Source organism: Gorilla gorilla, chromosome 13 (genome assembly GCF_029281585.2).
Source record: "Gorilla gorilla gorilla isolate KB3781 chromosome 13, NHGRI_mGorGor1-v2.1_pri, whole genome shotgun sequence".
Lineage (NCBI taxonomy): Eukaryota > Metazoa > Chordata > Mammalia > Primates > Hominidae > Gorilla > Gorilla gorilla.
Window position 1 is genome coordinate 70663367 of NC_073237.2, and position 269491 is coordinate 70932857.

Sequence of the window (269491 nt, forward strand, 5' to 3'; positions counted from 1 at the left end):
AAGGATGATAGTGATTACATTGATACAGTCACTCAGAAAAATTGTTTGGCAATATATGTAAAGGTTAAACTTAACATACCATGACTAGCAATAACACTCCTAAATATATGCCAATGTTAAATAAAACAAGCAGGAGGCCATCAGCCTGACGCTGTCTCTTTAATTTGAGTTCCTACACTAAAAAGCACAACGTAACTTAGCAGCATTTTTTTGTAAGAAATAGCCAGGTTTCAGCCAATCACAAACAGCTGAGCCTCAGCCAATCACAGGCAGCCAACTAATCAGACTGTGCCTAAATAAGACAAATGCCTCATCACAGCGTGCCTAAGAAGCAAATGCTCAGCTAGTCCATCAGGTGATTTCTCTACTTTGCTTCCCTGCTCAGCCTGTAAAAGCTTACTGCTCATGCTGCTGGGCAGAACTCTGATCCTCTTCTGGTTCTGAGTGCTGCCCAATCATGAATCATTCTTTGCCCAAATAAACGCTATTAAATTTAATGTCTCTAAAGTTTTTCTTTTAACAGTTTGGCATTACAGCATGAAGTGATTGAGCAAAGCTACCCACTGAAACCACTGGGTGCATTGCTTTCTTGCCTAAATTGGAAATCAAGGATGAGTTTCCTCTCAGATCAAAGGTCTGCAAATCTGCATTTTGAGCTCCGGACTTTATCTGAACAATTATTTTACAGAACAGAATTTGCAGTTGGATTCAATCTGATAAATAACTAGGTTCCTCCTCCTTGAAAGTAGGTTTCTCCAAATCTGAAGAGTCTGGTGCTTCGGAAGTCTGGGACTCTTCTTTCTGGGACACTAATAACTTTTATGTACAATAAAGATGATTTCAGAAACCATGTATTTTGGGGGAAATGGTTAGCCTTACTATGGAAAACTTAGAATTACGGTGGCCACAATGAGGAAGCTTTAACTTGAGAGGCGCTTTAAAAAAGAAAGGATGCAGCAGGGCCCGGTGGCTCACGCCTGTAATCCCAGCACTTCGGGAGGCCGAGGCGGGTGGATCATGAGGTCAGGAGATCGAGACCACCCTGGCTAACACAGTGAAACCCCGTCTCTACTAAAAATACAAAAAATTAGCCCAGCGTGGTGGTGGGCACCTGCAGTCCCAGCTACTTGGGAGGCTGAGGCAGGAGAATGGCGTGAACCCGGGAGGCGGAGCTTGCAGTGAGCCAAGATCGTGCCACTGCACTCCAGCCTGGGCAACAGAGCGAGACTCCATCTCAAAAAATAATAGTAAATAAAAAATAAAAAAAATAAAATAAATAAATAAATAAAGGATGCAGGACACCTCTAATAGAATGGAATGTATTTTTGACTGTCATGCAGGAACTTCTAACAGGCTAAACGAATCAAAACACTGCCTCTTTATAAGAATCCTCATAAAATTCAAATGAAAAATCTTAAAACTCTTTTTCAAATATATTAGTAAAAACTTTAGCTATCTAGACGGATAACCCTGTTCCATCAACCAGAAAAACAAAAAAGGATTCAGAGATTTTTTTTTAATGAATTAGTGAGTTTTGTGTTATTTTACCTAACACATGGCTAAAATTTTTGAATGAAAGCCTGTACATATGTATATACGTACATATACATATGTACATATGTATGTATGTACATATACATATGTACATATGTATGTATGTACATATACATATGTACATATGTATGTATGTACATATGCATGTGTGCGTGGTATTTTTCTATTTCTGCACAGTATTGACAAAATTAATTATTTTTTTTTTTAAAGCTCTGGCCAGGCGCGTTGGCTCACACCTGTAATCCCAGCACTTTGGAAGGCTGAGGCAGGTGGATCACCTAAGGTCAGGAGTTCAAGAGCAGCCTGGCCAACATGGTGAAATCCCGTCTTTACTAAAAATACGAAAATTAGCCGGGCGTGGTGGCACACGCCTCTAATCCCAACTACTCAGGAAGCTGAGGCAGAAGAATCTCTTGATCCCGAGAGGCGGAGGTTGCAGTGAGCCGAGATCCCGCCACTGCACTCCAGCCTGGGCGACCAAGCGAGAGAGACTCCGTCTCAAAAAAAAAAAAAAAAAAAAAAAAAAAAAAGCTCTGTTAACTGGCTTAACGGAAAATAAGCCCTTATATAAATTAAGTATTCCTTAAACTCTTAGAAAGATAGAAACCAAACCAAAATGTTTTTCCAGTTCACATGACCTTAGATAAGTCTTTTAATTATTACCCTAGTAAATAATATTCAGTTCATCAGTTTGAATAAAACAGATACGTCTTCAGAGTTCAATATTAAGTATAATGCAGACAACTTTTTCTACTGAGGGTTACTGGTAAAATGCATGTATGTTATTTCTATATTACAAAATTTGTCAGCAAGAAAAATAACTTAAAATGATGGCTACCTGTTTAATGCCTCATTTTTATGAGCAATCCAAGCACAATTGTTAAAAACAAATGAGCTGAATACATATAAAATTCTCATGTGACAAATGTTCTTTCTATACCAGAAGATTTTAACATTCTTATCCAGAATGCAACATTGAGGCTGAGAGAAATCGGTCCAAACAATTTAATTATTAGACCTGGCAAAAAAAAATAAGACAATAGAGATAAACTATTGCCTTCCTTACAGCTTCTTATTACAGAGAGACTAAAGATAGGTGGGTCTATTAGTAAGCATGTCCTGTGGCACATTGAAAAGTGTACTATGATAAAGAAGATGCTTCTAGAATTATGAAATGGTGGTGTTAAATTACACAATGTTGGTATACACCAGGCTGTTTACAATTGCTTGCTTCTTAGCTTTCACTGGAAATTAAGGTTATTAAGGGTTAATAATTGACATAAATAACTAAAATTCATAGAAATAATATGGGAAACAACATTTTAAGCAAGTTCACAAGGAAGGCAAAATTGTTTTTGGTAAGGAAAACTATAAGTCATGAGGATGTGCTTTGTTTTGTTAAGAGAAAAAGTAATTTTTGTTAAAATAGAATGATTGGCTGTTGCACAATAAGAAAAGAGAAAAATATAGGACAAAAGTTGAATGTATATAAGAAAATTATAGAAAGTTTATATGACAAATCTTGGGAAAGGAACTTTATGTGTGATCAAGCTGGCTAAGATTTGAAGGAAATTGTTTACATGTTTTTGAAATTGAGCATTACTATCAAAAGCAAACTGACATAAAACTAAAATTTGGTTCTCTCTGTTAAAACAATAAGGTTTTCCTGGACTTCTGGTCTGTTTTCAATAAGAAATTGCATAAGGTTTTCCTTTACCTTTTAAGTAATTGGCTTAGGGAACAAAAATTCTGCTTATGTTTTGTTTTTTAAGATTATATATTTATGAAGATAATTTCCTGTGCTTCATGTTGTCCTTATTAAGTCTTTGATTACTTAATAAAATCTAAGGTTTTTCCTACAACTATGTAGCTTTCTGTATTTGCTTTTGAAGTCTTTTAATTATCACTCTAATTAAATGAATAAGTATTGATTCACAGTGACCTGTGATCCTATTTTAATCAAATGTTTTAAACTTTTTGACATTTTTGACAATTTCCATTTTTGACATTTTTGATAAATTATAAATTAAAACCTTTTGACTTTGAACTAACTTTGGAAGCTTTCATATGGGCCCCTGGAATCTCTCAGATAAATTTATTTTCTGCTCTTCTAAAAGCAGGGATTTTTAACCAATTAGGCTTATTTGATAATATTTTAAAATGCATGGGAAATATCGTCAAATAAGTGATTCTGAACCTCCTTTAAGTCATATTGGATGCGTCATGAATACATGTTTCAGAAATTGTATGAAACACCTAGAGATCTGATAGTCCTGGTATAATGCTATCAGTCATAATTCTAGTTATCTAAAAATATTGTATGTCACAGAAATAACAAAATTTCCTTGTCAGTTGCATTATAATGAGCTCTAGTCAGATCTTTAACTATGGCTGTTTTAACTCTTGTTATCCACAAATAGTTAATTGTTTTACTCTGATACTTTCCTGAAACCTATTGCTAGTATCTATAAACCCAAAGTGTTTTATCTTTGATATGATTCATTGAAAGGACTTTGATAACTGTACAGATTTCTGATAACTTTCAGATCATACCATTAGACTGTTCCTGGAAATCTTGGAATTCTTAACTGATTCATAAAACTGCTAACCTAACATCAAGCAGAATAAGAATTAATTGAATACCAAGAAAATGCCTTGATAGATTTTCCTTCTGTCAGAACATGCAATTTGAATGAATTTCATAAGATTGATTCAAGTCAAAGCATCTATGATGATCTATTTAATAAATAGTGCTATGCACCTGATTGTTGAAAAACAAAGTTGGTATCTGAAAGGATGTAAATTTCATGTTAAGAAAAGACCCAGAGAGGGCCCAGATAGCCACCTTATCATTCTTGAGTCCTTAAAGCTTTCACTATAAAAAAAGTCTGTACTCTGCATAGAGTAGATAAAATCATACAAATTATGAGAAAAATCAGTATATTGACTGTTCTAAAATTTTTTAAATGATGTATAAACAATACTTAGTTTGCCAAACCCATAATCCTGGTAAAACAGTAAAACCTCAGGTGTTACATTTCCACTACCTGCTAAATCATTTGATACTTACAGATGTATTTCATTCCATTTTCAACCCTCAATGGGATATCAAAATGCTCTTGAAATAGCCTGTACATTCTCTGATTGGATAGAAGTTTTCCCCTGCAAGAAGGTCTATGCTATTACTGTAACTAAAAGATTATTGGAAAATGTGTTTCTTTATGTACTGTACTCTTAAAAATAACTGAAAGTAGATTTTAAGCATTCTCATCACAAAAAAAGATAAGTACAGTAGTCTCCATTTATTCATGAAAGATACTTTCCAAGACCCCCAGTGGATGTCCAGAATTAGAAATAATATCAAACCCTATATACACTATGTTTTTTCCTATACATATATATCTATGGTAAAGTTTGATTTAAAAATTAGGCACAGCAAGAGGTTAACAACAATAACTAACAATAAAATAGAACAATTATGACAATATACTTTAATAAAAGTTATATAAATATGGTAGCTTTTTCTCTATCTCAAAATATCTTACTATATTGTACTCTTCCTTCTTCATCTTATGATTATATGAGATGATAATATGCCTGTGTGATGAGATGAAGTGAGGTGAATGACCTAGGCATTGTAACACAAATGGAAAATTTCAGAAATAAACAATTCATAAGTTTTAAATTTCATGCCATTCTGAGTAGCATGATGAAATATTGTACCACTGCACTTCATCCTGCCCAATTGCCATTAGTCACTTAGTAGCTGTATTGGCTACCAAAATCAACAGTAACAGTAACAAAGCACTTGTGTTAAAGTAGCCCTTGTTTTACTTCACAAGAGCCCAAAGTGCAAAATTAGTTATGAAATATCTTTGGGCCATGGTTGACCACAGATAACTGAAACCACAGAAAGGGAAACTGTGGGTAATAAGGGATTACTATATGTGAGGCAATGCATACGTTAATTAGCTCTATTAAGTCATTCCACAATCTATACATTTTTCAAAACATGTTATACACAGCATCTGTACAACTTTTATTTGTCAATTAGAAATAAATTGATTAATTAATTAGGGGAAAATGAAAATATGTTTTTGGCAACTGGAGGCATTCTGGAGAAATCTTCCGCAATAGAAGTACTAATTTCACTGAAAAAGTTATAAAACAGTTAAATGAGTTATTACAAACATTACCATTATCCCTATCATATTCAGTCTTCTGGGAAAGTTGAAAGGACAAGTGGCATTTAAAAATTGAAATTGGCAAAGTTAACTGAATCAACTAGATTGTTTTACTAAAGACATTATCATTGGCCTTGATGGAAATCATATCCATCCCTACTGGAAAACACAAATTAACCCCTTATGAAATAGTTACTGGGAGACCTATGTACCTAATATTAAAACCTTCTGTATCTCCTGCTCTTATAAACTCTGACGTGATTCAGTGTTGCAAGGCTTTAATGCATTATGCCAATGTATATTTTCATCAGTTAAAAGGAGCCTTCTGTGACCCACAAACGATAACCAGATATTTAACAAACTAAGAGTTAAAGACTGTGTATTTTGGGAATGACACCAGAGAAGGACTGCCTTTTCACCGTGTTGGAAGTGATCATACTGTATTCTCACCACCCACACATCAGCAAAACGTCAAAGCCTCAAGCCTGGGGTCCATATCTCTCAACTCAAGAGGGCCCCTCCAGACTCAGGAGTGAACTCCTGTTGGAGACCTCAACTTATCAGAGAGCTTCCTCCCAGAAGCAAGTGACATCCCACATGTGGACAGCTTTCCCAGGATCACAGATCAAGACTTCTTTCCTCTGTCATCATGAAATGGTTACTCTTTTTCTTCTTTTTCCTGCACCACTATTCTGTTTATGCATGGGAAGATAATGCTATGGTTATAATTTCACAATTGATAGCTTCCATAGGAAATTTAACTGAATGATGAATATGTCATATTAAACCTAAATCCCTACATGGTCTTAGAGATCCTCTAATTTATCCTATAACAAATTTCATTCATATTCAAAGTGCAACTACTGTTCAAATTGCACATCTGATTCTTTCCATAGTGTTAGGCTTTTAAATTCATATATTCACAGTGTTTGTTTAAATCTGACAGCAGGCAAAAACTGTAGTGAGGGTTTTACAGTTTTTTTTGGCCAGAAACCACATAAGAAAATTAAAGGGAAAGATAATTCAACAATTTGTACACAAATTCCTAACCCTAATTTTCATTATCCTCCTGATAGTCATCATAGCAGTCTCCCTGGTACACTGTATCACGAGTCTTAAATGCTTGTATGCAGCCATCCACTATGCATCAAATGGTCTCAATCTGGTTAGAATAACAAAAACACAAGGAAAACATAAAGCATCAATCAATTGACCTGACACCCTGACTTGTGAATTCCATACTAAGACCAAACAAGTCCATAAGGATGGTAACAGAGAGTGGTGTCAATGTTGAAGGTTTTGAGAGGCTGACCAAAAGGGGGAAATTATTAAAGCAAAATTGGCAGGAGTTCATTAGCCTGAGGCTATCTTCATACTTTGAATTTCTACAGCAAACTACAATAAAACATAGTATGTAAACAAACTGAAGCCTAACTTAGCAGTAACAAACAGCCAGGTTTCAGCCAATCACAGACAGACAACTGAACAGCTTCTGCCAATCACAATCAACTGACCAAACTATAATCAAATAAGGCAAATGCCTAGTTATAGCCAATCAGATGATTTCTCTCCTTTGTTTCTGTGCTTGGCCTAAAAAAGTTCACTGCTCATGCTGCTGGGCAAAGCTCTCTGAACTACTTGTTCTGATTACTGCCCTGTTCATGAATTGTTCTCTGTTAAATGTATCTAAAGTATTTATTTTAATACCTATATGAATGCATATATATATCCACCAACAGACATATGCAAGAATTTTATAGCTGTATAATTTATAAATGTCCAAATATTTTCTTAATCCAGTCTATCATTGTTGGACATTTGGGTTGGTTCCAAGTCTTTGCTATTGTGAATAGTGCCACAATAAACATACATGTGCATGTGTCTTTATAGCAGCATGATTTATAATCCTTTGGGTATATACCCAGTAATGGGATGGCTGGGTCAAATGGTATTTCTAGTTCTAGGGGAGTGGAAGGATGGCATTAGGAGATATATCTAATGTAAATGATGAGTTAATGGGTGCAGTACACCAACATGGCACATATATACATATGTAACAAACTTGCACGTTGTGCACATGTACCCTAGAACTTAAAGTGTAATAAAAATATATATACATAAAAAGCCAAAATAGGAAATAATGTTAATGTCTATCAACAGCAGAATTGTCAAATAAATTGTGTAATATTCATTTAATGGAATAACATAAAGCAAATAAAATGAACAAACAAGTTAACACCACAACACAGCCAGTGTTGTGGTGAACAGTTAAACAATAAGGCTACTGTGAAGATTGATGAGATTATTGCTATAAATGGCCTGTTGCTTGGATTCTTCAAAGTTCCTCTACTTACCAACTGCACTTAACTACACAAGTATATCTTGGTAACATTTATTTTACTTCTTTAGTGGAAGGATCCTTTCCGATGCTCAGCCTGTGACATTACTTTGCATCTACCTGATGCCCTTCTGAGCTGCTGGCCTTAAGAAAAGGTGGTATCAAGAAGGAGCAAAGGACAGCATGAGCACTGACTATGGGGAAGTTCTGAGTGAGGTTCTGCTGAGCTATTAATGGCTGTGTTCCAAGAGTAAAAGGAAGAGAAATTTTACTGTGATCTATAGATTTATCAGCAAGAGAAAAATTCTCCCTACTGAGCAGCCAAAGAACATAGGATACAGAGTGTGGGTGACAGAGCTGCAGCCCACACTGCAACACAGTTCAGAACCCTGAGTAGGGAACATACTGTGCACACATAACAAACTTTCCTATCCTATGGTCTTGGAAAGGAAAGCACAGACAAGCTCTGAGAAATGGACAAATGGCTGGGAAATCATGAGAGAACTTTCACACTCAGAAAGTTTGTATGGCATATAAACAACCTCTTTAAATGTGATCCAGACTATGAGTGACAACTCTAAATGTTCTTTGATCCACATCTGTGGACGTAAGATCTGTGTACAAGTAACCTCAAATACTAGTCAACCTGTAAAAAACAAACAACAACAACAACAAAATCAAGAGTTCAGTAGTGGAGGCTTTTACACTTTGGAGTCAGAGTTACACATGCTGTAATCTCAGGATTTTGTCAGTTGCTAGCTGTAATGTGTCTAAATTAATCTTTCTGGGTCAAGTTTTATCAAGTCTGAAGGTGGTGTAACAATATCTACCAAACAACAGAAGTATTATAAAAATAAATAAATAATATATGTAAAGTGCATATCACACTGGTTAGTGAAAAAATAACTACTGAATAATGGCAGCCATTATCCAAAAGACAAATACATTCTCTTCGTGTGTGTATATATACATATATATATATATACTAAATAAATATATATACATACACAAAGTAGTTATATGTACACACACACACACACACACACACACACACACATTCATGCTTTCAAGTAGCTCAAAGCCTCATGATGGAAGTTAGTACTAAATCATATGAGAAATATATGCAGAGGTTTAGATTTGTCATCAAACCAAATCTAGGGACTGACTATCAAGGAAAAAATTGTTCTCCTGAAGAGAATGGACATTTATGGTTCCATATATGCTATATGCTAGATGACAATGCATGCTATATAATATTATAATGCTTTCTAACTGGGTTACGCCAATCCACAATTCCCCCATCAATGTGTAAGTATCACAAGTTTCACAAAAACCATGCTTACATAAGGCGCTATTTTGTTGTTGTTTGAACTAATTTCTAGACTTTTAGGATACGTTAATTTCTAGAACTTCATGAAATGTTTAACTCTTCTTCATGATTTTTAGGAGACAGTTAACTAACAAGCATTATAGAGCTGTTCAACTGAGCAAATTGGTTTTCACCACTAGCATAGGTTGATGAGGCCCATCAAACAAAGAGTGTGAGAAAGCATAAAAAAGACTTGTTGTGCTCTAAAATGATACATCCTTAATCCGGAAGCTCATGCAGTTCTGAAGCTCTTTCACAAAGCATTTGCAATTATCCATCAAATGTGCTTCCCAAGAGCATTTTGAAAACTCAAAATTGGGGGTTATTTTCGCACATCCCAGTGTTTACAGGCTTTCACTGGTTTTTAAATTAATGGAAAAAGTATGACAAAACAAACACAATTTTTTTCTTACAAGAACCGGTTTGAATGCCCATTGTGCTTTTTGACAGTAAACACCAGGTAGGAAATTCAAGGGTTTTTTTGAAGTCAGTGTGCACAATTTCCTATTTACTCTTAAAGAGTAATTTGTTAAGAAGTTTCTTTATTTGCAGGAATGTCTCATCATCTCAAAAGCAAAATAATCATTAATAGTGACAATTATATATGACAAAAAGGATTAGGTCTTATGAGAGAAGAAAGCCAAATTTAAGTAGCTTGTGATAAATTATTTTGCAAAGTAATGCTGAATATGTATTGAAATATGTGTATGTTTGTGCGTATCTGTGTTATGTATATGTTTATGTATGAGTGTGGATACATATATATATATATAATATATATGTCATTGTTACTGTCTACTGTCGTTGCTGACTACAACACCTGTTATTATGGTTTTGATATCACAGACATATATAATCATACTGTGACAGTATTTGTCATTCCTTCTATTATGTGGAAGGGTGGCAACAAGGACCCACTATGTAGCTAATAACGTCAAAGAATCTTGAGAAACCCACTACAACACTGAATTGCTCTCTCATTTTCTGTTTTAAAAACAAGGAGAAAGAAGAAATCGTATGTGAAGTATATCATCGTGCCCTCTACAATTTGTGTGAAACAGTTCAAGACAGTTGTCACCTGAATTAGGTGTGGCCTTCTCTACCACTTTGGAAATAAGACTATTTATTGTACTGTTATTTCTATTCTATGGTAACTTGCCTATCATTCTTGAGAGTGCAGCACTGAGAATAAGTCTCATTTTTAAAATAACCCACATGACTTGTACTATAAGGATGTTGTTGAGGATGCTGTTTGCTACATCAAACAGATCTTCCTGATGAAGACAGGTTAGAAAAATGTTGCATTAGTTCATTTTTCATGCTGCTCTGAAGAAATACCCATGATTGGGTAATTTATAAAGGAAAGAGGTTTAATTGACTCACAGTTTTGCAGGACTGGGGAGGCCTCAGGAAACTTACAATCATGGTGGAAGAGGAAGCCACTATGTCCTTCTTCACATGGCAACAGGAAGGAGAAGTGTCAAGCAAAGCGAGAAAAAAAACCCTTATAAAGCCATCAGATCTCGTGAGAACTCGCTCACTATCATAAGAACAGCAGCATGGCTGTAGCCACCCCCATGATTCAGTTACCTCCCGCTGAGTCCCTCCTACAATATGTGGGGATTATGGGAACTATAATTCAAGATAAGATTTAGGTGAGGATACAGCCAAACCCTATCAAATGTCTTTCAAGCCCTATGTCAGGAATAATTGAGCTTCTCATCAGTAACTTACCTGTTTTCATCTCATGAACATTGGGCCAACTGTAAATGAATGACTGTACTTCTTCTTTTGCCTTGGCTTACCATAAACTTTGTGAACCACCTCTGGCAAATAATACTAGACCACACTACATAGTGGCTATGAACCAATCTTGTATATGAATTCGCTTTACCTTTTCCTTTCTTTACACTTATTTCATTTTTGAAATTGCATTGTAAAAATTTTAAGCCCCTTAAATTATTTTTGGCAATGCAAAATAGGCATCAATATATTTTCTTGGTGTATTTATACTAATCAATCATCTGCCTTTCCCAAAGAACTGTGAGAGATACCAACATGAATCAAATATGGCTTCTGCTCCAGTTTTGGAAGAGACCGACACATAAATAAGTATAATAAAACAGAAGTAGGTAAAAGTACAGAAAAAAATATATGGAAATTGGGGAAAGAGAGACATGAATTGCCCTTAGTGGAAAAAAAGGATAAGGGACATGTGGTGAAGTAAAATGAGCAATGCTGTTGCTTACTAGCTGTGTGATCTTGAACAAATCACTCACCTTCTTTGTGCCTCAATCTCCTCATCTGCAAAATGGGAATAGTAATATCTTGCTATATAATTAAATGAGATAATGTACTTAGCACAGAATCTAGCACAAAGTAAATGCTTAATATATTTTAGCTGATATAGATAAATTTTTGGTACTATGACAGAGATTATACCAGAGCTGAATTTTTATGGAAAAGTATAATTTGAATATTTTGATATGGGAAGAAAAAATATCCAGTACTACAAAAATATACAAAGAGAAAAGGAACAGAGACAGGAAATCATTGTACATGCACAAGAAAGAGTATGTAGAAGAGTTTGACTAGATCTATAGCACTCAAAGAAAATCAGTCAGACATAGGCTTAAAATGGTAGGTCTTCATAAAAAAGCTTAAACAGAGATAATGAATTTGGGATTTATTCAGGAGCCATGGGAAGCATTTTGAAGTTTTAAATGAGTACATATTGCAGTCAAATTAATTGGAGGACAAATGAATTAAAATGTGACTACAAATAATTACCAGTGAAATGATTAGTCCAGTGGCCCTAGTAAGAGATATTGATATCTGAATTAGTGTATTTGCAGAAAGAATAGAAAGGAAAGAACAGCTGCAAGATAGTCATGGTCTACAGATGCTTCAGAATCTGGCAACCTTTTGGTTTTGGTGTAAAAAAAAGAGGAGAGAAATCAAAGTCTATGGTTTTAATTGTAGCTAATAATAGATATTCAATTTCATCAAGAGAGGGAAAGTTAAGGAAGAAGAGGAGTGGTGAAGGTAAGTTGATCAATTCACATTAGGATGGTTGGCATTTGTGACGGTGATGGGCTACAAGAGCTGAGGTGCCAACGAAGTTGGAAATGAAAGCACTCAGATGAGGAACAGAAGTGGAGGTAAAGAATTGGGAGTCACCTTCATTGCTGAGCTGTCAAATTAGATAAGCTTTATCAGACAGAAAATAAGGGAGAAGATAAAAGAGGTAAGGATCGGCCTTTGAAAAGCATTATATTTAGGGCTGAGAGGAAGAAGAGCACCAAAAAGGAGTAATTGATGAAGCAGGAATAAAATCAAGGAAATTTGGTGCAACCCCAAAATCATAGAGTTCCATTCAAATGATGCAGTTTTCCTTCATCTTTTGCAATTTTTTTAAAATTAGAACTTTATGTAATTGGAGTAAACACTTCCCCCAAGATAATGCCATTTAAATTTTTTTCTAAATATAAGAATTATATCCTGAGGTAGCTTAAGTCTGGAAAATTCAACAGAAGGAATTTGACTCCATAAAGCATGCTTCAGTCTCGGTAGTCATAAATATTACTCCAATTATGAATTAAAATCTTTCAAAAGAAACTAAATTAAATCACAGTATATTTAGTGTAACTTTTGAAAAGTGCAGGACTTCTGTGTAATATGATACTATTGTTTCTCCACTAATTCATTTTCTATATCATTTGGGACAGATAAGTACACTTTCCTTGCGATCTGACTATTTTGCTTCTGTTTGTACATTTTGCCTTCAGATTTTCTTCACTTCTAAAACTCTATTATCATTTGGCATTAGGGGAATCATTTTTATTAATATTTTTCCCTTAACGGTCTATTTTTTCATGCTTAATTTCTAACATACATTTTAAAAAACTTAAAAAGGACCATTGGTAGTAATTGATTGGTTATTATGGAGACCTGAAATCTTCAAAATCCATGAGCAAATGAGAACCAATAGGCTTATATGAATATTAAAAGATTTTTCTATTTACCTCTCCCAACCAAGTCCCTCACAGTGATTTTTTGTCACTTTTTGTGACACACTTGGGCTCTCTTGTTCTTTCCTTCTACTCTCCTCCATTGCCTATAACTCTGCTTTTGAGTCACACCCTTCTACTGCCCCTGTGTTGATGCCTTCAATTAAAGCAAGGCTTTCTGGTGCATGAACTTTAAGTTATCAAAAACAGAAATGTAGTAGGGCTCTGCACAAAGACAAAACCAATAGAATATATATATAAATAGATAAGAGAGGATTAATTAGGAAAATTGGCTCACACAATTATGGAGACTGAGAAATCCCTCAATAAGATGTCTGCAAGTTGGAGAACCAGTGACTCTGGAGTGTGGCTCAGTTCAAGCCCAAAGGCCTCAGAACCAGGGAAGCTGATGGTGTAACTCTTTGTCCCAGGCCAAAGGATGAGAATCCAGAGGTGTGGGAGGTGGGTAGTGGTGAAAGTCCTAGAATCCAAAGGCTAGAGAACCTACAGTTCTGATGCCCAAGGGCAGGAGAAGGATGTCCCAGCTCCAGGAGAGAGAGAGAAAACTCACCTTTCATCTGCCTTTTTGTTCTATCTGGCTCCAGCAATTGAATGATACTCACTCACATTGAGGGTGATCCTTCCCACTCAACCCACCAAATCACATGCCAGTCTCCTTCAAAATTACCCTCACAGACACACCCAGAAATAATGGTTTACCAGCTATCTAGGTATTCCATAATCCAGTTAAATTGACACTAAAAAATTAACCATCACAAATGGTATGTTCCTTTCGATCATGCGTGCACAAAAATCAAATTATATTCCACAGAAATAGGGAGAATGCCTATGCAGCTCCCACATTGTCTATCAAACAGGGCTGGAGAATAGATAATGTTTTCCCCATCTCTCTCCTAAGGTGTCCATTTCAAAATGCCCTCCATATAGTCTCTCTTTATTCTAATGCAAATTAAATCATTTAAATGCGTGCCTATGATAACGCACATTTCAGCTATTTATTAGATTCATTAGACCGTGATTTCCAGTTCAGACCAAGCTAGTCATCTTAATATGGAGAGAGATATAAACAAACATAGTTACATAAAAATGGTAATATAGATATAGATGATACAAATATAGATCTAGAGATAGATACATATCAATAATCATTTTTATTTTGATACCAATTACCTATATCTTAATGTAAGATCCTATATATACAATAAAAGTATCAATTTAGCTTCAATGTTGTAGTAGTTACTTTTTTCTGCATAAAAAACACCTCAGAACTTAACGGCTTACAGTCATTTATTTAGCTTACAATTCTGCAAGTTGGCAATTTGGGCTAGGTTTAGCTGGAAGTTTCTTGTAGGCTTAGCTGAAATGGCTGATCTGTACTCAAGTGGGCCTGTACAGACCAATTCACAGAGTAGCCACAGAGATCTGAAAAAGAAAGGGGAAGCACTCAAGACCTCCAATGATCTAAGCTCAAAACTCGCACATCATCACTACTACCATATACCTTGTCCAACGCAAGTGACGATGCCAGTCCGAATTCAAAGGATAGGGAGGCAGACTCCACCTTTTTATGGAAGGAGATACAATGTCATATTTTAAAGCTTTTGGACCTGGGACTAGAGGACTTTTTTAAGCTGTTAAATAAAAACTGATTGAAACAAACAATAGAACATGCAAGTTCACGTGACAGCCCTCTCCCCAGGAGTGTCTATGCTATACAATAAACAGTGAAGATTCTGAAAGACATTTCAGGACAGTATCTGGCAAAAAGAAGGCATTCAAACCTATTTGTCAAATAAATAAATGATTTGATAAAATGAATTTTCATGGCAACTAAAAAATGGTTAACTCTTAGCATATTCTGAAAAACTATCACATCCTCCAGATGCCTATCATTAACTTAAACAAAATATATTAATTTTTCTAAGTTACAAGAGTTTAGAAATACAGTTTTTCAAAAGGCAAATGATACATAATAAGTCCTCACTTAACATCATAGATAGGTTCTTGAAACTGTGACTTTAAGCAGAATGATGTGTAACAAAATCAATACTTTTCTCATCAATGTTATCACAAAATAATGTTAATTGAGGGCAGCAGTAGCTTATTTCACTTATAGTCTTGGTTTCTAAAAGCCTATTTTGACATTAAGTGAAGATTTACTGTACCAAAATGAATAGAGCATCTTGCATTTGCTAAAGAGAAATGGAATTACAGTAGCCTCAGACCCTCTTGAGTACAAGCCCATCAAAAGATAAATCAGGCTGAGCACAGTGGCTCACACCTGCAATCCCAGCATTTTGGAAGGCCAAGGCAGGAGGATTGATTGAGCCCAGGAGTTTGCGACCAGCCTGGGCAACATAATGAGACTCCATCTCTATAAAAAATTTCTTTAAAAAATTAGCCAGGCATGCTGATGTGCACCTGTAGTCCCTACTCAAAAGGCTGAGGTAAGAGGATTGCAAAGTTTCACTGAGCTATGACCACGCCACTACACTCCAGCCTAGACAACAGAGCAAGACGCTGTCTCAAAAATAGATAAATAAAATAGAAATAGAAATTGGTGTAGTTCAGCTGTGTCTCCACCCAGATTTCATCTTGAATTCCCATGTGTTGTGGAAGGGACCTGGTTAGGGGTAATTAAATCACGGGAGCAGTTCTTTCCCATGCTGTTCTCATGATAGTGAATAAGTCTCACAAGATATGATGGTTTTAAAAAGAGACATGATTCTGCACAAGCTCTCACTCTTTTCTCCTGCCACCATCCATGTAAGATATGACTTTCTCCTCCTTGCCTTCTGACATGACTGTGAGGCTTCCCCAGATACATGGAACTGTAAGTCCAATTAAACCTCTTTCTTTTGTAAATTGCTCAGTCTGGGGTATGTCTTTATCAGCAGTGTGAAAACAGACTAATACACTAAATTGGTACAAATAGAGTGGTGCATTGCTGAAAAGATACCGAAAAATGTGAAAGCAATTTTGGAACTAGGTAACAGGCAGAGACTGGAAGTTTGGAGGGCTCAGAAGACAGGAAAATGTGGGAAAGTTTGGAACTCCCTAGAGACTTGTTTAATGGCTTTGAGCAAAATGCTGATAATGATATGGACAATGAAATCCAGGCTGAGGTGGTCTCAGATGGAGATGAGGAACTTGTTGGGAACTGGAGCAAAGATGACTCTTGTTATGTTTTAGCAAAGAGACTGGCAGCATTTTGCCCCTACCGTAGAGATCTGTGGAACTTTGAACTTGAGAGGGATGATTTACAGTACCTAGCGGAAGAAATTTCTAAGCAGCAAAGCACTCAAGACTTGACTTGGGTGCTGTTAAAGGCATTCAGTTCTATAAGAGAAGCACAGCATAAAAGTTTGGAAAATTTGCAACCTGACAATGTGAGAGAAAGAAAATCCCATTTTCTGAGGAGAAATTCAAGCCGGCCGCAGAAACTTGCATAAGTAATGAGGAGCCAAATATTAATCACCAAGACAATGGGGAAAATATCTCCAGGGCATGTCAGAGGTCTTTACAGCAGCCCCTCCTATCACAGGCCCAGGAGCATAGGAGGAAAAAGTGGTTTCACAGGCTGGGCTCAGAGTCCCCATCCTGTGTGCAGCCTAGGCACTTGGTGCCCTGTGTCTCAGCCTGCTCCAGCCATGGCTGATAGGGGCCAATGTAGAGCTCAGGTCATGGCTTCAGAGGGTGCAAGCCCAAAGCCTTGGCAACTTTCATGTGGTGTTGAGCCTGTGAGTGCACAGAAATCAAGAATTGGGGTTTAGAAACCTCTGGCTAGATTTTGGAATATGTATGGAAATGCCTGGATGCCCAAGCAGAAGTTTGCTGCAGGGGTGGGGCCCTCATGGAGAACCTCTTCTAGGGCAGTGCAGAAGGTAAATGTGGGGTTGGAACCCCCCCCCCACAGAGTTCCTACTGGGGCACCACTCTGTGGATCTGTGAAAAGAGGGCCACTATCCTCCAGACCCCAGAATGGTAGATCTTCTGACAGCTTGCATCATGTGCCCAGAAAAACCATAGACACACAACACCAGCCCGTGAAGGCAGCCAGAAAGAAGGCTTTACTCTGCAAAGCCACAGGGGTGGAGCTTCCCACGACCATGGAAACCTACCTCCTACATCAGCGTGACCTGGATATGAGTCAAAGGAGATCATTCTGGAACTTTAAGATGTGACTGCCCCACTGAATTTTGGACTTGCTTGGGGCTGATAGTCCCTTTGTTTTAGCCAATTTCTTCCATTTGGAATGGCTGTATTTACCAAATGCCTGTACCCCCAATGTGTCTAATAAGTAACTAACTTACTTTTGATTTACAGACTCATAGGCTGAAGGGACTTGCTTTGTCTCAGATGAGACTTTGGACTGTGGACTTTTGAGTTAATGCTGAAATGAGTTAAGACTTTGGGGGACTGTTGGGAAGGCATGATTGGTTTTCAAATGTGAGGACATGAGATTTGGGAGGGGCCAGGGGCACAATGATATGGTTTGGCTGTGTCTCCACCCAAATCTCATCTTGAATTCCCATGTATTGTAGGAGGGACCTGGTGGGGGGGGTAATTGAAACGTGGGGGTGGGTCTTTCCCATGCTGTTCTTGTGATAGTGAATAAGTCTCACAAGATCTGATGGTTTTAAAAAGAGGCATTCCCCTGCACGAGCTCGCTCTCTCTCTTTTTCCCTACTGCCATCCATGTAAGATGTTACTTGCTCCTCCTTGTCTTCCACCATGATTGTGAGGCTTCTCCAGTCACATGGAGCTGTAAGTCCAATTAAACCTTTCTTTTGTAAATTGTTCAGTCTTGGGTATGTCTTTATCAGCAGCATGAAAATGTACTAATACAGAAACAAATAAAAAATTAAAGATAAGTCAGAGGTAATTCTCAGAAGAAAGTGGCCTAAATACTTTGCTTCTTTCCTTAACCAATGCACAGCTGAGGTGACTCAAGCAGTGGGAGGTCTGTAGGGCAACTGGGGAGGAGGTGGGAGGAAGTGCAGGATACTTTTTAAGCCTGAAGGAAACCCTGCAAACATCTAAGGAGCTGCTCTCAATCACGATGACATAAGACTTATAGGAGGCTCCACAACACAATGTGAACCAGACTGTGAGCCTCCTCTGGAAAAGCATGGGGCAGAGTATTTCAATCTCGAGGCTATTTAAGGGTTTCAAAAGATTGGTAACAGGATCCACTCAGTTCATAGAAGAAACTATCCCAGCCCTCTTGTTCCTCAGTCCTAGAAAGAGACTACTGAAACAATTCTAGCTATTTAGAAAATTAACTGCTTTCTTTGTTCCCACTGCTTGCCAATATAGCACTGCCCAAGATGCTGAGTATAATAACCTCAACTTACATAGACTGATATAGAAAAATAAAACACAAATTACTTAGGAGGCTTGGTTATTTCAAGGAAGCAGACTGTCTTAGTCCATTTTGTGCTGCCACAACAGAATACCTGAGACTAGGTAATTTATAAAGAACAGAGATTTATTTCTTACAGTTCTGGAGTCTGGGAAGTCCAAAATCAAGGGGTGCATATCTGGTGAGGGCCTTCATGCTCTATCATCCCATGGTGGAAGGTGAAAGGGCAAGAGAGATCCAAAGAAAAAGATATGAAAGAAAATCAGGTAGGCATCAAATTTCTCATTTACTACACAAAAATAAAAGAAGACAGTGGACTATTTCAAACATTTTATTATTTTGTGAATAAGGAAATAAGAGACACTCTCAGGCATACAAGGACTCAGAAAGTATACAATGCAGAAATCCTTCCCAAGGAAAATCTTAAAAATCTAGTAAAAAATAAATTAATAAAAATAAAATCAGGCCAAATGTCAATATAGGAGAAAAGTATACCCCAAAATTGGAATAATTGACATTTCCATTTATTCTGCCTTCTTAGGTAATTTCCCTATTGCCCAGGAGTTCCAGGTGGGGCCCATGAATTAAGTTTAAAGCAGTTGTGGATACATACATTCTTCTAGTTATGGGAATTAATTCAAAGATGGGAGCTTGACCAAGTCAAAATTGCTAAGATATGACAAGACTCTCCCATTGTCCCTGTGTCTGACTAACAGTAACAACATCGGGAGTTCTTCAGCCACTTTACAATCAGAAGCAAGATATGATGAAAATGCTAACATTTTGCTGAAGAACATAAAACAAGACAACTTTCTGGGGCAATGTGTCACATGTGAACCCATCTTCCAGGAAAATTCAATATTATAAAAATATTAATTCACCCTAAAGTAATTCATACATGTAATTACAATCCTAAATAAATTTCTGTGGAACCTAACACTTTTTACTGAAGTCAACAAGCTGTTTTTTATAGAACTTAAAACGATAATTCTAAAATTCATCCGTAGAAAAATCATGCTGGAGGATAATTTTTAAAAAAAAAAAAAAACAATGTATTAGTCTGTTCTCGCACTGCTATGAAGAAATACCCAAGACTGGGTAATTTATAAAGGAAAGAGTTTTGTTGATTCACAGTTTTTCATTGCTGGGGTGGCCTCAGGAAACTTACGATCATGGTAGAAGGCAAAGGAGAAGCAGGCACCTTCTCCACAGGGCGGCAGGACAGAGTGAGTGCAAGGAGGGGAAATGCCAGATGCTTATAAAACCGTCGGATCTCATGAGACTCACTCATTACCACAAGAACAGCACGGGGGAAACAGCCTCCATGATCCAATTACCTCCACCTGGTCCTGCCCCAGGGATTATGGGGATGCATGTGGGCCTTATGTGGATTATGGGGATTATAATTCAGATGAGATTTTGGGTGGGGACACAGCCAAACCATATCAAACAATGAGAGGCATATGCCCTTCCAGACAACAAATATATCTTAAAGTTATAGTAAATAAAGAAAAGTGGCACAATGAGATCAATAAAACTCAGTAGAATCCAAAAACAGACCCATCTGTGTATATATATTATGGTAAATATGATGTATCAATTCACTAGAGGAGAGTTTAGATTTGTTGCTGTTGTTGTTTTGTTTGGGGAGTTTGGGGGACTTTTGTTGTGGTTAGCATATATTAAGAAGAGTTTACAATATGCCAGACACTATTCTAAGTGTTTTTCATGTAACAATTCATTTTATCAGTCCCACAATCCTATGAGGTAGATAAAAGTGTTATTCATGTTTTTGATAATAAAACTGAGGCACAGAAGAGGCTAGTTACTCTGAACTACCAGCAAACGGTAGAGTTGGAAAATGGACCCAAGAATTTTGATTCCATTACATCATGTAGGAAAAGACACGTTTGATTCCTACCTACATTATACTAAATAAGAAAGCTCAGATTCCTGGCTAAAACTAAAGCCAAACTATAAAGTATTTGAACAAAATATGGGAGAAAATTCTTATAAGATTGGATTAAGGAAAAGTTTCATTGTAAAACACAAAACCCAGAATCTAAAAGGAAAAAATGTTTTCAGGTGATTCTATAATAAAAGATTTTACAAGAAAAAGACATTATAGTAAGCTAAAAGGCAAACTGCAGAGTGAGAGAAAATGTTTTTAACTCATATGATTGCAACAAAGAATTAATATCCATACTATATAAACACTCCAAACAAATCAGCAAGGGAAGAATAAAGATAAACAATTCATAGAACAAGAATTCCTAACAGCCCATAAACAAATGGAAGGGTCCTCAACATCAGTAGTAATCAGGGAAATGTAAAATAAACCAACAGTTGGGTAGCAAGTGCTTAACTGAAGAGTGAGTGACTCTGGGTTGGCAAGGGTAAGAGGAAATGACTACTTTCATACACCATTTGTGGCCATGGAAATTGGAAAAGCACATTTTGGAGTCTGGTCATATCCACCAAAAGGTTAAAGTTAAACCTTAGACTCAGCAGTTCTACTTGTTATGGTAAGAGATTAACTTGTATGTATAAGGAAAGACAATGATACACACACACACACACACACAAGAAACTAAAATTACAAGTATGAATGTAAAGTGAACAGTTCTCTAATAAATGCACTAATATTTTAGCAGTAGTTCCTGCTAGTAAGGGAAGATTGTGGAGGAAGGGAAAGGAAATTGTAATGTTCACTCTATATGCTCATATTATTTAATACTTAAATGTTTCATAATATATAAGTGTTTATGCATGACTTGTGTTATTTAATTTCTTGAAGAATAAATCTTGGTTGTTTAACAAAATGTCAAAACTAGGTTCTCCTGTGTGCAAATAAAACGTATTTCACAGTTTTGCCATTTGCTGTCTCAGTTTGCCTTCTCTGAGACTATTTGCATAAATCCAGACAGAGAATTAATGTAACTTTTTGAAATGTATTTACAGTGGTCCACTTAGGCCATGTACTGTTGAGTAAAGTCAAATCTGGTCCAGCTTGTGAATAGTCAAAGGTTTTTTCCACCCCTTTTCTCCAAAACCCTCACTATATTTCTGGTACCTCTAGCACTGTCTCTTTAGTTGCTAAGGCCTAGCCATGAGTGCCAGGTCAGCTCCTAGCAACAAGGCCCATTGATAGCGCCAGGCCAGTTCCTGGCTGCCAGGGGCCCCTTCTCTCTCTCTCTCTCTCTCTCTCTCTCTCTCTCTCTCTCTCTCTCTCCCTCTCTCCCTTTCTCCCTTTCTCTCTCTCTCTCTCCCTCTCTCTTTCTCAGGGAGGACAGTCAGCTGGCATGCACCTTCTGCCCTCTGTCTTCTGCTTCTTCCTGAGGTAATGCAGGAAGTGGAGAAATATCTTGAGATCTTCAGGGAAAATGCAAGAGGACAAAATCCATATCCTACGAGTATCTAAGGAACACACAGAAGACCCTGTGTCCCTGACAGAATCATGAAGATACTGTACTAGCCTGCTTACCTCTGGCCTTCACATAGTGTAAAATAACAATAATAACTCTCTATGTGTTTCCTCCACAGATAAACTTGTTTTTCTGTGATTTACAAACACTCTCCTCACTTGTATAGAATACTCAGTGACAATTCAGGGAAACAAGGTGGAATTGGACCAGGTAGTAAGGTGTAAAGAGAAGACAGTGGCAGCTCCTCATGTTCCACAAGGCTGACTGTCCTGTAACTTCTGTGGCAGGAGCAGTTGATTCAGGAGTTCTTTCTTCCCATGGGGGATAACAAATGAGAATAGATGTGATTTTTTTCACTGTCTTTCCCCCCTGCAATGTTCCTTAAAAAGGGTCACAAAAGAAATCCCTATACAAATGTGTAAAATGCACATATGTGGGCCAGGCGCAGTGGCTCATGCCTGTAATCCCAGCACTTTGGGAGGCCAAGGTGGGCGGATCACAAGGTTAGGAGTTTGAGACCAGCCTGACCAACATGGTGAAACCCTGTCCCCACTAAAAATACAAAAATTAGCTGGGCATGGTGGCACGTGCCTATAATCCCAGCTACTCAGGAGGCTGAGGCAGGAGAATTGCTTGAACCCGGGAGGCAGAGGTTGCAGTGAGCCAAGATCACACCACTGCACTCCAGCTTGGGCAACAAAGCGAGACTCCATCTCAAGAAAAAGAAAAGAAAAGAAAAGAAAAGAAAAGAAAAGAAAAGAAAAAAGAAAAGAAAAGAAAGCACACATGCAATTTTGCCTGCCAACTCATTTTCTTTTGGGGATATTTTCCTTTCACATAATTCCAGTAGGGGTGACCCCTCTAGAGGTCACCAAGGACCCCTTCCAGACCTGCCAATCAGACCCACAACTGCTGGGTCAAGGATGTGAATATGATCCAGACCAAGCCAATTGATATCAGATCTGGGGCTTTTGCTGAACTGTTAGAAGAGATATGCCATTTGCACAGAGTTTACTCAGATGGTAGAATATAAGCTAGAACATCTGGTAACTAGCTTCGCCATCTCCTAGGGACATGAGAAGGAAGACAACACAAAGTAAGACACAGTCAGAAGACAGAAAGCGACAAGACTGATGATATTGTGTGAAGTCCTACATCCCACATCCCACTGTGCTCCTTCTGGCCATAAGCAAATAATTTCCTGTTTTTCTCAAGCTAGTGTTATTTTTTAAGTGCTTGAGTGTTTTCCCTGTCGCTTGTAACCCATAGAATCCTGACTATGCAGATATGCTACAGAATTGCCTTTCCTTGACAATTAGAATTTCAACAAACCATGAACAAAAGGAGTTGTTCCGAGGACCAGACTAACATTTATGTAATAATAATTAGATGCTGGGTGCTTTTGTATATGGCACTTCCTTTAATTCTCAAAAAATTCATGTTGGATTGGTATGACAAGTGAGAAACAAGGAAGAGATGGAGTAAATGACCAGTCTCTGACTCTGAATCCTTACTCTTTTCCTGGCCTAATCCTTCTTCTAGCTCAGAGACCTCAATCCTAACCTCATTCTTGTAGCACGGTAAAGTGGTTACAGAGCTCCCTGCCAACGCAGGATTCTGAGAAGTCACAAGAAATGTTAAGGTTCTAATTAGATATGCTAGGATCACAGAGAACATGTTAAAACTTCCAAAGCTCAAAACTGTGCCACCTTTGAGAAGTTCTTCAAATAATTGACCAGGCATGGAGCTTTTATGATAGGGTTATGTCCCTAGAGGACACTTTTCTACCTTCTAGGTTTTCACAGTCACCAAGTTAACTATCATATGTTAGGGGCTCCACGAGGGCAAAAGCTTGTCAGCATTTTATTACACGAAAAAATGATCCATATCTATCTATAATCTCCTGTTTATATTAAGATATTTTAAGTCTCTGGTTTTGTAGGCCACGGGTCCATTAGAACATGTTTTCTGTTAAGCATACCTACAAAATAATTCTTCATTTCAAACACAGGTCACTTTAATCTACCAAAAAAAAAAAAAAAGATTTAGCAGAATTTGCAGTTTTCAACTCAAAAAGAAATCTACAGGGTTCAGGTTCAGTGGCTCACACCTGTAATCCCAGCACTTTGGGTGGCCAAGGCAGGAGGATTGCTTGAGCCCAAGAGTTCGATCGAGATCAGCCAGGGAAACATAGTAAGACTCTGTCTCTACAATAGTAATAATAATAATAATAATTATTATTATTATTAGCTGGGCGCGGTGGCACATACCTGTAGTCCCAGCTACTCAGGAGGTTTATTTAGGAGGATCACTTGATCCTGGGAGTTTGAAGCTACTATGAGCATTGATCACACCATCGCACTGCAACCTGGATGGCAGTCTCAAAAAAAAGAAAGATTTATAAATTTGCTTTGTTAAAAAAAGAAAGCTTTTAAAAACATTGCATGACAAATGGAAGTAACCTAAATATCCAATATAAGGAAATGATTAAGTTAATTATACCTACTCATTTATAATAAATTATATTATTAATTACAAGATATGTTATAATATTTCTAAAGGACCATATAAAATGGTATGTACATAATGACAATTACATAAAATCCTTTTGCATTTGAACAAAATAATGGAAAAAGATAATATAAAAACAACAATAGTGTGGTTAAATGTGATTTTAAATAACATTTTTGTTTTTCCAAGCTTTCTCTGTTGACTATTTCTCTGTATGACTATATATACATATGTAATTGTATATGTTTTATAAATTTAAAATGATCATTTTTAAACAAAAGAGCTGAACAAACACCTCACCAATGAAGGCATACAAATGCAAACAAGCATATGAAAAGATGCTCAACATGATATTAGAAAATTACAAATTAAAATAGCAATGAGATACTACTACACACCTATGAAAATGGTGAAAAGCCAGAACACTGACACCACCAAATGCTGGCAAGGATGTTGAGCAACAGAAACTCTGATTTACTGCTGCTAGGAATGCAAAATGCTATAGCCACTTTGATGAAAGATTGTTTGGTGGTTTCTTGTTAAAACTAGGCATGCTCTTACTATGTGATCCAGTAATCACACATTCCTTGGTATTTACATAAATAAATTGAAAATGTATGTCCATTCAAAATCTGCACACGAATATTTATGGCAGCTTTATTCATAAGTGCCAAAACTTGAAAGCAACCAAGATGTCCTTCAGTAGGTGGATAAACAAACTGTGGACATCCAGACATTGGAATACTATCATTTGGTGCCAAAAAAAAAAAATGAGTTATCAGCCCATGAAAAGATATGAAGGAAAAGTCAATGCATACTACTGAGTATAAGAAACTAATCTGAAAGGGCTCTATACTGTATGATTGTAAATATATGACATTCTGGAAAAGGCAAAACTATGGAGACAGTAAAAAGATCAGTGGTTACCAGGGATTGTGGCGGGGAAGGGATAACTAGGTGGAGCACAGAGGATTTTTAGGGCAGTGGAACTACTCTGTATGCTACTACAGTGGTGTATACATGTCATTATAGACTTGTCAAAACCCATAGAATATACAACACAAAGTATGAACTTTAAAGTAAACTACGAACAATAGTTAATAATAATACATCAACATTAGTTCATTAACTGTAAAAAAAACTTACCACATGAATGCAAGATATTATTAATAGAGAAAACTGTTGTGGAAGTGGGAGGGTGCATATGGGAACTCTGTACTTTCTGCTCAATTTTTCTATAAACCTAAAACTGCTCTAAAAAAATAAGTCTATTAAAAATTATCAGTCATTTTGATGTGATTTACAAGATCATTTTATTATACATTTGAGCTTAGCTTTTTACTTAGTTTGCTTAATATTTTGGTTTTAGTGTATTTCTTTTCATTTGTAAAATGCCTACAAATTTCCTACATAAATTATAAAGCAAAATTATAAAGGACAATAATTTTTTAGGCTTATCTACATCTTAGAATATTTTATAGAGGGACTTCTGTTTAAATAAATTTCAAATGGCCCATGATTTTAAGGATTTTTACTGTCTTTGCAACAGAATTTACTCAAGGTTTGCCATTTGTTGAAACGTATAGGAAATTGAAATGGCAGATTTTACTTAAATCTATATTTATTGAATCTTTAAATGAATGACAAATCCACCTGTAAGTATAGTGATGGCTTTATAAAGTCTGCTTTTTAAACTATGCTTTTCAAAAATAATTCTCCTTTTCCTCCCTAGAGCTGAATTCATCTTAATCATGTGTAACTACATCCTCCACATTTTTCTCAAGTCCAGGATGCTTGCACAGACATCGAGTTGGTCCCCACTCATCACAGTCCACAGGGATCAAAACCTGTTTCCTTTTCCTTAGGCGTTTTAATGTTTCCATTTTCTGTTCTTTTGTCACTGTCAAGTTCATTAGTCCTTTAGAAAAAACGATTCTTGGCCAGGTACGGTGGCTCACGCCTGTAATTCCAGCACTTTGGGAGGCTGAGGCGGGCAGATCACAAGGTCAGGAGTTCGAGACCAGCCTGAACAACGTGAAATCCCGTCTCTACTAAATACAAAAATTAGCCGGGCACGGTGGCACGTGCCTGTAATCCCAGCTACTCAGGAGGCTGAGGCAAGAGAATTGCTTGAACCCGGGAGGCAGAGATTGCAGTGAGCCAAGATTGCGCCATTGCACTCCAACCTGGGCGACAGAGCAAGACTCCATCTCAAAAGAAAATAGTGATTTTGTAGCCTGCCGTTAGCTTCCCATGAATGGGAAGATGCTGGTCCCTTCTATTTGCCACCACTGCTGTGTTCAAGTTCTCCGGCTCCTTCTAAACCAATAAAGTTAAGGTGTTTGCTAAATGAGGTCCTGGCACTAGCACTACTCCCTCTGCTGGTCACTGTTCTTCCATTTCCAAATCTCTTGGGGCAGGAAATTTATGCAAGGGACCCCTTGGATGTGGCAGAGAACACAAGCTTATTTGCTGCCCCGAACTCTTCCATTTACCCATTTCATTTATATCCTGCCCATTTCTCCAGAAGCAAAGATAGTGGATACAAGTGATCTAAGCAAATCTCTACAACTCTTTATCAACTTATCCCCATTTAAATACATAAAATAACTTCACTAGCCTTCTGTGGGGACACACCTGCACATGTGTTAAGCGTGACATGACATGACCAATTATTTTCTAAGCCATGCTTTTCTGCTTCCACTTTGATTACATAACCATTTGGGACTCATAGCCCATAAAAATTAATTATTTTATAAAATACTTTTGTTCCTGTTCCTGGTACATTTTGAGTATAACAAACCTGTTGAAGAAAAAAAGAAAAAAAAAAGACTTACTTGAATGTATTGTACCTTCACTGTATTGTAGATTCACTGATATTTGGAAGAAACTCTTTCCCTTTTTAACATATAGTTGTCTCATAGCACTAATTTCATTCATTTTACATAATCCCCAAATGAACAATACCAGCTTTACCAAAATTTTTTTTACAACTTCATAAAGCAATTTAGTTAACGGATATGTGCTTGCTTTGCAGTAAAGAAAAACAATCCTTTCTTAAAGTTTTATTGGGGGACTGTGAACATTGCCTTGTATTATTGGTTTCATGTTTGCATGTTGGACATAAACTAAACCCAAGCAGAAAAGCCCATCATTCCCTTTTCCCAGGGTAGACCATGGTTGTCAAAGATAGGGACTGGTAGTTTACAGAGGCCATTAAGAGAAGACCCTTGAGACTTAATTGCCAAAAATACAAACAAACAACAAAAACGCCAGTACTACTCCTCAGGAAAACAATCAATTCGGTCCTAAGTGATCAGCTCCCCTTCACATAAGCCAATAAACAAAGTAAAAGTTGCCCCTGCCCTTTGTCCTCTTCTCTTTTTCCTTTGTAACCTTCTTCTTCCTTTTCTGCTCACCATCCTAGGCAACACCCCTGCTTTTTCTCACTTATTATAGAATGACTCATCTGAAATATGTCCATGAAATATACAGCGCACTTTAGCTACCATTCTGTTAAAGACATATGTATGCCTTCCCTGTCTCTCTCAAGGCCTTTGTAATCCCTTAATTCTCATTCCTTTCCTTATTCTTTATTCCTACCTTTCATCTCATGCTCATGTTTTTTTCTTTTTTCTTTCCTTCTTCTAAGTCCTGGCTGTCGAGTTAACAGAATTTACATTCGAATAAAACATTTTTTCCACATTTTGATATAAACTGACTGAGGTTGTAGCCATCCCACTAGGGAGTTCAGGTAGACTTGCTTAGAATGTTTTTTTAAAGCATGCTGCTTTCATTCCTTTACTCCCAGTGTCCCTTCAAAGAGGAAGATGGACTACTCTAAAATTGGTTTATATTGATAAAGTATTTTTCCCTGATTTAAAGGGTTCATCTTCCCTCAACCTCTCTTCTCATTTACTAAACAGATTCTGCAGCTCTCCTCATCTGAGAAAATTGGCCTCCCTTGTCTGCTTTGATCCAGAAAATTATGCTTTTATTAACACGAACATTTCCTGATCTCTGCCAATGCATTTAAAATTTTCAAATTATGTATGTGCATCATTTATCAAAATGCCATCAGGTCCCAGGAATGCCAAGCATTCAAACTGAGCAACCTATGGCCTGTATGTGGATGCATTCTAAGGGAGGGACATGGTGATTATAATCTTAGTCCCTAAAGTAGCTGCAGTTAGCTGTGTAGTTTTTATTTCAAGGAAAGAAATGTGGCAATAAACTCCAAGGATGAGCTCTCACCAAATTGTAGAATCTCAAGGGAAAACACAGATTCCCATCTACTCCTTTAAGCAATAGAAAAGATAAAAACATTTTGTACTAAGAAATGATCTGATTTTGGTAAGTACGTTGAAAAGAATGTAGTAATTTTAGTGATATTATAAACATGCAGCTATATACCAGTAACAATTTTGATGCTTGGGAAAAGGAAACACACAGTAAGTTCTTTAATCTTCATGGAAAATACCCTGAGTCAAGTTTGGCCTATGTATACGCTTTTCAACAAAATTTTTTTCAAACTCAAATCTTCAAAATTGTCCTGACTTGTGTTTTCTCTGTTCATTCCAATCTTCTCTGGAACAGAGAAAGAAAACACTACCATAAAAAGCAGCATTTTGATCACCCAGAGATTCTTTAATTTTTATAAACTATGTCCAGAATTTCAATTTAAAAGCTCTAGAGAATAAATTAACAATATATCAAATGAACAGATGACCTAGATATTGGAATTATCTGACATTGGCTTTAAAGTAACTATGTACTCACATGTTCAAGAAAATAAAGGACAAAATGGAGGATTTCATCAGATAACTGATAAATCTATAAACAAGAACAAAATGGAAATTCTAAGACTAAAAACAGTAACTGAAATAAATGCCTCAGTAGATAGGTCTAACAACAGACTTGAAGATGGGACATAGCTGAGGAAAGGATTAATAAACTAGAAATCAGGTAAGTATAAAATATAGTGACAGAAATCTAAAGAATACAAAAGGTGGAAACTACGTATAAAACTGAAAGGGACATGTGGGACATGGTGACATGGTGAAAGGTTCTAGGATGCATGCAACACCATCTCTCTCCAGAAGGGAAAACAGTGAGAATGAGGTGAGAACTACATTTATGAGTAAATATCAAGAACATTCCAAATGCTAAAAGATACCCAGCCACAGATCCAAGAATTGCTTCAAAATCTAGAGAGAGCAATTAAAAAGAAAACCCACACCTAAGCACATCACAATAAAACAGCTGAAAACCAAAGACAAAGACATTGTAAAAGGATCCAAAAAATAAGACACTTGATTTTCAAAGGAGCAACCATAAGACTGATAGCTGACTCTACAACAGAGAAGATTTAAGACAGAAGACAATGGAATTACACGAATAAGGACCATACATTTAAAAGGGCCACTAAACTGCTAAAGATAGTTAAGGAAAATAATCTCAAAGGGAAACACAAAAAATTCAAGAAAACTAAATAGGCTGAGCCTGGGGAATATCTGAAGAAATTCTGACCATACAAAACAATAACAGTAATAGCAATAGCAATTAATGTTATCTTAAGTAATAATGTTATCTTAAGAGGGTTAAAATATATGTAGAGTTAACAATGCATGATAACAGTAACACAGCATTCAGGAGGTGAGGAAAGATTATTGGAGTTACATGTTGAGGGTCTCAGCACTGACTGGAATGTAGTAATAGTTTATATTAATTATAATAATCCAAAGACACATGTTAATCTCTAGAGAAATTACTAGTAGAATAGTGAAAGACTGTATAACCAGCATGCAAACAGAAGGAAAATAAGTGAAGTAATCCAAAACTGATTAATCCACAATATAATAAGGAAGGAAAAAAAGGGGCAGTCATAAAGCAGTTGGGAAAAATCAAATTGAAAATAACTGATAATAGGGTAAATACTAAATTAGTTTTGTGCATTCTTTGAGCACTTAACAGTAGCTGTAGAGTATGATGAACAAGCAAAGTCTAACTGACCTGAATTGAAAATTTTGCTGTTACCTATACGTGAAACAGATTTTCCCAATAAAATAATAAAATGTTTCAATAGTTAATGATTTTTGCTTGATTGTGATGTTCTGAGCATTATGCTAGTACATCTCATTTTATCCTTTTAAGTGTATTAGCCTTATTTTACATATATATACATATATACACAGTACATACTGCGTAAAAAACGTGTGTGTATTTTGTATGTGTGTGTGTGTATATATATAGATATGCACACAAAACTACATAAATAGTTTGCTATAACAAAATACCATAGACTCGGTGGCTTAAACAACATTTATTTTTCACAGTTCTGGAGGCTGAGAAGTTCAAAATCAAGGTGCTGCCAGATTTGGTATCTGGCGAGAGGCCTCTTCATAGCTTGCAGACAGCTCACCTTCTTGCTGTACTCTCACATGGCAGAGAGAGGAAATTCCGGTGTTTCTTCCTCTCCTTATAAGAGCACTAATCCCATCATAGGGGCTCCACCCTCATGGCCCATCTAAACCTACTTATCTCCCAAAGGCCCTACCTCTTTAGACCATCCAATGGGGATTGGAGCTTCAACATATGAATTTAGAGAGGACACAAACATGCAGTCCATAACCAGTAGGTTCACAACCAGCTAGAAGTTACGTTGCAAATAGCAGATCTGGGGACGAAATCAGTTTTTGTTTGTTTTTGTTGTTGTCCTGTTTTATTTACTCCCAAACCAATACATTTAATCATCACTATATGTCAGTTGCCTTGAAAGGAAAAACAATATTTCACGCATTTTTTTAGTGTGGCCATAATGAGATCTGGAGGTATCTTAGCAAATATGTGAACAAAGTTTTCAAAAAGAAAAAGAATTATTACTTATATCAATTTATTTGTGGCAATTAGTCAAAGTTACCAATTCACTGAACAAACTTACTCAGCATGTGCTACCTGTCAGACATCATTCGAGGCACTGATAATATAATACAAAATACAAGAAGTGGTTACTGCCTCCTGCAGCTATTAATAATATTAATTATAAATTAATTGAGTTCCTTCATTAGATAATAAAAGAAAACAAATAATCATAAATTCTGATATACACTATAAAGAAAACAGAGATTTTTTGATAAAGAATTATAAACTCTTAGGTGGTATTATGAGAGACGATTTCTCTGAGACCGTAACATTTAAGCCAGCAGAGCTTTATAATCAACAGGATAATTCTATTATGCACTGCCCGAACAGGAACACATTTGAAAATGAAAGGGGCACTTTTAATAATTATGCAGGGTTTCAGGGCAAACTATAATATGTATGCACCCTACTTCTAAGCCACGGTAAGGAGTATGGGTTATTTTCTAAATGCAATAGGAAGACACTAATGTGTTTTAGCAGGGCAATGTTTATTATCTGATTTTAAAAGTTCTAATGCCAGTTGGGAAATTAATGGCGTGAGAGGCAAGAATGGAGATAGAGAAAATATTCTAAGAATATTATACCCATCTAGGCAGGAGAGGAACAGTAGCTTAGATTGATAAGGCAGTGAAGGTATAGAAAAGTAGCCAATTCAAGATAAATTTTAAAGACTATCAGCAAGAATACTGAAGTTATATAAAATATTACTTTTGCATTTTAATTCATATTTTAAGAAATATACAAGAAATTATCCTAAAGCCTTGTCAGTTGATCTGGAAAGGAACTTCTCAACCTTATTTACAGAGCTGTAAACATGAAGAAGAAATTACTCGCCTGTATCAAAAACCATAAAGTAAAAAAAAAAAAAGAAATTAGCCACTAAGTTATCTTCCCTTTCTTCTCTACCAACTTCACTTTTAGGGTTTTTTAAAATCTAATGTTTATCAATTTGTAAGTTTGCATACATTCGTTATGAAGGCTACTAATCTTTCATCTGTCACATGGGCAGCAAATATTTTCTCCAGCCTATTGATTTTGTTTTGGGGTCTTTGCCATTTAAAATATTTACTTTGTGTATAGGAAAATATACCTAACCTTATGGTGTCTGGGTTTCCTGACGTAGACAAGTTTGTCCCTATTTAAAATATCATATAAATATACACAAAAATGTAATTCTATCATTTTATGTAATTATTTGTTCACATTTAAATCTAATATTGGCTCTATTCTCCTTGGTGTTTCTGAATGTCATAAATTTTTTGAGACAGAGTCTCGCTCTGTCACCTGGAGTGCAGTAGTGCAACCTCGGCTCACTGCAACCTCCACTTCAGCCTCCCAAGTAGCCGGGATTGCAGATGCCCCCCACCACACCTGGCTAATTTTTGTATTTTTCGTAGAGACGGGGTTTCACCACATTGGCCAGGCTGGTCTTGAACTCCCAGCCTCAAGTGATCCACCCGCCTCGGCCTCCCAATGTGCTGGATTACAGGTGAAAACCAACACTCCTGGCCTGAATGTCATAAATCTTTACTTTCACCTCTAACCAATTCCCAAATCTCCAGTTCTATCTATAGCCAACTATCTGCTGTACATTGTCACTGATATGCAAAATTGAAAATTAATGTCAACATTTTCCCCTATTTAAACAAGAATCTGCTCTTCCTTCCTTATATACTTATTAGATTATTGGGATAGTCATTCTATAAGCCTCCTACTGGTGAAGCTTTGGTTTGACTTCTCCCTCCCTTTACCCAACACTCTGCCCATCAGCACCACTGGTCTAATCATGCATTAGATGTCATAGCTTCTGCCTGCAAAATGTGTCGTGCAACCAACCTTTTCATTTTTCCCCCTTTTTCCTGGTGCCAATTTAATTCAGGCTTACATTATTTACAACCTGAAATATTTATTGCAGAAGTATTTTCCTAAACTCCATGGTGGACCAAATCAGGCCATTATTGTTTCATAAATTTTTCACAATGTCCTTTCATTTTTAAAGTCAAAATTCACTCTTCTTTATTTAATGTCATTTAGTGATGAGAATGTACATATGTAATACTGTGTGGTGGACGAGAGTTTAAATGTCCATTTATTTATTCACAAGTGTATTTTAAACATCTACTATTTATCAGGCAAGAGACTCTAGATTCTGTGGATTCAGCATTGAAAAAATAAAATAAAATGAAGAAAGTTCCTGCACTCACAAAACACATTTTAGTGGCTACATCTGGGTTTGAATCTTGGATCCAGCATTTTACGATTTGTGATCTTAGGTGAGTTAACTTTTTTAAGCCTCTGTTCTTTTAGCCATAAAATAATTTTGTAAAAGATGGGGAGGAGGAAGAGATATAATGTATAACATGTAGACTCTTGTAAGAAATAGAAATTAGATAGGTTGAGAAATCATGTGATTCATCCAATAAATGTTGGCTCTTGTTTTTCCTGACCTGTATGTTTTGTCTTTGTCCCAAAGCTAGCCTTACCTCTCCCACATACTGGGGTTAATTCATGCTTTGGCCCTTATCACCTTTTCCAATTTATTACAATATTACATGCTCTATTTTAATATTTGCTTTCTTTTTTTTATTTTGAAAACTTGAACTTGCATCTACACTTTAAAATGAAGCAGAACTTAAATAACTCAAAGATTATGAAGAAGACTCAATACCTGGGAATAAAATTGAGAATAGGGCTGGGTGTGGTGGCTCACGTCTGTCATCTCAGCACTTTCGGAGGCTGAGGCAGGCAGATCACTTGAGGTCAGGAGTTTGAGAACAGTGTGGCCAACATGGTGAAACCCCGTCTCTACTAAAATACAAAAATTAGCCAAGCATGGTGGTGGTCACCTGTAATCCCAGCTACTCAGGAGGCTGAGGCAGGAGAATCACTTGAACCCAAGAGGTAGAGGCTGCAGTGAGCTGAGACTGTGCCACTGCGCTCCAGCCTCCAGCGAGACTTCCTCTCAAAGAATAAATAAATTAATTAATTAAGAATAGCAACAAATATGAAAATAACTAAATTTTAGCTTTCTTTTACGGCTATATAACCAATCTCAACCATTATTTTTTGCTTCCCCAAATTAGGAGAGTTTAAAATGCAGATTCTCCCCACTCTCCTCTTCCCATTCAATAGAAACTGAGAAAGAAGGATCTTATTCAGGTCTTCACTCCATTTGTGGTTCATATTCAGTGGCTGAAAGGTTAGAAAGCATTCACTCCACCAATAATGATCAAGCACCCATAAAGTACCAGGAGCTCTTACAAACTCTAGGGAAATCCTGGCTCCTGTTGTCATGAATTTTGCATTCTCAGGTAGGAAATGTGGCTCTGATGCCTGCTGGGGCAGTGGTAGCAACCTTTAGTCCATGTGAATGCAGGCATCCCTTGGTATGCACGGGGGATTGGTTCCAGGACCTCCCACCGATACCAAAACCCACAGATATTCAAGTTTCTGCTATAAAATGGTGTGTAGTATTTGCATGTAACCTATGCACATCTTCCTATATACTTTGCATCATCTCTAGATTACTTATAATACCAATGTAAACACTATATAAATAATTATTATGCTGCATTGTTTAGGGAACAATGACAAGAAAAATATCTGTATATGTTCAGTACAGACACAGTTTATTTTTGCTCTGCTCTTGGTTGAATCCACAGCTGTGGAACCCATGGACATAAAGGCCAACTGTACACTTAGAGCTACAGAGGATCTTGGAGGTAATCTAGACAATTTCTACCCTAGTATAGAAATCTGTATACTAGAGCATCTCTAACAGAACCTTTCTATTCAACCCTTTTTTGGATGCCTTCAGCAACAGGGAACTCAGTACTTCCCTTCCCACTTGTAAAAGGTTTGAATGTTAAAAGTTCTTACATTTTTCTGGCTTTTCCAATATTTAATAGCAGCTTTATATCTCTTTCCCAATTTTCACAGCCACACAGCTCCCTAGAGTTAAACGTAACCAATCTTTCAGTCATTCCTAGAAGTAACATTGTTATCAGTATTGCTAATGTCCATTCAATAGTCTTAATTATTTAAAATATTCCCTGACCAGTGAATATTCTGACTTATCAGCTCAGAATATCATGAACTACGACTTCCTGTTTAAGCCTTTTAGGATTGAAATAATCCTAAATGCTGTGGTCACCCTACCTGGTTGGCTTATATTAAAACTTTGCCTCTTTCAGGATATTTGTTGTCATTCCTATTCCGTGGTACAGCTCAACCTGAGGGGTGCTAATGTGTCAGAAAAACAGGTAAGCAGGCAAGCCTAAGTGGAATCTGATGTCGATTCTTGAGATTGAGGACAGTGCTATGTGACTGATTGTCATTTAAATTAATCAACATGCAACTGTCAACTTAGAAAATCCTTCAGGCCCAGAGCGAAAAGCAGAGTTTCAAGCTTATAGGAAACCAGACATAATCATTCAAATAAAAATACTGATACCGTACTTCATATGAGCAAGGACATTACAGTAACGTATTATTATTATGCCACTTGAAATATGATTATTTGCTGGCAGATAGGTTACAAAACCATCAGATTATACATATATGTGCTTTGTGAGTTCTTAGAAAATACTGACTTCCTTCATTCAAATTCTTAATATTTATTTTAAATAAATGGGCTCCATTCAGTTGAAATAAATGCGAAAATTATTAGAAATATTCAACAAACCAGTTTTTAAATTTTTAGAAAGATCCAAAATGTCCCAGGTCGCCACATTATAATCAATGATTAGCATTTAAAGAGAAAATACATACTTTTGTATCACCATATATAGAGATTATATACATAGTTTTGAAAAATGAAATAATATAGAGTCTTCTAATTAATAATTTCTCCAAAAATACTCAGAAGGAATTAAGAAATATGTTCTAAGCAAAATTATGCCTTGCTGAAACCACAAAACAAAGAGAATATAAAAATGTATGGGGGGGTAAATACTTTTTATACATGTGTTGACTACCTTTTTCAAGGATTACAGATATTGCAGCATTAAAAAAATTTCAGAATTCAATAAATGTTTAGAAAGTTAAAATTACATAAATGTTTAAATTTTTGGATTTTGAAATTCCTGTTCACTCTAAAGAGAAATCAAAATCTAAAATGATAACAACAACAATAATAATTAGACAATGTTTACAAAGCCTTTGGAATTTTCAATATTCTTGTGTCTCTGCTTGAAGCAACAAAATTAAAATGATATAGTCACAATTTGTTTCTTGACTATTTTATATTCAGTAATTTTTAATGAAGTGACTAAATTAGGCATAACTTTGTACAGCTTTAACATAGTTACGATGAATATATTTTACTTGATTAAAAATGATAAAACCAGGGAGCCTTAAATATTATCTTAAAAGATTAACTACTGTGTCAATTACAAATCTAGGAGAAAGATATTTATAAAGGAATAACTATTCTGAACAGTAACTTCCTTTTGTTCATTTCATTTAATTAATGACTCAATCAACTTTCACTCTTAATACTAAAATTTTCCTAAATTACACATTGGTTTGCAAATGGGATGGCATATAGCAGGGCTACGTCAATTTAACACTGGTGAAAATTCAGCAGATAATTCATTTTTCATTTAATCAGGAAGGAAAAAACTACTTGGCAGTGTAGAGCGACCTAATTAACTAAATAACTGCCAATTCTACATTGTACTTTGTGTTACATGACATATCATGAATAAATACCAGTCAAAAATCAAATTATTTGGATACTTAAATGATGATGAGGCCTGCTGTGCCAACAGGTATGCTAATGAGTAGACATCTCCCAGCCTCAAGACTGAGTGAATGAGGCAAATATTTTCACCTCCCAATCTTTTAGGGTATTCAATTAACTCAAGTATTTAAGAAGTTCCCTACTATTGGGAAGGAAGTAGATGTAATCATCTATATGCTTATTTTGTCAACTGAGTTGGAAAAACTTGCAAAGGAACAGTTTGGATATATGTATTAGATTTTTATCAAAATACAAATAAATGGTCATAGATGACAATTTTCACCTAAGGAATACAAGTAAGTTTATCTATGTTCAGTTACCAATCGCCTCTAACTAAAGTTAACAATGTCTTCCTTCTAAAACCTTTCTAAAGAGCACCCTGCAATCACACCTTCTAGCAACAGCCATTTCTCTTGAATTAGTAAGGTGGCTACACCGCCAATTTGAGCTGTTCTCCTTCAGTCCTGTAGCCCATCGCCAGGGGAGTCTCCAAATGCTAATAAAAATCAATTTCCCAGACAAAAGAACATATACACGTTTTTTTCTTTCTCTTTTTTTTTTTTTAGAAGAGGGTCAGGGAGCATCTGACGGACGTTTTTAAAGGAAGGGGACAGCTATTTGCATGGGACTGCATTTTAGTTGTGCTAAAAGTGATGAAAGTGGGTTTGCATTATTCTACCACCAACACCCAAACCACCTGCCCACGGAAACCCCCGCCGGAGACCGAAGTTTACCCAAATAGTGCTCGGCAAAGCGCTGCCATAAATTCAAAACTAACTCTGCCGGGCCCGCGGGGGTTGCGAGACAGGGACCGAACGTGAAACCCCGGGAGCCCCGCGTCTCTTGCCTCCGAAGGTTTTCCGTGATCAGTGTCCCCTTCTCTGCTGGAGTCGGAAGTGCCTGTCACCCGCGGATCTGCCCGACTCTCCCGGTCGGCCCTTCTTCTCTGCCCAGTTCGGACAGTCTCGAATTCCCCGTCGCAGCCCCGGCCGCCTGGGACTCCCTGGTCCCCAGCCCCCGCCCCACCCCCCGCCTCCACCACGTCCCCTCCCCGCGGTCCCAGCCTCTCCAGGCGCTGCTGGGCGCTGATTGGCGGCTGCGCTGACAGCAGGCGGGGCCTGGAAGTCGCGGCCAAGCCCGCCCTCGCGTATAAGCCCCTCTCAGCGCTCTCTCTCCATCTCTCCCCTCTCTTTCTCTCTCGCTGCTCCCTTCCTCCCTGTAACTGAACAGTGAAAATTCACATTGTGGATCCGCTAACAGGCACAGATGTCATGTGAAAACGCACATGCTCTGCCATCCACACCGCCTTTCTTTCTTTTCTTTCTGTTTCCTTTTTTCCCCCTTGCTCCTTCTCCCTCTTCTTTGTAACTAACAAAACCACCACCAACTCCTCCTCCTGCTGCTGCCCTTCCTCCTCCTCCTCAGTCCAAGTGATCACAAAAGAAATCTTCTGAGCCGGAGGCGGTGGCATTTTTTAAAAAGCAAGCACATTGGAGAGAAAGAAAAAGAAAAACAAAACCAAAACAAAACCCAGGCACCAGACAGCCAGAACATTTTTTTTTCACCCTTCCTGAAAACAAACAAACAAACAAACAATCATCAAAACAGTCACCACCAACATCAAAACTGTTAACATAGCGGCGGCGGCGGCAAACGTCACCCTGCAGCCACGGCGTCCGCCTAAAGGGATGGTTTTCTCGGCAGAGCAGCTCTTCGCCGACCACCTTCTTCACTCGTGCTGAGCGGGATTTTTGGGCTCTCCGGGGTTCGGGCTGGGAGCAGCTTCATGACTACGCGGAGCGGGAGAGCGGCCACACCATGCGAGGTAAGCGAGTCTGCGGGCACCGAGGCTCCCCGAGTCTGGCCAACTCCAGCCAGACGGGGAGATGGGGGAGGGGAGGGCACCCAGCAGAAAGGGAAAGAGGTTGCCCAGGCGCAGTTCCCCGAATTCGCTCTCGCAGGTGGGGCTGCAAATGGCCTGGGCGTAGAAAGTTGCGGGAAGGTGTTGATGTCTTTCGGGAGTTCTGGAGGGACGCGGGAGGGCGCTTTTTTGGAGAGGGGAGACAGGCTAGTTGGTTCTTACCAGTCCTTGAGTTGCACTGAATCTTTTTTGCTTGTCGCTCTCGGGTGCGGAAGCGGACGCGGGATGGAGAAAGCCGAAAGAGGGATGCCTCTGGACAGGAGCAGTTTGGAAGCGCCCGGCGCGCAGTGGTCGCCGGCCGGGTTTGGGCGCGCGGGGCGCACCGGCCGGGGGCAGGGTGGACACGCGCGGGCACACACTCGCCAGGTTACGAGGCCCACTAGCGTCCTGGCCAGCAGGCATGTCCCTTCGCTGGAGTAGCAAGCAGAAGAGCAGTGCTGCGAGGCTGGACGCGGCTGAGGAAACAGTTAGTTCTCCGGCACGCGGATGAGGAAACAGTTAGTTCTCCGGCGCGCGCCTTCGTGCCGGCGCTGCGCCCTGGCCAGGTCCTCGTGCCCGAGCCCGCGCGGCCCAGGGAATAGTGCGACCCCGGAAAAGTTGTAATGAGAAAGTTCTGGAGGCTTGGAAAGGCCACACTGCTCACAGTCGGAGAGTCATGGGCTCCGGCTCTTTTGTCAGATAAAGGGCCGGTAGTGGAAGGAGGTGCTGGTGCACCCTCGGGCCAGGACCCTCGCAGTCGCAGGCGGTGGCGGCGGCGGGACCCCAGGGCGAGCTGGGGTCTGCAGGGATGCGCGCCAGGGATGTAGCGTTACGCTTGCTCCGGCTGGACTCTGGGCCTCTCGAAGGGCTGGAGGGTGGGTTTCGGGGAGTCACTTGGTCTCCTCTCCTGCCTTGCCGGAGACCTCAGGTTTCCTTCGCGCTGTGCTCGGCCTTTCTTCACTCTTTTACTGAAGAGCCAGGCGGGTGTCCGCTTGACATGAGGATCTGTGCAAGCTCTGGGCACCCACCCCCACCCCCAGTCCCTCTTCCTGGCCACACCGCGGTTAATCGGGGGCTCTTCTCTATCCTTCGCACGTACCCCTGGGTCTTGACAACAGAAAGTTAGTAACGGCCAGCTCCAGACCTTCTTGCATCCCAGACCCGGAGAGAGGTGGTCTAGGCAGGGAGCACTTGGGAGAGTTGGGATGCAATCACTGGTCTCCTCCTTCCACTGAAAGTGATCCTCTCCCACCCAGTCCCCCTACGCCCCTAGAGGAGCACCCCAGGAGGCAGCGGGTCTCACTCCCACTCCCTCCCGCACCCGGTGAGCCCCGAGCCTGGACTCAAGGGTTTGCTGGCTGGACGCTGGGATGTGTCAGGAAAGGGAAGGAGAAGAAGGAACGGAGAGAGACTGTCCCTGGGGGAGGGGGTTGACTGTGGATAAGAAACAAGGACGTCCTGATGGGATGGTCTTGATTGGCCGGCTTGCTGGGAGTGGGGCACCCGTGTGTGTGCGCGCTGGCTCCAGCTGATTGTCCCGGTTGGGGGTTGGTTACACGCTCCACTGTCTTAAATTCTTTCAAGAAACTATACTTGGGCAATTGGAGAGTAGAGAACCTTGGCTTAGTAAGAGACGCCCGGTCTTTTGTTTTTCTTTTTCTAGCCCATCTCACCATCCCATCCATTCTTTCGGCTTCCCCCGTCCGAGTCCGGAGCTGCCAGTTCGTCCCTCCCCTTCTTCCCTTCTAACTTTCCCCCTGTGGCTGGGTTCATACTTTCTGAACGTCGGAAACTATGCGCCACCTCAGCTCGGACCCAGCACTAGGACCTAGGGCATAAAATCCGCTCACTCCTTACATCGTAGAAGGAGTGCGGCGCGGGGTGGGGATGGGTTGTAGCTTGATCTAGCCTCTCCTGAAGGAGCAGTTTGCAGATGACTGTCCTGGTTCGCCACGGCGGTCGCTTTCAGGACTCCAGAAGCTGGAAGGATTGAAAGCCAGGCGCTGGTCCTCATGCTCACCTTGAGAAAACCAGTTTAAGCCCACAGACCTATCAAAGAGGGCGCCAGCCTCGCCAGGCGCCCTAGGACCCCTTACAACTTCTAACTTGAGGCAGCTCTCAGGCGGCCTTAGGGGAATGCGCTGGAGAAAATGTAAGCTTAAAAGATGACCAGGTCGCTCTATCGCCATTCCTGGTTGCCCTTTCCTGACCCCTAGTGTCTTTCCTTACTGCCTCTTCATATTTTCCCCGGACAGTGCCCTACCACAGTATGAGAGGCTGTTCCGTAAGAATGGGATTGAGAAAAGGTCCAGGCTACTCTGACGTCTTGTGGAGTTGGGAGTTGAACTTGAGAGTGAACTTGAGAAGTGAAAGCGGGAAAAGAATCAGCTTTCGCTCGTGCAGGGCTACTAAGCACCCTTTGTTGGGAGAGGGGCCGTTTTTGACCTGGGCTTTACCGTGGGCCCACTGCATTTCCCTCATCCACACGCGCGCGCTTTCCATTCCCAGGTGGTCCTAGTTAGCGCCTGGGCTCCACAGTTTGCAGCTGACAACTGTCCTGAATCAGGGCGCTTTGCGCGACGGAAAGGTGATCTGGGATTCAGTGGTCTCCCTCGGGGCCAATCTGGCAAACCTATTCCCACCCCCTACTCCTCCCCTGCCTAGGGCATTTAAGAGACTATCCCCAGGGAAGCTACGGGGAAAGAAAGGGGTTAAGAGTCCCTGATCTTTGACGTCCTTGTCCTGCCCCACGGCTGAACTGAGTCCCGGACACAGCGCAGTTGCTTACTCTAGCCTGGGGCGGAGGAGGTTGTATTTGGTGGCGCACAAAGCCTTTCATCCTTTGTCTGTGAGAGGGTACCACAGAAGTTCTAGAGAGGCTTCTCCGTAGATTTCATTACTGAAAGGAATAACTTCTGAAGGCGGAAGGGAGGACCTTTAATTGGGCCCATCACTAGGTGAGAAAGAAGTGAGCCGAGGTGTGGGTTTCAGGGTTCCTTCTTGAAAGATCTGTGGGCTGTTTATTACACAGGGGCGCGGAAATGGTCGGATTTTTCAGTCCTGCCTCCACGGAAAACCCTGCTTCCAAAAACAGGGGCACAGATGTCGTTGCAATCAATAGGTGATTGTCGCTGGGGCGGATTAGAAATCTGGTTTTATGCTTGCTATAAACAAGGATTGGGCTGGGCTTTTTTAAAGTCTAGTTTTCCTCTATTATTTGCAGGTAGTTAATTTTTACCAAGTGCTAAACTTTAGAAAAGAGGCTTCTTGCTCTCGGAGGTATGGCAGCCCTTCAGAAGTATGGAGCTCTGAATGTCCTGCTGGCAGGGCCTTTAGATTACCTAAACAAGTTCTCTCTCTTAATTTCCTCCACAAGTTCCAATTAAATATTTCTAACCAACATTCCACCTCCCGCAATTAAAAAAAAACATTGCTGGAAGGACATCTCTGTTAGTAGTCCATTAATAATTGCTCATTAAGTAATCATCAGTAAGCTGTCTTCATTCCAAGAAATGTAATTATTCAAACAGTTTAAAAAGAAATCCTAAAGCTGTATTTCAACTATTGTTGAAATAATATATAGCCATAAGAATAAAAATATTTTCTTAAATAGTTACATCTAGCGACTCTCTCCTCCTTCCTCCCCCCAGCATCATGGGTGAGTTTGTAACAAGTATTATGACACAGAAGTGCTTGACATACTGGACTTCTGGGATAGGTATTAGTACCACCAAGGCTTTTACTTTTCTATATTTTCTAACAATCACGAATTGGGAAACCAGGAGGAAAATGTAGATGAAGAAATTTTGAACAGCAAACTTTATAAACCTGAGGGACACAAGATTAGAACTCCTTTCTTGGCATTTACTTAAAACTTACTAATCTTTGGATTTTCCATCAACCACAATATAGCTTTTGCTCATTAGAGAATCCCTAAGAGATGAGTTTTTGCATCATTATTAAAGTGGTTTATGTGATCATTTAATATAAATAAAAACATTATTTTATACTCTTAACCAAATATGAATGTTAACATTTACTTATTTTGGCAGCAATTTGATAATACTAAACTATGATCAGCCATAAAAACAACTATTCAGGAGTGTATTTGCATAGATTATATTTTAAATTTAAGTGTTTCCAAGCCATGAAACCTAATTTTACAGGAACAATAATTTTACTACACCAAATTACAAAGTTTTTGGGTTGGTCTTCATGAAAATGACATTTAAATCTCATAATAATACCTACTTTTTTCCCCCAAAAGTAGCGTATACACAGTTGTCAACAGGGATTTAATACTATTTGATACAAAAAGCTTTTCTACATAAAAAGATAAGTACATTGCTTTTTCAGCTATGACATCACCCTTTATAAACCTGTATTCACCTTTTAGAAATACAAGATGGCCTATATGGTTTTTAGACCTCTCATTACAATAGTTCTAAGATATAAAAGTATAAATCACAGCGTATTACTAGATTATTCCATTGCAATGAATAATACACCTCTAATTTAAAGTACATATTAAAGCATTCAATTAATAGTTTAATATTAAAACTTTAAAAATTATTAGTTAAAAATTATATATGCATGGGTCTGCTGGGATTCTGCAAATTTGTATATAAAGTGAGGCTTAAAATCATGAACAATAATATCAATGCCACTGTGCATTGGTGAAATTTAAGCCTTACGAGTAAACATATTAGGAAATAAGAATTAATTCCAAAGTGAAGACTGTCGAATTCTGGCCAAATTGAAACACATCAAAGGTTCATAAGCACATACATTGTGAGTGCAAAAGTTATTAGTGATTGAGGTGACATTTTAATAATATGAGGATAATTTCTTAAGACTAAACTATTTCTGTATTTATTCTACAAAGACAAAAAAAGTAAAGGCTTTATTTATACTGGCATTCATTTAATTAACATTAACAAAACATTTATTGTGATGTTAAAATATATAGAAAAGTAAATATTAGAAATGGAAATTGTGCTTAATAATTAATGTATGTTTTTTATTCTAGATGTAGTTCTGTTATTCTATCTATTCTTATCTGAAGGATAGAAATCAAGCTGACTAATGAAATAAGTCTTTTGTGATATAATGAATGATGACCTTTGATGAAATAAGCACTCTAAACAAAAAGTATTATTCCTGTAATTTTGTAATCATCTTCCAATTACAGCTTTTTGCAAATATTTATCTTACTTTGAATAGAATCTCTGACTTAACAGAATCCCCAGCAGATAATAGCAGTCTTTGGAGGCGTCTGTTGATACACACTGATACGCAATATGTATATGTATGTGCCTATAACCACCCACTCAGACAAGAAGAATGAATATTTGAGAGAGAAAATCATTCTTATCTTTGCTTTCACAATCCAGACTTCCAAACTCAAACATATTTAGAGAAACAGAGCAACTTTCCAGAGCATTCAAAGGGAAGATATGAATACACGTGGTACTAGAGTCGCATAAAAAAGAAACTGTTAATAACATCTATTTATAAATAATCTACACAAAACTCCATTATACTACCTAATGATAATTAGAGGGAAAGGGAATCAAAGAATTCAGGACTGCCAAGTAAATAAAATATTCCCTCTCAAATTAAGCAACAAATTCATAGATAACAAGGTTTATGCCATGAATTTGAAGGATGTCTCCTTTGTAGCGCAAGACAAAGGAAGCATAGAGGAATAAATATTGATTGAACTAATCATCTGATGAATAGAAATGAGATTTACCAGTGCACCAATATAATAGGCTATGTTAACTAGTTCTTTCATAGCGCATATGCTGCCCTTTCAACCCCTGACCCCATCCATTCAATTCTTAATGAGGGAAACCACAGGTGTTATAACGGCATTTATAGTGAATCAAGCTACATATAATAACCATGTGGTTAACTAATGGCACTGGGGGTAGATTCTTATGAAAGGAAATATTGTGATCATAATGTGACAAAATTATTGTATATTTCAAACCACTTAGAATTTTGGCTTGCTCAGGTAACCTCTAAAATATATCTATGTGGCCATTAATACCTCAAGTCCCAGATTTGGTGGCTCTGTAATAAGTGCAAATTTATTAGTGCATATCTGAGGAGCAAGAATTATTCAATATATATTCTACCCACCATTGTTGTATATCTTGCATAATAAGCATTTAAAACATTAAAAAATAACACTTAGAAGGTACAGTATTTTATACTCAATATGTCATGCATGCTGCTTGGTTAGTAGTTATTTTATAAATATTGTAAATAGATTACAACTTTATAGTAATAATTAAATGATACATTTTGTGTTAAATTTACATTAGAACATTCTTGAAATAGGCATGTTTTTACAAAAGCCAAAACGAATATCTTGCCTTCGCCAAAATATAAGGCTAAAATCTTACTCAAAAATATGCTCTTATAAAAGAACAAAAGTAATTTGCTTTGACTTAAGCATGTTCACCTCTGGGTAGTAAATATTTTATTAACTGGCTGGGTATGCTGACATTAAAATTACTAAAATGGGTATTTACTAATGTCATTTTTGTGTGATTAGTTATGATATCATGTGGTCCTGGCTAATTTAAAGGAATCACGGACATCAGTAAAGAAAGATCAAATTAATCTGGTTGTTTACTAAATTATGCTTTTCTTACTACCCTACGTATTACTTTGTGCTCATATAAACCAAATATCTTGGCACTGTGGAGTATATGAAAAACTGGGGATGCTTAAAGAAAACTGTTACATAGTTTACCTTATAGTAAAGCTTTTTTCAATAAATAATTGCAATAAATTAATTTTAAATGTGTATTTAAAAAATTCTCACTCAACTGCCCAATATAGAATTCTTCTTTTAAAGACTGCTACACCATTAACTAAATTTCACTAGATTATGTTGTAATCATGTGACAACCAGAGATATACAATATTTTAGGACTGAATTAGATGTACAAATGGTATTCTGAATTTAAGCACAAAATTATCCTTAAAAAAGAAACAGCAAGAGCTTTTTAAAAAGGCCTTGGCATTTATAACCAGAACTTGGCATGAAATAAATGAGTATTATTAGCTGCAAAAAATGCAGATTTATTTAATTTTAATTTTCTGACCAGCTTTATTTTGTTTTGTTTTGTTTTAATATTTTCAAATACAAATGTCTCTCCTTATCTGAAACCAGCTAAGCTTGATTCTCATCTGTTCTGAAAACTTTGTCAAACTCATTGATCAACTCATTTTTAGGAGCCCAAATTAAGATATACTCTCAAGTACAAGAATGATACCATCTTCCCCAAAATATTTCAGTTTTAATTTTAAAAAGAATAAGCTCAAAGATGATGTCATCTTTTACAGCCATATATATAAAAAGAAATGTACATGACTCACATATTTGTTTATTAAAGATTTATTGAATACATCCACCCAAAGTAAGGTACAGGGCTGAACCCCAGGGATGCTCAGGTTGATAAAGCACAGTCAGTAGTCGAAGCTAGGATCAAAGAGAAAGCAGAATGGAACATGGCAAGGGCGCTACCAGAAAGTCGGACTAGCTCTCAAAGGGGAAGTGATGTTTGAGATGGGCCTGTAAAGATAAGTAGAACTCCCTCTTTGGGTTAATTTGTTCATCATAAATGAGGTCCATTAAATTACTGTTACTTGTACTCCTCAGTTGCCTTATATAGTTGGTGTTATGTGAAATTGAGTTTATAGTAGAACTATTCCGAAAAGAACATAACCTGATGTAGCACAAATAATAGTATTGCTCTCAAAACTTTTAGTAGTAAAGTTGTTCTCAAGTGACAACTGAAAACAAAATCCTTTAAGGCAATTTTTAAAATTACAAAAAGAAAGTATATTGAAGGTGAGACGAGTAAGACGAGTATCAGTGTAAGGAAGAGGGTACAGCTTGTTTTAAAAAAAAAGTATCACCAAGAAAAAGAAAACGTAAAAATACTTTATAATATCCATATACATTTGTTTTTATAAGGAAAATTCTTATTTATTTTTTAAAAAAGGAAATGACTGATGTATACTGAGTTTCATTTTCTTTAATACTATTATCTGAAAGTAGCGATATCTGCTCTAGAGAGTACCTTAGATTACTAGATATCAAGTAGAACAAAACCCATTGAAGTAATAGAGTATGTAGGCCGTATCTGAGGGCCACAATGATGTTCTTCAAATTCTTCCATTCCACATACTTGGATATAATACTGTACTCTGAAGATTAAGTTATAAAATCAACACTTGCTGACTTTTGAGCTATTCTCTTTCTTCAGCATATTTAAAGAAGGAAAATTCTGGAGACTCTTAGTAATAAAAACCTGAGTGTGAGAGGCAAATATTAGCTGGTTCCATCCCAGCACTGTGAGTGAGTTGCTGATCAGGCTGAAAAAAGTGTCCAGTACAGTCCTCAGTTAAAGCTCAGTCATTTTGAAAGGATAGTTTGTCATTCTGGTCTTACACATTAGCTCTTGTGAACTTAGTTAACATGGGTCCTCATACTAATGTCTGATCTACTCTTAAACACTGGTAAGATCAAATTTCTCAGACCACAAAGCTGAAAAACAGACTCTGAGCTGGGATAAACTCACATAAGCAAATGCTTCCATTTGAAACTTGCAGGCAGCCAAACTGTCACTCTTGGCCATAACCCTCTGCATTAGCATGAATCTCATCTTCAAATTTCCACATAGTGGGCAGGACCACAGAGTCATACCTTTTAAGTCCTGAAACACAAATAATTGTTTTAAATGCTGAATATTAACTACAATATATTAGACTAAGGAATTGTGCCCTTCGGTTGTAACAATATCCAGATAACATAGTGGCTATGGTAATTCCAGATTTTTTCTTGGAAATAGAAGAATTCGAGAAGTGCATGAATGATTTCATTTCTTGAGGTTTTTCCTAAAAGATGAAGGCTTGGAAGGCTCCTGTAACTTTTACTAGCCTTGATTAAACAGCTATTTAATAAGACAACCAGTTTTCTGGACACTCATTCACCCACACCTTATTGCGATTTGTCTCTGGTGTTCCTAGGTTATGTGACAATGGACACATACAACCACTTCATGTTATGCCTGGGCCAGTGTACTATTCTGGTTGGTGAATGGAGGCTAAACCATTGGAGAACAGTCGTTTTACTTGAAGTGTTAACATATAACTTGAGTCTAGTGTTTTTACTCTAGCTTTTATGTAAATACGCGTCATACTTAGTAAACAGTAAACCGCTATTTTGGTTTTTCCATTAAAAAGCAATTTAAAGACAATCTTATTAAATAGGATCAAAATGTGTTGTTGCCGGTAATTTGCTCTGAGAACATGAAATGCAGACATACTATTGTTATTTGCCTACTGTAATGAAAATAAGTGAAACCAGTTGTATTTGACAGGCTACATTTAAAAAGTTTCATTTCACCTCTCCAAGGAAAGGATCACATAGTGCTTCATATGAGTTTGTAATTCTGCATTAGTATGAAAACTCATATTCTAAGTTTCCAAAGTAAAAATTTTATCATATAGCTTGAACCAGAATAAACACTCAAATCATATTTAACCATCCAGCAGCTGTTGACTTCCAGAATCCAGAACTAAACAAGAACACACAAGTTTCAAGAACTTAGACATACTGAGTTTCTAATGAATAACTGGCTTTCATTATCATTGCCAGGACAAATAATAAAATTATTACACAAAACATTTCCTGTTAACTTGTATATAAATTGTGCCTGGCATATGTAAAGGAATTAAAGACTTTTAAAGAAAGGAGAAGAAACCTTGTTCCAAATTTCCACAGTTGTTGAGTATGAGCAAATGCCACACAGTCTGGTAGAATAGAGGAACATTTGTTCAGGAAAAACACATCATATCGTTAAGGTACATGCTTCTTGGCAATACTTTATTTTTTACAAAAATAAAATATTTTAAATAAATTATTTAGAATTTTTTCAGATCTCAACTTATTAACCTGTTTGCTCTAAAATTAAATTTAAAACAAACAGTTCAATATGCTGAGTTTTTTCCCCCACTTAAATGCTGACTACTTTTAATAAGCTTAATTCTAAGCACTTTTATCCTTGCATATATACTTTCATTCTTGTGATTTCAAAAAAAAGTTAAGTGCCAAAGGAAAAGAGCTTTTGGAGTAAATTATCCCGAGGACAATCAGAAATATCAATAATGAGAATCCTAGTCAGACAGCATTAATACCCTTCCAGTTGTGTTTTTGCTTTGCTTACTAATATAACCAAAGATAAGTTCTGGCTGCCACTTATGTCAGAATAAATTAAAATTTACGTGATTGGTTTTAGAAAGTGTTCTTTTGCAATAAAATAAACTGATTTGGAATTTTTTGCACCAAAATTATACTGTATCCTTATGTTCATTAATGATTTTTGAAAGGTTGTCTAACATGGTTGATTTGTGTATTGATTAAGAGTAAAAGCCATACTTTTTGAAACTAAAATAATGCTTTAAAAGTAAAGGGAACTATCTGACAGAGTTGTAGGTGACACCTTCTATAGTGAAGAAGGTGTAAATGTAACTCAGCGAATCTTAAATATTGAGCACTTATGATGTCTAAGAAGCAATACCCTCCAAGATAACAGTCTCAAGCACAGCAAAACTACATTTCTTATAAAAGTCTTAAGGAATTCCTTAGATAATATTTGTTCCATTTGAATTTCTCAAATGTCCAATATTGATTATGTCTCATTTTCTTAAATGAGAAAAATCGATGACTTGGTCATAATTATTTGTTAAAAGAGACTAATATCAACATTTGACTGGAAACAAGGGTTCCTGCCTGAATCCAGTTCTATTTTTATTAATCTATGCTCTCTCTCTCTCCCTCTGGCCATACTATTTTTTGCCACCCCTGTATTCGTAGTAGATATCCCTAATCAACTATGGCATTAATACTTGCTAAGTCTGAATGCAACCTCCGCTACCGTTTGGCCAGCATTGGCCCTTAAGATAAAACTTGTTACCACAACTCTCACCAGTGTTTTGACCACATGAAGAATAGAGAATAATACAGTAAAACTATTATTTAATCACAGGATCCCCTTGGGTAAACCATAGCTCTCCACAGCTTTCACTCCCAAAATAATGATAATGGCATTTACCAATCTCAGGAAAAACTAAAATAAAATAAGTATTATGGAAAAATCTATAGATTATGAACTAGATCTGTCTAGTCAAAATAATAATAAATTCAAAGTATAAGTAGTAAATTTTTTATCTTTCCATAATTATTCCCTGGACAGTTCCAAATATTTAATTTTATAAACAAATAGATCTCCTTTTATATATATTTCAAAATTTTGAAAAAATTGCATATTTATAGATTTTTTTCCTCACTAAGAATCTGTATCCACTTTAAGGCAGCAATTTTATCAGAAATAGCTATGAAGACAATAAAAAATTTCTCTTCATTCAATAGCCAACATGCATTTTTAGTTTGTGATGTGAATGCACTCATTTGACCCTCAGCTTGTCAATTCTTTCCTCTAGTTTTTATGCCTGTTAAGAGGCGGGTTCTCTATCTTCAGCTATAAGCATTTCAATGAAAAAACTGTGTTAATAGCCGAGCATACCACCATTTATCCATCTGAGTTTAATTAATTTTGTCTGATTGACTGAGACTGGAACTCTCATCAACACACTATTTAAATCAAAGGCCTATTATCATCCTTCTATGTTGTGTACAAGCATAAGATGTTTTCTTAAGGAAAGAACCTTGACAACATTAAGAAGGTGCCATGTCTAATCATGCCGAGCATTATAAAGAAAAAAAAATTACATTTGACATTAATTCTAAAGAAATGCAGAGTTCTGCTCCTCCTTAACAATATTGCAATTTAATTTGTTTTGCATTTTGGCTGAAACATAATATTCCTTACATCAAGCTATCATTTATGCAGTTGATTTTTATGCTTTCAAATGAAGTTAATTTGCAATTCTTTAAAAGCACAGTTATTAGTCTACTGTTAGTGATTTTTCAGGCCTCTTTAATGTAAACTGTACTATAAAAAACATAGCTTGAAATACCAACCCTACTCTGTCATTTATTCTGCAGGACTTCAATTGATCGTATTATAGAATGGTCCTGACACCCACAACTTGACTAAATTTGACCACAGATGCTATTAGAAAGAAAATGAGCCACAATGGGTTTCTTCCTCTTATATTTAGTATCTACTGTGTTTAACAATATCAGGTTGGAAAAGATTGTACATTTATCTCAGGTGATCCTCTTTGTTTTACAGCATGTAAAATATCTTCTTTGCTTGCTCCATTTTAGATATAGTGGTATGTTTCTTCATATTCACTAATCCTGTCAGTCTGTTCTGCAGCTGCTCTTAAGGAAAATTCTGAAAATATTTAAGAGAGGAACTATGTAAACCTGAGAGGAGCTGACAGATGCAGTTTCATCTCTACAAAATGTAATAGCAGTTAAAATTTATAATAATCTCTTGCCTGTGTTTCGTACTCTATAGCTCTCAATAAGCTTATGTAGCCACTGTCTCAATGACACACCCAACAATCTTGTGAGCTACGCAGGACAGGTATGAATAGGAATGTGTCCAGAGTACCCAGATCAAAGAAAACTCTAAAATATAAAAGAGTGCTTTTTAAAGTTTTAAAATGCAGTTTCCACACTTCGAAAAATTGTACCAAATCAAAAATATAAATATTTGATTTATAAAAGGAGGAAATATAAGTGGTTAATAAACATTTGAAAAAAAGAGCTCAACTTCACTTATTAAAGAATGCAAACAGAATGAGTAGCATCTTCACCTGTCAAATAATAGCAGTTGTGATGACACCCTCATATTCTGTAGCAGGAATTTATAGTGATACAGTCTTTTAACTTAAACCCTTAAAAATATCATACTCTTTAGCCCAGTAATTCACCTTCTGGGATCTTTCCAAAGAACTAAGCTAAAGTACAAAAAAGACTTTATACCTAAAGACCTGTGCCTAAAAACGTATTGCAGCCTCACAGTGATGTTTAGGGAAACCTTAGTTGTAATGCTCTTTACCACATACTTTCATGTAATATGTATTCACTGTGTATACTATTATATACTCATGATGTATTCAATATACTTCACTGGCATTAAATCTCTACATGTACTTAATCATTTATTTTAGGTACTGGGGATAAAATGGTGAGCAAAAAAGACATCATCCTGACCTCACTAAACATAAAGACTAACAAAAAATAAGTAAAATGCAAAATTGTATGTATTATATGATTTAAATTAAATAAAAATCCATAAAAGAGCAATTGAAGAAAACATAAAACTGTTAGAAATCACCCCTTGATATTAACATCTTAGAAACTATTTTCTTCTTCTTTTTTTTTCTCTCCTTTCAACTTTTCCCACACAGTCTCTGTAGATTAGTTGTAAGTGTCAAAGTGTGGGAGGCGCAGTGACCCAGGCCTGTGGTCCTGGCACATAAGGTGGCTAGGGCAGGAGTTCAAGACCAGCCTGGGCAACATAGCAAGCCCTCATCTATATAGCAAAAGAAAAGGAAAAAAAAAAGTGTCAAGGTGAATGAATGTTCAATTACTCTGGCATAGTAATAAGGCTGTGCTTTATCTTTCACTCATTGTGTTTTAGCTCATCCATTTGCCTGAGGTCATCTAGTATGATAATAAGGTTAAAGTTGAAAGTTTAATGGCTCTTTTATAAAATTAACTGATTTGATATTGCACAACTACTCTTTCCTTCATCATCCAACATTTATCAATGATCTATTATGCACCAGACACTATCTTAAGGTTGGAAGATACACAGGTGAATAGGATTCCATCCCATACTCTCAAGACCTTAGAGTCTGGTCTTTTTGAGAATTGTGTATTACAGTTCACAATAGGTACTAGAAATAGTAATAATAAAAGTGATAACAGTAATAAGAAGAAAAAGGAATTTAAAAAAACTTTTTCCATCATTGAGGAAAGAAGAATTCTGCCTTAGTAAATTCTTTAACAGTGGATTAATACTGTGCTTTTTGTCTCTAAAGGCTCCTAATTGGGGAAATTTATTTTAAATGTTAGAGGAAAAATCAGTATACTCATATAGAAAAATTAGTCAGCTAGTCTTCAATTTGTCTCCATTAAACTAGCTTGTATCTATCCCCTGACAAAGCTGCAAGACTGCAATTCCTAAGGATGTTAAAGAATATCGACACAGACATACCAGTTCTCAAAATATAAGATGAATGATGAATTGATTCCCATTGGTGGAGTTGTGGGAATGCTTTAAATATTCCTACACTCTGTGGTAAATGAAGAATCTCAATTTGCTCATGAGACTGTTATAAACTCATTGGTATTTAATAGGGAAGAATTCATTATGATGTTCACTGCTAAAGTAGTCTTCATATATTAGTACTAACATCCCTAATACAGTGATTCAAAACAGGCAGTGATTTTGCCCTGCAGGAGATAAATGACAATATCTAGAAAAATGTGGAGTTGTCACAACTGAGAAGATGCTACAAACATCCCATAGGTAGAGGTCAGGAATGCTGTTAAACATCCTGCAATATACAGGACAGCCCACAAGGCAAAGAACTATCCTGTCCAAAATGCCCATAATGCTGAGATTGAGAAATGTTGCCCTAGGACTATATGAAGGTTTTCCTAATAGAATCACTTTAGGATCCTCAGTTTTTTTGTGCATTCTCTGAGAAAGCTACTTCCTCTTTTCTGCCTCCCCCTTTACAATAATCTCACTTCCACTCCACAAAGAAAGATTGAACTCTCTCACTCATTTCAAATATTATTATGTGCATGGTTCCCAACACGGAAAACTTCCATTGCAGTAAAAAACAGACAATTTGAAATATTGATTTTGATGCTGAGAAAATGATCGATTTTAATGAATGATCAAAATCGTCTTTTGCAAGTCAGGTAGTTTCCTTTACTTTCAATGAAATTGAAGGAAGATGTATTCAAATTATCAGTTATTGGTCATTAAAATAGTTTTTGATAATAGAATGCTATGTGATTTGAGGCATATATCTCAGAATGAGTTTAAAGAAGTGAGTTCAATTGCTATGGCAAAATTAGTTCCACTTTCCTCTGCATATTTTTGTGAATAAGTTTTTCAACACTTGTATTCCTAAAAACAAAAATATAAATAGAATCGATGTGAAACCCCATTACATCCTAGTAGTAAATAATAGTCAAGCAAAAGTACCAGAATTAAGTGAAAGAAAAAAACCTCGCTCTGGTCCATTAACAGATAATTTTTCTTTTAATATTTATTCTTATATTTAGTATTAGGTTGATGGAAAAGTTATTGCAGTTTTTGCCATTACGTCAGCAAAAACCGCAATAACTTTTGCACCAACCTAATAAATATAACATTTGTAACATATTTGTGTGATTTTTATCAATTGTGTTCTAGTGATAATGATAATAATTCAATCTAGAAGGAATTTTAACTCAGAACCTGTGTTCACAGAGAAAAAAAAGGTTAAGTCTAAAATGTATACTTTTATTTTTGGAGAGTGGTATAACCTAGTAACTAATAAAAGACTTTCAAACATGAGAATTTAGACATTAGAATAAAATCATGTGCAGGAAGTGAAAGTATGAATTCAAGGAGAAAAGTAGATATTGTAAAATTTCTGTAAAAGAGTTTATACATTTTCTTTTCAAATGTATGATATGCTATTAAAACATTTTGAGATTTAGATTCCATTGGTATATTTAAATAGAAACTCATTAGTTCTATTTTAATATATAAAATCTAAAATGCTTCAAAAATTACATCCTTTGCAGTGTTATTGTATGTACTATGTAATCTACTTTTACAATAGTTCTGAAATGAAAAAGAATGCCGTAGGGTCCACAATTTCTATTCCACAGTGTTCAGCCATGGTTTTTCAGGTCCGTATTAACATGGTATCCTTATTGCTTAGAAACTGCATTAGTCAAGTACTTGGGCAACAACTATTGCAAACTCTTTGAAGAACCCAGAATGATAATTCATTCTTCGTTAACTTTTCTTAGATGACCAGGCACAATCATATCTGAGAAGCTTTGGACAACAGCTACTGCTTATTTCACTCAAGTTTTTGAAAGTGCTAGTTTTCTGCAGAAATTGTGAATAACTACCAACCTCAGAATCAGCAACCCTGAAATCCAAACAGTATCCTCCTCAAAGAGACACTTCAGTACATTCCACTAGACCACATATCTGCAAACTTTTATGTAAAGCCCCAAATAGTAAATATTTTAGACTTTGTGGCCCATGTGGTTTCTGTTGCTCTGACATTGTAGCATAAAATGTCAGAGTAGCACAAATATAGCCACAGTCAATGTGTAAATGAACAATCATGGCAATGTTCCAATAAAACTTTATTTACAAAAACAGGTGGCAGGCTAAACTGGAGTGGGCAGTAGTTTGCTGACAGCAACACTTGACCGTCAAGTCCGTAAAGACAGGATATATGTCTTCTTGAACTTAGTATTCCCATCACCTAGCACAAAACCTGAAACTCAATAAATGTTGAATAAATGAGTAGAAGTATTTAAGCCTTAAGAGGATAACAATACACTTAAAATATGCTAAATGATATTTATATAATATATATTTAATAATATATATAATTATATATATGTAAAATGAATGATAGAGGAGAATAAGACAATTGTAAACCTCATCGAACGTAGATATTGGCCAAGGAGCCCTATTTCTAGAAGTACTAGGCAGCTTGACCACAGTTACTAGAATGAAGCTATAGTATTGAATTATTTCAATATAATTTTGTATATAATTCAATACAGTTATTTCAATATACCATTGACTAATAATTATGCAACATAATATTGAATAATTAATTAACCCTCAAGTATAACTTCTGAACCCCTTGAGGTCAGACAGCTTTGAATCCTCAACTTCAACTCTATATCTTCTCCATAGTAGGTCATTGAAAATTCAAATTAATTATGAATGAGGAAAGGTAAATCAAAACCTGGCCAATTAATAAATCAACAAATATCTGGTGTATCTAGTGTGCTGTAAGCATTACATAGTTGTTGAAAAAGATCCAATGAAGAAAGTGTATTTATTCAATAAACTAACACCATTATAGCACTTACGTGTCATGTTTGCATCTAATTTCTAACAAATATTAACTCAGTTACTCCTCAGAGCAAATTTCTGATTAAGCAGTGTTTATTATTAGGTCCATTTGATAGATGAAGAGGCTAAGGTACAGGAAGGTTAAGTAACTTGTCCAAAGTCACACATCTAGTAAATGGCAAAACTGGAATTCAGACCCAGGCACTCTATCTCCTGAGTCTGTGCGATGTTTCCTCACATACCATCTCACTGAATATTATTATACCCATTGTGTTTTTTACATAGCTGTGGAAGGTTGATTTGTTCTTTCAGGGGAGTGTTTTATGAAGGAGCTCACCCCTTTTTCAATGGGAGCTAATTAATATTTTATTTTCTCATACTTTACACATAACTTTTGAAGATTCTTCCAAGAATCTAAAGTAGCTGAGTCTTTCCTTTCCCTCCCAAGAAAAAATATGCTTTCTATTAGAAAAACTCAAAATTCTCAAAACCCACCATTCCAAAATGCTGTCACTTTTCTTGCAAAGTGAACCTATAATGTTTCAAAATGACAGATGCAAATTGTTAAGTAAGAGTACAACACACTATGGCATTCCCAAATGACACCTGTAACCAGTAAAAGCTGGATGAGTTAAAAAGATCAATATCCCAGTGATTAGGAAGAACTCTGTGAGAAGTCACTTGAGCCAAGCTTTCAAATTGTGTAGAATTTTATTGCCGAAGAATCACAGAGAAACTTTTCAGGTGAAAGGGCAGAGGGAACAAAATCTTGGCAGCAAAAATCATGTGTGTGCACCACCCCAAATGAAAGAAACAAAGCATAAAAGAGAGAACTAACATTGACTCTACTCTATGTGTCAGATGCTGTGTTTGGTCCTTGACCTCCTAGGGAGGCTAGTTACAATCCCAGGCATGGAAGTAAAGCAGTCCAGGTACCAGTGCCACCTCTACTGCTTACGGTGCTACTTAATTTCTCTAAGCCTCAATTTTTTTGTAAAGTGAAGATAGATAATACCGTCATCGTAGGCTCATTGTAAGAGTTAAATCAAATTAGATAACATCATAACATGCTTAGCATTGCACCTGATATTTAGCCCTCATTAAGTGGCTTAATATTGTTCTTGAATTTTTATTGTCACACACAAAAAAGTGAAGTATTGTTATCTCTACATTGCAAATGAGAAAGCTGAGGCTCAGACAGTCTTAGACTAACATCTATAATATATGTATAATTACCCCAGTACAATAGGCCTCCAAGAGAGTTCTCTCTGGGAAGCAGAGATTTGGTTATTAGAAGAAAGAATTGAGAGATGCTGAAATGTCAAAATAGGAGTTTTGTTGTACTGAGATAAATTGAAAATGTTGGGGGCCTAGCGTTTGAACTTTTGAAAAAAAGGAAATCTGTGACTGTTCCTGTGTTTAAAACTTGCCTCTTAATGATTTAGGGGTCACTGAATAAAAAGAGGAGTCAAGCATGAAGCAGAGAAGCAGTCTGGGGACTTGGTTTGGCATTCAGTGACAGCAATGTCAGCTTAACTGACATATCAGTTACCTCCCTAAAACCTGTCTCATAGTAAGTGTCCTCCCTCCCACCTAACAGTTCCCAACATACCTGGTTCACTTGATTTGAGTCTGCTGTTTTTTCCTTATATTTATTTATATTTGTTTAGCACAATCTGGTTGAAAAAATTTATAGACACAACATTTACCAAATATAAATTGCAATGTTTCCTCACATACCATCTCACTGAATATTATTATACCCATTGTGTTTTTTACATAGCTGTGGAAGGTTGATTTGTTCTTTCAGGGGAGTGTTTTATGAAGGAGCTCACCCCTTTTTCAATGGGAGCTAATTAATATTTTATTTTCTCATACTTTACACATAACTTTTCAAGATTCTTCCAAGAATCTAAAATAGCTGAGTCTTTCCTCTCCCTCCCACTAAAAAATATGCTTTCTATTAGAAAAACTCAAAATTTCATCTGAGTCTACTTTCAAATACACACCTGCAAAATGCATGTGTCATCTTTTAAAAAAAGTGAAATTCTCTCATCATTTTTTTCTTAAAATGAATCAATGTTTTTCTTCATAATTTCATTTTTAAGATTCCCTTTATTCCCATGATTCCGATGTTGTTTTCTGCTGTAACGAAAGGTACTGACATCAGGAGATCTAAATTGTGAAACTTATGTAACTTGCATTATACTCGGTCCAACATCTTGTGGTCTAATTAAATACAAGCCAAGTCAGTTGGCAGAAAGGTACGGCGTGGTGGTGTGGATATTAGCACCTTGTTAGCAGTCAAAAACCTGCTTTCTCAGGCAGAACCTATTTCTGAATACAAAGTTTTATATAGATTAATGCTGTAATGTTTGAAAGGCATTTGATAAACAAACTTATATTTGAATCTGGAAATAGAAATATTTTCTTACCAGACATTTTAATCTAATTTTATTTTTTTAAAAAGGCTAGCCCCATACTCTAGTGGGCATTACCTGAAAACCATTGTTTTACCTTTTAGTGTTTAATTTCTAGAAAAAGAAAAAATTATACTTAAAATGTCACTATGAGAGAAATGATCTTGGAAAAAATATTATAAATGTGTAATATAAATAAAAATAAGTTATAAGGTTCACATTCCCTGGCATTAGTCTAAATCTTCTTCATCACAGGTAATTCTTGTTGAACACTCACTATGTGAAAGGCACTGTGCTAAATACTTCATGTGAATTACCTCAGTTAATCATCAGAATAAACCCTTGAGATTAGCAGTATTTTTATCCCCATGTCACAGGTGAAGAAAATGAAGCACAGAGAGGTTAAGTCATTTGTCCAAAGTTACCCAGATAGTATTTGAAGGAACTGGGATTTTAATTCAGATTTTTAACAGCTCTGCCCTCCCCATTACAGACCTATGGCTACAAGATGCTTCAAGCTGACCTCCTCCTCTGGGTCTGTCTCATTTGTCTCAGAGGTCTTTTCTGGGGTACACCTCCCTTACTCTAGTCAAGCCAACGCTAAGTGAGTGGTCTAGGGAAATGCACTAATTTATCTTCTTCTTTAAGTCATGCATAAGATGAAAGCTTCCCTCCGTGGCACCGTTAATTGAACATGTGAAATGAGAGGAAGATCGTTCAAAAACATTGCAAAGCATGTCTTTCTACCAAATGGGCATTTAAAAAATTGCCACCAATGACCACACACTGCAACTGACCCTAAGAAAACCTGAATTAATTTGAGAACATGTGGTTCACACCTAAGTGCAAGGAGTATCCAACATAGTGGTGCTTTGCTATCTCACAAAAGACAGACTGTCTTCTGGGGGTTCAGTGGAAAGACTTCTAGAATTTAAATCAAGAGGTGTGTTGTTACCCTTAACTATGTAGCCTGCGCAAGTCACCTCTTTGCCCCCGCAAGATCCTCATTTCTGAATGAGAATGTGGGCTGTGGTTGTCTCCAGAGTACTTTCCAGCTTTCAAAGTCCATAAGTTCATGCCCTCCAGTATAAAACTTTTCTTACATTGTTACAAGGATTGGTTTTCGGTTATTTTAGTTTTTGAGGGAACAGGAGTTTTATAGACTAGGTAACCTGTCCAAAATCAAACAGATATAAGATGTGCCGCTGGGATGCTACCTTAGAACCATGTAATTCCAAAATCCTGAACTACAGTGTCCTTTGTGATTTTAAAGTCTAGTAGACCTGTCCCCTAAAATATGCTTTTTCTCCAACTTGTTAGAATTACAGTTAATTTTTACATAGTCTCATAATCTTACAATACACCAAGAATACAATATTCATTAGAACTATAGTAAGGTAAGGGTCGTGTATATCAGAAGAAGAGTATGGCTGTTCTTGAATGCTATGATAAAGTATATTTCACGAGAAATTCATCCTAGATTTTATTTATACCCCAGTAAATGAGTTTACCGAATCCTTTCCTAAGAACCTATTTTCATAGGAATATGAGGAAAAAGCTCAAAGGCCTGAAAACTTGAAAGACAGTTCCATCCCCTCTTGATAAAGTCGAGATGGAGCCAGAAATGTTGTGCTGATTTCAGATAAATATCCTACCTACTGCACAATTTTGCTGAGGGCTAGTTGGAGTGTGCACACGCATGGACGCGGGAAGTATTTAGAGAAGTCAGGGTGGGTAGGTTGTGTGGGAGACAGGGGAATTCAATGAAGGGAGATTCTTTAGCCTTTCCTTCAAGTACATCTTTCTCCTGAGTACATTTACTTCCATCACAATGGACTAGAAGAGATCCTTGCTTAGTGGTGCAGAACCCTTGAGACCTAATTTAGCTTTTATAGGAAATTCAAAAAGAGAAAGACGGCACAAGAGCAAGAGAACAGAACGAAGATATGAGTTTGTACAGAGAATATTGATACTTGTGGACTGCTTCTGTAACTCTTTTAAAAGAAATTTTCTAAGTAAATGCTGACGTAGACTTTTCTGTTAGTGGAAGGCCGAGCTCCTCCCGCCAAACAATGCGCTGCCCAAATCATCTTTACAATTCCCGACAGTCTGTCGTCTCCGAAGCTCGGGTTCATTGGTTTTTATTCTGTGAAGGTCAGGAAGCGTTTTGGAAAAATAAATTTTCCTTTTTAATTTCTTAAATTAAATGTGTCTTCCCAAGGATGCCCAGAAATAGGAAAGTTACATAAATGCTAATTAAAAACATGCCTGACAAGCTGTGCCCACTAGTCCTGTTGATCATTCTTTAATTCACATTTCACAGCAATTTCTAAGAACATCACCACGTCCTTCATTAACTACATATCAATTAAAATACCTCTGAGAGGCAGGTACAATAATGCACTATATATTATCCTTGAAAACTGAAAGGCCCACTTTGCTAACTGCTACATACAGCACATAGAGACTTAGAGAGAGAAGGAAAAAAAATAAAGCCTGCCCTTAAGGATTTCGCAGACGATGAAGAAAGACATTTTTTCCAATGCTGTACAAAAAGAAAAGAAAGAAAAAAAAAATCAGCGGCTTAACCAGACAATCAGTGGGAGGGATAGGACCAGACCTAGACATTCTTATTCTTTCTCATGTAATGCAGCCACAAAATCTAAATAGTCATTCGCTAGCAATTTTGCCACACAAATATAAAGTTGTTAATGTAAAGAGCCCATATTATATTTATGGATGGCTGTAGCAGTGTAGTAGTAAAAGGCAGACTGACTGAAAGAAAAAAACAACTTTGAAAACCTTGAATTCTGAAAATAAGTGTCTTTCTGCCCTACTTATGTTCTGCATCGGCTAGGATCGTTTACCTACTCCTCTTCATCTGTTTCCTCACCTGTCCAATATGATACCAATGACAGCTACATCATTGAATAGGTGTAAGAATTAAATAAGGCAATAAATATCAAATCTACTAGGTTCTTTTTTAATTTTTTTTGTTTATTAAATTCAGATGATAGTGAGATAAATTACCAGGTTCTTAACTGGTTGTATCATTATTTGGTACATAGCAATAATATACAATATTTCAACTTTTAAAAGTTGGCTTCAAACAGCTACCTAGAATTTAATATGCCTTTTATATTTCTGGGCCTGGCTTTTTTTTCTGCACATTGTGAACCTGCCTGTGGTTCTGTTGACCTTGCATCTTGCCTGATAATGAGCTAACCATTATCACTAACCTTAGAGTCTTACATATTCTATAGTCTATTTCCTATCTATTGCTCCACACTATTGCAGGCCTGTTAGACATGAAAATAAATGGTAAAATTCTGTGATTTGACAGATTAATTAACCAGATCGAGGTGTTAAATTGAGGCAATCATCTTCATGTGGCTAACCCTGTATTTAGTTTATTAGGCAACCAGATGCCAATTGGCATTCCCTACCAGCTAGAAAAATACATAAACATAGCATCTTCCTGGTCTCTAAATCCTGCTGTTAACTAAAACTTCATTGTACCACTGCATTAATCACCAAGCTTGAGCTGAAACTTTTGTTTTTATTCTGGAAAGATAATTTATTCCAAATAATGTTTCACTTAAGGGTCTAATCGTTAAGTCCAAGATGATTCAGATGGTGAAGTCCAGCTGTAACAACAACAGTATCATCCAGAAAAATAACCACATGTATATTGAATCCCTTGAAAGTTTTCCATAACAGATCTGGGGGTGATAAATCATGCAAACTCATTCTATAATTAACTAAAGTGTTTCTTTTCCTTCACCATAATCCAAAAGGATTAGCCCATGACCTTTAGCTGGATAAATCAGGGGGCCGTAATTTACTCCGCTGTACAAAATTAAATTCAGATTTTAAAATCTAACAACAAAAAAATCAAACACACCCCAAAGTGAGCCTTTTCTGAAACTTTAAAATAAGTCTTCACAGTTAATAAAAGTTTGAACAATGAACAATATCTCTATGATAAATAGCACAGCTTTCAATAATATATTTCAGAACTTTTCCATAGGACTCTCCTGAAATGTCATGATTATATCATCTGGAAAAGTTATTGAGCAAGTGGCATGGATAAACTAAGACAGCCAGGCTTCTACAGTTTACTCCTGATCTCGGATTGTCACAGGTTAATTTTTCATCGTTTTATCCCTATCGCTGAATACAGTACCTGTCACGAGTGTCTGTTAAATGAAAGCACCAAGAAAATTGAACCATACCTTGTTTCCTAATCTGTAATAGTATGAAAGTATGGTTAGCCTCTTTAGATGGTTTACTATAAAATTATAAGGACTAGTGAAGCAACATTGCTGCAGTTCTTTGACATTTTATAAATATGCTCCTTGTGTATTTTATCCTATACTAATTCCTGCTCTTGTCTGCAACAGGCCTTGGTTCTGTTCTTATTTGGCTTTTGTTTTCTGTTGTCACACCACTGATACATTCAATGAAAATGTATTGAGCAGTCACTTAAGACCTTTCTGCAACAAAGCAGAAGATGGATGGATTGATAGAAAGATAACTTTCTCTAGAAAACATTTATAATTACTGAATTTTAGCAGTAAACTTAGTAAAATTACTGTATTTTAGCATGCCTTCAATTTGTTTTACATTTTCAGCCCTCTAAAAAATTGGCTGTCTTTGGAGAATTGCATTGTGTTGAACTTATTGATTTCCACTGAGCATGCTGAAAATGCCCATTATTTGATACATCATTAATATAATAATAGAGATCAAGCATTTTTAGATTCAAAATAACTGACATCAAAATCTTACAAGCATTAGAAAAATAGAAGGTAGAATTCACCTTCTCTCCAGGAACAACTAACCAAAATTATTCTATACAGTGATTTTTATTACATTATTGTCTGAGTTGCCTGTATGTAGGTCAAATAAAGGCTGAGAAATTGAGTTCACATTATTAACCCAATAACTGATCACAAACTGGTAATACAGCAGTGGATGGGTGTTTGCCTCAATAAGGGTAAAGCCCAATTCTTTGATTTTGCTAAAATAAATTATTTACAATGTAGTGCATTGTCTGTCACTTGCTTCCTTAGAGGATGGTGTTGATATTCAGTTTTTAAAAAATGGTTACCAAAAAGAGGACAACATAAATCAGAATCTGTGTAGGTTATTCTTCACAAGGAACAACCTGTAAGCCAAAGTCATTGTTTGGTGCTCCACTGTACCCAGATAATCAACCAAAGAATGGAAAGAAGTGTTTTGATGAATAGGGGCATCACTGCAAATCACTACTGGTCTAAAAAAAGAAGCAGAATGTAAAATGCATGTGAGCACCTCTTTTCTTACTTCTAGTTCTACCTAATTCTTATTAACCTAGCACATCACACTGATTTATAGGATAGAGATGGTGCCACTTGAGTTTAGGTGCGTAACAAGCAGTAAACATTTGGTAGATATTTCTTGAGGTTTGACTCTGGTTGTTATCTGTTGATTCTCTCAAATTCCTCCTCTTTTAATTTAAAAATTAAAATTTAAATGTAGTCTTTTAATTTGCTATAGTCTTATGTTTTTCCCTTATATTTTCTTACAAGTCTGTTTGTTTTCTGTCATTTCTCAGTTTTTCCATTATCTCATAGTTCTCTCCCTTAAGATTGATGCATTTTCTGTCTTCTTTTGTTATCCTTTCATCTTTTCTTCTTGTTTCCCTCTTTTTCATTGATTTTATCTCAGTAGTCTTCTAATTTTTTTTCCATTTATTTTCAAAGCATTTGCTTGGCCTGCATCTTCCTCTTCCTCTCTTCAATCTGCCCATTTTCATGCTTTCCTTTAAATAGCTCCACCTTTAGCAACACTTTATCACAACTGCCATTGGATTGAGAAAAAAAGATTGCAAAATCTTATTCTTGTACCTTCATTAACTGGGAGAGATGCAAAGTATAAATCTGTATTTACAGGCCATGGATCTGATTTAAAAGTATGATTGTCCCATATCTGTGTTATTGTACATATATAAACAATTCACAACTAAAGGACTCAAGCCAGAGCTTTCAAAATAAACTTGTTGGCCTGATTGCTAGTGCCCTATAATCAGAACATTAAAAGGAAAAAAATCACCTGTGATGCTTTTTCCAAACTAGCTTTAACTAAACTCTTTGTCTAGAAGATGGTTAATCCAAACACTTTTTAAACTTGATTCTTTTAATAAGGATAAGTAATCTTTTGTTTCCTGTTGAATCTTCCTTCTTGAATTAATATTAAGTATGGCCTGACTTTTGATGAACTGATATATGCACCTAAGGCTGTTTGGGTTCATAGTCAGTCTTTAATTCCTGAGCTGTGAAATGCTCTTGAGAATGAGTCAATGGCACACCACTCCAGAGTTTGAAATTTGCAACAAGAAAATTATTGCCATGACTTTATTCACTGAATCAACGACACCTTTTTTTTTTTTTTTTTTTTTTTACCAAATAGTATATACCAAAACCTGTGCTAATTTGGAGGGAGTAAAGAGGAATAAGGTAAATATCTCATCATCTACAGAAAGCTGGAGACATGACCAACCAGTAATTCCAGTATAGTGGGATATGCCAGGGTGGGGTTTTACGTGAGGTGCTAGGAGGTCACAGGAGAGGAGACTTAGTTTGTCCTGGATGGCAAGTGAAGAGAAGACTGTGGAAAGGCTTGAAGAAAAGTGGGGTTCCAGAGGAAGGAACAGTTAAGGTCAGTCAAAAAGCAAGAGCAATATCCAAAAAGTGATTCACTTTTTACTAGATGCTATGGATAATGAAATTGGGTAAAAACTTGCCTTGAGTGATTGATACTACAGCAGAGTCATTATAATCTCTTACATACTAAATCTTAAGAGATCTTGAAGGAAGTCCAAAGGTCTTGACTTCTGCTGAAAAGCTAATTACCTTTATTTTTTGCTGACCTTTTCATTTCCTTTCTAGAAGATGAGCTGTTGATTTAAATGCATGCATAAAAGATTCTACTAATTTATAGAAGAATGTAATGTTTAAATACCTATCCTATTGTTTGTTCAAAATATGCCTGTGGTATCTTCTCTATTTGCATAATGTAAATACTGTTTTTTAACCACTATTGATTCTTTCCTTGTCTGGTAATCAAAGCTTAGATCAACCATTATAATTCAAATATGAAAAGCCACATTCAAAAAATTATAATATTTGTCTTTTTTTATGTTCAACAATGAAAAAGAAAAATAAAAGTATTATATAGCCTGCAAAGATCACATCTGGAAGCCTGATTTTTCTTTAAATTTGTTAAAAATTTTTTGAAAAATATGTCTTTGATTCTAATTTCCTAATACCTAATATTTCAATATTCTAATAATCTAATAAGGAAAATCTTTAGAAAGGGAAATTATTATTTTCACCTGGAAGCTGCCATAACACAAAGCTAAGGATATAAAAAGTACCCAATAATTACTCATCAAATTATATTTAATTTTACTTAAAACTAAGTCTACTTAGTGATTTACATTCCTAATGCTGGTAAATAAACACAAAAGATTAACCCAAAGCTATATAATCTTTAGATCAAGAATGACAATATTAGACTCTTGATTTTCAAAAAGCGAGCAATCCTTCATTTTATCAACTGAATGGAGAAAGAAGTGTGTTTTATGTGCCATAATCACTACTGTGGCTTATTAATTCCTTTGTAAGAAAAATATAGAGGTTATAAAGAGTTGGAGGGTATATTGATTTTTCATTACTAGCTAAAGGTTTGCATGCCATATAAAATGCATTCTAAAATCAAGGTGGGAGAAGTCATGTTCCCAAGATCCTTTTTTAGAAACCAGTGGGAAACCAAAAAGTTATATAGTCTAGTTCATAAAGTTAGGCAGTAGGGTGGTAAAACTGTATTGTTACTCTTTCATAGAGAAAGCTAGAGGTTTATCTTTATACATAACTGATCAAATAATCTTCTATTTCCCATCTTACATTTCACATTTTATTAAATCAGCCAGATTTTCTTCCTGGTCCCTCTTAAAAGGACAAGAGGATGTCATGCCCACACAGAATTTTCACTCTATGAACAGCAAGTAGGCAGGTATGTGGGAAACCGGATTTAAGTTCAGATGTTCCCATAGGAAAATGAATAAATTAAAGAGCATACATTTTCAGTTTTTGTAATAAGTATAGAATTCTACTGTTTTTTGCTTTCTATCCCCATTCTAACAGAACCTCGATGAAATTCAGGAACCCTTTGCGTCCCGAAATTCCCAACTAAATAAGATTCAGGTGATTTTCACGTAGAGCCAACACTGAGAGACATTGAGAAAGCAAATGCAAATTTACTAGAGTTAATTACTAAATTTTTTAAAGTACAGGGGAAAAAATTGCAAAATGACTAGTTAGAAAATACAAGGATGGGATACAGTCACTTTAAGAAAAAATTGGTTGTGCCGATGAATCTAATTTACAGCTTCTTCACACACGGTCTCTTTCACAATAAGAAACCAAAATGGGCTATCAAAAACTCTTCTAATTTGGAATCACTCAAGTTGTAGTAGGCACTCCTGGCTTGCATCAGAATCACAAGAGAATTTATTTGAAATGCAGATTACTGAATCAAAATCTGTAACAGAGGGACCCAATAATTTAACAAACATTCACTTTCACTTTCACAAAAACCCCCAAAATGATTCTTACTCTAAAGCTTGAGATTCATTACTCCAGTTAACTCACACACTTTCCCCTTAGAAAATAAAAGGTTTACTTTTAACTATGTGGCTTGAGCAACCAACGAGAAAACCCTAAAAGACTTATTCAGACCCAACTGGGCAGTCAGCAGTAGTGATCCCAGCATGGAGCTCGCCTTCCTTCCCCTGCTCAGTGCCTCCTCCATCACACTTTCTCCTTTCTCATCTTTGAAGCTGCTCTGCCACAATAGAATGGGTCTATTTTCATCAAATGCCTACTTCTCAGAATTTTCCATTACTTCTTCCAGCTAATGAGGATGCATCTGTAAGACATCCAACACAAACTTCCTGTCAGCTACCAAAAACTCACATTTGTGCCAGAAACTTGAGGAAGGTGTATTTTCTTAGATGCCCAGTGTACTGTGGTTTGTGATATTGCTGCAGTGGTATCTGGTTTTTAAAATTGTGTAGTTATAACCAATTTCAGAATGCACCACATCTGCAATAATATAAAAGAGAAACTTAGGGCAAACATGGGAGATGCTCATGGCTGATCAGAAGAAAAAAAGGGGGCTAATATACCTTTTAGAAATTGATGCTTTAAGAAACAAAAAGCAAGCAACAAAGAGAGTTGCATCAGGCTCTGTCACTGGACTTATGATTAGAGAGAGCTTGGAAGGGTTGCCTTTCAGGGAGGTTTTCAAACATAAGCCTTCCTGAATGGAACGTTGGGATTAAAGAGCTAAATTCCATCAAGTGCTAATATTATATGTTGACAGATTTACAGCTACTCTCAAAAGACAACTTGTGAAAGACATCCTTATTAATTAAAGCTAGCCAAAAGACTCATGAGAATTTAGAAACCGTAAGCATGAGTAATCAACCATTATCTGTTACTATAATAGTAATACATTTTTCAGTGTGAAAGGACTTTGTTATTCAGATTTCACATTAGAAATTTAGTCTTAAGCATTTTTTAGATAGGATGTGAGGAGTAGGTTTAGTTACTGTACTATGGAAAACAAGATGCTAAATTATGGACAGTTATGAATCATTCATTCTTAAGTATTTACTGAACACCTATTATGTGCCAGTCGCTGTTCCAAAATCTGGGAATCAAGCAGTGAGAAAAGAGACCAAAACCCCCTACCCTAATGAAACCTACATTCCAGAAGGGAAGGACAGACAGTAATTTAAAAACAAGTAAAATTGAAAGTATTTGTGACGATGGTAAGTTCTACAAAGAATAATAAAGCAAGGAAGAGGTTTAGAAACTGTCAAAAGGATGCATTGCAGGGAATTTTTTTATATGACAAAATTTAAACAACATCTGTTATTACCAAAAATGATTTTAGATTTTACAGACTCAGTATCATTTAGCTCAACCCCCTGGTTTTACAGAAGAGAGAACACAACCGTCCGCAATTCATGTTTTGTCAAAGATTTCCAAGTCTGATCACATGAAGGCCAGTGCTCTTTGCACCGTGTCCTGTGCCTGTCTTGGGAGTTTAGGAGTTGTCCCTTCAAATCTGTTTTGTCACTACAAACGAGCCCAGGCTTTGACTAAGAATGTTTTCACTCTTCCAAAATATTTCTCTCTGTGTATCTCACCAGCAGCGTGTTTATAGGGTAGCAGGTTGACTTCATGCACTTGAAGATAGATGGCTGCTAACACCATGCTGTGAGTGGTGACGTAATTTCACATGATTCCAAATGGGGTTTCGGAGCTACTCTTCCAAGACAGAGATCTATATAGACGATCAACAGATGACCATAAATATAGTTTGCTATAATTTATTTTTAAACTATCTATGTGTTTTTAAAAGAAACTCCAAATCTGTCACTTTCTTTTCCCTAAACCTCAGTGGCATAAAACCAGAGATCATTTTTTCACTAGGGCAAGGATCAGAGAGACCTTGAAGGAAGAGGAGCAAGAAATTACCCAACTTGAGTGAAACTGTAATCTACATAAAGGGACTGAGGGGTTCTTAGAGTCCAAGTGTTGAAACACTTTTAAAGTGCAGTTATTACTAGAAGTAACTGTGAAAATACTACTCTCCTAGCGCAGCTGCTCCCTGCATATTTGCTTTACTGAAAAAAGAAAAATGTTTATTCTGGTTAGTACTGCAAGCCTCAGGCATCAACGTCTCAAGTGTCTCCTAATCTCTCCTCGCACAGCCGTCCGTCTGGCAGTGGGAAAAGCAGCAGCTCTGGATGTTTGAATCCAGGATTTAGTGTGCCAGGCCAAAGTCTTGTTACCCTTTCCACTTGTAAGCTGTGAACAAATGAGAGAAAGACAGAGACAGACTGTGGATATACCTAAACTAGTTTTTACACTCTAACTGTGAGCCTAATTGGGTTTTCAATACCGTTTAGGCACAACCTGAAAATTATTTCTTCTGAATGTAACATCTTCTTTTGTAATATTACTGAAATTATTTTCTTCTTCTTTTGTAATGTTGCACTAGCATTTATTGAAGAGCTACTAGGTGCTATTCTATGTCCTATAATTTAGATTTTGTTGCACAGACAAGACTGACCAACATTTGTTGTGTGCCTACTCTATCCCAGGCACTGGATAGGCAATCCCGTGAAGTGGATATTGCTATTAATGCCATGTTTTCCATGAGGAAATGAGACTAAGGTAGGTTAAATAACATTCCTAAGCTTGTGTACTCACTCAGTGAGTGTTGGAGCTAAGATTTCAGACCAGCAGGATTCAAATTCTTGAAACTTCTTTCAAAAAATGGTTGATTGAACTCTCTTTATTTGACAACCATTTTAAGGAGAAGTGCCCTATTCATTATCTATGAAGATGGTTAAAGAGTAGAGGAAATATTATTACAAGGACCAAATATTTCATAATTAAGAAAAATTTCTCCTGTTATTACAGAATTTCCAAGCATGGACTTTTAGATGATAATATCTAATTTTCTTGATACAGGGGAGAGATATTAAAACCCAAGGACTTCTAAAGGTTGATTTGTTATAGAAAAATTAAGGAAGAAAGGAAAGAAGGATAGTCTGTCATGGAAACAAGACTGAACAGAAGAATGAAGAAGATAAATAAGAAATTTATAATCTAAGAATAGTTAATGCAAAGCTAGAAAAAAAAAGTAACACTGAGATCAGATTTAATAATTTAGTTCTTAACCATAAAAAAACTCTCCATAGTTTCTGCTCCTTGTAGGATCACTGCATATTTCTCCAATATTTCAGTCTTTGAAAATTGAGGCTTTCTTTGCCTCAACTTGTCATCTTTAAAATGGGCATAATAATAGTACTTGGCTCAATGACTTTTGAGAATTAAAATAGTAAAATTTGCTATTAATAAATAGTAAATTTGTGCTTATTTTAAAATATAAATAGTATGTTTGAAAGAGCTAATATAAAGTACCTTAAAGGTGCTTTAAACAGTGACTAACTAGTACATAACAAGCACACAATGAATGTTGGATATTGTCATTTTTATTATTACATATCTTTGTATAAAAGCATGATACCTAGGGAAATGAAAACTAGCTCCCTGGTTTCTGTCCTAAATTATAGATTTTTTAAATTAAATTGGTATATTAGGGTGATGGGTGCACCAAAATCTCAGAAATCACCGCTGAAGGACTTACTCATGTAACCAAACACCACATGTTCCCTAAAAAACCTATTAACATAAATACATTGAAAATAATAAATTTGCATATTAATTTAGCAACACTCCACAACTATGTCAAAAAAAAGTGCATCAGACTGATGGTGTGCCCACTCAAGATTCTGTAGTATAAATACCTGTCTCTCATCCCAAATGTATAAGCACTTCATGTTTCTTCTGAAAATTGATCCTCCGTTTCTGTTTCTACAAATCTGTGAGATAAATCTAAATTCCACTCCAAGTGGGATGAAAGGTCACATAAGCAAAATATTTTCCAAGTAGAAGTAAAATTGTATTCCCTCTTAGATTTTGGTGGTTGAGGAAGAAAACATGATTCTATTCATTTCTTTTGGTCGTTGACTGAAAATTCTCCACCTTTAGGTTTAGCAAAGTCAAATCTATCATAGTTGGTGTACCCTGAATTTGAAGCCAAATACAGCCCCAAGATTAAAGTGAAGCCAGTATCTGTAAAGCTGACACTGGTCATGTTATGGATGCTGCTGTGAAAACTTCGCATTGCTTTCTGCAAGTAGAATTGGCCATATGGCCACCGGGAGAGAAAATTTGGTCTTTCTTGTCAGGTAGATCCAGAGACGAGGGACCAAGTAGAGGAAAAATTGTCACGCTGACATTTATGCTGATAACCAAAAGGAACCGATCTGCAAATCAGACAAACACCTACGGCTTGTGGTTTGTAATTATTCATTTTCCTTCATATCATTCCTCCTGGTAGGTATGAATTAAGAACATTGATCCTTCCACGCTGTCCTCAAGGTGGCGTTGTTTCTAATGTAGGCTAATTGTTTATTTCCCAATGACTAATTGAGATTTATTATTATTATTATTATATTATACTTTAAGTTCTAGGGTACATGTGCACAACGTGCAGGTTTGTTACATATGTACACATGTGCCACGTTGGTGTGCTGCACCCATTAACTCGTCATTTACATTAGGTGTATCTCCTAATGCTATCCTTCCCCCTACCCTCCACCCCACGACAGGCCCCGATGTGTGATGCTCCTCATCCTGTGTCCAAGAGTTCTTAATTTTTTTTTCCTTTTTATGATTTTCATTTGTTAAACGTTATTCTTATCCCAGAAATGATTTATAACTCTTCCTTTTTCCTTGTTTCATAAGGCACTAGATTATTATATTGTTAATGATACTATCCTGCAATATAGTACTCCCCCAATGATGCTATTTATGTCATGAAAAAGCCTTCAATACCTGAGAACATTTTGCTAAGGAGTCAGTTTACTTTGAAATAGTTATCAGTCAGCATGAGTGAGCTCACATCTTTGTAAACATGTAAACTGATGGCCTAAACACTGGGATTTCACTGATTATTGTATCAAAGCGACAATGATTGATGAAAGTCAAGTTTTCTGCTTTTTAAAACGCAGCCATTAACCCAAAGCTGCCTACCAACAATGGGTGCAAGATGCCACCTTCAGACTAGGTCCATGTGCACAGCCAAATCAAAAGTGGCCCCAAAGTTTTCAGTTTTCTATGTATTATGCCCAAGATAAACTGAAGATCTGGAAATACTGAGAAGCTGAATTTCCCCTCCTGAATGAATGGCATTCCCATTTCAGAAATACCAAGCTTGGGGTTTTATGCCATTTTGTCCCTCTGTGAAATGCAGTTCTATTACGAGATCCGTTTAGAGAACTCAGACATCTTAGGTTCAGACATCTGAGCTTAGGATATGTATAACCACTGCATAATTACCTTCTTTAAATAGAATTACAATCAAGTTTTATTGTTATTTGGCTCCCTTAATATACAAGAGAAAAAAATAAGCCCTACATTTTTTAATGATATCTTCTTTTGAAAGAAAAATAAGTACAAATGAACTCAGAATAGCTTTTCTCTTTCCACACTCCCCTAGTAAATTTTGAGTGTAAACATACTAAACTTTACATGAGACTTTTTTTATAAAGACTGCTGTCTTCTTGCAGATGGGGTGCAGTTTATCTGGAGGGGTGATGAATTCCTAGTCTTGAAATGCACAGTGTCAAAATCATTGCCATTTAAAGTCACATCTTGAAAATTTTTCATCAGAATTAATGCTACGTGATGTCTCAAGCCCTTGAAAAACCTTCAGTGTTTCTTTTTATCTAAGCTGACACACTGTCACTGTGAATAAAAATAAAAGAACATATAATGCTGTGGAATCATTTGCAATCAGAAATTTTGTTTCAAGCTTACCTATCCTTGATCAGCTATGATCTGTAGAGTCAATATTAATTTCTAAAAATTAAATGAATAGTATTTATATAATTATTTCCTATGCTATTCAATACATAAGGGAAGTGACTAACAATTCTATTTCAACAGTCACATCACATAAATGTGTATATCTTTGAAGATCATTCAAATCTAACACATTCTCCAGCTCTCACCACTTTTTCTCAGTGATCAGTTCTGATATCCAGCTCCAAAGCACCACTCTAAGTTTCCCTTCCCACTCTCCTTCACTCCTCCTGATCTTTATTCCTCAAAAGCCTATTTTAGTCTTATTACTACTACTAATCAGAGTGAAGAATCCAGTGCTGTACTCTACATTGCTGCTTTCCTTATTGGTTCAGCTATACATCATACTCTTTAGGAGTAAAATTCTTGTCTTCAACATATCCAACAAATCCTTCAGAGCATTAATATTGAGCTTTATGTTCAGGAGACCCTTAGTAAGTGTGGACAGTGTGGTAGCATATTCCATGAGCTAAAAATGGCAGCTGGTGTGATGAATTCCATATATGTGTGTATGCATATACAAAATATATGTATTATATATAACTTATACATATATGTTTATACATATATGTGTGTTACATATGTTTATATACATATACATTTTTTCCATATACACACGTGTATGTGTGTGTGTATATATATACATATATATGTATATATATACATATATATGTATATATATACATATATGTGTGTATATATATATACATATATATGTGTGTGTGTATATATATATGTTAGTTTTTGTTGGGCTCATTTTGAAAAAGTGACCTTCATTTTAAAATCAGGAAACTTTGCAAAAATTCAGATTTTCAGTTTCTCTTTTAAAAAGTTAGGAGATTTGGGCTCCCACTCCCATAAGGCAGCACATCTGGAGCTGAGAAGTGGCTTCCATCTTGAGATAGGCATCATTTTCTCTGTATTTCCATTTCCCACTGAACTTGCTTTACTCATTACACCACCTGCTTGGACTCTCTAGGCATTTGTGTTTGCTACCTCTGCTCCACACAAACATTGTTCAAAGACTTCTAATTTGTTTTATAGAATTATCTCACAAATGTAACTTCCCCATGAGGAAAATGATAGATGTTTCCCCTGAGAGGATCCAGTCAGTGTCAAAATGTTTTTCCTGGGGCTTTCCTCATATTTATGCAAAATTTTGCAGGACTTTATAGTTCCACAGGAGCCTCATTCAGCTGCTCCCATTCTGGGAATATGATGAAATCTACATTTTTGAAATGTTCTGTAAAATGTCCTGAAAAATTACTCACAGTGGCAGTGACAGCAACATCCCCAACCTGGAGAAGTACTAATGATGATAAAATAGAAGCAGAGTCCCTTTGACATGTATGCTTTTCATCACAATGTGGTTCTCCAAGAGTTAACCAGGTCTAATGTATATTATTTTGTTGTCTTTTAAAAATCTACTCCCCAACACACACTTTTTTGAAAAATTAGTTTAATCTGGTTGGGCCTGGTCAAGCTTATTTAAATTGATTGCAGGGCTGAGCATCAGTCCAGAGAGACAATGCTGTCAGTTCTCACATGTTTGGCTTTGCCATTATATCCATCAGCTACAGTAGTTATGATTCCTTAATTAGGAGGAACCTAGATAAATGTCTAATTCCTTTTTACTAAATATATTTGTGCTGAAATTTCAGACTTTTAAGAATATTGAACTTGTTCTCTTACTGAAAAGTTAAAAAGTTAATAACATTCTTGAAAAAAACTTGTGCATTAGGGGTTGGTAAAGGGGACATTAAAGAAGGACGCTGTACTGTTGACTCGTTTCTTTAATCTTGAATTGGGGAGAAAATCTCTCCAAATAGTGGATGGCCACTGTGGTATCAGGATAGCTGTTCTGTGACGAAATTATTTATATCTCTACTAGGTGTTCTTCAGGACTGAGACCACATTTAACTTTTCTGAAGCTGTTCCTTCTTCTATTTCATAATTATCTTTTCCCTATGTTTGCTATTTTCTTCCTATGGTTAAAATGGCGAGGTTCATATACGGATAAAAATAGACTAAATGCCTTTTAGCACTCCCTTAAGGAGCTAAGAGGGTTCTGAGAAAGAAGTTTCTCTCAGATACGGAATGGTGAATGGAGGTTGGTAGTTAAAGGGCACTAGTTAAATATGATTGATAATGGCCTGATATTATTTCTTTGATCTTATTTCCTTTCCCCTTTTTAATCCACATGAATAGTAATGAACACAGCTGAGTGAATGAACACAAAAGCAGATAAGCCACTGTGTGCATTTTATACCCTCCAATCTAATGAGTGCATTGTCTTTAGCATCATTAATGAGTTTTGCAAAATCTGTAATATTTTCATAGAACATCATTGCAGCTTGTTTAAGGGTCATTTGACCATATTTTGTCCCTGGCACCAGAGTGATGGCTTCATTTTTAATGACAGATGCTAATTCTAATTAGCAGTCTGGAAAAAGTCAGACTGAGTTCTGGGTGAGCCTGCCTGTCCACCCATACACCCTAGATGCTAACTTGAACCCCAGTGCCACCATATATAAATTCTCTCTGCAATGCCTAAGAAAAGATGCTGACGTTGCTGCTGCACCCCCTATGGTGGATACAGAGGAAGGGAATATTTTGACATAATGATCACAATAATATTTTCATTCTGCAGCTACTGTACCCCAAAGTGGCTATGTCAGGACATTACTTCGTCTTTTTCTGTTTTCTCAACCACAAAATCAGACTCACAATTGGATTTGGCAGCTGCCAAGCTACCCTAATATAGCAGCAGACGAATCCAGGCAAAGAACAGATCTATCACTGTATCTGACTGATCTTTCTGCTTATGCACAGTGACAAATTCTCACCTCTCCATATAGATCAGCGGGCTCTGTAACCAGTCAGTCACGCATAAGTTGTGACAGCGCATCACAAGATTGGCAATTTGGAGCCCTGGAGAACAAGGTGAAACATGCAGTTATTTTACATGAAAACTGCAGTCTTTCCCAGAGCACCATAGGGGTGTGTGTGTGTTGCGTGTGTGTATGTGTGTGTCTGTGTGTACAACATTTTACAAAAAGAAACAGATTGTTCTATTCACTATATTAAAATACACAGAAAAAGGAGATGAAAAAACAAATCTTTGCATTGCAGGAGAGGGATTTACATTGCCCATTGAATAAAGACTAAGCAGATCTTTTTTCCCACCTTCTTCTAGGTTACTCAGAATGGCTAAATCAAGGGAACGCCTGGCTAATGAGAATATGTGTATGTGTCTCTGGGATTCCAGGGCTGTGCCTAGGATGGCAGAATGGAAAAAATCTTGGAATAAATTTTCCAATCTTCCTCTCCCTAGTTCTAGTAAAACGCAATCACGGGAGGCTTCTGTTTACCCTAGTAAAATCAACACCCCCCCCCCACACACACACACACACACTTTTATGTCTCAATTTAAGAACTTTGAGAAATGGTTTTGATATTTGATGTTTGCAAGGATTTTAGAGAAACTCCCTTTGTCATTTTATGGTAAGCATATTAACAAAAAAAGATGTCTGGCTGCTTCAGAAATGTTTCAGGGTATGAGGTGACAATAATTCCCATGAGCTATCCAAATTCAGAAAAAAATTGGGGACTTGCTAAAAAAAATCTAGTAATAATGCATGCATGTTGGAATTTATAGGTTAGTAGTATACAAATTAAATATATTTTAACATTACTCATTTATAAGAAGCCAAATGTAAGTACAAATGACTGGAAAATAAAATGACATAGGATTTTAGGGTTGTTGTTGTTGTTGATTATCTATAAATTATGGATATAAGGGACGGTAGGTCCTGGTCTTAGGACAATCTTAGGTCATTGATTCAACAGATATCCCCAAATGGAAACAATAGAGTCATATCTAAAAAGTAAATTTATTACAAAGTCTCATAAAATATAACGTATTTCTCTGCTTACATGAAGTATTCTTCTGTTCAGTTACTTCCATCAAGAAAAGACAAGACTTTATTCAGTTTATGGTTTATTATGATTTAGATAATTAATATAACATCTTGTTTTTAAAAGGTTTAAAAAAGAGAGGAGTCAGTTGCTATACTCACTGTGCTAAAAAAGGGCGGGGGCTAAAATACTGCATTAAAACTGAGTAGGATTCTGATGATGCTGAAGAAGAGGAGGAGGGGAGGGAAGAGGAGAAGGAGAATGAGGAAGAAAAGAGGTAGTAGAAGAGGAAGAGGAGATTAGAAAAATTATACTAACTCTGATGTATTTCTGTAGGATAATAGACAGAGAGGATCCTTTCTATGTTAACTAGTTCTTCGAGTTCATGTAAGTCCTTGGAAATACATTAACTGAAATCCTTCACCTCTTTTGGGGAAATGACAGAGACATTAGTTCAAATAGTTGGTAAATTAATTATAAACAACTGTAAACCTCCCTGCTCTCACTTTCTGGAGCAAACTCAATTGACTACATTATTCCAAACCAGTTGTTCACTCTGACTGTCCCGTAGCAATAAGACCAAGTCAGTAACTTCAAGGTTCCAGAAATGGACTGTGTATCTGGAGTCATTTGTTAAATTGTTTCCATAGCAAGAAAAAAAATTCTGAAAATGTAAGAAATACAAAAAGAAAACATCAGCTAACTAGCCCACAGTCACCTGGTGAGACAGCAATAAAGACAGTAGTTTGATAACTGCCATTCAAAAAGCTTTTAACTTGCAGAGAGAGAGAGAGAGAGAAAGAAAGAGACTTTTTAAACTTTTCTATAGTGTGTTAACTATCCCCATGACCCACACAAGGGAGAATTCTCTCTTATATTAATATCGCACTTTTATTCTTTGCTCATACAGTTTACTTATTTGAATTTGAATTGACTCCTACAACCACTTGGTAATATATATACAAGGCGGTTATAAGATCCATTTTACAAATAAGGAAACTGAGCCCAAGAGGTTAAGTGACTTATTTCAAGTTATAGAGCCAGTTAAGAGCCAAGCTGAAAACAGAATGCAGCTCTTTATTTTCTGAATTTAATGTAGTTTTCTAGAATGTCATGGTGCCTCCTTCATCATTCATCATTGCCTCTTCCCCATGGTTCCTGGCATGAAAATCTGTTTTTGCTTGGGAACTTGAAGAATAAAGACTGTGTATCCTCTTATGTAGTAAACAGAGATGAATGAAGTAATAATGTATTAAGCATCTGAAAGCAAAGACTTTTTCTGCATATGGCTTTCTAGTTCTTAAATTTTTTATTTTTTTCTCTTACTCACTTTTGTTTATTCAAAAGAAAGTCCCCACAGCATCTCCTGAAACTTGAAAAGGCTAATTTGTCTCCCCCACATGAAACCCTCAACTCTTGTTTTTTTAACAAGAGTTGAAAAAAAATCATCAAACAGGTGTTTGTTTTCTTAAAAACATGAATAACATTTAATTTTATTCATTCTGCTTCAAAAATAAGCATTTTATTCATTAGTCCAGAATTAAACATTTTCAAAGAGCTTTGTTGCTGACTAGTTGCATGCCATTTGAAGTTTTAAATGTCATTTGATGAGTTTTAGCAGTACAGACATAGAAATAATAAAAAGATGTATGTTAACTAATGAAATACATAATACAGTCATGTGCCACATAGCAACATTTTGGTCTGATGAGGGTACCATAAATTTTTAATGGACCTGAAAAATACCTATCTTCTAGTTATGTCATAGCAGTTGTAACATTGCAGCACAATTACTTTTTTTAAAAATATAGCATAGCCTAAGTGTAAAGTGTTTAGGAAGTCTACGGTAGTATACAGTAATGTCCTAGGCCTTCATTCACTCAGCTCTCACTCACTGACTCATCCAGAGCAACTTCCAGTCCTTCAAGCTCCACTAATGGTAAGTTTCCTATATAGGTGTACCACTTTTATCTTTTATACTCTATTTTTACTATACCTTTTCTGTATTTAGATATGTTTAGATGCACAAATATTTACGGTTACATTACAATTGCCTACAGTATTTAGTTCAGTCACATGCTATAAATGTTTGCAGCCTAGGAGCAATAGTTAAACCATATAGCCTAGCTATATAGTAGGCTATACCATTTAAACTTGTGTAAGTACACTCTGTGGTGTTTACACAACAATGAAATCACCTAACATGCATGTCTCTGAACTTATCCCCCAAATTAAGTGATGCATGATTGTATTCTTGTTCTCAAGAAGCCCTCTTGGACGATTTTTAAAATGGTAAAAGAAATGTTAACAATAAAGAAATTTATTTGGTTTTGTCCACTGTTCACCACCTCAGTTAAAAAATTAAAGATGAATGAAAGAAATAAAACTTTAGGATTTGAAAAGCAGGGAAAAAATTTCAAGAGATTATTTGTTTTGCATAATTTATTGTCACAGTGCTTCCTCTGTTAGTATTTTGCTTCAGCAATACTATTATAAATACTGTGCACCTCCATTGTTATTATTTATTAGCAATTATTAATTAATCAATTAATGCACAAATAAAATCAGAAAACTTTGGGAAACATTTATTTATATATGTGCATTTATGTACAGATTATACCTGATCTACTTCATAAAGTAATTTTTAGTAGCTTACAGCAAAAGACAAAGATGCAAAAAAAAAACAGAATTAAAAGGAAGGGTTAAATAGTAAAAGGGAAATATTCCAGTCATAATTAAGAGCATCGTCTTTAGAGTCAGATAAAACTGGCAGCTTGGCATTTCTAATCCAAGATTGTCTGGCTGTGTGACCTTGGACAATTCACTCAACTTCCCTGATCCCCAGCTCCTTACTTAATCAAACACAGATAATAATGCCCACCTTGAAGAAGATAGTGGCGGCTATTATTTTCATTCCTGAAATGCTTTTGCTAATGAATTCTACACTAATTAAATACAAAAACAAAAATCTGACCTACACTCCCTGCCCCACTTATGATTATATAGAAATATATATTTAAAAAACTAAACTCAAGTTCATTTTCTGTGAAGGTTAGAAATACCAAGTTAAATTTTAAAACAAACCCTGTAGAATGGTATTCATGAATATACCTCACATGTTGAGCAATATCTTATGGAAGTAAGCAATCAATTAAGAACCACAGCAGAAAATTGTAAGCAAACATCAGAGATAATGACATATATTTAGTTTTAAATTTATAGGCATGTTTTGCATTAAGATTTCATTTAGATGTTGCTGGTTTCTCTTTATAACACCCCTTGAAATGCAGTATCTTTAGAGAAACTACTTCTATCATGCTGTAAAAATGAGCGCACAGCTTTCCAAGATTGGCTGTTGTTCGGATGAGAACAAATAAAAGAAACAAAATGTCATGTACAAAATTGCTCATTTTGAATATAAACTGGAACTTTCTATTCATAACTTTCATACATATTTATGGAAAGCAGGCCACATTCGAGACACTGTTTTAAAGTACTGGGCTACAGCGTTAAGAAGCCAGAAAACGTTCTTGCCCTCATAGAGCGTTTTGTTCATTTGTAGTGAAGAAGATCATGAACACGACAACAAAAAAATGATACAAATGGCATTTATAGATAAATGCTATGAAGACAAATAAAGCTGGATAAGGGAATAAAGAATGGCAGGGAAGCCAGGGGACAGTGAGATGGGGCCAGCTTTTACTATGAATTCCATGTGAAGGTAGAAGGAAAATATTATTTCAAGCACAATTCCAGAAAACCTTAAATTTCGTTGTTAAATTGCCAAATCACTTACCCACCTTAACCTCTCAAAAAAAAAAAAAAAATTCCAAAGAAACAGAGTAATTTTGCTCCTTGCCTCAGCCCTAAGTCATCTCCCAGACAAAAAAGCAATCATCATTTTCAAATTTAAAAGGGAAAAGGAAAGACTTTTATTTGAATGAAAAGATTTTTTTCAGTGTGATAGAGAGGGAAGACTGAAATAAACAGAATTTACAACCTTCGCACCTTTGCACCTTCGTCTTCTAGCAATATGGCAAACTAAATAACTTGCACTGAAAATGACTTAAAAGGCTGTATACTTTTTTAAAAAATATATTTTGTTTATGTCATTGATCTGCACAGTTTGAATACAAAAATATATATAACAGAGAGTATATTGAGGGCTTTTGCTGCCACCCCTGCCCCCTCTGCTCACTCTGTGCCCCAACCTGCCTCCTCTAGCTTATCATTTGTGTTACTTTCTTTTGCATCCTTCCATGTCATAGCTGTGTAACCTCAGTCACATTATTTAACCCCTCCATGCTTCAATTTCTGCATCTGCAAAAATAAATAAAACAGTATCCACATCGAAGGGTCTTAATGAGTATTAATTGGTTTAATATTCAGAAAACACATCGAAGAATTCCTGACAAAAGAAATGTGCAAGCTATCTGTTAAGTAAATCAATGCATACAGCAAATAAGAAAATATATTCGTAACTTCCTCCTCAATTGTACAAAAGATAGAATATAATACCCTCTAGTTTGTGATTTGGCATTTTTTTACTTAAAATATCTCATTATTGGTACAGGGATCTTTCTCATTCTTTTTTTTTTAAGCTGCATAGTATTACATTAAATAGATGTACCATATTTAATTTAAATGCTTCTCTGTTGATCATTTGGGATGCTTCCAGTCTTCTGCTTTTAGAAACAATGCTTCATTGGAAAACCACATAAATATATCACCTTGTAGGTATGCAGGTAAATCTATCGGACAAATTTTCAAAAGTGAGATTGCAGAATTGAAGAGTTAAATACATCAATTATTTTATATACATTTCCAAACTGCTCTCTGTAGTTTCCAAATTGCTCCCTGTAGTGTTTGTATCGTGTTGTACCCCACCAGCATCTATGAAGGTGCCTGAGAAAACATCTTTTAAAAATACATTGTTGAGCCGGGCACCATGGTGCACGCCTATAATTCCAGCACTTTAGGAGGCCAAGGCGGGTAGATCACCTGAGGTCAGGAGTTCAAGACCAGCCTGGCCAACATGGTGAAACCCTGTCTCTACTAAAAATATAAAAGTAGCCGGGTGTGGTGGTACATGCCTGTAATCTCAGCTACTCAGGAGGCTGAGGCACGAAAATCACTTGAACCTTGGAGGTGGAGGTTGCAGTGAGCCAAGATCGCGCCACTGCTCTCCAGCCTGGGCAACAGAAAGAGACTCCATCTCAAAAAAAAAAAAAAAAAAAAGAAAAAAAGTAAAGGCTTTTGAGAACCAACCAACCAATCAAACAAACAAAAAACACATATGACAAAGCTAGAATCAAGAGAAGTGGGCTCTATATTAAACAATTATATTTTAAAAGATTTAAATGATAAAATAATTCTTGTCATAAAAACTTAGAGTGATGTGCATAGTACAAAAGAACAGCCCTCCCCTGTAAACAGCCGTCTTATCCTCCAGCCTCCCTTCACTTTCTTAAACTGACTCTATTTAACCTGTGATTAATTATTTTCCTAAACTATGTTTTGAAGTTTTAGATATGATGTCGTTCTGGGAACAGGGCTATTTATAATGTTGATGTGTGTTTAAACTGTGAGAGATTTGCAAAGTTTAAATACAAAGGTTTGGGTAGAAAAATAAGCTTCCCTTTAATAAACTTACAAGCATACCTAATCCGGAAAGGAGAAGGAGGGCATTTAAGCTTTTATTTCTGAGCTATCTGCCAACCCTCATGAGCTTTCATTTCAATAGGTGTGGGGAGTACAGGAGACAGGATAGTAATCTTAGGACCTTCTCCTAATGGAGATTCTAATAGGAGACCTCCATGACATTAGATAATTTTTGAGATTTAATAGCTACAAAAAATTCCTGAGAATTAATACTACAAAGTTGTTCTCTTGTGGATTTTCAGCCCAAATTTATACTACTTATGTGGGCGAGAGGGAGCCTAATCCAATACAAAAATTTATCTTAAATAAATGGTAGTACCCTTAGATACCTATCTTGAAGCAAATGCAATCCTCTTAAAAAAAAAGAACTTCAATCCAGACTTCAAAGAATTCACACAAAGTTCTACAAAATATAAATTAACTGTCAAAAATGACAAAAACACTAAAGTAAACAAAATACCCTAACTGAAACACAGAAAATCTGGATTCCTTAAGACTTCAGATACTAGAATTACAGGATCCAAATATGAAATTAGTATGCTTCCTGTGATTCAAGAAATAAAAAGTGATACATATTATGTAAGTAATAAGCAGGAGACAATGAATAACACCAAACATATTTGCAAAAAAGCAAAAACATTTGCAGAAATGAAAAATGTATTGATTGAAATCCAATTTCAGTGGACATTAAATTGCAAAGTAGACACAACTGAAGAGAGACTTAGTGAAGACATTATCCTCAATGCAGCACAGAAAGGCAAGGAGCTAGAAAATGTAAAAAAACAAAGGAAGAGAAATAGACGATGAAGGCCTACCATAAAATTAACTAGAATCACAGAAAGATAGGGAGAGAAAATGAGAGGCAATATTTAAGAAGATACTCTGCAGTTTTTCACAACTGATAAAAGATGTTACTTCTCTGACTTAGCAAAATCATCCCTTTCCTGCTTATCCAATATCTTTTTCCAAAAATTGTGGCTAACTCTACTCAAGGTGCTCATAATTCCACTATTAATTATCTAAGAATTCTTCCAAGGATCTCCCAAGAACACATTTCTCAATCTTGTTTCTCAGGGCCTACTTAAAAGGTAGTGGGGTATTGTGGAAAGCCTCTGGGAGTATAAGAATCTGGATCAAGGTCTGGTCTTTTCATAGCCTAGCTTTGTAGTGCCAGGCAACGTACTTAAGCCTTCTGAGCTTCAGCATTCTCATGCTTAAAATGGGAATAATGGAACCCACCTTAAAAGACAGGTTATGAAAATTAAATACTGTAGCATATATAAAATGCCCAGCATACTGCCTGGCATATTTTAGGTACTTAGCACATGTTCATTCCATTTGCACATCATTAATTCTCACAGTCCCTGATCATGAGAGCCTTCAGACAGACGGGCCCATCAAAGCCCTTCTGTCAGGTACACTCACACCACTCAATCATTCACTGGTTTTGGTATTAATCACACCAATGAGCTTGGTAGGAGCCAGCATGCTTCTTTCCACCACATATGGCAACCCACCCTCAAGTGAGAATACTTGTTTTCACCCCAGTAGTATCTACAGGCTTCAGGTACAGGCAGATATATGAGCAAAAGGACGGTGTGGAACACCACTTTGAGGAAGAGCTGCATCACCACATGCCACACGTCCAACTCATGTATTGTGGGAAAACAACAGAGGCCCATTTGCTGTTTTAATTTCAAAGAACCCTCTTTGTTCATTCTTTATTATTTCATTCAACAAAGATTTGTTGAGCCCATTTTTTGTGTGTGCCAGACACTATTCTAGCCCTGACTTCAGGACCACATCAGTCCCAGAAATCATGAGGCTGTTTTCAAAAGACCGCTCTAGGTGAATCCAGAAGTTCAAGGAATTTGAGTTTAATTTTTTTTTTAATCTTCAATTGATGGAGGAGGAACCAAAGGAGTTGGAACTGTTTTGAAATAATGCACATATGTCCAAATGAAAACAAATTGAGTCAGTAAATAATATCTCCCTAATCACTTCTATCAAAAACTAATATAATCCTCTTATCAATGATCTTTAAAAGAGAGTTGGGAGATATTTTTCTTTGTAGTAATGCAAAGGAAATTAATATCACTTCATCAGAGCCTAGGAGGAAATTACTGTGAAACACAGTCTCAGCTAAATGCATATAATATGAAACCTAGTTTCATATATAGGTGTAAACTAGGCTGTGATGTGGATTTGCAAGTAAATAGAACACCTTGAAGCTAGACTCAAGCTGCTAGAGGGTTTTGTTTCCAATCCCTTGATCTAGGGTTTAAATTGGATGAAATCTTTCAGGATATTGTACCAGCGGCTCTCTTTGGTGGAGGAGAGCCAGTGAAATGTACTGTCAGCAGACACAATACCTTTTTACTTTCTTATTTTGTCTTCATTACTCAGCCTCTGTTGCCGCCTCCTCCAAACACTCTCAGGCTTGCCGCTTGCCTTGGTGCCTCTGTTTGCTCCATTCTCTATCATTATCTTTCTGATTTGAGGACACAGCTATTGATGTTGATTGCTATCTGGTCACATGACAGAGGCTGAAAAGGCCCACACCGGTAAAGCAAGCCCTCTTTTCCTCACTCACACACACGCAAAGACTGTTCTTCAGTTTCCAGGGACCACAGGATGTCTACGCACAATTCAATACTGTAAATGGTTAAAGCCAAAGGTAGGGGGAAGGGATGTGCCCCAGTGATTGCTTTATAATTTTCTCATTTGCATACAGTGGGGCTAAGTTAATAAATAAATGTGCTCTGAGGCTGCAGGCCTGATACAGAGGTCTAGTTCTGTGCTAAATTGACATTCGTCTTCAGAGCCTGAATGTCTTCACCTGACTCCCTTCTTGCCTATTCTTCTCCCTCCAAACGCAGCCTTACTGGGCTGTCATGCAATGCCGTAGCTCCTGGAAGTCCCTGACTAGGAAACCTCATCACGACCAGCCCTCCTCTGTGTTTTTACCACGCTTGTCCTGGCAGAAACAAATGCACAGGGATCCTGAGGGGAAAAACCTTCCTCTATCCAGCCAGCTCGATCAGCTGAGGCAACCCCCACCTGCAGAAGGATAACAGATGTCACAGTCAGGTCCCCATCACATCTAGAGGAATAAACATAGACTTTGAAAGCAGATCTTTAGAATTTGCATTCAGCATGGCCACTGACTGGTCGGGCGCAAATGGGGAGGCCGTTTAACTCTAGGAGGCTCATTCACCTCATCCTAAAATGGCGATTAGCAAGATGGGATATTGCAGCGCTTGAATATGGGAATGTATTGAAAGTTCTACGGAAATTGCTATGTACTACAGAACTGCAAATTTGCTCTTCCCTTCTATTTTCACTGCGAGCAGGTGTTTTTTTTTTTTTTTTTTTTTTTTTTTTTGCGGCGCTTATTGGGGTTGAGGGGTCTTCCTTCTGTTTTGCCAAGTGATAGCTATCTAGTTAACTAGTGTTAAGTTGCATGGAGTTCATGGCTTAATTTACTCACAGGCCCTCCCTTCCAATTTTGTGCCTCAAAAGAGATCTTCTGGTACAGTGTTTAACCCAGGGTTATTTCAGTCATGGGGATTTGGAGCACGTTGGTAGTTCTAGTTGGAGTAAGATTGCGGTGCCTTTTTGTATCCATCAAATCACTCCATTATTTTACACAAACAACTGGCCCACAGGATTTTCTTGAGATAGCCCAAGTCATTTATAGTAAATATATCTAACATTATCATAGCTAACTCATTCTCTGTTTCAGAAACGAATGAATCCAATTTCCCAGTGTAGGTGATCAGAAGTGTTTGTGAAATAGGTAATGTCTGAGAAAAGTCTTTGAAAATCAGAAAAAGAAGCAGAGTACCCTCAAGAAGAAAAACAAGCAAAGGTGAAGACAGAAAGATGAGAAGGTTGGAGAGAGGTTGTAGAAAACTAATCTGATTAGGCTGGGGAAATTTCTCAGGAGAGAAAGAAGTTCCCAGGTCAATTACATTTAGAAACACTTCAGACAGTCTTTTTGGAGACTTGCAGTGCTCCTTAGAATATTAACCTGCAACGTGGAAATCACAATTGAGTAACTCTTATTTTACCTGACAGTTTTTTTTTTCAGGGGACATATATCTATTATCATTGGCATAAGCCAATAATTGATGGACCCTTCGTAGAGCCTTTAAATCAGGGCAATGGCACAGTCAATATTTTGTTTCAAACATAGCCATCTAACAAAATGCAAAGGCGTAAAAATAAAAGGAATCTAACTGGCAATAGAGAAATATGTACAGATTGTTGTGTTAGTCCAGGAGAGTGATACTAATGATAATTTTTATAGTTCTAGATAAAAGGATGAATATAAAGACATGGCAGAAGGAAAATATGTGAGCTTTGGCATCTGATCAGTGGGGATGATCTAGATAAAGCAATCTAAAAATGACGAAGATTTCAAACTGCCATCATGGGAAGCAAAAAATGATTTGATTTTAGATAGAGAAGCTCAGAGGTTCCCATGGGAAAATGGTAGAAATCTGGGTTTACCACTTGAAAGGAGAGATATGCCAGGGTTTAGGGAATCATCTTCAGAGAAGTCATCATTGAAATTGCTGAAGCAGCTGATATCTCTGATAAATGATATAGTAAGAAAAGATATCAGGGTTGACATGAGACCTTGGAGGACTGTGTGGCTTTAGGGGGCAGAAAGAGGAAGAGGTGCTAACGAAGAATGCAGCAAAAAAAGAGAAGAGCTAGTGTAGAACACTGTCACAGAAGCAAGTGAAACAGGTTTTAGAAGAAGGGCATAATCAATGGCATCATAAACTGATGAGAGTTTCAGGAAGAAGAAAGCTAAGAAAAAGCCATTGGCTTTGATGCTTAGAAGTTTAATCACGGACAGCTCAGAGGGAAATGTTCTCAGAGAGAAGTGGCAGATAGACCGCTAGGAACTGAGACTGTGGTGCTAGGTAGGTCTAGACCCCGTTGTGCATTTGAATCAGCTGTGGATTTGATTGCTGTTGTTGTTTAATGCATGTAATCAAAACCCACCTAGAGATTCTGATGCAGTAGGTTTATGACAGAGCCTAATTATCTCTTGTGAGTGAGTTTAGAGGTGATACAAATAAAGGACTATGTTTTGAGAATACTGACAATGAGAGTGAAGACAGAAGAATATCAGGATCAAAATTTGGGAGTTTGAGACCAACCTGGCCAACATGATGAGACCCTGTCTCTACTAAAAATACAAAAAATTAGCCAGGCATGGTGGCGCGTGCCTGTAGTCCCAGCTACTCAGGAGGCTGAGGCAGGAGAATCTCTTGAACTCAGGAGGCAGAGGCTGCAGTGAGCCAAGGTCACGCCACCACACTCCATCCTGGGTGACAGAGAGAGACTCCATCTCAAAAAAATAAATTGTTGGATTGTTTTGGTTTTTTTTTTTTTTGTTATCAGAGGAGAGACCCAAGTATGTGTGTAGGTTGGTGGAGAGAATTAAAACTGTAAGAAAATATGTATGAGAGAGATCATTGATGAAGCATGGCACACAGCAAAAATGGAAGAGATGGGATCTGAGGTATCAGGAACCTGATTTTAAATAAGGTGGTGGTTTGAACTTGGAGGGAAGAAGGATGAAAGGAAAAAGGATGGGTAAAACCTACTAAGATTTAGAGCTAGAGGGGAGGGAAAATAGGTGATGATTAAAAATCTGTCAGTTAAGCAAGGACCAAAGAACTTCTACCAATATTGAAGGAGATAGAGTTAGGATTGGGGAACCAAAATTGGAGGTTTATCACAGCCAATTTGGGAAATTCTAATAGTAAACCCAAGAGGCTTGCAATTTTAAATAGAGTTGTCAGGGAGGCCTCACTAAAATGATGATATTTGTACCCAGATCTGAAGTTGGTAAGGGAGTGAGGGATGTGGATATCTGCTCAACAGCACCCCAAGCAAAAGGAATAGCCTGTGCAAAGGCCCTGAGGTAGGAGAGCACCCAATATGTTAAAAGAACAGCAGTGTGTGAGAAGATGAGGTCACAGAATTAATAAGGGGAGGAGAGATAGTGACTCCTGTGACCCATGATTACATAAGACGTTGTACAACATTGTAAAGAATTTATTTTTATGTTAAGTAAAATAGGAATTCATTCAAGGGTAGAATGGAGAGTGATATTATCTGACATGTTTTTTAAAAATCCTCCTGGCTGCAGAAAATAGGCTGAAAGGAGGCAAGTAAGAAACCAGGAAGACCAACTACCAGGCTACTGTAATAATCCAGGCTAGAAATTAGAGTGACTTAGACCAGAAATGTAGCTCTGAAAATGGTTTAATTTTTTTTTAATGTTGAGTTTTCAATATAGTTTTTAAAGAAAGAACAAATAGGTTGCTGATGGATTAAATATGGAGTGTGAGAAAGCACTCAAAAAATGACTCCCCATGTTTTTTAGCAAGATCAGCCAGGTCATAACGTTACCCATAACGGCATGACCGTGTGGGGAGAGGGTGAGGGTGGGGCAGATCAGGAGCTAATGAGTGTGAGTTAGCTGTTAGTATTGTAGCTTCTCTTATGATCACCTTCTCTTATCCTAGAAATTATCTTTTTTTTCATTGAGTGGCATTGGCTTTATTGAGATTATAAATTAGGTATTTTTTGTATTTGGAAAGATCTTCACAACTTCAGCTTCTCTGAAGCAGCAGTTTCTGCTGGTTGAGAAGTATGAGAAAACTATAATTTCAAAATAATGCAGGGACAAACCCTACACTGGAAATGAGCTTTCTGATTAGAAAATATTTTCTTTATCCCATGGAATTCACTACTTCTTGTCCAGATTAATTCTTTTTAGTGTTTCTTATTTTGCAATTTACTTTTTCAGAATAAGTGGATTTACAGCATAATCTAGGTTTGCTGCACAAACAGCACACTGCACAACTTTGTTTATGCTGTGGCTTCTTGCTCCCTAGAGTGGCTCGGTGCAGCTACCCTGAGAGCAGTGTGAACTTCGAAAGTAATAACTGGTCATTGCAGAGAATGTGGAAAATGCAGAAACATAAAGAAAAAATAAACATGTTAAAATATGTCAGTGAATTCTCTTCCAGCCTTATTTTCTATACATAATACCGTAAACAAATTTAGTATTCTACTCTTTTCACTGAAAATATTCTAAGGATTTTTTTATGGTTTCAGTTATTTTTCATGAACTTTCATGGTGATCCGTAATATGGATAATACCTCTTATGTGTTTAATAATTGCATCATTATTGGATATTTATGTTCTTTTAAATAAAATATATTAAAAATAATGCTATTTTAATCTTTTATTTAAATTTTCAATCCTTTATTTAAATCTTTGACCACATGAAAATGCGATATTGCATCAAATGGTATCTGTGTTTAAAAACTTTTGAAATACGCGTACTGCTCAGTTGCTTTCTGTGAAAGTTGTACCTGTTTATATTCTCAGCCACATTGTTTAAGACTGTTTGTCGGCCGGCTGCGGTGGCTCACGCCTGTAATCCCAGCACTTTGGGAGGCTGAGGCGGGCGGATCACCTGAGGTCAGGAGTTTGAGACCAGCCTGGCTAACACGGTGAAACCGTCTCTACTAAAAATACAAAAATTAGCTGGGCATGGGAGCAGGCGCCTGTAATCCCAGCTACTCAGGAGGCTGAGGCAGGGGAATCGCTTGAACCCAGGAGGCGGAGGTTGCAGTGAGCCGAGGTCGCGTCACTGCACTCCAGCCTGGGCAACAGAGCAAAATTCGGTCAAAAAAAAAAAAAAGGAAGAAAGAAAGAGAGAGAGAGAGAGGCAGGGAGGGAGAGAGAGAGAGAAAGAAAGAAAGGGAAAGAAGGGAGGGAGGGAGGGAGGGAGGGAAGGAAAGAAAGAAAGAAAGAAAGAAAGAAAGAAAGAGAAAGACAGAAGAGACTGCTTGTAGGATTATCTGTATTTTTTGACTCCTTGTAGGATTATGTGTGTGTGTTTGAGACGGAATTTTGCTCTGTCACCCAGGCTGGAGTGCAGTGGCGCGATCTGGGCTCACTGCGACCCTCCGCCTCCCGGGTTCAAGGGATTCTCCTGCCTCAGCCTCCCGAGTAGTTGGGATTACAGGTGTGTGCCACTACGCCCGGCTAATCTTTTGCATTTTTAGTAGAGACGGGGTTTCACCATGTTGGCCAGGCTGGTCGCGAACTCCTGACCTCAGGTGATCTGCCTGCCTCAGCCTCCCAAAGTAGGATTACAGGCATGAGCCCCTGCGCCCGGCCGATTATGTGTATTTCTAATTCCCTTTCTTCTGGCCGCACTAAGCAATTGCATCAATTTAGAAACGTGAATTCAAAATGTTCTTATCAATATTTTCTTAAGTATTGTAAAATATTTTATGTTGTACCACTGTTAATTAATTTGGTATTTTTAAAGTGGAATATGTTCTTAATCTCTGGCATTTTTTCACTTAAAGAAGAAAAAGATCTATGTTTGAAAATATAGATTGTTTAAAGTCACTTGCAAATACCAATCTAGATGACAATAGAGAGCAAAACTCACTCTTTTGGGAAAGACACACTTTTTCAGCCCTAAATGACTGTAATAAGTGGCTCTTAACTTTGACCACAGATCAGGATAACCTGAACTCTATCTCCAGAAATTCTCATTTAGCAGACCAGGGTGGGGCTTGGGTAACTGTAAGCTTTGAAAGCTCTACAAGTGGTCTTATCGCCTAGCTAGGGTTGAGAATACTTTTCCATTAGTTTCCAATGTTAGAGAAGTAGTTTTTATTTCTAGCTCTCTGCAAGTTTCTCTTAATTGGCCAATACCAACTTTGGTCCCTTCCACCTTTCAATTACCACTTGACAGTACATTTGACAGAAAAGGATGTCACTTAAAACCATTTTCTCTTTTCTTATACAGCTACTCTGGAAGAAAGCAGTTGTCAGGTTGATCCTATATGCTGGTAATCATAAACAGCAAAATCTAAAGGGCAGTCCAAAGAATAAACATCTGCTGGGCCTTATCTCTTCTATGAGCATTTAGAGCTGCATTGTCCAATATGGCACCACTAGCTGTTGAGCAGTTGAAATATGGCCAGTCCAAATTGACATGTTCTATAAGTATAAAATGTGCAATTGATTCTGAAGACTACCAAAAACCATTAACTATTTTATTTATTTATTTATTTATTTTTATTATACTTTAAGTTTTAGGGTACATGTGCACAATGTGCAGGTTAGTTACACATGTATACATGTGCCATTCTGGTGCGCTGCACCCACTAACTCGTCATCTAGCATCAGGTATATCTCCCAATGCTATCCCTCCCCCCTCCCCCCACCCCACAACAGTCCCCAGAGTGTGATATTCCCCTTCCTGTGTCCATGTGATCTCATTGTTCAATTCCCACCTATGAGTGAGAATATGCGGTGTTTGGTTTTTTGTTCTTGCGATAGTTTACTGAGAATGATGGTTTCCAATTTCATCCATGTCCCTACAAAGGACATGAACTCATCATTTTTTATGGCTGCATAGTATTCCATGGTGTATATGTGCCACATTTTCTCAATCCAGTCTATCATTGTTGGACATTTGGGTTGGTTCCAAGTCTTTGCTATTGTGAATAACTATTTTATTAATAATTTCTATATTGCTTGCACATAAAAATAATATTTTAGATATATTGGATTAACTAAAATACATTTTAAATTTTTATCTATTTCTTTTTACTTTTTTTAAGGCAGCTACTAAAAAGTTTTAAATTACATGTAACATTTGCATTCTATTCCATGGAACAGTGCCGATCTAGAGATAATGTATGCGCACTGACACAAATTAAATTTGTTGTTTTCACATTATGGTATTCCTCATTTGTCTGAGGGGGGATATATTCCAAGACCATCAGTGGATTCCTGAAACTTTGGATAGTAGTAAACCCTATATACAGTATGATTTTTCCTTATTGTAAGTCAAAACTTTTACCCTTTTCACTTAAAGCACTTTATGGCTTCTTTTGGCATATGTAAATCGCCAGCAAATGCACTGGGGCCATTTTTAAATAAAAGAAGGGTGACTTGAACACAAGCACTGTGATATCACAATAGTTGATATGATCACCAGGTCAGCTACTAAGTGACTAAGGGGAGGGCATCAACAGCACGGATACAGCGGACAAAGAGATGATTCATGTCCCAGATGAGACAGAGCGAGATGACGAGAGATTTCAACACACTACTTAAACCTTATGAATTATTCATTTATGGAATTTTTTATTTAATGTTTTTGGACCAAGGTTGATGACCGGTAACTGAAACCACAGAAGGCACAGATTGGGGCAGACTACTATACTGGAAATTAATTTAGGGATCCCAACTTATACAATATAATTAGAGACTTAACAGTAGATAGTTTAGTTTAACTTAATCTTAGGTTTTTTCATAGTGTACATGGAAATATCTCAGAGTATCTCTCAGGAATGCAAAAGTTTGTCCTGGGAAAAATATTATAGTGGTTGCCATTCGTTTGATTTTCAAAAGTTTATTATGGAGTACTTTTTCACCCTTTTTTGTTGACTGGATCATACCAAAAATATAGTATCCAGTGCTGGGACCAAATTTTTAGAGGATATAGACTAGATGGAGCATATTCAGGGAAGAGCAGCCAGTATGGTAACAGAGCTGAGGTATCGCTACACAAGAGGCTATTGAAAGGACAAAGGACGGTCAGTGGAGAAGGAAAGATTCAAGGAGGCAATGCTGAGTAGCTTGCAAATGCTGGGGGGCCGTCAGGTGGAAGAGAGGTTACAGTTCTTCTATAGGTCTCAAGGAGTGAAGCTTCGACTAAAGGGTGGAAGTAGCTGGGAGAAATTTGGGGTCAGAAAAGGGAGAATTTCTTATCAGAGCTTTCACTGTAAGAAATGGGCTGATTCTAAGGTAATGAGAATCTCATCAGCGGAAGTGATCAAGTGTTATTGGGTAATCATTTGGCAAGGATATGTTTTGTGGGGAGGATTTTCAGAATTCCATCTTATCATCTATAACATAATGATTAAGAACACAGGCTCTGAAAACAGACAACCTGAGTTTGAATCCTGGCCATGTACTTCCTGGCTTTCTGACTTTGAGCAAGTCAATAACTTCTCTCCACTTCCATTTCCTCCTTTGTGAAATGTGGAATATGATGATGGGACTACATCTTAAGAGTGTTATGAGAGTTAAATATTAATATATTAATAAATAGAGCACTTTAAAAATGGCTAGCACGTAATACGCACAACATAAGTGTTTAGCTATCAATAGTTCAACGTAGGGTCATGTTTCCATACTGAGCAAAAGGGCTTCTTTTGCTCAGTATAGAAAATGATATCATGTTTATAATGTCATTTATTTATTCACTCATTCATTCCATAAACTAATATATTGAGCACATATCATGCATGGTGCACCCTTCTAGGCTCTCAGTATAAGGCGGTCAATGCAGAGAAGATTTCTGCCCTCACAGAGAGACAGGCAATAAAGATATAAAGACACAAAATAATAATAATATTAAGTGCTATGCCGTTAAAATAGGGCAATATAATGGAGAAAGACTGGCAGTCATGGAAGAACTGTCTGAAGATCTGAATCAAAGCGGGGACCTAAGTGAGAGAGCATTTCAGACAGGTGTTTTTGGTGGAAAGACCATGAGGAAGAAATAAACTTGGAATGTTCAAGTATCAGAAAGAAGGTCACTGTGGAGTTTAGGAAGCCATGGGAAGCTGACTTAGGGTGGATGCATTCGGAGAGGGGAAGGAGCCTTGATACAGAGTTTGGATTTTATTCTGAGAGCAGGGAGAAGCTGTTGGAGGATCTTACACAGAGGGGCACGGAGCAGAAGTGGAAGCAGGAAGACCAATTTTCGGTAGTCCTGGCGGGAGCAGATGGGTATTAACAATTATTTTTCTTCCTGAATCTGGAGCCACCAGATGAGACTTACATAGTTTGCCTCTTTTTTCATTTACATTTTGGTTCTGTTTCAGGAACCAAACATTTCATCTACTTACATATTTGAAAATTCAGAATCATAAATAAGTATTAAGAATTCCGTGTAAGAATGCTCTTTTTACCAATAAGAATTTTGAGACCCGGAGTAGTAAAATTACTTCTCAAAGGCCATATTTTATCAGTAACAGAACTATAACCAGAATTGGCATCACATAACTTACCAGTGACTAACAGATTACCACTTATGTATCAAGCACTAAGGGTAGTATTCAACAGTGAGGTGAAATTTATGTCAAAAATGTGATTTTTAAATGCAAGGAGTAAATGGATTCAAAGAGAAAGCACAAGTTCTATAAGCATGAACTTAAATGAATCACCCACTCTATCTTTGCAGGCCAATTTGTACAACCACTAATTGATAGACCATGTACCTGTTTGAAAAAATTATTTTGCACTTTCAATTATTTTACACCCTCTGTTAAGTATCAAGCAAATGACTTCAAAGAAAATTGGGATCTTATGATTTCCTACAAAAACCAGAGTAGGCTGAGCTATGGAGCCAGTTTTAGTTTTCTTGACCCAGGCGTAAACAATATGCAACCATCTAGAACTGACATGAAATGATCTGTAGCACTTTAGAACTTGAAGATCTCTTGGAAATCATCTAATCCAACAGTTCTCAATGAGTGACTCCCTGACCCACAGCGTCAGCTTCACCTGGGAAATTGTTAATTTCCAATTAACAGTTGGAGATCGCGAATTCTCAGGCCCCACCTGCTGAATCAGACCTTAGACATGGAGTCCAACAATTGGTGCTTTAACAAGCCCTTTTGTTAGGAGATCTCAATCCACACTTAAGTCTGACAACCACTGATTTACTCCAAACTCTTGATTGCACAGGTGAGATAAATGAGAACGAGAAAAGTAAAGTGATTTGCTTGGGGTGATCCAGCTTAGCATCAAAATCAGGACCAGAACCTGGGCCTCCTGACTCCTAGTGCCATGTATTTGCATCTTCAACTGGACTTCCTTCCTTTCTCTGCAATTGCAACCTGAGAAGCCCAGGTTAGGTCCAATCATCATTGCTTTTTGTCTGTGCCCTCCTATCCTACATCAGGGAAAGGTATGCTTCACCGAAGCACCTGGGCTCTTTCATTTCATTTTGGACAGTTGCAGGAGTTTGTTATTTAAAAGCTGCATAAATAATGAGCAGACACAGTCAGCCCTGTTTAGCCATGGCTAAACCTTAGAAGGGAGTGTAGAACAACCCAGAGTCCAGCCTCTTCCAGATGCAATTTGAATAACTTAAAAAAAAAAAGAATAGAAGGTCACTATCTATCTTCACAAACATTTATCTGATCATAGCTTCAATACAAGCTTTCTGTTTGTTTGTTTGTTGAGGACTGAATTAATACAAAGGTCTCAGTTAAAGTAGAAAGATAGTTGAAATACTAGCCTGAACATTCAGATGACCAATGAATATTTGGTAGCGCCAGGCCACAGCAGTGTGCCCCCTGCTTTCTCTGCTAGTAAGATGGCATTAAGAATTCAGTCCCCACTGAAAAGATATCTTGTCATCCTAGAACATGACCCAGCATCTCCTTTCTATAGTTGTAAATATAGCCAAATACGATACAGTTACCCCAGTGGTTGGGTGGTGTTTCTCTCAATCAGAATGTGTCTGTGTACAGAAGAGGAGAGCAAAAAAAAAGACCTAGAGAGAAACGTGGGCGCAGAAGCAAAATCAACACTGGGAATTGGCTATCTGAGGAGATCAGTCATTAAAACTAGGCACATGCTAATTGCATGGCCTGGCCCCCATTTTTCTCCCTCACAGCCCCCTCTCAATTCAGTTTATTCTCCTAAGCACTGAGGCTACAGCCTGGCTGGCCTCTTATGTAAGTCTGAAATCAGATCTGGCATGCGGTTTGTTTTAGCCTGTCACAGACGCAGGGCACTGTGTTGCCCTCGACAAGGCTGTTCAGCATAGCATATGACTGTAAATCTTCTTTTTCATGTACCACAGTGGGGACCTTTGTCCTAGCAGTGATTTAGCAGCTTTTATTAGCCTGAGAAGCAGCCAGTAATCAGGAGACATTTAAAGTGGAAGCTTGCTCATTTCGATGGAGAAGAATCCAGAAACCAACGGCTCTTTGAAAATTACTTTTGATGGGAGAGAAATAAAACCTTAATACATATAGGTATATGGTATGTTTCCATTTTAAGTTTATTATTGCTCAAACAAATCTATACATAATTCAGCAAAGACTCAAAGTCACATATCTTTAAAACTCTGCATTCATCAAGTCATGAAGCTCAAGGGTTTATTTAACTCTGAGTTTTCAGAAGTATGCATTTTGAAAGAACGTAGGTCTTGGATGGCAGCTCCCTGTGTGTTATTCAGATCCTGGAGTGTCCACTGCTTTTAAATTCACTGTAATTCCAATTAGAGCTTGGGCTCAGGGGTTGGCAGCAGCTGCAAATAAGAACTAATAATGTTTCATTCCACTGCTTATGTATTCTGCAAATGCGTTCTTGACATGGTAGTTTGCATATGATGTCAGTGTGGGAAAATAAGAAGGTATTAGCATCTGTAAGCCCAGCAGAAATTTCTCAGAGAAGTCACTTCTCAAGTTCATACAGCTGATTCCACAATTTAGGCAGTGTTCACATTTTTAAAATATATTTTGGTGATTTTTTAAAATTAATTGAGTCATAAAATATCGATGGTTCTTTATTTGCATGTATTTGCAAAGTTTAAATTCACTTTTTCTGAGATCAAGTTTCTATTGCAAATTGTTGACGTCATTACTTTCTGCCTTTGTAATTTTGATGCTGATATAACATAATTATTGTTAGAAATTTAAACATTTATGTATAGCCATCAATGTGAAGGCTAGTGGTTGAAATAACTTCTGTAAGTCCTTGGAACTATTTGTGGGAAGACGGAAGCATTATATGAATCCAGTTCATTTATATATTATACTTACTACTGAGATATGTTATTGTAGAAACACAAGGGCCTCTGCTGTAGGTCGTAGGACCCTCTGGGATGGTGAAAGAGTGTCATATGACACTAAAAGAGTAAAATGAGCCTTTCAAAAGGAACTCTTGCTTTTAAAATGTGGCATAAATGATCTTATCTCTACAGCAAGGAGTTTGATCCTGATTCACAAAGAGCTGGAGTTATGCAGCCAAAGAAAAGTGGAGCCCTGTCCATTTATCTGAGGATTTGGGGACCATCCACAGCGACCAGGCAGATTGTTCAGGAAACAAAGCCCACCCTTCCCTGCATTATCTGATGGCATAGATGGTCTTATATTTCCCAGATAATTGCACCACACACTGTTTTACTTTGCTGGGTCATAGCAATTGGCTGATCTGCCATGAGATAAATGGCAACAACAACAAAAAAAATTCACCAGGAAAGTCATTCCTTTAAAAGTATTTACCTATATGCTGTAGTGGGTGCTTTGTGTGCTGGGGAGCAGGCAGCCAGGATGGGGGCGGTAGGAAATGAGTAATGATCTGATAATGGAGCTGAATGGGGCCATAGAAATATTTTCACACCATCCTGCTATTGCTGCAATAGCTGAAACCCAGAAATTTTGTGGCTTTCTTCACAGTCAAATGATGTGTTAATGTCGATAGATTCTGGATGTCTTGACTCATTTCTTGATAATTTTTTTTTTCTGCTCTGACTATACTATCGTATGGTAGATATGTTCTTGCCTATTTCGTATTCATTTCCCCCTTTTTTCTACCCACTAGTGCCTCCCCTCCCAGCTGTTCTTCCAGGGGCAAACTCCTTCCCCATGTAGCTCATAAGACACGGGTGAAGTTGATCCTATTCTCATCCCCATTATCAGATTGAATCAGTCTAAATGAATCAAGGTAACCTCTTCCCCTTTGCCTGGGATTGCTCTGGGAAACAGGCTTAAGCCAGTCATCACATGGCATTCTCTAACATCGTTGTTGGCTCAAATAAATAGACGAGAAAACTACTATTCTATACTTGAGACAGAGCTACTCCTGCCCCTCCACAGACATGAATGAGGAGGCAGGTAACCCCAGTTGCTGCTGGCAAACATCTGGAACCATGCAGAAAGCCAGCATGAGGAGCAAGCCTTACACACAGAGGAGAATAGTGCCAAGAGAACAATCTGAAACTTAATGGTATTGAACCTTGAGCTTTTCCTATCTCTGGATATTTTAAGGGAATTAATAAATTCTTTAATTGTTTCAGCCAATTTGAGTCAGGAGTTCTGTGACTTGTGGTTGGAACATCCGACCTCATGCACACTAATATAATCAGGTATGCAAATATACCAATACTTATGATTTGGACTAAGGAAATGATTTTGCTTTTACAGAAGATCCCACTATCATTGTTAACATGGCTTTCTGCAACTTGGCCTTAATTATGTAATGGTCGAGGACTGTTTATAATATCCCTCACAACTCAAGTAACCAGGACAAACTTATTAGGGTCTCAGCACACAAATTGCAACAAGCAGAAGCATAGAGACTAAAGTTCTGTCTTGTTCCTTTTTTTTGGTTTTGCTTTTGATTTCCTAACAAGGAGGAAACATTATGTTTGATTTCTTTCTGATTGCTCTTATGAGGCACATTTATTGGTTCATGTTGTATTTTTCTCTAAGTTTTAAGTTTATACAACTTATGACAACCAATTACTGTATGAAATTTAGAAAATATTTAAACAACAAGAAAATAAGAATGGCCTGTCATAGTCCTACCCTCCAGAGCAAACAATTATTAGCAGATACTTACATATGCTTCATTATGTATATATTTTCATTAATATTTACTTCATGTAAATATTGCTATTTTTAAAACTACTGTATTTTTCCCATACTGTGAACATCTTGATTAATGTTATATTCCATTTGAATTCTCACAGCCCTCAGAGCTACCCTTCCTTTTGCAGCTGCTCCTCAAATAGCTGCATCCAGCCTGTGTGCCTACGGTTTGAAAGGATATTCAGTTGAGCTCGAGCAGGATGGGTGACTGTCAGAGCTGGAGACTGTTATTATTAATCATTCAGAATCTGTCGTCCTTGTGTGGGCACTTCTTTGAGATAAGCCTATTACTTCTGCCAGTTTTCCCTCTTTCACTACCTTTTTAACTTAGTTCTCCTTCCCATTTTAAGCCTATATTAAACAGACACATATGTTGACTTTAGAACTTAAATGAATGGAAGATTCACTTGTTATCATAAACTGCATCCATTCATTTGACCGTGCATCTAACTCATATTTATTGAACACCCTTGCATGGGTTGAGTGGATCACAGTACCTGACTTTCAGAATTTCCAGTGTATTTAGAGAGACAGAACTTTAAAAATATCACAGCAATGCAATGTAAGAAGAATAAGGACAAAGTGCTGAGAAGAGATAGAGGGAGAAACAATGAGAATCTGCAAGCCCCGCTTGTGTTCAGGAGCTTTGCAATCTGTATAATGTCATTTTACATAAGCCTTAAGACTGGTTATTTGCCAGTTATCCTGGGACTTTAGCTGTAGAAAGGATCTGAGTACTTGAGTGCTATATTAAATATCCCCCTTGAAGAGAGTCTATTAAAAGCAGACACACGTAAATGGTCATTGCTAGCAACAATTATGAAAAGAAAATTCTAGGGAGAGTGTAACTGACCCATTTAATTAAGACTTTAGTCTCTTGGATTGGAGCATGGTTGTCCACTTTAAAATGTTGTATTTGGTGGCCATATTTTCCAAACTCCGTGCATACAATTTGATAACCACCATGGGCCCAGGGCAAGAGGCAAAATATATGAAATTACTACTGTTTCGAAAAATCCAAGGCACCAGATCTCTGTAAACAATATTTCCCAATATTTCCTTGTAGATTTGTGTCTTTTTAACAAATCATCTTATTTACCATATATACCAGAATGCCAGGCTTCTAAAACCCTGGAAGAGGTAGAGTGAATCGTTATACCTTGCCTCCCAAGCTTCAAGGTACAGAAATTAATGGAAGGCAGACACGTTAGACCTAGCTGCTCCTGCCAGAATATGAAAATGAGACTGGTATTGCGTGGAGTTACTGGATGACAACTCTCTCAATCCAGACCCATGAAACCCATTTCATATAACCTTAGCTACCATGATTCCTTGCATGTTTTTAAGTCTTGGTAAGCTCTTTTTCTTTTTAATATAGCTATGGTTTCACCTTTGACTTTGCACATTATTGATAGAGCTAAAAACCTGATGAAATTTAAAAACAAATCCAGATATTTCAGACTGGATTTTTATACACAAAGACAGGACCTTTGGACTTTAAAGATCACTCAGGCTAGACAGGATAATAATAGTAATATTCTGGTTTTCTATGACATTTTCCTACCAAAGAGATGAATGCACCTTGATAGGAATATTGAAATATTCATAACCTTCTCATACAGTAGATGTAATACTGTTATCCTCCCTTGTTTATGAAAAAAACAAGGCCTGCTTCTTTTGAAGGCATTGTTCAAGGTCATATAGAAGGTAGTTGAGTTAGGACTCTCAGAATCTTTCAAGCAAGGACAGTAAGGAAAGATCTAAGAATTCCACATAAATGTCATATGACCACATTGCAAACCATTTGCAAAATGTCATTTGAATGTATTAATATTGAATAGTCATATGGAATGAATCCTGCTTGAAATTCATGTCTCAAAAAACTAAAGCAAAGCTATTCAGAAAATGCCAAGAGAATTGGAGCATTTGTTTCCTCTACGGTTTACCCATTTCTATTCACTATTCTTCAGTGACATGCGAGAACCTTAAGGTTCTCATACAATATGTCGTTTAGGAGTAAGAATCCATCTCTAGAAGCATCCTTTGGGTGTTTACCTTACAGCTTAGTCTACAGAGTTCATGTTGCAAGTCACGACTTGAAGTGCAAAATGTTTTTAATTTATTGTGTGCTTGTCAGTGTGGCTTAACGAAAGTACTCAGAATTCGAAGTAGGGTGGCGGAAGGCTCAATATGCCACATCCCTTAAATTCTCTAGCAATGTAAGAACACATCCACATAAAGTATGTTAAAGAGCACTGTATCTCCATCTACGAACAATCATCTCCAACTCTAAACCAGGTTATTGAACTGAAAACATCAGGGAAAATGGCATGAGCAGGGTTGCTTTTTCATAGATCTAAGAAAATACATACATTCTCAGAAGTTTTTAGATTTGGTAGAAACATTTGATATCTTTCCAAAGAGAGACCAGAAGTGGTTGGGTTAAATTTTAAGGCAGATTCCAAAGATCTTAGTCATTCTTTTGAAATTTTTCTGATAAATTTGTCTAATAATAATTTATATAATAAAATAAGTTTATATAATAATAAACCTAAACCTATTTCAGTATTGATAAATGGTATGTGATTATCACAGTTTATTTGTAGTTTCATAATTACTTGCCCTCACTAAAAATCAAAAGTAAAACACATAAATGGTTCTTTCCTACAACGACGTGGGTTTCTGTTTCTCTTACATAGTCCAGTTAGAGCCTGGGAATGTACACTGTTTGCCTTCATTCTATCTGAAAATACATTGGTTATCAGGATTAAGCCTTGAAATCCAGTATGAGACTGTAGTCTTAGCTTTCATTCTATAGTGTGGGTAAGAAGCAGTTATTCCTCCCAGCTCCTGAGTCAAATGAAAGATGAAGTTGCTGCCAATAGATTCAACTTCCCTTCCATTCTTCTTTAAGAGAGTAAGCCACACTCTTCTACATACTCCCAGTGAATTGAATGAGAAGAAGAAATACTAGAATCAAATTATAGGAGTGGAAATCTCCAACTTCCTGAGAGGCCTTCATTGAGTCTCTCCCCGAGATGTGAGGAATAGACTATTTCAGCTCATTAAATAGTCATCGCTGCATTCTATGTTTCTCTGGTTCTTGTTCTAAATGTCAGTCAAAAAGAGGAGTGAAATATCAGGAGAAATAGTTAATAAAGAAATACATTCCCCTGAAAGGTACTAAAGTAAATATCTTATTTTTTTATAAATAACATAAGCCTATACAATCATGTTTTGACATCTGTCTCTAAGTACCAACTAAATGAAGATGAGTTTAAGATTTCAAATCTTTTATTTCTAGTATAAAATAACATTTTAGGACTTAATGTGCCATGTTCATCCACAAAATTGGAAACATTCAAACTAGAATTGTGATAGTTTTATTGGGATGAATGAGTCCTCAGTAATATTTTATTTTTTATTTTGAAATACCATAATTTTTGACTTATAGGAAGGTGCAAAAATAGTACAGAGAGTTCACACACAGCCTTTACCCAACTTTCCCTAATGTTAAAAATTTACATAACCAGAATACTGTGATCAAAACCAGGAAATTAACATTGGTACAATACTACTAATTAAATTAAAAACATTTTTCAAATTTCACCAGTTTTTGCTCTAATGTCATTTTTCTCTTCCAGGATCCAATCCAGAATTCCATGTGCATTTAGTTGATGATGTGTTTCTCTAATCTATGAGAATCTCTCAGTCTTTCTTGTCTCTCATGACCTTAGCACTTTTGATGAGTACTGGCCAGGTATTATGTAGAATGTCACTCCACTCAATTTGGGTTTGTCTGATATCTTCATGAGTAGATTGTTTATCTGCATTTTTGGCCAGAATATCATAAAAACATTGTATCCCTTTCAGTGTGCTATATCAGAGGATGGTGCCTGTTGTCAGTACGTCATATTGCTGATGGTGTTTAATTAGATCATTTGCTTAAGGTGGGGTCTTGCAAATCACTAGTATCTTGACTTTGCTACCCTTGAACCCTTGAAAACTTCTATACTCAAATGCTCTATATATTTCAGTCTACTTTCTTGTTGTACACTCAATTATATGTCAGATGTAACTCTGTATCTAACCTATAAGGATATGCTCAAATATTATTCTTGGTATCTCAAAGTTAGATCCAATGCAGTAGGAATTCAAGTAAAATACTTTATAATGTACTGTGATTCCTGCAATCTTCTCTGTGTGTATGTATGAATAAATTGTTGTATCTGTAATATGTATTACTGCAATGCATTTCATACCAAGGATATCAAGAAATTTATACATTTTCATTTGTTTGGGAATCTCATCTGAGACCAGAGGTGGAGCTCTGAATGCTTTGGGAGGCACTCCAATCACTGTCTTGCTAGTTTGCCTCTTCTTAGACCTGAGGTACTAGGAAGCTGACATTTTTTTCTCCCTACTCCTTCACCATGACCCAGTGTTGGCTCATGTATCTCTGAAGCAATAAAGGAGTTGAATGGTGGGATCATCATTTCTTAACAAACATCGGTCAACATGGACATTGGAATCCATGTCAGTGAGGAACTTAGCAAGAATGAGAGAGCACACAAGTAGGATTTTTGAAAACTCTTTTTAAATGTTTCTTATTTTGAAATGCTGTCAAACTTACAGAAAAGTTGCAAGAACAGCAAAAATACTCCCATGTATACCTCACCCAGATTTCCCAATTATTAACACTTTATCACTGTTTCTGTTTCATTCTTGTTCCCTTTCTCCCTCTCCCTCATCTAAAAATCATTTTAAGTGGAAACATGTTCTTTTACTTCTCTAAATACTTCAATGTGCATTTCTTAAAATAAAAACATTATCTCATATAATCACAGTACACTCATCAAAATCAAGAAATTAACAATGATATGTTGCCACTACCTAATGAACAGACGTTATTTATATTTCACCTACTTTCCCAATAATGTTGTTTTTAGCAACAACTAAAAATCTTAACTGGAGCCCGATCCAGGATCATGCACGCCTTCAGTTGTCATGTCTCTTCAGTCTTTTTTTTTTTTTTTGATGGAGTCTCGCTCTGTTGCCCAGGCTGGAGTGCAGTAGCACAATCTCGGCTCACTGCAACTTCCAACTCCCAGATTCAAGCGATTCTTCTGCCTCAGCCTCCCAAGTAGCTGGGACTACAGGCACCTGCCACCACGCCTGACTAATTTTTGTATTTTTAGAAGAGACGGGGTTTCACCATATTGGCCAGGCTAGTCTCAAACTCCTGACCTTGTGATCCACCTGCCTTGGCCTCCCAAAGTCCTAGGATTACAGGCGTGAGCCATCATGCCCGGCCCTCAGTATCCTTTAATGAGAACTATTTCCTCAGTTCATTTTCTTCCTTTATGATATTAACATTTTAAAATGTAAAAGCCAGTTATTTAACTGATGTTTCCTCCATATGGATTTGTCCAACATTCCTTTGTGATTAGATTGAAGTTGTACATTTTTGACAGTGATGTGTCTCGAAGAGACTTGTAATGAAGGGACTATCTACACAGGTATGGGCAGGGTTAAGGGATGCTGAGGCACGCAGAACTAACAACAAAGGAAGTGGCTACAACTCTAGGGGAGCCTATTTCCAGCTAGAATCTTGGAGTGAGTGGGTTAGGGACTGAGGAAAGCAAGTCTTAGAGGGATGCAGACACTGCCAGAGCTGTGCCAAAGGCAGGAGTGGAAATAGATGCCTTCCAATGGTGACTATAACAAGAGCCAGAAAGCAGGAAAGACCAGTGATGTGCTTCGTAAGTGCCAGCCTTCTGAGGCCCAAAACAAGACAAACAATGGCAAGAGAATGCAGCTGTAGGCAAATGGAGAATAGCCACTGCAAAATTTAATATGCCTGTTTCTCATTTCTCTTCTTCGACACATATCATCAAGCTGTCATGTGCAATGTCGTACACAAGAACATATATAAAGAATTCTAATCTATGAATTAGAAAACCTGGTCTCAGTTGCTGGTATCACCTGCTTTGGGCCATGTTACCTTAGAGGAGACACTTAGACCCTCTGAGTCTCTGTAAAGATGGTGTTCTGACATTTGTCCATCTCCCCCATGATGTGTCTGCAAAGATCATTATCATTGCTATATAAAAGGCATAGAACTATGAAGTTAATCACAATTCATTAACTTACAGAAAAAGCAAATGAAGCATAAGCATTTGTGTTTATGCCTCATGTTCAAAGTAACAATGCCTATGCCTCTGTATTTGAATTGTTTTCCAAGAAAACCATTTTCTAGTGTAGTTTTCCCTTCTTGCATCTACTTCCTTGTGAGTTATGTAACCTGCAAATTACTGTAACTCGCGAGCCCACCATTTTCTCCCATTTGGGTAGATTGCTGAAAAGAATTGTACTTGTTTTGGCTGCTGTATCTCTTGGTTGCTCTGTTTTTCTTCCCCATTTGCATTTCTGCAGTCATTACTTTGTATAGCCGACTATGGTTCTTTGAATAGTCAGTAAATATGCAGCTGGTGAAAGGTAGGTAGAGTTAATGTAAACGTGGTTTTTATTTAAGTCTCCTTTTTAAAAAATATAGCATTCACTAGGATTCAAAAAAACTTAGAAATGAAAAAGAAGATTTTTAAAAAGAAAGACTAGGAGAAAGCACTGACAGGTTGAGATTTAATGGGATCTCAATTTCTCAGTTCTGGTATTTTTTTAAAAGGTGTAAAGAGGCCAGAAGCTTAGGCTTGGGTTGGTGACATTGAGAAAGTGTGGCTTTCTGATTGGCAGCAAACATTCAGAACATCTTTCTGCTTACAACTTCTCAGCATGAGTTGAGTAAATATTGGTTCACTGGCATTTTTGAGCAGTGGCAACTATCACAAAGAAGATCTCTTTACTGTAATGGGCACTTGTCAGACACAGAAAAAGAAAACAAGCATCTCTTTAAATTTCCTATTGTGTTGTTACATCTCTGTCAGTGGTGGTTCCTATTATGTGTTACTTGAATCTGGTATTCAGTAACTAATGACATGAATACCAGATATCAGAATAACTCTGAGCTAAAAACACCCAATCTTTGCAAAGACACACCACTCAGCAGAAAGGGTCCTGTGCAAAAATCCACTTATTCACAAATTTATACAAATAAAATTACTGTTTGAGAATTGCTAGAGAGAACCAACAGGTGGATTTCTAACTGTTTCTTCTTTGGTTTAACATCTCATAACTTTGAGTAGGAGAACAATGAATCTTTGAGACATATTCACATCAAAATCAATATGTTGAGTAACATCACATAAATGATGAGTTTCGTCACTGTTCCTTGCCAGCTCTCATTTTTTCTGGCAAATATCAGCATCAAAATTTTCATAAGCATTCTGTACCTTAGAGATCAAAGTGGTTTTGTTGACTTTTAATTTGATAAGTAGACGCGTGACCCCTAAGTAGTTAAATTTATCAATTGTGAAGTTAAGATGAAAATTATTTATCTTTACATTTATTCAAAAAGTGAAATGTAAAAACTTGTCTTAATATCTTAGACCATGCCTTTCCCTAAAAAGCATCTTCTTTTTCATACATTTTTATTTAAGCTTTTCTGCTTGTGTGTTGGCAAAATAAATCTTTTTCAGGTTATATGTGATTATCCTACGGATATGCTGTTGAGTGAGATCTCCTAGTTTCATCATCTATACTTAGACTTAAGTCAGAGTCCCCTTCATGTCTCTTACATGAATATCAGAATTGCCTAATTCGAATTAAAACTTCCCTGATTAATGACAAGTGCTCTTTGAACAAGATGTTCTGATGATCTCCAATCCTAAAATTCCTCATTCAACGGGTTGTGTAAAAATACTTCATACATTTCAGTGTTGCTCTCAGGCACTGATGAAGTATTAATATGGGTGAAAAAGACCATAGTCATCAATGTATGTGCTACTTATTGAGGGTAATGGTAAATCTGCTTCCTTCCTCTGCTGTCCTTTACCAACCCCTGTCACCTCAAACGATGAAAGGAAGAGTGAGGAAATGATAAAATCCAAGACCAGGGAAATCCATTAGCCCAAATATGCTCTCCATTAATGCCTTTCATCAAAAGCTTTTACAGCAATTCATTTTTTTTCGGCTCTATGAAATCTAAACTTTTTAAGTTAGAATCTCAAAGTCATTCTGCTTCATAGAGTTGTTGGGAAGATACTAGATAATGCGTATACATTTCTTCTCATGTTTTGAGAACATATTATTTATGTTATTTTCTATTATTTTGTCAGTTGTATTAGTTGTATTATTCTGTCTCTACTACTATCAACAGTTTTGTGTTTCCACAGTGGTTCTTTATATCTTCTTCTCCAAATCTTCATCTTTTATAAAATAAGCCCTTCCGGCGGGGCACAGTGGCTCACACCTGTAATCCCAAGACTTTGGGAAGCCGAGGAGGGTGGATCACCTGTGGTCAGGAGTTCGAGACTAGCCTGGCCAACATGGTGAAACCCCGTCTCTACTAAAAACACAAAAATTAGCTGGGCGTGGTGGCACGCACCTGTAGTCCCAGGTACTCGCAAGAGTGAGGCAAGAGAATCTCTTGAATCCAGGAGGTGGAGGTTGCAGTGAGCTGAGATGGTGCCACTGTGCTCCAACCTGGAGACAGGGCGAGATTCCGTCTCAAAAAAATAAATAAATAAAATAAAGAAGTGGGGTAAGATATAAGGCTGATAGCCCCAAATAAATCAGAGATGTCATTAGTATTTCAGTTATTCAGCCATACTGACGTTGTCATTTGTTTATGTGACTGTTCTTTCTATGTAGGAACCTAAAATAACCCAGAAGTTTCTGTGGGTTTTGGTTTTCCAAAAGCTGTTGCTTGCCTACCTCATTTGGGGCAACAAATGCCCACCCCACCTTTTTTTTTTCTGAGACAGAGGCTCGCTCTGTTGCCCAGGCTGGAGTGCAACGGCGTGATCTCGGCTCACTACAACCTCTGCCTCCCGGGTTCAAGGGATTCCCGTCTCAACCTCCCGACTACCTGGAAATACACGCACACACCACCACACCCGGCTAATTTTTTGTATTTTTAGTAGAGACGAGGTTTCACCATGTTGCCCAGGCTAGTCTTGAACTCCTGTTCTCAAGTGATCCACCCGCCTTGGCCTCCCAAAGTGCTGGAATTATGGGTGTGAGCCACCGCGTCTGGTCAGAATGCCCTCTACTTGAGAGGATCCTCTGTAGTCCCAGGAAAGCTGGATAGATTCCAAAGGGAGGAAACAGAGATTGACACAAGACAACATTGAAATGAACCTTCACATTTTCTTCTTGGTTACTGAGCTCACATAACCAAGATAGGGAAAGGGATAGGAATTCAGAGTAGGTAATGGCAAGGACAGAAAAGTCAAGTTCCCCAATGTCACAGCTCTCAGGAACAGGAACATGATAAATGTGGGGGGAAATGAGGGTCTCCACTGAAACCATAGTTGTAATAGATCCTATGGTTTAATAGAAACCATAGTTTTAACAGGATCTATTAAATTGAATTTAATTCAGCACCACAGTCTCCCCTCATTCCAAGACTTTGTTCCCACTCGTAAGGAAAATGGTACCACTTATGAAAGATAAAGACTCAGCAGTCCCATTTTCAAAACTCTGAAGTATTCCTCTCTCTGAGCGAGTGGTTCCTTTCATTCGAAGGCATTGCATGTATGTGTGCTTTCTTTGGAATGGAAGTGCCATGAAGGAAAACACATTTTGATGAATTCCAGAGAAAGCATCAAGAACTGCCAGGTGACTTGTCATAGAGCTTTCAAGCCTAGTGTCATTTTATTTTTACAACCCAGGGTTTTAGCAGCTCAAGAGGCTTTATATGTGTTCATTAACCGCAAATCTGTAATTTAAATGGAAAAATTATCCTGGTTAATAATCTAACACATCATTCCCAATTCTTCCTGCTGTCAATATTCGAAACAGAGTTCAATATTCCAAATTTTTGTAACACCTTTCACATGTTAAGTGGGTACAGTTTTGACACACAAAACAAAATAAAATAAAATTCGGTACTGGACAACACTCCCAAAAGCTGCTTGATTCAGGCGAAAAGTATTTTGCTTCCATATTGGCCTAGAGCATCTATTTATGTATTTTTTTTTTAAATAGAAACTCAACAAAATTATTGTGATTTTTTTAGGTCATTATATAAGGGATAGAGAGAGGATACCTAAAATGATGAAAATTAGCACAATAAATATGACTGTGAGAGCAGCAATCAATTCTTTTCTTAAGAAAATTAAACCGGAGCCGGGCACGGTGGCTCACGCCTGTAATCCCAGCATTTTGGGAGGCCGAGGTGGGTGGATAATGAGGTCAGGAGTTCAAGACCAGCCTGGCCAAGATGGTGAAACCCCGTCTCTACTAAAAATACAAAAATTAGCCAGGTGTGGTGGTGGGCGCCTATAATCCCAGCTACTCGGGAGGCTGAGGCAGGAGAATCACTTGAACCCGGGAAGCAGAGGTTGAAGTGAGCCAAGGTCGTGCCATTGCACTCCAGCCTGGGTGACAAAGAAAGACTCCATCTCAAAAAAAAAAAAAAGAAAAAAAGAAAATTAACTGGAAGTTTGTCTTTAAAAATATTACAATAGTTTGAACTAGCATTATCACCTAGAGTGAAATGAACATTTAAAATCTAAACCTAAAATCATATTTATAAGTATAAATGTATATTAAAATATTTGCAGTTTCCTCAAGATATTTATAGTGTCACAGTTCTAAAGTTATGAAAATCTTTCATCTTTTATCAAATATTAAAAATCATACATTCAAAAAAGCCCTTATTAGAAGAACTCTTCTTCTAAGAAAACATAATGTGTTTAGCTAGAAACGTTAGTGTGAATGTACCAATGTTAAGGTTTTTGTTAGCTGAACAGGTTGTTGCTAGGATAAATATAAACCATTGATATATTATAGTGTAAATAACCATATATGAATCTACTTCAGTCACCAGACACAAATGGAAAAAATTCTTAATAGATCATTATAAAATGGAATTGTTATTATTGTTATGCAAGTCCAAATTGGGAGGTCATTAATTAATACAAGGGTATATCTGTCATTATTTCAAGCTTTATCTTATAAAGCTTGTGTTTATTTTTCTTAGTTTTTATGAATACATGAGATGCTTTTTTTAACTCTGCTGTTAAGAAGACTGTACTCAAAGACATTGGGAATGTAAATATATATTAAAGTATATAGTGTATAGTGTAGCCATAAGCAGGTTTATTTATAAATGTCAATGCTATTTTGTTGTGAAAGTTCATTATGATGACAGTTTTAAAAGTAGGGCCAATTCAAGAGTGTTTATTACATACCAAAAAAAGGAAAAAATATTTACCTTGTATTTTTTGATGTCTGGGGATAAGATTAATTTATAAATCGATGTGTTGCATTGAAATAGCAAATGTAAAAACCAATCACAAATACTAGCCTTAAAGGTAGAATGTGTGCTGTTTTTATAAGGCCCTGCTCATCATTGAAACCAGGTGACTTTAAAAATAATCTACAAAATTAAAAAATTTGAAATTTGGTTTAAAATTTTAAAATACCTCAGAAAAACAATAAAAAGAAAATTATATACTGTATTTGTCACAAACCTGACAACTCTAATACAAATATACATTTCTCTTTCTTTGACTGTATATAAATAAGGCCAAATATCTAGCTTGTTAAATTAAAGATTCACCTGTATGTTTTCTCCACCAAATATTTGGAAACTCTTGAAATTTTTATTCGATTTTTTTAGATCTCATTAAGGTTTTTGATTAAGATCTTTTTTATTTTCTCCTCCCCTCCTATGTTCCTTTAAAAATAACAGCATATCCATTTTAACAATATAAAACTTCAGTTGATATTTTTTAGAGCTAGTAAAATTGTCAATCTTATAATACTAAAATTCTTCCTTCTTCAGAAATCTTCTTTGGAGTGAATAGAGAATAATCCACAAAATAAATTTAATTCCTTAGAAGTTTGTTATTTTTAATGGAAGGATGTTTTCCATAAGCATTCTTCAAATAGCTTTGCTCCATACCTTCTCACTTTTTAATATTTGTATCATTACGTGTATCAATTTATTTATAAATTAATTGAATTCTGCATACAGGCATATATGTGATGAATGTGTAAATGAATATGTATTTGTCATCTTTAATGTATTTGAATTTGGCTGATGCACCCATAAAAAAAGCCTCCAGCATATTTGCATAATTAAGCATAATATTATGATAAACCATTTCAAGGGAAAAAGTTGGTCTTACAATCACAATATGTTTATTTTTTTAACCTTGTAAATTCAGAATACATTTGTGGGAAGAATTGGAGATAGAAAAGATCGGCTTTACCTTCATGAAAAGAGGTCAAATGTTACTTTAATTAATCTTGTGTTATGCCAAAAAGAGTATTTATATAACACATAAATATTAAGCATGGCTGGTACAATTTTAGGGGAGCAAGAGTATTCTATTCTTTCTAGCTTTCACATAAGAAAAGAATTCTAGAAGAATTTTTGATTAAGACTCAAGTGTGCTACAGCTTATGAATTTGTGTGTGCACACACGTGTGTGTGTATGAATGTGTCTCACCACAGAGCCTGAAAAATAGTGTTCAATACATGCCGTTTGATTAATTCTTACTATACCTCCGAGTTATATCATCAGAACATATGTGAAGGTGACTATGCAAATGGATCTTTTAAAAGGATATTACTTTTACATTTTATTATTAATATTTTTAAAAGTAAACCTCAAAAATTGTAAATTCTGGGAATCACACTATTGTTGTAAACTAATAATAAATAATATAATTAATTATATTATAATTAAATGATTGTTAGTTTTATAAATAGAAAATTCATGAACAAAATAGAAAATAATTTAAACTATGGAGAAATGTGTGCATTAAAATTTCGTCCCAAGGCTAAGTCAGTACTGTAGTTATTGGTGACATCATGTGGTTGATGCTGGTATCGACAGCAGAGTCAGAGCATTTCCTAAAAAATGGTTAAATTACTATAAGCAAAATTAAAGTCTTAAAATGCATATTGTCTCGATTAAATTTGAAACAAAGAATTTCACCTAAACCATGACTAAATCATTCATCCCTCAAATTCTAGACCTCTTTTAGAATATTGTGGTATGCAGACACATGAAAATTGATGCATTACAATAGTACACAGCAGAGAGTACTCCGGAGCAGTATTTTTCACTACAGCACTTGCTACTTTCCTTTAAAAAAAAAAAAAAAAAACACAGTTTTAATTACTAGAGTTGGGGAACAGTTGTTCTCTCCAAAAACAGGGTAGAATTCTCTATTCACCATCTCACATTTTTACTTGAAAAAGTTATCGTTGTTAAAAGAATTTTAAAAACTAAATTTGCATCCTATTTTTATTTAAATTACCTCTGATATTTTAACCAAATATTATCACTGCTGGAGAGCACCTAATATTACTCAATATTATTTTTTTCATAATAGTAAAACGTGAACTAATTTTGTTTTAAACTTTGAGGTTAATTTTTTAAATGAGAGTTCTGGTTTTTAATATGGTAACTTTGACCTCCACAATGTCATGCTCCTATAGTTTGACAAAATAGGAGGTTGCAGACGTTAAATATAGCCCTGTTCTCGTAGAGGAAAGGCAAGGTTGCAAGGCAGGATTTCCAGCACAGATTGTAGTAAATGCTTTCTGAGCCATCTTCCTCACACAAAGAAGCGGTGATAATTCCTTCCGTGGACATTCCCAGTCGGTGCACATCTCTGCACCTCCCCCGCCCTCCTGAGGCTCTTACCTGGTTTCTGCATAACATCATATTGCATAGTGCAGAGACCTCTGGGGAACTTTCTTTCTCTACCTGGGGAAGGCCTTCTAAACTCTAACATAGCACCACCTGAGATATTAATTTGCGACTCTTGCTAGGGTTTAGTGAAAGCTAATTCCCTAGAGTAACTATTATTGTACCATGCGATACTGAATGAAAAGCTCCATCGTTCTGTCTCTTTTTAAAATTCAGACTGCTAAATTCAACGAGATAGGGAAGCATAGATAACATTTATTAATACAGGCAATTTTCACTGGTTTTAAAGGAAGATGGTTATGATGGGTACTGATATGAAAAAAAATATTATGGTCAGTTATGTCTCAAGACCAAAGTCACAGGAAATATAATCCTTATTTGACTATGAACATGTCCCAAAGAAAGCACAGGTGTGAAGTCTTTTTCCTGAGCTTAGATGACTGAGGAAATCTGGGGTTACCTGGCACTGCATGCAAGCTATTTTTGGAGAGAGCCAAGATCTGCCTCTCATCAAGAAAGATGCCCCACCATGATAGCTGGTTATTGAACTGGTAGCATTGACAATTGATGAGGTGATGTTATCACCTTTGAAGTGCAGGTCACAGGAGGGAAAAAGGGTGCTCTTGAGGGTAATGAGATACAAAACCAGCAGAATCACACTGCCATTGCCCAGAGCTAAATTAAAACCGGTAAGGAAAACCCCTTGGAATATTTTTTTCTTTCTACACTTGGGGCCAGTCTTGGGATTAATTAGCTAAATTCAGCTGAAATCCCTGTTTTCCTCAGTAGGTTTCACTTAATTACTTTATATGTTTCCTCATCCAGGTGTAACATGACAATATAAGTTAAAACAATTCCCAGTAGTGCCACCTTGTGAAAGATATTCCCAATTTTCCCTTCGTGTGTGGCACAAAGGGTAAGAATGTGAGGAAATTGCATATCAAACAACTGTTCCAAAATTAGCAAATTGTAGCTGAATTTGAGACGGTAATTTTCACTCTTCAGAATCTTTTAATTGTAGATCACAAAAATCTTATCTTCTTTGTATTAAACTATTTTGGTAATTCGGTCAGGTGCCCATTTTCCCAATCTACTAAGTATATAACTTGAGGTAAAAGTAACAAAAGTTTCACACATACTTCAATTACTGAAGACTAGAGAGTTTTCAAATGTGTTTTTTTCCACATCTTAACTCCATGGACCTCACTTTTTTGAACAAAGTATGTGGTGCCATTTTGGACATTTAATTAACTGGCACATCTTGTAAAGAATTCACACATGATCTGTAGCTGTTTTGAGGGGGTTGCACATCAGATATCAATGAGGGGCCAATCAGCCACTTGTGCATGTCATTTGTACAAGTGTGTTTTCCCATTCAATTTTGGCTCCACTCTAAATGACAACGTCAGTGCTTGAATTTTTTCCACGGAAGGCCAGGAAGCACTGCATTCCCTAAGCTTGATGTGACAACCTTCAACCAAAGGCTGAGCTTTTGTTATTAAAAAAAAAAAAAAAAAAAAAAAAAGCTGGGCCTAATGATTGCAGCAAACAGCGTTGGGATTTTATTGATGTACTCTATGTGACTGTGACAGTGTTGACATGAAATCAAATTCAATTAGCAGGGGCTTGCTAATGACTTACACTGCTTCAAAAACTCACAAGGACAAAGCACTTGGCCAGAAATCTCCCGGTTACTGTCTGGTTTCCAACTCCTTTTGGTTGCTTTTCAGAGCAATAACCAACTGCCAGATTGTCTCCATAGATTAATGTTAAAGAACTTCACTAATGAAACTCTTGACAACATCTGTGTGTGATGAGAGGGAAAGAGTAGGGAAGGGAGACGGAATTTCTGTCCTCAGGTGCTCTTGAAGCAATTTCTAAAACCACTGTGGAGCACATCGAATGAAACAGCAACTGTGTCTCTGGAGGATAACTTGGCTGGACAGGGTATCAAAGCTGCAAGGGGAAATAAGGTCTGTGGTCAGGATAGGGTTTCAGTAAGGCTAGAGGCACCCTCTCGGAATGCGTGGGAGGCCAGGCCATTATCTGAGCAGTATTTTAAAGGAACAGAGGCGCCATTATGATGCCTGCATCAACCCAGCAAGATGAAGATGATGTCCATTCTAGATTTCCACAGCTTTTATTGACGGCCTCCTCATTGTGTCTTTCCTGATCGTCTGGCAGTCTCATTATCATACCCACTCCTTCCCCTGAAAAGGAGCAGGAACAGCTTTGATTCACGCATACAACTCCCACTACCTGATTAGCAAACAGATCCAGCCCTGAGTCAGTTTCAGGGGTCCTCCGTAAATACAATATCAAGTAAATAAAGTATGATCTTAATTGACAGAAAGTTTACGAGGGGAAATAAGCCAGTATTCTGCTGTGTTGTTATATCACTTTAACACTTCAAGATGGTTTACTTCAATGTTTATCCTCAAATTATCTTCTCCATTTTACCCCATAGATATTTTCCCTTAATATTTCTTTCTTTATTAATTTAAATATGCTGTTAACAACAATTGCATAAATAGTAGCATTAAGGAGCTCTAAAAAATAAATAAAGCATGGAATCTGGTAAAAACATGGCTATTTGTGTGTCTTTAGGCCTTCACCGCCATCCACATTATAGTGCAACCAGATTATTGTAAAACAACAAAACCTCAGAGTCAGAATTGGGCACAGACTCCAACCTTTTGGGATCTCCCGTAACTTGTAGGTAAATTTACCATGTAAACCCGCAACTTGAAAACATCATTAAAAAGCCATAAACTAGTCATACGATTGAGAATCCAAGCCACTAGTGATATGATTTTCACAAGCAAGAAGAAATCTTAAAATTCTAGTGACTTCTGAGATTATAAAGAAAGAGGAAAAGACAGAAAACAACACCTCAGGAAGGAGTTTTAACACGAAGGAGAGCCTCTTCCTATCGTCAGTCCCAATCACACTGCTCAGTGCTAAGCTAAGCTTATATGGGACTGAAACTTAGCACTGATGGGGGCCAAAAGAGTATTGCATACCAGGAATATAGAAGTAACTAACTATAAGAAATTGAAGTGACATAAAGTGTGTCCTAAACCCTTGAAAAACTGCTTGAGCCATGTTAAAAATGAGTACGGACACCTTAAATACCTGGACTGATACAAAAAAGGTAGACTGTGCCTCTCTCAGTAACAACTGCAAGACTATCGTTTTATGCCCAGACGTGTAACAAATCACATTGTTTACTCTTTAAAATTACCCGGTATTACTCTTCTCATTTTACAAACAAGGAAACTGAGTCTCAACCTCCTTGATGGCTCCAGAATTGCTCAGGAAAATGTCCACTCCGTTGGAGACAGTCCCAGGACAAAGGGAAGATGGAGGACCTGCAGGGCTTTGCATTTGCTTAGCAGTCACCCTCTTTTCACCCAAGTCGATTGTTTATTTGACATGACTTAACACTGCCATTCTCTTCACCTGAGCACTTCAGAAACTTTTCTGAAGCCCCCTGAGCAGTACAGGAAGTGGTAGAGCGAGAATGATTTGTATTCACCTGCCTAACAGGAAAGCCTGTGTTTTTATGGATCACCTGCAAAACTTTCTAACTTTCATTTACTATTATTATCTTCCAGGACAAATGGATATGCCTGGACACTCACCAAGGAATATGCTAATTATTTCAAAAGGCCCAATTGTTAAAAAAAATCTGACTACTAGAGCTCACAAGGCAGCTGACACAGAAAAATGCTGTTCAGTTTCCTGTATAAGTTAGAGATCTGCCTCCTAAAATCTTGCATAGGTTAAAAGTCAGAAGAGGGAGGGATAAAAAGCAGTCTCCTTATACAGTGGTACAGGGAATATTAGACTCCACAGAGTAGGAAGGACAAATCAGACACAATATTATGAAGATCAAATGAGATAATGCATGTAAAAGCACTTTGTAAATGAAAAAGCCCTGTGAAATGTGAGCTGGTGTTATTATTATCACGCAGGATTTCTTTGCCTCCTTCTTAATAAAATAATGGTCTTCTTCAAGGTCCCTCGAAGCCAAACCAAAGGAGTGTGTTTCCAGAGAAATGAAATATAAAGGTAATTGTGGATGTTCAATAAATATTAAACAGCCTCGCTGTTTGTGGGAAGCTTCAAGTACGTGATTAAGTTGCAGGTGATAGTAAAGGAAACCAGCATGATCTTTAATTATAAAATACTTGTTAGGTTTGATTCCAGTAAAATGCAATTACCTTGAGACTTCTGGTAATATCTCACAAGAGGCTATGTTCTCAAGATGAAAGCTTTTGTGGATGCATGTTAGACTCCATTGTTTGGGACCATGTACACCCATCCTGGCTCCTGTCTGTAACAGCTAATCACCATTAACTGGACGAGCCTTGCAGGAATTCCCAGTTGTATGCCAGCCATTCTGTGGCCTGCCTTGAAGTATGGAAACATCACAGAAGTGGGGATAAGGGCAACAGTGGCAGACCACAGCATTAGCTAGGCTTAGGGAGAAAGAGATTTGAAGGGAATTCAAGATTTCATAGGGGACAAAAGAGGGCTCAGTAGGAGGGAGAAAATGGAATTGTCCTTGTACATGTCACAATGATTATAATGCAAACAATTTTTTTAAGACTAGCAGGGAAACCTCTGGATTTCATTTTGGAAAAGTATCCATCAATCTGTATAGCTTCATTTTAAAATGAAATTTTTAATCAGTGTATATTTTTTGAACCTGCCTGGGAAAGCAATTGGTGGGCTTAGAAAATGTTATTTTGAAAGCCTTTTTTAGTTTCGTGCTGGTACGCTTCCAAAAGCCTTTTTTAAAGAACATTCTTATATAATAATAATAGCTAACACTTAACTAGTGGGTACTACATGCCATGTACCGGCAAGTACTTTATGTATGTTAACTCTGTCAATACTTATAATAAACCCATGGGGAAACCGTGGCAGTAATGCTCATTCGTTTGTCTACAGTCACACAGCCTGTAAGAGGAGAATCCAGTTTTCACGTCCAGGCAGTCTGGATGCAGAAATAATGCTCCACCCCGTCAACATTGCCTCCAAGGCCAGTGCTCTAGAGGTTTCAAGTGTATGTAGGTTACAAGAAAGACTGCATGTGTGTGTCTATGTATTCTGCTGAAGGGAGATGCTTAAGATGAAAATGTTTACCCATTAAAAACTATGTTGCGCCGGGCGCGGTGGCTCACGCCTGTAATCCCAGCACTTTGGGAGGCCGAGACGGGTGGATCACGAGGTCAGGAGATCGAGACCATCCTGGCTAACACGGTGAAACCCCGTCTCTACTAAAAATACAAAAAATTAGCCGGGCATGGTGGCGCGCGCCTGTAGTCCCAGCTACGCGGGAGGCTGAGGCAGGAGAATGGCGTGAACCCGGGAGGCAGAGCTTGCAGTGAGTCGAGATCGCACCACTGCACTCCAGCCTGGGCGACAGAGCGAAACTCCATCTCAAAAAAAAAAAAAAAAAAAAAAAAAAACTATGTTGCTTATCTTCTTACACACTGAAGCAATTGAATTTTTCTGGGTTTCTTTTTTTTTCTCCCTATGTTCATCAGTTTCTTCTTGTACAATCAGTTCTATGAATTGGACTTAGTTTCTTCACTAATGTCAAAATCGTTCTGTAAAAGAGTCCTATCCTCCTTTTAAGAATGATCTTGGTGTCTTTCCTTTGTCTTCCAAATTATTACTACCTTAAATTATAGTCAAGGGCTTTAATGCAGGGTTACCATGAGTCTACTTTTAGGAATCTACTTAGTTTCCTTTGCTCTTCCTCACCCTAAATTTGCTCTAGGGAGCACTGTCAGGCGTCACAGTACTTGACTCTTCAAATGGAAAGTACCTGACAGTAGGCAAAATAGTGTGTATATTTCTATTTGGAAGAAACTGTGAGCTATGGGCATGCAATTGCAAGGTGAATGATAGATGGCTCCAAAACCAAGAGCAAAACACTTCCTGAGAGAAAGTTAGCAGAAGGTGACACCCATTATGAATGCAAAGTGAAATGGGGCAGAGACACCAAAACCAAATAAGCGGGTTTGCCCCAGCTCTTTTACTTTCCAGTTATTTAGCCTCACTGATCCTCAGATTCCCACCCTATAAAATGGAGGCAAAAACATTGGCTCTGTAGGTTTATTATGAGAACTAAATGAAAACCTGTATAAAATGCCTGACACACTGACAGATGAGTTATGGTGCCAAGTTGTAATTGCTTTTGTTCAATTTGGTTTCTTAACTAAAAGGAACCTTGTGACCCTCCTTGAGACTGTCTCCACAGCTCTCGGGCCCCAACTCAAAGAATCCTAAGTATTAGCAGAACTGAAAGAAATCTCAAAATATTATGTAGCCTAACTGGATAAAGTATTAATCCCTACCCACCCTCCCATTTTACAGATCAGGAAACTGAGGACCTGAGAAGGTAAGTGGCTTGCTCAAGGTCATACAGGAGCAAATGAGGAAGATAAACTTGGGACTAAACACTGCCTCCTTGTTGGGCATTTTTCACTATGCTTGCTGTTTTTCTTTGTACTAAAAGTCTTAGGACAGTAGGGGTCATCCAAGAGCAATCCTCTCTAAATTTTTAGTGTTTCCAATCACCAAGATCATATGATAAAAACAGGGGTCTAGAAAGGGGACAAGATACTGATTATATTAGGTCATTAATGGCTCATGTGAGAAAGAAAGCAGTAAATGTTTATTGAGAGCATTATGAAGATCCAAACTGAACATCTTTCTAGAGATGGTCCTATTGCCACATTATTTGGTTGAGTAAAGTATGTTTAGGTTTAGGGAATGAAGGACTTTGGGAAGTCAAAGACAATCATGTAAAAACACCAATGACATGCAATTTACCCATGTAACAAACCTGCACATGTACCTTCTGAACCTAAAATAAAAAATGGAAGACAAAAAATTAATAAAATTTAAAAAGACGACCAAGTGATACAGTTGCCTTATCAAATGAATTCTTTAAATTGTGACATGAAATGCTGTAAAAGATATTTTATTTTGAATTGTAAAGGTTTATTTGGAGTAGAAGATTCTTTTATTAATACCATATACCACAAGTGTAGTTAAAATGGTACAAGCCTTTAGTCTTCGGCACTGTTTCTATATGAAGTATATTCTGGTTAAATCACTACTGGGGTTCTATCTTTCCTCCCAAGGCCACCCAAGTCATTTGCACAAGTTCTGATTGCCAGTCAGGTACTCTGCTGGTTGGTACGTTTCAGCATGTCCTCATCCTTTGTCCTCTGCCTGTCCTGCTGTACTCCAGCTCACCAATCAGCAATTATCTGCAAGTGAAAAGAGAGCACTCACTGACCTTGATTTTATATATATGAGTAGATGAATGTCTCTTCCCAATGAACCAGTGTTTATACTGTATTAATCCTATGTATGAAGATTTTTAGTTGATCATTAAATTATATTTTTGAGATTTTCTAATGTTTATTCCATTGTTTCCTCATCTAGACTAATAAGCAACAATTTATATTTAGTAAATAATATTTAGTCTTATAAGAAGCATCCCATTTCATAGGACTTTCAGCAAGTCAAGCAAATGAACATAGAATTTTAAACTAAATAGATATTAAGTGCTGGACAGTAGCAAAACTACTGTTTTATTACTTATTAAACACAATTAATTAATTAAACACATTAATTAATGATTTACACATTGCAAAGTGTACTTTCACAGTTTTATATTTCTTCCTTTTTTTTCGATTTGTCTGTTTTAAGTTGCTGGCAGCATCTTTGAGCATTTTAAACAGGCTGAATTCCCAAAGGCTTTCCTCCTGGACAACATAATTAAATGAATTCTGAGGGGTGGGTCACTTTTTTTTTCTCCTGGTTTTGTTAAAAGCTACAATGTTGCAATACACAAAAGTTGGGTTGACACAAGATTAAAATATTGATGGTTAACAAAGCTTGTGGATAACGAGCTTATTTGCCTAAGAATGTAAATTGCAAACCTGAACTTGAGAAACCCTTTCATTGACTTTTCCTATCATATCACACTCACCACAATAGAAGGGAGTAACATATAAAGCCCCAGCAATACGAAATGAAAAATACCAGATTTTTATTTCAATTTGTACCACTCAGCCTTGGCTCTCATCTGTCAGTGGACAGAGTTTTTTTCTGGGAAGACTTATCTGACCACAGAACACTGTGAGAGCAAGAGTGGTGTTTCAGAGCTTAAAGGGTTTTACAGTAGTTCCCTCTTATCCACGGTTTTGCCTTCAGCAATTTCAATTATATGCAGTTAACTATAGTCTGAAAATATTAAGATATTTTGAGAGAGAGATAAACCACATTCATATAACTTTTTACAGTATGTTGTTATATTGTTCTGTTTTATTATTGTTGTTTATCTCTTATTGTGCCTAATTTATAAATTAAGCTATCATAGGTATGTATGTATAGGAAAAAACATGGCATTTAGAAGGTTTGGTGCTATCTGTGGTTTCAGGCATCCACTAGGGGTTTAAGAACATATCCCGTTTGAATAAGTGGTGACGACCGTATTTAGCACGAGTAAAATTTGGAAGTGGCACAGACATAATATACCTCAACAAGAGTGTAAGTGGAGGGATGAAGAAGTCATCAGCCAGTGTAAAATAAACTTCCCTGTGACACAAAGAATCTCCAAAATATGTATAAAATACAGTTGAATGTTTTTCTATGGTAATTTGCTAACCCAATGTTACCTTTTGCCAAGATTTGCATGGATACTCAAGAAAGTGAAATTATTCTAATAGATCTTGTTCCTTGATTGGGATCCAGAATCATCTTTCCACGAGATACTGCCTAGCAAACCGTGTAAGACCAAGAGTAAAGTCTCGTTGGTACACTAATTGATGGTGGCGAATGGGAAGATTAGAGAGACTACCACTTCTCATTTGTCACTGCAGTGCCCCAAAAATAATTCTATAATGATTTTTTTAGGAATATACTTTTTTTCTGAAAGGAATTAAGGCCATCAAAATATGTTCATCAGGGATAGTAAATCAGTTAGTTGCATTTTCCTTAAACTGCTGATCCCAACCAATTCACAGAAATCAGCCCAAACAGGTGACGAGAAAACTCACTAGCCAATGTTTTATGGTGATGTCATCTTACCTTGGGGTAGCCACTGAAATAAACTGTACCCCAGTTACTTTGACTGTATAATGGGAATGTTTACAACAGCAAAAGTAGTAAGACAAAAATTTCTCTAGAAAGTCCACAAATAAATAAGGGGAAGTCATAGCTCTTTCAGAATCAAATACTCCGTTGAATCTCCAGATGTGAATGAAGTTTTGCCCCATCCAGCTGTGGGGAGGAGCCAGAATTTCAGATGGGGATGCAGTCCAATTTCTTCCCTCTACATTAAGGGCTTATTCCTGAGTAGTCTCTGAACTTGGTAGCACAGAATCACAGACATCTTACATAATTTCTCTGTGTCCCTAAGTTGAAATAAGAATGTATTTACTAGCTTCTTCCCTCATGAAAATTCACCAGGCCCTTAAGAACCTCAACCCTTTAAACCTTCTTAAAGGTCCTAAGCCCCAGAGAAAAGGCTCCGTGCAATCTCAGAGACCAAAAAAATGCACCTATGACATATAAAACAGATAGTGGTAAAAGGTTAGGAAAAGATCTACTCTTTCTTGAGCTGTAAACAAACATTCTCCATGTGCTCTACTGCTACATCAGCTGACTAATAAACTAAGACCAGTTTCAGGGGGAAAATGAGGAAGAGATCATTTACTAAGGAAACCAGGTTTGTTTTGTTTTTCATCTCTTATCCCAGGAACTTAAGACCAAAGGAAGTCTTCTATTAACAAGTGAGGTTTGCCAGAAATGAATTGATTGCCTTCACAACCTTACCACACTTTTGGAAGGTGTCTCCACCTGCTTGAGCAGGAAAAGTTTGCAGACCTCAAACCAAAATACAAAGGAGCAAGAGACATTAGCCATAAAATGTGAGCCTAAATCTTCCTCTTTAAATCTTCTACTCTCCCTACAAAAGTCGGGAGATCTGCATCAATCTATTCAGAGGTTCTGGTCTGCAATGAAATTCTCTCTTAATAAACTGATTCCCCCCTGAGAACCAAGCATCATTTGATATTGAATTCATGAGTGCAAGTTGGCATGAGAGCACAGGGCATTCCTCTGATGGATTATTACATTATATATTTTATGCCACAATTTCTATAGGGCTTCAGAAACTCAAAGGTGCCTGCTATGTACTTTATACATGTGTAGATGATTATTTTACGTTCTAAAAAATAGCATTGCTATTTTAGCTCTTAAAGTCTATACTCATGAAGTGAAATGAAGAATTTTCATCTGTATCAATCAGTTCAAAGAAAAATCAGATTCCTTGGGTTTGTGGTGACAGTATAAATATTCTATCATCTATTCAATGTCTATTTATATCTCTTCTTGAAGTTAGCAGCATGGATGAAATAGTGCATTCTGTCAGGAGAAGTAACACTCAAAATGGCATTGTGCTTTAAGTGGAGTGGGAAAATTATAAGACTACACAAGTTTATAACCATACTTAGTTGTTTAGGCCATGATATTAATAAGACCAAGATTTAGGATTGAAATTATGAGCCAGTAAACCATTCTAGGGTAACTGACTTCCTACCTTTCTCGATTATGAATTTCCAGCTGGCTTTTCCTATGTGTACAATAAAGAACTAGTCAAGAGGGCAAATGGGCCAGTGGAAGATTTCTCCCATATTAGAAAAATTGCTCAGAGCCCATGCCCTAGGAATGGCAGATAAGGAATGTCATTGTTACTCAAAAATGTGAGCAAATTATTAAATTGAAGAGAACCTTACAGAGGTTACAAACTGGCAGACTGCATGCCAAATACCCTTCACAGTATTGTTTTGTTTGGCCCTTACAGTATCCTTAAAACACTAGGATTAGTTACCAACATTACAAGATTGGAAGATGTCACACAAAAATCTGGGTGGCCCTCTGAGTCTGCATTCTTGCTTAGCAACAATCAGCTGGATCTGAGCAGCCACTGCTCCTCTGGACAGAGCAGGTACTTACTAGTTCACCACAGCCCCCTCACCCCGCCGTCTTGTGCCCATCTCCCTTCAACTGTGTCTATTACCTACCCAAACCTCAGAAGGCATTTTAGCTTGCAACTTCCTAAAGATCCTGTATGCATGAGATAAACAGTAGTAGGATCTGAGTAGTGTATCTTGCAAAAAAGAAAAAAGATTCACTTTTTGGTAGGTGTCAAAATTTTCTTTGTAGGAGGGATAGAAAAGTGAGAGCTGCTAAATGTTCAAGAGATGACCCAAGAGCTTGAACCTTCTCAGGTGTCTATATGGGATCATATGTCCTACAGGCCCTACTCATGAATAAGGCAACAATGTGGCACATGGACTGGGCCCCCATGTACACAAGTGGAAGGTTGGGGAATGCATATGTTGCTCCCTCTACCCACCCTCTTTCCCCAAAAGTCTGCAAGGCATACCACTTCAAGGACTGACACAAACCTACTTTTTAATCTAGGGCTCATGTAAGTGTTTCTTTTTACCAACTTACTATTGCCTCAGTAGATGGTTATAAAGCAGCAGCTAGACTAAAGAGGAACTGCCACGTACCCAGGCAGACAATTCCCAAAGCTGCACATGCCCCCAAGCACCTTCTCCGAACACCCAAACATTTCCCACAGAAACAATGGATCCATTTTCTGTACACAGTCATGGTAATTCTGCAAAACAGATACTGCTTTACATCTCTTTTAAGGATGGTTTATATTTCCAAATATTTATTATATCCTGAATTTGGGTTACTAATTCTACAGGTAACCCAAATTAGGTTACTAATTCTACAGGTATTTGTTTGCCAAATGATTGTTTTGTCCAGGGAGCATTTTCAATCAAACAGATTTCCAAAAGTTACCCCCAGGTTGATGTTCTGTCAGTTGTAGAAGATGAACAGTTCAGACCACAAACCAGCTCTATCCATCCTTAGAACTCAGGCTGTAGTGAGGATATTGGCATATGGCTGAAGTATAGCATCTAAGGAGTAAATATTATTTAGCACTAACCCTCTCAACTTTTTAAGATTCTCAAAGCTGAATCCAAATATGCTCAGTGTTAGTTCTGGTGGGCCGTCTACTAGTAAAAGATGTCTCTTCCCTCTATAAAGCAGAATTCAGCATTTGCCAGCCAGAAAATAAGCTCACTAGCAGACAGACTGAGCACTTTGATGGTGTTGCTCAAGCTTATGCAAATGTTGTCTTTGTGTAGAACTGGTACAAAAATGCAACTTTTTCTGTGAGATAACATTTCAGAGGACTTAGCCTGTGCTATCTCTCTGTGTGCCAGTCTTGACAGCCATAAACACTTTCTCTAACCTTGAGACTTTGGCTGGAGAAGCTGAGAATTAAAAAATATTAATATCATGAAATAGGCTATTACTGGTAGGCTCAGTGCAGCAAATCATGCAGAATTTTATTGCTATTCCCTGTGCGGTCTTACCAATTATGTGGGTTTTGTTGTAGCTTTTTTCAATACTGCTGTGTCATTACTGCAGCATGTATAGATAGTATGATGGAGTGGTAGAGAGTTCCTTGGGAGCCAGTCTGTCTGGAGTTGTACTGGCTGCATAACCTTGGGCAAAATATTTATCCTCTCTATGCCTCTCAGTTTTCCTATGCAAAATGGGTATTATGATAACATAATTACTTATAGGGTTGTTGTGAAGATTAAATGAGATAATAGATAAAACAGGACTTACTACAATGTTCAACTTATAGTCAGTACTCATTTAAATGTTAGTTTCTTATTATTTCTGCAGGAAGTGTGGTATGCTTGGTTCTAAAGAGCAGTCTGGGACTTTCACCATGCCGTTCATTGCATCAGAAAGGTTATCTGTTGGTTCTCAGAGCCCAGAGTCTACTGTTCTTCATTTCAGCCCAGTATCACAGAGGACAGAAAGCCATTAATGGAACACACCCAGCAAGACTTTAGTTTATTCTATTTGAAGTCATTATTTGTTGTTATTGGAAATACATCACTGGTAATGGAGACAGTGGCTACTGTCATAGACCCTCAGACTCATGGAGCTATAGGAAAAAGGGAGGCAGGAGCCACAGAATGAGTCTGGGAGCTGCCTTTAGAGTGGATAGCCAGTTACGCTAACGAAAACTTCTGGCACTAGGACTGGCTTTCGATGGATGGGAAGTTATGTTGTTGGATACAAAACAAAGATGCAAAAACAAATGCTATGGAATGTGTTGAAAGTGATGATACACCCAGGGCTCAGGTGGACTGGGTCCCCATCCCCCGTCCAATCTCAGCCCTAATGCAGTGGTCCAGCCAGAGATCTTCAGGGTAACGGCAGAGCCACCCAACCTATACCCGCACTAAGTATTGCCTTCAGACTAAATAACTATTATCTCAAATAGATAAATGCATTCATTTTTCAAATGTAGATGTTTTACTGAGTGCATCGATAGCATTTTATAATTGTGAATCCTCCCCATCAACAGCTTCCAAAAGTACGACTCAGGATGGGTCTGAAAACTTACCTATTCCAAAGCAGGCCTTTTTATTCCAAATTTTGGAAACTACTCTCCCTAGCCTAATCTCAAAATATATCAAGGACTGAAACAGTAAAAATATATGAAAAGACAAAAGCAAATGGAGTTCTCCAAAGGTTGAGTAACATATTCTATATGAAACTCCACACTTTTATTTTCTTTTAATGTAAGCAGGTGTCTGCTATCAGATTTTTCAACCAGGTCACAAATTATTCCGAAGTTGTCAAACTGAAAATGTAGTGCCTTTTGGTAATCTTGGTAAAGTCCTCTCCTCTTTCTGAATTCTGTGTTAGACAGAAGGCGGCTGATAGCTATAGTCTACCTTTTGCCTTGTCCTGACCATTAGATTATGAAGAACAGCCTCATTGGTACTATACCGTCAACTAGTCCCTTTTTTCTCCGCTATAAAAAGCTATTCACATGGTTTGTGCATATTACCACTCAATTCTAACCCTATGTAAGGTCATGAGCATTTAGATATTTTTTAAAAATCTACACAGCACTCTTTTCACAGGGGATATTTATTTATTTATTTATTTATTTATTTATTTATTTATTTATTTATTTTGAGACGGAGTGTCGCTCTGTCGCCCAGACTGGAGTGCAGTGGCGCGATCTCGGCTCACTGCAAGCTCCGCTTCCCGGGTTCAGGTCATTCTCCTGCCTCAGCCTCCCGAGTAGCTGGGACTACAGGCGCGTGCCACCATGCCTGGCTAATTTTTTGTATTTTTAGTAGAGACAGGGTTTCACCGTGTTAGCCAGGATGGTCTCAATCTCCTGACCTCGTGATCCGCCCGCCTCGACCTCCCAAAGTGCTGGGATTACAGGCATGAGCCACCGCGCCCAGCCTCACAGGACATATTTAAAGAGCATAAGATACTTATAAATTTACCAAAGTGTTAATGACCTACAGATGTTAATGGCATATAAAATCTAGAGTTAACAGACATATTGTAGAGAAGTGTATTTTGGGCCAGGTGCAATTGCTCATGCCTGTAAACCCAGCACTTTGGGAGGCCAAAGCAGGTGGATCACTTGAGTCCAGGAGTTCAAGACCAGCCTGGGCAACATGGCAAAACCCTATCTCTACAAAATATACAAAAATTAGCCAGGCATGGTGGCACATCCCTGTAGTCCCAACAATTTGGGAGGCTGAGGCAGGAGAATCATTTGAGCCTGGGACATGGAGGTTGCAGTAAGCCTAGATGGTACCACTGCACTCCAGCCTGGGTGACAGAATGAGACCCTGTCTGAAAAGAAAAGAAAAAAGAGAGAAATATGTTTTATTTATTTGTATTCGTACGGTTGTTTTGAAAAAAATAAAATTGTTTAAAAATGAGTATATATGTAATGTCCGTGTGTGTGTGCATGTGTGTATGTGTGTGTATTTTCAGAATATTTTATTCTGGGAATCATTGTTCCTACTTCTTATGCTACTCCACATGGACAAAGTTGGAATATTTTCTCTAAATGTGGCACATGTTTTTATTTGTGTTTTGCTCTGTATTTGAATGTAGAGTAGAACAGGGATTACCAGAGCATGTGCCAGTATCACTCAGGAGGTCAATGAGATTGAACAAAGTTTTTAACTTTAGTTTAATCATACAATTAACAATGTAGCCTTCTCCTGTCCATGTCAATGTAGATGCATTGTTCAGTTTTTTTAACCTCATGCTCCATACTAAATGTCATACCTGATACCCAGTGAGCTCCTAACCAATCTGTCCACTCCCTTGGTACTGCCTTACAGATCAGATTGTTTAACTTTGGATTTTAACTTTCTCCATCAACAAATTAAACAACTTCATCTAAACTGAGAGTAATACTATGAATGATATAAATACTTATGAATTAATAATGATCAAATAATTAAGGAGGTCCAGCCTAGTCAATCCACGGTGGTCTGAATCAACGGTTTCAGGATTTGAGCTTCCATTGGTCAGAGCTTTATTGCTCCCATCAGATAAGATTCATATTTTGTCTTTCCCTAACCGTCTCCCAGTGGAATATGTGAAAATTTTTATCAGAAGTTACTGTTATATGCAAACTTCTATCACCTCTAAAGATAAGAGGCATTGGATGGTTTTTATTTTTGGAACTATTTAAGAATTGCCAGACTCCACAGATTAACCTGGAATTGCCCTCTTGCCTATTTTATATATTGTTCTCTATGTTTTTCAGTCATAGCCTTACTGTCTCTCAAACTACCCCAAAACTTAGGAACCTGTAAAAACAAACATGTATTATTAATTGTGAGTCTGTGGGTCAACTGGGTGGTTCTTCTTGTCTGAGTCAGTTTAGCTGATCTCTGAGGTCAGCTGAGGACTCAGCTAGGGACGGATGATCCAGGATGGCCTTACCCACATGTTTGGGGTTGGGAGGATGGTTGGTCAAGGGAAGGGGGCCTCAGCTGGCATGACTTATCCTCCAGTAGGCTAGCCTGGGCTTTTTCACATGTGATCTTAGCATTCCGAAGAGCAACAAGTGATGGCAAGGCACAATGTGTGCACACATGTCAATCTCTGCTACTCTCAGGATTGCTATTGTCCCATTAGCCAAAGTAAATCACATGGCCAATTTTAAAGGCAGAGTGGGAGGCACTACCGGAAAGTGTGGACATAGAGAAATGTGCAACATAGGGAGCCATTACTGCAATAATCTACCAGACTAAACTGGCATGAGTTTAGTCTGAAAAATCGTTCCAATATAAATGTGCATAATTTGTCACTAGATTTTGGTTATTGTTCCCCTTTCACACATGGCTCTTAGGTTATAGAATTCTATATTGCTCATAGGAGTTTTTTAAACAGTAAGTTTTCTCTGCATTTAGAAGACAATTTTCAAAATATTTAATAAGGCAGGGAAATGGTGGCAAGAAGAGTAGACTAAATTTAAACAAGCATGCTTTTCCACCAGCCTGATAGTGGGGCAAGCGTAATAATTAAGGCAAGTCTCTCACTCTCAGTGAGACTCAATTTCCTCGCCTGGAAATTGAAGGATTTGGGCTAAGCCTCCTTCTGACTCTAATATTCTTTAACTATAAGACATCTGGAATATGTAGAACAGTACAAAAAGTGATTTTGTGTTCAGTAAACATATGGATATACTGTCTTATGAGGAAAATATTGACTTTGACAAAGTCAGGTCAATGAATTTTGATGTTTGCCTTAAAAGAAGTCAATACCTATGTTTTTAATCTACGCATAAAAGAATGATTTTAAGAGCCAAAGCTATTGATAGAAATAAGTCTACCTCTCATCCTAATAAATGCCAATATATATGGTGAAATATTATTGTAGATCATCATTCATTATGGTTGAGAATTCTTTGATTTAGAACAAGGTATTATACTCTTAATTCATCATCCAGTTAACTTTTCTTCTGAAAGTAAGATAAAAACATTTCTCATTCTTTTCGGGCCATTAGTACGTGAAATAGTATATTCATTACATAAGAACTGGAGCTTTTAAGCTATCAATGGAATCTTGTTTAGTCAGCTAAAGCACATGTATTACCTTGTTGTATGGGTACAAAGTGATTCAAAGCAAGATATCTTTTAATCCTCTGAGGAAAACAGTTGTATATTTTTCTCTGGCTTGCTTTCCATGTTAACATTTCTTATTTCTTTTTGTTTTCCTGTGGACTTGGCCCTGACCATTAAGTGATGACTTAAAAAAAAAAATAAGAGACCCAAAAAGAAGTGAAGGCTTCATGTTCATGCTTAGGAAAATAATTATTGTAACCATAATTTTCCTTTAAAATGAAACATGATGTTAACATTCACAGCATAGTACAGGGAGGACTTATTGGATGTCCAATTACAGAGCACCTCAGAAACATCACTTGAAAATAATTGTCCATGTTTTAGGTCAGAATATTCCTTGGAATCATTTGTCCACAGTTAGAGTCAGTCTAAGGATTTAGTAATTTTGCAAATAGACAGGAAAGACAGAAAGTGGAATTAAGGAAGTAGAGAGTTTCAATGTTTAAATGAAAGAATTTGTGGCCCTAAAAGAACAAAAAACTTTAAGTGTGTTCCTGTGTCTTTCTATTTCTTCCATTCCCGAAATATGACTACACAGGTTCCCACCTCTCTCCCCCAACACACAAACCATGGACCCAAATTTTCTGCTCTAACAGGGTCCCCATGAGTCAGTGATAAGAGCCCAGACCAGAACTGGATACAAATCCTGGCTTCAACCTATGAGACAGTGGGCAAGTCACTTTGTAAACCTCATTCTTAAAATGATACCAAGACTTATCTCATAGGACATTTATGAGAATTTAAAATAATTTATTGTGCAGATGCGGCTAGCAAAGTGCCTAAGACTCAATAAATATTAGTTTTCTTTTTCACACTTAGATGCTTCATTTCCACATTCATGTAAACAAAATTTAAAAAGAAAAGAAAAAAGCACAGGATGAGTGTCACTGGGGGTTCCTCATGTGCCCTCGCATGAACCCCACGCTCGCCTCCCCCAGGGACTTTCTGGCCTCGCTTGTTCTGTACTCCACCCAAACCACAAGCATCAGGTCTTCCTCAGGGAAGTCCTTTCTAACCACAGACACCAGGTTGGGTCTCCAGTTATACATGCCCTACTCTTTGCCACAATTTGCACACTGCTGTTAATTAATTTATTATAGTTAGTGGCTTTCTGTGGTGGATAAGAACATAGACTTTGGTGTCAGACTACTTAAAATCAAATTCCACCTCCTCCATTCACTACCTGTGTGACCTTGGGTAAGTTACTTAATATTTACCTGCACTTCAGTTTTCTCATCTGTAACATGCGGATAACAGTATCACCTACCTCAATGAGGCAATGTATAGAAAGTATTTAAAATCCTGCTGGGCACATAGTAAGCTCTCAGTAGTAACAGTAGTAGTAATAGTAGTAGTAGCAGCAGCAGTGCTGGGAGTACTAAGACCTCTAGGAGTAGCAGTAATGTCTACTGGACTGAAATGCAGTCTTTTATTTACCACTCTATTCTCAGTGCCTAGGTTTGTGCCTGGTGCACAGTAAGCTCTCAGATACATTTGGTGACAGACTGATTGCTTTCAGATCAATTATGAGTCTTTGTAAAGTGTAATAGAAATACTTTATTACTTATATAATAATCTGGGTTATAATCTAAGAGTTGTAGTGGTTAAAATGCTGTACCACGGTCTCAGTGTAAGTCCTGTTTCTGCCATGTACATATTGTGTGGCTTGAAGAAATTTACTAAGCCTCTCTAATCTTCTGTTTCCTCACCTGTACATGAAATCATCATGCGGATTGAATAAGATAATCCATATAAAATGCCAAGCAGGTTGAGTTGCACACAGCGAGCTCTTTCCACGATGTGCTGTCATGTCAAGTGAGACCTCTGGTCCAGCCAGCTAGGGGTTCTGTCTGGACCTCACAAGGCCCCAAGGGGGATTTTAGATTTTGCAGACATACATCGTTGCCCTTTAGGAGATATTTGTATTTTCACTTCAAAAATCTTCCCAATCTGTTTTTTTGTTTTGTTTTGTTTTGTTTTGTTTTGTTTTGTTTTTGAGACAGAGTCTCATTCTGTCACCTTGGCTGGAGTGCAATGCAGTGGTGCAATCTTGGCTCACTGCAACCTCTGCCTCCGGATTCAAGCAATTCCTCTCCCTCAGCCTCCCATGTAGCTGGGACTACAGGCGCATGCCACCAGGCCCGGCTAACTTTTTGTATTTTTAGTACAGGCGGGGTTTCACCATGTTAACCAGGATAGTCCCGATCTCCTGACCTCATGATCCACCCACATCAGCCTCCCAAAGTGCTGGGATTACAGGCGTGAGCCACCGTGTCCAGCCAATTTGGTTATTTTAAAAGAAGTTTCAGAGCCAGCTGAATAGAATGAAAAGAGGTAACGATGAAGATCCCTTCTTCCAAGCATTAGAAAGCACTGAAATTTCTAGTTAAGTTGAGTTTTTGTAAAAAGGACCTTAGTGTAGACTGAACTTCTAAAATTCAACTAGCTTTACATCACCTTTTAAAAATGGCCCCAATCTAGAACTGGGACCATGATATCCTATGCATGTGAATGAACTGCTTTCCACTGTGTGAATCAGTGTCTATTCAGCAGGCAAAACATCATGGTCTCCTCATTAACTCCCCTTTTAAGATGCAGTCCCTTAGCTTTAAAAACATTTTAGGAGAACACAAAAGTTACACACACTGTAGTTACAAAGAAAAGAAAACTCCAGATTTATGGCAAGTAATCTAAATTAAACAAAGCCATAAACACTCTAATTTAATGTGGATAGCTGATACTACGTGGACATAGATCATAAAATCCTGGAGACTAGTCTGATTATTTATTTTACTGCCCTAGTGTGATATGATTGAGATAATAAGTAGATGCTTTCATGGAATTTGAAATTGTTTTTCCCATAAAACATGATTTTCTTAAAGCTGGATTTACCTAAATTCACTGACAGCTGGAAGCCAAATGTATTCACACTAAATTGCTTATATCACAGGGATTCCAGTAGATAGATTATATATGTTTTATTTATTAATGTACAACAAGTAGAAGAGACCTTGGCTTTCATATTTTACCAAACATTTTTCACATTATTTCTAAAGTTTAGAATGCTACTGAAATGTTATATGGGGAGTGTGTGTGTGTGCATGTTCATGTGTGAGAGTGAGAGAGAGAGAGACAGAGAGAGAGAGAGAGGATGATTGCTTGTTTTGACGATGTGCCATTTTTATGGACTGCTTTTTTTGGTTTCGCAAAATAGGAAGTAGATGACTGTTTACAATGGCCCAAATTTTGATAGTGCAGAAACTGACCATAGCCATCCATACTCACTTGGATCTTCTTGGAACCCTCAATCCCCTGCTTCAGGATTCTCACATCCCTAGAAAATAAACAATGGGAATGCAGAACTTCAGGAATGATAAGACAAGAGTTTACTTTCTTGCTAGAGAAAGTGTGGTACCTAGAGTGGAATGATTTATTAAAAATTCAAATTATCAGGCCCCATCTCATACCTACTGAACCAGAATCTTATAAAAATCACTTATAAAAGTGATTTTTACATACATTAAGTGGGGAAGCACTGCCCTGGGAGATTTCTCACATGGTTGACCACCAAGTACTTTGGAATATCACCATGGCATTGCTATAGAACTGGATAATAAGAAAGAGCCAAGGGCATAGAGAAACTCTTCTTTTACCACCCATTGCCTCGAAATAGATGACTTACATGCTGATGGGGAGAAGAGTACTTCAGAGAGAAAAACAAGTACTACCTGTACATGATCTGAAGAGCCAGACCCAAATGGCTAGTAATGGTCAGCAACATGTCTCAAAACCTGCAGTGGGTGATGAGGAGGCACTGGGACTCTATCAAGAACATTCCAAAAGCTGATGAGAATCACAGGTACTATCAAAATTTGGGCCATGGTAAACAGTCATCTTCTTCCTATTTTGCAAAACCAAAAAGAAAAAACAGTCCATAAAAATGGCACATTGTCAAAACAAGCAATTATCCTCTCTTTCAATCTCTCTCTCTCACTCTCACACACACACATGAACATGCACACACATGCACATGCACACGCACACACACGCACTATTCAGGGGTGAGGAGAGCTAGGGGAAGCTGTCAGAAGGCCTGCAAGGAGCTTTCTGAACCTTAGAAAAGTCTTCCTTGTATCCATAGACCATTTCTTGGGCTGATGAGAATCACAGCAGCTTTCTACTCAAGGTATCTTCAGGTACAGCCCTTTGTCCATCCATTACTGAAACATCTAGTGATGTCTTGCCCAGATACATACCATAAGTTTTGCTTAATTCAACTCAACAAATTGTTACTGATTGCAAGTCAGGCACCATAACCATGACTTGATTAAAACAGAAGAGGAAGAGGCCGGGCGCGGTGGCACACACCTATAATCCCAGCACTTTGGGAGGCCAAGGCGGGTGGATCACTTGAAGTCAGGAGTTCGAGACCATCCTGACCAACATGGTGAATCCCTGTCTCTACTAAAAACACAAAATTAGCCAGGCACAGTGGTGCACGCCTATAATCCCAGCTACTTGGGAGGCTGAGGAATGAGAATCTCTTGAACCTGGGAGGTGGAGGTTTCAGTAAGCCAAGATCACACTGTTGCACTCCAGCCTGGGCAACAAGAGCTCAAACTCCATCTAAAAAAAAAAAAAACAAACAAAAGAGGAAGAAGAACTTCTAAATAACCAAAATAGGTAGCAAAGTTCATTCCTAAAGCTTATCACTCTTCCATGATGTAAAATCAGGCTGGGCCTATGCTGAGTCTATTTTTATTTTTCCATTTTATTCTACATTACACATAATTCCAGCAAGCTTGGTTATCTGCTTTCCAAGTCCTCCATAAGAAGGGGTGAATTGGAGTCAATGGAAAAGAAGGGACAGGACAGTGAACAATGTTGCTGCAGGAAAATGCCAGAAGAGCAATAGATTCTCAGCAAACAGAGGAACAGAGACCTACAAATAGAAGACACAAGAGCTTATAAAGCATGGCCATCTGGTGCCATTTTTGTGTAAACACCAACATTTCTACATACCTCAAAAGACCTAGGTCTTGATATAGTACATCAGTGCAATGGGTTCTGAAAAGGGAGCTGAGTCTTCACAAAAAGTTAACTCATGTTCAGAATACTATAATCAGAAAAAATAAAAATTATGTAATATATTTTAGAAAGCGCTCCATGCAAAGAGCCTCCAGTAGAAAAATAATGGTGCTTGAAATAGCAACCACAGTATTTTTGGGGAATTTGCAAAGGCTCCATCTATAAAATTCTGGATGGCTGAGACTTCAGTATGTTTTTATAAGAATAAAACTTACTTAGCATAATGTCAATTGACTGAAATAAGGAACATTTACCCTGATGAGCCCTGAGTTATCCATATGCCTTTTGTACGAGTGAGACCTCTGCATTATCTGCATCAGCTGTGCAGGTATGAACACTGCATAGCACTGCCCATGATGCATCCAAGGACTCACAGCTGTCAGCACACCCCTCTCATACTTCAACCCAAATTTCCAGGTCCTCGATGGTTATTTCAATCAAACCTCATGGAAGCTCCAAACAAAAGACCCACAATCCTTATTTGCCTACTCCTTAAGACATATTCAAAACTGGGGCTATCTGCATACAAAATATCATGAAAATCATATATAAAATCTATATGTAGTATATATGTTGATGTAGTATACTTAATACAATTTTTTATATCATCACATTCATATATATGAGACAGAGAGAGAAAAAAGTAGAAAGTTGGGAATATGCATAGGGAAAGTTCATAAAAATATATTCTAAACTCTTAACAGTGATTGTTTTCTGGGAAATAGTATTACTTGCAGTTTTACTTTCTTCTTTACATCCCTGGCTGCAGTCTATAAAGTTTTTGTAAAGAGCACACACATGCACACAAACACACACATATAAAATTCCACTATTTTCATTTGAGAGGAAAAGAAGAAAGAAAAAGAGAAAAAGGAAGGAAAGAGGGAGGGAGGGAAGCTGCTTCATTGATATCCCAATTTTCATCTATCCTGTAAGTTCCCATTCATCTTTCTCTACACCAGGATATCCTCCCCTTTTTATGTGTATGTGACTTCCTTGTCCGTGCCATTGATTATTCTACACATCCAGTCCCTGAGGGTGTCCCTTTTTAGTGGATGATAAAACCCAGGCCCTAAGGATAAAAACCATCCTGAAGCCATAAATCCAGCCCTGGACACAGCCAAAAACTGAGGACCCTTCACCAGTTGAGTCACTGTCCCAGAAACATAAGGTATGCTGTGACCCTCTGCTTCAGTTCCATAATGCAGTCAGGTTATCTTCCTATTCAGAAACATGTCTACAAACCGAGACCAATCCTTGGCTCAGAATGATGATCATCCTGTCAATGGTTAGCACACATTAGGACAGGCAGTAGAAAGTGACAACTTTGGAGATAGGCTTGCTGTCATTCAAGAAGCCTTCCCTGAAGCTCATGGCTCACCAAAAGTAAGCAGAGCTTAAGTAACCTAACAAAGCAGTCTTACTTTATTCACTCCTGACCATGCCCTTTCTTTGTATGCTGTTTAAGACTAAACAGTATAAAACAAGATTGACATTATGTAATTACTTGCCTTTTACACTGTGCTAACTTAATTTGCTTTTCATTCTCAAGTATTTAAGAAACCATTACTTTCCCATCAGACTTTACTGTCTGCCAATTAAAGCATTAGATCGATGAGGTGGAGAGAGCACAGTGTTTGGCAAGATTTCAGGTGGAGCAATTGAAAACAACAGCTTTGTATCCCTTTCCTTTTGTCAAAGACAGAATTGTTTTGCCGGTTTACCACTTTCTGTGTCACCCTCTGTTCATCCTATGTTGTTTTTTGGTTCCACTTGCAAGTAAGGATGGTCTAACCATCGTCTAAGATTTACAACTAAATACAAACTAAATTTCCTCACTATGGGAAGAGTAGGTGGGTGAGGATCAGGTTGAGGAGCTGGAGTTTTTGGGGTCATGTTTACTCTATTGGGGGCACCTAAATTACCAAGCATGTTGCGTTGGGCTCCTCAGACGTCCCACAGAACTGTGCAGTCCCTCTGTCTTAGCTAGTAAATTTCCGCAGGAGCTACATCCCAGCTCTATAGAGCCCACTTCAATCTCATGATCAAATATGATTTGTGTCCAGGGAAACTCAGAGTTTGAGTTGGTTTAAGTAAGGCATGATGACCTGAACAAAAAATGCAAGTCACTTTTCTTCTAATTCACTCTTATTTTGAGTAATAAGAGCTGTAGCACTGAGGGCTTTCTATCTCGTCCTCATCCCTTGAAATCCAGTCATTTTCTTTTTCTCTATGTCATTATGGAAAACACCTGTACTTTAGAAGTACAGGAAATCATGGTAATTGCCCCCAAGAACAGCAGAGGGAAGAAGAGTCCAGGGCAAAGGTAGAGACATTCGTCAGCTCCAGAAAGCATTTTTTAGAAAAGAGAATTAACGAATAAAAAGGGTCACCATCAGCACAGTCAGATAGCCTGTGTCATTAAAAAATTAATAGACTTCCAGTTCTGATAACTCAGGGACCAGAGGATGAGAACACCTTGTGCAATCTCTAAATACAAAATATGATTATTGTGTGTCGTGGCCTCCTTGTGAGACTTCATGGTTCTACTGCTGACCTAGAAAAAGTAACTCCATGGGTCTTGATCAAACAATGGGCTACAGGTTGTTTTGGTTACCCTAATCCTGCATTTAGAACACACACTGATTCAGTGAGTCCATTTTTTTCTCCATTCTAAGAGAGTATCCCTGGAGAAGACAGCTGTTGCCTCACAGATTCTGCCTCAGACTTAACCCTGAGCTCACTCCAAGTTTGGATTGATGATTCCTCACTACAATTACTGAACCCATGCTTCCCCTGCTTATTGGTAAAAGAGGTTAATTAGATAGCCATTAACCACATGCAGCTCTCTAAATTTATATTTAAGCTAATTAAAATGAAAGAGAATTTACTACTTAGTTCCTCATTTGCACTAGCCACATTTCAAATGGTCAATGGTCATGTGGCTAGTGGCTACCATATTAGAGAGTGCAGATATAAAACATTTCCACTATCACAGAAAATTCTATCAGACAGCACTGCAGAATGAGAAGCTCTTGCTCTCTCGGCATCCCTTCATTCCCAGGGAAAGCCCTAGGGAAAATAAGACTTTTTTAGACCTACAGCAGTAGTTCTCAAAGATCACTGGGACCTACCCCAAGAGTTTCTAGCTCAGTCGGTCTGAAATTAGGTCCCAAGGATTTGCATTTCCTACAAGCTCCCAGGTGATGCAGCTGCTTCCATAGGAGACTACGTTTTGAGAATCACTGCTCTATAGGAAGTAGGAGAAATACCAGATCATTGGTAACTGGTACATCTGAAAAATGAATTAGAATACCCAAGTTTTAGTCTCAATTCAGTCAAAACTCATCTGTTGAGTTTCTCCTTTAAGCCAAGCACCAGGCTGCAAATATCAAGTCTTGGCTCTATAACTGAAAAGGAACATTATGTAAAGAGGCACTGGCCAATACAGCAGCCACAGGGCCTCATGGGGCAAGTGAGCACTTGAAACATGCACAGAATAAATGAAATTTTTAACATTATTAAATTTAAATATCAAAGTGATTTAAAATATTTTCCATTAAGTATAATTATATCATTTTGGCAGAACTATGTTTCACTTGAATCTTTGAAAATTTAATGTTAAAAGAAATTGAGAAAATTCAAATGAAAACAAATTGAGATGTGGTCCAAATGTAAAACACATATTGGAAATATAGCATAAAAAAAGAAGGTAAAATATCTCAATAATTTTATATTGGTGGCTGGGCATGGTGGCTCATGCCTGTAATCCCAGCACTTTGGGAGGCCGAGGCGGGTGGATCACCTGAGATCGGGAGTTTGAGACCAGCCTGACCAACATGGAGAAACCCCGTCTCTACTAAAAATACAAAATTAGCTGGGCATGGGGGCAGGTGCCTGTAATCCCAGCTACCTGGGAGGCTGAGGCAGGAGAATCGCTTGAACCCGGGAGGCAGAGGTTGCGGTGAGCCGAGGTTGCGCCATTGCACTCCAGCCTGGGTGACAACAGTGAAACTCTGTCTCAAAAAAAAAAAAAATTATATTGGTTACATGCTGAAATGATAATATTTGATATACATTAGGTTAAATAAAATATATTAAAGAAATTATTTTCAGCTGTTTTTGCTGCATTTTTAATGTGGCTACTAGAAAAATTTGAATTCCATATATATTTTGCATTATATTTGTATTGGACTGTGCTGATCTGCAACTCGAACTCACTCTCTTGGCGTGTCAATTGCCCATCAACCGATCGGGGCCTGGGGTGTTGGAGGTGAAGAGCAGTAGATTAATGACCTCTAAGGCCACTTACATCTCTGAAAGTCTGTGATTCCTAGACAATCTACTAGGAGATCATCTTTTTTAGGTTCTGTTTTTCCTCCAAACACTGGGCAAAATCTACTATTTATTCCCCTCTGAAGATCCTAACAGCCCACTCTCGATCTGCAGTTCAGAGAAAAACAGCAATCATAATTGAATCTCCTTCAGCTACAGAGCAGGTCAGCATGTTGGACCCACACACGCTTTTCCAACTGAGCTGTACCTTTTTTTATTTTTTATTTTAATTATATATTGACAAAGTATAGTTTATATTTGTATATATTTGTGGGTACAAAGTTGTGTTATGATTTCTAAATACAATGTGGAATATGATACTAATTCATAGTTTTGTGTTGAAAACACTAGAAATTTCCTCTTAGCAATATTGAAGTATACAGTACTCATTTATTAACCGTATTCAGCATGCTGTGCAATTGGTATAATAATAATCAGACTCATTCCTCCTATCAAATTGACTGTCCTGTTTAGTGTCACTACAACAGAATACCTGAGGCTGGGTGATTTATAAAGAAAAGAGGTTTATTTATTTCATGCCTCTGCAGGCTAGGAAATTCAAAGGTATGACCCTGGCTTCTGGTGAGAGTTTAATGAGGTATCATAACAGCAGAGAAGGTCAAAGGAGGAGCAGACACATGCAAAGAGAGGACCAAACCAGAAGAGGAACCTCACTTTACAACAATCCTTTCCCTCATGAATACTCTATTCCCTGAATAACTTGTGAAATCTCTCTCACGACCATGAGAACAGCACCAAGACATGCACGAGGGAGCCACCTGCATAACCCAAACACCTCCCGCTAGACCACACCTCCTGACACTGCCACAGTGGAGATAAAATTTCAGCAAGAATTTTGGTGGGGACAAACTCAAACCATAGCACAGAGGCTTTGTATCCTTTGACTAATATTTCCCCATTTTCCTCACACTTCACCCTTTGAACCGTACTTCTTAAACACATACCTATGAAATTAAGTAAAAATGGGCTTGTTTTTCTTGTGTATAGCAGGACATTAGACTCCCAACTCCAGTCTTTCCACCAGAAAAAAAAAAATGCCACGAATTGAAATGCTAACTATTATTCAATGGCCTCTAAGGTCAAAAATATGGAAGCTACTTCAATCAGAATGAGTAATATAGACACATTTAAAGAAATTAAAACAAGCCTACAGATTTTCTGACATTATGGGTGCTATCTACTATCTCCTTTCCTCTGCTGTCCCGGAAGAGCACTCAATCCCAGAGAATCCTAACTAATAGTAGTAATACTAACAATAACATTCATTCTAGAGTTGAGTTGTATTTAGCATGGTCTTTTAAAAGGCTTTGTGAATGCTAAAATGTTTACAAAACTTTTAAAAATATAATATTTCAATATTCCAACCACATTGTAACCATGTAGCAATACATAATTAGCTACATTGAGGAGTAAGGTTCAATGATGTGCCCAAGGTCATAAGGCTGAGTCGTGGCAGGGCCAGAACTCTGACTCCATGCCCTGGCTGTTTTATTTGCCCCATACCTGGCCTTCTTCTGGGGTGCTAATGGCTGCCCCAGAATCGTGATTGAGCCAGACCATGGGACGAAATTTAAACATTCCAGAAATTCCAGTTATTTTAGAAACTACTAGCTGTGGAGCCACTAAGAACCAGGTAAGAAACTTGAGGACTAGCACTAGACAAATTATGAAGTTGAGATTTTTCTCTAGTGAATTTCTACCTTTCCTTCTTATGCTGCCATCTCCTGCCCAGACTTATATCTACCTCTCAGATAATGAACACTTTACCAGACTTATAAGGACTAGTTTCCAATAATGACACTTAGGGCAGCTCTGGACATGTCCCTCTCCCCAGCTACGTTAAAACTTACCCATCCTGTGTCTTCTTCACTTAGAGCTTAGCAATAAGCTCCAGACTTGTAAAAGACTAATTCACATTCAAGATTGCAGTATTTCTCCTAGAGGTGGTTTTATTCTTGAAAGTAATTCCTGGGTGAAGGCAATGTCTTAAAGGAATAAATGATAAAAAAATCTTGGACACTAGACAGACCAAAAATATTTTCAGACTTGATGGTGTCTTTAATCACATTATGAAAACATTTATTTATAGGTGAAGGTCATATTCAAAGTGAATTAAATTAAACCTCTCCGTTCATCACTGAGGTGCTTTGGCCATCTTGCTGAAAGTTAATGAAGATGTAGAAAACTTCATGAAGTCCTTCTGAGGCAATTGGTGTTTCTGGGATAACTGATGGGCTGCACAGTCCATCACCCACAATTGTCATTTCAGATCTTCCTCTGAGCCACAGCTGGTCCCAACTTAAACTACTGAACTGAGTTTAGGGTCTCATGCTAGATTTGGTATAGTTTTCTTACTGAGATAGACTCAGATATCAAGATATTAAAATATTTCAAAGGCTTTAGAGTTAACAACATTAATATATTGAAATTTTTTCTTGAAGTATAAGTCCTATTTTATCAGTACATCTTCTACATTGATAATTAACTCTATCTTTTACCCAGTGAGTATCTAAAATAATGCATAGTTTACCAACATTATGGGAAATCTACAGACTACTTCTATCTAGGGTTAAGCAGATTTCCCTTTAAAATTATAATTCTGTTAGACTAATGCTTGATACAAAACACATAAGAGCCAAAAATTCATGTTAAGTGGCAGGTAAAAGGCAATCTGAGGTAAAATATGTTATTGTATTATAATATGAAGTTCTCAAGAGGCCATTGTTCACCTATTACATTAGCAATTACTATTTTTTAAAAATAATAACACTCAATGTCAGTAAGAGGCATGAGATAGGTATGCTCATGCAATGTTCAATGTTTCAAAGAACTTTTGAAATAATTATACTCTTTTTCTTAGCTATTCCTCTTCTAGGAATAAGAGAAGTAAACAGACATGTGCAATTTATAGTAGGAAAAAAGAAGCTTAGAAACAACTTAAACATTCACTTATGAAAAAATTTGAATACATTAAGGCACATCACATCAAGAAATATTACATATCCACTAAAAGTAATCTTTTAACAATTGTGGTTTTTATTTTAAATTTTAATTTAATTTAATTTTGCATAGAGAATATTTGAATTATATATATATTATATATATATAATATTTTAGTTGCAGAGAAGGTTTTCAATGATATGTTCCCCTCACATGCCTAACCATCTCCCCAAGGCAATCAGTTTTACCAGTTTCTTGTTTATCATGTCAGAGATATTTTATGCATAAACAACTTCTAACATGTGTGAATAAAAGTTTGTCTTCCCTCAAGGACGTCACATTAAATTTGGAAGTTTAAAAAAGATTGCTACTCAATTCTCTACGATTTCTCACTACAAAGCTTCCTGTGAGATTTCCAAAATTTTCAATATGGAAGGACTTCCTACCATGGGACATTGCTAGAAATCCTATTTGCCCACCTGTCTATAGAGACCTTCTGATTAAGGGCAAAAGAAATAAGGAGTTGTAGTCATGTGGGCACTTTCCCTCCAAATTCCTAATCACTGGTTGTATTTTAGGGGGTGAATGGAAGTGAATGAGTTTTCCTTTTTCTCAGCCTAGATGATATTCACTCACCCACTAGAAGAGATGAGTTGAACAAGCAAAGCAACTTCTTAATTTTGACACTGGCTACAGTGACAAGGAAACACCTTAAAAGCAAAAGTAGACCTTGAACTTAGCTTCTCACACGGTCAGCAGAACGGTGTGCTGGCCAGTGCCACACCGACACTTCCTGCCCTCCATCATGCTGAGCCAGGGGCCCCACTATGTCATCATGGCACATTTAACTTCCATCCAGGTCCCCATCAACATCATTGCCCTCATTGTGCTTAGAGGAAACATCACAAACCTTAGAAGGCAATCCTCACGCACTGTCTCCCCAAGCCAAATAAAATGTCTTCCACGATGACCTTTTTGCTGGGACTTTGTGCTTTTTTCCTCAGATAAAAATCGCAAGACGTAAAATTTGTTATAGAAACTGTTTAATGAGTTTCTGGACCTGAAGCATCATAAGCACTAATAATTTTCCAAGCAATGACTAAATGAATGAATCCTATATTGTTGTTTTAAAGAATAAATGTTAAAGATGCATGCATGATACCTTTTGGCACTGTGTTTGGTACTAAATGAAAACAGCAGACGTGGACATTTTGATAGTGAGGAAAGGACTTCTGGATTTGTATTTGAGTAATGTTTAATGCAGTGTTTGATTCCGAAGCCCTAATGATAACAGGATACACATGATGACAAGTGACGATCCGTCCTTGGCAGCTGACCTTACTAACAGACTGTTATGTCCCTAAGCTATTTTGTTGGAACTGAGCCATACCCACAGAGGGGGAGACAGTTAACAATTCTTGAGTTACGTAGCACCTTTCTCCCCCGAAAGAAATCCCACACTTAGTTGGCAAGTCCTTTCCCTGTATCTGGCTATTTAATGCCTTTTCCTCTGCTCTGTAGAGAAATTTTTCACTGTATAAATTGGTTTCATTTATAAATGGTGAAAATTTTTAAATTAAAAATGTACAGTGCCATTTAAATATAAAGTATTATTATTTATGGTAACTATTATTGCTGTTACAATTACCATAAGAATGATAATGTTTATAATGCTCTCCCAAAATAACAAGCAACTTGTTAGCTGGATAACTAGCTCGTGTAACTAGCTAGTATAAACGAGTATAAGCCCAGGCATTTAGTATGCATTTGGTAAGAATTTATTGCTGAATTAATCAGTAGGTGTAATTTTCCTTGTCTTGGAATTGTAGGGAATAAGAACTAGCTCCTAGGGGAAGGAATGCATGATCTGTAGGAGCAGCTCTATTTGATATATGATCTGCCAAGTCAGAAGAGTTTCAGGTACTCAACCCCAAAACATGCATATGCCCAGTAGTGGCTCTCAGAGAGGATGCCCAACCTTCAGTGATGAAGAAAACACAGGCACTCATCATGTCTGGGCTTTTGCAGCTCTTTTTGATGCAATGGCAGTGAGCTCAGCTACAGGACGGGCAGTTTTCATGCTCAGTAGTGACCACCATCTTCTGACCACTTTCTATTTGCCAAGCACAAGGAAGGAATCATGGCACCAGTTTGATAAATGGGGAAAGTTGGACACAGAGAGGTTGATTCTGTTGACTAAGGATGCATCTCTTAAGTGGACTAGTCATAATATGAGCACAAGTCCAAAGCCCATGCCACAAACTGGTGTTTCCCAAAGATTCAGTCTCAGTCCACTGGGAGGATCATGAATTCCTCCAGGCAAGACTCTAATTAACTATCACAAGTCCTTATCTCAGGTCTTATAATACACAAATAATTACTCCACTGAGTTTCATTTTTATGTAAGAATAAGGACCAATTCACCAGTAACTTACTTAGTCGATTACTAGGAGTTATTAAAATGTTGGTATTCACAAACTAAAATGAACATGTTATTAGATAGTTTATAGATGGCTCTAATACATCACTCTACCAAGGGTTCAGGCTGACATAACACATTGTAAAGTTGCTATTTTGCCTGTGTGACACACAGAGAGCTGGAAATCCACTAGAAAGTGATAATGGGTGGGGTAAGCAGACTGTGAGGTCTTTGCCTTGCTTAAGTGTGCTGTAATAATATATTAAAAGGTTGAGTGCCATCGTCCTAACTATTATGCTAAAAGGAAAGAGGAGAGAGTTTATTCCTTTTCATGTGAATGGATCAGTGCAAGCTGGTACTATGTTGTATATGGAAAGGTAGCTTAAGCACTAAATATTATTTTATTTTTCTCACATCCCTATAATTTACATAGAACACAATTCTTTTAAAAATGTCCTATTATTTTCTAAACTAATGATCTAGAATCTCAAATAAGGCAGGACATATCCAATGCTGATGAGGTCTTAATTCACAGGTTGATTCATTTTTTGAATAAATATTATTTGAATCCTTGCCTGTTTTGAGGGATGCTAACGAGCCTGCCTTTTTCATACCCTAAGCAATATAAACTCCTTGGCAAGGCCATTTAATCTCTCTTCAGAAAATCAGAATAAGCACTTTTCTAAAACATACCTAAGGCAGCTGTGCATTCAACACATCACCCATCAACTGCCTTTAGCAAACAGAAGATCATTTTTAGATTCCCAGTATTAACTATTCTTGGACTCATTAGTTGCAAGGGCATGGGCAAATTGGGTTATCCATTCTATGAGTGTTTTTATCACAGAGTTGACAATATATATTGTTCTTTAGTATAATGTTCCTACTCATCTGAAAAATTCTTTAGCCGTTGGAATACAGCTCTTAATTTTCAACCATAAGATAATAATTCAACATTTATTTATCTAGATCACCCAATTATTATTTGTTAGTAAGTGTAGTGGTGTTAAATAGCAATTATTTCTACTTGGCAATTTTTATCTCAGCCCAGGAAAAAATAAATTGTTTAAATAAGGTAGAAGAAGAAGTCTTTTAAGTCTTTCATATGATATTTATCACTGAAGATTCCCCAGGCTTTGTTGACCCCCAAAGCAGCTATATTTTAATAATGCTTTTCAAGCAGTTTGAAAACAATTTTCATTTACCACTTAATAGTACTTAGGACAGCAACTTGAACAACTAGTAAGTGTTAAGGTTAAGAAACAAAAAGTAAATAAAATGGAAATGCAAATGCTACTACATTCGCTAAATTGTATTCACATTCAGTACTTTTTCATTTGTTCTGATAAAGTATGGTAAGCCCCCAAGCTTTATGTAGTAACCCTTCATCCTAGAAAGAAAAGGAGAGAGATCACTGTGCACATGTATTTCTCTTTGTACTTTTTTCTTTCTTTAGGGAAATGAGAGTTTAATATGTTTTCATTGAGTCCCGAAATAACATTCAACATTAAGTATAGCATACGTATTAATGATGATAAGTAAAAATGGTAATGATGAAAATGTCGACCCAGGCTAATGTCTATGATTAAAAGGTAGAAAGAAAAAACAAGTGACAATTCTCATTCGGAAACACAGATTTACGGCAGGTAGTCAAATTTCACGAGGGTTAGGAGGATTGTAGATAGCCTTTCAAACCAAAAACTCATGGTATTGTTGGTCAGTAACCTCCTATGGACCAGCAGTATCCCAACAGAGGCCTTTTGGGGAATTTAAACTTCAACAACAGTGACATACTGTATTTTCCACAGTATAGGCGGTGTGTCCACCATGGTAGCCACCAAATTGCTCCTAGCAAGGAGGTGACCCGGTGTCTGTCTGCTCCTTAAGATTAAAGAGGAAAAGGCTTCTGTAATATGTAGTTTGTCTTTGTTGGCAAAGATCACCTAGCCCTACTGAAAGTATGGGGGTTGGAAGCACAATTCTTCAAGACTTCTTCAAATAGAAGAAATATCAATATTTAGTACTTAAACATTAAAAAGTATGTCTTTCTTGAAATGCTCTAAATATCACTCACCTTTGTAAACAAGTCTATATATTGTGTACGTGATTTAGAGAATGGGCTTAAATGCTCAAACAGACATGGATCCACATTATTAATTATGTAATATAAGCTGTTGTTCACAGATGTTAGCAAGCATTAGAATCAGGCTGGAGAGCGTTTTCAGACACAGATTGCTATCATGTTCATTCCTAGGGTTCCTGGACCACATCTCAGTAGACTTGAGGTGGGTCAGGGAATTTGTATCTCTAACAAGTACACAGGAGCAGGAGGTGGTACTGATGCTACTCATTGGAGGAACACATGTAGAGAATCGCCAATCTAAAGTTCCATTCCTAGCCCTGCTGTGCCTCAGTTTCTTCACCAGTTACTTGAGAGTACTAACACCTACCACCCAGAGTTGTTGTGATTAAATAAATGAGATAATGCATTTAAATCTCTTAACACAATGCCTGGCACCTACTGTAATATGCTCTCAATCCATGCTAGCTATTACTACTGTTTAATTCTATGGACCCTGGAGAGATCAGAAAATGAAGACAATGAATGGCATGATATATTTGCCTTTAGTTGCCTCTCTGAATTTTCTGCTTTTACCTTTAAGTAGACTAAACTCCTGTTTTCACTTCTGAGTTAGAAAGATGTAGTTCTTCAATGACGCTAAGCCCACATTTAGTTTGGCAATGTGAATTGTTCATGTGGTTTTATATTCCTCATTTGTTTCTCATTCTGTTCAGTAAAATATTCATGATTTTGGTTGGCTGTAAGATGTCCCAGGATGAGCGAGGGAAAAGAACCGTGCACAGTTCTACCTTGTAAGATACTTCAGGGACAAATTTCCTTCTACAAACGCAAACTTGGGCTGCACACAGAGATAATGCTACCATTCTTGGACTTTTCTACATTTTTAAGTAAATTTACTGTAGTTGGTTGTTAAGCTGTCTCCTGGTGAGTATGTTCCTTAGAAGACATAAGATGAGAAACTCAACTCTTTCACTGGTTTTGGAACAGAGCTAAGTTGGTTTAACACTAATGACTGTACCTGTATTCTTTCTGACAGGATTGTTGGGTTCTTATGTAAATGAGTATATGTTGTTGGTGCCTTTGTACAGAAAGAAAAGAAACAGAATGAGATCTAAAAAATAGCAATAAATGAACCAAACCTACACATCTAGGGTTAAAAAGCACTAATGTTTATAAAGAAGCAGGTATTCTATTTGTTGTTGTTCTTGTTGTTGTGATAACCACAATGGAAGACCAGACTCATGAGAGATAGGAATGCTTTTGGTAGAAAATTCTGAGCTAGCATGGATGAAACCCATGCACTAATATATAATAATATAGGTCCCAGGTGCAGCAGCTTATAGCCACGTCTCCTGGATTAAAACAATCAAAGCTCATCCTGCGATGTTGCATATTCAGCAACATGCAAAATTGCTACCATCACCCATGACACCAAATAATAGAAGTCTTCATCATATATGGGCTTCTGAAGGGACTTATCTGAAGTCAACTTCCAAGTTAAGATCCCTTGGGAAAGATTCTTATGTTATCAATTTCTTTGTCTATTTTTTTGAATGGTGTCTCCTCCACTCAGGGAAATGACTTCAGACTGCAAGGAGGTAGAACAAACAACATTAAGGCAGGATTGAAGTTCACCACTGAGTTGAGGGTTGTAACGGTGAGGCTTGCCACTTTACATAAGCGTAAGTGTCCAGATGAAAGCTATATTGGGGGACTACAGATGTGTTTCTTCTTTGATGGCAATCTTTGTGATTCCTGGGTAAATGAAAACGTTTCAGAAGTTAGAAATAAGTGAAATGTCCTACATTCAAAAGCAGACAGGGAAAGACACATTTCATATAGACATATGTTTATACTGTATATATATTTATTTATATATACACACACACATGTCTATTCATAAGTACATAAGTATATCTATATACATATATACATGTATTCATATAGACACACATGCACTGCAGACACTATAGACACTCTACACCATGGCTGTAGGACAAATTACTGACTAGAGCCTTACGACTTGGGAAGTAAAGTGGTATCATTGGTAGTCATCTTGGGCATACCAGAAATTAAGTAATGACAAACTAATCTCATAGCATTTCTGATACTATACTGATAAGATCAGTGAAGCAACACAGAATTGTGTTTTTATTTTAGCAAGGTTTCTAGGCATACTACAGACAAATGGGCTGGAGGGAATCATAATTGGTTGCAGAAGAATGCGACAGGGGTACTTGTTTTGCAACATGCTGAACTCCCCATTGTTGAATAGATGCTGAATGAGAACCAGGAAAGTCTATTTCTCTTCCTGCACAATGAGCTTATGGGCTGAAAGTTCCATGAAGTAAGGTTCTTAACTCAGGTACTAGAGTATCCACTCAACAAAGAGGTATTTGATAAATGAACAAATGTCAAAATTTAAGAAGTGATTGTTACAGCCATTTTCTAACATCCACATCTCTATTCTTAAATAGCTTCGATTTCTACTGAGTTAGGACGTGTTTGCTTAAGAAACACGTCCTAACAATAAGAAAATTGCTAGTTTCTGGGCCGCGAGCGGTGGCTCACGCCTGTAATCCCAGCACTTTGGAAGGCCGAGGCGGGCGGATCATGAGGTCAGAAGATCGAGACCATCCTGGCTAACACGCTGAAACCCCGTCTCTACTAAAAAGAAAAAAATTAGCCGGGCGTGGTGGCGGGCACCTGTAGTCCCAGCTACTCGGGAGGCTGAGGCAGGAGAATGGCGTGAACCTGGGAGGCGGAGCTTGCAGTGAGCCGAGATCGTGCCACTGTACTCCAGCCTGGGCAACAGAGTGAGACTCCGTCTCAAAAAAAAAAAAAATTGCTAGTTCCTTTGTTTTCTATTCTGTTATCTGTGTTATCTGTATAACTTTCCCTCTGATGAAAAATAAATAGAAGTACTGTTGGGAAAATACTTAAAACTCTGAATGGTTTTTTATAACATGGATTTGAATCAAAGTTAAGATATTTGCAAACCCAGTCACCAGAATAATTTTACTACTAATTAAAGCAATAATCCCTATTCTACGTTGCACAAAAATTAAACTGCACAAGTTTCTTCTTGCATTTGCCAAACTGTAAATAGATTAACCCATTCTTTTAGCCTTCTAAAGAATTGACTAAATTAAAATAATATTGAATTTTAGTAAGTACCCTTCAGATACCTCGTTTTGCCAATACAGATTTGACAGAACAAAATGCTGTCATGATTGAAGAAATATTTTTCACTGCTTATTCATCAATTCAGATAAAATGATGTCATACAAAGTCAAAGTTCAGAAAGACACAGATATACCCACATTATTCCCATACTGTTTCCTTCTATGCGCTCATTTATAATTTTAACGGAATTAAATGTTTAATTGTGCCTACTACATACCAGGATATTGGCTTAAGTGCATTCACATATATTATCTGATTCAATTCTCGTAACAAATACACAAAATAGTAATTATTTTTCCTAATTTGCAAATGAGGAAACAAAGGTTCTGAGGGGCTGTAACTTCCCAACATTGCATAGCTAGAGAAGTGTAGAAACAGAACCCTCTTCTAATTCTGACACATCCTTTCACCATTGCTTTTTTCTCCATCATCTACCAACTGTTGACCCTAGGAGGTAATGAGTAGTTGGTCATTCTGATTCTCAACTCAAAAGATAAATTAATGAATGGACACACAATTTCTTTTTTTTCTTTTTAATATGACTCATACTGCCTCCAGAAGGATACATGAGTTCAATGTAAAGACTTCAGGAGAATTTTTTCAGTGATTTGGAATCAAAATAAGACTATCAATAAACATACAATTGATAGCTGATATTTACTGAATATTTACCATGTTTCAGACACCATCACCTGTGCTTCATATGCATTTTCTCTTTTATTTCTCAAACAGCAAAACTGAACTTTATCAGCTGGGTATAATTTTCATCTCTACTTCACAGAAGAAATTGAGGCACAGAGGGATTAAGTAACTTGCACTAATCATACTGTTACATAGTAAAGCCTGGATTTGTGTCCAGGCACTGTAACTCTAGAACAGTGGTTGTCAACTGGGCCTATTTTGTCCCCAGGGGGTATTTGGCAATATTTGGAAACCTGTTTGGTTGTCATAAGTGAGGGGCAACACTGGCATCTAGTGGATAGAGGCCAAGGATGTTTAAAATACACAGAACAGCTCCAGAGAAAAAAAGAATTATCCAGCCCAAAATATCAATGACAAGCATAAGAAACCCCGCTCTAGAACCTGCCTTTTGGCATTTCTCTGTACTTCTGTACTACTGAATTTGGGCAAAATCATGGAAATAATGTATACAACATCTCACATTACTGATGATTAATTCTCAGCTGCTTTTAATCTCACGACACTTTCTCATGACAATATTGATTATAATACATTGCAACAGCAGATTTTACTGTACCTCATAAAGATCTTGGTATCTTCTGTAAAATAAAAATGCCTGGTTTCACTTCCCAAAATTTCTTGCTAAATTAGTCTGATGTAAATCTCTTGGGAATCAGATATTTTTTAAAAAGCTCCCCAAGTGATTTTAACGTGCAGCCAAGTTTTGAGAAACGTGTAGAGAAAAATAACAGAGATTTTTGTAGAGAAAAATAACAGAGATTTTTAAAGTATGGAACACTTTCTATTCTCCACTAAAATAGTATCCTAGTAATGGTTCAAAGTTATTGAATGTTTATTATGTGCCCAGGGCTGGACTGAATGCTTTGCAGGAATTATCTCACTTTAAATTCTTCAAATATTCTCTATGCAAAATTAAATTAAATTAATACCTAAATTCCTAATACCATCATCTTGAGGGTAAGAATTTGAACATATTAATTTGGGGGAGACACACACATTCAGACCATAGCATCACCATTGTACAGATGATGAAACTGAAACATCTGAAAATTAACTTACCCAGACTACACAGTTAGTGAGTAACAGAGCTGTTTATTAAATCTAGCTCTTTCTGACTAGAAAACCCATGGTGTAAACCAGCAGTTCTGAAACATGAGCATGCCTCAGAACCATCCAGAAAGCTAGTGAACACATAGAGTGTTGAGCTCAGCCCCAGAGTCTCTGATTCAGTAGGGCTGGAATGGTATCTAAGAATCTACATGTTTAACAAGTTCCCAGTGATGCCGCTGACTTTGCTGGTCTGGGGACTACACTTTTCAAGAACCTCCGTGGGATGATTTCTATAAAATCAAGCTATTTTTTATGACATTTCTTCTATTTAAGGGGATTTATCCCTCATTTCCCCCTGAATCTTGGCAGCTGTGGGTGGTTGGAGAACTCTTCTGTCCCCCTGGCATAATGTCTTCTGATACTAGGGACGGTTGTAAGCACTACGTTAGGGTGAAAAGTGCGTAATAGCTGCTGCCTACTGTGAGATGGGGTCAAGGGAGAGCTACCCAGGGGAGAAATCAACTTCCCCTTGCCTCTAAAGCTAAGCTCCCCTAACCAGAGGAAATGAAATCTACCAACAGGACAGAAACAGACCTAAACCATTGGGACAACAATTCAAAGTGACAATTAAATGCCAGATCAAGGGGATGAAGGGACAGGTTGTATATTAAGGGAAAACAGGAAATGAAGAGAAGATTTTTGTTTCAACTTCCTTGTTCCTACACTTAGAACCAACTATGATTAAATAAAGAACAAAAAGAGGCAAGTGTTTTTCTTTTTAAACTATCTCTCATCCCCACTAAACATCAGCAAGCAAGGAAGCAAACATATCCCAAAGATGAGCCATCGATGTAAAACACAAGTTAGGGGAAATCATGAGAGTAGGCGGTGAGACTCCTATATGGTCCCCCAGTGTTGAGTCAAGCAATTAATGTGTGTTCACCCATTGATCAACTCCATTCTTGGTTTGTTTGTTTGTTTGTTTGTTTGTTTGTTTGTTTGTTTGTTTTTGAGATGGAGTTTTGCTATTGTTGCCCAGGCTGAAGTGCAATGGCAATCTTGGCTCACCGCAACCTCCACCTCCCAGGCTCAAGCGATTCTCCTGCCTGAGCCTCCTGAGGAGCTGAGATTATAGGCACCCACCACCATGCCTGGCTAACTTTTTTGTATTTTTAGTAGAGACAATGTTTCACCATATTGGCCAGGCTGGTCTTGAACTCCTGACCTCAGGTGATCCGCCCACCTCGGCCTCCCATAGTGCTGGGATTACAGGCATGAGCCACCATGCCCAGCCAACTCCATTCATTTTACTGAATCCTTATGTTAGACACTGGGAGACACACAAAGAGAGGGTTTTATGCCTAAGGAGCTTATAGTCAAGGTGAAAGAGAAGCGTATAAACAGGATTATTGAAGAGTACCAGGACCAAATGAGTGGTGGGGACATAGGATCCCAGGGTAAGCAGAAATTACTGTGGGTAAATGGTCAGGGGACACTTTGCAAACGTGGTGGGAGTTGAGCTGGGTCTTCAAAATTAGGTTAGGTGTGGGTAATTGGAGCAGAGTGGAGAGAGGCTGTCAGGAAGTTCTTGGAGCAGAGTGGAGAGAGGCTGTCAGGAAGTTCAAGGAGGAGATAGAGGTGGCATGAAAAGGCAGAGAAGTGAGGCATTTGGGATGGCTCAGGTGAATGGATGGCTTTGACCTAGGATCACAGGTGAGTGCCTGAAGACAGAGCTGGCCCGGGTTGTAGAAAAGTAGGCCAAGGAGGAGCTTGGGTTTGTTTTGTGGAACCTAGAGGGCTGAAAAGTTTTTGATAAGGGAGGTGACGTGATAAAACTGAAACTTTATAGACATACTAGCCATCCTCCTTCTTTCCTGAACACACACTAGATCCACCCCTCCTATCTGAGCTCCTATCTCCAACTCTGCCCTTTGTTTCTAGGCGACAAGCATACTCTGTGCTATTAGTTCTCTTTTGATTCTCCTTTGTACCCATTTCCTGGTTGCGAGAGCGGGAGCTGGATTTTTATCAAGGCTCAGTAGACATAAAGATGTATAAGTTTCTACCCCTAATACTTGGCTTTTAGCACCCTATGAATGGTGCCTATTAATTTCATTTACTCAAGTTAATATTTAATAACCTTGAAGTAGTTCACAGGGAACAATTCTGTCTACAATTTGAACTATAACACATCAGATATTTGGTATCCCCCAGATCGATTTGCTTTCTGACAAAAAAAAAGAAGTTCTTAAATGGTTTTCTTACTTATCCTCATTACCTACAGATTTTCTAAGTTAGAATTTTATTTCTTGTAAAATACAGAAAAATAACAATTACAATGAAAACAATCAAATAAGATTAAATCCACAGGATTTAAATACACACTGGACTGTAAGCTTCATCACATTTATTTCCAAGTACAAATGGTAGTAATTACTTATGAATTAATTAATAAATATTGAACAAATGAATGTTAACCAGAGTCAACAGCCAAAATGCATATCTCCATGATGAGCAAAGGCATGAAGATTCATATTGAACTATGTTTACTGAATTCCCAGTGTGTTTCAGACACAATATTAAGCACTTTCACATTTACTCCTTTTATGACTTAATGAGTGTTACAATCTGATTTCAGACATGAGTAGCCTGAGGTACAAATAGTTAAGTAATTTACCCAAGAAGTCACAACCAGATGTGTTAACTCAAAGCCCAAGGTTCTTTGCTAAAGTTTTTACCAAATGTATCTAATCGTAACAAATACCTAAGTGCTTATGACTATAGGTTCCCAGACCCCTCCTCAGATTCTGACTCAGTAGTTGCTGGGGTTAGGAATCTACACCATATGTCTCCGGTGATTCTGAGGACCATTCCAAGGGTCTTCAGTCCCTGCTGCCCATTAGAATTACTTTAGAAGTGTTTAAAATTCCAGATGCCTTGGCCCCCCACCAAACAAATCAATGAAAGTAAGAAGGAAATCCCTGGACATCAATATTTTTAAGCTCTCTGGGTTATTCCAATGGGCATCCACAGCTGAGAACTACTAAGTTCAGCTCTACCATGCCGAAAATAATCTTGAATGGATTTCCCAGCCTCCTCTCCACCCCTTGCCTTTCTCCCCATCAAAAAGTAGTTCTACTACAATGTAAGCCAGGGAAAAGTGGAGATGTTTAAGAGAAGACGGGAATAAAAGGAGGATTAACAAACCATTTGCTTTCTGTTCCTGTGTTAATTCACTTCAGATAATGGCATCCAGCTGCATCTACGTTGCTTTAAAGGCCATGATTTTATTATTTTTATGGCTGTGTAGTATTTCGTGGTGTATGTGTACCATATTTTATTTATTCAAGCCACCATTGATGGGCATCTGGGCTGATTGCATGTTTTTGCTATTGTGAATAAAGCTGTGATGAACACATGGGTGCATGTGTCTTTGGTAGAATGATTTGTTTTCCTTTGGGTATATACCCAATAATGGGATTGCTGGGTTGAATGACAGTACTGTTTGAAGTTGAGAAATATCCACCTGCTTTCCACAGTGGCTGAACTAATTTACACTCCACCAACTTATATGGTTGTGTGTGCATAGACTTGTTCTGAAAAAAAAGCAAGGAAATATCAGTGAGTAACTCAGTGGGGTAGTATGGAGGGCTGAGGGTTGGGCTAACACAAAGAGATTAAAATTTCCCCTTTATACCTTTGTGTATGTTATGATTTGTTTAATATTCAAATATCACTTTTTTAAATTAAAAGACAACCTCTTTTTTTAAAAAAAAAAAGCCATTTGTCATAATAGTGTATTGTATTTTCTACTAAATGAGTAGATTATAGTTGCTCTTGGCACAAGGGGGAATGGGTAATTATGTGAGATGATGGATATGTTAATTTATTCCACTATAGTAACCATTTTACTATGTACAATACATGTGTCCTAGAACATCATGTTGTATATTTTAAATATACATAATAAAATTTATTTTTTAAAAAATAAGAAAAGGTTTGTGATAAGTGATTAGTGGAAAGAAATCAAGAGCTGTCAAAGGTGGTAGGGGATGAGAAGAGCAAAGAGAAAGATCTGAGATTTATCATGCAAGCAACTGAGCAACTCTAAGTAAAGTTAAATAAAGCTAATACATATGTAGGCATTTTGCTTTCATATAAAGAACATATTTTGTTCCCATGGAAGTTAACGCAATTTTTACCTATTCATATATTTATCCTTCCTAGCGAGGATCAGAAATTTCTGTCTTTGTTTCTTCATCTTTCTTACAAGTGGGAGCACCAGCGTACACTGGGGAAATGAAGTCACTTTAGACTTCAGGTGTGGGGCCTGGTGAGGTCACCTGGTGTTAAGTCTCTACACTGGTGCTCAGGCTCTCTTACTGCTGCTGCTCCTGTTAGGTGTGCATATTTTCTTAGACTATAAACTGCTCCTCTGCTGTATTAACTACTTCATAGACAACTGTAATCCAATATTTGACAGAATAGGAACATGGTAATACCCTGATGCGATCCTTCATCCAAAATACTTTGAGACAAACTAATTCTGAAGAAAATTTATGTTGTACTTTTATAGTCACAGGGATAACTTTTGTTACATGCCATATGCATATCGAATCTGTTTCCAACAGGATGAAAACAAAGGGGAATTTAAGTGCAGAAATTATATGTATCTGTATAATTTGGGGGGTGGGAACATCTTGAAGTTGCTGATTGCTATTAAGCAAATGCTGCATTCTTTAGCGAATAAGTAGCATCAAAAAGAAAAACCAATATTCTCCCTCCCACTTTCTGCGCCTGAGCCAGCCTTTCACCCTTACTTAATGAAATGGAGCCGTTGATGCCTTTAACTCCTCTTTCATTTAATCTCATTAATGCAGCCTGTTGGGATTGAAGTTGTGGGTTAACGCAGGGGCAGTCTTCAGACCTCCCCAGTGAAAAGTGTCATATTTTTCAGTTAGACTTTTAATTGCTACGTCAAAATGTGTGAGAACCAGCTCAAAACTAAAGCTGACGCCACTGGTGAGTTTTACATTTTCTTCTCTCTTCTGACATTTAGCTGTATGGACCATCCTCCAGGCAAGGAAGTAAGCATTTATAAGCTCTCAGCAAAATAAATTGATAGCTAGGTGTGGGGATAACAAAATATTTTCTGACTCAGGAATGTATATAATAAAACAAGTCACTCAGGCTTAATTTTACACTGGAGAAGATATTTATATGTAAATACTGTCATATCCTGGAGTGAACTACCAAATGCATAAGTTTCAAGATTAAATTCAAGTCGTTATCCACCACATTATACTAACATTAGGTTAATCATATGAACATCCTTCTCACAGTTTTGTAGCTTTGATTTTGGTCATCAGCATTGCTATCATGTTAATTTTATTTTTCTAAGTTTAAAAAAAATCTATTTGATTTATATATGTGATACCAGATGCTTTATCATATGTAAGAAATATATTTTCAAACATAATAGCTATTTGGTTGAATGGTTATTAACTATGAGGTGAATTACATTTGAGTTTTTCTCCTAAATTTTTTACAAGTTAGTGCATAATTCTCTAGACACACATTATCTCATAGTATAGGCAAATTTGGAGCACTTGTTTTAAGAATATTTCAGGGTAAAATGATTTATTGTAATTTCCTTGCTAGTACTAGATAGCAATGCACAACATTTGGAAATATTAAAATGAAAATTGATATAATTGTTTCAAATAATATAAACACTGCATTGTTCAAAAAAGTTACTTATCAAACTAAACTCCTTTAAATATATAAACTCAGAATCACATCTTTCCACAATGCTTATAGCTTCCTGGTGCTTGTATTTGTAGGAAAAAAAGTAGATACTGTTTCTGTGCAATTACCAATTTCAAAATATATGCATTTAAAGATTTTATTGGTGAAATAAGCTATTACCAGCAGACTGCATTTCTGACATCAATGGAGTCTTTAAGTAACTATTTATCCTTGCTACTGACAGATTTACTCAGGATATTGTTGCTGCTGTTGTTCAGAAATTAATAACACTAGACATACTAACGTCTATGTACTTAATCCTCTTTGGGTCTGAATCACAATAAGCAGGGGCTCACAGGTGAACAGAAATGTTTCTTTCTCCTCTGATTTTGTGTTTAAAAAACATGAAGTTACCTTCTACTGTAAAATTACATAAAACATAGTGGCCGATTTTAGGGGTTTATGTGCACATACACACACACACACACACACAATTCACTTTTTAAATGAACTATATGAACAAATGTGTTTTTACATTTTGCAAAGAGAACCAGATATTTCTCTTTCTCCACTTAAATTTTAGTGGAATTAAAATGAATATCCCAAATTAAAGCCGTAGCTTTAAAAAAAAAAAAAAAAGTTCCTACGGTAGAATACCTGGTGCTAGGCTTAGTAATTCCTAGTTTTCAGTAATGTCTTTCTCGTCTAATATTCCCACCCCCCCCCCCGCAAAAAACTCTGCCTCTTTAGAAGTAACTCAAATGTCTAAAAAATGGAAAAGAAATTTTTTGTACCAATTCTATTTACATGGTAGCATCAAAATGCCTTTCCTACAAATTAACGTATAAGAAACACAGCTAACAAATGGAACAAACGTATCTCCATTCAAATATTAGTATAGATCTCCAAAAGATCTTTAGATTGTTCTACTTGTTAAAAAAGCAATTTGAAAGATGGAAATTTGTTAAAGTGAAATTTGAAAATTATAATGTTATTTCTCACTACTTTTTGTGGCAATTATACAGAGTGATGTTGTCTCTGGGAATAAGGGACAGTCGACATGTTCATACAACAACTTCACCAGCTTACATAAACACCGAATAAAGCTGTTAGGGATTAGGTGCAGCATGCTGGATCTGATGCGCTCAAATATAAGATATCTCGGGTCCCATAATATTTAGGATTATGCTGGTAATCTCTTTAGAGAAAGTGTGCAGTATCAGCAGAACAGGCGCTTCAGTCTTTGAGGGAGCTATTCACTAATTCTACATTTGTTGGGTGACTAAGCCTCCACCTCAGTCCCACACTGACACCGGGCCTTTGTGACATTTCGCGTGGGGTGAAATTATAAGAGGGAGCTTCTAGAGTGACATTCTAAATTATCATTTTGCTCCTGAAGCAATTTCTGGTGTGGTGTGCAAATGAGAATACTTTCCTTTAAATTCTGTATGTCTCCTTTTCAAAAAGGCCACTTGGGTAAAGACAAACTAAACTCAAACATGCCTTTCTCTAACCTCTAAAGTCATTCTTATCTCTAGAGATGAAATAAGAACTAAAATTATCTCTTTAATTCTATAATTTCCTTTTATTTCAAGATTCAATTCTGAAGCAATGGAGGCTAAATTGCAAATTTGCTGGAACATAAATTATATAACAACGTAATTTTCAGTGCAGAAATTGACAATATATTTAGTCATTGTAGCATCATCTATGTTCAAAAAAATCAAAGCTCTTGTAGATAATCCAAACAATCACACACACACGCACACACACACGCACACACACGCACACACACGCACATGCCTATAAATACCTCACCTATATTCTATAGTTTGTGTATGTAAGTATTTGGGGCATCAGTGGCTAAAGGCACATTAAAAATCAAAAGTGTCTGCAAACGTGAAAAAGGGACAAATAACAATACAGGCAAATTGTTAAGATGTTATGAACCAGTTAAATAAAGTTACTATTAGATTAGGAAGAGAAATGCTAGTAGAATACTAACATTCTAATCTTACATGGACATTGTCTCAGTGTGGGGTGATAGTCCACTCACATACCTCATGAGAAGACATGATGTCACTTTTATTTTACCAGGTTTCTTTTTTCTAAAACAAAGACATTGAAATTGGTTCTGATCACTATATTTTAGAACATAGCCTCCTTCTTTTCTCTGCCGTCCTGGCTCGTCTCTTTTTTTAACACACTCAAGAGATTTAGTCTTTCTTTGCCACCAACCAGAAAAAGACATGTTTTACTTATTTTCAAACTCTCTGAACAAGTGCTGAGAACTTCAGGAATGGTCTCTACTGCGTCTATCAATGAACACAATGAGAAACAGCGTGTAGGCTTTCTACACCAAACTTTAGTTACTTGACTTTTGCTCGTGTGAGTATGTATATGTGTGTGTGTATATTGTGGGGGGTGGAAGGCCAAAGGTTATTGTCCCAACCTTTGAATTGTCTGACTCCAAGTAGATAATTTAATGGCTTTATATTTATATTTAACAAGCATGCATTGAATCCTTGGTCTTTTCAAGTATTCTGGAAAATAATGCAATATAGGAATTGCATCTCAGAATACAGTGAATAATACTTGGTTGAACTATATGAAATTGGCAATATTAACATTTTTTGCACAAAAAGGTGGCAATTTCATATGATTCAACTTGATATATGGTTAGTGACTACAGATTAAGGCATGTTTAATAATTCTGGAAGCATTCTGCTACTAGTTACTTTTCATTTAACCCCATTAACTAAGTCTCCAAAATAAACAAGTAATCTGGAATTTTGTTCTTGTTATTAGATTTTCCTTTTTCACTCTTCAACCACCAACTTTAAGATTGCCCTTTCCCATTGCTATTTACTACTTGAAACTTGCTCACTTTCCAAGACCTGGCTCAAAAGCCACCTCAGCACCAAACCTTCCCAGCTTCCCCCAGTTCATATTAACTTCGTCTTCTTCCAGGTTTATTTAGCAGTCACCTGTCTGCCCTGCATTCAGGTGATGTAAACATGTGTGGCTGTAGAACTATAGTATACATTGTGAAGACAGAAACTTGGTTTTGCACATAACTGTGACCTAAAATAAGTAGATGTTGGCTGAGATGTTTTTCTTATTTTTTGAGTTGGAGTCTTACTCTGTCGCCCAGGCTGGAGTGCAGTGGCGCGATCTTGGCTCACTGCAACCTCCGCCTCCCAGGTTCAAGCGATTCTCCTGCCTCAACCTCCTGAGTAGCTGGGATTACGGGTGTGCACCACCATGCCCGGCTAATTTTTGTATTTTTAGTAGAGACAGGGTTTCACCATGTTGGTCAGGCTGGTTTCAAACTCCTGACCTCATGATCCGCCCACCTCAGCCTCCCAAAGTGCTGGAATTACAGGAGTTGGTTGTTCTTAGCATGAAGGGCTGTGAATTTTGTCAAAGACCTTTTCTGCATCTATTGAGATAATCATGTGGTTTTTGTCTTTGGTTCTGTTTATATGAAGGATTACATTTATTGATTTGTGTATGCTGAACCAGCCTTGCATCCCAGGGATGCAGCCAACTTGATCGTGGTGGATAAGCTTTTTGATGTGCTGCTGGATTCGGTTTGCCAGTATTTTATTGAGGATTTTTGTATCGATGTTCGTCAGAGATATTGGTCTAAAATTATCTTTTTTTTTTTGCTGTGTCTCTGCCAGGCTTTGGTATCAGGATGATGCTGGCCTCATAAAATGAGTTAGGGAGGATTTCCTCTTTTTCTATTGATTGGAGTAGTTTCAGAAGGAATGGTACCAGCTCCTTTTTGTACCTCTGGTAGAATTCAGCTGTGAATCCGTCTGGTCCTGGACTTTTTTGGTTGGGAGGCTATTAATTACGGCCTCAATTTCAGAGCCTGTTATTGGTCTATTCAGGGATTCAACTTCTTCCTGGTTTAGTCTTGGGAGGGTGTATGTGTCGAGGAATTTATCCGTTTCTTCCAGATGTTCTAGTTTATATGCATAGAGGTGTTTATAGTATTCTCTGATGGTAGTTTGCATTTCTGTGGGATCGGTGGTGATATCCATTTTATCATTTTTTATTGCGTCTATTTGATTCTTCTCTCTTTTCTTCTTTATTAGTCTTGCTAGCAGTCTATCGATTTTGTTGATCTTTTCAAAAAACCAGCTCCTGGATTCACTGATTTTTTTGAAGGGTTTTTTTGTATCTCTATTTCCTTCAGTTCTGCTCTGATTTTAGTTATTTCTTGCCTTCTGCTAGCTTTTGAATGTGTTTGCTCTTGCTTCTCTAGTTCTTTTAATTGTGATGTTAGGATGTCAATTTTAGATCTTTCCTGCTTTCTCTTGTGGGCATTTAGTGCTATAAATTTCCCTCTACACACTGCTTTAAATGTGTCCCAGAGATTCTGGTATGTTGTGTCTTTGTTCTCATTGGTTTCAAAGAACATCTTTATTTCTGCCTTCATTTCGTTATGTACCCAGTAGTCATTCAGGAGCAGGTTGTTCAGTTTCCATGTAGTTGAGCAGTGGGAGTTGGTTATTCTTAAAGTACTCCTTACTTGTCTTTGCTGGACCCTCTCAGATGCTCCTCACTACCTCCAGCAAAAGAAGCACCTCTGTGCAATTCACTTTTTTGAAAAATTAATAAACATTTTTAGCACCACTTTAGATTTACAAAATAATTGAGCAGATAGTACATAGAGTTCTGTGCACTCACCAACCCCCCAGACACAATTTCCTCTATTGTTATTTTGCATAAGTATGGTATACTTGTTACAATTATAAACCAATACTGATACATTATTATTAACCATTTATTCTTTGTGTTGTACTATTCTACAGGTTTTGACAAATCTGTAATGATGTGTATCTGTCATTACAGTATTGTACAGAATAGTTTCACGTCCCTAACAATTCCCTGCCCCTCACCCCTTCATCCTCTTCCTCCACTCCAAACCCATGGCAACTAGTGATTTTTTTAATTATCTTTGTAGTTTTGCCCTTTGAAAAATATTATGTAGCTGGAATCAAACTGTCTTGTTTCACTCAGTAATATCCATTTAAGTTTCCAACATATATTTTTGTGGCTTAATAGCTCTTTTTATATAGCCAAATAATATTTCAAAGCACAAATGTACCACAGTTGGTTTGTCTGTTCACCTGTTGAAGGACATCTTAGTTGTTTCCAGTTTGGGGTAATTATGAATGAAGTTGCCGTAAGTATTTGTGTGCAGGTTGTCATGTGGACATAAGTTTTCAGTTCAGTGGTAAATACCTAGGTACACAATTGTTAGGTGGTTTGGTAAGACTATGAGGTAGCTTTGTAAGAAACTGTCAAACTGCCTTCCAAAGTGGGTGTACCATTTTGCATTCCTAGCAGCAATAAGCAAACATTCCATTTGTTCTGTATCCTCTCCAGCATTTGGTATTAACAGTTTTTTAAGTAGGTTTATAGTGGCACCTCATTGCTTTTAATTTGCAATTCCTTAATGACATATGATATTCAGCATCTTTTCATATGCTTATTTTCCATTCATAAATCTTCTTTGGTTAAGTGTCTATTCAGATATTTTGCCACTTTTTGAATTTTAAGAGCACTTTGTATATTTTGGATTCAAGTACTTTATTACATACATGTTTCACAATATTTTCTCTCAGTCCTGACATCTCTCCATTCTCTTAATGCAATTTGATTTTTAACATAGAAAAGTTGTATTTTTTTTTTCATTTTCTGAAACGATATTTTTTGCTCTTTTTGAATTATTCTCCAAGGAATAAACTCTGCCTGGTCATTCTAAATTATCTCTGAGACCTGGTTTTGTGGTGTGCCCCATCCCTATCCTTCAGTGAAGGTGATGCTGTGTAATCACGAGCTTCCTGTTGAAGGTTTTAACTAAATGTAGGCTAGAGAAAGGGGTTTAGAAAAAAAATAAGGAACTAAAGAGAGACGAGTTTTATTTACTGAAGCAAATAATTCTGTTTCTTCTTTTCATAACTGGATAAAATGAGCTATCAAGTAGAGTACATGTCTTCATATAGAGAGCGAGAAATAAATAAAGTTCTCTTCACAGAGAGGAGAGGTTTGGGAATGGAGATCCTGAGGGGTAAATTATGGAATGTATTGCTTTCCTCTTTTTTAGAACCTCTGAAATGTTATCGTGTATATGAATCACAGAGATGCTGTTACAACCCAGATTCTTTTTTTTTTTTTTTTTTTTTTTTGAGACAGAGTCTCAGTCTGTCGCCCAGGCCGGAGTGCAGTGATGCGATCTCAGCTCACTGCAACCTCCACCTCCTGGGTTCAAGCGATTCTCCTGCCCTAGCCTGCCGAGTAGCTGGGACTACAGGTGCGCACCACCACACCCAGCTAATTTTTGTATTTTTAGTAGAGACAGGGTTTCACCATGTTGGCCAGGATGGTCTCGATCTCTTAACCTGGTAATCCACCCGCCTCAGCCTCCCAACATGCTGGGATTACAGGCATGAGCCACCGTGCCCAGCCACAACCCAGATTCTTATAGGCCCAGGGTAGGAGCAAAATGCTGCATGTCTATCAGGCACCCAGGGAAGGCCAATGCTACTGGTCAGGGACCACACTTTGAGTCAGCAAGTCTCAGGACAGCACACGACAGATGAGAGGAATGCCATAAATATCCATCATGACCATTGAACTCCGTGTTAACTAATCTGCCTCAATGAGACAGGACAGCTTTTCACATGTTGGCTTTCCAGAACTACCGTGAATAGCCAAAATGAGTTCATTGCTTGGTTTCAAAAAACTGCTTGATCTCCCTTACCTTTATCAAAAGAAGTACCATTCAATTTTTAAAATAGAAAAACTGTATGGTTTTTAACCATCTCAAGAGAGCCTTTGTCAGTACTGAGTATCCAAGGAGCAAGCTAGTAGCCACAACCGCAAGAGTGAGTGTACAGAAGAGGGAGATGCCATTACCAAACATTGCTAGAATATGGAGAAAATGTGGGTGCAGGTAACAATCATTAAATCTGCAAAGGAAGCCTGGTACACTGAATGTTAATTACAGTAACGCAAGATATTTCTGGAATATGCTGTGTTCTCTTTTTTCTGCCTTGTCAATTAGTGGCCAGAGTTTTCTCTTTTTTTTTTTTTTTATTTTCTTCTAATCTTTCAATTATCCTACTGCCTTTATAATCCAAAGGAAATGCCTAAAAGGCAAAAGCAGAGACCACTTTTCCAGAATCCAGGGAAATTTAAAATTCCATCAGTTCTTACAGTTGCTAAAACTGTGGCTACCTGGACATCACAGAACAGTGCTTCTCAAACTCGAATGCTAGCCTCGGGATCTCATTCTAAAGCAAATTCTGATTCAGCTGGTCTTGAGTGAGTCGTGGTAGTCTGCAGTTTTACCCTGATCCCCGGAGATGCCAATGCCACTGTTCTGTGGACCACACCTTGAGTGGTCAAAAAGACATTCACTCAACCTGAATAACGTCAGGTCCCATGCACAAGTTATCCCATTATAATTAAAATGTTGACAGGAAAAGATGAATTTAATGGGAATTAATTCCTAAAGTATGAGTTCAAAGCCGCTACAACTTATAAAGTGATTTACTTTGTTTACAAGGGGAATATTTAACTTATCAGTATTTTCTCTTAATGATTATACTAATTGCTGTCGTTATTTGTTGGTCTCATGTTCTGTTGTTTCAGTCCTCTGGGGAGTGAGCAAACACTTCAGGGGTAAATGTTCATATGTAAAAGATAAATCAGCCTCTATTGTGATAATCCTACACATGATGCCTTTGAAAATGATCTTCTTTTGTCATTATCATATGGTAGTAATTTTTTTCTTAATCTAGCTTTCGATGATAAATGGTATAGGGAATTAAAATAATATAAAGCCAAATGTATCTTTAAGTTATTTAGGAGCTATCAGCCATTGGAACAGAAAACTCACACAGCCCACCACCCAGAGTATTACAGAGAAGACCTCAGATGCTGATAGACGTGAGAGTGTTATAGTAGAAATTAGAGTGCACTGAATTTCATGCACCATATTGTATATTTAGACAGGAAGCTGATGTTGAGATGCACTCTGCACTGATGAGATACACATGGGCACAATCCAATAACAGGAATCTTTTAGAATCACCACCTTCTAGCATGGTATAGCGGCCGAAGTTCAAGACTTTTATATTTGTCCTCTGAGGATCTTATTTTTCCAAGATTCTATCCAATCCCAACCTTGGGGCTACTGTCTGATGAATCACAGTTACAGTGGAACTGGTTCCCAGGGATACCTGCTGCATCACAGACCTTTGGCTTTGTTATTAGGTGACATCAGAATATTTTGTACCTAATAGAGATAGATACTTATCAGTCTGCCAGTGAGAGAGGGAAAGAGTACAAACAGAGATTTTTAACTTGGATTTGTCGCAGATGGTAGATGAGATACAATTTGGGTAGATGAGATACAACTTGGGCTACTGAGACCATCTGCAAAAGGATTTTTAACCAAAATAGTCATCTTTATTGGAAATTTCTACATGTGTAAATTGTGCTTTACTCAGACATTAAGAGATTTAATTGCACTGCCCACTTTTAGCATGACTGTAAAATTATGGGAAACAGAAGCTAACAGGTGAATCCAATGTCCTGGAATGTAGTCTGTGTCTAGGAATACAGTGTCCGGTGTCCAGGAATCATAGCCGGGTCAGATGTCCTTAAGGCAAAAAAAAAAAAAAAAAAAAAAAAACAAAGAGAGCAGAAAACAAAGATGCTACAAGTATAGCCCCAAACCAAAAGTGAGAAAACATAGAGAGAATTCCTGGTGACTCTTTAAAATGTTCAGATCTGGCCTGTCCCTGGGTTTTTCCACCTTCGCAGGTGATTTATGTGGTAGAGAAAATTCCTAGCTAATAACTTAACTCATTTAATTCCCAATGGGTGCCTCATCATATACAAGAATCACTTGGGGGCCTTTTCCAAAATATATATCCCCCACAATCTCTGGTTCATTCTCTTTATCCCAAATATGAAAAATCAGACCCAGCATGGTGGCTCATGCCTGTAATTCCAGCCCTTTGGGAGGGCAAGGCAAGCGGATCACTTGGGGCCAGAAGTTAGAGACCAGCCTGGACAACATAGCAAGAGTCTGTCCCTACAAAAAATGTAAAAATTAGCCAGGCATGGTGGTGCACACCCACAGTCCCAGATACTCAGGAGGCTGAGATGGGAGGATCCCCTGAGTCTGGGGGTTTGAGGCTGCAGTGAGCTACAATAACACTGCACTCCTGCCTAGATGACAAAGTGAGACCCTGTCTCAAAAAAAATTAATATTGCTTATTGCCTCTTTTATAAGAAGGAGTATATCAAATCTCGTGGTTGTACTGAAATAAATAAAACACTTAGAACCACTACTTTAAGGAGTTATAAAAATTCTCCTTTAGACACCATAGAAAACAAAGTATGATCTTGTCCCTCTCTTCAATGGATTTAAAATGCCCAGAATATAGGAATGGCCAAGTTGAATTGTAGGAGTTGGAATGGTGAGAATTGAGAGCCATAAGAACAAACACAGTAAAAATGTTACCTCCAACCAGAAAGTACGTGAAAAGTCTATTATTACCATTCTTAATGGATACTTTTAAGAGTTAAGGTATTTTGTTGAATCAATGTGATGCATTTTCTAGTTAACTCATTAGCTGGATTAGTTTATATAATCTTAACACCTGCTGTTACTAGCGGAGGTTCTGAGGGGGCAGAACTAAAAATGTGTGTGTTTTGACATGCAGGAAGAAGTGAAAACATGGTAGTTTTGTGCAAAGTTGTGGCAGGGAACTCTAAACAAAGAAGGGGTTTTCAGGGGGAGCTCGGGGGAGAGAATTGCCATCTTCAAAGAGGGAGAGAAATTTTGTTTATTCCATAATTGTTGAATAGGATCTGCCTGCCAGATCACTAGATAGTAAACTAATTGTACTTCATCAGTTGTTCTAATATAAAGTAAAGCAGCAAATTATTTTAAATCTTTCATGACTCTCTTTGACACTGTCAGAATATTGGTTCAAAAAAGATAAAATTATATAGCATTGATTTTATAAACAAAAATATTAATTAGTACATAACATTTTAACTATAGTCTCCACAAAGGATTACCAATAGAAAAATATAAGTGAAATGAATATCTAAGAAATTGCAAAAATGAAAAACGAATAAACCTCACTCAAGCCATCTCTCAGGGCATTTCAGTTCCTCTAAGTTTGTCTCTTGGGGAATACTATTGTTGAATAAATCCATGAGTCAAGCAAAAGTACAAAGGTCAAACTCTTTCCTCAGTTTCCTTCTATAACCTTCATTGTAACAGCTGGTGAGGTCCAAACAACCAAATCCTCCCAAGATGTTCAGTTGGAAACCATAGTCAACAGCATGTCACTAGATCTGTATTCACTGCAAGACAATTCCACAAGAGCCTATGCCTGCTATAGTGGCAAGATACTGAGAAATGGCAGGCATTGGAGAAATAATGGGATTTGTTGTTCTAATCAGTTTGTGAAATGCTGTCTGGAAGATGGGCTTTATAAAACACATAGTATAGACCGGGCATGGTGGCTCACACCTGTAATCCCAGCACTTTGGGAGGCCAAGGCAGGCGGATCACAAAGTCAGGAGATCCAGACCATCCTGGCCAACATGGTGAAACCCCATCTCTACTAAAAATACAAAAATTAGCTGGGTATGGTGGCACACACCTGTAGTCCCAGCTACTGGGGAGGCTGAGGCAGGAGAATCACTTGAACCGGGGAGGCGGAGGTTGCAGTGAGCTGAGATCACGCCACTCCACTCCAGCCTGGCGACAGAGCAAGACTCCATCTCAAAAAAAAAAAAAAAAAAAAGTATAAACTATAAAGCTGCAGCTCAGAAGCAGTTTATTTCCTTACATGAGAGAAAATGAAAAGAATTAGTATTTTAAATGACTTAAATTTACCTTTACCTATCATAAACCTCAGATGATTTATTATATTGCAATAAGTTAAACTGGTCACAGATTTCCAAACTGATAACCCCTTTCCACACACAGCTATACACATATACCATTTTAAGTGACTTATTTCTCTTTAAAAATGTTGTTAAGATGTTTATAGTTCTTCAGGATTACATGTTGAGCCTGGATTATAAATATGTATAAATATGCAGATGCTCTATCAAATGTTCCTTATCTCATTTGTATTTCCAAAGTTGTGTAAGATAACCTCTGTGGCTTTCAAAAACATCTTGTCACACCCCAGGGGGCAAATTATCTCTATTTTCATTTCCTTTAAAGTTAGATCATTTTATAATTAAGAACTTATAGAAGCAGATTCTCCCCACGTGTAAGCTACTCCCTGGGGAGTAATTTATGCAAAGAGAACCTTTGACTTAATATTATATAAGCTAAAAACTATACAATGGATAACTGAGATTTTTAGTCAATTTTTTAATCGTTATAAACAATCCAACATTTGAAAGGTTATTGCTAAAAAAAAAACCATAGTACAAATGACTTGCTGTGTCATTTATTAGATTATTTTTAAATGAAAAGATCTTTGATAAAGGAATAATAATGTGGCTTGTCATATTTTGTGTCCAAAAGTTTTAGAAAACCAGTTAACAATAATGATTGATGTGATGATGATGATGATGATAATGAAGACTAATATTTCCTAGCTCTTCAGCATTTTACAAGGTGCTTCTACATAAAATATCTGTTTGATCCTCACAAATCTATGAAGTTTGTCAGTTAAGCTTTATAAACTAGAAAACATAAGATCAGATATTTTATCTTGGCCGTGGCTCCAATCATTAACAGACTAAGGACTGGAGTCCAGAAGGACAGAATAGAATAACATCAAATCTCATATTTTTCTCCTATCACAAAATCTTGAAAACAAATACTAGCTCGTGTAATCTAAAAGCTAAAATAAAAAGAAATGAATAGAAATGTATACTTAGTCTCATAAGTATTTTAGAGGTGACTTTGTCTCTTCTGATTTTTTTATCATTAGCTCTTTAGCTGGAGCTACTGGAGTAATATAGGAATTTAAAACTGTAATCTTATTTTGTCTGTGTGGAAGTCAGAGAATGGTTACTGAATGAAGTATCAGGATATTTAGCTAATTTCTGGTTGTCAATTCCCAAATCAGCTCAAAAGCAGAACTTAACCTGGATCCTCGATTTTTTCACATGAGAAATAGGCACATAACACTGAGGTTTTTTTGCTTACAAAGATGATTTGAAATTTCTGTGAAATATTTACTTTTTTAAAAATTCAATGTACTGCCCTAAAGCTAAGTATTGTCTTTTTTAAAAAATGTAAAATAATAAGAAAAAGAGGGCAATGTCTTGCATTTATTTGTTTTGTATATTCAAGAGTGAGAAACTGTAGAAAAGCATCCAAGTGGCAGATTGATATACAAAGCATTTTGAAGTATATTTTGCATAATTATTTTAAATTGGAAGAGGAAATAGCAGATCTTCTAGTGTGTATAATTTTAACAACTCTTAGAATACTATCAGACATAGGAATCACTACATTCTAAATAAATTCTGTCTCATGGATCCATCCATAACCTGTGTGCTGATTATTTAAAATCATCTTACCAAGAGGTTCTATATACAGGACTTTACACCAAATTGCACACATAGAAAATAGAAATCCCATGCCCCACCATATTCCACCAAGGTAACTGCCTTACCAACAACCCCATTTCTGTCAAACTTACTACCTTATCTCAGCCTCTTGGCTAGGAAACTAGGAGTCACCTTTGACTCTTCGTTTCCATGTCAGTTCCCTTTCTTAATCATATAATCTAGCTTCTGCCTTTGAACCATCTTTCTATTTACATCTTCCTCTCCATTTATCCTACCACTTATGTAATCAGCCATGTTTTTATCTCCTAACACCCAAGTTGGAAGTAATCTTTAGTTGGTCTTCTGCTTGTTTATGGGTAGCCTGCCAAACTCACCTTTCTAAGGTGAGTTACTTTGATCGTTTCTTTACCCTGTTCACTTCGTTGATTCCTTATGGCCAGTGAGATCAGATGAAAACCTCTCTGCCTAACCCCAGGAACTCCATAATCTGGCATCAACCCTGTAGCCAATCATCTGACCTAAATTTACATTATAGCCAAGTTATTGTCTCAGTGATCACCATCCACAATCATCCCAGGCCTCCAGTCTTTTTTCATTTCCCTTCTGCCAACAGAAACGCCCTTTGCCTTTCCCTTCGGCCTAATTAAATCCTGCACGATCTTCAGAATCAACAAAAATGCCTTCGTCTCCAATGAAACTATTTCAGTTTGTATTGAATTCATATTTAGTACCCTCAAAATTTATCCTCATTTCTCCATGTATTAATTTCATTTTATTAATTAGATTATTAGTATCATTAGCATATGTTATCCTCCATCAATAGCCTTTATTATTTTAGAGAACATATACAGCATGCTCAGTAAATATTGGACTGATTTATTATTGACATTTTTGTAAGTAAACATCCAGCCACACAATGTATAAAGCTACCATGCACTGCTCCCTCCCAGAGTTTTGCTTTATTTATGTATTTATTTTAAATATCACTGAGGTAAGGCCATGTGAAAGATCTCAGTAACTTAATGTTTCAAGTGCAAAATAAGAAAAGAAAAGCCGGGGGTTCAAAGGCTTTTTGAGTCCCACTACTTTCAAGGTCAAATTCACAAAGGAGAAAACAGTGAATACAAGACTTTGGAAAACTGGTTTCTGGTTGTATTTTTTTAGTTTGAGAAAAACGAAGCAAACTGTGGCAGAGAAATGTACTTTGACTTAGAAGAAGCTTAGGACAGCCATGCAAATACTAATGGATGACTCCCACACCACAGCCCACACCCCAGTATTTTCAAATACAAACATCAAGGCAGAGATAGATGGGGAGAGAGATAGGAAGAGTGAAAGGAGAAAGAAAACTTCTGTATGCTCAAAATGTCTGTTTTCTCCTTTCAGCACAAATTGAAGTGATACCATGCAAAATTTGTGGCGATAAGTCCTCTGGGATCCACTACGGAGTCATCACATGTGAAGGCTGCAAGGTATGGGACTTTCATACAGCATGGTTCTGTATTTGCCTCAGGCATCTGTGTACCTCACAAGATGCGGTGACACCTTTTTAAGGAAGGCTTGCTAAAGGATCCTTCTGCCTGCTGCTGACATTCAGGAATTCTTGCGTGGTGGGTGGGAGGTTTGATTTTCTGTTCTTTTGCCTTTTACCTTTTTGTTATTGTCTGACTGGTCAGCAGCTCCTTAAAAATGGATGCGTATTTAAAACCTTGGATTATTCACATTTACAGAGATACAAACACTGACTCTTGCTGTTTTAGCAGTGTTGTCTCCAGTAAATTCCAAGGCACTTATTACTATATGAAAAAACTAGAGGTTAAAATAAAGATTATAAACTAGTAGGTATATATTTAACTTTCTGCTTGAGAAAGAGGAAGTCAAGGTAACAGCTACAATATGCATATGGCCATCCTTTATTGTCACGTTACAGGAAAAAAGAAAAGAAAAGAAAAGAAAACTGGAAGCATGGTATGTTAGAAGCCGACAAGATTAACTCTAAATCGACTAAAATTCACCTGCCCCCACCCACCTCTTCATTTTCTGATGAGGTCCTGAGGTATAAACAAGATTATGTCATCTGATCAACATCATTGATTCAGACAGTAAAGAACAGAGCATGGCCAAAAACACGGGGTTTTTCAGTCTCAATCCAGTGTTCCACTTCCAGACAGATTCCACTCATTCTTCCCATGGCAAACTAATTCCTGTGAGCAAGCTGCTTTCTTAAATAAAGAGCTGGAGGAATAGCAGTAAACGTAGACTTAATCTGAAATAAAAGAATGTTGAAATTTAAGAGTAAGTTTTAATAATGAACCCTTAGAAGGAAAGAAAGTGAGTGTGAGAGACATAATAGCCAGGGGAAGTCAAAACAGTTCTATAGCTAACGCTAAAGGACCATGTGTAACCAGAACAAATAAAATGCAGCCACAGTCTGGGAGGGAAAGGCAATATGCTGGTAAAGTTATTGGCAAGAGCAATTATATTTTTGATCAAAGATGCAAGCAAAGTGAATTATTCTTTTAAGGCCAGTAAACTGAAGGAAGTGTAGTACAGTCATAGAGTCTAAGATCTAATCTTAATCTTAAACAGGATTTCAAATATAAACAAGGCAAAACATACTGTAACTGTCAAATACTGGTACTGTGTGATAAATTGACAATGCCTTCCTAATGGTCTCAAAAAGGCATGAGTCTTGGAATTAAAACTGGAGTGAAGAAAAGAAAAGGAAATAAGTAAGAATAAAGTGGGAGAGGGAAGAAGAAGGAGCATGATATTAACGTACTAACCTGTCAACACACTGCTCTACTTTAAAGATGATTAGTGATAATATATTTGTGAATATCGTGAGATGTTCTTCACATTCTGTTCCTCTGCAGATCTATAATTAAGAATTACATGTTGTCCGCTTTAATGCAATTTTTCAACTCATCAAGAATAAACAAGAAAACAAAATTATGTCAGCAATTTTTTACCCTCCTTAAATAAGTTATTACTTCCTCTGGGCAGATAGACAAATAGTTTTCTTCATAAACAATAGTAGTTTAGGAGTCAGAATCCTCTCCATTGAAAGCATTTCTACCATTCTATTGGCTTGTTATGCCATCTTGAGAGCTCTGGTTTACATAATATCTACTAAAACTGATTTTAGATCAATATCAAAATGGAGATGTTTGGCATTTGATTGTATAAGCTCTATCTGAAAAATGTGTGATTTCAAAAGATGGGGATATGTTCAAGTTAAAAAGCAAAATATTTTAAACAGTAATTTCTAAAAAATTTAACTAGTGCACAAATATAACCCAGCAAGCCAATAGCCAAGAACAAGTGTCATCTTTTCTATTTAAAGGAAGAATCCACAATCAAAGAAATTATGCTGTTATTATGAACCATACTCTGAGGTTTTAGTCAAAATGGCACTGTACACCACACTATTTTTTTTTAATTCATGGAAAAAAACCCACATTTGTAAATATGCTACTTTTTTCTGCAAATACAGAACTTAAAAATTCTCTTCAGAATTTGATGTCAGTGTCAGCACATTCAGTATCAACCTCTGAGTTTTCATAATACTGTTTTCAAGTCAACATAAACAACTCATTCTAAATAACATCAATTCAGCTTGTGCACTTATTCAAATTTCTATTCATTCAATAAAATTTGGAACGCAATCTCTTTTTCATGCCAAAAACCTCATTTGCAATAATGAGCAACAGATAAGCAAGAAACGAGTCGTAATTAATGTCAAATTGGTCTTAAATTAGGGCTGTAGCTGTGACTTCAGAAAAGTCTTTTCTGTCCTGTCAACTCTTTTGCTAAGTAGCACTAGAGTATCCAAAGATAAAAACCACACAATTCTGTCTTAAAATGTAAATTTCAAGTCATCTTTAATCAAGACTGATGGGCTGAGGTTATGCTTCCTGACAGTTTTCATGGTATATAAAGTACATCATTTCAATCCCTGGGAGCTTACGTTTGATCTCTATTCTAAGATGCTCCATGAATTCAGTCAAACTGGACAGTCAGATGTCTCATTTCTGCCATCACTGGTTTATTAAATAAGGAATGCACTTGGATCTATAGGGATGAAACTAGTCCCTGTTGCATGGCTAAGCCAGTTGGGACTCTCTCTCTCTCTGAGGAGATGCTCGGCCACACCTCCGTGTCTGAGTTTCCTCACAGGTTGATCAAGCTCTCTTCACCAGTGCCACGCTGAGCCATATTGGAGCTGAAGACAAAAGGAAAATGAATAACACAGATCCTTTCTTTAAACTATTGGGTATTTTTGCATTAATGTAGATTTTTAACACATTGTGTTAAAATATTGTATTTTCTAATTACAAAAATTTTAGGTGACCTTTAAATGTTGTGGGCAAGGTGTTTGTCTCACTAGGCGTACCTAGCCCTGGCCCTGCTTGTTCATCCTGTAGATAGTTGAGGAAACACAGAAGCTGTTTGAGGGAAGTCAGGGGATCTATTCTAGGCTTCTCTGCAAGATAGGCATTGAATCTACCATTCCTGAACTTTTCTAGACTTCCTCCGTCCAAAAGATGATGCTATGGGATATCTCTTCCCAAAATTTCTCTTAGAAATCTTAATGTAGACCACCATTTTGCTCATGACACGTTGCACTTTTCCTTTTTTGCTCTAGACAATTCAAAAGCAAAGAGTAATTAGGGAAATCGATTACATGAGTCAATGAATGGACGAATGATAACTTATCTATCTCTGGAGAAAATGCTTATTTTCCCCAATAGAGTTTTCTATAAGACAACTAAGGAGAAATCTTTTAAAAATCAACTCAGCTGTGGATTTATTGACAAGCAGTGTATGGTCACTGGCAGTTCATTTTGTATCTGATGAACCCAAATGTACTTGCATGAAGACATCTTACACTGAGTAGCCTGAGGCCAAGTAGAGACCATTCATTCAGTTTTTACTTAGTACTTTTTGTTGTTAGACAGCTTATATATAATATTTTCTTTTTTCAATGGTATGGTTTATTATTAAAAACAACTTTCCAGACCCAGTCATGGTGGCACACACCTGTAGTCCCAGCTATAGACTGAGGCAGGAGGATCACTTGAGTCTAGGAGTTTGAGGCCACAGTACACTATGATCCTGCCTGCAAATAGCCACTGAACTCTAGCATGAACAGCATAGCAAGATATCTCAAAAAGTTAAAAAAAAAAAAAAAAAAAAAGACACTTTTCAGCTGCATTCGAGCCAAATTCAAAAATTTTATGGTGGGGAAAAACACATCTTAGAAACTAAGAAAACAGTAGTGCATACTCCTCAGTGTTGCTTTTTCTTACCAATACCTCAAGTTCCTCACCACCACAGCACTTGACACAAACCTGTGTGATTTTTCCCATCAAGTTCTGTCATGTTTGGTTTAGTAATCTCCTTTGCTACTCCTTCCCCACTGCTCTTTGCAGAGCAGAAACTTCTGTTTATTTCTGCATAGAACAGCACAGCTGCAAATGTCTTTAGCAAACATTGATTCAAGGAATGAATGAATGAGTGAATGGGTAAATGAATGATACCCTCATATCTCTGCAGATAGCATCTATTTTCCCCAGCAGAAATATCTGCAAGCCATACAAGAAGAGGTATCCAAAGAGCTTTAAAAATTAAACTCAGTTATGTTCACTGCAGAAAATGTAGCAAATGTATACATTAATGTTCTCTGTTTCCCTTCTTATAAACCTGTTTCCCTACCCTTCTCTTTTTTCCCTCAAGGGATTCTTTAGGAGGAGCCAGCAGAACAATGCCTCTTATTCCTGCCCAAGGCAGAGAAACTGTTTAATTGACAGAACCAACAGAAACCGTTGCCAACACTGCCGACTGCAGAAGTGTCTTGCCCTAGGAATGTCAAGAGATGGTAAGGCATTACCTTCCTGTTTCTTACTTAAGCCCTTTCAAATGGATGCTTTGCTGGAGTCTATTTAAGCTGCTGGAAGAATTCTAGATGAGGGAATTGGGAATAAGAAGAAAAGAAAATCACTGTGCTGGTAGTGCATTACAAGGAAAAGTAAGAATATACAAAAATAGAGCATTGCCTATGAAATAAGAAAGCAAAGACTTTACTGTAGCTCAGGGAGCAACTTGTGCTAACTAGGTTTAGTGCAAGCCACATAGGCCTAGGTTGAAGGTGACCATCTGTCTAGGTTTGCCTGCAAATGAGGGATTTCCTGGGACATGAGACTTTCAGAGATAATACCGGAAAGTCCTAAGCAAACCAGGACCACATCTGAGTATGTTCACTGGGCAGGTCTGACTGGGCTTGCTTACTGTGTGGAGACACTAAGGAATTGCATATGCCTCTATGGGAAGCCTGGAAGTCCTGCTGGCTGGTCATAGCTACCCAGAGGAGGAATTGGACTATCTGAGCCCATAATGAAGTTTCCAAAGGCTAGAGCGAAGTCCAAGTCTTAGAAAGGCTGTGTAGGTGATGTCTTCCTCAGAATGTGATACCATCTACACTCCACCTTGACGCCCACCCACACTGAATGGCTTGGCTTCCCAAGGGAACATCTTAGAGTAATGAAAGAGGACAAATAAACTCAAACAAGATGAACGAAGAATTTCACCTAGCTTTGTTTTCCATTTTCATTCATTCATCCAAAGTAATTCTTTCCCTGCTGACATTGGACACATCACCCCTGTATCATACAGTGAGTGGCCCTGAGTCCTGGGGCCATTTCTGTCTTGTTCCCACTAAAACATCAGGCTCTGCTTAAAAGCACACACCTAAATGTTTGTTGAATAAACTATGGAAATCCCTTCTACCTAGAGCCTAAGACATAGACAATGCCCTGACATTTTCTGTCTTTATGTCAGTCAGTGTGGATTCTGGGCCTCTGGTCGCACTCCCTCTAGTGAAATTCAAGGCTGTATAGACACACACAAAACAAGAAACTTCCAAGTTTTAAAGAAATGTGAATAATTGGCATGCATTTAGTATAAAGGGATTTCGTGAGTGATTAGATTCTTTACCTTTTCTCTAATTCCCAATCCATCTAAACTTGTCCTGCAGAAAAGTACACCTATAAAACAAATTTGACCAAAAAAAAAAAAAAAGAATCTGACCTGAAACCCTTCAGTTTATAGGTAGCTTCTGAAGCTACAGAGACGAGGTTTCCAAAATTTTTCTATTAACTGATTTTTTTTGTTTTACTTGTTTTACTTGGCTCACTAACCAGATATATTTACTCCTAAGATAAATTTATAGCAATGGGTACTTCTGTATAATCAAGGCAAATAAATTAAGAGAGAGGATTAAGTAGTTTTTGATACTTATTTGGTGTAATTATATGGGAATCTGAGTTGATGACTTTGTACTTCATTTCTACCATGTGGCAGTAGGTAGCACTTTAATTCGCAGTGTCCGAAAAGCTCCATTAATAATTGTGCAAAGAGATAAGCCATAGGGTATTTGATTTTGTTACTTCTTCCTACAATAAAAGGAAGTATCTTTCTGGAAGAGCAGGTCTGAGTCTGTGCCGGTGAACAGAATCATGGGCAAGAGATGAATGTATGATCCAAGGCAGATTCAACAGATTTAGTGACATCAGCCCACAAAATTTAGATGGTCTGAATCCTGTAACATAAAAGAAATGTGTCGGGAGGATGGGAGGGTCATTTAACAGAGCCACAATTTATTCTCAAGAAGGAAGGAATTCATTGCAGCACATAAACCTCAATGCAAATAAAAGCAATATAGTGTCTAAGGACACTGAGGATTAAGAATAATGATTCATTTCAACTTTAGGTCCAGAGACAATCCTGAGGCTGCCGGGGACATCTTCAAAAATGCCTCCTAAGCACATCTTATGTGAAATTTATCATGAGGAGAAATGGTCAGGGGGGTGTGGGTGGGGTGGGGAATCTGGAGAAGAAGGGGCTGTAGCAGAAGAGAAAACAAATGATTCTCTCTAAGAGAAAAAGCTGCCTCTTCACTATATCATACAGAGAAAGTTTGGTCTGAACCTTGATTAGAAAGGGTGCCTTATGCCAAGTAAATTATGCTAATACCAGGGAAGCTGAATAGGTTTTATCTCATATTGATAAGTATTGCCTAGTATGTAGTATTGAATGATTCAAAAGCCCTGAAATTATGGTTGATTACCTACGTCTAGTAAAGGCTCAAGAATGAAAGGCAGGGTTATTTCTGAATCAGAAGAATCCCTACCTTCTTCCGATTCAGCAAGTATTTTTAAAGTGCTCTAGAAATTGTACCAATAGCCAAAGTGAGATGCCCTCATACCTAACTGCTTTCTACAGCCCCCTACTTCCCTCAGAGATAAAGTGGCATCTTCATTTTGGTATATGCATTTGCTCTCTGTCAATTAGTCTCCAAGAATGTTTATTTCATCATACCTGGCTGCTTAATGTGGCCACTAGGAAATAGCTTAAAATAACTGTTGAAAACACTGGATTTTCATTCTCTCCTGAAATTTCACTGCTATATCAGTTTATTAGCTATCGAATATATCAGTAGCCATCAAATTTATCAATAATGAATTCGTTCAAATTTAGCTTAAACGAAGAATCAAAAACCAAATCCACTTGGAAACATATACGTGTGTCTTTATGTGTATAAAAAGGTGAAGATATGTGTGCATGTGTGTGTCTGTGTGTGTGTGAATTGGCAGCATGCATAAGCCTACTGAATCTTCTCCATCATTTTATTTTTTTTTTCTTTTACCTACACCCTTTACAAAGGAATCTTCAGGATAACTGTTTCCAATTGTGCTACTATAAATTGATACTCACTAGTATATGTCCTCCCAAGTGGCATGTCTCTACAAAAAGACAGAAGTTGCCCTAAAAGGACAGGTTTCACAGATTAAGCTTCTATCCAGAACTACATTGCCCAATCCACATGTCACTATTTAAATAATTTAAATTTAAACGAATTTAAATTAAATAAAATTTAAAATTCAGTTCTTCAGTCACACTAGCTATATTTCAAGTGTTCATTAGGCACATGCAGCTTGCAGCTACCATATTGGAAAGCAAAGAGAACATTTCAACATCACACGGAGTTCTGTCGGAGAAAAAGAGGAAGGAGAAGAGAGAGATTTTAAAATAATGAATAGGCTTGGGTAGATTGAATCAGACTTCTAATACAAAGCCTACAGCACTAAAAAAAGGGTGGCAGAAGAGCACATCTCTGAAGCTGAAAAGAGTTAAATTGAGACCAGTTTCATTGGTAAGCAGCAAAATGTAAATATAGAGAACTTTACAACCAAAGGTAGTAGATAAAATGATTTTGGAAATTTATAGAAAGTCGTAGATTGATAGTCAGTTGGGCTCTCTTTAAACCAAAAACACATGTCCATGTGCTACGTAAATAGAAATCTTTGAAGGAGCTATGACTTTACTTTTTAGTTATATCCAAAACTTCTATTCCATTTAGAATACCACAATTCAAATAAATATAAAATGATTTCCGATACTTTCACATAAAATTGTTCTTTGCTATTATGGGATCAAAATGAGGGTTAAGAGCATATCATGAGCAAATACCACATCATTGAATATTTATAAGCACTTGCAATGTATACAGAATTGTGCTGGTTTCTTTAAGAGGTAGCAGTTTAACAAGAGGCTGTCTTTATACTCAAGTGAATGTCATTAACAGAATAGGCCGGGCGCGGTGGCTCACGCCTGTAATCCCAGCACTTTGGGAGGCCGAGGTGGGCGGATCACGAGGTCAGGAGATCGAGACCACGGTGAAACCCCATCTCTACTAAAAATACAAAAAATTAGCCGGGCGCAGTGGCGGGCGCCTGTAGTCCCAGCTACTCGGGAGGCTGAGGCAGGAGAATGGCGTGAACCCGGGAGGCGGAGCTTGCAGTGAGCCGAGATTGCACCACTGCACTCCAGCCTGGGCGACAGAGCGAGACTCCGTCTCAAAAAAAAAAAAAAAAAAAAAAAAAACAGAATAATTCAAGTTTGAGAGGGGCAGACAGTTAAAATATATGCCAGTCTGATTAATATGTAGTGATAAGAAGAATGCTAATATCTGAAATATTAACATGGCCTTTGTTAAAATAGTTCTATGTATACAACAAATGTATTTACAAACAGTGAAAATGAATTATGTCAAGAAAGTCAGGTTTGTTTTTGCCATGTACTGTAATTTTTTTCCCAAATTTGTCACCACTGTTATTGCAAGAAGAGGCACAAAACTGAAACACTGGCTCATCAATGTTTCTGAAATAAATGGAAAATTAATTATAGAATAGTATTACAGTCATTGTCAGTGAAGTCTTTGATTTAGGATTACACCTGAAATAACTCTAAAATGCAGTAAGTTTTAAGTTGTTTCTTTGAAAATATTTCAGTTGCTCAGTGACCTGATAAGTCAATTTTGTAAAAAATGCAGAGCTTTTCTTTGTTGAGTTTTTAGATGTTACCCATGGCAGAGGTCTTGGCAGCATGCTCTTTTGACATTGTTAGCTTGTGATTATGATGTCTGTGGTTAACAGCAGATTTCTGTGTCCATCAGCTGCAGGTCAGTTCTATAGCTCTGCTGATTGTAGATGGCCTTGCCTGGGATGACCAAGGAGGTCTGGCTCTGCTTCACATATCCCCCAGCAAGCTTATCCTCTAGCAAGATAGCTCAGGCATGTCCTTGTCATGGTGAGGTGCACAATCACACAAGCCTTTTTCAAGTCTCTGCTGTGTCACATTTGTCAATATTCCATTGGTCCACAGTAAGTCACATGGCCCTGGGCAGGATGCCTGCAAAGAATGAAAGAGCACTGCAAACTGACATGGGGAAGGGCATGGAAAGAAATAGACAAGAGGAATCAGGGTCATTAATGCAATCAGTCCTCTACAAAGTATATTTCACCTAAATACAGAGTATACAGAAATCTAAAGCAAGGATTAAATGGAAAAGGGTTTTAAAAAAAACACAAATTTATGTTTTTGTGTTAGAAGAGTTTCTTATTCTCAATCTTTAATTCCTATAAATTTTGAACCAATAAAATGCAAAACTGTTCTACTAAAATAAGTCGGAAAGTAGATCTACCCTAGCTAAAACAAAAATCTTGATCTATAGCAATGGATACAAACCTTGTATTCACTTCCATAACTCTACAACAAAGAGCTATTCTGAACCTACGCAAATGCAAAGGGCAGAAGGGCAGCAAATAAAGAGCTCTACTTTCCTGGGGGAGAAGGGGAAGTTCTTTCTGAATCAATATTTATAGTTGTTTATTTTTTCCCTATACAAAAGGTGTTTTTCCCCTAGAGAATAATATGTAATAAATTGGTTAGAAAGATGTAATATAAAGATACAGAGGAAGCTTGCCCTACAAGTTACTGTAGAATTCGGTACATAGACAAACTGGAAATGTCACTGCAATTAGTAAGCAAATAAATTTGTCTATGAGAATCAGAATCTAATAAAGGTAGTGTCTCTACAAACAAAGTTAAAAACAACCATCTAAATAATTCAAGACCATATAAAACCAACCACTAAGATGGAAAGGGGAGTTTAGTCTGAATGAGTCAGATTGTTTGTCTTCACACAGAAAAAATTACTAGATAATTATCACTTTGTTTTCCTACTTAGGCAGCGTCAGAAAGCCAGAATGTAGGGGTTGGTTGGTTGGTTTGTTGTGGTTTTTTTTGTTTTTTGAGAGTCTCCCTCTGTCACCCAGGCTGGAGTGCAGTGGCTCAGTCTCGGCTCACTGCAATTTCTGCCTCCTGGGTTCAAGGGATTCTCCTGCCTCAGCCTCCTGAGTAGCTGGGACTACAAAGCACACACCACCACGCCCACAAGCACATGCCACCATACCCGGCTAATTCTGCGTGTGTGTGTGTGTGTGTGTGTGTGTGTGTGTGTGTATTTTTAGTAGAGACAGGGTTTCACCATGTTAGCCAGGATGATCTAGATCTCTTGACCTCATGATCTGCCTGCCTTGGCCTCCCAAAGTGCTGGGATTACAGGTGCGAGCCACCGCACCCAGCCCCAGAATGTAGGTTTTTAAGAAGGATTAAGAAGATACAGAAAGAGTTTGGCTTCTTCAGACCCAGCCCTCACATCCACGATCCAGCAGGCAAGAAGGAGGAAAAGATGCCCCAATACCCCCAAGTGAATGCGACACTTGCATTTACCTCCCCTTAATCAGAACTTAATCACCTGCACGTACCTGCCAGTGAGGGGGCTTAGGAATTACGGTCTCCATTCTGATCAGCCTATGCTCAGATAAATATGGTAGCTCTGTACCCAATGGGAAAAGAAAATGAATTTTGGAAGAATATTGGAGGAGGAGGGTGAATGGCAGCTCTTTCAGACTGTGGGAATCTCTTCTGTGTTCCCTTTGTGCTAGAGAGTTCTTAAGCACTTCACCATTTAGATATTCTCAGAAGAGCATCAACCCTCATGATTGAATCCAGGAACTGAGCCTTTTTCTAAACTCCATTTCCTTCTTTCTCCATTCTCTGAGCTCCTAACACCAAGAGGTGGTGGGAATACCGTCACAAAAGAACAGAAAACAGAAACTCAGACAGGAGCCTCCAAGTTTGTGGTAGCCCCCACTATTAACATGAGCTGAACAATGCTTGATAATTCACACAAGATAGGCCTGTGACTCAGGGTGTTCACATCCTAAAAAGGCGGTTGACAACCTGTGAGGAGAAATGTCAATATTCACAACAGTTCAGGAGGTTAAATATCTTAAGAAACAACACACTGAAATGAAAGCACCTTGATATTACTCTGTGACTACTTGCAGCACTTCTTCCTTCTTTTTCCTCAGACTGCTGAGAATATTGCCAGAAGAGATAGGAAAAATAAAACTTGGGAGTGGTAGAATGAGAAAAGATAGTTACTGTTTTGGTCACTTGCTAGGCATTGGATGCCCCAAATTACTATTTTCCAAAGAATCTTATCATTTGATCCCAAAAGCCAACTGAAGGCAAATGATGCCATCACTTAAAATTATGTTTATCACCCAGCCCCATGCCTTTGGTCTTACCCAACACACTATTTAGAAAATCGGCCTGGCCGGGTGCAGTGGCTCACATCTGTAATCCCAGCACTTTGAGAGGCCGAGACAGGAGGCTCACTTGAGGCCAGGAGTTCAAGACCAGCCTGGGCAATATAGCAAGGCCCCATCTCTACAAAAATGTAAAAAAAAAAAAATAGCTGGACCTGGCGGCATGCACCTGCAGTCCTAGCTACTCAGGAGGCCGAGGTGGGAGGATTGCTTGAGCCCAGGAGCCCAAGGTTTCAGTGAGCTATGATCATGCCACTGCACTCCAGCCTGGGCGACAGAGCAAGACCCTGTCTCTTAAAGAAAATTATTACAAAAAGTAAAAAGAAATTTAAGAAAGAAAACAGAAAATAGATTTGAAATCTATTTTCAAATCTGGCAATCTAGTAATCCTAAAGATTAAGAGAAAAGTTAGTTATGAGTGTTGGTTAACATTTTAATAGCGGGTACTATTGCTAATTTGGTATTTTGTTTTTTTGCATTTTTTTCCACAGGTAAGAAAAAAAGAGGAAAACATGCTTTCTAACTTCATGGCAATGAGAAATACATACATAAGTTTTTATATTTCTTCCTGGCTTAGATTTATTTCTCACTGTGAGCGTAAACCAGGACAGGTACCCTCTGAATATAACCTTTCCCCAGATGTGGAGTGCAAATGAATGGGTTCTTAAGTTATGGTGCTAGACATCTGTGCATTTGAAGTTGAAGGGACAACCGTCCCATGACCCGTTGTACCTGAGGTGGTTAACGCGAATGATAACCACAAGTGCTGTTTTCTGCTTTTCTCTCCAACCCAGCTGTGAAGTTTGGGAGGATGTCCAAGAAGCAAAGGGACAGCCTGTATGCTGAGGTGCAGAAGCACCAGCAGCGGCTGCAGGAACAGCGGCAGCAGCAGAGTGGGGAGGCAGAAGCCCTTGCCAGGGTGTACAGCAGCAGCATTAGCAACGGCCTGAGCAACCTGAACAACGAGACCAGCGGCACTTATGCCAACGGGCACGTCATTGACCTGCCCAAGTCTGAGGGTTATTACAACGTCGATTCCGGTCAGCCGTCCCCTGATCAGTCAGGACTTGACATGACTGGAATCAAACAGATAAAGCAAGAACCTATCTATGACCTCACATCCGTACCCAACTTGTTTACCTATAGCTCTTTCAACAATGGGCAGTTAGCACCAGGGATAACCATGACTGAAATCGGTAAGTGGAAGTCTCCTCCCAGTGGCTTTTTTTGAGATTTTGCTTTGAATTTACCTTGGTCCTATTTAGTATGGTAATTTTCTTAAGATTTAAACTGAATTACTTGGATTCACAGCTTCTACTGAGAAAACAAATTGATTTTTAAATATATTCTAATAAATGTCATTTTTCCCCACCCCATAAAAGTTTATTTCAAGCAAAGGAAGAAAGAAGAAATTATAAATAGAAAGATGCTATCTGTAAAGAACAGATGCTATCTGTTGAATTTGGGTTCTCACTGAAGGAAAAATGTTATTGGTATAAACAGGGAAATTTCGGCATGTATTCAAAGTTGATGCTATTCAAAGTGAAATTGCTGAAGGATATAGAAACAGTGTGGAATAACCAAACGAACAGGGGCCCAACTCTTCCTCTAAGATAAATGGGGACAAACTTTAAGCAAACAGTATCTCAGCTTCCTTCTTGGTGAAGTCAGGGCGATAGACCAGAAGACCGCCAAGGCTCTTGGAAATCTGAATTCAAGAATTCCATATGGGATTCTGAATTACAGCAATGAAAAGAGTGTAGTCTGGAATCTTATAGAACATGAGAGCAACAAATAAGCTAGTCATAGGCATGATTGCATCAGAAAGCTGATCCTCTTTCCTTCGATTCCTAAGGAGCGATCTTCAAGAGTGCCCTGCCTTAGGCAAGCTCTCTTCTGACCCACTGCAACTTTGTTTTACTCCATCAAACTCAGGGGTCTATTAAATGTTTAACCAGTTAATCTCATCAACTAACTGCCATAAAAATATTGAAGTAGGTTTAACACATCACTCTCCTGGGTAACAGGGTTGCATGTTAACAGTAGCCTAGAAGAGCTAAGCAAACAGTGGCGATGTGATCCCAGGCTTCACTGCAATATTTAGTGTACTGGAGAAAGCAGGCTAGAGCTCAGGAACCTTCAAGGGCTCTTTACATTTCTTCAAGGGCTCTGCCCAAAGAGGTGGCAGAGCAGAGCAATTAAGAACTGTGCTACCTGAGTTTAAATCCTGGCTCTTTGGCTTACTATTTAAGCTGGAGCAAGTTTCTCAATCCCAGTTCCTTCATCTTTACAAGGGGGAAAGCATTAGTTTGTAGCTCACAGGGACATTGTAAAGCTTAAATGAGTTAATACGTGTAAACCATAGCAAGGTTTGGCACTCAGGAAGTGCTCAATAACTCTTAGCTATTACTGTTTTATGCTACATGCTCAGTCACCTTCTCTGTCTAACCTGCAAATAGGAGCCTAAAGCCTACAAGTGTTTTAAATTAAGCTGCTGTGAACACATAATGAAATACATGGCCATATTCTTGGCTACTTGTACCATCTGGTTGAGGAAGAAGCGATGTTACACAGTTATAAACCTGAAGCGTTATTTCTCCCTTTTAGCAATGCAGCATGTGACAGTGAGTAACATTGTTGACAAAGCACCTGTAATGACTTTCACAGCTGAGAGACACACAAAAAAAGAAACATCAACTAAAATAACAAAAATAGTTAATTATTACTGTCATCCTTAACCTTGTTTTTACTATATCATGGGCCCTTCACACGTTTACTTTTCACGAACATCTTAAAAGATAAATTAATATAGTATTTCTATTATACAGATGCTGAAACCGAAGCTTAGAGATGTCTCATAACGTCCCAGAGTCCTATAATTACTAAATGACAGAGCCAGGGTTCACCTCAGACAGTCTGATTCCAGAGTCCCTCCACTCCTCTGTTAACCTGCTACCTGCCATGGGTCTCAATTCATAGACTGCACTGTCAACTAATAGGGACGGTCATTTAAAATAGTCATTCAAACTTTTCAAGAGGGAAAAGGCACCTTCCTTTGCATTTATACTACTTAATATCTAAGTTCCTGAGTCTACTATTAATTTGAGAGATATGTTTGAATCCTTATAAAACAAAAACTCACAACAGTGAAGCAATCTTCTGGCCTATATTCAAAAGAGGAGTCTTCTAAGAATTAATAAATCATAATTTGTTTATGATTTAGCAACCACATTAAATATTATGGAAAGAGAACTACAGCCAAACCATCAGGTCTGCGTTACCCTGAACAAGTCACTTTTCCTCTCTGACCCTGAGTCTATTCTGTGAACTGACAGAACTGGACTAGAGAATCTCAAAATTTATCCAGATATTCTGCACAGACATTGACATGCAAAATAAACTCGCGTATATTTTATTCAATTATTTCAAGATACCTCTAGTCTTTAGATATCTTTAAATATGTTTCAAATTTTGGAGGATTTTTTCATCAGACATTTAGGGATGCAAATGGACTGTCCTGCCAGTGCTCTCAAATTTAGCAGACCCCTGAGCCTAAATAGTGGTTTGGTTCACATTTCGTTAAAACAGCAATGCCACCTAGTGGACACAAACCCGTTCTATGACTGTTGAATCTAGGTACCAATGAAGAGCCGCAATAGTATAATATACTGTCTTTCCTGCACCGTCCAAAACATTGACACTCATTTCACTAAAATATTAAATCCTTGACAGTATCACTGGGCAGGAAGGCATCTGTGGTATAGTGTGGTGGCTAAGAACTCTGCTTCTGGAGTCAAAGTGCCTGCATTCAAAACCCAATTGTGCCTTTTCCCTTAAACAATTTACTTAACTTCTCTGAGTCTCAGTTGTTAACCCAGGCCAATAATAGTCTATCTGTGTGTGTGGATTAAGTGAGTTAATATTTATGAGTTCTTAGTACAATACCTATCATATGTAAGCACCATTATTATTAATAATATAGCTGTTATTTTAATTGACTATTAGTATCACTGGTTATTGCAGATAATATAATTACCTTTTATCGAGCACCTACACTGTGACGAGCAAGTCCTATTTAAATTCTCATAACAATCCCATTATGCCTGTTATGTATTTGTATATTTTACTGATGGAAAAATCGAGGCTTAGAAGTTATATAACTTGTAAAAAGCAAAGAACACGTATAAGCCCATATCTGAGTAACATCAAAACCCATTCTTTTAACCGTTATACTGTATTTCCTCCCACCAATGGCAGCTCCTCACAAGTTGATTGCCATTCTCACCACAACACAGGTTTGGTGTTTGCTGCCTACCTGACCTCCTTCTAGGCACTACAAACTGGAGCTTTCAGAGTATGCACGCTGTCATTTTGACTTGATTTGATTAATGGGCATCTAAACCAATCTGGTTGGTGGCAAGCTGCCATAGAAAAAAACCCTATGCATATAAAACAGAAAATCAGATTTTGCCACATCCTGACTGGGTGAATTTGAGATTATGTCACACCAAAAAAAAAAAAAATTTAACATCACCCTTGGCTACCAGAAGTCCTGATCTGCTTCCTCTCGATTCTAAGAGAATAATGAAATGTATGCAACTAGGTCATTATGCTTCTGATATTGGGTCATCTTAAAAGCAGATCACTTCTAAAAACCAGTTTTTAGACCAGTCCATATAGACTAAGATCTCATGAGTTTGAAATTTTTGATAAAAACACACATGTAAGAACCATAACACAACTATATGAGCAACTGCATGCAGATCCCAAAAAGTCAGTTTTTGAATATTAGCAGTCAGGAATACTCTCCCAAAAAAACAAACTTGTCTTGCTGAAAGTTCACCAACGAAACTACAAAATTCCTAGGTTAAGGGCTCTAATGATAATGTTTGATATGTGGAGAAAAATGTAGAAAATCATTTCATGCATTTTAGTCATTTTGAGCCTCACACCAGTTCCTTCAGGTGAGCAGTGAAGAAACCATTTCATTGTACAGATAAAGAAATTGAGAGTCTGAGACAGTGAGTGATATTCCTAGGACAGAGAGTTAGTTAAGTGATAAAGCTTAAATTCTAAGGTTAAGGTTAAGTCAGTGTCCTAGACTGCCAGGCATTTTTCTTCAAATACCTATTTTTGGAATGTGCCATACACTTGAGAAGAGCAGAACAAGGTTTCTGCCCTCACCGTCTAGGAGATACCACGAAAATAAATAGTCATGGCAATTCATCACATCCTAAGTATACGTTCTGGGCAGGATGCTACCACACTCTTCTGGAGGTGAGGGAGACGGCAAGTATTAATCAACCTGAGCCACATCTCTTATCAGGAATGTTTTATTCCCCTAGTTTTGAGGATAGAAATAAAATGTGGGTAAGCAAACAGAAAACCATGAAACATTTCAGGAGTTATATCCTTGGGTTTTTCTAAAACCATAGGAAAAAGAAGCCATGAAATGAAAGAATGGCAACAAGTAAGCCGAAAATTAATATTTAGACAGCAGTATTAACTGGGTTTAGCTGGAATTTTACTTCAAGCTGGCGTGATGGATGTGTTACATCTTTAGGGATAACATTTTGCAGTGGTTGGTGGCAGGGAGAGGAAGCTAGCTAAAAGATGCTCCGCAAACATGCAGAAAAGGAAAGTAGAACATCTTGTCTTTGCTCCACCACTAACAAGCTGAGATGAGTTGGCGAATTCTGCAGGACTAATACTCTTAATGAAAGCTCATTTAAGCTGGAAGTGATTGGCAATGTATCTACAACGTCTCAGACAACAAGACAATTCAAACAGCCAAACAACATGCTTTTTTATATTTAAAAAAATCCATCAAATTAGCTACAATGCTAAGGGTGTACATTGCCTTTTACAAACATCACCTTGGTTTGCTCTTCTATTCAGTAATTTTCTCTCCAGATAAAGACAATGAAATGTGAATTAATTGATCCCTTCTTATATTGTCTTTAACATAGACTTATTTTCATATTGCTTTCGTGTTCTATTTATAGAACCTGGAATGTTAAGCATCATAAATAAATATAAATCTCTTTTTTAAAAATTCACCTATTATAGAAACTGAGTATTAATAGTTAAAGGAGATTACAAAAAGGTATTGGCCTAAAAGCGATCTAGTCCCTGTAATGTACTACTTCATTCTATTAAGGCTACATAAAAATACAGAAGATTTTACTAGTAGTGTTTTATTTTGCAGAATTCTATTAAAAGTGGTGGTGTTTCAATTGTGGCTTATTAAGAACCCCAAGCAGATGCTTTGGTCTTAAAGCAGCACCTTTAATGGCATATGCTTTTAAGGATAAATATTTTATACTGTTTAAATCTATTATGCACATCTAACTACCCATGCAGAAATGGTGCAGAGAATAGAACTTAACTCTTGCTATATATTTCCTGTGTCCTGTGATAGAACCTGTATCAAATACAGGTAGGCATTCCATTTAGAGGTAACTGTCCAATACATCATTAAAACAGATAGAAGTAGACCAAACTTGCAAGAAAAATTACTTGAACAATATGGGAAAAGGAAAATTCAGTGTTTAGCTCTTTCTTCCTTGCCGTGAGAGGAGACATCTTGTGAACTTTCATTGTCATCTAACGCCTCTCTCACCCCCACCCCAACCACACACCCTTTGCAGGCAATTTAGGGAAAGTACATTGAGATTGGGGGTCCTAACTCTGCATACTAGCCATGTGAATGTATTCAAAATTAGTCCAGCTGTCTGAGACTCTGTCTCACCATCTGAAAAATAAGACAATTGGATCAAATGACTTTTAAAGACTATGGTTCTCTCATCTTCCAGAGAGCTTTGGTCATGTGCATTAATATTCCCCCCTTGTTATAGCCACGTCACACAGATAAGAGTAGGGTAGAAGAGAGGAGGGGACTTGGAAGCAACTAAGCAATTCCGAATGATGCTGAATAACTTGTCCATGGCAGTAGCCAGCACACTTCCCTCCTGGAAAGCAGGACGATAATCGGGGCTTTCACTGAGTGAAATGACCCAGCCAAACATGCAGTTAACAACCACTGTCAAATCAGAACCGTGCACTAGCCTCTTCTCTCCGTCCATCCTCCTGAAAACAAAACAAAACAATAAAAACAAGAAATCAGATTAAAATGAATGTCAAGGACAACCAGGAGCAGCTCAAGGAAAGGGTAGTAGCCAATCCCAAATCACTCCAAGTTCATGTACAATCCAATTAAAGGGTGAGCTGCTGTACAGATGCCGATTTAGGGCAAACGCACCTGTCCTCCCTAGTTCACTACAACCTGATCACTTCCAAGCTCCTCTTGAAGAAAAAGCAAATATGTTCATAAAATGAAGATAGGTTCTTTTTTTTTTTTTTTAGACAGAGTCTGCCTGTCACCCAGGCTGGAGTGCAGTGGTGCGATCTTGGCTCACTGCAACCTCCACCTACCAGGTTCAAGTGATTCTCCTGCCTCAGCATCTCAAGTAGCTGGGATTATAGGCCTGGCTAACTTTTGTGTTTTTAGTAGAGACAGGGTTTCACCATGTTGACTAGGCTGGTCTTGAACTCCTGACCTCAGGTAACACACCCGCCTCAGCCTCCCAAAAGTGTTGATATTACAGGTGTGAGCCACCACGCCCGGCAGAAGATATTCTTGACTACTGAGGGACCAAGCTACCTAAGTCACCTGGGTCATTGGAGAGGGACTTACTTGACTCTTCTGAAATTTTAGCACCACCTTGTTCTGTGCCAACCACAGAATATCTCCCAAAGCCTGCTTATTTCCAAAATCTTGCTTTCTATCTCAAAAAGGAATTCTCCCAGTTTGGGGCCAATTTGTCATATTCCTAGGACCTCTACCATGGTTACATCTATAGTATTAACCAGTCTATGACCATGAATTATTGTAGAGGATACCTGGAGCCACGGACTCCACAGTTAATCCTTAGGGTTATTCGAATCCATATCTTTCTAGATATCCTCTAATAACCCCGCAAAGATGGTCTACAATCACCTAGTAACATGTACAGTGCTTCCCCACAACTGCAATAAATGGTAGAATGTATACAAAGCACTTTGTAACCAGCCAGTTTCCAAACAAATATATGATTTACATCACAAACAACACACACATATATGCTCAATTCAAGTACTCATAGACATACATATCTACTTACAGTACATGTGTGCATATCAGTCACTACATGCTTGTGCCTCTGTCAATACAGTTTTCCCAATGTGCTAGCAATTCATTAGACTACATTCATCTAAAGCACCGTTTTTATTTTGAGTTGAAACTATGCAAAATTTATCTTCCTCAGTGTATTTCTCCTGGAGATACTAGTTTGGTATTACATTTTGCCTTAGAATTCAGAACCTCATAAGAAGATTCTAAAATCTACCACCACCACCAACAACAACAAAATCTTATTGAGAAGCTACTGGAAAGCCAACTCCATTTCAAAAGCCACAGTAATTATAAAATATTCTACAGTAAGCAAAAGGAAAGGAGATTTCAGGAGGTTCTGCCTGTGACTTGGAGGAGCAGGGAATGTTTCTACTTATGAAGTGACCTCAGAATCAGTCCCTAATGACAGTTTCCACATTAAATAGTATTTCAAGACATTATACTGCAGAGAAGCCATACGTTTAAGGCATTGCAAGCTTTGACATTGGCTTTTAGAGCTCTGAATTACTTTTCCACTGGCTGGGGTGAATGTATTAGCCACATTTTCAAGCACCCATTTTTGGAAGAGCTGGTAAGGGTTAAAATACCACATGTGCTATGGAACCCAGAAGCGCCAATTGATCACAAGGTTGATGTGGATTAGCATACTTTGGTGTGATTAGCGTGGTATGCAACCAATTTAACAGGTGCTCTCTGCTAACCAATACAGGATTTATTTCTGTGATGTTTGCAAATGTGGGGAAACCTGTTGGAAATTGTCCCAACTGGAAAACAATTTTTGTTTTATTTTATTTATTTTTTAAGGTAAGCTTTCTCTTGAAAACATAATCTTAATACTGAGGAGAATGAATTTGCTATTTAAATTTGAGGCATGTTTATGAGGCCTACTGGGGAACTGCTATTTGGTTGTCAGCAAGATTTGTTCTGGAACAATTTGACACAATAAGGAACCATCAAAAACCACTATTTTAAAGCTTTAGTCAATTAAATGCATTATTTAAATTACCACGTACTTTTTAAAATTTAGGGTGTTTGAAAATATAAAAATGACCTTCAAAGATTACCTCTAAATTAGTTCTTCCTAAAGGTCAGAAATGCATTGACTAAACATCCAAAAGCGTGGTGAGGTGGGGGAGAGATTGCATCTGTTTAAATTAACAATCAATCCATATGTCAACAAAATTCAAATGGTGAAAATCAAGCCTAGTGATGGCCCTGAGCAATTTTCATAATGAGATTTCATCATCTGTGACCCATTGGTTGTCCTTTGGTGGCGTGTGGAGGTGCAGTTTTTAAGAAGACTAAAGGAAGATTTTCCATGGCCTCTGGATTTTGCTGTTTTGGTTTGTCCTATCTAAGACTCTTCAAGTGTTTGTAAGCCTGTAAACTATACTCTGACCTGTTGTAACTCTGCAAGGCTGCTCCCCCATGCGTCACAACAAAGAAAATTCTCCTATCAGCCAGGCACAGTGGCTCACACCTGTAATCCCAGCACTTTGGGAGGCCAAGGCGGGTGGATCACATGAGGTCAGGAGTTCGAGGCCAGCCTAGCCAACATGGAGAACCCCTGTCACCACTAAAAATACAAAAATTATCCAGGTGTGGTGACACGTGCCTGTAATCCCAGCTTCTTGGGAGGCTGAGGCACGAGAATTGCTTAAACCTGGGAGGCAGAGGTTGCAGTGAGCCAAGATTGCACCACTGCACTTCAGCCTGGGTGACAGAGTGGGACTCTGTCTCAAAAAAAAAAAAAAGGAAAGAAAATTCTCATGTAGCCTCTCCAGACTCAAGTTGTCAAACTTCACACAGACCTTAGAAAACATCACTGATGCCAAATCCTCTTGCAGATGGAGGATCAAACCCCAAAAAACTGAGTTAAATAGGTTAAGCGACTTCCCCAAAAGCACAAACTAAAAGACTGAAAGGGACCATGTTGGCTTCCTTGGTCTTACTATATAACTCCCTTAAAACTCATCAACTGCAGGACATATAAGTAAATTAATCTTTCTGACTGTTCTGTGAAGGAGATCTTTTACTGTAAAAGTTCACTTTTACATGTAATCTTTTAACAATAGATTCCTTCTCAATTTCGTCAACTGATTTCAAGAAAGGAAACTGTAATTTCCCAAAAATTAGACACACACTGTTGTAATACAGCAAAATGCTTGTGATCCAAAACAGCTTTCTGTTGTTAAATAAAGAAAGCACCCTCTTAGATAGTTAACTTGTTTTTCCTGCTTGTAATTTTTTCCCTGCTTTGGATATACTCTGTTTAAACACAAATGCTATGTAGGTTCTTTCAGCTTTACTTCCTGCTTTCTTACCTTTTATTAGAAAATGCTATCTTACTTGAAGCCAGGCGCGGTGGCTCACTTTGGGAGGCCGAGGCAGGCAGATCATCTGAGGCCAGGAGTTTGAGACCAGACTGGCCAACATGGTGAAACTTCATCTCTACTAAAAGATACAAAAATTAGCCAAGTGTGGTGGCTCGTGCCTATAGTCCCAGCTAGTTGCACGACTGAGGAAGGAGAATCCCTTAAGCCAGGGAAGCAGAGGTTGCAGTGAGCCAAGATGGCACCACTGCACTCCAGCTGGGCGACAGATCAAGACTCCAACTCAAAAGAAAAAAAAATGCTATCTTATTTGAGCTTCCTAAAATTTGAGAAAATGTTAATCACTTTATTAATCTATTCATTCAATCTTTGCCCAGCTATTACTATTACTTGCATTAATCTGATTTTTTAATTTTTTTTCCATTTCATAGTTTATTGAATTGTGTTTTATTATATTTTTATTATTTTTTAAAGTTAGTATAGTATCTTACATTTTGTCAACATATTTTTTCTGAAGAACTCTAGGAGCAAATTGGTCTTAGAATGTTCAGGTCTGCATGAAGTAAAAATCAGTTATGCCATTCTCTGATATGTCAGTTGGCAATAGAATTTGCATGTAAAGGAGATTGAAAGCTATCCTGATTAATTGAGGGGGAAGTAATGAGTGGTTGGACCATGAACTGAGCCAACAAATAAGTTATAAATTATTGATGCCCCCAATTTCTGCTTAAAAAAACTTGAGGAAACGAAATGCTAAATCTCCTACTCTTCCTCCGAATCTACAGATCACTAATAGATTACTGTTTTAAGCTTAAATATATCAATGGTTTTATTCTGACAGCAGAATTCTATTTATGCTAAAAATAACGATCTCTAAATAGGGATTAGAAAAATCAGAAAGGTCTTTAAATGACATTGTCTTTTCTGACATTGCCATCAGTGACAAACCACTAGACTTGTTCTGTCTAATGACAGAAAACAAAACTGGCTGTCTGTTTTGAAAAAGGAAAACTGTGTGTGCATTTGGTTAAATGTTTCACCTTTCGACCAAGTGTTTTAATATGTTTTAGTTACTGCCTAAGAGCACAGATTCTAAGAAATCTTGATATTATGAAAACCTAATGTAGGCACTTAAAACATGCCTTGGGCAAGTCCATAGAGATATCCTGCCACTAATTCACAGTGAATCTCCTAAGAATTCCATTTTCGCACTAGTAGTATAAACTAAACAGAGAATTCAGTGGTGCTCTAGATCCTTAAGGCAAGTGACAAATTAAAAATTCATTAATCACTTTGAGGCTGAGATACGGTATTTTTAGGAAGAATACTTCCAACTTTAAAAAAAAAAAAAAAGTCCCTTGTGGAGAAAAATGAATAGAGGGTATAGTTCACCAAGAAGAAACCATTCTTTCTCAGGAGGAAAAAAAAGAGGGAGGAGGTGGGAGCAGAGAATTACGAAGTTCAGGAGCAACACCCTCTAGCGCTATATATAGCTCTGAGGCTCAGCTTTCTTGCCTTGGTGCAGTTGGGCCTCCGGTGCTCTTGGTAATAACACTGAAAGCAGCAGTTTTTAAAGATATACTCAACTTTCCCCACTCCCAGGATGTGGCATTCTAATGAAACTACCCGTGCAATCCGTGTCTGAGACATTGTAGCCTTTGGAGAGCGCCATTTGCTGAAATGTCTAGTGAGAGCTAAAATAAGCCGGTTTGGTGGAAAAAAAAACCCGCTGAGTGGTTGAAATCAGAGCTGCAGAAGGTCACTTGCTATTTTAGTAACTGCAAGCTGGTCCTCATTTTATAACATCACAGTTATAAACAAGACATTGTCACCTTGCTTGTCAGTTTACTTCTTTTTCACCAAAATAAGCAGATGTAGCCCTTTTTCTTTCTACATAGAATTAGGTAATTTGGATGACTTGTTTCCAAACTTTGCTTAACTGTGTGGATCAATATGTAAGAGAAGTTATTTTTCATATATTTCTTTAAACATTGCTTCAAAATATTATTCTTACACCTTTTTACATCGTCTGATATAATTGACCTTTTAAAACTCTATTTACTTGTATAAACCTTATCACGCACATCTCAATCATGCTGTAAATCCTTACACTGGACTTTCTTTCTTACTTCTTTGATTTATTAATAGATCACAATGAAGAGTATTGAGGATGGGGTAGGATATGTAGAAGTCCTTTACAGTCTCAGGGGAGAGAGAGAGAGAGAGAGAGAGAGTAAGGAAACTCAGCTAATTTCTAGGATTATTTAGATACAGTCCATTTGGAAATGGAGGAAGGAGGTTAGGTCCAGCCCCAGGGTTCTATAATTATTGCACACACTATTGAGAATTACCATCAATTTTATTCTAGTTTTCCCTTCAAAAATTTAATTTCTGTCTTCTTATTGCACACATCAAAAGTAAAGATTACCCTTAAGACTTCTAGGGAGGTTTGACAATTTTAACAATATTTTAAAATATTTTTTCATCAAAGTGATGCAGAAGTATATTTACCTATATCAATTATTTTAAAACTTTCTGAGACTTTTTTTCATTTGATTCACACACTGTCATTTCTATCCCATAAAGTTGCTCAATATATAAAGTTATAAATTCTGTTAATTGAATATAAATCTTGGATTCCAATAAGCCTTCCACAAAGAATAGTATCAGGGTCAAAGTTGAAAACAAAACAGCAATTTTTGGGGGGAAAAAGTTTTATGTGTTTATACGTGTGAGAATATAGAAGGGAAAGGAAGAGAAAGAGAGAAAGTGATAGCAAGTGATTGTTCATGAAATTAACAAATAGAAAATGAGGAATGTGGATTTAATATTAACCTGCAATACACACCCAATTTTTTCTTGCCTGCATCAATGTTCACTTTTTGCCTTATCATGATTAAAAGGAATGACTGGACAGACTGAGCATATAAAATTTTTCTCTTTCCTCTATATCATTATATTAACTATCAAAGCAGCCCACATACTCTTAGTAAATTGAACAAACCTCTGTCTCACTGAACACATGTAGGGAATCTTAACTACTGAGAAGATGTAGCTGCATTTTCATTACAAGTTTTCTTTCACACCCACTTAAGAAATCTCCAGCCTTATCCGTGGTCTCAGGAAGAGCAGAGTGTAGAGTTTGTGTGCATCACCTTTGGAGGTGGTAGAATTTCCCATCAGTTAGTTATCTGGGCAATATTCCTGCTGGACTTACTATTCCAGCACAGAGCATACTGACTTCTTCTTCGACATGTACCATCTGCAGCCCAAGCTAGTCAAAGAAGCCAACAAAAACTGAGCTGAAAACAGCTGCAATCCAAGTTAGGGTAACGGATGAAGGATGTGAGATTGCCCAGAAAGATTCCATATCCTCTGCTCTTTTACCTCAGTCCCTTTTGTCTGGACTTTCTCATGTGGTTGGTCCCTAGAGAGGACTACATTTACTATTACCTTTTCTACTTTTCCAAGCAAGGACTCTTGAAAGTTCCTTTGGCTCCTAACAGAAACTTTGCATACTGTATTCATTGTCTCTCCTTTGGCCTTTCTTTTTAAATCCTTCTCCTCTTTTCACAACTGCAGACTCTCAGTCTAAGCAAACCATCTCCTTGGACATTCAAGCATCTTTCTAATTGACAGAATGAACCCTCCAGCCTTGCTCCCATGAGACCAAGTCTAGCTGTACCGTGTCTTGTATCAAGCTGAGCTTTGAGAGGGTCAAGTCAGTTTTGCACATGGCTCACCTCTGCACTGCAGAATAGTGAGAGAAAGTGGAGGAGGAATGTGTCTGCAATTGCTGCTACTGTGCTTTTGCCTTCATTGCCATTCATAATAAGTCTTATTTATAAAAGAGATTTGACTTGTATTTCCCACCACAAGGATATGGAAAATAATTTTGCATGTTTACCATTTGACTTCAAAGCCATTCTGAGTGCTTAGGCTTTAAGATCATCAAACAAAGGATCAACCTTAACTCTTACAAATCCTTTGCGAAATAAAGCAGACAACTGAAGGAAGGAAGAATGGATAGACAGATGGACATCTTCAACATTATCTTCACTAACTCAGCGTTGGTTGAGCACCTACTATATTTAATATTTTGTCTCGGTGCCACATCTGCTGGTCCCGTGTATTCTCCTTCAAAATTGTCTTGACTGTAGCTCCTCCACTCCATCTCTGTCATTATGACCTAGTTCAGACCTTCCTCATAGCTTGCGTGAATTTTCACAACAGCCTGATTAATTTCGTGTACTCACTAATGCCATCTCATCTTTGCCATGACTAAAGTCACCTTTCTAAAACAAAAACCAAGGCTGGGCGTGGTGGCTCACACCTGTAATCCCAACACTTTGGGAGGCCAAGGTGGGCAGATCGCCTGAGGTCAAGAGTTCGAGAACAGCCTGGCCAACATGAAGAAACCCCATCTCTACTGAAAATACAAAAATTAGCCAGGCGTGGTGGTACCCACTTGTAGTCCTAGCTAGTTGGGAGGCTGAGGCAGGAGAATCACTTCAACCCGAGAAGTGGAGGTTGCACTGAGCTGCAATCATGCCACTTCACTCCAGCCTGGGCAACAGAATGAGACTCTGTCTCAAAAATAAATAAATAAGACAAAAAACAGACCATACTTTACAGCTCCTACTTTACAACTTCGGTTGGTTACCAGTTATCTCTGAATTGGTAAAATTCAGAGATAAAATCCAAAAATCCTACAAGATGAAATCCCTTGACCTGTTTACTCAGACGTCCCTACTTCAGTCACAAAATCTGTCCACCCTAGTCTTATTTCTCCTCATCTCCTCCATGCACCCTGTGTTGCAAATATACAAGACTTCAAGCCAGGAAAGATGGACTCGGTTTCAAAACATTGCTTACTAGCTCCATAGAAACTGGTCTAGACTCACTTGGTCTTTTCTTTTTTTGAGACGGAGTCACGCTCTGTCACCAGGCTGGAGTGCAGTGGCCCAATCTCGGCTCACTGCAACTTCCGACTCCCTGGTTCAAGGGATTCTCCTGTCTCAGCCTCTTGAGTAGCTGGGATTACAGGCACCCGCCACCATGCCCAGCTAATTTATTTATTTCTTTATTTATTTATTGTATTTTTAGTAGAGACGGGGTTTCACCATGTTGGCCGGGATGGTCTCGATCTCCTGACCTCGTGATCTGCCTGCCTTGGCCTCCCAAAGGGCTGGGATTACAGGCGTGAGCCACTGCACCCAGCCCTCACTTGCTCTTTCGAAACCTCACTTCTATCCTCAGTAAAGGGGAGACTGGTCGTAAAGAAGTAAAGGTTGTAAAGATATAAGATGTAATGTCAGAAATTACCTAGCCTACAGCTAGCTTTCTATCTGTGCCTTCATAACATCATTCCCTCTACCTGGGATACATCTTTCTCTTCTCCATGTGACAAACTGTGCTCATCCTTCAAGACCCAGGCAACTCCTCTATGGTTATTTTCCTGCCCCTACCCCCAGACTAAGTTAGCCACTTTCTTCTTTGGGCTCCCACAATAACTGTGGGCATTTATTGCATCATGATACGAAATTATATTATTGTAAGATACTTTAAAACACAGGCAAGGGTAGGGGATAGTGGCTCACGCCTGTAATCCCAGCACTTTGGGAGACTGAAGCAGGTGGATCACTTAAGGTCAGGAGTTTGAGACCAGCCTGGCCAAGGTGAGGAAACCTGTCTCTACTAAAAATACAAAAATTAGCCAGGTGTGGTGGTGGACACCTGTAATCACAGCTACTCGGGAGGCTGAGGCATAAGAATCACTTGAACCTGGGAGGTGGAGGTTGCAGTGAGCCAAGATCGTGCCACTGCCGGGGCCACAGAGTGAGACTCGGTCTCAAAAAAAAAAAAAAAAGAAAAGAAAAGAAAAGCCAAAATCTTTGTTTTTTAATCTGTACCTTGACCCGATATAGAGTACCTTCTCAAAAATATTTGGTGAATGAGTATATGAAGGCATTATGCTGGGATCTGCTGTCCAGTTCTTAAAGAGCTCATAATCTTAAAGGGTGTGGGACAAACAGAAGGATTCAAATAACCACAGTATGAGTCTCACTGGAACAAGGGCTCAATTGAGGCAGAATCAAAGTGTGATAGCAGCCAGCCCTTCTTCCTGAGGACATCGTTGGCAGGGAAACTTTCACCAGGCATGACCATCCGGGTTGAGTCCTGAAGCATGCATGTGGGTTTAATTTCCTATTTCCTTAACCTTCCCACGTATTTATTGTACCTACCCTTCCTCATAAACCATAGACTCCTAAATTTTGATATCAGAAGGCCAGAGAATCCTTAAGCTTTGGCCAACAGTTCCAGGCAGATATCATAAAAGAACAGATAGGGTTTTTCACAATACAATTGTGAGTGGCAATGATAGTCTTGTTCATAAACCCTGGAGCCTGTAAATTACCAACAAATCAGCATGTCTTTGAAAATGAAAACAAACTACACCAAGAAGATAATAGTTTGAAAACTATAAAGCTATAAAATCTCTTGTTAACATTATATACCTACTAGGAAGCAAATATGTTTTTTTAGATTCTAAGTAATTAGACTGCCCCGGTGAAATTGAAAAATGATGAGCCATGACATACCAATCTATTTTAATATGATGGATAGAGTAATTTTTACCCTTTTTATACCATAGGAGAATGTTCAATAAAACTTTGAATATAGGATTTTTTAAAGAAAGGATTTTGTAATATCATAAGCAGTGCAAGTCTAGAAATGCTCAATGCTGAATCCAATAGAGTAGAGCTATCATCAGAAGTTAGCATTTGGTAGCATCTTCTACATGTATTATTTTATTTTGATTGAAAAAGTCTTGAAATATCTTCCTTCTGCAGGATGGATTGCAGAATTAAGCATCTCCACTGAATTGTATCTCCATTGGAGTCATCATATTGCTCCCCTGATGACAAACTATGTAGACTGTCCTAATAAGGATAACTGGAGCTAGCATTTATTCAGTGTTTCCAATGTGCCAGGCAATGGTCTGTAGGAGATTTTTGTTTAGAAAATTTATTAGAAGCTTAAGTTTACAATTTTTGTTCTCTACATCACTAAAATTTAATTTACTTTGTACCCTATATACCAGAAGCTTAGTGAGATAGAAAGGAGACAGCCAAATGCTGTTTTGAGGGCTGTCCTGGAGAAATGGGGTTTAGAAAGAACAGAACTTACATTTGAAATGGCGCAACCCGAAATACAAGAAAATTTTATTTTCAACTAGTGTTCAACTAGCAGGTGGGATTACAAGGGACCACCTCCTAGCTCTAGCCACCTTCAGGGGACTCACAGCAGGCTTGTTTTGTTTTGTTTTGTTTTGTTTTGTTTTGTTTTGTTTTTGAGATGGAGTCTCGCTCTGTCGCCCAGACTGGAGTGCATTGGTGCGACCTCCACCTCCCAGGTTCAAGCGATTCTCCTGCCTCAGCCTCCTGAGTAGCTGGGATTACAGGCGCGTGCCACCACACCTGGCTAATTTTCTGTGTTTTTTTTTAATAGAGATGGGGTTTCACCGTGCTAGCCGGGATGGTCTTGATCTCCCACAGCAGGCTTTTTTTTAAGGAGAGCTCTTATGTCTGGTTCTATTGCTCAACTTTCATGTCTCCAAACCCAAAATGATTGGTATTTAAGATACAATGTGAAATACAACTCGATTGGGATAAACTGCCCAAAATTGTGTTTGCTACTAATTTTTGTGAATATAATCATTTAATCATTTTTAAACTTTTTAAAAGAAAAAGGTTATTATATAAAAAATTAAAAAGGAGAATATAATGGTCCCTATGACCCAATTCCAATCATTATCAACTCATAAGCCAATATTGTATTGTGTACACCACCTCTCCTATTATGTAAGAGATTTACATTGCCCCAAAGTCAAATCTACAAAAATAATATTATCAGAAAATTTAATTTCTTTCCTTGTCTCTGCATTCTGTTCCCTATTTCCTCTATACATAGCCTTTCTTTTAGTTTATTGTTTAATGCTTCCTTTAAAAAAAATAAGCAAATAAATTTATATTTTAATGCCCCCTTTCTGAGATAAACAATAGGGTTCTAGTGATTTTCAAAACATTTTAAAGTATTTGGAGTACAAGTGTTAAGACTGTTAGTTGACTTTCAAGCCAAAAAGCAAGAAATATAATAATTTTATATCTTTTTTATAAATAAATACCTTTGAATGGTTTCCAACTTGTAAAACCCCTAAGTTGTGATCAAAAGACCTGGGGGAAAGCAATAAATTTTGATTAAAATACTGAAAATTGAAAAAATGCAATAAAGAGTTTGTCAGAAAGATTTTAAGATAGATAGCAATGTTAAAGACACTTTAATACAATAGGAGTATCTCCAAAAGGCATTCTTATAGTAAACACATTAAAAGCTAATGAGCAGAGTAATTTTATTCACAAACCTTTGAATTGATATCTTTTCTCACAGACCGAATTGCACAGAACATCATTAAGTCCCATTTGGAGACATGTCAATACACCATGGAAGAGCTGCACCAGCTGGCGTGGCAGACCCACACCTACGAAGAAATTAAAGCGTATCAAAGCAAGGTACTCTGGGAAACCATGAGAAAGTTTTTCTGTGATTACCCTATTGCTGTGTTGCTCAAGCTCAGCATTATTGGCATGTTGCGCTGGGCAATTGTTTTCTGTAAGGGCATCCTGCAAATTGTTCGATACCAGCATCCCTGGCCCTACCCACTAGATGTGCCATCGCCCTCACACACACTTGTGACAACCAGAAATGTCTCCAGATACTGCCAACTGTTTCCAAGGAGGCACAACTACCCTGACTGAAAAACCACTGCCCTATTTGAGTGACTACAGAGACTGTGCCTTCATCAAATGATTTTAGGACATCTCTTGCTGACTTCTTGGGTGGAGGCAAGGAGCAGGAGCAATGTAATAATCACAGCAGTTGTAATCGTCACAAACTTACACAACAAATATATGGAACAAGGCTTTCTAAAGTTTTTTCTTGCCCTACATGTTAAAAAGAATCCAAAAAACAGGACAACTCATCCCATATTTTCATTATTACACTGTGTTATTTCTTTGGGTTTGTTGAAGAAGTTTTTAAGAGGAATTTATTGTTGTTTTTCAGTATTTACATTACATTACTTTGGGATAGGGATCCCCAATTACAAAATCCACCAGTAGATGGAACTTTAATAAAATATATAAATGTGTGTATATCTAAATAAATGTTTACAATATGCTGATTTTTCTCCACCAGAACAACTAAATCTTATTACTTTTATATAAATAGGGAAACAAAGGCATGGTGTCGCTATGGTCAATAAAAATTAGAATTAACACACATAGATTTCTGTTTCTCATTTCAAAAAATAAACTGAGGACTAAAAAATATTTGGGTGAATCTACTGAACTTAGGAGAATGATTTGATTTGATGTAATGCCTTTTTCCTCGGAATTCTTTTTTCCTTTTTTTTTTTTTTTTTTTTTTTTTTTAGACGGAGTCTCACTCTGTCACCCATGCTGGAGTGCACTGGCGCGATCTCGGCTCACTGCAAGCTCCACCTCCCAGGTTCACGCCATTCTCCTGCCTCAGCCTCCCGAGTAGCTGGGACTACAGGCGCCCCCCACCACGCCCAGCTAATTTTTTGTATTTTTAGTAGAGACAGGGTTTCACCATGTTAGCCAGGATGGTCTCGATCTCCTGACCTTGTGATCCGCCTGCCTCGGCCTCCCAAAGTGCTGGGATTACAGGCGTGAGCCACCGCGCCCGGCCTCGGAATTCTTTTTAAACCAGAAAACACTCTCCATAGGTCTGGGAAAAAGACACAACATAAAAATACTACAAATTTAGTGCCCATCAGATACCCATGAAAATGATGTCATGGAAGCCTGTGAATGAAATCACTATCCCTCAATGCAAAGCTTTGTTTTTTATATTAGTAGTATGTGAAGATAGATTTGTTATTTTCTTTACAAACTCAGACTTCGTTTAGGTGAGAAGGAGGAAAGGAGGAAAAATAGTAAAGAAAATAACAAAGCTATCCTTACGTACTATAAACAATGTTGCTATTGTTTTAGCCTCAGTACTTTGATCATTTTGGCCTATTGAGGTCCAAACAGGTCAAAATATTATCTTAGGGAAAAAAAATAAAAGTAGTGCCCTCCTCTTTTAAAGGAATCATATAAATTCCTTCCTTTGGCCCCAAGTGACAGATAAGCACCAGTAAGGCAAACCTGAGTGTTCTGTTGACTCTCCGTAAGTCGTTTGCCCTATTTACATTTACATTTACATTTACATTCTGTGTCTTCTCTCCTGAAGTCCAGGGAAGCACTGTGGCAACAATGTGCCATCCAGATCACTCACGCCATCCAATACGTGGTGGAGTTTGCAAAGCGGATAACAGGCTTCATGGAGCTCTGTCAAAATGATCAAATTCTACTTCTGAAGTCAGGTAAGCAAGAAGATTCATGGGAGGCCTGTTTCAGATAAGGATGTGGTCAGCCCTCAGCACTGTGTTGGTTCTAGAAAATCCTTCTTCCGATATGCAGCTCGTTTCTACCACCCACATTGTCAGCCAACTCCCAAAGGAAACTCTCAGTAATAAAAATGCCCTGATACTCATTCAGTTCCCCTTTGAAGTCAAATACAATTTTGCTTATTGAAAGTGGAGCTATTAATTGCGGAGGTTGAAATACCCAGCTTGACAGGCAGTGCAAGTAATTAGCGTGTCAAGGTGGCTGAATTGCTGAGCCGGCGCTAAAACGTACTCCTTGCCTTCTGTGAAAGGAAAAAAAAAAAATGCAGGCTAGCTGAGTTCTGCCTCTGTGGTCATTTCCAATCATTTTAATGAGGATAGCCTGCAGCCAGTATACACCAGGAGAAACTCCACGGTACTCTAATCTTTCCCTACCCTTCCCTAACACACTGTCTGACACACACAGTTGCTACAATCGCTGCGGAAGTAGCTCAAGAAACTCTGCATATGACTGACTTTGCAGATGTTATTACCAAACAGGAAAAAGAAATTATTTGTCTTTCTTGGGCCCCTTTGAAAATAGAAAATAAGAACCATGATGGTGTTTACGCGAATTTTCATGGTCCCAGGCCATGATAATAATAATAACATACTCATATGTAAAATAACATACATATGTGTTTATGTTTCCCTATGACATCTCAAGTAATCTTGTGAGATCCATATTATTATTTCCATCTTACAGAGGAGGAGGAAAAGATTCAGAGAAGTGAAGAGCTACGTTCAATATTACAAAACCAGTACACGGCAAAGTTGGCATTTGAACTTGGGCCAAATATAACTGTTATTCTAAGATCCCTTCTTTACCAAATGACGCAAGTTGATGAAAACCTTGACTGAAGTGTCAACTTGATGTACCAGTCATCTAAACCACTGCAAAATTTAACTAAAACAACAAGAATTATTTCTTTCGCTCTCAAAGCTACAATTTGGGCAGAGCTCAGTGGGAATGACCTTATCTCTGCTCCATGTGTTATTCACTGAGTCAGTTCAGCTGAGGGCAAAGGAATCCACTTTCAAATTGGCTCATTCACACAGCTGATGAGTTGTGCTAGTTGACAGCCTGGAACTGGGCTGGGGGCCTCAGTTCCTCTCCATGTGAGACCCTTCAAAGACTGCTTGGACTTGCTCAAGGCTCCAAAAGCTAGCACCCGAAGAGAACACTAGGGTGTTCTCTAGGTTCCAAAAGCTAGCACCCCAAGAGAACAAAGCAGAAATGCATAGATTTTTCTAACTTAGCTTCAGAAAACACATATTGTTATTTCCATTATATACCATCAGTCATGAAGGCCCACCCAGATTCAAAGATAGGAGACATGGATTCTACTACTTGATAGGGGAGTGGTAAGGTCCTAGAAAACATATGGGATGGAAGATATTTTTTCTGACCCTCTTTGAAAAGTGAAATCTGCCACACTTGATATGTGACCTTGAGCTAAACTCTCTAGATAGCCATTTCCTCATTTGTAAAATAAAGAGATGGACTAGAAACAATGAATTCCAAATTTGGAATTGCATCAACAACATCAGAGGAGATTATTGACAGTTCAGAGACATGGGCACCATGAGTCCCATGGAATCCAAATCTCCTGGAGGGGAACCCAGTTCATTGTATCTCTAACTAAGACTCAGACATAACCAATCCATGGGCTGACATTTGGGAACCACTGAACCATATAATCTTTAACATCTCTACCTGGTGTAAAAATGTTGACTCTAGTCAAAAAGGTAGGGTACTTAATATTTTCAAGCCTCATGTAACTCCTCCATAAAATAGGGCTAATAAAGTCACCTGAAATAGTTATTGTAAGGAGCAAAGATAAAAAATGAATGTAAGAGGCCAAAGAAAGTTCCTTCCATTGTGTAGATACTCAATAAATGGTACCCATCTACTGTTTGTGTCAGAAAAGCATTCCTTCAATTAATATTTGCAAATCCTCCCCATGTATAAGCCTCTATGCTAGGTGACATATCAAAGACAAGCAGAGAGAAATCAGCAAACATGTATACAGCAAAGGAAATAAAACAGAGACATAAAGATAAAGTGGTGGCATAAGACAGGTACCAAAGTTGTAGGCTAATCACCAGTATGATGCTCTCATGCAAATCTGTGGCTGCTGAGTCTGGCTGTTAACTTCAACTGCACTATGGGGCAAAAGCCCATTTCTCCAAAACATGGGAAGCTATGCAGCAGTATTTCCTCAGGATGTTAATAATGCTCAAAGGGAAAAACAATGGCAGTAAACAAATTCATTCAATAAATATTTGCTTAGCACCTACTATGTGCCAGAAACTTTTCTTGGTCCTGGAGATGCAAGAGTGAATACAATAATCATGGCTGCCTATCACTGCAGACAAAATTTCTGCCCTCATTTCCTCAATTGTGAATTCAAGAATCAAAACTAGCTTTAATATTAGTGGAAAAATAGAGAAAAATGTATTTTCAAAAAGTAATGTCCAGCTTAGCCACCTGTAAAATATATTTTCTCCTTAATTCCTCATATAAGTATCAAGAAAGCTTAATTTCTAATATATTAAGTTGGTGCAAATATATTAGGTTTTTGCCATTACTTTCAATGGCAAAAACTGCAATTATTTTTGCACCAACCTAATAGTTATTTTAGGGGAAGGAACTTAAGGGATTTCTGTATGTGTGTGCCTGTGTGTGTGTGTATGTGTCTCTCTGTGTGTTTTAAAGTTCTTGAAAGTCTCTTACCTATATGCAGTAATAATTTCTTTATTATTGGATATATATGTATATTTTTATTTTATTTTTATTTTTATTCTTTACTCATAGGTTGCTTGGAAGTGGTTTTAGTGAGAATGTGCCGTGCCTTCAACCCATTAAACAACACTGTTCTGTTTGAAGGAAAATATGGAGGAATGCAAATGTTCAAAGCCTTAGGTAAGTTTCCCTTTGATGAGGACACAATTTTATCAGCAACCATCAGTTTCTCCACTTAGATTGAAATTGGTAAATGAAATGCCTTGATTCTTTGATGTGAACCAGTATCTCATTATTCGATAAGCGATGGACCAGGTGAGCTTCTAATTCAGGCAAGCCTCTCCTGATCTTGTAACTGTGGCCTCCAATACAAAAGAAAGAGAGAACTGAGGACCCTCCTGAGAACAACCCTGTTGAGACATCGTTCATTCAGAAATAAATGGAGGCCTGGCGTGGTGGCTCATGCGTATAATCCTAGAACTTTGGGAGGCCAAGGGGCGCAGATCACTTGAGCCCCAGAGTTCAAGACCAGCATGGGCAACATGGCCAAACCCCATCTCTACAAAAAGTACAAAAATTAGCTGGGCATCGCCAGGTGCGGTGGCTCATGCCTGTAATCCCAGCACTTTGGGAGGCTGAGGCAGGTGGATCTCTTGAGGTCAGGAGTTCTAGACCAGCCTGGCCAACATGGTGAAAGCCAGTCTCTTGCAAAAATACAAAAATTAGCCACGCATGGTGGCTCACGCCTGTAATCCCAGCTACTCAGGAGGCTGAGGCAAGAGAATCGCTTGAATGTGGGAGGTGGAGGTTGCAGTGAGCTGAGATCGTTCCACTGCACTCCAGCTTGGGCAACAGAGCAAGACTCCATCTCAAATAAATAAAATAAATAAATAAAATTAGCTGGGCATGGTGACACACACCTGTAGTCCCAGCTACTTGGGAGGCTGAGGCAGGAAGATTGCTTGACCCTGGGAGACTGAGGCTACAGTGAGTCATCTTCACACCACTGCACTACAGCCTGGGTGACAAAGCGAGACCCTGTTAAAAAAAAAAGGAAAGAAATAAGAAATAACCGGAGACTGATGCTAAAAGAGTAAAAGAGCTGGGCTGAATTATAGATCATTCTTTGTGAAATCAGCTTTTTTTTTTCAACTTTATTGTATATTGTGTAGACCCCTGGTCATCCATGGGGGTGACCTCTTACGTTTCTTATGTCAATTTATCATCATGAGTTAAGATACTTAATTAAATGAGGAGCTCCTCTACTTGTTCCTCACCCACAGAAGTTAATTCACAAAGTTCTGGGAGCACAGAGTTCATGCCAACCTGTCCACAGTGATCCCAGACCATTCCTGTGGGAAGGCACTAACAGAGTCAGTCTTTGTTTGGAAGTGTTATATATCATCACATCCAGTCATCAGAGCATGGCATGGTAGGAAGAACATTAGCAAAGATGGGCTGATGCCAGGAAAGGTTTTAACGATTGATAGTGCCATTTGTTCCATATCCTGCCCATGGACACCAAAGAAGGCCACTGCCCTTTCACCTCTTGTGCTGTTAGTTGATATGGCAGCCAACAACAAGTCCATCGGGGCTGGCAATGTTTCCCTTCTACAGTTGATACACATCCATGTCATCTCCAAGGCTAGATTTTCAAGAAAGGAGGAAAAGCCTTGGCAAGCAACCTCAGTATATTTCCAGCTTCATCAAATAAACATTCACCAGGGATCAGTGTAGAGATGCAACATTATTTTGCCAAAATACGCAACAGCTAAGCAACTGACCTGTGAGTCATTCATTAGAAGGTAATAATAAATAAACTCTAGCTCCTCAGTGAAATTTCCAAGGAAATTGCGAAACTGAAGTGTATCTCATCTCTGTTCCATAAGATATTTCTAACGTCTCAGTTTAAAAGTCCAGAATACCCTACATTGCTAGCTTCAAGTGCTACGAAGACTGACAATCCTCAGCCTCTGTATGTAATGTTTTAGGTTTTCTATGAATACTATCTCTATTGTAAAGGATCCCCAAATCACTTATTTTATATTCTTTAATGTGACATCATTTCAAATTTATAAGGATGTAATCATATTATGGATTGCCAGACAGATGTGACACCGCTCACACACCAAGTCTACTTGCTTGCCATTGGTAGGTAATGTTAACTTGGATTGCCTGGCCAAGATGTTGCCCAATTTTCTCATTCTTTGATTAGTATCAAATCACTTTTTATAATTAGAAACTTAAAAAAATATCTTTTCTAGAAGTCTAGTATGCACCTCCTTGGATAGCTTATTGATTATGAGATTTTTCTTATTCTTGCCCCATTTCAAGTTCAAGTATTTTTATTCCATTTTTCTTCTTCCTTTATAGGTTCTGATGACCTAGTGAATGAAGCATTTGACTTTGCAAAGAATTTGTGTTCCTTGCAGCTGACCGAGGAGGAGATCGCTTTGTTCTCATCTGCTGTTCTGATATCTCCAGGTAGGGCAGTCTCAGTTCTCTTACCTTTTTTAAAAACTTGTTTTACTATTTTTAACACTGATGACACCTGCCTAAGCCAAAGTGTTCAGGAGAAACTTTAACAGAACTATATTTTCTTTACCAAGTTTTTGATATTTTTGGACAGTGAAAAGGGAAGTAGCCTCAAGTTTATTAAAATGACCAATTTTGGCCCAAAAGCAAGAGTAGAGCATAGGTTAGGGGTTATTCCAGATTCAGATAAGCAGAATCATTCCTTAGCAAATAAAGGAAGACAAATAGTGGCCTGGGTTACAGCCAAGTTCTATTTTGACTTTAAGAATAAAGTACATAGAAAATAAATGTCCAGTTGGATCAGACACAGTAGAAATGTACCTAAATGAAAGCTCCAGAATGGGGACCTACATAAGTAAAAGGAACACTTTCTACTCTTTAAATACCTCTTGTGTTGGCATCTTTGCCCAAATTCATGTTGAGGTGCTCACTTCAGACAAATGCTGGTGCCTATTTTCTTAGCAATACATTTGACCTTGAACAATGCAGGGGTCAGAGCATTAACTCCCTGCATGCAGTCAAAAATCTGCATGTAACTTCTGACTCCGAAAAATTTCACTACCAATAGCTTACTGTTGACCGGAAGCCTCGCTGATCACATAAACAGTCGATTGACACATACTTTGCATGTTAAATGTATTGTATACTGTATTCTTACAATAAAGTAAGCTAGAGAAAAGAAAATGGTACTAAGAAAATTATCAGCAAGAGGAAACAGATTTCCTGTTCATTAAGTGGAAGTGGATCATCATAAAGCTCTTCATCATGGTCGTCTTCATGCTGAGTAGGCTGAGGAGAAGGAGGAAGAGGAGGGTTTGGTCTCGCAGTCCCAGGGTGGCAGAAACAGAAGGAAAATCTTCATATAACTTGACCTACACAGTTCAAACCCATGTTGTAGAAGGGTCACCTGTATCAGGAGTTTTTAAAAGGAGGTGAGGACAGCAGAGGGGAAAATGACTCATACTGAAGACTGCCCGGTAGAAGAGGAAAAACTTCAGACATGGAGGTGGACATTCTGGTACCAGCTCTGTGACCAAGTATCTGTGTGATATTAAACATTTGACCTCTCAGAGCCCTAGTTTCCTCATCTATAAAATAAGAGGGATGGACTCCGTAATAACTAAGACCTCTACTAGCTCTAAAATGAACTGAAATGCCAAGTTCTTAAAGAATTCAAGGTGTGGCAATATTTATGGATCAACTAGAACTGTAGTGAGTAAAATATTTTTTAAAAGTATACTAGGCCTGGCATGGTGGCTCACGCCTGTAATCCCAACACTTCGGGAGGCCAAGGCCAGCGGATCACCTGAGGTCAGGAGTTTGAGAGCAGCCTGGCTAACATGGTGAAACCCCGTCTCTACCAAAAATACAAAAACTAGCTGGGTATGGTGGCAGATGCCTGTAATTCCAGCTCCTTGGGAAGCTGAGGCAGGAGAATCACTTGAACCCAGGAGGCAGAGGTTGCAGTGAGCCGAGATTGTGCCATTGCACTCCAGCCTGGGCAACAAGACCAAAACTCTGTCTCAAAAAAAAAAAAAAAAAGTATATGCCAACTTAAAATATAATAATAAATAATATAATCATAATAATATAACAACAATAATATAGTAATAAATACATGAGTCTCTAACCAGAATGAGAATTCAGTTACTTCCTCAGCTGTTGTTTGGTTACATTTTGGGTTAAGGGATAACAGCATCACTGACAGGTCTCTACAGAAAGAAAAGCAAATTCCTGCCTAATTTTTAAGGTCAAGAGACTCATTTCTTCTGTTACCCATTTATCTGTAGAGACCAGATCTCTCTTCTTATATATGCTCTACTATATTTTTCAATGAAACTGGAAGAAATTAATCTTACCTGTGATGTAAGGTAACATATTATAATTTTAGCATGTCATCGTAACTGTATTTTCCAATAACACCAACGTCTACAGTTTTTATCTGTTAGGCTTTATTATTCCTAATATGATTCTTGATGATCTTATCAGGATATTTTTAATTTGCTACTGTTTTTTATTTAACCACTTTATCAAAAATGGAAATTAGTTATCACATAGAGTGTTTTTACTAACAGTTTCTTTTATGGCTCTGTCTAAAATCAAGCTGTTCCTCTAGGCCTTTTTTTTTTTTTAAACCCTAGAAAGTTTCCCAGGCTTGGAAGCACAAAGATAGATGGAAGAAGTGACAAGAATACTTTTCTCTGTTAGCAGCCACATGCCAAATAATTTTCCTTCTACCATTTTCTCATTGCATTTGATTATTTCCATTGAGAATAGTTCAATAGAAAACTAAACCTAAGCTGGTGAATCTATGGATGAGGGAGATGGTTTTCCTCTAGTTCTTGCTTGCTCCAAGGAAGCGTCAGAAAGAGTCACTTTTCTCTTTGGGTATATTTGTGGCAAGTCAGTAAATTTTAAGCAGCAAATATTTAAGACATGAAATATTAAATGTATTAAATATGAATGATCTATGAAAATGATCACCCCAGAAGAAAAGCTAGCCTCTTCCTTCTGAACTAGAAATCAGCTGAGCTGTTTGGCCTTTTTCTAGAAAAAAAACATACTATCATCATTAAATTCTGAGAAGTTTGGAAGCATGCAATTTGGTTTACTCTACCTAGTGGGGACTCTTCCAGTGCTGCTAGCAGACTCACACTGAGAGGCTTCACAAACTCCAAATACCTCATTTGCCACCCTGGCTTAGTGCCATATTCAAAAAGATTTCCAGCCTATGTAGGCTCCATCTCCTGCCAGACAGCCCCCTATTCTTTCTCCAGGGTCCTGACATAAGAGCCACTGTTTATTCAGCTTCAAACAGCTTAGGGAAGGGAGAGGGAGGGGAACTTAATGTATTCTGATTGACAATTGTCACTGAAAGCTTTTGTACTCACTTACGTAAGGTTTTGCTTAACTGTTGGCTAGACTTGTCTTCATCCTGTCTAGGATTACAGAATTGAGTTTCTCACCTGACCTGAACTGTGTTCAGGAAGATCATGTTCGAGTTCTTTTCCATGAGTATTTGTTCGGCATTTGAAGATTTGGGGTGTCTCTTCCATAAAGGTCCAACCTAAGGCATTGATGCTGGGCTGAATTTTGTCACCGTGGTGTATAAATCTTCTAGGAAGGAAGGAAGGAGAGAGTGAAGGAGAGGGGATGGAGGGAAGGAAAGAAGTGTGGGAGGGAGGGAGGAAGGGAGAAAAAGAGAGAGGAAGAAAGGAGGGAAGGAAGAAAAGAAGGGAGAGAGGGTCTGAGGGAGGGAGAAACAGATGAAGAGAGGGAGGAAGGAGAGGAGGGATTATCCTATTCACCATTTAAGAATTCAATACAGGAAAATAGAACTTAGAAGTGAATTTTTGAAACTGATTTATGTTTATGCTATATAAATTCTAACATAGCTTCAGCTTTATATCTGATGAGAGAATAAGCTGAGAAAAGGAAAAGGGATCCTGAACACCAAAAATATTCCTGTGATTTTCTTCACTTCTATAATTCTTCTTCACAAATCGCTAACTTCTACTTTGAAAGAAACCTAAGCATATGTCCAAAGCAAAGAGTGAGAGATGTAAATTGTCACAGACAATAAGAAACAAAGCAGCAGATTATCTGAACCATTGTGTCCTTTCCTCCAAAGTGATTTCCTGCGTCATAATATTGCGCATTCCTGGCATCACGGTATTGCCTATGAAATACTTATGTTTTATGTAAATAATGACATGTCTTCAGAAGCAACTTAGAACTAAATAATATGAAATGGGTCTGAAGCTTGGCACTTATGTATGTGGGTGAAGCAAAACAAAGTTGATGTTCCCTCCACTTATCCACTCTTTCTTTCATCAGACCGAGCCTGGCTTATAGAACCAAGGAAAGTCCAGAAGCTTCAGGAAAAAATTTATTTTGCACTTCAACATGTGATTCAGAAGAATCACCTGGATGATGAGACCTTGGCAAAGGTAGGTCCACAGATCACAGAGCCACCACCACCAAAAGAGAGCACAGTGAGCAAAAAGGCCCGCTTATAAATCAGGGGAAATTTCTCAGCAGCAACAATTTCTGAAAGTTACCAAAGACTGCATAAATTGTGAGGTATGCAATTTAAAAGAGAGGCTAGTGAATTGTAATAGATTGCAAGAAGGGCTTTCTTATAGAGGGATGATATTGACAGATCTGAATCCAAGCTTCAGGAGGACAAATCAATGAAACCAAGGGTGTTTCTTTTTTTTTTTTTTTTTTTTCTTTTTTCAAGGTTTTTTTTTTTTTTTTTTTTTTTTTTTTTTTTTTTTAATTGATCATTCTTGGGTGTTTCTCGCAGAGGGGGATTTGGTAGGGTTACAGGACAATAGCGGAGGGAAGGTCAGCAGATAAGCAAGTGAACAAAGTTCTCTGGTTTCCCTAGGCAGAGGACCCTGCGGCCTTCCGCAGTGTTTGTGTCCCTGGGTACTTGAGATTAGGGAGTGGTGATGGCTCTTAACCAGCATGCTGCCTTCAAGCAACTGTTTAACAAAGCACATCTTGCACCGCCCTTAATCCATTCAACCCTGAGTGGATACAGCACATGTTTCAGAGAGCACAGGGTTGGGGGTAGGGTCACAGATCAACAGGATCCCAAGGCAGAAGAATTTTTTCTTAGTACAGAACAAAATGAAAAGTCTCCCATGTCTACCTCTTTCTACACAGACACGGCAACCATCCGATTTCTCAATCTTTTCCCCACCTTTCCCCCCTTTCCATTCCACAAAACCGCCATTGTCATCATGACCCGTTCTCAATGAGCTGTTGGGTACACCTCCAAGCCGGGGTGGTGGCCGGGCAGAGGGGCTCCTCACTTCCCAGTAGGGGCGGCCGGGCAGAGGTGCCCCTCACCTCCCGGACGGGGTGGCTGGCCGGGCAGGGGGCTGACCCCCCCCCACCTCCCTCCTGGTCGGGGCGGCTGGCCGGGCAGAGGGGCTCCTCACTTCCCAGTAGGGGCGGCCGGGCAGAGGCGCCCCTCACCTCCCGGATGGGGCGGCTGGCCAGGCGGGGGGCCGAACCCCCACCTCCCTCCCGGACAGGGCGGCAGGCTGGGCAGTGGGCTGACCCCCCCACCTCCCTCCCGGACGGGGCGGCTGGCCAGGCGGGGGGCTGACCCCCCACCTCCCTCCTGGACAGGGTGGCAGGCTGGGCGGTGGGCTGACCCCCCCACCTCCCTCCCGGACGGGGCGGCTGGCCGGGCTGAGGGGCTCCTCACTTCCCAGTAGGGGCGGCCGGGCAGAGGCGCCCCTCACCTCCCGGACGGGGCGGCTTGCTTGGCGGGGGGCTGACCCCCCCACCTCCCTCCCGGACGGGGCGGCTGGCCGGGCGGGGGGGGCTCCTCACTTCCCAGTAGGGGCGGCCGGGCAGAGGTGCCCCTCACCTCCCGGACGGGGCGGCTGGCCAGGCGGGGGGTTGACCCCCCCACCTCCCTTCCGGACGGGGTGGCTGGCCGGGCGGGGGGCTGACCCCCCCACCTCCCTCCCGGACAGAGCGGCTGGCCGGGCAGAGGGGCTCCTCACTTCCCAGTAGGGGCGGCCGGGCAGAGGCGCCCCTCACCTCTCGGACCGGGTGGCCAGCCAGGCGGGGGGCCGAACCCCCACCTCCCTCTTGGACAGGGCGGCAGGCTGGGCGGTGGGCTAACCCCCCCACCTCCCTTCCGGACGGGGCGGCTCGCCGGGCGGGGGGCTGGCCCCTCCACCTCCCTCCCGGACGGGGCGGCTGGCCGGGCGGGGGACTGACCCCCCCCCCACCTCCCTCCTGGACGGGTTGGCTGGCCCGGCGGGGGGCTGACCCCCCCACCTCCCTCCCGGACCGGGTGGCAGGCTGGGCGGTGGGCTGACCCCCCCACCTCCCTCCCGGACGGGGCGGCTGGCCGGGCTGAGGGGCTCCTCACTTCCCAGTAGGGGCGGCCGGGCAGAGGCGCCCCTCACCTCTCGGACCGGGTGGCCGGCCAGGCGGGGGGCCGAACCCCCACCTCCCTCCTGGACAGGGCGGCAGGCCGGGCGGTGGGCTAACCCCCCCACCTCCCTTCCGGACGGGGCGGCTCGCCGGGCGGGGGACTGGCCCCCCCACCTCCCTCCCGGACGGGGCGGCTGGCCGGGGCGGGGACTGACCCCCCCCACCTCCCTCCTGGACGGGTTGGCTGGCCGGGCGGGGGGCTGACCCCCCCACCTCCCTCCCGGACGGAGCGGCTGGCCGGGCAGAGGGGCTCCTCACTTCCCAGTAGGGGTGGCCGGGCAGAGGCGCCCCTCACCTCCCGGACAGGGTGGCTGGCCGGGCGGGGGGCTGATCCCTCCACCTCCCTCCCGGACGAGGTGGCTGCCGGGCGGAGACGCTCCTCACTTCCCAGACGGGGTGGCTGCTGGGCGGAGGGGCTCCTCACTTCTCGGGCGGGGTGGCTTCCGGGCGGAGGGGCTCCTCACTTCTCAGACGGGGCGGTTGCCAGGCAGCGGGTCTCCTCACTTCTCAGACGGGGCGGCCGGGCAGAGACGCTCCTCACATCCCGGACTGGGCGGCAGGGCAGAGGTGCTCCCCACATCTCAGACGATGGGCGGCCGGGCAGAGAGGCTCCTCACTTCCCAGATGTGATGGCGGCTGGGAAGAGGCGCTCCTTGTTTCCTAGATGGGATGGCGGCCGGGCAGAGACGCTCCTCACTTTCCAGACTGGGCAGCCAGGCAGAGGGGCTCCTCACATCCCGGACGATGGGCGGCCAGGCGGAGACGCTCCTCACTTCCCAGACGGGGCGGCAGCCGGGCAGAGGCTGCAATCTCGGCACTTTGGGAGGCCAAGGCAGGCGGCTGGGAGGTGGTTGTAGTGGGCCAAGATCACGCCACTGCACTCCAGCCTGGGCACCATTGAGCACTGAGTTAACCAGACTCTGTCTGCAATCCCGGCACCTCGGGAGGCCGAGGCTGGCTGATCACTCGCGGTTAGGAGCTGGAGACCAGCCCGGCCAACACAGCGAAACCCCGTCTCCACCAAAAAAATACGAAAACCAGTCAGGCGGGGCGGTGCGCGCCTGCAATCGCAGGCACTCGGCAGGCTGAGGCAGGAGAATCAGGCAGGGAGGTTGCAGTGAGCTGAGATGGCAGCAGTACCGTCCAGCTTCGGCTCGGCATCAGAGGGAGACCGTGGAAAGAGGGGAGAGGGAGAGGGAGAGGGAGAGGGAGAGGGAGAGGGAGAGGGAGAGGGAGAGGGAGAGGGAGAGGGAGAGGGAGAGGGAGAGGGAGAGGGAGAGGGAGAGGGAGAGGGAGAGGGAGAGGGAGAGGGAGAGGGAGAGGGAGAGGGAGAGGGAGAGGGAGAGGGAGAGGGAGAGGGAGAGGGAGAGGGAGAGGGAGAAACCAAGGGTGTTTCATCAGAAGAACAAGCACTCGAAGCAAGGAAACAGGTCTTCAAAATTCATATGTGAAGAAAGAGAGGGCTTTGTGCCAGTTCAGGAGCCAGGTCTGGGACAAAGTTAAAAGTAGGCAGATTTTTATTCAAAATAAGAAAGAACAATCAAATGATGAGAATTGTTGTACGGGGGGTGGACTACTGTGTAAAGCAGTGAGCTCTGTGTCATAGGTCATGTTCTAGTAGATACTACCTAGTCACTTCTCAGGTATGTTATAAATGACATTCCTACTCAGAGTGCAAGATTAGACTGATGACTTGTAAATTTCCCTTCAACGCTGATCTCTTCGTGCAAGACTTGCCCTGAGGTTCTTTCAAAATGGGGAAGTTTCCCTGGAGCAAAATCCATGCAACATGTCATCAATTTCTTGATTCAGCTTAATTAAGAATGATCTTTAATAAGAGTACTGAAAAAAAGTGTTTACCACAGTAAAATAATCACAAAAGGAAAAAGTAATTCTCAATGATTGATATTCAGCATTATTTTATATCTTAAAGTATCTTTGATTTCTCAAGAACTGAAATTTTTGGGCAGCCAGAATTATCGTAGATTTTAAAGTATCTTTGATTTCTTAAGAACCAGAATATTTTAGAGGGTAAGAAATTAAGAAATTGAGCTTATTCTTGGTTAAAGATCATAGGAATCCTACTCTTTATATTTTTATCATTAAAACCTTCCCACTCTGCCCTTGAAGTTCTTTGTTTTAAAAAGGGGGATGGTAAAGACTCTATTTGGAGACACCATCAGATTTTACTTTGCACATACAGAGTACTGCTATAAAAAACCTCCATGAGTTAAATATGCTGCTTCATTATGGTAACATTTTGTTAAAATTAACGCATCACTAGCAAGAACATTTCCACATTATACAGCAATAGTTCTCTTTCACGTAACTTTTCATTTATTAGATGGTCAAGGACAAATCACCTACTCTCTGCACCTGTATTCTCCTAGTCAATAGCGAACTTCAACATGCTTTCAGATTCACTGGGCAGAAAAGACAATAATGTAAATATATGCATGCGTCTCTATAGTTGCTTGGTAGCGTATATGCATAAATACATCTTGTTAATTAATGTGGAGGGATGTTGTCTGCATTTGGGATCTCCTGAAGACTTTTGTCCCAATATTTACCATCCTAAAATTAGTCTTGAAAAAACACAAAGTTGGATGAAAATTCTCGCTATTTTGCTTGCTTGGGAGGATTGTCCGCTTGTATGAAAACCATGGTCTCATCATCTGTAAAATGAAGATTACAATTTCTTCTCTTGTGCAGATGTGTTGTGAGGTTCAAATGAGATTCTAACACGTTGTGAAATGGTGATTATTACTCCCCTAGGAGGGTAAAATGTTTATGCTTGCACCACTTTCTACCTCCCACTGTCCTGGTTATGATTTGAGGTATGTGAGGTAGGAAGAAGGCAGAAATTGAAGAACGAAAGATATTTGAAGGCAAGAAAGAAAATTATGTCAACTGTAGATCAGATTAACTTCCCTTTCTCCATCTTTACTTGGAAAAGTACGTAATTCAGTTCTTTTCTTATAGACAAGTAATGTTGCAAAACTGAGAAAGCATTAGAAGAGGATTACTTCTCGGATAAAATTGGCTAGAACCAGGTGACAAAGCATTGCTTCTATAGGCCACAGGAAGATGTTGGGTTTTTGTGTGGCCCCTTTCTTGTAATAGTTATCATTTTAATAGGATGTTATCTGAACTAATGCAAACTGACCGTGAAATTGAATGAGAACTGAATTTTCATTAATCGCAGCTCTGATCTCTGTGGCTTCAGATTAAGTCGCTCCATTTGTCTAAGTCTCACATTTGTCCATTATCAAATGCTGGAGGGTTAGGAATATGGAGTGAGCCCCGTTAGCTCCTGACTGCTTTAACACTCCGGACAAATGTGCCATCACTGTCTAGGATGCCCTCTCATCAAATTCCCCAAAAGGAATATTTTATTTAAGTGTGAGAGAAACTGTTTCATCCCATCACAGATTCTTCTTATCTTTGCGGAAAGCCTCCTTATGCCATCGTAGTCATGGAGCTCTTCTGCCTTCCACAATACCTCTAAAACAGTGAGGGCCAGTCTTAATATTTGTTATTCATAGACCTCTTGGGGATTCCAGTGAATGTTGTGAAACCTGTCTCTAAAAAAATGCACATGTACCCGAAATGTTGTGTTGAAGTCCAGGGGCTCCGGTGAAATCGCCAGTAGGTAGAGGATACCTCTGCCTTCTGTGTCGTGTGCAAAAGATTATTTCTACCGCTGACCTGTTCGACTCTGAATAGGTGTTAACAGACATCAGGTTAGAGGTACAGGGCTCATACACAGTCACTGAACTTCATCCTGCAAGGGCAATCTCCAACACACTTTCTACATGCCTACTTCCTGAAATTAAAGTTCAGGTAGCAGTGCCTTCTACTTTGGGCCACACTTTAACCTTAGAAGGTTTGAAAATTTGGGGATTATGTATCCTAACATTAACTAGAAGATTTCAATCCCCATGTGTTAACCTGTGTTGTGGTTTGGGGAGAGGAAAGAGTTGGTTAGGGGAAAAAAAACCCTATTAAAACATCTAGTTTCTTCTCCTTATCAGCATAATTACGATACATAGCATATTTATAATAGACCATCAAAGCCACTTGCTAGTTGAGTGTCCCTGGACATGTGACTTTAACTCTCTGTGCCTCTGTTTCCTCATTTGTACCATGTGACTAAAGATATACCAATATATGGCTAACTAAATGAGATAAAATATAAGTAAGCTGCCCAGTCCATAATAGGTAATATGTAAGTGCTGTTGCTGTGTTGTAGCTGTTGTTGTTGACAGAAAAAAAAATTATTTCAGCAGAGACATTTTTATCTAAGAGACGGCGTATTTGAGCTAATCACTGATAGATGAAAACTATTTCAAAAGATGGAAGTTGGGAGGTTGAAGAAGTGCAGGATGGCAGTCCAAGTGATGGGGGCAATGGCATGGAGGTAGGAAAGCATAAGGTATATTCAGGCTATAAATAATAGTTAGATTTGGCTGGATCCTGGATTTGAGAAGCCAGGAAATGAGATAACACTGGTCACTTTCACTAAAGCTCATGAAAAAAAAAATACATACATATATATATATAAAATAAATATACATATATATTTTTAAGCCCCATATGACTAGAGGAGGCAGCCCATCTGTTCTCTGGGCTTCACTTTTCTTGTCTGGGAAATGAGTAGGTTGGACTGCATGGTCTTTAAGGTCTCTTCAGTATTATCTTGTTTGACTCTGTAAAGAGAAAAACAAAGGTTCCTCCTGACATCTTGTGTTGCCTTCCAACGTCCAGTCCAGTGTGATTGTTTTAAGTACTCTTTGGATATTTTACTGTTATAAAAAGCGAAGAAAAAGACTGATTTTTCCAAGTCTTATGGATCCAAATTAGTACTCATTGCACTATGGTCATTTAGTTGAGGACGATACTCCAGCTTCAAAGCTGCAAAGCATACAGTGTGTGCAAAGCCCGGGTTCAGAGGTCAGCGTGCCCGTCAGGCTTCCAGGAGGACCTCCATGACTTGTGCTTTGGATGCTGCCATGACTCACTTTAGGAGGTTTACTTCCTCAGTGAAGACAGCTGTGGGGATTAGGAACCTGTGATGCTCTTTCCCCACTCAGTTGAGAACAGCAGGACCACTGCCGAGGTTAGAGAGAGGGTGAGAGATAGGGCAGAAAATGTTTGAACTGTAAAGACTGTTGCTCTTCCATTCTAGGGCTTTCTCTATTAAAGTCACTGAGTCTGCCATTCTTGTTGCCCTGACCAGAGGTGCAGAGGGTAGAGGATAAGGAAGGCCGGTCCAGCTGGGGCCAAGCTGTGACAGTGTGCTCACGGCCAAGGCCAAAGCTTGGATCTGTAGTGTCTTGCTCACATCTTGTCCTCAGATGCGTGGGTCCAGCCCTTTCCCAAATGCAGCCTGCAGGTCAGGCCCATAGCTGGAGCCTTGCTTAATGTTGGCCTTCCCCAGTCTAGCCCCTCCTTTTGTGCCTCCTGGTTAATTAGAGTCATGAAATATTGTTAGATAGCATATTTATTTTTCCCAGCACTCCTGAAAATAGATACAACACTCCTGGAGGTGTGTTCTTGCCCAAAGCTGTATTGAGAAGTTTGAAAATAGCTAACTCTATAACAACACATATATCCAACAGGAAGCCATAGAGAACTGCTGATATCCCTCAGAGGCAAAGCCCACTCAGCTCACCATATGCAGGCTTAGAGAGAATGTTGCTTTTTATTTTCTCACAACTAACACTCAGCGAGTACCATGCCTTCAATTCACTTCTGAAAACATGTTCAAGTGCTTGTGCCTCACCATGTGCTTTACATGCAAGCTTTCCAGGAATCATGGGCCACACCACACCTCTGGGTGGTTTTAGGCCCATAGCTCTATGCTGATAAATCCTTTCTAATTCTCCTAGGATGTAGAGGAGTCTATAGTTACTTTGCTGAAGTTCACAATCTCCCTCTCTCTTTCTTCCTATTTCTGGCTGGCCAGAAAGTTATATCCTGTCCCCCGCGGGGCTCTCTCTTTTCCCATTATTCTTCCTAAGCTCCTGCTAACCATGTAGATGTCCTAACCACACACCTGCATCCACAAGGAATTAGTGTAGTCTAAGGTTATGTCACGTTAATGAAAATGCAATGGGAATCTAAGGGTAGCCATGGAAAGAGAATATCCTGACTTAGAAGAATGACTGAAGCCTGTGCTGACTTTGAACTTTGAAGTTCATCTCCTCAGATCGTTTGGTTGATTCACTGTCATTGCCACGTGGGCCACAGAGGAGACAGATCCTCTCTCACACAGCTGAGTCCCAGAGTAAACAGTAGGCATTTCTCCGGATCCCCCACAGACCGCTAAGAAGCCAGACTTCTCAAAAAGACATAATCCATACAGGCTACGACATAGAGAGAGTAGATTGATCTAACTCCGGATGATCAAGTGTAAAAAGTCCAGCTTTCCCCATCACACACCCATCCCATTCCAATAAGGCTCAGGAAGATGAGAAAGGGAGGTGTTCCTTTCATTTCCTGACTTCTGACCTACTATACGGTGGCCAGCACTACTTTGGGCATCTACGGTACAAGATTCTCCTTCTTAAGCCTTTAGACTTATATATACTTATTTCAAAGAGTTAGGATTTAAAACAGAATGGAAAATATCTCATTAATTCTTTTTATGATTATATGTTGAAATAATAATATTTTAGGTACTTTGAGTTATATAAAATAGATTATAAAATTAATTGCACCTGTTCTTTCTTTTAACTTTGTGTAATGTGGCTGCTACAAAGTTTTAGGTTACATCTGTAGTCCACATTATATTTTTATTGGACAAGGCTGATCTAGAATCTCTGAGGTTCAGACGAGAGGGAGATTCACCTCCCCTGCCTACTCCAGACACATTCTCTTGCTTCCGTCATTCTGTCTGAGCAAAATCTTCTTATCCAGGTGAGGAAACTGAGCATTACCTTCAGCTTTCAGGTGAGACACTATCTAGAGTATGCAGCCTTCACTTTGCAGGATATAATGATAATGTGCTGTATTAATACAACATCACAGCCACAGCTTTCATATTGCAAAAGAAACATTCATGTGGAAATAGGGCGAAGTAGGAAGAGTTTCTAAAATTCATTTTTATCATTTTTGTTCACTCAATAAATACTTACTACAGGTCAAATATGCAAGATAAATAAACATAGATGAGATACAAGTTCACATGCTGTGGAGGAAAAAATCAAGTGCCTCACTGACTACAATGAAAAGAAATACATGATCAGAATCACAATGACGGATAAAAAGAATGGCGAAAGTTGAAAAGGATTGAGCATTTACTATGGGCCAGGCACTGTGCTGATAGATTCTAAATAGATGGACATTTAATTCTCAAAACTATACTCTCATTAGTTGAAACTTCAAGTGATTACATATCTTGCCTAACGTTAAGCAGCTTCTAAGTGGGAGAGCCAGAATTTGAACCCAGTTAAGCCAACTCCAGCACCTGAACTCTTAATGTAAGGCAGCTACTCCTAAATGTTTGAGAGGCCCAGAAAATATCTCTTTCCAGCCCAGACCTCTGCAACTTCCCAGGGAGAATTGCAGTAAGTTGGGCCAGGAGAGGTACATGCCAACAGATTCACTAACTTCTTAATTCCCATGCTTGTTTCTAGCATAAAGATAACAAAACTGTATCATCAACATGAGAGAGAAGCATGTCTTTCTATTATAACAATAATGAATTACTAAAAAAAAATTTTAAAAGCTTAAAAGATAGAAGGCTTAAACAACCCTATTTTGCATGTTAATAATTGAAATTGTACTTGAAATAAATCATTTCTGGTCACATTGGTAGTGCATTATCATTCAGATTTAGGAAAAACAGTCATGTTGATTTGTAGATGGAGTCTATGGACCAAACACTGATTGAGAGATCAAAGGAAACTGCAAAAGGTCATTTATGGTTATTTTTATTGCTTTCTTATTGAGATCAAAATAGACTTCACGATGATTAATAATGGGATGGGCCAGGCACTATGGCTCATGCCTGTAATCCCAGCATTTGGGAGGCCGAGGTGGGTGGATTACCTAAGGTCAGTTCAAGACCGGCCTGGCCAACACGGTGAAACCCCATCTTTATCAAAAATACAAAAATTGTCCCGGCATGGTGGCAGGTGCCTGTAATCCCAGCTACTCAGGAGGCTAAGGCAGGAGAATCGCTTGAACCCAGGAAGCGGAGATGGCAGTGAGCCGAGATCACACCACTGAACTCCAGCCTGGGAGACAGAACAAGACCCCGTCTCAAATAAAAAAAAAAAAAAAAAAAAAAAAACAAACAAACAAACAAACAAAAAAAAAACTGGGTGTTATATTAGAATTCCTAGCAGGTGGGACTAGAGATTTGGGTTCACTTTCATCTTAAATAGCACAGTCTGACTAATCAGCACTTGAGGAGCCCCTACCCAGATGATGTGACTCGTGGTCTTAGTCCCCCTATTCTCATTTCTATTTGGTCAGGACTTTGTTTTATACTTTAAAATGTCTATACTTTTTAAAAGTATAACATACATAGGGAAAAGTTCCCAAGTCATAAGTATGTACTTCACTGAATTATCGCAAAGTTAGCATACCCGTGTGACCACTGCTGAGGTAAAACTGGCATCCCCAAAGCCTCCCTCAGGCTTCCTCCCAACAGTAAATATACTTTAAACTAATGCAAGAATAGGCAAAATTATAGAAAACAGTTCAACAGATCCCCCAAGTTTTTAAATTTCAAATCTAGACTGAAGAAACACAGCTCTCTCCTGGGATAGTTTTCTGCTTGAACCTGCATTTATTATGAATAGGTACTACGTGCCAGGTGCAAGGAGACAATTGTGAATAACACATGGCAGGTTTTGTTGAGGAACTCCACTGAGAAGCTAGATTATTTCAATGTATTTTAACTGTTTATGGTTTGCTGGCATATACTATAGGTAAAACATCCAGAAATTCCAAGGGTTGTCCATCAGATTAATGGTCTGTAAATGAGAAGAAAGGTTTTGATATTACTCCTCATTCATCAAATTGCAAGTTGATGTATTCATTAAGACTCTTTGGCCTGTAATCCCAGCACTTTGGGAGGCCGAGGCAGGTGGATCAGATCATGAGGTCAAGAGATCAAGACCATACTGGCCAATATGGTGAAATCCCATCTCCACTAAAATACAAAAAAATTAACTTGGCATGATGGTGCGCATCTGTAGTCCCAGCTACTCGGGAAGCTGAGGCAGGAGAATTGCTTGAACCCGGGAGGTGGAAGTTGCAGTGAGCCGAAATCACACCACTGCATTTCAGCCTGTCAACAGAGCGAGACTGTGTCTCTAAATAAATAAATAAATAAGTACTCTTTGGTTACAAGTAAGAGGAACCACCTCCAACCAGGTTAAGCAAAAGTATAAAAAATAAAAATAAAACAAATAATGAAGCAATATCTCATAGAACTCAAGGTTAAAAATGCAGCCATCAATCAGGAAAGTACTGGAACTACAAATTGGGAAGCCTTCCGAATTCTTCGTCTTACACACTTATGTCCCTGTAGGTATCTACTTCATTCTTCTCCCTCTCTGAGTACCAGTTTTCTGTGCTTCCCTGGTCCACATGATGAAATATGGCTAGCTCTTGGCTCCTTAGGTTACTGGTAGTTTCTGCTACAATTAAAAAGCAACTTGCTGACTCTCAGTCTGGTTTCCTATTCCAGCCCCAGCTGAGTCAAGTGTCCACTTCCATTTTGGTCAGCCATGCCCAGGGTAGAAAGTACAGGCACTGCCACACGGATGCTAAGGATGGTGTCAGGATGGTGGGGGCAGGGCTTATGACCCAGAAAGATGTCTCAAGTTTAATGTTATAATCCGAATCCAACTAGGTTTGACTCAACAGAAACCAAAAACGAAAAAAAAAAAAAGAAAAAAAGAAAAGGAAATCAAATGGACATGTGAAATTGATGTGTTCAGCTTCACTTTATGTGCCCTGTTTTCATTCGTGCTCCTGAAGCTTCTTCCAATTTGATCAAACCATTGCTGTCTTCCTGCTTTAGGTTGGAGGGCATCTTGATGGCCTAGAAGCCCACATGAACAAGATCACTAGTTTTACCCTCTGCATGTTCCATTTTTCTAACATCAAATGTACCAGTTATAAAATTGTGAATTTTCTCATAAAACCGCCCTCTGGAGAGAAGCATAGGATTATTATCTCTTCTCAAACAGCTGCTTTTTCTTCTTGTAGACCCCTGTAGGTATAAGCTAAAGCTCCCTTCTCATAAGAAATGCTTGTCATAAGAAAGAGATGAGTGTGAAAATGCCTTTTGATAGACCCTCTGTCTACTTCTGCTATGGGGATTATTTAAACATGAAGGAATTTCACGATGATTTAAAATTGACTACCCCCTCCATCTCCAAGTGCTTCTGGATCACTTCCCCAGCTGTTTAAAAAGTTGTTGAGCTATTAACTGCTGTGGAGGCTGCTCTGAGCTCCCTTTGAAATGGGGGTCCCCTGGCTGCAGTACATAATATTAATGAGCAGTAAGTGATTGCCTGCTGCTCTCTACACCAGGCCCTTCTGGGCTCTGAAAAGTGCTGCTGCTGCCTCCACATGGCCTCCTGGCCCACCATGCCTCCAGAGTGATGGATGCCCCTGTCGGCACTTCTGTTTCCACAGCCGATTGGGTGTCTTGCAGTCAGCCTATTCCAAGAGCATGGACGCTGGGAGAGCTCTTTGCCTTCTCTGTGCTGTTTGCTGAAGCGGTGTGAGTGCTCTTTAACAGAAAGCAATTCTCACCATCCAGCCCATTCTACAGATGAGCAACAGGAACTAGATCCAAATCGCATAAAAGAAGGCAGAACTGGGTCCTGAACCAGACTCTTAAATCCCAGTTTTTTTCCCAGGAAAAGAGGAAGAGTCCATATTAACATTCCAAAACCAGACACGTAATTAAATATTCCCAGGGCAAATGAGCAACTATAAAATGGTTTCAGTCATCCTCTTATACATTACATGTCCCACACCACCCTGTCACTAAAGGAGCAGAAAAATGCTTCAAGAATTGTTGTACGTAGGATTCTACATTGTGAGTCACAGTTAGTAAAATAAGCAACTTACTTGAATTGCTATAAGAAAATGAAAAATCAATATGATTTTGCTGTTTCATTTCAATAAATGTCAATGGCTGACTTTGCCATGCATTAACTTTTGGTTAATGACTCCACTTTTGGAGCTTGGTTGAGAGCTAAGCTGGCTTCCTGCCCTCCATGTCCTTCGACTGAAAAGCATGGCCTTGACTCTTTCTCTCCTGAAAGGAAGAGAGATATCTCAGACTGTGGGAGTGGAAGCATGACAGCTACCACATAGATCACCGCTGTGTGTCAACCACCACTGTAAAAAAATTTTTGTTGCCTCACTTAATCCTCACAACCTCCCTCTGAGGCAGGGACTGTTATAATCGTCATCTGACAGATAAGAATGCTGAGAGGTTGTTCCCCTTCCTGTGTGCATGTGTTCACCGGGGCCTGTTGTGGGGTGGGGGGAGGGGGAGGGATAGCATTTGGAGATATACCTAATGTTAAATGATGAGTTACTGGGTGCAGCACACCAACATGGCACATGTGTACATATGTAACTAACCTGCACGTTGTGCACATGTACCCTAGAACTTAAAGTATAATAAAAAAAGAAAAAGAAAAAGAAAACTGAGAGGTTAAGTGACTTGTCCGAGATCACATAGCTGTAAAGGACAGAAATAGGATTCAAACCCAAGCAGCCCGACTCCAAAGCCTATGTTCTTTATCAACAGACTAATCCTCTCTATGTAGTATTTGTGTGTCACAGGGAATTCAGGAATTTCATTACTTGACCCCCACCAAACTAATAGCTCTAAGCACATAGAATCTTTCCTCTCTAGATGTGAGAACTTCCATGTCTGCCTCCCGAAAAGCAGCTAATTCTACACTTAGTTCACGGGACTGTTTCAAATTCAATGTATAATTTATTTTTTTTAAAATTTTTTTAAGAGACAAAGTCTTGCTATGTTGGCCAGGCTGGTCTCGAACGCCTGGCTTCAAGCGATCCTCTTGCCTTAGCCTCTAGAGTAGTTGGGATTACAGATCTGAGCCACTTTTCAATTCTGAAAACCAGTTGTAAATTTATAAAATTTGAACCTCTGAAGCAGTGTTTTTCAAAGTCGATCCCATGAACCCACTGCATCAGTGTCTGCAGGGAATGTTTGTTTCAAACATGGAGTCTGAGCTTCACCCAAACTCACTGAAACTGAATCCTCCAGGAGTAAGTCCCAGTAATCTGCATTTTTAAGAAGCACCTCAGCCACTCTTATTGACAAGATTGACAATAATTATAGAGTTGCGTCTGGAAGTTTCAAGAGCTCTGCACATCATCAATTCAACTGCAGATGATTGTAGAAAGCGTTCAAAGCCACTCTGCATTCAACAGCTATTTCAGGGAGAATTACAATGTGCAAGAACTGTTCCTAAATTGTTGTAGTCTCCTTCTGTGTGAGCCAGCTGGTTAAGAGAGTTTGAATAATTTCCCAAGCGACTCCAGTTAAGTGGACACTTGAACACTCTGTACCTATGAAAATATAGAAAAGACACAGTTTTCCACCCTGGACCCAAAGTGAGTCTTTCAGAATGGGACTCTGAATCATCTTTCTTTTTTGCTTAAAACCCTCTCAGAGAACATAATGTGAACTATGAGGGCTTACATAATCTGGCCATGCACACCTCTCTGGCATTACCTCACCCACTGCTCCAGCGACCCTGAACTGCCTTCAGTTCTTCCAGAGTGCAAAGCGCTACAGCATCTTTGCACGTGATCTTAGGGTATGTTATGTACCCTCTGCCCCAGCACCTAATTAGGTCTCTCACTCTTCCATCAGAGCTCAGCTTCAATGTCACTTTCTCAGGGCAGCCATCCCAGGCCTGCCACAAGTCAGGGCATCTTCTTACCTCCCATTTTTCCTCCCGCTATTCTTCTTTGGCACTCACCACAGTTTTTCAGTCTGCTTTTGACTGTGTGGTAAACTTATTTCATCAGTCTCATCAAGTAGACTACAAACAAGAGTCATAATGTTTTGTGCATTCTGGTGTTTAGCCAAGTGCCTGCTACATACTAGGCATGCAATTCCTTGTGGTGCATCAAGAATGAAAAAAAAATTAATAATGTTGGAGGTAAAGTTTTGATTCTCAGTCTAAAATTTAGCATCCATTCTATCGACAAAGATTCCGCATTTTTCATTTCTATCTCTGTCTTTAAATAGCAGTGGAGATGGTTAAGATTGGAAAGTCTGAACTCTAAACTTCTTTACATGTTCTAGATCCCTTTACTGACTATGCCAACAGCTCTAATCCTGATGCTATTTTTAAATTGCTTGTAGTATGGTTATATAGTCATTAGTTGTTAAAAGGAAAGTTAGTGAAAGAGTGGAAGTTTCTGATTTTGAAAAACCACAAGGCAACTAATTATCTATTTCCTCTTTTATTTCAAAGGCTGAAATGGATTCTTGTTATTGAATAGGGTAGGGAACATGATGAGCCTAACTGGTGATGAGATAGGTTTTGTTTAACTGTATTTTTCATCAATTTCAAGTGTGTCTTTAGTCAGCCATATGAGCTATCATGCCTATCTTTTATAAGAGTGTTCCTCTATACAAGAACATATCTCTCACAATAATTTAATCACAGTGACTTTTGTTTAAGCTAATTTTGACACAAAAATGATGGATTCGAAGTGTTCCTAAACTATAAGTATGTTAAAAGCTGGAATTGTTCATCTCCTAAGACCCATACGGCAGTTAAATTATTATAAAACACTGTCTTCTGGGTATCTTAACTCAAAAAATTACATCTTACATGATACATATATCAAAACCTAACAATTGTAAGTGGATATCCTTCCACTCATTTTTAGAACACCTTCCTAAGGAAGCTAAGTGCCAGTGACCTCCCAAATTCTCTATGTGTTTCATATTATGCATTACAGTGGAAACGGATTAGAGAGCCACTCTACAAGTGGGTTAGTGAGCTTGATAGCCAAGCAGTCCAGATCATTATAGATTGCACCTCATACAGTTTGGTTGTATATCCCTAAATATTGTCACCTTCCAAAGCTAAAAATCTAATATTCATGTCACAAAAATCTATGGGAAATTACGGGTAATAATAATGTTCACTAACAATTACACTTCACATCTCCAGTGTTCTTAACACTTTTGTAGGGATTACCTCCCTCAGTCCAGACAACAACCCAATGAAGTAGGTACTGTTAGTAAGCCCATTTTATGAATGAGAAAACTGAGACATAGACAAAGTCACAGCTACACCATTACTAAGCTCTTTTGGAACTCAGGTAGCCCACCTACAGAGCACCCACTTGTAACTAATAAACTAGAAAACCTCTCATATATACTTATTTAAGAGCGATGAATCAGGGATCTTGGTCCTGCTTGCTTTCTTTCTCTTTATTTTTCCTTTAGGAGATGGTGCCCGGGGGGGCAGGGGTGGGTACGTTTTATTTTGTTTTGTTGTGAGAGAAAAGCTGAAAGTGCGCCTTCTTTCTTTCTGAACACCTTTTTCCAAAGCCTTTTACCTTCATCTGGGGCCAGAAAGGACACTGGTTCCACAGACAGAGCACTAACGAGTTTCCCTCTCTATCTCCCTCTCTGTCTCTCCGTTCTGCAGTTAATAGCCAAGATACCGACCATCACGGCAGTTTGCAACTTGCACGGGGAGAAGCTGCAGGTATTTAAGCAATCTCATCCAGAGATAGTGAATACACTGTTTCCTCCGTTATACAAGGAGCTCTTTAATCCTGACTGTGCCACCGGCTGCAAATGAAGGGGACAAGAGAACTGTCTCATAGTCATGGAATGCATCACCATTAAGACAAAAGCAATGTGTTCATGAAGACTTAAGAAAAACGTCACTACTGCAACATTAGGAATGTCCTGCACTTAATAGAATTATTTTTCACCGCTACAGTTTGAAGAATGTAAATATGCACCTGAGTGGGGCTCTTTTATTTGTTTGTTTGTTTTTGAAATGACCATAAATATACAAATATAGGACACTGGGTGTTATCCTTTTTTTAATTTTATTCGGGTATGTTTTGGGAGACAACTGTTTATAGAATTTTATTGTAGATATATACAAGAAAAGAGCGGTACTTTACATGATTACTTTTCCTGTTGATTGTTCAAATATAATTTAAGAAAATTCCACTTAATAGGCTTACCTATTTCTATGTTTTTAGGTAGTTGATGCATGTGTGAATTTGTAGCTGTCTTGGAAAGTACTGTGCATGTATGTAATAAGTATATAATATGTGAGAATATTATATATGACTATTACTTATACATGCACATGCACTGTGGCTTAAATACCATACCTACTAGCAATGGAGGTTCAGTCAGGCTCTCTTCTATGATTCACCTTCTGTGTTATATGTTACCTTTATGTTAGACAATCAGGATTTTGTTTTCCTAGCCAGAGTTTTCATCTATAGTCAGTGGCAGGACGGTACCAACTCAGAGTTAAGTCTACAAAGGAGTAAACATAATGTGTGGCCTCTATATACAAACTCTATTTCTGTCAGTGACATCAAAGCCTTGTCAAGATGGTTCATATTGGGAAGGAGACAGTATTTTAAGCCATTTTCCTGTTTCAAGAATTAGGCCACAGATAACATTGCAAGGTCCAAGACTTTTTTGACCAAACAGTAGGTATTTTCTATTTTTCACCAGAACACATAAAAACACTTTTTTTCTTTTGGATTTCCGGTTGTGAAAGAAGCTTGATTTCAGTGCTTATTGTGTCTTCAACTGAAAAATACAATCTGTGGATTATGACTACCAGCAATTTTTTTCTAGGAAAGTTAAAAGAATAAATCAGAACCCAGGGCAACAATGCCATTTCATGTAAACATTTTCTCTCTCACCATGTTTTGGCAAGAAAAGGTAGAAAGAGAAGACCCAGAGTAAAGAAGTAATTCTTTATATTCCTTCTCTTTAATATATTTGTTAGGAAAAGTGGCAATAAAGGGGGAGGCATATTATAAAATGCTATAATATAAAAATGTAGCAAAAACTTGACAGACTAGAAAAAAAAAGATCTGTGTTATTCTAGGGAACTAATGTACCCCAAAGCCAAAACTAATTCCTGTGAAGTTTACAATTATATCATCCATTTACCCTAGAATTATTTTTTAGCAACTTTTAGAAATAAAGAATACAAGTGTGACATTAGGATCAGAGATTTTAGACTTCCTTGTACAAATTCTCACTTCTCCACCTGCTCACCAATGAAATTAATCATAAGAAAAGCATATATTCCAAGAAATTTGTTCTGCCTGTGTCCTGGAGGCCTATACCTCTGTTATTTTCTGATACAAAATAAAACTTAAAAAAAAGAAAACAAGCTAAGAGAGAAGTTTGTGTATAAGACAATGAAAATTATGGTCTCCTGTAAGTATATCCCAGCCACCAACTCCTAAAGAACTGCCCTTTTCTCCATATTAAACACACACACACTTACACACACACACATACAAACCCCTGCTTTGTAAAGTTTCCATCAGTGGAAACTTTGATTTCTTTTTTTAATCTCTTATGCTTTCCTGAAGTTCATGGTTGAGCACCATCTCCAAGATACCACAGAACTCTTGATTGATGATCAAAACAGTAGTGTCATCTTTTCCTTTTAGAAAACGGAACATTTTCTCACCTCATGATTGATGAATTCTAAACCAATGGGGAAAAACAAAAAGGCTTTAAAATAATGAATCTGTTTCTCAACTACTGTTATATTCAATTAATTTAACTACACTGAACCAAATTACCTTTGGTTCTAAGAAGACAGCTGTAGACTGCTTATTATGCTGCTACAGGGACTCAATTCTTTTTGGTGTAAATGTCACTCCTGCTAGCTCTTTGTATAAAGAATTAATTCCCAGAGTCATATTTCCTTCTAATGGAAAGATTACTCTACTGATTGCTAGGAAAACAGGGTAATGGAAGGCACTCAATTAAACCAAGCCGTTTCCAAATGCAATGTATGTTTTATGATTGGCTTGTGATAGGCGATGCTTCATGTGTCTACTTGGTGTTTCCCTTTGAGCTTTGAACTTATGTCAAACTTTGTTTTCATTGTTCTGTTGGCCTAGTGTTTTCCATTGTCAGCCTGTAATTCCTGCTCAGTTGCAGAGGGAATTATTTATTTCCTCCAATTTACCTTAGAGGATTTAAATTGGCTCAATTGATGAAGTGGCTCAGAATTTTTTCCTCCCTTTTCCCATGGGTGATATAGGAAAAAGATTGTTCTCCACATTTACCTTGGGAGGTACTGCTTTGAATTTGTGTTGTTTCCACTAGCGTAAGCATTTCATTGGGACGACATGGACCTTTTGAAACTGGGAGGAAGGAAACAGAGCTAGCATCTGAACCAGAGCAAAACAATGGCAACCAGGACGTACTCATCCCACTTAGTTGAGAGAAGAGATTTCTAGTTTGGGTTACAGTTGCCCAACCTTCCCTTTAAAGAGAATCCAGTCATGTTTTCAATGGTAAAAAGCCTTAAAAAGCTGCCCTTCGAAGATCTCCTATGACTGCATGTCAAGGTATTTTGTACCTACAATCCCAGAACTTGGTTCCTTCCCCATGAGGACTAACAAATGTTCACAACAATCATGATCAAGTGTGCACTGGAAGAAAAAATCCACAATCTGGGCTTCTCACTTCGTGCTTCATAAATGACAATCACTGCTTGATGCAGATGTTGCACTGTATCCACTCAGGGATGTTTCATTAAAAAAAAAATACATCAAGAAGGAGGAAAAAATTAAAAACAGGAAAATGACAACAAAATGTGAATGGCATAAATTAAATATGTTGCTGAGAGCACCTCTCTGACAAGGCTGTCGGACCAACAAGCGGTAACTTCATGTCATAAACTAGATTGACTTATTTGGACTTGCTGAAAAGTTGCACCCAAGTAAGGACAACTTGGTCTCATTTTCTAAACTCTGCTAAGAGCCAAATAATCTAGCTGTCCCATTCAGAGGAATTTTTATCTCCCTGCAAATCCAAACTTTCTATACAAATCCTGAACAAGGAAAATACAGAAATCTAACTGGCATTAGATAAAATGGACAAGGGAGGTGAAACTGGGTGAATTCAAACTTCAGTGTATTTGTGGTCCATAAAAAGAAAGGGAAATTTTGGAGGGAAAATAGGACAGGAAAGGATTGCAAATCTGGTTTGACACCCGTATATACCCGTACTGTCCGTGACTCAACTAATCTCTTTGCCCGTTTTTCTGTGGCTCCTTTTTTGTTTTGAGACAGATCTTGCTCAACATGTTGCTCAGGTTGGAGTGCAGTGGCATGAGATCTTGGCTCACTGCAATCTCTGCCTCCTGGGTTCAAGCGATTCTCCTGCTTCAGCCTCCTGAGTAGCTGGGATTACAGGCACACACCACCACACCCGGCTAATTTTTGTATTTTAGGTAGAGATGGGGTTTCCCCATGTTGGCCAGGCTGGTCCTGAACTCCTGACCTCAAGTGATCCATCCGCCTTGGCCTCCCAAAGTGCAAGGATTACAGGCCTGAGCCACTGCGCCCTGCCTTCAGTGGCTCTTTTATCCCCCAAAGACTGAAAGCTGAAGGTGGAGATGTTCTCCACAAACATACCCTTTCTGAATTTCCCTTGTTTTAGCACTGTGTTCAGGGCTCTGGACTAAAGTACCTCTGAGTAGGTAAAATCAGAGAATATAATGATCTCCTGAGTGATTAGATTTCTTTGGTAGATTCCAAGAGATCTTAAATCGTAATAAACTCTGAATATTAACAAGAGGTGCCAGGGAGGTGTCAGTACATTTCCTATCATAGCTGCCTTGTTCAAAGCATAACCTCAGAGCAGTCAAGCTAAACTGTTTGTAGAAAACCATGAAGATCAACTCATGCTCACTCTCTACAATGCAATGTGTACCAGGCTTGAAGGCAAAAACAATTCTTGGGTCCCAAGGACAACCTAAAACTTACCAGCTTTTTTCAAAAACAACAATCAGATGCAAATAATGGCAGTGTTGTTCTATGTTCTTTGTTTCTGTCCATTATAGAAGCAAGGAAAAATTCTACTTCTATTGGAAATTAGAAGAAATAATTTCTTCCTGACTCTTTTTTTTCTATAAACTTTTATTTCCAAGGAAGCTGCTACAATTTGCAGTCAATTCAGGCCATGGACGTCTGTGCCCTAACAGAAGCACCGTTCAATAGAACAGCAATAACCTTAAAGTGTGCATCTGTAGTGAAACTCTGCACAAAGTCCCCTGCATAAAGAAGAGAGGAAAGCCTACCTTCTGCTTTAGACAAAGTGCTATTTGATGTTCTGTTTCCAACTGTCAGTATAAGCAGCAACTAGAGTAAAGGCCTGATGTGGGAAACTATGGGGGATCTTTCAAAAAAAAGCTGACACTCTATTCATTTTTGGGCCTCAGGACCAGAACGTACAGGGTAGAGGGTGGTTTACCATTTAAAGCAGGGGTTGAAAATTCGAAAGCCTAAAAGGGCCAGGGGGCTTAATGCAAATGGGTGAAACAGCCCAGTGACAAGCTGGCCAGGAAATGCCCTGTGGAAAAAGGGACATCCACGATTTACCTGAAACTGAATGCTGCTGGAGCTTCTGAATTTTATAAAATTTCTGAAATTATACATGACGGCAGTTGATTGAGAGCTTAGTGCAGACCAAACAAATACATCACTGGGCAGAAGAGGGCCCACAGATCGTCAGCTTGCAGCCTCTGGTTTAAAGCAAAATCGCATCTGGGGCCAGCTCAACTGCAGCAAGTCTGGCCAGATTCAACCCTGGACGATATTAGAATGATATTAGTTTTGGAAGGAGGGGATGGAGATCTTCCCCTTCTAATACTCAATTTTGTTTTGGTATTTGATTGTCACAACTAGAGGATATAACAGGAGATCAGTTTAAAAAATAGCAAACAGTCTAAAAATGAAAACAATTCAATTTAGTGATGGCTTATAAAAGACACTCCAACTTGTCTTGCCCAAACTCCCTTCTTCATAGAGCCAGGGGGCTAGATTTCTTGCCACTTTTTTTCTGAAAGGCAAATGCATGACTTTTATTCTTTTGGGTCTCAACGTGTTTCTTGAACTGTGTGACTTCAATATCTGTGACAAGTTTTTATTTTCCCTTAGTTGTATGTGAAGAATTTATTCTATAGTCGTGATCATGTAGTCCTCCATTGTTTGGAAGTGCAGACCATGGATTCCTATGCAGCAGATGGGGGTTGTCTGTTTGTGCACTTTTTTCCTAAGCTGCTGAAATTCCTCCGATGTGAATGGGCCATAGTAATCTTTGCCTCCTGCGTGACTGTAAGCCTGGCCTCCAGTGGATCAGAGAAAGCAGCTCAGTGATTGTTCTCATGGCCAAAAATAAAGCACAAGGGTTACCGGAATTGAATGAGCCCTGTTCAGGGCAGCACAGGGCATCTGCACCCCAGCTGGGCAGCATGATCCTTGTATTCAACTATACTCTTCTGGCAGTAGTTGGTGGCAAGCATTCGCGTGCCTCTGTCACAACCATACGTAGAAACACATTAGGTATGCCTGGAAAGCTACAAATCCCACATCCAAGCACAGTACCGACTGCTTCATCTGATTAACACACACACAAGAAAGAAAAATTACACCCACAGAAAACTGAGTATGTATTGTAGAAATGTAGAGGAAAAATAAAAATATTTTTTCAAATGTAATTACTTTTAATATATGCTTGTGGAAGGTCTAATACAATGTGTGCTGTCTCTGTAATTTTTGCTGTAAATAACTGGAGACGGTGAGTACACTGATTTTTCTATGTCTCTGTTTAAGCATAAGACTTTGTAACAATTTTTTTAGAGGGGGAAAATCAACAAAGAGCAAATATGTACTTGCTTCCTTTCTGCGTGTTATGTACTTCTCAGTTTTTTAATGGAAACTGGTTGTAACAGTTTAAGCATCTTGACGGGTCATTGGTGTTAAGTGTACGCTTCTTTTTGTAATATGACTGAGAAAGGGACAGGGCTGTCAATTAAATCTGCTCCAAAGAATTTGTATTGAAGATTGGCCTAAGACCTGCAAACTCCATCTATAACTAGACAATATGAAAAAGGAAAATTAAAAAAAAAAAGTTGCCTGAGTTAAGTCATCTTTCCTTGTAGCAAATGGCTTTGTCCAAATCCTTTCTGCATGGAATAGCTTAAGGAAAACAAACTCCGCTTTCTGATGAACAAGATATTTTTGTACACATTTATTTCTTATTAATAACCTGAGGTCAGACCACTCATTTGCTGAAGCCATAACTGACCTTCACCAAATAAATGTTGTAAAGAACCTAGGGGAGGGTTGGGGAGAGACTGAGAGGGAGGAAAATCCAAGGTGTCATGAGCTATAGCAACACAGGCAGGAGCAAGTTGTTGAAACTGATGCTTTTCCTGCATCCCAAATATGACTTTAAAAGGCTAGTATTTTATGATGATCGATTTATAATGATAAAAAGATATTTAGATTTAAATGAGACATTCCAATATTTTTGAAATCCCTAACAATGCTTCCTTGCTTTTAGGATTGAGAGAAATGATTTTCATATACTTCCAACATTCAGAGATTTAATGTTTTTACCTTAGCTCCAGCCTACACTTGTAAAGTGAAGAGTGATTCTAAGTCCCGTGAAACCGTGGGCTGCCTGGGGCTTGGCTGTGCCCACTAACCTACTGCGCCTGGGGGGCAGCATGGGAGGGGTACAGTTTGCATCTCATTAGCATGCACACCACTGTTGGCAATGCATAAAAGTTGCATTGCCACAAATATGTAAAATAAAAATATTCACTCTAAAAAGCATAATAATTCTACTTTTTTAAAAGAATAATATCTCTTATAGTCACCATTGATTTTTCTGGAGTTTAATTACATTATTACCATGTATTCTTATTGGCCTGTAGAGGAAAAAGGCAAACCACAAATAAACCCAGTGACATATATAGTTTTAAAATCTACAATTTTCTGATCTCTCTCTCCTTGTTTAATATATAAGCCCTAATTTCTGTGTATGTGAGTAAAACTGCAGCCTGAGTCATTTAGGAAGTAAGTATTGAGTTTTTTTAATTATAAATATACTAGAATAAAACAGCACTCCCTAACAATTAAAAAAGAGTTTTATATTACTTTAGAATGTAATAGGTTTTTGTCCTTATTTTATGTCCTGTAAATTATTAGTTCAATACTGTTAGCATTCCCGGATAATGCACACATGATTTCTGAATGTTTTCTGTAAATGACAATCAATGTTTATGAAGTTCCCTCCTTTAATGCTGAACAAAATTAAAAGAAGAAAAAGAAAAAAGGACTGCCTAATGGTTTTCTTTCCTCCCCACCCCAACCCCCACTCTCATCCCTGGGAACAGGGAATGGGTAGAAAAGATAAGATTTAGCTTTGAAAACATTAACCCATGGGTTCTTACCTACAGAGTTTTCCTTTTTCTAGTAAGTAATGGTTAATTTTTTTTTTTCAGGAAATTCTTGTGTCCTCAGGGACCTGGCCTGAGTTAGAAATATTCATTGAGAAAAGACTGAGTCCATTCTAGCCAAATAGCTTACCAAGTTACAATTAAAATGAGAGCAGCATCTCTCAAAGATAATAGCTCTCTTTTTCTCAGCACTTTAATAAAAGGAAGCCCCAGCTAACAGAGCCATAAGCAACTCGCCTGCAACCATTTTGTTGAAATAACGTGCAGCAGGTTTGAAATGGATATGACAATCCCTACATCTGATGAAAGCTTTCAGATAATTAATGATTAAGTCTCTGTGTCTGATTTTTTTTGTTTTGTATCAAGCTGCTCCACTACCAAAATCAATGCCCACCAACATATGAATGCTCTGAATCTCATTTGGAGCTGGATTAGGAAGCAATTGAGGATAATCACAGACTCACAGTGATGTTGAAAAAGGTAGTTCCAAGAGAGGCCAGCAATTTTTCAGGTGCTTGGAAGTTGCTGCAGACTGGGGTCCCTAGAGCTGAAATGCTCCAAGAAGAGTAGTTTAAAGCAAGATTTAAGAGATTTTAAAAGTAAAAGCACTGATGCAAATGACAGGATGAGCTCTAGAAACCCTTCTGTAAAGTTTCTTCCAAACTTCGCTGGTCTTTGGAACCAATGAAAACCCTTCCAGTATGTTTCAAGCCACATCTCTACTCAAGACATTCAGATCCCATGTGACTCTGCTCAGAGATTACAGAAACAGAGAACTGCACTGATGTTTCTGTGAGAGCACCATTTATGTCCCTTGGTTTATAATAAGGTCTTCAAGTGTCTAGTCAGACATGGCAAACATATTACCTCAACCTATCCCAGGCTCATGTCAATTGTCCTCAATGACTGGTCATAGAACTCTCGGCTAAAAAGTCATCTAAAGTTTTTTTCAGAAACTTAGATCTATGCAGCATTGCAATACAAGATAAAACTTACCATATTAAAATTCAGCTTGGACCATATAACATGATAATTATTAACTTTTAATAGAGTTATCAGAAATTATAAATTAAGCCCTTTTTATGCACATAGCTTTGTTCTGTTCATAGATCCTCTTCTTTACTTAAGAGCAAGTCCTGGTGACATATTCCCACAATCACAGTAGGCCAGTGTGCATGAGACATGTCAATTATCAAAGGCATAGCCCGGGTGTGGCCACATATTCCAGGTGGCAGCAGCTCCTTGATCCATTTAGAGAAGAGGCAGAAGTGAAGCAAACCCTCTAATACCATCTTGGCAGTGAGGTGTCTCAGATTACAAAGCCACCATGCTATAAGTTTTCTCTTATTGTTTTCTGAACTTGAACTTGCTAAGCTTAACTGGTTGAATCAATATTATTCCAAGAGACTGTAAAATTCTTGACAGCCTTGTCTCAGAGACCTTTAAAGCACCCAAGATCGTGAGGTAGGTCATGGCATGGTGGCACTCAATAAATGTGTCAACTACATTTATTGGAGTCTGCTGTCCTTTTCTACTTCTAACTTCCCAACTATTTGCTGTCATTTCACTGATTTTGCCTTTGAGAAAATCATCCTCCAGCAGAGTCACCAGACACAGACATGCTTTTCACCATAAGCAATGAGAAGGAAAGTGATGGCCCATTGGCAATGGACATTGAAAGAATGGTCTTTCCCTTTCTCCAAAGATTTAGCCAAAAGCAACAAGAGAAGGAGCCTGAAAGTAGCTTATCGGAGGGCACTAGATATTAGACATATCTTCTCAGATTTTCACAGAAGACTCAGCTGGGCGGGAAACAAGAAGCAGAAAGATCTGGGAGCCTAATCTGTAAAGCAAATTTGACATCAAAGCCTGGTGTTGGCATGCCCGTCTCCAACCTTCCAGTCTGGTTTGATCAAATCACAAAATCTCAGTCAAAAAGTAGAGAATCTGGATAACTGATTACTTCTTGAGGTATATCCCTGCTCAGGTAAGAAATTTTAGAAAAGGTCCCACTTTTTAAGAGATGGAAACCATTTTATCTGTGATCGTATGTTCCCGTTACAGCAGTCAAAACAGCAGATCAAATGTCATTTTAGATGTCTATCTAGTCACTAGATGCTTTGCATGTGGCTAGAAGATGAAGGAAGCAAGAAAGAACATGCAAGATTACACAGTGGATTTACATAGGCTAGGCCTACCCGCACTTCATCACCCGGAATTAATCCCATAGCACCAAAGCAGTGGAGGTGGCTGAGACACGTAGCCTGGTTAGTTGTGTGCCCACAGAGAAAAGGAAACAGGGTTTAGGAAACAGTTAGAAGTCCTGACCCAAATATGAAAGAAATTCAGGAAAGTCTCTAATTTCATCTTCCATCAGATACTGCAACAAACATTTATTCAACAAGTATTTATTGGTCCACTACAAAGCCAACAAAGTCACTGATAATACGATGGTGAAATATGACAGGTACAGACTCTGCCCTCATAGAATCTATGGTCTGGGTCCAAGAAAGGTGGATATACAGAGGAAAAATATATAATATAAATAATTATAAAGAGTAGACCTTATTACAGCTGCTATACCAGCTACACCAAAATTATAAGATGTCACTACAGATTATCTGTTATTCTCTATTTAGCTCTACTCTTGAACTCATTATCACCCATCATAGTCCACTTGGGTTTTTATTTAATAATGTTAATTATTTAATTAGTTTCTTAATAGTGAAATAAAATCTTTCTTCTCATATCTTTTCCCCAAGTTATAGCTAGTTCTGCTCATTGAGACTAAGCAGAGCAAGTGCATGTCCAAACCTATCTCTGTCTTATTAACTGACACACCGGGGCCTGTCGTGGGGTGGGGGGCTGGGGGAGGGATAGCATTAGGAGATATACCTAATGTAAATGAGGAGTTAATGGGTGCAGCACACCAACATGGCACACGTATACGTATGTAACAAACCTGCACGTTGTGCACATGTACCATAGAATTTAAAGTATCATTAAAAAACACCTTCAATAAAATTGATACATCTTTCAGTCCTTGCTCCCAGTCTAATTTTTTGCACAATAAAAATTCTCACTTATCCCTGTTATCCCTCACAATTTAATCTGTTCATAAAATCAAGTTCCGTTCATTTGAAGAACATCATCAGAACAACCAGGAACACAGATTCTTCACATGGAGACCAATCAGGGATCTTGTCTATGTCATGGATGCCAGTCATACACTTTTAGAACATGGCTTTTGCAGGCACTTGTGTTACAATGTAGGTTTTATTATTATTCAGGTATTGTGAAGCCAAGACATGAGGAGACAATTACCTTTGAGAAGATAGTTTGTTACTCACAGTTTCCAAGAGGAGGGGGCATGCCACACCACACAGGGCCACAAGGGGAAGCAACGGTGTAAGTGCCAGGAGGCAGAGGGAACAAGGGGGACATGTGGGTAAGACTCTTTTTGTTGTTGTGAAAAGGAACAGGTAAAGTAGACTAAGCAGGTTTAGGATTGACTAATTTGAATAATTTCAGTTGACTCTGTGGTGTGGTGGCTGTCTCTAGTTGTCTAGTACCTGGCTGTAGGTGATTAGGCAAGGGGACTAATGTCATCCTGTGTGAGAGCTCAATAAAGATGGTTGGGAGTATGGACTCTGGATTGGTGAATTTGTATTCAAAAAGTGGGCTCAGAGGCAAATAATTAACTGTCTCTAGGAACTGGGTAGCACTGGAAGGGGCAGTCTTTCCTGCATCAGTGAGCCCCCAGATGTCAAAGCAGCAGGATAAAAAGGCATGCTCAACACAGATTAATTTGTGCATGTTGACCCATGGTGGGAAAATACCTGATCCCAAACCTTAGGTATGAAGAATAAAGGAATATCTGTCCATCATGGAAGGGAATTTTTCTGAGAACTTCATCTGTATTGTTTCCCCCTTTATTTTCCCTCCTCTGACTCATACCTAAGCCTCTTTGTACTTCCTTTCCTCAAGGACTTTTACTGGGTAGAAAGCTGACTCCCAGGCTCTTTGCAAAGATTACTGTGTCTCACACAGGGCACCAAAGAGAAGGATTTTCGATCTGCAAGGTTTGGATCATGAAGGAATATGCAGTGATTAAGATGACTCTAGAACACAGGCACTTAATCTCAATTTCTAGATGCCATAGAGGCCTCCTATGTGAAGAGGGTATTTGTTTATTAATTCATGCAGATTTCCCAGTGATCGAATGCCCCACTGTGTATTTAAACATGAACCAAAAGAATTTACAACACCTTCTTGCAGCCAGGTAAAAATATTTAACCAGGAGGATGAAGAAGGGAATTAAGAATTCCTTTACAGCTCCAAGTGGCAGCAGAAGAGACTCACCAAATGGCAGGACAAGTTCTACCCGAGCTGTGAGCCATACTGAGCTACCACCTGGTATCATCTAGACATCTAGACTGTTAACAACTTCCTCCTCTGTACTTTCCATCCTCACCACATGTTACAAGCCTAAAGTCCTGCAGTCTTCAAACATGCTTGGCTTTAATGCCATTTGGATTTTCCCCCTTTGGAAAGATTAAACATTATTTTAAGGTGGGTTGGGTTGGAAGTAGGCGAGTGGAGAGAGAAGAGTCAGGAAAGACTTTCCCAAAATAAACTCTCACGCCCCTCAGTCACCGGAAACTTTTTCTTCTCAAACCACACATCCACATCATTGGCTAGAGAATTCTTGTTCATTACACCTCAAAATTCCCTGCACACATAGTAGACAATCTAAAAACGTGACATACACAGAAACTTGATTTTTTTTGTCTTGTGCTTAAAGCCATTAAGCCCTAAAATGTTTCTAGTCTTGAAGAAAAAAGTCATAAAAATGTTTGCTATTAAAATAATCCCTTGGCACAGATCTTAATTCTACATCTTCCAACTAAAAGAAAATCTTCACCTTTATTGATTTTTTTAATCAAACTACTTTTTTTCAGGATAACAGGGAGGGGGCTCTAAGTTTTCTCTATTTAAATTTACCTTTTGAAAATACCATTCCTCCCTGAAGTTAGGATTTTAAATTCTAAAAGTAATTTTAATCTAAACTTGTGGAGACCTTAATTCTCAGATGGTTTAATGACCATCTGAGAGTATTTTGGGGAAAATACTAATTTATTCCTTAGTAAAATTTGAATCTCTTTTTTACATAGATTCAAGGTAGCAGTTAAATTGCTCTTTCTAATTCACATTCCAGAAAAAAGAATTCCAGATGTTTATAGTTTCATCCAGCTTCCACTTTGTACCTTGCTCACACATTGCCCCCCAACCCTGGCAAGAACAAATGCCTGCCCGATTGCTCTCAATAAACTGCACAGGAAAATACTCTTCAAAAACAGACTTTTCAAAGAAAGAGCCCAGACATTTGATCAATGCAACCAGTAAGTTTTTTTCACATTAGTTTTCCACATAGATTGTATCAGCTATTTTTCTGCTTGTCCCCAAAGATTAGGAATAACAATTTTTCAAAGGCAATGTACATTACACTTGATCACAACGCCTTGCCTTGTAGCAAAAAGAATTTGAAAGGTAAAGCAGAAAACAGATCTCATGTCTCAGGTCCCAGAATCATGTCTATTTCCTTCATGCATTCAACAAATGTTGAGTGCTTACTCTGTGCTAAGTACTATACCAGATTCTAAGGATGAAAGGATGGTTAACATGGTCCCCATCTTTAAGTTTTTCACAATGTAGCAAAGCAAGCAGACCAGCAAAAAAAAAAAAAAAAAAAAAATGCCATGACACATTTAGAAAGAGGTATTTGAAGAGAGAATTCTGGGAACTGCAAAGAAGTACCAGTCTGGTCAACATGGCAAAACCCCATCTCTACTAAAAATACAAAAATTAGCCAGGCGTGGTGGTGCACATCTGTAATCCCAGCTGCTCAGGAGGCTGAGCCACGAGAATCACTTGAACCCAGGAGGCAGAGGTTGCAGTGAGCTGAGATCATGCCACTACACTCCAGCCTCAGCGACAGAGCAAGACTTTGAAAAAAAAAGAGAGAGAGAGAGAAGAAAAGAAGAAGAAGAGGAAGAAGAAGAAGAAGAGGAAGAAGAAGTGAAGTAGTGAGTAAAACTATAGGGGAGAATGACAAAACAGAGAAAAGGTGCCATTTGAACTGAGCCCTAAAGGATACCAAGATGTTTGTCACAACATATAGTGAAAGAAGCACGTTGAGACAGAGAGAAAGGTCTATAATGTAGAATAACTGGCAGCTGCATTCTAAATATTGCCCCCAGACATGTTTTGTTAGGCTTATACCTAATTAGAAAATTTTGTATCAAATCAAAATTTCTAGATTATTTTGTAAAAACCAGAAGATACAGCAACATGGTTCCCACATTCCCACATGCAAAAATTGATGAGAGCCCAGTCAAGGCTGTTCCCTTTAGACAGGACACATTTTCTCTGGTTTTGTTCTTATAAGAATTTGCTACCTGCCTGGCTCCATAGGCAGTTGAGTACATGGTGAGCAATGATGGAGGGAGAATGGAGGAGGAAGGTCAGAAGTAGGCTGGTTACAGAGGCTCAGTATGCCTAACTAGGAAGCTTATTTTTAGCCCAGTGTTTCTACCACTATGCCCTCACCAAACTGGTCATCCACAAGCTAGATAAATCGTTGATTGTTCTCCCTTATAATTTTTTTTTTAAACATTGGACTGGATGCCACTCATCTATATTGGTAAACCAGGAAAAAATATCTGTTACTTAAAATCACAACTACCTGCTCAGAAAGACAATTTCCATTAAACATAAAATGCTCCATTCTGTTGAGACTGTATGGTTTTGTACTTACAAGTTTTAGAGAATAATTCAGTTTCCAAGGCTCTCCAAGAGAGAAGAAGTGCATAAAGAAACCAGGGAGGGAGACACCAAGAAAAGACTCAATGAGATCATGCAACTTGGGCACTGATGAACCAACAGGTCAATGAGAAACTCTTGGTGGCAGAAAGGCCCAGAGAATTTTAAGAACAGGGATGGCTAATGTATGGTTTTTAAGTTGTTTGCTGCTCATTGAACAATGTCATTCCCATGCACTTTCAATTTTTTTGTAAAAACCCCAAAATTATTTCTGTGATGCTGAGGATTTAAATACCCAAAAATCTTGAGAAGAGGTTTAGCTGTCCATGGGCAAGGAATTGTGTGTTGAAGCTAGAGCTCATAAAATAAGAAAGCCTTGGCTAATATTCAGTTTATGCTAGAATTTAACCACCAATGAAATAAATTTGAAAACCAAAATATTTATTAAATTATTTTATGACTAATAGTAATATTTGATAATGAGGTATTATTTTCCTGTAAGGAGCATGTGACTCCCAGGAGCTCTGACACCTGAACACATCTGATGACCACAAAGCAGAAGAAGACATTCTGATGTTCTTTACTTGGGAAATGGCTCATGGAACTCAACCTAGGAGAAACCACAGGGAATATTTTCTAAGTCTCCACTTACCTTGTGGAAAGATATTTCCCTTGTAGGCAAAGACCCTGGCAAAGTCTATGCCAGCTTGCCTGATTGCCCTTTGTTAATGAATGCAGTTCTACCTGCTTTGGAATTGAATTGCAAAGTCTCACCAGCTGGTGAAACAGCTTTAGCCTATAATTCACCTTCTGGCTCCTGGTCCTTGTGCCTGATGGATACAAATCCCCAAGCTTCCCATTTCATTTCGAATATAAATCCCTATAGTAAACCTTGGGTCTCACAGTAAATCATCAACTCATAATCCTGCCTTCAGCTGGAATGAAATGTGTTCTTCAAATTTCCCAGCCTGGAGACTCTTGCCAAGTCAACAAAGGCCTGCCAGGTGGTTGGAGCTCAAGCATGCATCTGCTCAGCTTCGTGTTTGACCAAAATGACCACTGGGAAGCATGTATTTCACAGATGTGTTGTCAGCATCAACAGTAAAAACAAGCCCCAAAATCTGCCTTTAAAAAAAAGCTTTCTGTTGTAATTCATCTGTAAGTAAATAATTCCTACATACCTAATGCATCCCTGGGCACAGGATCACATATTCCTTTTTAAAAGGACATAGATCATTGAAAAAGGAAATATGCTGTTAAGCTGGCCAAGTTAGGTATCAAATTGAATTAACATATACTGATTGAGCACTTACTATAATAACAATGAATAACCACTGCAGAGTTCTTTATATCTTATGACATCTTTCACATATATTTTTATCTGAACACCACAACAGCCCATTATGAGAAAAACAAGTATTACAGAAGATTAGTATTTGCAAACAGTACTTCCAAAATTCAGCTATGAAGTACAATTTCCCACCATAAAAAGAAGTAAAGTACAAATGAGAAATATAAAGAAGACCTTCAGATCTTTCTATTACTAGAAATTTAAGATTAAGATCATTTATAAAGTTATTAAAATAAATTCTACCATTAAATAAATGATACATCACATTGCATTATTATTGTAGTAATATTACCCTCTTTATTGTCTGCATATGCTGAAAAGAAAGAAAAATGATTCCTAAAAGCTATAAACTAAACTTCCCACATAACAAATTTAGGTTGAAATAAATGTTATGTAAGAATTGATTAAAGAAGAAAAGCCTACAGTTTTATTAATAGCCTCCAAAAAGACATACTTAATAAAAAAAAAACTCTGACTAATATATGAATAGAAGGAAACTATGTATACCTGATAAAAAGAATTATATAATTGGAATAAGTATCAGAATAAAAGAAAAAATCATCTTTGTCTTATAAGCAATATTATTGTGTATCTACAAAACACAAAAAGACTATTTTCCAACAATCTATTCAAAGTAAAAAGATAATTTTTTTAGATAGTGGCATTGATGATACATATGCAAAAATCTACATTTTAAAGTACTATATCAGCAAGAAATGAAATGAAGAAAACTCACTGACTACAGTAATAAATACTGTAACACACAAAATCTCATATGATCACACTTACAAACTCTTATTGTAAGGCAGAAAAAAAAATTAAAATACATGGAGAAGCATACTACATTCCTGGAAAAAAGAGAAACAATAGACAGCATAATGAACAGGAAAACATACAATAAAAAGACACAAAATAAATTTATACACACTAATTTGTAACAGATGTGTTAATTTCCCTTTATAGAGTTTTATAGCAATGCAAAGAATGAAAAAAATAAACAGAAAGAATATATAGAATCACAAATCAGGTTTTTTTAAAAAATCTAAATATGTAATATTTTAAAAGAGAACCTTAAGGGAGAAGGCAGAGCAAGACAGTCTAAGAGAGCCCTCCAGTGATTGCCTCCCTGCAGGAACACCAAATTGAACAACTCTTCATGCAAAAAGCACTTTCATAGGTCCCAAAAAATAAGATGAGCAATCACAGTACCTAATTTGAATATAGTATCACGGAAAGAGTCATTGAAGAGGATAGGAAGAACAACCTTGGATTTCCTGCTCCACCCATCTCCCAACCCCAGACAGGGCAGCACAGAGAGAAAATCCATGTGCTTGGGGGAGGGAGAGTGAAGTGAGTGTGGAACTTTGCATTGAAACTTAGTGTTTCCCTATCACAGAAGAATACAGCACAGGGAAGAGTTCTGCAGGTGCTCACTGGAGAAGCATTTTAGCCTGGAGGATAATTCCCTGCCCTGGGGAGGAACTCAGTCCTAGCTGGCTTCACCACTAGCTACAGACCAGTATCTCTGGTGAACATAGATGCAGAAATCCTCAACAATATACTATCAAAACAAATTCAACAACATATTGAGAAGATCATTCATCATGATCAAGTAGAATTCATCCCAGGGATGCAAGGATGGTTCAACATATGCAAATCAAGAATTGTAATACATCATATCAACGGAATGAACAACACAAAAACCATATGATCATTACAAAAGATGCCAAAAAGGCATTCAGTAAAATTCAACTTCACTTCATGATAAAAACCCTTAAAAAACTGGGTATAGAAGGAACATACCTCAACTTGATAAAAGCTATATATGACAAGCCCACATCTGGTATCATACTGAATGGGAAAAACTGAAAGTCTTTCCTCTAAGATTTGGAACAAGACAAGGATACCCACTTTCACCACTGTTATTGAACACAGTACAATGTGTAGGCAGAGCAATTAGAACAAGAGAAAGAAATAAAGGACATCCACACTGGAAAAGCAAAAGTCAAATTATCCTTGATTGAAGATTATATGATCTATATTTTGGAAAAAAAACTAAAGACTCCACAAAAACCTATTAAAACTGATAAATTCAGTAAAGTTTCAGGATACAAAATCAACATACAAAAAATCAGTAACGTTTCTGTATGCCAACAGTGAACAATCTGAAAACTAATTCCACTAACAATAGCTACAAATAAAATAAAATACCCAAGAATTAACCAAAGCTATAAAAGATCTCTACAATGAAAACTATAAAATCCTGAAAGTATCTTTTTCATATCATGACTTCTTTTCCTCTGGGTAGATACCTAATAGGGGATTGCTGAATCAAATGGTAGTTCTACTTTTAGTTCTTTAAGGAATCACCACACTGTTTTCCATAGTGGCTGTACTAGTTTACATTCCCACCAACAGTGTAAAAGTGTTCCCTTTTCACTGCATCCATGCCAACATCTATTATTTTTTGATTTTTTGATTATGGCCATTTTTGCAGAAGTGAGATGGTAGCACATTGTGGTTTTAATTTGCATTTCCCTGATAATTAGTAATGATGTTGAGCGTTTTTCCATATACAGCGTTTGACCATCTGTATATCTTGAGATGGAGTCTCTCTCTGTCACCCAGGCTGGAGTGCAGTGGTGTGATCTAGGCTCACGGGCTCAAGCAATTCTTGTGCCTCAGCCTCCTGAGTAGGTGGGATTACAGGTGTGCACCACCACACTATGAAAAACAGACATGAAAAAGATACCTGCACATGCATGTTTATAGCAGCACAATTTGCAGTTGCAAAAATACGGAACCAGCTCCAACCCTGTCAATCAACAAGTGGATAAGGAAAATGTGGCATATATATATATGTGGCATATATATACACACAATGGAATACTACTTAGGAATAAAAAGGAACAAAATAATGGCTTTTGCAGCAACCTGGATAGAATTGGAGACTATTATTCTGAGTGAAGTAACTCAGGAATGGAAAACTAAACATCATATGTTATCACTCATATGTGGGAGTTAAGCTATGAGTATGCAAAGCCATAAGAATGATACATTGGACTTTCGGGACTTGAAGGAAAGGGTGGGGGTGGCAAGTGATAAAAGACTACACATTCAGTACAGTGTACACTGCTCAGGTGATGAATGCACCAAAATCTCAGAAATCACCACTGAAGAACTTATTCATGTAACCAAACACCACCTGTTCCCCAAAACCCTATTGAAATAAAAAAATTTAAAATTTTTAAAAATGTTTATACTATCAAAAGCAATCTGCAGATTAAGTGCAATCCCTATCAATGACACGCTTCACAGAAATAGAAAAGAAAATCCAAAAATTTATATGGAACCACAAAAGACCTAGGATAGCCAAAACAATACTGAGCAAAAAGAACAAAGCTGGAAGCTACATATTATACTACAAAGCTATAGTAGTCAAAACAGTATGGTATTGGCATAAAAACAGACACATAGACCAACAGAACAGAATAGAGAACACAGAAATAAATCCATGTATTTAAAGCCAAATCATTTTTGACAGAGGTACCAAGAACATACGTAAGAGAAAGAACAGTCTCTTCAGTGAATGGTGCTCAGAAAACTGGACATCCAAACACAGAAGAATGAAACTAGATGCCTATCTCTTGTCATATATAAAAATCAAATCAAAATGGATTAAAGACTTAAGTCTAAGACCTGAAACTAAAAACATTTCTTGAGAAGAAAACATTGCAGAAATACTTCAGGACATTGGTCTGAGTAAAGATTTCTTGAGTAAGACTTCAAAAGCACAGGCACCAGAAGCAAAAATGGATGAATGGGATCATGTCAAGCTGAAAAGCTTCTGCACAGCAAGGGAAACAATTGACAAAGTGAAGATACAACCCACAGAATGGAGGAAAACATTGCAAGCTACTTATCTGACAAGGGATTAATAAGCAAACTATATAATATATCAGTAGTTCAAACAATTCAATAGCAAAAAAAAAAAAATCTGATTTTAAAATGGGCAAAAGATTTGAATAGACATTTGTCAAAAGAAGACATACAGGCCAGGCACAGTGGCTTACACTTTAATCCCAGTACTTTGGGAGGCCAAGATAGGGGGGATCATTTGAGGTCAGGAGTTCGAGACCAGCCCGGCTAAGATGGTGAAGCCCAGGCTCTACTAAATATACAAAAATTAGCTGGGTGTGGTGGCAGGCGCCTGAAATCTCAGCTACTCAGGAGGCTGAGGCACGAGAAACACTTGAACCTGGGAGGCGGAGGTTGCAGTGAGCCAAGATCGCATCACTGCACTCCAGCTGCTTAGGCGACAGAGCAAAACTCTTGTCTCAAATAAAAAAAGAAGACATACAAACAATTAACACGTATGGAAAAAATGGTCAGTATCACTAATAATCAGGGAAATGCAAATTAAAACTACAATTAGATATAATCTTACTCCAGTTAAAATTACTTATCCGAAAGACAACAATATATCAAACAGATATCTAGGCCAGGCACAGTGGCTCAAGCCTGTAATTCCAACACTTTGGGAGTCCGAGGTGGGCGGATCACTTGAGACCAAAAGTTCGAGGCCAGTCTAGCCAACATGGTTAAACCCCGTCTCCACTAAAAATACAAAAAGTTAGCCGGGGCCGTGGTAGCGCGTCCCTGTAGTCTCAGCTGCTCAGGAAGCTGAGGCATGAGAATCACTTGAATCCAGGAGGCGGAGGTTGCAGTGAGCCAAGATTGCACCAGTGCGCTCCAGCCTGGGCAACAGAGTGAGATTCTGTCTCAAAATAAAATTAAAAAAAAAAAAGAAATATCTAGACAGCCACATCACCATATTTATAGCAGCACTATTCAAAATAACCAAGATATGGAATCAATCTAAGGGCCCATCAGTTGATAAGTGGATAAAGAAAATGTGGTACATATGCGTGATGAAATATTATTTAGTCATAAAAAAGAATGAAATCCTGTCATTTGCAACGACACAGATAGAACTGAAGGATATTATGTTAAATGAAATAAGCCAGGCACAAAAAGACAAATATTGCATGTTCTCACTAATATACAGGAGCTGGAAAAAAAATGAAGATAGAGAGTAGAATAATGGTTACTAGAAGCTAGGAAGGGTAGTGGGGATGGGGCGATAAGAAGGGATGGTTATTGGGTACAAAAATACAGTTAGGGAGAAGGAATAAGGTCTAGTGTTCAGTAGCACAATACAGCAACTATAGTTAACAATAATTTATGGTATACTTCAAAATAACTAAAGGAGTGAAATGGAATGCTCCTAATTCAAAGAAATAAATATTTGAGGTGCTGGATACCCCAATTACCCTGATTTTATCATTACACATTGTATGTTTGTGTCAAAATATTACATGCATCCATAAATATGTATAACTATTATGTATCCATAATAATAAAAAATTAAATATTGGAAAAAATATCCCATAGGTTTCCATCAATGGAAAAAACCTCTTCAAATATCTAATTGGTATTTGTGTTGACACTCATAATTGAGAGAAATTAATGGAAAATTGTCTATGACTAGACAAATGCCAGCAAAAAGATTTTTTTAGTACGTAGAAATAGTAATCAGACAAAAAAAATCAAGAAAATTATAGTTTGGATTATTTAGCATTTCAAAAAGTTAAATTCACCTACAGTCTTTTTTTTTTTTTTTTTTTTCGAGACAGGGTCTCACTCTGTTGCCCAGGCTGGAGTGCAGTGATGCAATCATGGTTCACTGAAGCCTCAACCTCCCATGCTCAGATGACCCTCCCACCTTAGCCTACTGAGTAGCTGGAACTACAGATGCACACCATCATGCCCAGCTCTTTTTTTTTTTTTTTTTTGTAGAGACGAGGTTTTGCCATGTTGACTAGACTAGTCTTGAACTCCTGGGCTCAAGTGATCCACCCACCTCAGCCTCCCAAAGTCCTGGGATTACAGGTGTTAGCCACTGTGCCTGATCATCGTCTACTTTTGATGAGTACCTAAATGTAGTTTTGAAATATATAAAGCAAAATCTATCTGAGTTCCAAGGGGAAATTGAAAAACCCACGAAGAACAAAAATCACACAGTTCTCAGATCCTAGATCAAACAGGTTTTTAAAATAAAATTTAGAAAATATTTTAATAACACAGTTAACAAGTTTGATCTACTACATAAAAATATTTAACTCTGTACCCAATAAACAAAAAAATTGACATTATTTTCTTTTTTAAGGCCCTGGGAAAAATGCATGTTATTTTCAAACACACAGAACATTCACAAAAATTTACTTTGTATTGAGTCACGAAAAGACTCAATAAATTCCAAAAACATGAAATTGCCATAATGGAAAAATTAGAAGTTAAACAAGAAAATAAAGACCCCATCACCACCACCAACAACAAAAACAAAAATCAAAGCACCTAGAAATTTAAGAATAAATTTCTAAGTAATTCTTGGATTAAAGGAGAAATCAAATTACAAATGATTTAGAAATGAAAATAATGTGAGCTCTAAATACCAATATTTATAGGATGTAATCAAGTGGAACTTAGTGGAACACATACCTACGTTTATACAGTTTAGAAAGCAATATTTAAACTGAACTCAGCTTTCAGCTCAAGAAGTTAAAATAAACACAAATAAAATTGAAAAAGAAAAATAATATAAAGAGCAGAAATTAATCCAAACTGTGTAGAATTGATCAATAAAACAAAAAGTTGACTCTTTGAAAAAGCTATAAAAGAAACTTCCAACAGATCAGATTATTGGGTGCAGTGGGGGAGAGCTACAAACAGACATCACCAATCTGTATGAGAATTTAATTACATATACATCTGTGCTATTGATTTTATCAGTTTCTTCCTCTTCGGCTTCTAAGCAGCACAGCTTTTAAAATAATTTTTTTTTAAAAACTCCCAACAACTAAGTCTGCTTGAACCCTGTTTGCTGACGCAGAGAGGAGCATCTATGGGATCAAGCACTATCTTTGACAGGTAAGCATGAACTCTTCTTGCTGCTGATCCCGTGTTTCCATCTGCCAGGATCCCTAGGCTTGAATGCCCCCCGTCTACTGAAAGTTGGGGCCCTCTGTTGCTGTCTCTCTCCTTGCCCCCAACCACAAGACTGCAGTCTACCACGTCTCAGGAGTGACCACTGATCTGACTGTCTAGCCATGGATGCACCCCTTGCAACTGCAAAAATGTCAACCCCTGATTAACAAAAGAAACCAACAAACAAAAAAAAGAGATAAACCTGAGAAGCACTTAGGGAATGCAAAGAAAAGAATGAAGGGATAAAAATGATTTGAGAAAATAATAACTGGATACAAAGAACGAGTCAGAGAGATCTAGCCAATTAAGGAAGAAAACAGAAAAAAATTGGAATAGGAGGAATAATTGAGGCTAAATCAAAAAAGATGTTTCAGATTGAGAAGGGTCATTGTGCTTCAGGACATTTACTGAAAAAAAAAAGCATGCCTAATTAAATGCAGTAAATATTTACATGGTAAAATGAGGAATCTTCAGGAATCCACTCTATCAGCAAATCCTGATTGTTCTTTCTTTAAAATATACCAGATCCACTGTAATCCAAGCTACTCGGGAGGCTGAGACCGGAGAATCGCTTAAACCTGGGAGGTGGAGGTTGTAGTGAGCCAAGATTGTGCCACTACACTCCAGCCTGGGTGACAGAAGATATTCCATCTCAAAAAAATTTTTAAAAAGTGTATATATATTCCATAAATATATTCCAGATCCAGTATCCACCCACTTCTCCCATCTTTTGTCCCATGTCAGCTCTGGGACATTATAAATTATATTTATTACTATAAATAATTGTTACTTTGACTGATTTCTATATTTTTGTTTTCTATTTTATTCTACATAGTTGTCTTTGGGTCCTATTAATCTTAAGTCATAATATGTTAGCTAGAGATTCTCTTATTTTAGCTTATGTCTTTATCCGGTGTTTTTAGATGTCTTTCATAGATATTTGATCTGAATTATAGCTAGATATTCTTTTAAATATTTTATGAGTGGTTACAGTAAACCTTTCTTTTCTTTAAGAATATGCTTAAGCCTATAGTCATGTAATCATCAATTTCAAAGTCAAAACAATTATTTTTTATTTTTTATTTTAAGCCATGTGTTTAGTATCTTTGCTTCAAAGATGAGTTACTCTACTTCCTTTGTCTTTATCATCTTTCTCTTGGGTTTTGCAGCATATCATTTGGAACAAAAATTTTTTTAGCATTCAGTTTTGTAAATAATAAGTGAGGTAATAATTTAGAATCACCAATATTAATTTCTGTGATTATGTTTAAAGTCTTATTAGAGGCAGCATAGTGTAAGGGTTAAGAGTGCCAGTTTTGAAGCCCAAAATGCTGAGGTTCAAATCCTGGCCCCACCTTTTATTGGATGGATGGGTTTGAGCAAGAAAGTGAACTTCTTTATGCCTCAGCTTCCTCACTGGAAATGGGGAATAATAATAGTAGCTACCTCTCATTGGTTTGCACAAGAATAATTAAATTAATTAATGTATGTACCCAGAAGAGTGCCTAGCACATAGCAAGCACTGTTTATTATTATTATTTCCTCCTTTCTTTGCATTTGATTCATCTTTCAGTGGTCTGACAAATGTCTTTGAAAATAGTCTTTTTTTTCATTATCTAGGAAGACCATGTAGTTACTATTCTTTTGCCATCTTGCTTATTTGGATTTTTTTTGCATTTTCACACAGTAACAAGAAATTGGTGGAGTATAGGATTCATGGATAATAAATTTTAACTTTTTCCCTGAAAGCTGGTAAATGGCATTTTATTGTCTTCTAACACTTATTGTTGCAAAAGTCAATGAAATTTTTGTCTCTGGATAGGGAAATGTTTTATCTTCTTGGATTAATTAATCAATTCAATAAATATTTATGGTGCTGATTCTTTGTATAAGACAGCCTAAGCCTGTCTATGGAGTAGGTGTATATGTGTGTTATATGTGTAAGTTTCCATGAACGTGTGTGTCTGCAATCTGTAAGTTTCTATGAACATGTGTGTCTGCAATCTGTATCAGGACTTGGCAGGTGCCTTCCACATCAGTGCTATACGACAACTTGCAAAAGAACCCTGCCTTTTAATGAGTTTACCATTAAAAACAAAAATTGGGACACTGCCTGGTTCCACAGTGTTAAATGAAAATAACATTCAGAATTGAGTTAATCTGATTGCATGGGATCTCTTTTCCCCCTTACTGCAAATCAGAGCAGTTTTCAGCTGACAAGAATGGGTGCCCTACTTGAATGGGCAGCAGGCACTGCTGCTAGTCAGAGCGGCACTTAGCATGGCATTGCCATCATTACATCCCCAGGTTCGCAGCAATGAAACTCCAGGAGTGGCAAAGTCAAATCAGTTCAATTGTCTGATTGTTCATACTCATAAAGTGGTGAAGCTGGCAGGGGTCCGGCATAAAACTTGGAGTTCTGCAGTGGAGCTCCTTTAAGGTAATTCATTGCCCTCTGCAGTAGCTTAAATCAGAGGGGCCAGCATGGTCACAGTAAATGCAGCTCCCCATACTGCTTGAGAGCAATATCGCAGATAGCCGGCTGCTATGCCAGATGTCAAAGGTGCACTAAAAGCACTTGGTTTTGATCTACCCCATTCCCGAGAAGTACAATGGATGGGCCTTTAAGCGCTGCCATAAAAAAAGATTGTGATTAATGAAGCAGCACAACTTAATAAACCAAGTTGACTCCCGCTTCCTTCTCCTAGGCATTTTCACTGTCCACAAAGCAGTTCTTTTACTTAGCAGCAGGGACATGTAAAATGTTAATCATCAATCTGTGGGCCATTAAAGAAGTTGCTTTCCCTTTCTCAAGTTGAAAACCAAGGGGGAAAGATAATAGGTTTGGTTAACAGAGCTGTTCACATAATGGAGATGTGCACAGAAAAGCTTTGATGAAGTCAGCGTGGGAGCCCTTGAGCACTAATCCATTCTGCTCTCGGGACCATGAGTTCAAATCCTAGCTGGGGCTGGGAGGCTCAGGATGGAGGCTGGGGTGAGTGTCTTGATCACAGCTGGACCAGCAGGACGTTACTGTACCTGAGTGAGGCCAAACACAAGATGAGAAGGCACAGAAGCTTTCTGTGTCAGCAGACAGGGCAAGAGCTTGCTGGTACTGCCTTAACCTTACATGGCCTTCTTCCTCCAAAAGAATGCCAAAGCATTCCTCCCAGGTAGGCAAGTGACCGCGAGCAGAGCCCTGGGCAGTTACATCCTCCCTCACCCAGAGAACAGTGCAGAGTTTCTGGCTAATTCACCAAAGGCTATTGAAATATTTTCTCTGGGGACTCAAAAGTACATCAGTCGGAGATACACAATTTTATAATCTACTCATAATTTAGGAATTGCTTTGAGCAAGGTCAGGGATCAGAGACCTGAGGAAATTCCACTTCCCTGCTTAGAACTTTTAACATTTAGTTGTCTTTCCTTACTCCAAAAAGTATATAGGGGCAAGGCCATTTTCTCTCTTTTAAAATCATGCACACCTGAAGGCCATTGTTTGTTTGTTTGTTTGTTTGTTTTTGAGACACTGTTTCCCTCTGTCAACCAGGCTGGAGTGCAGTGGTGCGATTTTGGCTCACTGCAGCCTCCGCCTCCCAAGCTTGACTGATTCTCGTGCCTCAGCCTCCTGAGTAGCATGCACTCACCTCCTGGTGATTACAGGCATGCACCACCACAACCAGCTAATTTTTGTATTTTTAGTAGAGATGGGGTTTCACCGTGTTGGCCAGGCTGGTCTTGAACTCCTTGACCTCAAGTGATCTGCCCACCTCAGCCTCTCAAAGTGCTGGGATTACAGCCGTGAGCCACCACATGTGGCCCTGCAGTCCTTTTTACGTCTTTTTTTTCTCAGCATGCTTCTCCTGAATGCCCAGGTTCAGACCCTATGGTCCAATGAAAACCTATCACTAATCCAGGCGGTTCATTAAGTCCAAGGGAAACCAAGCAAAGTCAAATACGTGACACTCAAAATCTCAGAAAAGACACAGGTCATATAAGAGTTGCCAACAACCTTAAAAAGTAGACTATGGCAGAAGAAATGTTTGGTAGTTTATACTAGGGCCATGATTTTCATTGTTTTATGAGATTTTTTGAAGCAAGAATATGAACTTATGGGAGAGCTTTGTTGAGTCAATAAGGGTGTTTCCTTTCTCCCTCTCACATCTCACTTGAATTCACTGGATGGCCATAAAGGAAGAGATGTTGGTTAAATGAGCCTGAGCACTATCTTTAAAACCTTGTATTTATTAAGATGACCACATCATTCTCCAACTCTCAGGCTCTAATCTCTCCTCCATGAAGCAAACAAAACAGTCGTTCCGAAACACTTGATGCTCCAGTCAAAGCAAACCACTCCTTTTTCCAGACATATCTTCCGCTCAAAATGTGCTTTTCCTATCTTCTTCCACAATATCTTCTCCAGGAAGCCTCCGCATGCCACTACCCCCAACCCTGGCTGCACATACTACGTGCCTACAGAATGGCTTCTGACGTACCTTGTCTCTCTCTCTGCACTTACCACCTTGTGCCAGAACAATTAATTTAGAGCTATGTATCTCTCAGTGCACACATAGTTATAGCAACTTGTCTCAGAGTACAGTAAAATCTGTCACTGTTGGCTACTCTAGGCTTCCTTTACAGGACAGGTGTGAGGAGGGGACAATCAGATTGAAAGGGTGGATGAGGGATTTTTTTCTTGCTTGTACATGAAGCACATTGTTTTCACACAGGGTTTACATTATAAATCAATAAGATAGCAGTATTTTCAAAAACGCATTTGACAAAGATTGAGGAAACTTCCGTCAGCCACATAAAAGTTAATAATGAGATTAATGGTGAAATGAAATGAATTTGGAAGAGGTTGATGATATGAGCAGTTTATCCTCTTCCCAAAAAACCTTAGAACCATCTACTGGTTGTAATCATTCACCAAACTATAAGTCCCCATGGGCAGAGTCCACATCTTATTCACTATTACACTTCTAAGGCCAAGTAGTTTGCACTCAGTGGATGATTCATAAATGTTTGCAGAAGTAATTAATTAGTAAATTGACCTAGAATTAATTATGCTTAAAACATTTGCTCATTTCTCTAACCTGCATGATAAAACTTAACTCCTTATAATTATATAAAAGGCTTTTAACACATTTACCCATTCTTTCCATCTTCATCTTTTGCTATCTTCTCTACCTTATCCCAATGTATGCCCTATGAACTAGCAACACAATTATTCACCATTGCCTAAACATCTCCCCCAAATGTTGTTTCCTCTACCAGGTAAACTGCTTGTCATTCTTTGTGAAGCCCTCCCTTCCCACTCGAAAAAGAAAGTCTCTCCTTAGCTAAACTCCAATAGCATTTTGCAAATGCCTCAACTGTAGCTCTTGGTGCAAGAAGATTATTTTATGTCTGTCTTCTCATGAACCTATGAGTGCCCACCTTACTAATTGGGGCACAGTGCCTTGCAAATACTAGGCATGAAATTGATCTTAGTTAAATCATAAGTCAATGATTGAACAAATAAAAACCAAGCAGCCACCAGGGAGTTATGAAAAGATCACATGCTCTGTTTTAGCTATGTTCTGTCATCTGTGGTTCTTGGGGATTAAAAAAAATGTAATCATAAATTTTCACAATAGTACTCTAGAAATGTCTTCAATTTTAAAATTCGATGAATTATAACATTTCATTACAAGATTTCAATTCCCCAACCATTGTCCTTCAAGAAATGATCTAAGCTTAAAAATCATTTTCAAGCTATAAATACAACCTTTAAAGTTGGAGCGCTCTTTAAAGTCCTCTACTGTGTGGAAAAGGTACATGATAATTAACTCTGTTTGGCAGGGTGTGATGGCTTACACCTGTAATCCCAGCACTTTGAGAGGACGAGGTGGGCAGATCACCTGAGGTCAGGAGTTCAAGACCAGCCTGGCCAACATAGTGAAACCCCTTCTCTACTAAAAATACAAAAATTAGCTGGGTATGGTGGTGCATACCTGTGATTCCAACTACTTGGGAGGCTGAGGCAGGAGGATCACTTGAACCCAGGAAACAGAGGTTGAAGTGAGCTGAAATGACACCACTGCACTCCAGCCTGGGCATCAGAGTGAGACTCCATCTGAAAAAAACCCCAAAAAACAAAAAGGCTCTCTTTATAAAATTTAGTCAATTCCCATCTCTTATGTATATCCAAGCTTTCCATTTCCATATTAGGTCTTGCCATGGTGAAAATTTACAGTGATCATGGCCATTCAATATAGGAAATGAATTAACATTCTCCATGGGACCCTCATTTGTATGGTATATTAATAGGATCCTCATGTAAATTTCTGCTTTTACCTCACTGCCTATTTGCCTGCTAGCTGGTTGTATGCAATTTAGAAAGGCGGACAAGAAATATTTGATTTCACATGATGTTGCTTAGAGGGATGGGGAGGCAGAGGGAACAGACAGGGGTCAAGCAGCAACAGGAGAGTTACAATGGGAATATTTTATAGCTGTCAAAAACCAACAGTGCTCAAGAAAGCCATTCTCATTACAATTAGATTTTACTTCCTGCATGCAACAGATTTGGCCATTATAAATGAATTATGAGAAAATAAAAGGGAATATGTCTGATGAGATTTTGAAGATGCCTGGTGCAAGAAGACATGGAGAGCTAGTCGAAAAGGTACCATGTTCTAAATAAGAAAAACTCTGTATTAGGTACTTCTGTATAAAGAAAAAACCCACTTGGAAAAGCCATACCAAAGAACACTCCAAATTCCAGAGCCACACACAATTAAATGAAGAATTAGACCAAGATAGATAATCCTTAATTTGACAGAGATTTCTAACTGTTCATTAAAATTACTTTTCTCTTTTTCTTGGACATACTGCTAGACTGCATTTTTTGTGGGTGGACATGGCCTTCTGATTGAGTTCTAGCCAGTGGTATGTGAACGAAAGGATGTGTACCACTTCTAGGGCTGGCCCCGAAAATTTCCCGTGTGTGTTCCTCCATGTTCTTTTCCTCTTCAGATGACTGGGCTGAGAAACCCTAGGGCTACTTTGAGATCCATCTGTTGAAGATGACAGAACCCTGTCAGCCTGGATCCCAGAAAGACTGTGTGAAGCAGAGAACCCAGTGACTTGCCACTGCCCTGGACTTTTCAGTAGGCAAGAAATAACTATTCACTGTGTTAAGTCTTCACATTTCGGTGCCTATTTATTATTGTTGCCTAGCCCACATCATAGAGAACAATTTCAATACTGACATTCTAATATCTATGTCATGAGCTATTTAGTCTTTGAAAAAAAGAAGCAGCTCCAGCTTTACCAATCTTGGATTTGAGATAGCTTTGGTGATTAAAAAAATAACTTAAATAATAATTCATAATTTGGAAATAAAATTATTCATTATGACATTTTAATAATTTCCCATCATGCCTATTTGTGTGCCAGACACTGTACCAAGTACCTTATGTACATCACCCCTAATTCTAGCAATAATCCTGCTTGTTAGACATTAGGTTACAGAGATGAATTTGCTTTATAACACTCAGTCACAAGAAATGGCACACTACCTTCTTTTTCTAAATCTAGACATATGTCCCCTCTCTAAATGGTGAGAGAGTTACTGCCAGTCAAATTTGGGTATTCTAAAATATGTGAGGACAAAGGTAGTTCACAGGAGGCCTGAAAGATATGGGAGGGCTTCTCACCTTTAAGTCATCAGGCCCACTATTCAGGGCCCTGTAGTTGATTCCCAGGCAAGTGACTCCAACTGCTCCATGATTGGCATGGACATTATTGCTTCCTATGACTTCTTAGGCTATAGCTATAGTCAGACCTCCTGATATCTATGAACTAGCCTACACTTCTCACCAAAAACATCACCATCTTCCCTATCCCCATAAATGAATCTCTCTTCTCTTTCCCACAGGAAGGCACCTTCTGCCTCAGCAACTCCAATAACAGCTCCCATCCATTTCCAGAAGTCTTGGAGGGAGGTTGTCATACTGGGACCTTGCCACCTCTGTGGTATGCCATTAACGTCCTGAGGCATGACCATCCACCTACCTTGTTGGGATAGAAAACAGCAAGAAGGAATAAGAGATCGGTATATTTACAGATTTTCCTGCCATGTTCAGATAACAGATTGAGGTTCAGAGAGGTCAAATGAGTTGCCCAAGGCCACAAACTACTCAGCAGCAGAGCTTCATTTCAAACCCAAATCCATCTGGCTCCAAGGCCTAGAGAATTTTCTATAATCCCAGTTTTTCCCAGAAAAACCCAAGGCACCATAGGCCTAAGAGGTTTTTTTAATGACAATGGAAAATAATTATAAATGATTTAAATGAGATGAAATATTTGAAATCCAAATCTTACAGGGGTTTTTCACTTGAAAAATCACCCAAATAGCTTACCTTTTATTTACACACACACACACACACACACACACATACACAGAGAGAGAGACACAGACGCACATACAAATAAGTAAAGACAATTGGTAAAAATCATTAATTTGTAATATCATTTTGCAACTAGAGTTCTGAAATCACGTATCTAATGAATTATCTTCATTAAAACACATAGACAATTAAAATCTCACTTGGCCCATCTTAATGACAGTCTTATAAAGATTTCCAAGTTTAAAATTTAACTGCATACATACCTGAATACTTTTCAGGAAAACAAAAATTTTAACACAAGAGAAAATTATTTGCTTTAACATACAAATGAGGCCATTATTAGACTAAATAAGGGTGACTTAGGAGGCCTGAGTTATAGTCTCTCTTCTAACAATAGTTATACAAATTAACTTCAGGTGAAGCACAATTTCTTTGGATTTAATCGTTCTTATTTATCCTTTTAGCTCTCACATTTTCTAATTTTACATTTCTCGGAAAATTGGTATCTCTTAAAATCAGTGATGTTTATTGATCCACATTTGTAGCCAATGTACTGTAAAAAGAGGTAACATAAAGAGGGCATCAGAGAAAGAAAAAAGGAATAAAGAAGGGAGGAGGAGAAAGAGACAAAAAAGAGAGAGAAAGAGCGAGAGAGGGGGAGAAAGGTGAGAGAGGGTAGAAGAAGAGAAAATAAATATTTTCTCATCATGGTCCATGTTTCTCAAGGCTGGTCTAAGAGTTGCTTGAAATTCTGTTGCATCCTTTGGAATCAGTCTGAAGCATTTCAAACTTTGAGTATTCCACTCCCACTGGCAGGCCCGTCCCTCCAGAGCAGATGAGATGAAACAGGATGTCTTAGCCTGACACCATTAAAAATTTGATTTATCTACCTCTCTTTGTTCTGATTCCATGCACTTCAAGCAACCTCTTGATTATAATCCAGCTTCCGTGGCCTCCAGGGACACCGTGTGATGGTCAGGCTGATAAGTTTTGTAACTTGCATAGGTTCTATTTCTCACTATAAATTGATATGCTGCAGGTCACTAAATGCTTTCAAATGGTAAGTATTGTGTGTTGACCAACAAATTGTCTAAGTAGCAAAAAAAGGAGGGGGGGGGGCAGTCATGCAAATGGAGGCACAAAAATTCACCAGCTGACAGTGCCAGACTCAAAAGAACCCACCCATTCCCTCATGACATGCCAAGAGGAGCTGGCTTTCCCGTGGACTCACGGGGTCCACAGATGGCCATTAACTGTGCAAGAAAGATTTTCCTGACATGACAGGAGCGGAGAAGACATCGGGGAACATTCTATAGACTTCATTTTGGTTTTTCTCTTCTGATGGCCTAAGTTAGGTCCCGATTTTCAAATCTATCTTTCAAACTATCATAGGGATTCATGTTCTAGTACTTTTAAGTGTGCTGGCTAGCATTGCATAGAATTCTACATCATCGATTTGATCTAGCTTCAAATCCCAGCTCTCCCTTTGGTAGCTGATTTAGTCGAGTTACTTAATTCATAAGCAGTATTTTAAAATATTTATAATGGGAATAATAGACCTAGCCCATTAAGTCATTATTCAGATTAAATGAAATTATGCACAATGCTTAAAACATAATGACTGCTCGATACATATTACCTACAATCATAACAAGTTATCATTATAATGATCATGGCTGAGCAATGCTGAATCAGCATATTGTAAACTCCTTATTTGTTTTAGAGATCCTTAAAGACAGAAATGGATCTTATTTAATAAATTTAATCTTAGTGTCAGTGCATAACATGTGGTAATGCTCTAAAAATATGTCTTAAGTAGGATATACAGTGAACAGTTGCACCAAACTAAGGACCCAACCACAAGTTTCTTTCCACTCTACCTTCTAAGACATCCCCAGAAGCCCTTTCGTGGTAGGCAAACATCCAATCCCATGAAGCCCAGCCCATATTTGTTTTCATCTGCAAGATACATGTGATCTTCCAGAACACACCACTCCCTACTTTCTCAGTAAAATAATTCACCAATCCTGCCACGATCCATGACATTCTGTAACCTCACCCATAGCAGACACACACATCTGATGATCGTTTCTCCTCCTCCTCTCCATTGTTTTTACCAGCACCTCTGCTCCCCAAGTCCTTATCAACAAAATTTCCAGGGTGACTAGGGAATTCTAAAACATGGCAACATACCAAGGGTTTCTTTTGGTTACCAAAGCATCCTGAAGTCCTGTGACCTGTTGGGGGGTGACCATTAGGATACAGAACAAAAGATTTATTCAAAGCCAAAGTGCAGTCACGTGACATCATTGGTGATTTCCCCAAATCCCTCCAACCAAAGGCAATTGTTATGTCCATATTGGGATAGCCATTAGCAAAAGAGTCTCCACCATAACATTTGGAAGAACTTTGTGACTAATTTAGCAGATGGAATTTTTTAAAGTTACAATAAAAAAATTCACCAAAAGATGAAAATCCTAAAGAAAGTCAGTTGCTAAAAGCAGATGCTGGCAAGTTATAGGCCAGAATTTTCTTATTCCTAAACAGCCCAATACTGACAAAATTTAAATCATCATTAATTAAATTTTTTTTTTTTTTTTTAGACAGAGTCTCACTCTGTCGCCCAGGCTGGAGTCCATTGGTCCAATCTTGGCTCACTGCAACCTCTGCCTCCCAAGTAGCTGGGATTACAGGCACCCACCACCACACCCAGCTAATTTTTCTATTTTTGGTGGAGACCGGGTTTCACTACATTGGCCAGGATGGTCTCAATCTCCTGACCTCGTGATCCGACCGCCTCAGCCTCCCAAAGTGGCATGTGCCACCGCAACCAGCCAAATTTTTTTAAACCTTCAAGTTTTATAAGTATCAAGGTTCTAAACCTACTTTCTTTTCATGCCTTAAAATGCCACCAATGATGGTGCCAGCTTGGCGCTTTACTTTTTCTCCTGGAACCCTTTCTTTGGGCAAAGGATGGCAAAATAAATTAGCTGAGTAAACCCAAATCCATCAAAAAGCAAAATAAATAAGACGTACTGTGAAATAGTGAGTTTTCTCATCTTGAACTACTTAATTAAGTTTTAAAACAAAAAGGCAGCAATGAGCTCTTTCCCCTTGGAAAAGGAGAAATAGCAGAAATCACTTGTGTTCATGCTGAAACAGGTCCACTGAGCATCCTCTGTAAACATTAAATAACTATCACATAATATCAAAAATGAAAACCCCTTATTATTTATTTATTCAACTGAATTCCATGCTCACAAGAAGCCTTTTAAATGAATCTCAGAGAACTTCATAAATAATCTCTCATTATCACTCACCTTCATTTGAAAAGGTATTTTCATCCCCATTTCAGCATTAGGGGTTAACAGAAAGGTTAAATGAATTATATAAAGTTATATTAAATGCCTGCGAACAATAGAGACCAAGCTTTATTATCCCTTGAGAACTAAAAGTCTTTCTTTGAAAAATTAAGCAACTTATCTAATTATTTTTAGGAGGGTGTTTCACAAAAATACGATATTTTATGTCTACATCATGATCTATAAAGAAAAGTCACAAAATAATAACCATGCTAAATAAAACATCAGTGTAGTTTCCAGAATCCTTTCTGTTCTGTGTACCCACCCATGTGGCTGGATATTCGAAATGCTATTTAAGTCTCATTTTCCTTCAGAAGCTAACCTCTGTGGAATAAAATGCTGTTAAGGGGGAAAAATCTTTTCTGTCATTTGACTTTAACTTATGATAAATTAGCTTCAACTAGTTTCTTAGAAAATTGCCCAAGAAATGACTACAGAAAATTAAATACCGAGACTTCAAAGAGGCAAACACACAGCCTTCAAATTCCGACCTTAGAGAATAATCCTCCCTTTCTCATGCTTTAGAGAGATGTGAGTAAAGAAATCATACTAGGGCATGGTAATGAACCATCTTTCGAATGACTTTTCTATCAATCTTCTTTTCAAAGGGTAATAAAGTGATGATTATTTCTACGCAGTTTCTGGGAAGTTATCATCTCATTTCAATAGTCACCAGTGAAGGACTGCACTCTGGTATTCTCACCAAGGGTGATAAGGGCAAGAACTGGGTGAGAATTCAATAGACAAGGCATAGGTTGTTAAAAGCTATTTCTTAGAAAATTAAAACAGAGAAAGATCAAAAGAATTGTGTTGGGTCTTAAGGAATTGGTAATTATTTCCTTCTAGATTAAAAGTTCAAATCTGATTTATTACCTAGCGAATGAAATCCACCATTATGTGAAGATTTATTTCTTTCAACAAATATTGTTGAAAGCATATTATGTGCCTTCCTTTGTGTCAGATGTTGGTGACTAATTGAGAAGGACAACGAGAGACAACAAGGGAATCTGTGTCATGATTTCTAGAACCAGAGCAATAGGTCCCATCTAAAACAACAGTAACAAACAACAACAACTCAAAAAAATTCTTTGAAAGCATTGACTAAATGGTTGCTGGGAATTCTTAGTCACCCGGTATTTGTTTTGCAAAACTGCAGAAAATAACAACAGGGCAAAAATATCCAAAATTGTATCTGATTCCATTCCCCAGAGCTCTAAGAAGCTTTAAGATAGCATAGGGCAGGAGTCACTCCAGGACCATATGGCCTTGAGCAAAGAAAATCCTATGCACTGGATGCCTTCAGGAGAGGTCTCTCTGGAATGCGGCTGCTTTTCTGGTTGCCAAAGTCAAATTCAGATCCTGTCTGTGATATGGTCTTTGTGCTCAGACAAGGATTATGCGGTCTGCTTTTCCTCAGTAGATCCTAAAACCAGCCCCAGCCATGGCTTCTTATTTGTCCTAATTCTCTTACCCAGTCCAATCCTACTGCCCACTGGCAGATAGGATATGAAACACATTTCTGAATTTGACATTTGGCTAGAAGTTAAATTTCTTTAGCATTAGCTAGAAATCCAAACATGGAACAAAACAAACAAACAAAAAGAAACATGAGACAAAGCTTTCTGAGGGCAAAGACATGCCATGTGCACCACTACATCCTCATCACTAACGCAGTTCAGAGAAGGCACTTAATATCTGTTGAATAAAATCAACCGACTGAATGAACACTCCACCCTTTTGTGGTCATGGATCACTCAAAGTCAAGACTGCCACACTGGTATTTGCATGCAAGTATTCCCACAACGACTTTTGCTCGGCAGTTCATCTTTTTAAAATGTTATTCTGTTGATTTCTCTTAAAACCAACAAAAGAAAAGGCACACCACAGAAATATGAAATCCAAATGTATTTGCTTTCAAGTTCCATTCCAGGTAACAAATATTTGACCAATGAACTGATGTCTTTAGTTTGGCCATTGGGCAAGCAAACTCTGCCTCTTTCCATAGTTGAGTGCAGCACTGAGGTGAGTACCAATTGTTCCTTTACTGATTTGTAGAATAGGATAAAGTTGTTAAGCCCCCAAAAAAGTATTAACATTTTATCCTCATTGCTAATCAACAAATCACCCAAATTTCCCGCTTTCCACCACCCCAAAACCCAAGTAAAAGGGGAATAAATTAGCCCTTGTGGAACTCAAACTTACAAGAATCAGAGGCAATCATTGGCAAACTAAATTCCTGGTTTTCCACCTTCCTATTCAACATTTCCCCTGTATATCTAAGAATGCAAGAGTGTAGATTTTTAAAGCAAGCTCACTAGCAAGTCAGCTAATGTCAGGATTAAAGATAAAAATAAGTTGGAATTTTTCAAACCCAGGAGGTTTGCTGCCTGTGAACTGGAGCACCTTATAATAAGAAAGGAGATGCAATAGGATGGGGAGAGGACTCCCAGCCCCCCATCTCTCCTTGTGTGAAAAGCTGGTGCTTGTTCGAGGTAGGGCAACCAGGCCCAGCATACAAGAGGGATGACTGATCCCTCAAATACACTACACAGTGTGGCTGCCAGGAGTGCTTCACCTTAGGCCTCACAAACCAATGACATGTTCTCAGCCATATTTCAAAATATATATACATTCTTTATGCCAGGGGAATAGGGAACTCTGCCCTGGAAGGAAGCAAACACCTGTGAAACATGTTTTCAGTCTGAAACCGTATCTTTCTTCATAGGACCTGACATAAAGTAATTTAACCTGCAATATAATATATACAACTTTGGGAGGAGTGGTATTTTACAGGCTGAGTTAGTCAACTCCTAACTAATAGTACCCCTGGGCTTTAAGGAAGGGAAACCCTTTCTTAATGATTTCCAGTTCTTCATATTCTTGTTCTCTTGTTTAAAAAAAAAAAAAAAGGCCAGGCGCAGTGACTCACGCCTGTAATCCCAGCACTTTGGGAAGCCAAGGCGGGTGGATCATCTGAGGTCAGGAGTTTGAGACCAGCCTGGCCAACATGGTGAAACCCCATCTCTACTAAAAATACAAAATTAGCCAGGCATAGTGGTGCACACCTGTAGTCCCAGCTACCCGGAAGACTGAGACACAAGAATCGCTCAAGCCCGGGAGGCAGAGGTTGCAGTGAGATTGCATCATTGCACTCCAGCCTGGGTAAAAAGAGTGAAACTCCATCTCAAAAAAAAAATATATATATATAAAATATATATATTCCATATGTATTTTATATATATAATATACATATTCCATATATTATATATATAATATACATATTCCATATATATTATATATAATATATATAATATACATATTCCATATATATTATATATAATATATATAATATACATATTCCATATATATTATATATAATATATATAATATACATATTCCATATATATTATATATATAATATATATAATATACATATTCCATATATATTATATATATAATATATATAATATACATATTCCATATATATTATATATATAATATATATAATATACATATTCCATATATATTATATATATAATATATATAATATACATATTCCATATATATTATATATATAATATATATAATATACATATTCCATATATATTATATATATAATATATATAATATACATATTCCATATATATTATATATATAATATATATAATATACATATTCCATATATATTATATATATAATATATATAATATACATATTCCATATATATTATATATATAATATATATAATATACATATTCCATATATATTATATATATAATATATATAATATACATATTCCATATATATTATATATATAATATACATATTCCATATATATTATATATATAATATATATAATATACATATTCC

At 38.0% G+C, this 269491-nt stretch overlaps 1 protein-coding gene across 1 annotated transcript; it reads left to right on the top strand.

Annotated features, from left to right (window-relative positions):
- The first annotated feature begins 38488 nt into the window (after positions 1 to 38488).
- RORB (RAR related orphan receptor B) lies at positions 38489 to 232538 on the top strand. Its single transcript, XM_004048134.5, has 10 exons — positions 38489 to 39266; positions 172212 to 172297; positions 176565 to 176706; positions 184639 to 185040; positions 202802 to 202923; positions 204671 to 204803; positions 207685 to 207792; positions 209986 to 210096; positions 213985 to 214097; positions 230808 to 232538. Exons 1-10 carry the CDS (start codon positions 39260 to 39262, stop codon positions 230961 to 230963), a joined length of 1380 nt encoding a protein of 459 aa, XP_004048182.3. The 5' UTR covers positions 38489 to 39259; the 3' UTR covers positions 230964 to 232538.
- The last annotated feature ends 36953 nt before the right edge of the window (positions 232539 to 269491 follow it).

Excerpts from the sequence above, each read along its gene's own strand:
- RORB (XM_004048134.5), top strand. Across the intron at positions 204,804-207,684 it reads AATTCTACTTCTGAAGTCAG|GTTGCTTGGAAGTGGTTTTA; the intron begins GTAAGCAAGAAG and ends CTTTACTCATAG. Across the intron at positions 210,097-213,984 it reads TGCTGTTCTGATATCTCCAG|ACCGAGCCTGGCTTATAGAA; the intron begins GTAGGGCAGTCT and ends TTCTTTCATCAG.